General features: G+C 48.2%; 1 protein-coding gene across 22 annotated transcripts; it reads right to left on the bottom strand.

Moving 5' to 3' along the window:
• Positions 1 to 648: 648 nt before the first annotated feature.
• DYSF (dysferlin) lies at positions 649 to 216034 on the bottom strand. 22 transcript variants are annotated; one of them, XM_055312229.1, is made up of 58 exons: positions 215577 to 216034; positions 189888 to 189943; positions 188867 to 188958; positions 168779 to 168884; positions 157975 to 158089; positions 156656 to 156748; positions 156086 to 156297; positions 153524 to 153652; positions 153021 to 153083; positions 152105 to 152155; positions 150644 to 150674; positions 149947 to 150062; positions 145120 to 145246; positions 143253 to 143356; positions 135474 to 135542; positions 135301 to 135344; positions 131422 to 131504; positions 124093 to 124134; positions 122312 to 122427; positions 121654 to 121770; positions 120215 to 120392; positions 119551 to 119675; positions 117477 to 117583; positions 112217 to 112409; positions 109966 to 110121; positions 106206 to 106337; positions 105943 to 106109; positions 104985 to 105099; positions 104591 to 104696; positions 104180 to 104322; positions 102240 to 102413; positions 87461 to 87554; positions 86840 to 86917; positions 78726 to 78907; positions 76036 to 76176; positions 75164 to 75193; positions 73563 to 73592; positions 67623 to 67664; positions 64775 to 64876; positions 64492 to 64653; positions 63275 to 63440; positions 62706 to 62782; positions 56576 to 56638; positions 34058 to 34156; positions 26228 to 26356; positions 25763 to 25918; positions 25058 to 25149; positions 22368 to 22538; positions 21563 to 21705; positions 19508 to 19647; positions 18181 to 18269; positions 17829 to 17924; positions 17282 to 17423; positions 13029 to 13128; positions 7682 to 7860; positions 5992 to 6101; positions 4508 to 4655; positions 649 to 918 (listed from the first exon to the last, which is right to left on the bottom strand). In XM_055312229.1, exons 1-58 carry the CDS (start codon positions 215662 to 215664, stop codon positions 880 to 882), a joined length of 6450 nt encoding a protein of 2149 aa, XP_055168204.1. In that variant the 5' UTR covers positions 215665 to 216034; the 3' UTR covers positions 649 to 879. The 22 variants fall into 22 exon arrangements, with proteins under 22 accessions (XP_055168204.1, XP_055168205.1, XP_055168203.1 ...); XM_055312230.1 differs by lacking the exon at positions 215577 to 216034 and adding an exon at positions 205773 to 205894 and having other exon boundaries at positions 156086 to 156291; XM_055312228.1 differs by lacking the exon at positions 215577 to 216034 and adding an exon at positions 205773 to 205894.
• Between the last annotated feature and the right edge of the window lie 22773 nt (positions 216035 to 238807).

Consider the following 238807-nt stretch of genomic DNA (forward strand, 5'->3'; position numbering starts at 1 on the left):
TCTATTTTGGAAACACAATGTTTTCGTGCTCTTTGCTTTTTCTCTAAGTATGTTCCTGCTGCCCCTGTAGATTAAGCCTGATTCATGCAGGAGACAACTGACTCTGAACTAATGCTAAGCTACAGACCACAAGGAAAAGGTGTGTTTGTGCAGACCAGATCTCGAAGCAGGGTAAGGAAGCAGAGCTAGGGAGTCCAAGAAATCCCAAAATTGTGGGGGATAAGGTCACAGCCAAAGGTCCAGCAGCCCTCCCTGCCTGGAGAGCTTCTGTCCCAACCCTTTCCATGGTGCTCCAATTGTATAAAGTGGACCCTCTGCCTGGGCATGGTCAAAGAAAGCAGAAGGTATAGTAACTGCCCGTCTAAGCAAAGCGAAGCCCGGGAAAGGAGGAGGAGAAGCCTAAGTGGGGAGGGGCAGGGGAAGGGGAATGTCTCAGAGAACCAGAACATGATGGGTCTTTAGGCAGACCAGACGCCGAGCCTCAAAACCCACCCACCCTGACCAATCTTGTCAAAGGATAAAGTTTCCCTCAGAATACCAAGCCAGAGATGACCCATGTCCCACTCGCACCCCACCCAGCCAGACACCCCACCCTACACGGTCACACCTCATTCAGGTACTACAAGGACACACAAGCCAACATGGCCCTGTGGTTCAAACTGTTTTTTTTTTACTGAAATATCTAAGAGCTGATCCAAAAAGGGTTGGATTGGGGGAGAAAGAAATGATGAAACAGCAATGATCCCAGCACTCGATGTCACCAACTCTTGGTACATGTGCCAGTCTGTCTGCCCACCCTGGCAACCTGGTCAGGCCTGGAGGTCTGGAGGAGCTCAGCGAAGGTAGGTGAAGAAGGCAGCCAGGCCTGGGCCAGAGTCCTCAGCTGAAGGGCTTCACCAGTTTCATGGCAGCGTAGTTCTGGAGGGAGGGAAGAGGCAGCAACACATGATGACAGCCTCCGGGGGGGCAAGAGCTGGGAAAGGTGGCTCACCTACTCAACCACCTGCCCACACCTTACCCTCACCACCTCCTGTGCCACACTCAGCTCAACACCTCACCTACTGGGGCTCTCGCCAACCACACAAGCCCACACCCTCCTGAAACTCTGCTTGCACCCTCCCACCTAGGGCCACAGCTGCCTGAATTGCTTTGCTTCTGCCCACTTCCATGCTCCAACCACCCGCCAAGAAGACTCTGATCACCCAGGTCCTGGTCAGAAGCAGGCATGCCGTGGTCTCTTCCACCAGACAGGTGGCCTGAAGGCATGGCCATAATTCATGCCACCCCCCTCCCATGGGCCCCACACAGGAACCCACATAGACTCACTGGCCACCACAACTGTCATCCAGAAAACAGAGATAGGGTTGCAGGGTGGGGTGTATGGGGGTGACCTACCACGCAGGTCAGCGCCAGAGATGGGTCACCCCTGATTAAGCCCTGCCTGCTGCAGGACAGGAATCTCCCCTCCCCACTCCTCCCCCCAAAAAACCATGAAAACACATACAACACAACACAGGGCTCCTAATTGGGACAGTATGTTCCCCAGCGCCGGCCCGGGAAAGCCAAGTCTGGAAACAAAGCCACTGCTCCTTCCCCGCCAGATCGCCTCCTGCCTCCCCACACTGGCCCTGCTCCCGGTTGGCTCTCATGGGGGGAGCCGGGAGGATCAGACAGGCTGCCCTCCATGTCCCCCTCCCAAGGTAATTTCCAAGAGGGTGGGGAGTTAGGCCGACCGAGGGGCTGCAGCCCTGGCTTTGTTCGGGTCCCTCTCCACCAGACCCCCTGCCCCTAAGGCCTAAATGCCCGGTGAGGATCTGGGCCCTATTAGGTGACTGGGCAATTGGCTGGAGGGAAGCAGGATGTGCCCATCTTGTAGTAAAGAGCTACATACAAAAAAGGTCTGCAGCCTCAGGCCTGTGCTGCCCCTCTAGACCAGGACCCTCCCCGAGGATCTGGCCCTCGCGTGCGGCTCCAGCAGAGGGAGGCAAAGTTGGTATTTGCAAGAGGACGATTTCCAGAAGGACTCAAGGAGAGTGATGCCACAGTTGGGGGACAAGACGGGAGGGCTCTGACAAGGGCTGTTGTCAAAGTGCTCCTCTGCTCCTGCCCGCAGGGACTGAGGCTAAGGCTGCCCAAAAGTAAGGAAGGACCACAGGCTGGCAGTGACCGGAATCTTCTCTCCCCCTCCCGGCCAGGGAGCAGGCCCTCCTTCCCTGGATACCTGAAGGCCTGGCCTGCCACCCAGCTGGAGCTAGTCACAGAATGGCAGTGATGACACTTGGGACCTGCCCCTGCCCTCCCCTCAGCTCTTCAGGAGAAGGCTAGCTTGAGATGCAGCACCCCCAGGGAAGGTAAAAGAACTCCCCTGACCCCAGTCCTAGTCACAGCAGGTCCAAGCAGTGCTAGCCCAGCCCCTCCCCATGTGGCTAGGAGAGCCTTGCCCAGGTCACCCAGGAGGTCACTGGCAACACTGGAGCCTCGCCAACATCGCTCCAGGCACAGAGCTCCATCCTACATAGCGGGGCAAACCTCCATGTGTCCAAGGCAGGCTCCCTCCAACAGACCCAGGGCCAGTCCAGCACCCTGCGTCTCTGACCAGCAGCCTGGGACCGCCGCTGCTGCTCTTCAGACCACCTCCTTGCAGAGTGAGGGTCTGAGCCAGCTCTCCTCTGCCTAAACTCCCCTGGCCCGAGCCTCAGGATGGAGCCCCATCCCTCGTTCACTGGCTTCGCTGTGTCTCCCCAAGAACTACACTCCCTGGCAGCACAGAGCTCGTCACCTTCTCCCTCAACCCCACCACACACACTGTGCTTAAGGAAGTCCTCACCTGAACTGAGTGGCAGCCAGATATACCCAAAATGAGAGGAGGGAAGCCTGAGGACAGGCCAGCGAGGTGAGCCATGCCTCCCTGGCTCAGCAACCCAGGCCTGCCCAAATTGGGGGAGATACTGAGGCAGAGTCTGAGCCTGAGTCCGGATCCACAGCTGCCACATTGCACATGCCCTTCCATGGCCCCAGATTGGTGATTTTGTGACTTTGGTCTTCCTTGGTTTCAAGAGGCTCCCGCCAAACTTCACATGTTTCAGGTCCCTACCACCTGGACCCTCCCTTAGACCACAGTCATAGCTAGCCAACTGCCTGTGACTCTCCCCAGAACACATTTCAGCAGGGCACTCCAGGTGACCACAGGCAGCTGGACACATCAGCCATTCTGGCTCCAGACCCTCCTTTGTCACTTATGGCCCAGAGAGTAGCTGGGGCCTGGACAGATGGTACCCCTGCTATTCCTCACAGTCCATGATATTAGGGACTGAAGGGGATGGCTTTGTGGTTTTAACTGTCTTCCTGGTAGGAGATGCATGCTGTTCACATAAGGCCCCGCCAGCCACAGTGGGAGAGAGCTCTCCATCCTCCCTGTCCTCTGGAGGATTCACAAAGCAAAGAGCACTCAGACAAGTAATTGTCAATCCCAGAGCAGACTGCCTGCTGTGGGGACGGCACTCGTGGCCAGCAGCCTGGTGCTGATAGGGACAGAGGCCTGCAATGGCTAGAACCGAGGACCAGAACTGTGCTGATTGCTGTGCAGACCTGAGCCAGTCCCTTCCATCACTGGGTGTCTGTTTCTTTGCCATTAGAATCAGGGTGACATGGGGTTGATCATGCCATTCTCTCTCTTTTTTTTTTTATCAATTTGACATTTGAATATGAAAAAGTTTTGTAAAAAAATGTAAAGAACATTAAAAATCAGGAATCAGCCTGGGAACACTTCACACTCTGAGGTTCCAGAGACACAGTGGGATGGGGAGCTGGAGCATCTTTGGGGCTCCCTGATGATCTGTGAGGGCAGGGAAGCACAGGCAGGAAACAAAGGTGAGGTCCTGCTACTCCTCTCTGGGAGGGGCCCAGCGGAGCTGGTGGTATAGCAGCCCTTGCTAGACTGGCCCCACAGCAGCTTGCCAGGTGTCAGCTGGCTTCCTACCCCGATCACCAACGTGCCCTGGAGAGAGGCTCCCGGGCCTGCCCACACCTTCCCCCATACCCACCCACCGCAAGAGGCAGGACACACTCAATCAAGGTCCTCAGGTAGACAGTGAGACCCTCTCCCAGCACTAGGGCCTCCCTTCCTCTGGACATCAACAGGTGCCATTCTTATGAACAGAAGGGTTTTCACCTCAGCCCTGCATCCATACCTACCCTTCCCTTCCAGACCCACTTCAACATGATCCATCAAGAAATTTCCCCTGCCCACTGCCCACCCCTGCCCAAGAGGCCTCACCTTCTGCCAATGTTGATGACAGAGTCTAGGGGCTTGCTTAGCACAGCTATGTCTCCCCATTGAAGGCAAAAACTCAGTTTCTCCCACTGTACGAAGAGAAGGACTTTGCCCCAAGGGCAGGACTTTGTCTCTCCCAGATTGGGGACTCCCCAGAGTGGGGGCTCTGTCTCCCTCATCAGACCAGAGGATCCTCCAAGACAGTGTCTGGGCCTCCCCCTCAGGCCTACTCACCGGGAAAGCATAGATGAAGATGCCTAAGAATAGTAGCAGGATGAAGAGAATGATGAAGAGGATAATGGCGCATCGGAACCGCCGCCACAGGATGAACTTCATAGTCTTGTATGGAGAGGTGAACCAGAGGAAGGAGGTGTCAGGGCGCCTGGAAGTGAGACCCCAGAGGTCAGCGAGGCATCCCCTAACTGGACTGCCTTCTCCAAACCCTGCTCCCAAACCACCCTGGCCTTCCACAGTTGGCCCTCAGGACCTCCCCAGCCTCAGTGCCCCCAGTACTTTCCCTCTCCATTCCCGTCCTCTGAGCCTTTGCTCCAGTGGGAGCCTTGTCCATGCTGCCTCCTCCTCTTGGCATCACCCAGCCCTAGGCACCCTCCGAGACCCAGCTCTCAGCCACCAGCTCCTCTCCCTCACCCAGAACTTAATCCCCAGCTAGAGATGTGGGAGCTGGGCAGAGCCTCAAGGGGCTGGCACATTTAGGTGAGTGACAGCCCCCTGAGTCCCAGCTGAGCCAAAGCACCCACCTACATGCACATGGCTGGTCCATGATCAGGGAAGGATGATGGGAAGTGAACCGAGAAAACTGGCTTTCTCCCACTCACAGCCAAGAACCTTGAAACCTTCCCTAGGTCACCTGCCAACTCAGAGAGCATGCAGGATGTTGTGTCTCAACAATGGCTGTTGTAACATCAGAGTGCACATCACTGGGTGTCCTGGGTCTCTCTTGCCTTTCACCCAGATCCCAAAAGCCTTGGGCAGGGACACCTTTCACAGCTCTGCCAGCTGCACGGCACTAGGGAATCACCATGATAAATGGCCCGTCTGTGCCAAGTCTGACCTGAGTCAGCCTGTGGGGTGGCCAGATGCAGCTCTCACCACTGCCCCCACAGCCATCCTCCCGGCCCTAGTAACTGCCCTCAAGGCCTCTACATCCATTGGATTGGTCTATATCCGTTAGCAGCCTATGAGGTAGGGAAGACGGATTCAGAGATGGGAAAATGAAGGCTGGAAGGCTGTTTGAAAGCCACAGTGACACCACAGGTGAGCCCCAGAAGGCAGCTGGGCCAAGGCATAAACCTTGATTGGGCTCCAGAGAGAATCAGAGCAGGTGTGAGAATTTCAGCTTCCCTTTCCAGGTGGAATGACCTTATTTAACTTTGCTAACATTGTTTCCTCATCTGTAAAATGGAGATAATAACCACCCAGCAGGGAGGTTCCATACCACTGCAGACATTTACCACATGACCACATGCTCGGCACACAACCAACACCTACCCAGCAGCCCCTGCTTCTCATATTAGCTGAAGAGCATTTCCTGAAATGATGCCTATCCCCTGCTCCTAACTTCTCATATGACTGTGGACAAGTCACATCCCTCCTGAGTCATTTGGACCTTGTGACTTCTGCATGACTATGCGGTGGCTGCCTCCTAAACCATCCCTCCCGGCCCCCTGGGCATCAGGGGTCAAAGACTGGGCACTAACCTTGGGTCCTCGAGCTTGGGGTTCATGTTGGGTTCATCCCGGCCCTGGCCAGCAGGCCGCTCCTCATGCTCACTCTCTGCTACGATCTCCAAAGTCATTTCCAGCTTGCCCTGAAGGGACAGAGGGGCCTGGTCAGGTGCACAAAGGCTCTGTGTCATGGCTTGGAGAGGAATCCGGCCAGAACAGATATAAGAGCCACTTTATTTATTTGTTTGTTTGTTTTAAGATTTAGGGTTACTCTGATCACAAAAGCACTACTGAAGGGCACCTGGGGGGCTCCATGGGGGAGTGTCTGCCTTCAGCTCAGGGCATGATCCAGAGTCCTGGGATCGAGTCCCACATCGGGACTTCTCCCTCTGCCTATATCTCTGCCTCTCTCTGTGTCTCTCATGAATAAAATCTTAAAAAAAAAAAAAAGCACTACTGCTCCTTGTAGAACATTTAGAAATTACAGAAATGTATAAGGAGAAAGTCAGCCCTACTTACACTATGTGGAGACCAGCACCATTCATATTTTTATGTACCAGAGCTATTTTCCTCTGCAAGTATATGCAATATCTCCCTTTGTATATATCGTACTAGAGCTTGTTTCTTTCACTTAGAAATATGTTTCACTATATAATCATATATTCTTTAAAGCTTGCTTTTTAATGGCTGTAAAACATTCTATGGGATGGTTGACCATAATTTATTTAGTAAACTACTTATTTTGGTTCATTTAGGTTGTTTCCAACTCTTTGATGTTATAAATAATGCTGCAAAAAAACACCCCAGAGCCTACACTTTTAATTGTGTCTGTTTATTTCTTTAGGGGAAATTTTGAAAAGTGGGATGACAGCATCCAAGGGTATAAATAGTGTTAAATCCCTGGCTATATATTACCAAATTGCTTCCCTAAATGGTAAAACCATTAGCCCTCCCAGCAGAGGTAAATGAGGGGCTTGCCTCTGTGTCTTCACCAGCAATGAGCATTGAGGGGTGTTTTTTTCTTTAATGTCTAATTTAATAGGCAAAAATGTTTTCACATTTAAAATTATTCCTTTAATTACTAGGAGGAATGAAACTTTTTAAATGTTTAATGGCCATTTCTACTTCTTTTGTGTATTATCTTTGCTGGTTTTCTTTTGAGGTGCTAGTCTTCTTAATAAGCGTTATAATTCCTTCTACAACAAGGGTATTTAATTTCAGGTCCACTTTAGGGGTTGGCCGTCTGCCTGCGCTTTCTCAGTAAACCTTCAGGGATTCACTTCCTCTCCAGAGGAAGGACAATCCTCCCGTGTCCTGGCACCCCTGAGCAGACCTCTGGGTGAGGAGAGTAGTACAAGGATGGTCCTTGGAAGGATCCTGCTCCAGTGGGAGAAACACTCCCCCAGTCCTCCATGGAGAGCACGGGCCAGAGGGGAGCCGGAGAGGAGCCGAGGAGCCTAAGACACAATCCCCAGAGGCCAAGGAGCAGAGTATAAATTAAACAATGTCCACAGGAGTTAACAGTATCTTTCCATTTAAATAGGCTTCCTGGGATGCAAACCTCAAGTTGCTGAAGGCTGGGAACTAGAAGAGAACCATGACAGCGCCTTGGAAGACAGGAGAGGCAGGGTAGGAGAGAGGGAGAGCGCCCAGTACGTGCCCAGTAATCCCTACAGAAGAAGCCAGTCGGCTGCCTGCACCCGGCTAGAGGGAGCCCACTTACTGCCAGGATCTTCCTCTCGCCCTCTTCTGCTACGCAGGGCCACCAGCCCTTAACTGTTTTCTGTTCAAAAAGGGACACAAACCACTCTGGGTGGAAAGTGTCATCCAGCTGGTCCAAGGAGCACTTCTCAGCTGTCTTGGCAGGCTTGGGCATGTGGTTGAGATCCAACTGCAAGGAGCCTGCAGCAGAGAGGGGTTCTTTGGCAGAGGGTTTCTCAATCACTGCCAGCCTGGGGCTATCCCGGGGCTGGGCAGTTTCAGGAAAAACTATCACGTCCTCTGCTTGGATCCATGGGGTTAGCCACAGGTCAGATACCACAAACTCTCCACTTCCCCACCCACTGCCTCTCACTCCACATACACAGCTGTGCATCCAACTCCTCATGCATCCATATGCTCAGTTATCTACCCTTATTGGTTCACCCTTCATGAAGCTTCCTGCATGCTCAACTTCAGCTTACGTTGTACAAATCCACTCATTCACCCATTGTCTACATCCATCCATCCATTTTTTTAAATTGCTTTTATTGTGGTAAAATATATATAACATAAAATTTGTCACTTTACCCATTTTTAAATGTATAATTGGGTGGCATTAATTACATTCACACAATCATCATGCAATCAAGCACCACTACCTATTTCCAAAACATTTTCATCCTCCCAAACAGAAAATCTGTCCCCATTAAGCAATGACTCCCCATACCCCTTCCTTTCAGTCCCTGAGATACTCTAATCTCCTTTCTGTATGAATTTGCCTATTTGAGATATTTCATGTAGGTAGGATCCTAAAATATTTCTCCTTTTGTGTCTGGATTATTTCATATTGCATGCTTTCCAGTTTCATCCATGTTGAAGTATGTATTAGTGCTTCATTCCTTTTTATAGTGGAATGATGGTCCATGGTACAGAGAGACCACATTCTGTTTGTCCACCCATCTGTCGATGGTTGTTTCTACCTTTTGACTATTGTGAATCATGCTACTCTGAACATTGGCATGCAAGTGTCTCAGCCTCAGTTTTCAATTCTTTGGGGTATGAGAATAGAATTGCTAGGTCATATGGTAATTTCTGTGTTTGGTTTTTCAAGGTCCTGCCAAACTGTTTTCCACAGCAGCAGTACCAATTTCTCTACATCCTCTCCAACACTTGTTGTTTTCCATTTTCTGTTTTTGTTTTTTTAGAGTCATCTAGTAGATGTGAAGTGGTATCTCACTGTGTTTCATCCACCCATTTTTCCATCTGCCTGCCTAGTTCTCCAAGCAGCCATCTTTCTATACTGTTTATCTACTCGTCCATTTTATCAATCATCTCCCTATATAGCTCCATCTTTTTGGTTGAACCATATGAAAATGGTATTCAACTATCTTTGACCTATAAAAACAGCAATCTCATGTGGTTTCACCTAATCCAATCACAACAACATGATAAAGTCAATGGGACTGGAGCATAAACTGCTGAAGGGATTAAGTGAGAAAGATAAATCTAAAAAATGTTTTCTGAGGCCAAATTAAAGAAATTCTTGAATACCATGCAAAAGAGATTAGATTTTTTTCAGTGTGGAATGCTCGGTTACTGTAAGTATCCACCGATGGGTTTTATTTCTTTCCACTTATCCACTTATCCCTCCACCTACCCATCCACTGTGGTCTAACTAACCCCATCCCTCCACAGCTGCCATTTGTTGAGCACTACATCTATCCATTGATCAGGCTGTTATTCTGTCCATCCATTCATTCAATTCTGTATGAGCATTCATCTATCTATCCCCCTGCCCATATGTCTCTCCATCCCTCAAATGTAGATGAATGTGGGATGCCTGGGTGGCTCAGTGGTTGGACATCTGCCTTCAGCTCAGGGCATGAACCAGGGGTCCTGGGATCGAATCCCACTTTGGGATCCTTGCATGGAGCCTGCTTCTCCCTCTGCCTGTGTCTCTCTGCCTCTCTCTGCCTCTCTCACAAATAAATAAAATATTTTTTAAATGAAAAAGAATATTTCCCATAGTAAATATAGTCCTAATATAACATTAAGAAAAAATCAAGATATTAAACCATACACGTGTGTGTGTATACACAAAATTATCCCAGTATGAGAAAGGGGAACCCTCTTGCACTGTTGGTGGGTATGTGAACTGGTGCAACCACTCTGGAAAACTGTGTGGAGGTTCCTCAAAGAGTTAAAAATAGATGTGCCCTATGACCCAGCAATTGCACTGCTGGGGATTTACCCCAAAGATACAGATGCAGTGAAATGCCGGGACACCTGCACCCCGATGTTTCTAGCAGCAATGTCCACAATAGCTAAACTATGGAAGGAGCCTCGGTGTCCATCGAAAGATGAATGGATAAAGAAGCTGTGGTCTATGTATACAATGGAATATTACTCAGCCATTAGAAACGACAAATACCCACCACTTGCTTCGACGTGGATGGAACTGGAGGGTATTATGCTGAGTGAAATAAGTCAATCGGAGAAGGACAAACATTATATGGTCTCATTCATTTGGGGAATATAAAAAGTAGTGAAAGGGAATAAAAGGGAAAGGAGAAAAAATGAGTGGGAAAGATCAGAAAGGGTGACAGAACATGAGAGACTCCTAACTCTGGGAAACGAACAAGGAAGGGGTGGTAGAAAGGGAGGTGGGCAGGGGGTGGAGGTGACTGGGTGACGGGGCGGTGGGCACTTGATGGGATGAGCACTGGGTGTTATTCTATATGTTGGCAAATTGAACACCAATAAAAAATAAATTTAAAAAAATTATCCCAGTATGATCTACATAAAAGACTGTAAGGAAACATTGTATAATCTCTGGATGGCAAGATGACAGATCTTAGCTATTACTTTAATAAATATTTTTAAAAAGCAAAATATGTAATTAGAAACACATGAAGGAGAAAAAAAGAAATCTTATGAAGTTAAAAGTGGTAGTTTTAATGGTTTTATTTTTATTTTTAAAAACAAAAGATGAACCTGTTTTGTTTAATTTTGAGCACTGTTTTCTCATTCAGTAAAAATGCAGCTTTCTTTGTTTTTCTTTTTAATATTAATTTTCTGAAGCCTCACCTCATAAAGAAAAGGCTGAGAGAATGATGCCTTAAAAAACTGTTAAGTCTGTAAGCAAAAAAGCCTCCATAAAAAAATTAAAAAGCAGTTGAAGAAAGGGGAAGAATCATTTGTAATGTGTCCTTACTATTTAAAAAGCTCTGAAAATAAAAAATCAAAGATAAACAAAAACATGAAAATAAAATCTCACTAATAGTATGGGTCATAAATATATTTTTAAAGTTCTACCTCACAAGTAAAGAAGAGATACAAACAAAAATTAAAACGAGGTGTCAAGTAGGCAATGTTTTCAGAAAAGATAACATTGATAACAAAAATTTAGGGAAAATGGCTCCCTTATACAAAAAGGGCACACATGGAGAGTAAAATGTCAGTGTAAAAATCGAATAACAACTGAATAAAATATTTCAAAAGCCACGAGAATGTACAAAGACTCTAAAAACCTACTTACAGTTCAGGAAAGATATGCACAAAGATAGGTTCAGAGTGTGTGCCTAAAGGTATCGTTCATAGTGGAGGATCTATAGATGAGCTGAGTAACCACCAAGAGAAGATTGGTTAGGCTGAACAGGGCCCAGGGACAGGCACGACTTAAGTATGATGATGCAAATATAAATGTAAACAGACAACTACCAACAGATAGGATGTTCTTGAAATATTAAGTTTTCCAAAAAGCTAGGATAGAAAACATATGTGTGATAAAACTCATTCTGCCATATATATGTGTGTGTGTGTGTATTTATATATATATATCCCATTTATATATACATGTATATGTATACATATACAACATACATGTGGTTGCTTATATATGAAATACATGCTAACATATGAGTGGAGGTTAACTCTGGGTAGTGAAATTTTAATACATAAATAAAAGGAGGCACTGTTGATCTGTATTTTCCAATTTTCTACAGGAATTATGTACTGCAGATAAATCAGTAAAAGAACAAAAGTCCAATTGGATGCCATGATTTTGACAGCCTGAATCTTTTCCAGTGAAGCCCTACAACAACCCTTGGGTCCTCTGAGTGTGTGGGTGACCCGGCAGGGAGTAGCAGGGGCAGGAGAGATGGAAAAGCAGGCAGGCCTCCTCCTCACCCCTGCTGAAGCTGCTCCTTAGCACTCCCCCTGCAGGGGCCCAAGGGCTCAGCAAAGACCAGCTCACCTTTCTGCAATCAAGGGCCACCAAGAAGGGCTCCGTGATGCATTCAAAGCCACCCTGCTCCCAATAGCAGTGTGGGCAGACAGTTCAGGACTCCTGACTTCCCAGGCTGCCTTTTTCACAAGGTCCACTTTTTTTTTTAATTGAATTAAAACTCCTATAAAATGTACCAATTTAACCATTTTAAAGTATAAAACTCAGGGGTTTTACACCACTGACCCATTAGTAGTCACTCTCATTCCCCTCCTGCCAATGCCCGGCAACCACATGGCCACTTTCTCTTTCTGCGTTTGCCTACTGCGGACAATTCATATACATGGAATCACTTGCTACAAGTCCTGTCACGACTGGCTTCTTTCACTTAGCATGTTTTCAAGGTTTGTCCAGGTTGTAGCGTGGATCTGTATTTCCTTTCTTTCTGTGGGTAATATCCAACTGCGTGGATAGACCACACTTTCTGGGTAACTCTGGCAAGTTGTGACAGGGCTGTTACTCAAGTCCCACCTCCTGGCCCCTACGACCATCCTCCTCGCCCCACGTCTCACCCTGTCTTTACCACATCCTCCAGCCCAGCACTCCCTGCTCCCAGCTCAGGTTTCTTCCCACCTCTTCCAGACCAGAAGCCTGCCTGGGGGCCCAGAGGATGGAGCCACAACGGCTCATTCACTCATCACTCAGGCACAAGGGCAGAGAGGGCTCCTCACTCGCTGGGCCCAAGCTGCCCCGTCTAGACAGGGGTTGAGGTGGGGGCATCAGAGTGAACTGGTGACATCAAGGCCAGACATCCAGCTCCTGTTTGCTCTGCCTTTGACCTGTGCTCTCCTGCCTTCCTTACCTGACTCCTACCATCCGATGTACCCCAGCATGCAATGCCACCCCCCATCCCCCTATAGGCCACTATGATCACTTGGGCACTCCTCTGCATTACAGACCTTGCTCAGCACTGGGAAGCAGTGACCCTGAGCTCCCAGAGGACGGAATGTAGGACTGCTCCTCCTGCCAGCCTTCCCAAAAATAGTACACACACACACACACACACACACACACACACACAAAAGTAGGGGTTCTAGGTCCACTCCCAACGTGCAGAAAGGTGCTGACTGGAAACGGTGCTCACCCAGAAAGTCGTCAAAGGAGAACTTGTCATTGTCCCAGATCTGAAATACCACTCGTGCTGGGATTTTGCTCTCAGTCTTGTCCAGCCTCCAGAAAGCATCCTGGCCCAAAGGAAGAAGCAGGGAAGCACGATTAGACAGAAACAGCCCGGAAGGCTGCCTGGAGAAGGCAGTGAATGGGACATCTGTTAGGGACTTGCCAGCACCAGGTCCAGGTGGGAAGATTGCTAAGATGCCGGTGGACAGTGTTCAAGGACCCATGAAGGAACCACGCAGGCTGGCTTCACATGATGCGGTTCATTTAAGCCGCTCAGTGCCACGGGCAGAGGTTTCATTCCCATATTACAGATGATGAAGCAGAGACTTGGAGAAGTTAAGAATGTGCCCAAGGTCTGACAGCTAATAATAATAATAATAATATTAACCTGCACTTCCTATGTTCTAGCCCTTCACCACTATGAGCTCATTTATCCTTCCAACAACCTATAAGGGAGATGCTGTCCTTACAGCAGAGGAAACCAGAGCAAGGGACCTGCCCCAGTCACACTGCTAGGAAGTGACGAGCCAGGATTCAAAGCCAGGCAGTCAGGTCCCAGAGTCCTGCTCTCACCTCTAAATCTTCCTTTGCTCAAGTGCTCTTGGGGACAGGGTTGGCTGACTGCGAACCTGGGGCCCCCACCCCATCCGAGCTGTCACCAGAAGGACCCCCTGACACACTGCTATAAGGAGCTGACTTAAGGGAACAATAACCCCAGCTCCTCCCTGGCTGTGGCACCCCACCCCATCTTTATCTCCAAGAGCTTGCCTTGGGACAAACCCAAAGCCCCCAGGGCTGGGAAGTTCCCTACCCTCCTGCTCTCCCCACCCCACCCCCCTCTGACCACTCAGCCTGGACCAGCAGTAATGTGGGCTTCTTCCCCCAGAGGCCTCATTAGAGCCGCTGAAGGATGAAGATAGGCATGCTGAGGCCTGTGTTCAGCCCTGCTCAATCCATATGACTGTCTCTGGGCTTTCCCGCTCTTGCTAGTTCTCTCCTCTCATTGTAGTTTCTCCTGAGTGAGTGGCAAGGACAGGAACCATTATGACGATCCTGCAGACAGTGGGTGCCAGATCCTGAGTGCCAGGTCACAGCAGGGGCCTGGCCCTAGTCTCAGGAGACAGACTCCATGGGGAGTCAGTGAGAACTCCTGATCCCATAGGGTTTGCCTGCCGCTGGGTGCCCTGTACCCGCGGCCTGGCTGCCTAGCTGGGGCTGTGCCTACTGAGTGGCCATCCCGGGTCATGCAGACCCACAGAGCTCCTGAACCACAAACCATGCCCTGCAAGGAACAGTCACCTTGCAAAGCACACAACTGCAGCTTGGCCTATTGCCTGATTTGGCGAGGGGCTCGGGCCCCCAGCTGGCCCCCGTCTGGTGCCTCCCCTCTTCCGGGCCCCAGCCCTCCTGCAGGTGCCTCCCTTCTCTGGCGGGGCTTTTATGGCCAGCTTCGCAGGCCCGCCTGCACAGGCCGCCAGCATCCTCCATTCCTCTGGCCGCCCGGTTTATGGGCTCAGTAATGAGCCAGAGGTTCAAACAGCCCCTGGTGGGAGCAGCTGGGCTGGGGCTCCAGCCTGGGGAATGGCCCTCCAGGTCCCAAGCGCTCATTACGCTCCCGGTCTGGGCCCTTTTACTAGCTGTTTATTTGCAGGGTGGGTGCCTGACTCGCAAGCAGGCCCCAGTGGGTGTGCTGGGCTCCAGGTGGGGAGCCAGGCCAGGGCAACCAGCGGCGGTTCAAAGCGGCCGGATGAAAGGAGACCCTTGTGCTTTACGACAGTCTCGTCTGGTTAATGGGGTCCCCGGAGGGCCTGCCTGCCAGAGGCCCTGAACCCCTCGGCAGAAGGCTGGTTCTGCGGCAGGACTGGGGAGCCCAGGGGCTGTGCTGTACCCCTGCACCATCCCACTCTCAGACTCAGTCCTTTGGCCCAGACCAGCTTATTGGTGCCCCACTATGGACACAGTTCCACCTGCCTCCAAGGCCCCTTCTTCCACAGAACGACTGACTGGCTCTTCCTGGGCCAAGCCACGTCCTCCCTCGCTCTTCTGGTTGACTCCAGACTCCAGAGCCTCCTCCTCCACCCTTCCTTTCGGGTATACTCTCCTGGGGCGTGGCACCCCACAGAAATCCATTCCCCCTGCCCTGCCCCTGGGGGCCCTCTCCTGGACTGCCTGACTCCTCTTCCTTCTCTCCACCCCAGCAGCCCTTCTGGGCTTCCAGGTTCTTCCAGGCCTGACCCTCGCCTACGGGCAATGCTACAGTGGGTCAGCCCGATTCTCTTCTGCCTTCCCAGTGCCTATCACAGAGAGATCAAACTCCCTTCACTGCCTGAATCGAATCATCTCAAAATCTTAACAAGCAACTTCAACTGGGCCCTCAGCACTTCCAGGTAACCATCCTAGCATCACAATTAGCTCTCTCTCCCTCCCCTTCTTCCTTTCTCTCCCTCTCTGCTCTACTCCCCTTCACTCCCTCGCTCAGCACAATGACTACTTCCAGCCTTTTCCACTTATCTCAAGTCATCTGCCAAAAAGTGCCAGGAGATTCTCCCTCCTCCTACTTTGTCGAGAAAACAGCCTCTGCTTCCCATGCCTCCTTGAGTACATCTCCACCTGTTAGAATGAAGAGGGTAGCACCGCCTCCCATTGAAGCAGGCCAGTCCGCACCTCTCAGCCTGGTTTCCCATCCATTACCTAGCCCCTTGTTGGGTGTGCGGAGCACCAGACATGGAGGCCCCACTCCCCGGCCCCAGTGCTCCCTCTGCCCACAGCAAAAAGAAGTGTGTGTTTGATCTGGAGCTCTTCCCCAACAAACACCACAACTGCTTTGTTATGGAAACAACTTGTAATAGACAAACACTCTGAGCAAAGACAAACAAGATTCAACCTACAAAGAGGCTGGGGCTGTCCTTGACTGCACAGAACCCAAGGCTGTTGCTAAATTCTGCCTTCTGGCAGGCACTGTGCAAGCAATATCCAGGTGAAAGCATTCATTTAACCTTGTTTAACCCTATTTTCTTTGGTTTGATGGTTTCAGAATATTCACTGGAACACTTTGGTTTCTCTAAAATGCAGATGATCCTGTGTGTCAGGCTGGGCAGGGGTCATGCAGGGAGGATGAAATGAAGAGAGCTAAGACTTCAGCAGTGCCCAGGAAGTATGTTCTATATACTTCATGAGTATATAGAGACACCCTTCATGAGACACTCGACCATTTAGGAAAGAAGTCACAGAAGTTTGGTGGCTTGAAGCCTTGTGCCACTTTGGGAAGGAAATCTCATCTAAACACTAGAGAGGCATTCACTTTGCCCAATAGAGAGTACCTCGAGGTGGAAGGGTTCTCGGTGGGATGCAGGTGGTCAGAAGCTCCAACAGAGGTGCTCTCCACCTGCAGTCAGCTTGGCTATGAGGCCTCTCTGTGCTCTGGGGGCTCTCCCCAAGGGCAGGTGCTGGACCACCCAGAAGGAAGCTGTCTGCCTCAGGATCTGCCTACTGCAGAAGACAAGACTTTACCACCCAGATGAGACCTCAATGAGGAGATGCTGAGGTCCCAGGACCCACCTCCATCCTCCGGTTAATGCATCAGGTCCCTCAGGGGCCTGCAGCTTGCAGTGAGCTCAGGGAGGAAAGAAGACAAGGGCTTCTGGCCTGGAAGGCCTGAGCTGCACCCAGGAACTGCCCAGCTTGGACAGTGAACACAGGCACCAGACACAGAAATGTGCACGATGACATAGCAGGAGGGGCTTAGCTAAGCAACCCCAGTCCTGTGGACAAGCCAATCCGTAGGCGAGGCCAGCCTTCCAGGGAAGCTCTCTCTATGGGGTCTACTCAACTGCCCCTTCGACAGCCATGCTGGGTGTCCTTCGAATGTTCTTCCCACTCTGACCCTGCAGCCCTGCCTGCTGCCTGGTTTGTCTGGAGTAGGGAAGACAGCAGTAGTTTCAGGATCTAGATGGAGTAACATACGCTGGTTGTAGTACTAGTGCAGGTGTGGTTGTAGGGGTAGTGATCCTCATGATGGCAGTAATGATAGAAGTGGCAAAAATGCAGGTGGGGAGACAGGTGATGGGGCACTGGTGGTGGTCATCAGTCAGGGGTGGCTGTAGGGACTCCAACGTTGGCGGGGGGTGGGTCCTGGGAAGAGGCAATGCTGCCAGGGCAATGACACCCACAAGAGAAACCCCTGGGACCAGCACCCCTGGGGGTGGGCATGACACTCACCTTCTTAGAGACGGTGCAGACTTGCTCGGCTGGCAGGTAGTCAAAGGGGAAAATGAACCTCCAGTTAAAGTTGCCTTCACCTCCCAGGGACCGGTAATGCACATCTGTCTTTTGCTTGTGCTCTTCAAAGCCAACCATCCAACTGGACGACATTTTAGAGAACATTTCTAAGTAAGGCTTCCACCACAACATGCATGCCCAACTCAGACAAATGAGGAATTACGGAGGTAAATGAACTTGGTAGAGGGTAAAGCAAAACCCATTCCCCAGAAATCTCCACAAAGCACCAAAATGTGCCATTAATTTTAAAACATTCTAACATCTTTCTTGAGGGACATCCTCAAACCTTGGAAGTTCAACCCAAAGATTTTTGTAGAAGCAATCCCGTGGGAGAAAGTCTCACCAAAGGCAGAGAGCATGCCCACCAGGCCCTCCTTTCTTTCTGGTTCCCCATTCCCTACACAGGAGCTCCCCCTTTCCACCACCCCAGAGGGAGCAGGGCAATACCATGGGACTGGGACAGGTGAGAAGGCAGATGACTCCCTACCCCTTCACATAAATATCACTCATCTTCTCCCCTGTGATGCTGAGGTCGTCCAGGATCACGTCCTTTGTGTTCCAGATGATACAACGCAGGAAAAACCTGTGGAGAAGAATGGCTTAAGTCCACACGGATTTCCCACCAAATGGACGGCAGTCCTTGACTGAGAAGCCAAAAAGCTGGCTTATCCAACAAGACCCTGATACTTGCCTGGCTGGGCACTTGGCCAGGCCCACACAAAAGCGATGCCCCGTGGCCCAATACCTGGCCCAAGAGTGACCTCCACGTCCCACCCATGGCTAGCTGTAAGCATCCCATCACCCTGCTCAGCTCCAAGCCTATGGTTGGGGTAAGTCACCTTCTGGCTCTCCGTGGGGTGATGTTGAAGGGAGGTCCGGGACGCCCCAGGGCCTTGGGAAATAGGTCGATCCACATCTGCAGCTTCCCCTGGGGAGACAGGACCCCATTCTCTCCTCACCTCTTTCTTTCCACCAACACCTACCAACCAACTGCTCTGTGCCATGTAGGTGGAGCACAGTATGAAGAACACCCAGGCCTGTCATAGAGAGGCTCACCACCCCAAAGAGCAGGTGCTCTACATGGGACTCCAGGCCCGACTGCAGCAGTGAGCCGGCTGCCCCACAGGCTGATGATGTGGGCCCCGTGCCAGGGGCCGGGGGCGGGCAGGACAGGCTTCTCCGAGATGATGATGTTCACGCTGAGTCTCAGTGTGCCAGATGAAAAAGGAGGGGGAGGGCATTTCCAGCTGAGGCAATGGCACACACAAAGTTTTGGAGGGTCAGAGGACACAGTTTAGTCATAAGAATTTCAGATGATTTCCACAACACGAAACCACTCTACCTGCCAGCCCTCAGCTCCCTCCATCTCTGCAAGCTAAGTATTATTTTTGTCCCCATCCCACAGAGAAAGAGCAGGGATCGAAGTAACTTTTCCAGGGTACTTAGCTAGAGAATGAAAGCTCATATATCAACACCTGCTGTGCCACTTTGGGATGCTGGCAACCACATACCAAGAAGAGAGCTCAGTTCCAAACAGTAGAGATCATGTCTCCTGCCTGTCTACAAAGGCACTTTCATTGCTTCCTCAGCCCTTCTCTGCCTGTAACTTTCTTTCCCTCTCTTCCTCCTCCAAAACCCAGCCTTGAACTCACCTCCCCCAGGAAGCCTCCTGGTCTCAGTCCCGGGCCAACTGTCCCTCTGCTTCCCCTCCCTCTACATGGAGGATGCCCTTGACTATCCTGGCAACTGCTCTCAGTGACAGCTCTGTCATAGGATCCCAGGCTCCCTGTCTAGATTCCTCTCTGCAGCTCAGCCCCGTGCCAGCCACCTAGATGGCACTGACAGATAGTAGGCAAGGGCATCCTGAGGGCAGGCTGAAACAGTGAGGCTTCTGAATGACTTCTGGGAAGCCAGAGTTCTATCCATGGGGATAGAAGCAGTGGCTCAGGCTCACTCCCCAGGTCCTGAGGGCTGCAGGTAGCCAGGGGAGGCCAGCCCAAGGAGTCCCCTCATATGCCAACAGTGGTCACCACTCAAACTGTGGAAAAACATGTCAAGGAGGGATTGGCCAAATTCTGAGCTCCCCACCTCTTGGATATCCATGTTGTCCTTAGGACAGGGCTAGCTTGGGGTCAGGGCCCAGGGGCCCAAGGGGCAATGTCCTACCTGTTCAATGTCTGGCTGCAGGGGGCTGTAGAGAGGCCGGGACTCCACATGCTCAGGGACCAGGCCCTGCTGCTGGAGGACATGCAAGGCCAGACGCTCTTCCACTGGGCCCAGGTGTGGGTTCGGGACCCGGCCAGCCTCTGCTCCAGTGAGAAGACAAAAAAGTTGTGGGGCTGAGTGAGTAAGGTATGGTAGGGCTGCCTGGAGGCCTCGGGAAGGCCCTAACCCCTACACCCTCACCCCCCAAACAAGACACACTTCTGATCCTCAGGTCTCACTCTCTGCAAGGGAAGCCTCACTGTCCACTGACTCCAGCTTGAAAATCCAGATACCTCACTGCCACCATTTCTACCAAGCCTCTTCCATAAAGCTCTTCCTCTTTTCCACCAATACAGATCCTCCCTGCCTACCAAAGCTCATCCCTTCCAGGAAGCCCTCCCCGACTGCTCCAGCAACCTCTATTCCCAGATCAGCCATCTAAGTGCTTTTAGTACTATGGTGCTGCAGTTCACACAATCTGTTTTATTAGTAGCAATAGCTAAAACAATAGTAGTCACAGCCAACACTGACAAAGCAGAAACCAGGCACTGCTCTTCATAAATATTAACAGGTTCTATCCTCACAATAACCCTAGAAGGTAACTACTATTTTCATGCCCATTTTACAGATGACAGAAATGAAGCACAGAGCAGTCACATGGTTGGACAGCAGGGCAGCTGAGATCACACCCTCATCTAGGAAAAGCAAATGACTGTCCATGAATGCCCTTCCCTTCTGGAAGCCTCGTGCTTCCAAGTCCAGCTCCTACCTGCCAGGGAGTGGGTCAGGGACTGGTGCTGTGGACATGATGAGGACATATGGGTGTTTCAGACCCAGACGAGCCCAGCCAACCAGCCAGCAGCAAGAACTTAGAGCCCCCACTACAAAAACTTGAACAGGAGATGGGAGGGTCCATGTGTGTCCAAACACACAAGTAGACACACGGGTATGTGCACTGAGGTGTGCCCATGCTCAAGAGCACAGATTTTCATGTGCATACACACACTCACATATGCACAGTTCATGTATCAAACCTGCCTCTCCCCCCACTTTAACAGGTACCACAAAGGAAGCAGCCCAGCACTGGAGCAGGACAACTTGGCCAGGAATCTGGCTCTGCTCCTAACTGACTGGGTGACTCTGGGCAGGTCGTTAGTCACTCTTGGCCTCAGTGACCTCATCTGCAAAAATAGGCAGATGTGGGACGTCACCATCAATAGCTTCTGGCTTCCCTTTCTTATGAATCTATGACCATGAGCCCTGGCCCCTGCACTGAAGCTGCTCACAGACTAGCAGAAGGAAATGAGACCACCCCTAAAACAGATGCACATTCTATAGGAAAAGAGAATGGGGGTTGGGTTAAGTCCTCTAATGGAGAGGAGCTGGCTCAGGCATGACCTGGAAGAGTCGGGAAAACAGAATGAGAAGGAGGAGGGGGAGTTGAGGATGGGGGAATCAGAGCCACCATTCCCCTTTTATAACCTCAGCACCAGCTCTGACATCAAACATCTCTGAAACCAGAAGGAAGCAAGGGGCTCCCTAGGCCTGTAAACACCTCTGGGGAGTCTGAGCTGCTCCTGGTAGACAATGTAGGCCTGGGGACACCTCAGACATGCAGGGAGCACACAGCAGAATTCTCAGCGTGAGGATTGGGCAGATCAGAGGCGGGGTGGAGGCTGCAGGGCTTCCTGCCTGCCCCCTGGATGCTTTAGGTACAGGACCTATGTGTGTGGGGGGGGGAGGCGGGTAGTGGGGAGGTTGGGAGGGCTCAAAAGATACCCTGAAGGCCAGGCTGGCTAGCTAGTGCAATTCAAGTAGAAAACAATCTCAGAGGTAATCTGGACCCCAAATTCCAATTTAAGTCTGGCCACCCAAAGCCAGAAGCAAACTGATCCTATGACCCTGACCTGGCTTTACACTCACCCCTCATCTTGCCTTCAGAAAGGCCCCAACCAGGCCCTGACCCCTTAGGCAGAGGGAGAGCCCACCATGGTTCTGGGGTCATGCACAGCTCACCTATTTCTTCAATGCTGTATTCTTTATCCTGGAACACCACGTGGTCCGTGAGGTACACAGGAGCCTTGAGTCTGCGCTGCTGGCAGAAGAGGTGGAGAAGCTGGGAGGGGCGGAGCTGGTCCCTCCACTGGTTGGGTCCAGAGCTGAGGCCCAAACACAAGGCAAAGAAGAGATGCTGCAGGGCGCCGCCGAGAATAGGGGTACACAGGAACCTGTGTCCCCACATGCATAGCCACCCACCCTTCATTTTCACACTGGGTGCCCTCACTCACCATGACGGGAGAACTCACTTCACACAGAGAAACTGAAGCCCAGAGACAACAGGACTTGTTTAAATACATACTGAGTTAGAACCTCAATATTTCCAATTTCCAGATTTAGAGAATCAGACTCAAATGAGCCCCAAATTGACAGTGGACAGGGGCTGTCCATGTGTGAATTCACCTGACATGGATCCCCATAAGCTCAACTGGGGCCCATGTGTCCCATTGTCTGTCTCCCTTCTCCTTTCCGTCCTTCCTCATTCTTCCCTCTACACGTGCTCGGTAGTGTCTTAAGGAGAACTGGATTACGACAACACAATGAAGAGCCAGGTTCTTAGAGTCAGACTAACAGGTTCAAATGATAATCCCACCACTACAAGCTGTGCTATCTCTGGGCCTCAGTCTCCTTATCTGTACCATGGGGACAAGACGCCAGTTGGCTTGAGTGAGAGAAGGCCTATCAAGTGCTAAGCACAGGGCTGTCACACAGTAAGTGCTCAGGATTCGGGTGACAGAGGAGCAACCAGTCCCCATGCACCTACACACAGTACGTCTGTGGGAGTCCGCAGCGAGCCCCAAACTTGGACAGCAGCCTATCCTCCAGGTCAATGACTGTCTCCCCAATCTTTTCATCTTTGGAGAGGAGGTCATAGTCATAGAGTGTGATCTTCAGGTCCTTCTCCAGAGGCAGAGTGCAGGTCAGCTCGAACATCCTGTAGGGGGCCCAGGGCAGAGGTCAGGACGCTGCAGGCTCCCCAGCGTTGTTGGACACAGCGGGTACTCAAGAGAGGGAGAGCAGGATAAGAGCAGGGGCTTAAAAGCCTTCCTTGGCCCTCTCCTCCCCTTCCAAGAGTGGCCCTGGAGTCTACCATCCTCGAGTCCCCTGTATATCTTAAAATATTACTCCCAGCACTCTACTGGTACTGCACTTTCCTGAGAGTGTGAGTGTGTGTGTATCTGTGCACATACACACATGGGTGTCAGATGTCCCCAGATAATCTGGGCTGAGCATATAGAAGGTATGTGCCCAATGAACCACAGAATGAACAAATTGAATTGGAATAGAAAGTTAAACTGAAGCTTTTACCATGACACCAGGAGACAAGGGATGTCAGGTTGCCAGAGCTCTGGAATTTACCAAGGGGATGGCCTGGGACCATCCCCTACTTTGAGGACATGTAGGGCTTTACACCTCCTTGCAGTGTGGGAAGGAGGATTTGTGAAAAGAGTTCTTTGGAGGGAGCTCCCACTGTGCTCTGAGATCCCCATTCCCCTTTTAAGGTCAAATGTGGAGGTATAGCCCCTTCCCCCCTGAAATATCTCCCTACAGGTGGGAGACACAAGCCTGGCACCTGACTCATACTCAAAGAAGAGAAAGCAGATGGCAGCAGACAGGAGAAGACAGAGGCTACACTGCTCCCATCCTGGCTGGGACACCATGAGGCCAAACCCAAGCTACTTGGAATCCCATCACCTGGGACCTGGGGCTCCAGCAGTGAGACTCTGGAGAAGCCCATCTGAAAAGGGCCACCAGTAAAGGGACACAGCATCTGCCACTTCCCTGGAGAGTCAGTGGGTGGGCTCAGAGGGGCTTTCTGGAAAAGCACTTAGAAGAAAATATAACAGCTTTAAACATTTGCCACCCAGAATGCCTAGGAAATATAAGGGCAGTGAATAAGCACATGGGCTCTCCTCTCACAGGAGCTCCCCTGGTCCTGGCCATGCATGATCCAGAAGCTCGGGGGCTAGCTGGAGGTTGACGGGAGACATTAGATGGGACAGGGAGAGAGGCAAAGCCCCCTCCTGCCCCTCACACACACATCCACGTGCTGCATGCAGCTACACCCAAAGTGGACCTAGCTGGGAAAGGAAACGAGTACCCCAGATAGAGCCTGTCAGGTTCATGATTATATATGAACGGACATTCTGGTTACCACCTTGAGACTGGGTTTAGGACAAAGCAGATTGTCTAAAAGTAAACAGGAAAGTCACCTGCCTGCCACGGTTTCCACTCACAAAATGAGGAAGGTAACTCCCACAAAATAAATGTTCACAGGACATGGGCTGACAAAGACAAAGGTGTGTTCTCATTACGTTCCATGAGCTGTGCATGTTCAGCATAGGAGTTATACAAAGGAGTTTCTTCACTCACTCCCCCACCTGGCACTGGGCCCTGACACACACCTCCACCTGACTTGTGGAACAGGCCCAATCTGCTGCCCAGTCACCATTTGCCCATGGCCTCACTGCCAGCCACTGGAGCTCACCAAATAGAGCTCCTCCCCACCTTCTTCCCTGCGGCCCTTCCCTACCATTCCAGCCTGTCACTCTCATAGAGGCTCATCACTGGCAAATGGCGATTCTCCAAGCTGACCAGTCCTTGTCACAGGGCTGAGTGGCCCACAGCTAACCCTGCAGATACCGGCTTATGAATTCAAGGTGTCATGTGTCAATATCAGAATGACACATCTTCTCCTACCAGTGCTAGAGAAATAGCCACCAACTTCCCTCTGTGAATCTGCCCTTTCTCCAGTCTAGTTAAATAAGCTCCCATCCAGCCCATTCAGGCTGCCTGGGAGCTGTGCCCATGTAAGGGGCACTGATTCTTCCTTTCCTTGTTCTTAGATTTCAAGAAGCACTTTACTACCTTCCTCGGTCTATCCTCTAGAGATGAACATGCAACAATAAAAGACAACAATGACTAAATGCAACATGGGATCCTGGATTAGATCCTAGAACAGTAAAAAGACAGTGGGGAAATTGGCCAAATTCTAATAAAGTCTAGCATTTAGTAAAATATCAATGTTTTGGTTTTGACAAAATGAACCACGGGTTAGATGTTAATGGTGAGGGAAACTGAGTGTGAAGCATATATGAAAATTGTGCTATCTTGGCAACTGTTCTGTAAATCTAAAATTATTCAAAAGTAAAATTAATCTAAAAAACAGAGTATTTAGCAAATGCAGGCTCTGAGTTTCCATTTAGATTTATGATCTTTGAGGTAATTGTTTATGTGATTAAGTAGGAGCTTCTGCAGGGACTCAGGCCTTCAGCACATAATGAAAAGCAAGCCGAGGTTACACCCCTACAGCCCTACAAACATGCAAGATTAGGGGCTACAGCTTTGGGGCAGGAACTGGGCACTTCCCAGGGCAGCCGCGTATCCCGCACTAGGCTGGGGGTTATCCAGATTGCACCTCTACCCCCCAGACCCAAGCTGTTCCCAACCTACTTTCCAAACACAGGCTCCAGAGTACAGGGAATGTAGTTATCCTGGTCACTCACTGATTTCTTCCCTATGGAGATCTTGATGTAAGGATCACACTGAAGGAAGAGACAGGAAGACTTCAGTGACCACTCTCCCAACACACTTCTGAGGCTTCTTCAGTCCCCTGCCTCCCAATGGAGCTAGGAGGCCAGCCATCAAGAAGTTGCCATCTTGCCATTGTGCCAAGTCAAAGGCCCCATCCTGCATGCAGACCACCACACTAACTGGCCCTGAAACGGACTTCTAGTTACAATCTAGCAGTAGAAATGGGGGATCTGAGTCCTCCATACTCCTAAACCACTGTTCTACTGGGAGAAGGTGGGTGAGGGCAAGGCTCACATCCTCAGAAACACAGCAGCTTGCATTATATATGTGACTGAGCCAGCTAGGGTCCTCTCTGTGACCTCTACTTCAGCATATGGAAGGGAGAGAGATGGCCAGACTTTTTCAGCCCAATCCAGCCCAGGCTGGTCTGCCCCAGATGCCTCCGGCAAGCCATAGCCTCCAGTTAGGTCCAGAGTGTGCTCAGGGTCAGTTGTGGCATGAAGAAATCTTGAAGTGTATGTACTGACCTGTGAACTCCCTGGGGGAGAGCTGTATCCAGATTCTGCAACCCGTGTGCACCCCAGCCTGCTGTTTTGGGAGAACTGAGAGCTCCCGGAATGTTACCTTCCCATTGGGGTCCTTGGGCTGCAGGCCAAATGCTCGGATGATATAGATGCGGACCAGGCACTCCTGAGGCCCTTGGGCAGCCAGCTGGTGGAATTGTCTCGGGGGCATGGGAACAGCCGGGTCTTCTGGGAGGGGATAGATTTTGAAGAGGCCCTGAAAAGAATTCATCTCATTCATCATCATCATCACCAACACAACCACCATCATGACCATTACCCTCATCTCTGCCAGACTCATGACACCTGAGATCACCACCAAGTTCACCACCATCCCTACACCACCATCAGATTCTGCATCAGTGATGTCACCTTCACTGTCACCCACATGGTCACCATGTGCCAACATCAACACCATGGTCATTACTGCAGTTACTAAAGTATCCCTGATCCCACCCCTTTCACTTGTTGACGCCACTTCACAGTTTCAGGCCTCCCAGGTAGGGACCTGTTCTTAAGAACTTACCTTAAACTCCCCAATAATAGATGGGTCCTCTGTCTCCTCCTGAGTCTTGCCCCGGTAGAGCTTGAAGGTGTTACAAAAGTCAGACAGGCCCTCAAAGGCCTCCACGTTCTCCAGTTGTGTGTCATAGACCTGCCACATGTGGGGACAAGAAAGGGGGACGAGGGAAAGAGAGAAAGAAGAGGGCCAGCCAAGGAGGAGGAAACATGGCAGTATTTAAGAGAAGATGGCCAAGAAAGAACAGAGAAGAAAAGGAATGGGGGAAGGGCCGCGTGCATATTTGAGAAGCAAAGGCAGGTAGGAGAGGGAAGCGAGAACAGCCAAGAACAGAGAGGGCAGAGAAGGAAAGGGCAGAGATGGAGATGAAAATGACGCCAAGAGTGGAGAGGAAAAAGAGGGGAGGTGGGGGACAGGAGGGGTAGGATGGGGGGAAGAGGGGAAGACACGTGTTCAGCACCATTAGCGACTAGCTTTCTGGTGAATCCAACATCCTAGGTATCTAGGAGTCATCACCTACATGGCTGGTGTATTTTTTTAAGAGAATCAAATCCAACAAACACAAATGAAACTTAACTGACATTTCATTTGAAGATCTAGACAGAACTCTGGAAAATTTAAGGTCCATGTTTCAAGCCACAGATGCTCCCTGTCTAGGACGCCCAGCTGGTACCAAACACTGAGCCACAGGGGCCTTCTAAGCACAACTTTAAATTTGCAAACTCCAGGAGCACTGGGTAGTTCAGTCAGTTGAGTGGCTGCCTTCAGCTCAGGTCACAATCTCAGGGTCCTGGAATCGAGTCCTGCATCAGGATCTCTGCTGAGCAGGGAGTCTGCTTCTCCCTTTCCCTCTACCTCTCCCTCTGCTTGAGCATGCTCTCTCAAATAAATACATAAAATCTAAAATAGGGCAGCCCCGGTGGCGCAGCGGTTTAGCGCTGCCTGCAGCCCAGGGTGTGATCCTGGAGACCCAGGATCAAGTCCCACGTCAGGCTCCCTGCATGGAGCCTGCTTCTCCCTCTGCCTGTGTCTCTGTCTCTCTCTCTGTCTCTCTCTCTCTCTCTGTCTCTCATGAATAAATAAAATCTTTAAAATAAAAAAATCTAAAATAAATAAATAAAAATAAATAAATTTGTGCACTCCATTTATCTATTCCGTTCCTCTCAAACAGCCACTGACTTCTATTTGTTAGACTAGTTTTTGGAATTACTTAGGCTTAAATGAAGCAGTAGTTTTCTATCACAAATTATAAAACATACCTAATGGTGATATTAAAAACTTAATATATGTGCTAGGTTGGTTACACCTGACACTGACTGCCAAGATGCTCCAGGTAAGTCCCTTTCTCATACGGCTATTATTCCTCACTTAGGACAGACCAAGTTCTATCCCTTCCAAGAAATATTAATTAATGATGCAAGTGAGGCAGGTTCATTATTAAAAATTCGAAAATACGAGCAAATATAAAGAAAATATTATTTTTGTCACTCATTTTGATTCTCAAAAATAACAGCTAGTTATTGGCTTAATATTTGATATGTACCATTTTGAACATGTTCTTGATCCCTTTATATACTTTAAGCATTTCAAAGGTCAGTTCCTTCACTTGTCAATTCTACTACTTCCTCTGCTCCAGTTCCTTATTTCTGTTTATTTCTGCTTTTATTTTTATTACTTAGTTCTTCCCCTTACTTTAAGGGTTTTTTAATTCTCTGTAACTTCTTCCGTTGAAGCTTTATTTACTTTTCTCCCCCTATTCTGATAAGGAGAATGCTTGTTGCTATAAAATTGTCTCTGCTTACTACTGCTTTGGCACAGTCCCATTTGTTTTGACTGTGACATTATCATATTCATTTTCTTGCCATGTCATAGTTACAGTTTTATTTGTTTTGTTTTATTTGATCCAAGAGCTAGATGCTTTTTTTTTTCATTCTTTTGTTTTAACTAAGATAAGCTTGTAAGGCTATAAACTTCCTCTGAATGCTGCTTTAGCTATAACAAGTAAATTCTAGTATGTGGCATTTTATCCTTGTTTCCCAGATATTCTGCAGTGTGGGTTTGTGTTTTCTCTTTCACCAAAAACTGTTAAAAGAGATTTGGTTGTTTTATTTTTTAATTGTCTAGTAGGAAAGAACTTTGGGGCTTTTGATCTTGTTATTAAGTTCTCATTTTACTGCATTATAATCAAAAATCATTGTCAGAGGTATGCCATTTTTTGAATTTTATTAAAGTTCTCTTCAGGATCTGTAATGTGGTCCATCTCTGGAACTGTGCCAAAGGTATGGCCTTTGTTTTCAGGCTACAGGAGTCAATCAGGTGAATAACTATGCTCTTTTCTATATCTTTTCTGTATCCTCTTATGTTTGTGTTCCCTTGAAACTGACATGAACTAAGAGAGAAAAATAAGCTTCCCCTACCTACTAGTTCTTTCCTCCATCTCCATCTCCTGTAATTTCTGTTTTGTAAATATTGATGTTGCATTATTCAGCACATAGATATTCTCATAACTGTCATCTCCTGGAATTGCATGGTTTAATGTTATAAAGTGTCATTCTTTGTCTCATTTAATTTGGGGGACCTGAATCCATTCTCATTTAATAAGAAGATGGTGACTTCCACTTCTTTTTCACTTGCATTTGCCAGACATGCATTTTCAACGTCTTTCATTTCAACCCCCACGAATCTCCTTATTTTGGAGTTAGATTTTGCTTTGAGATCTGATTTAAATTTTGTAATTGAGTGATTGATATGACATGCATTGATATGATAGATATATCTGATCTGGGTTTACATTTATATTATATTACATATTTTATATTATATATTTATATTATTATATTTTTATTTTTATTTTACATATATTTATATTATATTTACATAGTCATATAATAGGTTTATGTTACAGTTTCCAATTTTGCTAATCTTTTTTTTACATTTTGCGTGGTCTGTTTACTGTGTGTGTACATTTCTGATAAGCTGAGTTTATATTCTAATATTATTATAAATTTATATATATTAGAAATTCTCTAAGTTCTGTATGTCTTTAGGGACAATATCTATGAGTTCCCTACTATGGCAATGATAAAATGATGGAATTTTATCTCCCTCTCTCTCCCTCACTCAATTTTAAGCAGTATTTACTCCATACTATTTGCTTATTATTTGCTTATACTCCTCTTATTTGATTTGCCAATTTTAAGTATTATCTGCCAACTCTATCTATTCTATAACATGGCAATCCATGTACTTACTCTGTATCCTGTCATCTTTCTTCCTTCTTTCTGTGCCTAATTTTTTTCAAGATTTTATTTACTTGAGAGAGAACATGCAAGCAGTGGGGAAGGGCAGAGGGAGAGAGAGAAGCAGACTCCCCACTGAGCAGAGAGCCCAATGCAGGGCTCGATCCCAGGCCCCTGGGATCATGACCTGAGCTGAAGGCAGACACTTAACCAACTGAGCCACCCAGGCACCCCTGCGCCTGATTTTTGTTACTTCCACATTTTTACTGTATATATTTATGTTCTGTCCAGTTACCCTAATTCTTCCATTTATGTTCATTGTAGGTCTAAGGCAAAATATGATCACAACCATTCCCTTTGTTCTGGCTTTCCCAGTTATCTCTTAATTGACTAAGTTTAATATCTAGGAGCTCCTCAAGATGGGAGCATGAGACCCATACCCCAGTTCTTGAATATGCACCCTTTGTAGCTATCATTCCAAAAGGCAGATAGGCTGAATATAAATCCTGGGCCACCCTTTCTCTCCTTGAAGGTCTTACACATGGCACATTACTGTCTTGGCATATTAAATATTGTAATGGAGAAACTGAAGCTGCCTTGACTTATTTCCTATTTTAAATGACTTAATGTTTTGGGGGTCGTGTATGGGCAGTCAGTATGACTGCCACAAAAATTCTTTATCCCTAAAGTCCAATAACATATACTAGGATATGTTTCAGGGTTGACCAAGCTGGGTCGATTTTTCCTGACTCCCAGTGGACACTGTAGTGTATATATTTGAGTATTCTTTCATTCCTGTGACATTCCATTAAACTCTTCAATGTCTATTTGTTTTATTTCATTGTTTTGGTTGTCTTTCTTAGAGACTCCAATTATGCAAGTGTTGGATCTCCTTTCCCGACTCCTGGATCTGTCATTTTCTCTTTTTTGTTTTATACCTGTTTGTTATTCCCATATCATTTTGCTTACTCTCATCATTTCTGTCCTCTACCCCTTCCTGTGTTTTCCACTGTGGCCATCTGCCCTGCATGCCTTCCAATTTTATGTGTTCTTCTCCTTGTTTCCAGAATCCTACCAGTTCAGTTTATCTTTTCTTATCTCATCACCCCTTGAGTTCTTTCATTTCTGCTTTGCATGCTGACTGTCCCACTTCTGTAAAGTTCATAGCAACATATTTCGTTTCATCTGCCCGTTGGCAAAATTTTTGATAGGTATAGATCATCTTCTTTTGGTTAAGTTTTGATTTATATTTTCTTTTTTTCATGGTATTTCTCAATGAATGCCCTAATAGTTCTTTTACAATTACTTGTCACTAAATGTATTGGATTCTCTTGGCCCAATTACTTCCTTTGTTCCAACCACAGATACAGACTGCTTCCTGCAAATATGGCTCATCTATGATTCTTGTGTAGCTCCGCCTTCTCTGCTTCTCTGAACCAGACCAGGTGTGAGAAGCATTTGTCACCAGCCTGAACCTGACTCCAATGTTCATATATCCATTGTTGTGAACAAGGTGGATCACTTCTATATTTCATGGTGAAACCTCAACTTCAGGAACTTTTTTTTTTCACTACTCATTTTTAAAGTTTTCAAGCACACACAAAAGTAAAGATAACTGATAACAAGCACCCATGAGCCTATAACCTGTCTTCAATAATTCTCAACATTCTTTTATTAGGAAGGATGGGGTTTTCTGAGATCTGCTACCACTATAACCTATCATCATTTTCTCTTCATTTACTGCCGAGTGGCTTCTACCCAATCTTGGTTGCCTTTGGACAGCCCTTACATGTATTTTGGAGTCTGCGGGTTTTATTTGTTTCCAACTTTTACTGAAAATGGAGTTTGTGGGTTTGAATGATTTCCAGAAGAAAAGGGAAAAAATGCTGACTTATGCAGCCATGTTCGTACTGGAAGTCTCAATAAAATACTTTTTAAATTTCCAAGTGGTTGGTCTTTTTGTTTAAACTTTTGTTATTAATTTCTCATTTTATTGCATTTTAATCTGTCTTGTATGATTTCTGTTTTTGGTAGTTTATTGCTAAACTAATATGGAATCAAATTTGGTAAATATTCTCTGAGCATTAGGAAAAATTATATTCTCTATTCTTTATTATTTTTATTCTCTATTTTAAATCTACTTTTAATGTAGCTTAAAAATATTTTACCTTGTTATTCAGATCTCTTATTTCCTTATTTATTTACTTTATGCTTCATCTGCCTAGGAGAGAGGTGCATTGAAGACCCTACTGCAACTTTAATTTCTCTCATTTCTTGCTTTCATTTGTGTGAGGTATGAGTTTAGAACTTCCAACCATTTTTGCTTTAAATATTTCTAAGTTTATTGTCCTGTACATGAATGTGTGGGCTTTTTCTCATTGAGACGTGTATCTTCTATTTATATAAAACACCCCATTTTGTTTCCTTTGCTTCTTACTTTAAATTATATGTTTCTCTTTTATTTGCACTTATTTTGTGTTTGCCAAAATATTTATTTTTTAGATATTCTAAGTTGTACTATTTTAGACATACCTCTTAAGAACAGTCTAGTGAGTTTTGAATTTTATCTCATCTGAGAGCCCTTACCACTTATTAGAGAAGCTTAATATATTTTCATTTACTAGAAAAAGAAATATGTATTATTTTTTCTATTGTGTTTTTCTAGGATTTCTGTTTTTTTATGCTTTCTTGTTTGTATCTTTTGTTTTCTATCTTTGCTACCAATACTATGAGTTGTACATTTCCCCCATGCTAGTAATTTCCAAAATATGAGTTTTTTCCCCTACCCATTGTGTTCTCCATTCTCTCCATATTGCTACAGGCTATTTTACAAAAACTCTTGGTGGTGGTTTTCTTTTATTTACTTATGCTTAAAGGACCAGTGTTCCTTCCAGGTCTGGTTTTTTTCCCCCAGAAACAGGTTGAATGTGTTTTGTTTTGGATGGTCCATCTTCACTTGGACACTGTCAGAGATCTCCTTGGAGAGGTCAGTCTGGAGGGCTGGGTGCCAGTTCTATGTCCAGCCTCTGAGAAAGCAGCAAAGGGGCCAGGGCCATGGGCCATGCTGGCAGGAGTCCTCACTCTTGGTTTCTCTCATTTTCTGGCAAGGCCACAGTACCACATGCCAGACCTAATGTGTCGGACCTTCTTCCTGGTACACAAATAGTTTAGTCTCTTTGCCCAACCTCACACACCCAACTGTAAGTCAATGAAGAATTTGCTGCCTAAGGAGGCCTATGCCTTTGGATCCACTGCTCTCCTCATCTCTGCACATCCAGGCCTCCAGCCACAGTTCACCCAGAGGCCCCTAGTGTGTCAGAGACAACTCTTGCCACCTTGTAGAATCACCCTCCAGAGTGGCCACCAAAGGCTTTCAGCCAGCAAAGCTACCTGAAAGCCCAGACCACCCACCACTCCAAATGGCCTCCAATCCCATTCAGCCAGTCCTCTTTGGGGTGCTCTTCGGGCCCCTTTCCTGTCTCTAACAGTCTTTGCATACTTCCTCTAAGCTGGCATGCCAGATAAACCAAGGCAAAATACAGGACACCCATTCAAATTTGAATTTCAAATAAATAGCAAGTAATTTTGTTAGATAAGTATGTCACATGCAATTGGGGCATAAGACATACTTATCTAATAATTATGTAAGATACTTATACTAAAATACTATTCCTTGTTTATCTGCAATTCTACTGTAACAGCATCCTGCATGCATTTGGCAACCCGCTCCAGGATCCTCTCGACTCCTTTGGGGTGTAACTTTGAGTCACCTCTGGTTATCTTTTTTAAAAGGAGTCTACTTTTAAAAAGCATAATTGTATTTATGGAATTTCCTCAAAATACCAGAATTTGGCTGACTCATCCCTGGCTTTGTTTTTGTTTGGTTGGTTTGCTTTGGGGGGAGATAGGGGGTGCTTTTTTTTTCAATGGAAACAAAGTTTACCATATTTTTATATTTCTTAGGCAATTTCTGTCCCAACTGTAGAGGTGGAGTAATCAGAGCTACATTCTCTAGCTGACTTTTTCCTTTTCATTTTAACACAAATTTTTTATTATACAAAAGTTCAAATAACTTGAAAAGAAACAGAATAGTATAACAAATCCCTAAGTACCCATCTCCAAGCTTTAACAGTTTTCAATATTTTGCAATTTTCATAATTTTTAATATTTTGAAAATCTACCAGAGGGCCACTCATATCATCTATCTTCCTGTTTATTTTTCTTTCCTTTCTTTTTCTTTTCCTTTCTTTTCTTTTCTTTTTTCTTTTTTTTTTTTTTTTAAGCATCTTCAAACAAACCCCAGGCCAGGCATTATTTCACCCATAAATACTTCAGTATTTTTCAACATTCTTCCAAAAATACTTTCTTGGTAATTCCAGCCCACACTGACTTCTTGCTCTAAATCAGTGGGTGACCTTTCTCACCTCAATTAATTCATCAGGACTCATTGGCTCTCAGGCACCGAATGAGGAAATACACACATATAGTCAAAGGAAGTGACATATGAGTATATGTTTTGTCTTCTGTGGCACCCCCACTGTCCTTCATGTGTGCCCAGGGTCTTTTAGCCAAAGAGCACACTGCAGAAAGGCCTCACCTTTAGAGTGTCAAAGCCCTTCTCCAAGTATGAGCCGCACTTTTCCCTCTCCCCTGTGGAGGCAAAGAATTTGCTCCACCAGTCGATGAACTCTTCCTCCTAAGTGGATAGAAAAAAAGAGATAACTTCAGAAACAGAATTTGCCGAGCAAGGCCTTTCTGGACCAGACACGTAGCAAGGCTGATGGGCCGGCATGGACTTCAAAGCTCTCCTATTGGATGAGTTCCAGGAAGCAGACAGCCAGAACTCCCCATCACTCCAGGGACAGACTGCACAGACCAGATCAGAAAAAACATTTGAACACCTGCTCGGCATTGAGAGGAGGCTCTGGTCCTGGCTCTGCCCTTCATTCATTGTGTGATGCTGTTAAGCTCTTGGGCCTCCCTTTTCCTTTCTGTAATGTGGACATGATCATTGTCATACCCTCAGAAGATACATATAGTAACTCTTTAAGGGAAAATGTCAGTAATGTGGTTTTTATGAATAAATGCAGTAGACCCAGGAGAATTCAGACCCCAAAGAGCTATCCTGCCTTCCCAGCTCCTAAAAAAGAAGCATGAGAAATCAGAACTTAGCTTTCCCAAGGTCAAATCAAGGCAGAGTTCCTGAAAATCAACAAATGCTTACTAAGTTCCCATTATTCAAAAGACAGTATACTATATGGAGGAAATTAGGTGAAAAGAAAAGAAGTTTGTGACAACACACTCTCTCCCCTGTCCTTCTGTTGTAACACATACCAGTCTCCTCAGCTCCACACATCCTGCACATGGTATGTCTATAGTCTCTCTTAGCTCTTGTGTCTAGAATGTTCCTCCAGCTCTTTCCTGTCTAGATGTGACTGTCCCATCACCCAGGGAGTCAGCAAGCCTCCTGAAGGCAGGACAGTCATTCTTCCTCAGTCTCCTTCCAAATCCTCCCTGGAGCTGGGCACTCATTCTGTGCCTGTCAATACCATTAAAACTCACTCAGTTAGTGGGAAGGGCCAAAGACAAGGTGTGAGGAAAGCCCATCTGGAACTTGCTTTTCCTCCTCTGTATAGGGGTATGCTAGGAGATCTCCCAAAATTCTGCTCTGATACTATAAAATCAATGAGATTGTGAAAATGCTGGTGGCTCCCTTTAAATTAATGTTCAGTCCTTTGAGTTCTGGCTTCTTATGGGTGAGAACCAGCTAGAACCAGAACAACAGTACCTGAGCAGGCACAAAGGGGACAGGGTAGGATAAGGTTATCAGAGTCTCCACCCATACTGGTAGTGTGGCCCTATCACCCACTGTGTGGCCAGAATGTGATCCCCAGACACACAGCACAGAGTATGGGTATCAGAGTAAGGCTGAGCCTACAAAGCATCATTGTCAGACCAACTTACCAGGAGGGCCTTCTGCAGCCAGAGGAGAGAAAAGGCCATTCAGATGAGTTAGAAACAGCATAGCAGAGTTTCTGGCTTGTAACCACTCTAGAAAAAGCCAGCACTGAGGCAAGGCCCACCCTAGCCCTGATATGGTAAGTTTAATTTAAAGAGAAAGATGCCATGGGTGACTGAACATATGCAGACATATATACCAAAGGCATAACACAGAAAAATATATTTACATAGACATTCCCAAGAGAGATGTTTATACTGCAATGCACATATACCCCACAAAAGTACATACACCAACACGCAAGCATATATTGCACACAAATAGAAATGGCTAGATTGGAAGCCAGTTTAGCTAATCCCTCCTAAGTCTTTCTTCTTTTCCCCAGCCCAGATACTTAAAGATTTGAGTTTATGATTCAGGCTCAGAGTCAGGCACAAATAGGCAACCAACCAGTGTGTTCTGTCCAAAGAAATAACAGAAGCACACTAGTTGTGGGAGAATTGTTACACTTCCCACAATCTTGAAAAACCCAATAATTTTTTTAAAAAGGAATATTAAGACAGAAAATCTGAATACCACTAACAATGTCAATTAAGAAGACAAACATGTGATTTAAAGACAGAAAGAATACCTTCTTTTCCAACACCACTGGAGCACTTAGAAAAAATTAAAAGCCACAAGCAAATCTCAATAAAGTACAAGAAAAAGCCATATCAGTCACATTCTCTTAGCATAACACAGTAAAACTAGAAACTAATGAGAAATTTAAGAATGAAAAATCTCAACCTTTTAGAAATTTAAAGGCACACTTTAAAACCCTCCTGGGTCAAAGAGAAAACCAAAACTAAAATCATAGATACTTAGAAAATACCAACAGTGAGAGGAATCTGCCCCCAAATTTTCAGTTTAGAGCAAATTTGTCCTCAAAGAGGTGTGCCTGGGTGGCTCAGTGGTTGAGTGTCCACCTTTCGCTCAGGTTGTGATCCTGAGATCTTGGGATCCAGTCTCTCATCAGGCTCCCCAAAGGGAGCCTGCTTCTCTCCCTGCCTATGTCTCTGCCTCTCTCTTTGTGTGTGTCTCATGAATAAATAAAAATCTTTAAAAAAAAAAAAGTCTTCAAAGAAAAATTCAATCTTAAGTTCTCTTGCTTTTATATAAAAAGAATGAAAACAATCTGATAGCTCTAGAAATTGCAAAAAGAAAAATAAGAAGACCAAAATTTGACAAACTAATATATTAGGAAGGAGAAGAGTATTATAAATTATAAGTAAATCTCAGAGCAAACTTTCAAAAGACCAATAAAATAAATATTATCAAATCTAATGTTTAGAAGCAGATACACCATGAGGAATGAGAAAGATCAAATAGAAAGATATTATGAAGAGAATTAAAATATTAAGAGATTTACTACAACCAAATCAGTGACAAACTGGAAAATGTAGATAAAGTGAGAAATTTTCTTGAAGAGCATAAATTCCCAAAACTGATTCAAAAATAATAGAAAACATGAAGAGATCAGTAACCCTGAAAATGGAAGAAGTACTTTCAAACAGACATAAGGCCAAGATGGTTCCTTTGGAACAAAGGTCTATCAGTCTTTCAAAGATTAGATCATTCTTTATTACACACACACACACACACACACACACACACACACACACATAGCTTAATCCCGTTCCTGAATAGAGACATTAAGATACTAATAGATTACAGCAATAGATCTGCCATGGTCAGGAGGGATTATTCCACAATGCAGGAGTGGCTTGACATCAGTGATTAAAGAGGGAAAACCCACATGATCATCTAGAACAGAAATTTGCAAACTACTGCCTACTGGCCTTGCCACTTGCTTTTATAATTTAAATATAATCTGTGGCAGCTTTTCAGCTACAATAGCAGAGTTGAGTAGTTGAGACAGACACCTTAAGTCCCCCAAATCTAAAATATTTACTCTGGTCCTTTAAAAAAAAAAAAGGTTTTATTTATTTATTTGAGAGAAGGAAAGTGGGGTTGGTGTAGGGGCAGTGAGGCTCGATCTCCTGACCCTGAGATCACAACCTGAACCAAAAACAAGAATCAGATGCTTAACCAACTGTGCCACTCAGGCACTCCCAACTCCCTGACTCTTTAAGAAAAAAATTGCCACCCCTAATCTATAACATGCAAATAGAAAGGGGGAGAAACAAATGATAAAATCTTCAGTTTTTAAGTTTTAAATGAAACTCCGTTCATTCACTCCCATTTACTCACTCTCATTCAATTAAGAATAAAAGGAAGCTTTCTTAGGATTTTATAAAGAATATCCTAAAGCAATGGGCAATATTGTGCTTAATAGTACCAGAAATTCTCCCTTCTGGGCTTTTGTAAATAGGGCTGCCTCTGCCAATAATTTTCATGTGATGTGGACACAAAAAGGCTGTAAATCAGGGTGATTGGGAACCAGGATTTGGGAGCCAGACTAGCAGAGTTCAAATCCTGCCACTCCTAGCTGTGTGACCTTGGATAACTACTTAACTTCTCTGTGCCTTAATAATCTTTAAAATGAATAAATAATAGTACCAATTTTATAGGGTTATGGTGAGGAATAAGTGAGTCAATAGGTAGAAAGAGCTTAGAACAGTGCCTAGCACATAAGCGCAATGTCAGTATTTACAGCTATCACTAATCATGATATTATTGTGTCTTTGGTGTGGACCAGGTTAGTTTCTAGGGCAAGGGCTGGCTCTCTCACAAAACTGCCAGTGGGAGCATAGCTGGCCACAGTCTACTCCAGAAGGCAATTTGGCTGCATGTTTCCACAGCCTTAAAAGTATGCATGCACTTTGACCCATCAACCTGTTCTGGAAATCTATCCAAAGAAAGTAATGGTAGATATGCATAAAGATTTAACTTAATTTATAATAGTGAAAATTGGAAACAACTTCAGTATCCAACAGAAAGGAACTGTTTGGGAAACTGAACATCCACATGATTAAATGTTATGCAACATAAAAAATGATGCTGTTGAAATACATTTATTGACATGGAAAGTTATTCAGAACAAATGAGATTTATAAAAGGTTAAAAAATGAATAATTTGATTTCATTTTAGTAAAGAGATCAAGCCCCAAATGTTCATAGCAATTACCTCTGAATGACATTATAAATGTTTTGTTTATTCCTTCTATTTTTGTGCATCACTCAAAATTTTCTAATTTTTCATGGTGTGCACATATTCCTTCCATAATTTTAAAAATTAAAGATCTTTAAAATAAAGGATAATACCAGGATGCCTCAGAAAAAACATGACCAAGAAAATAAAAAGATAATCCCAGAACAGGAGAAAATACTTACAAAGTATATACCAGAGAAGAGATTTGTAACCAGATTATATGAAGAACTCACACAGCTCAATAATAAAAAGCCAAAAAGCCCAACCAAAAAAGGAGCAGTGTATTTAAATAGGCATTTCTCCAAAGAAGATCAATAGATGGATAATAAGCACAGGAAAAGGTGCTCATCATTAGCCAACAGGGAAACACAAATTGAAACAACTGTGAGAAAACACTGCACATTCACCAGGATGGCTATCATAAAAAGTCAGATAATAACAAGTATTGGTGAAGATGCAGAGAAATTGGAACATTACTGATGAGAATGTATAAAGGTACAGTCACTTTGGAAAGCAATCTAGCAGTTCTTCAAAACATTCAACAGAGAGTTATCGCATGACCCAGCAATTGTACTCCTAGTTGTAAAACCAAAGAGAAATGAGAACTTACATCTACACCAAAACTTATGCAGAAATGTTCAGAGAAGTATCATTCATAACAGACAAAACATTGGATCCGAATGTCCATCAGTTGATGAGTGGATAAAGAAAATGTGATATATCCACACAATGGCATATTATCCGGCAATAAAAAGCAGTGAAGAATTTATGGGCAGTACAACATGGATGAACCTTGAAAAAATGAGCTGAGTGAAACAAGTCAGTCACAAAAGACCACATACTCTATGATTGCATATATATGAAATGTCCATAATAGTCAGACCTGAGACAAAAAGTAGATGAGTGGTCACCTAGAGCTGGGAGTGGTTGGGAGGACTGGCAGGTGTATCCTTGGGTACAGGATCTCTTTGGAGTGACAAAAATGTTCTAAAATTGATGATGATGATGGCTGCACAACTCTGTTAATATACTAAAAAACACTGAATTGTACAATAAATAGGAACTTATATCATGTGGATTATCTCAATGGAGCTGTTGAAATAAAAAAAAACAAATGATCAAATACAAGTTTATAATCTCTAAAACAACCACAAAAGCGGGAATCTCAAGTATGTTATCTTAAAGAAATAGGAGTCAAAAAAATTTTTTATAAGATCAAATGGTCACCGAAAAAGATCTAAATTTTAGGACACCCAGTCATCCTCAAGAACCCTTCCCAGCTGTAACTGCCTCATCCCTCACAGTTCCAGGCAGGAACCAGGGGCTGGTTCTCCCCGGCAGACACAGGGCTGGTGAGGAGCACAGGTGGTGGCCTTCCCCATTCCCGGTGACACCAGCTGGCCTGCCGTTCAGTGGCTCCTGTCCCCCTTTTCAGCCAGCATCCCACAGGCTAACTTCTAATTCCACCCCCTGGGCAGAAATGATAAGTGCAACAGAATTGTAATTTGTATGGTAACTAGTTTATTATTCGCCTCTATTTATATGTATTTTTTGCTTCTATTTGTATGTTGAGTAGCTATTTTTTGCCTCTACAATCCTCTACCTACCCCTTGATCTTCCCTGCTTCTACTCCCTTGCCCCTCTCTGGAGCACTAACATACTTCCATACTCCCAGCCGACCCAACCTGGGTTTAACACAAGGGCGCATCTGCCCCGGAAAACCAAATGTGGCCAGAGGGAAACAGCAAGCCAGGTGCTGCTCTCACTCCAAGTTCTCATCACAGCCTCAAGTGGGTCCCGGAGCTGGCCGTCCACACCACCTTAATTTCCCAGTCCTTGAATTCTCCCGTCCCCTAACACCACCACCCTATACCTTCTGCTTTTTCCTCAGACGTCCTCCACCTCCTCCCTCTTGCAGTGACCCTATTTCCTCCTTCTCTTGGGAAGCAGAAGCAATCAGAAGAGACCATCCTCAAGCCCTCACCAGCCCCTGCACCACATCCTGCCTTTCTGCCTATCACCACGCATGCTCGGCTCACATCCCAACCCAAGGCCAACGGCTGCGCTCCTGCCCTAGGTCCCATGCCCTTGGCCTACTCAAGGGCACCACTCCATGATCCTCTTCACCAGCGCCCAGGCCAGACTCCCATCTCTACTGGGTCATTCCATCAGCATTTAAACATGTGACTAGTTCCCTGTCATTTAAAGAAAACACTCTTTCTCCTTTGGCTCCCAGCTCATTTCTTTCACCCCTTTACAGGAAAACTTTTACAAAGAGTCAGCTACACTTGTGTCTAATTCTTGCCTTCCATTGTCTCTGTTCAACCAAAACTTGTCAAGCTCACCAGTGACTTCAATGATCAATCTAGCAGCAGTATTTGATGTAAGCAGTCACTCCTCTGTCCTTGAAACATCCCCCTCGCTTTGCAGAGGACCAAGGTGGTGTCTTCCCCCATCACCAGCCAAGCCTTCTCAGTCTCTACTGATTGCTCCTGGTCACCCACCCTTTGATCATGTGAGTGCTCCAAGGCTCTGTGCTCAGACCTCTTCTTTCCATCCACTCTCATTCCCTGGGATTCCCCTTGAGACTTACATCTTTAAATGGCACAGATGCTGATGGATCCCATGCTGAGCTCTCTCTAGCCTGGATGACTTCTCTGAATTCCAGTCCCCATTTCACATCTCCCACTGCACATCTAATAAGCACCTCAAATGTATCACATCCAGAATCCAATTCCTGACCATCCTCCACCCACCTGCTTCTTCCAGTCTCCCTCATGTAAATAAATAGCAACACCTTCCTTCCAGATACTCGGCCCCAAACCCTGCGGTCACCTTTGAGTCATTTCCTCATGCCCCACATTCAGCCCATTAGCAAATCCTTTTGGTGCCAGCTTCAGTACATATTCAGAATCAGACCACTTCTCCCAAATCATTACCCTCCTGTTCTCTACCATCTGGAATATTGCACTAGTCTACCAACTGGTATCCCTGCTTTCAAACCTTGTCCCCCAAAATATCCTCAACACAATAGTCCCGTATGATGGAACACATCCAGCCACAGTGGCCTGCTTGGTCCTTGAGCACTTCCAGCACCCACCTGCTCTTAACCAAGAGCTCTATTCCTCTCATAGATACATGGATCACTTCTTCGCCTCATTCAAGCCTTGACTCAAATACAATCTGCTTTACCCCCCTTCTTCACCAGACTTTAAATCATGACCCTTTTCCCCAGAAAATCTTATCCCCTCTTCCTAGCTTTTTCTCCCTAGCAATTATTACCATATGACATGCCATATATTTTATTTAGGTACTTCTTTGTTATGTCTCCTTCCCCATGAGGGCAGAGACCTTTATCTTTCTTAACACTATACCCCCAGTACTTCAAACACATCCCTAGTACTGGCACATATTTGGATGAATATTTGATTAATATATGAATGCCTAAGCAGCAGGGATGAAGGGAGATATTTGGCTTTTAAATTTCCAAAAAGCAGATAATATTGCTTTTTTAAAAATAGGTTTAAGAAGATATTTTGTCCAGCCAGTTTTCCCCACCCTATCTAGAGGAGATAAAAGCATAGAGCAGGGGAGGAATAAAGAATTAAGAGATTTGTGATGGTTTTGATCCCAGGTTAGCTCCAAAGTGTGTATGGAAGAGACCCCTCCATAACTTTGGGGATCTGGTAAACAGTGGCCCAGGAGTTACCAGAGGAATGGGCACAGGAAGCATTTGGCAGAGATGACTGCATGGGTGTCATGGGAGAGAGAGCCACAGAGCCCTCAGCATTTCCTGACCCCAGAGTGTCATGAAAGAGCAGCCACATTGTACCATGTTCCCCAGAAGGGCTTGAAAATTAGTCAAGAGAAACCCAGGGGACCTGAAAGGATCTTGTGGCTGAGATAATATTTTGTCTATGTGGTCCAAGTGCCCAGAAATCAACAGACTTATGTGGGCAGGGCAGACACATACTGGTGATCAGGGATCTCTGCCTGTGGAGGTCATGACATTAGGGAAGCCCAATCCAGAATTTAACTGCCTCCCAAAGGGAAGGGAAAGGAGGAAGAGCCCAGAACTGACTCACTTAAACCTGAACTGCTGAAGGATACCAGGGCTTTTCTGCCATCAGGAAAAATGTGAGCTCAAAATTAAATTGAATTACAGGAAAATCAAGTTGTGTTTTTAACACACCCATAGATGTGACTTGAAAATACCATTCCTGCTAGTTTACTAATTTGGCTTCTGGTAGAGTTATTTCAAGCCCATTTCTTCCTTCTCTCCCTCAGAAAGTCCCAGAATAAGTTAGCACACCTATAAGAATGAGCCCCACAGAAATAGGATGGCCCTTCCAGTCTTAACCCTGATTATCAAAGCCAGCTCCACCCCCTGCCCCATGTCAGTGGAATCATAATCCAAAACTCCAGAAGGGTAATGGGCATATGTTCTCAAATTCCAAGTGTGCTCTTGACCTTATTTTGCAATAGCCAAGCATCTAGTCTTGGAGCATGGCAAGGAGGAAAAACAAATGCAAAAGGCTTGATTGCTAAGTGTCATCTCAGGCTTTAGCAAGAAGTCTGGCCATTAAAACTTTATATCCCCATACCCAAAGTTCAAAGCCCCTCATCGTTCAGCCAGCCAAGCAAGTAAGTCTGATCAAGGCATGGACTGGCAGCCTCTCCAATTTCAGCTAATAGCCAGCATTCAGTTCCTGAGCAACCAGAGCCATGTAACAAAGACATGCTTCTCTGGGCTTGATCCAGTGTAATGGGTAGTCTAATCCCTCTGAAGACCCAAATCAGCACAGCACACACTGAACATTTAATCTCCCATTTTCATTCAGTGGACCTAACACATCTCGTGAATATAAACAGAAAAACTGACAATAAATCTAAGCCTGACTTTCTGTTAAGTGAGGAAGATTGAGGGTGGGAAGGGGGTCTCACTTGTGTTCTCTCCCAGGATGACCATTTGAATCAAAGAGAAAAGTTCCCAGTCAAATCCATTTATCACCAAAGTTATAATGTTACACTTTGCTTGGGTCACTATATGGAACTACTCACACCCACCTCTAAAAAAGAAGTCTATTTTTTTAAAAATAATTTTAAGCAGGACTTCATTATCTATGGGAACCCAGAGGTAGATATTCTAGTGTGTGTTGAAAGTGAGTTCTCTCTTAGCACAAATCATTATCATCAAAATGGTAATAATATAACGCAACACTGAGATTATGGTGAGGCTAAGCTGATGTCTACAAAGAGGCTTTACGACGTGTAAAGTTTATCATGACAAATATCCTTGTTGATACTGCCAACATCATCAGTTTGATCCCCAAACACTGCCCTAAAGCTCAACATCTGCATAACTAGAATAATGATATGATGCCTCTCATTGTTTAATTAATGCCCAAAGTTTTAAGCAACAGAGACTATTTGCTCGTGCACACACATATACAAATGCAAACATAGCATTGGAGTACTTATGCCTACATGTAGACCAGATAAACCTCCAGACATGCAAGTACCCCAATTTCAAACCTGCCCCCCCATTCATACTAAACCTCTCATGCCCCCCAAACCCACACAAACACATTCCCACAGCCAGCTACCATGTTGATTCAGCAGAACTCTACATACTCACAACAAAAATGACTTAATTATTTCCACAAGTGAAACACTGGGCTTTCAACCTCTTGCTGACATTCCCTATAGTCTTCCTACCTCTGTGTCTGTCATAGAGATCATTACTCTGCTTACTCTGACTTCAAGCTGGACCAGCAGAAGTGGGAAGGAAGGGAAGACCTTTAACCAAAATGCTGAATTGTTTCCAAAAGGCCCAGTAAGTGTGCCTGAAATCTAGCAAAATCAAGCAGAGGGTAAGCAGAGAAGGGTCAGGACCTAATAATTTGACTACTGGCCTGTTCCGGATGGGAGACCCAAGTGGGGTAGGGAACCTCTGTGGAATGCCAGCTTACTAGTCCTCTCCCAACTCTGGTGCCTAAGGAAGATAAGATACATGAGCTCATGACTTGATCCTCTGAGGACAGCATGACCTTATACACCCACACAGAAAGCCTAGAGGAATGGGATCTATCCAGAAGGGTGAATGAAAGAAGATTCTATCACAGTCTTCTCACTTATGAAGAAAGCAATGAGACATCATGAATTCAGATTTTGTGATGATTCCAGTAGGGCCTGGGCAAAAGTTTTCCTTACCTTCTTCATTCTGCTTATGTAGACAGTTTTGCTCAGCAAGAGTTCCAACAATCTACTTAAGAGAAAAACTATTTTTGAAGGCTTTCCCGGGACTGCTAAAGCATTCATCAAACTACAGACACTAATCTTAGCTATCTTAAATTCTATTTTAAAAGTATTCTGGGGGAACCTACTATGTGCCAAAGTCAACCCACTTTCTAGTTACTGTGTGCATTTTCATACACAAAATCACATTACTTTTCAAATATTTTCTATTTTGAACTTGCTGTTACTTCGGTCTGGTTTCCTACCCTTCAGTTAATGTCAGAGAGGTGTTAAAAACACTGGCTTGGTTAATAAGCTTCAATGAACATCCTCGGGGGATTTTTACTCAGCCATGAGCACTGCACCAAGTTCAAAGCACTGTCCTGACCCAGGCTAGAGGGCAGGAGGAGACAGGGACAGGACAGTTACAGATAGGAAGGTATGAAATGAGACCTCAGGGAAAACTTGCCACCCTGCAGATTTCCACAGGGAGTCGAGAATTTTGTCTCTGAGATGAATCTTTTTTCTTTGGATGGGAAAACAGGTCCCTAGTGGACCAGAGGAAAGACCTTCTGGGAAGAGGGGAGTATGACGGGGTGAAGGCAGAGACAAGGAGGGCTGGTTGCAGGGGGCTGGGGCCTCCTCCTGCCTGATGAGGCCCTGGAGTTTGCCAGACAAGTTTCACCCCGGGCTATCCCCCCTGCAGTGTGCATCGAGGGAGGAGGGGTGCACCCCCGAGGAGACCACAGGAATGCCAAGGAGGGGAAAGGCGCCTGGAGCCAAGGGCTCCGGCAACGAGGATCCAATATCTGCGGGTGACTCCAGCCCCCGTAACAGGAGAGACCGTAAAGTATGTGCTCTGCTTCCCAACCAGCAAACACAGCAAATAACCAATTACTCCAAATAGCTAACAGATTTCGGCTCTGATTTCCCTCCCCTTGCCTCCCCTGTGCCTTCACTTGTCATTTGATGGGCGATTTGTATTTGCTCTGAGAAAATGAGAGAAGGAATGACTCACAAAGGAAGGTCCAGATTACACGCAGTGACAGGCATCAAACCTCTCTCATCAGAACTAATGGGAGTGGGGGGAGGCCAGGCTGCTCTGGCAACACATCTGAACCAGAGATATTTTTGAAGAAGTACAGTTTTGTACTTTCAAGCACATACAGTAATTCGTGCTAAACCAATATTGCCAAATGCATGTCCTTAGGAAACCTACTTTAAGAAGGAGATAAGTATCTACCTAATTAGCACATCTGCTAGATACCAAAAGGACAGGTAAAACTGTTCGGTTATTGAAGTTAAAACACTCCCCCTCTAATGCTCAAGTTCAGAGGTGCAACCGTGAAGTTCTGAGACAAACTGCCTTGGATGCCTTCTGGAAATGCTTCCTCACTTGGGAGCCACACCCTGTAATTGATTCCTTTGCTCAAAAAACCTTTGCTTCAAAGTCTTTGGATAAATTGTTGTCAGTATTCATGAGCTGCAACGAGGCATTCCCCCAAAACTTGGAATTAAGGGAAATAGGGCTGCCCTCGGAGAATTAGACCGTGAAATCAATGCAGAGTGGTTCAGGGCAAGGACAGGCAAAATCACCTCAAAGCAGAAGAGTGGCTCTTACACTAAGCCTTAACCCTAAATGGTGGCTGTATTAATACATCTAGAGAAAGAATATGTCGGTGAGAAAAGGAATTGGCCAGTTCCACAAGTACAAGAGAAGGAAGGGTTGACTGTTGACAGTTGTGCACATCAGCACCCTTGGGATGGCCTGAACCTTTGGAGATAGGTGGATCTGTCCATCTTGGTCAGCTGCCACGAAGTTTCAAGTCACAGTATCTTTCCTCATTCTGATTCTTTACTCATCTCCCATCACACCTTGGCTTCCCAGTTCCTGAATCTGTAAGATATCATGGGCCAGGCCATAATCTCATGTCACATCCCCAGGCAGGAGTAGTTCTCACTGTAAACTCATAAACTGGTAACCTCAGTTTGAGACTTGAATAATAAGTACCTTGACCTAAGAAAATGGACTCATCAAGTATCTGAACCCACAAGGGTGAGGATCCACACACAATACTGTAGAAACCTCCCCAAAGAATAACCCTGCTTGGTGGGCCTGATGGGAGAGAGTCAGCTCTCTTTTATTTCAGAAACTCCTTACATAGGCATCCATAGGCAAGGACGATGGCCCTAACCTAATTAGTTAACACCCAGCTGCCACGATAAACATAGAAAACAAGCTCTTCAGTCCGAGGGGGAAAACTTCTGATCCTGCTTTCCTTCTCACTTCTACCCTGCTAGATTCCTCACAGGGCAAGATATAGCCATCTAAGACTATTTTCCTCTTCTTTCTATAAAAGTTTGAGATTATAAGGGGGCCCATGCACTGATGGACAGAGCCAACTGAGCTTCCAGAATTTGACAAGCAAGTACTTCCTCTGTAAGGACAGATAGAAGAGAATAAGGTTCAAAAGAAATGGAGTAATAGGAGGATGAAGACAAGTGTTATGTTAAAGAACTGAGTAAAAGACAGAAGAAAACAGGGGAGCCTGGGTGGCTCAGCGGTTGAGCATCTGCCTTTGGCTCAGGGCATGATCCCGAGGTCCTGGGATTGAGTCCTGCATCAGGGTCCCTGCAGGGGACTGCCTATATCTCTGCCCCCACCCCCCGTGTGTGTGTGTCTCTCATGAATAAATAAATAAAATCTTAAAAAAAAAAAAAAAAGAAGAAGAAGAAAACAAATGGCTACTTTATGTTGGTAGGAAGTTTCATGAAGTTGGAGCATGCAGTCCTGAAGGGCATATAACCTGCATGAAGACAAATATGACTGTTAAATGTAAAACTATAACAAAGACATTGATTTCTAGCAAAATGGCAAACAAGAGGGCCAGAGAAACTCTCCAAGAACTCCCAAATTAACAGATAAGATATCTTTAAAATTCTTTTTAAATGCATGCCTGAGCTGATGGGAATGTAAAAAAAAATCCTTGGGGGAAAATGAGAAAGCAAAAATCCCAAAAAATAAGGCACCAAAATGCAAACTAACTGTGGAGCCCAAAAAGCCCCAGCCAAACATTTAGTTTTAGTGAATCTGGGTTTGTAGCATTTCCAGGCATCTGGTAAAGTAAACACATATCCTCTGTGAAAGAATGTAACTTTCATCCAGGCCTCAAAAAACTCTCAGATAAAGTTCCAAGAAACATGAGTTCACAATCAAAAATAGTATAACACATAAGGAACAAGGCACCATGAGCAAGAGTCAGCTAGAAACACCAACTGCATATCAGGTCTGTGAAGACAATAGGAAACAGAATTGTCATAAATAGGACTATTTAGGGGGGAAACAAAGCTGTTTAAAAGAAAAAAAGACATTAAAAATTATGTCAAAGGAACAAGAGGCTTTCAAAAATAAAGCTGATTGCAGGAAGAACCTTTTGAGATAAAAATATAATTCTTAAGACTAGAAACTCAATAGATGGGGTCAAATAGCCTTTAGAAACAACTAAAGACTTAATGAACTGGAAGATGTCTTCAAAAATCAGTCAGAGTGCAACACAAAGAAACAAGTAATATGAGAGAGAGAGTTAAAACTAACATGGAGAACAGAGAAGGTCCACCATATATCTATCTAATCAGAGTTCCATAAGGAAACAATAGAGAGAATGCGGAATGTGTAATATTTAAAGAGAGAGTGGTTGAGAACTTACCAGAACTAATAAAATGGAAAAAAAAAAAAAAAACAGTTCTCAGATTTAGGAAGACAACAGTACAATGGAAGCAGGAAGATAGTAAAATAGTACCTTCAAACTGCTGAAAAATAAGTGTTAGAAAATAAGTGTTAGTAAAACTAGTATATCTAAAATAAAGGTGAAATAAGACTAGTACTAATTTTATTTACTAGTTAGTAAAACTAGTATTTCCAAAATAAAGGTGAAATAAAAATAAAAATATTTTCAAACAATAATTAAAATGTGAGAAAGTTTACAATGAATTGATTCTAGGAATTTCTATAAACTCTAATTCAGGAAGAAAGACGACCCAGGAGAAAGAAGACTGGCATACAAAACAAAATAGTAATTGTGAGTATAGTTAACAGAAAATGGATTACTTTTCAAAATGATGTGGGTTTTTTTAAGATTTATTTATTTATTCATGAGACACAGACTGAGGAGAGAGGCAGAGTAACAGGCAGAGGGAGAAGCAGGCCCCCTGCAGAGAGCCCAATGCAGAACCCAATCCCAGATCCCAGGATTATGACCTGAGCCGAAGGCAGGAGCCCAACCCCTGAGCCACCAGGCGTCCCAATAATACTGTTTTTTAAATATCATTTATAAAGGTAAAACTAAAATATTGAACTGAAGTTTATAAATTGGTATATGGTTGGAATGAAAGTATTCTAAGTTCCTTCTAATATTCTGGAGGAGGCTATAAATATTAATTAGACTTTGTTAAGCTGAATATGCATGATAGAGTTTCTATACTAATCACTACCGGAATAAAAACAATGTATAGTTTCAAAACTGAAAAGGGAGGAAGGAATGGAAAACAGAATCTGTCTATTTGCTATTCACAAAAGAGACACCTAAAACATAAAGTCACAGAAAAGTTGAAAGTAAAGCAATAGAAAAAGGTATACCAGGAAAATACTGACCAAAGGAAGTTGGTGTAGCTATATTACAAGAGACAAAGCAGACAAAACAGTCTCATTAGTAGAGATTTTAAAAAGCAAATGGACAGAGGTTTACTACATATCATTAAAGGATTCAATTTTCCAGGAAGATATGTGAATTCTAAATGTCTTTATGGCTAGTAACATAGCATAAAATATATAAATTAAAAGTAGGTAGGATCATAAGGATAAAATGACAAATATCAAATCAAAGCAAGATGTTCTAATATACCCCTCTCAGAAATTAATGAATGACACATACAAAAATCAGAATAAAAACAGATTTAAATCACACAATTAACAAGTCTGATCTAAATGGATGTGTTATAGGGGATCCCTGGGTGGCGCAGTGGTTTAGCGCCGGTCTTTGGCCCAGGGCACGATCCTGGAGACCCGGGATCGAATCCCACATCAGGCTCCCGGTGCATGGAGCCTGCTTCTCCCTCTGCCTATGTCTCTGCCTCTCTCTCTCTCTATGACTGTCATAAATAAATTTAAAAAAAAAAAAATAAATAAATAAATGGATGTGTTATATATAAAACACATTTGGAGAATAGACATTCTCCAAGCACACACAGAGTTGCAAAAATTTATCTTGTAATAGATCATAAAGCCAATGTCAAGAACCATAACATACAGACCATATTTTCTGAACCATAGCACAGTTAAGCTGAAACCAGTAGCAGAAAGATAACTTAAAACATAAGCTAGGAACTTCTAAAACCTACTCTTAAGTGATCAGGTGTCAAAAAAGAAATATAGCAAAAATCAGTAAATACTCAGAACTGGAAAATGACAAAAAACAACAAAAAAAGTCATCAAAACCTGTGGGATGCATAAAGCAGTACTTAGAGGAAATTTTATAGCCCTAAATGTTTATATAAGAAAAGAAAAAACATTTTTTAAAGATTTTATTTATTTATTCATGATAGACATAGAGAGAGAGAGAGAGGCAGAGACACAGGCAGAGGGAGAAGCAGGCTCCATGTCGGGAGCCCAACGCGGGACCCGATCCTGGGACCCCAGGACTGTGCCCCTGGCCAAAGGCAGGTGCTAAACCGCTGAGCCACCCAGGGATCCCCGAAAAGAAAAAAATTGAAAATTGATGAACTAAGCATAGCCCTTAAGAGATTAAAAATATAATAACCCTCCCCAAAAACAGAAGGAAGGAAATGATAAATTAATAAACTAGAAAACAAGGAAACAATAAAATATCAACAGATTAAAAATCAGTTCTTTGAAAAGACTAAAAAAAAATATCTGACAAATTCTGACAAGAATAACAAAATATAACCTTAGGAATTAAAAGGAACATAAATAGAAGAAGAAAAAAGTTGAAAAGTAAAAAGTTATTGTGAGAAATGCTATGTCAATAATATTTAAGAAGAAATGGATAAATTGCAATAAAATATAAATCACCAAAAGTGACTCACATAGAAAAAGAAAACCTCAAAGTTCCTATAAACATTTTTTTCAAATTGTATCAGCAATTTAAAATAACCCCAAGAAAAATACTAGATTTAGAAATGATTTAGAAAACTAATACTAGTTTTAGAAATGAATCTACAACCATTCAGGCAACAAATAATGTTAATCTTTTTTCATTCACTCAAAGATTAGAAAAAGAGTATATATACCCCCAAGTCATTTTATAAGATTAGTGTTAACTAAATATCAAGACCTGAAAAAAACAGTATCAGAAAAAGAAACTTCAAGCCATTATCACTCACACAATAACTGATGCAAAAAAAATTCCTAAACTAAATATTTGCAAACTGAATCTAGCAATGTAGATAATAATAATAATAATAATAATAAAAAATAATGAATCATGACCAGGATAGATTGTTTCAGGAATGCAAAGTTGTTTTAGCATTTAAAGAATCTATTAATGTAATTCACATTAACAGATTAAACAAATTATACAATCACCTCAACAGATACATAAAAAATATTCAGTAAAATTTCACAGTATTCATGATAAAAACTCTTAGCTAACTAGTAATCATTCACCTGCTGCACTAGTGGTGTAACATAAAAATATTTACTTGTAAATTAGAGCAGATAAGAATATTCTATTATCAGTTACATAGAACATTAAAGTGAAGATCCTAGCCAGTGCAATAATATGAGAAAAGAAAATAATAAAGAAAAGAAAAAGAAATTAAAAGAAACAGAAGAATCAAAACTGAGATTAATCACAAATTATATGATAGATTACACAGAAAACCCCCAAAAATAAATCAGTAGAATTAATAAGAGAGTTTAGCAAAGTTTCTGAATATCAGTATATGAGAATAAGTTTCTTTTATATACAAGCAAAAAATAATTAGAAAATGTACCCTTAAAAATCCAAGTAAAAATAACAATAAAGCACAAAATGGGAGGAATGAAATCTAATAAAAGTTGTACCAGGCTTTTTTGGAGAAAATTATAAAAGTTTATTGAAAACATTAAAAAATACCCAAAAAAATGGAGAGATATATCATGTATGTGTTCAAAAGAGAATATTATAAAAATGTTCTTTCCGAATTGATCCAGAAATTCACTCAATCACAAATCACAACACTTTTTCTAAAGACGTTGACAAGCTAATTCTAAAACTGAGATGTAAAAAGCAAAGGACAAAAATAGCAATGACACTTCTAAAAATGAACAAGGTAAAATATTTCCTCTACCAGATATGAAGGCTTGTTATAAAGCTACAGTAAAATTAGACAGTAGAGTACAGGGAAAGACCAACGGAACAGAATAGAGAACCACAAACCAACCCACACTTATATGGAAACCTCACATATGACACAATTGTCCTTATATATCAAGAAAGGACAGGTCATTCTATGATGATATGAATTCAGTGGTTAGCTACATAGGGAAAAAAAAGAAATCTAATCTCTATCTCACACTTTGTACACAACACAAAGCAATTCTAGATGGAATAAGGACTCAAGTATGAAAAAAAACAAGATTTTAAAGTTCTGGAATTTTGAGAACAAAATGTAGATTAATACCCCCTTCAAAAAAAAATGTTGAACAATGCAGAGATGGGGGGGCAGGCAGAGAGAGACAGAGATATGAAGTCATAGCCTAAGAGATCCAAAATATATATAACAGGAATTTCAGAGGAAGAAAGCTTAAAAATGACTAGAAACTGGGCACCTGGGTGGCTCAGTGGTTGAGCATCTGCCTTTGGCTCAGGTCATGCTCCTGGGATCCTGGGATCAAGTCCCCACATTGGGCTCCTTCAGAGAGCCTGTTTCTTCCTCTGCCTGTGTCTCTGCCTCTCTCTGTGTCTCTCATGAATAAATAATAAAATCTTTTTTAAAAATGACTAGAAATTAAGGAAACTAACCTAATAACATTTTTTTTTTATTCATAGAGACACAGCTAGAGAGAGAGGCAGAATGGGAGGCTTAATCTTATGACCCTGAGATCATGACCTGAGCCAAAATCCAGAGTCTGGCACTTAATCAACTGAGCCACACAGGCACCCCAAATAGCACCATTTTCAAGAAAAAAATGGTAAGTATCCTATTTACCAACTAAACCATAAATACAATTCACTTGGCCACCACCTTTTAAATTATATGATTGTTAATCATTTTTCAAATTTAGGTTGATTCATATTACTACACATTTTGTACACAAAGCAAGACTATTAAAGGTTTTTTCTATTAAATGTGTATATCAACACCAATAAAAAATAAATTTATTATTAAAAAAATAATAGGGATCCCTGGGTGGCGCAGCGGTTTAGCGCATGCCTTTGGCCCAGGGCGCGATCCTGGAGACCCGGGATCGAATCCCGTGTCGGGCTCCCAGTGCATGGAGCCTGCTTCTCCCTCTGCCTATGTCTCTGCCTCTCTCTCTCTCTCTCTGCGTGACTATCATAAATAAATAAAAATTAAAAAATAATAATAAAAATAAAAAATAAATGTGTATATCATGCAACTTCCAATGTGCATATTTCAGAGTCATAGAGTGGCTTTCGTATTTCATGTATTTTCAAACCCTTAAGAAACTAATTCTCAGGCCATAGAAACTAGACTGTTCAAGAGCACAGAAAATGAGAGAACACCTCAAAAAAATTGTTCTATGAAATTATAATTTTGATATCAAAACCTAACAAAGACAAAAGTGATACTTATTAATAGAGACACAAAAATCCTAAATAAGTAAGAGCAAATGCAGTTCATAATATAGACTAGAATTTCTTATAAACTTGCCCTTAACCAGGATCAACAAACACTATCCATTCTCCCTGCTAACAATCTGAGGTACAGAGTCCACTGAAGGTTGGTATGCTGCTACAGCTCCCATAGAGGAGCTGCATGCTTACAAGAGTCACTGTACTGCTTCCCAAACCTGTTTATCCCAGTTGTACTCACATGGTAATCAGATCAATAAGTCGATATTACAAAAATACATAAAAATTGAATTTAAAAGAAATGGTATCTTATCTAGAAAATGAGTTTAGTGATTTTTTTTAACTGATGAAAATTAAGAATGATATTTTTTAGTTTTCATTCAAATTCCTGGTAGTGAACATACAGCATAATATTAGGTTCAGGAGAATCACAATATAGTGTTTCAATAGATGAATTCAAAAAGATGATGGGGATTAAGGGGTACACATACTGTGCTGAGCAATGAGTGTTGTATGGAAGTGTTGAATCAAGAGTGAGATTTTTTTTAAAGAAAAGGTATGGGAGGGAGGAATCTTAAATTTTTAAAAGGACTCCACGGTCCAATTTTTTTGTGGAAAAATCTCATCAAACTTTAATAAACCTAAAGGAAAAATCATAGATAATGTATTTTGGATGTGGTTTATACCAGAAGGATGACACGGTACTCTAATTACAGATCCAAATTTAAAGAAACCTTGGCATGTGTCCAATGACTGGTAAAGAAAGATACATAGATAGGGCTAGATATAAAATGTTTATGGTGTGTACACATGGCTTTTAATCAGTCCCCATTCAATTAACTTCTTCGATTTGCTAATCAACTACCTGTCTTGATTGCACTGGATAAGAGGACTTCAATTATAGTAAATTATAATACCATGACCAAGTATCCAGGAATGCAAGACAATTATACATTATGTTAACAGAATAATAGAAAACAAAATAATCATCTTGATAAATGACAAATGGCAGTGGATAAAATTAACTCCTATATCTAATTTTTAACCTATTAATAAACTAATAATAAAAGACACGATCTTGACAAAATCAAGAATATCTATCTGAAACTACCAATCATTATCACAATTAATGGAAAAATGGCAGAAGCTTTTCATTAGAATCGGTAACTAAACATGTTTGTTCACTAGCACCTCAATTATCAACTGTTGTTCTAAAAAAGGAATAAGGTATAATTATTATTAGAAAGATAGTGACGTATTTATTACTGTTTGAAGAAAACCATCTTACCTACCTGGAAAACCCAACAGAATCAATGAACAACTTTCAGAACTAATAAAGGAGCTTCCTAAAGAGTCTGTTTCAAAGTAAATACACAAAATATTGTCTCCCTATATTCTAACAATAAGCAATTAGACCAAATCACTAAAAAAACATATTCCACGTAGATAGCAACAAAGGCTATAAAATGCCTAGGACTCAACGTGAAATGGGCTAGTCTAAAGTAAACAAAAATAACTCCTCTAAGAAACAAAAGGCACAGGTGGAAATTAATATCATTAAATGTCCAATGATAGGGAAGTAGTTAAAATTTTGTAGATGTCCATATGATGAGATGACATGAAGCCATGTTTTTAAAGAATATACCGATATGGAAAAACATTACATAATTTTAAATAAAGAAAATGCAAATTATAAAAAGGTACAACATGACTACAATTATGTTTTTAAACAAAAGTCTGCACACATGCAAAAAAGATATCTTAAAATGTAAGCACATCAAAATCTTAACAGTGCTTGTCTCCAACTGGTAGGAATACAGGTGGTTTTCACTTTCTGCTTTACACTGTCTTTTCTGTATTTTCTACAATGAATAAATCAGAAAAAATTAAAAATATATATGGCCTCTTCCTAGAAATCCTAAGATGCCCAATACAGCAATGCCTCCCCCAGCACCATGAACAGAATTTAATTGTTGGCAGGTCCTATCTCATATGGCTCCCCCAGCAGCTCAGAGGCTGCTCTGGCTCTGAACATGGGACTTCATGAGGGCGTGGTGAAGGCTAAATGCCAAGTCATCTTCCCAGAGGGACCCACGACCCCTAAAGATGACACCAAGCAAGGAAATCAGCCCAGTTGCAGACTGTGGGCCCCAGGAAACATCTCAGAACTTTCCCCAGACAACCTAGGTTCCTTGGTCACACACAGTTTTCATGCCTGTGGGAGGGGCAGAGAAAATCAACCTGCCACTGCCCACAGAAGCTTTTTACGTCCCATGTTCCAGCAGTCCAGCTCTAATCTAGACACTTCCCTGTTTCCACTGTCCCCTGCAACCCCAACCAACCCTCTGGCCCTCATGCCAATAAACAAGATTAAGTTAAGTCCCAAGACAAACTAAGATAACTCAGTGCTGTTTCTGAGGATCTTCCCCTATCTTGCTCCCCATTCCTCATCCATCACACAGGGCAGGTCACTGTTCTCCGTGGGATCTCAGGAAATACAGTTGACCCTGAACAACACTGGTTTGAGTAGCATGGGTGCGCTAATACACAGATTTTTCCAATACAGCACGGTGCTATAACTATTTTCTCTTCCTGATGATTTTCCTAACAGCATTTTCTTTTCTCTAGCTTACTTTATTATAAGAATACAGTATGTAATACCTACAACATACAAAGTCTGTGTTTATCAGCTATTTATGTTATCAGTGAGACTTCTGGTCAACAGTAGGCTATTAGTAGCCAAGGTTTTGAAAGTCAAAAGTTACCTGTGAATTTTCTACAGTGCAGGGGCTAGTGCCCCAACGTGCCTGCCCCCACATTGTTCAAGGTCTAATGTACTTCCTTTCTTTCCCTCCCACTCCCCTTCCTCCTGTTCCTTTCCTTAACTCCCTACTCCCACCCCAAGCCCCCCAGGGAAATCAAAGAGCCCGCAAATAGGTAAACAATACATACATGAGGACTGGATGGAGAAGATGCCATGTTAGTGGGGGCAGAGCCCGACAGACCATCTGCAAGCTACAAATTAAACACGCTGGTTAGGAACAGGGTTAGGGAAACCACTTCAGGGAAGACTGGACAGCCCCAAGGAAGTAGAGCTCTCCAAGCAGGGAGGCTATAAAAGCTACAGGAGGAACGTGTGTTTTGGAGTTAGGTAAGGCAGGGTCTAAATCCTGGCCCTACTGCTCTATCAGCTATGTGACCTTGGTCAAGCCCCCTGACCTCTCTGGGTCAGCATCCCAAACACAGAATGGGTACAAAGCCCAGGTCACAGGGCAACAGTGAGTATAAGGAGTTGAAGGTCATGCATATTTAGCACAGGTGAGGCACATGAAAGTTGCTCAGCCAATGCCCCTCTCTCGCCCACTTTCTCACTGCCCTTGGCACCACTTACTCAATAGCATCCTCACATGCCCACCCTATCTTTCAAACCTCCCCATCGCAGACATACTCCAAGCTCCCCACCATTCCTGGTGGTTTCTTCTAACCGCTGGACCACACCAACCCCTGCTTGGGCATGGTTCCTAAGTCTTTTCTCTTCAAAGACAAGAACCAGGGCATCATCTGACTTTCCCAAAGCCTGTAAAAGGGAGGCTTGAAGAGTGTTATAATCCAACGCCCCTTTGCTATGCTAGAGAAAACTTCCTGCATCCTTTTCTGGCATCAGATCCTTGCCTGCAAGGAGTACCTGCCTTGCCTCTGGTACTGTGACTCAGTACTTTCTAGGATAAATCCCTGGGCTGCAGGGTCCAGAGAGCCTCAGAAGGCAGGACTGGAGACAGGCGACTTTGTCAGAGACCACTATAATGGTCCTAGAGAAGGTGATGGGGCTCTGGGTGGATGAGCACCAGTCTGGGTGGACAAAGCCAGGAGATGCTTTCCAGGCAGAGGGGGTAACAAGTGCAAAGGAGTAGAAGGATAAAATACAACACAGTCAAGAAAGCAAAGGGCTCAGCTCGGGAAGGAGGCACTGGGCAGCAGACAAATGAAGCTAGAGGGGCTGAGATGATGAGCCAAGAAACAGACTCCCAGGGTCAGACTCTCTCTGCCTTTGAACCCCAAGCAGAGGGCTCCGGGAGACTCCACAGGAGGCCTGAGCCCCGGGTGGCTGTCAGATCCTTGGCTGGAAAAACCTGGGAGACACAGTCACCTGGGGGTCAGAAGGGCTCAGGAAGGCCAGGATTAAGTCTTTTGGGATCTGGGGGGGAGTCTTGGAACCCACAGACCCAACTCTGCCCTTTGAAGGGGGAATCACTGAAGGGGACCCTAGTCCCCCTAAACTAGCTTTATTTAGAGCCAGAAGCACAGGAAGCGGCTAGTGAGCACCAGGCCAGGCCGCTGGATGGTGCCGGGGACTGGCCACATGTGTTGGTGGATATGGTGTGACCCCTGGCATAGACCAGATGAACTCCACACAACCCCCCACTCCCCGGCCGCCTCTGCCCCTCCCGCTCTCATCCCGAACCTCACAGAAGCCTTCTTGTTATTTTTAATACAGTTTGTTTTTAGAAAGGTGAGAGGGAAACCAGCAGTTCACCCAAGCAAAAGGAAAAAAAATAAAGCTAAACATAGTGCTCCAAAGATCTGGTCCCGCTTCCGAAATTACACGTTCCCCTTTGGGACTCAGGCATAATTTGCCGCTACAGTTCTGGGAGCACGTTGCCACCTTCACAGCGTCCCAGAGACTATAACTGGAGCAGCAGGCCCAAAATGAGCCCAAGCTGGGGAGCTTGGCAGCCGCCAGCCTCAGCACCCTATCCCACAGTGCGGGGAGTGGGTCTTCACACCTCCTGATGCCTTCTCCACCCAGTCTGCACTTCCTCCGATACCTGCCCGCCTCACACACACACGCACACACATGCATCCACATACACTCACACACGCAGTCCCACTGCCTAGCCTGTGCTCCACTCCTTTGCCCATCAGGAAAACCCTCCTCTCCTCTCCCCTCCCCTCTGCTGTTCTAACCCCGCCGGCCTATGGGGCCAGCCACTCCCGGGCATTTTCCTGATCCCTTAGCCCACGCTGACTCACAGGGCCAAGACAAGCACACGATCTCTGTCCCTTGCTGATAAAGTGTCTCATTTGAGATCAGTTACATACCTCTCATTTCACCCAACTGGGGTGAACATTTCAACGTGCTCTTTCCTCTTTATCCCTCTTCAACCTGCTCATGGTCCCCACCCCCAAACCCAGAAATCCTCCTTCTCTGGAGACTTACAGAGGAGATTGCCTACCTAGTGTGGGCTCTCAGAACGATAGGGAAGAGTCACCCTTGACCAGGTGACTCCAGGGGCATCTCACTGCCCAGTGGGTGATGTGTGGGGTGGGCAGGGGCACCACCTCTGCTCTGAGCTTTCAGACCTTCTGTAAGAGATGGGGGGGGGGTGCTCTGTGTGTGTCCTGCACACTCTTTCTCTTCACCTCTTCATATTTAGAACACCAAGAACCAGCTTAATGAAAAAGCAGAGTAGTTAAGAGAGACTCCAATTTTGTTTTAAAGAGAGAAATGGAGTCTGAGTCGGAGTCAGAGACAGAAAGAGAAGCCCAGGCAAGGGCAAGGGGAAGGAGAGAAGGATATGTTGATAGAAGTTCATCCTGATAGTGTCCTTGGTTGGAAGTAATGCCTACTTATTCATAATTATCCTACATTTTCCAAATTCTATATAATTAACACATATTTACAGCCAGAAAAAGAATTAATATATCCTTTTTTAAAGCAGAGCACTAATGGAATGAAATAAGCTCTATGCCCTCTCTTTGAGGACATACCCAGGCCTGTCCTCAGAAGGTTAAAAGTCAAGGCCTTGATTCCTACAATACCACTGTGTCTAGACACACCCTTGGGAGCTTGCACACACACACACACCTGCCCCCAGCTGCCCCCACCTCTCACACACACTCATGTGCATACACCACACACATGCACACAAACACACTACCCCACCCCCAAGCTACAGGTCTAAAATCTATGCATAGGAGAGCCGCACCAACCAAGGATAAACTATGGAGTTAATTCACACGAGCCTATCACCTCCTGGCCCTGATCACCAGAGAAGAGCTCAAGAGGCCAGGCACCCACCCACATGGGACAGGGGTACTGACCTAGGAGCCCAACAAGGCCAAGTGGACAGATCTGCTTATACATACATTTTGGATCATCTCTAGAATTGGCCACTCCTGACAGAAACCACACATTTCTTGAAACCTGAAAAACCCTGTCAGCCCAATGATAACATCAGGGAAGAGTCAGATGACATTTTTAAGTTGTGGCAGGTGTCTCCCAGGAACCGAGCCAATGATGCCAAGGACATTCCTTAGCAGAGAGGAAGTACTGAGGAAAGAGACAGAGGGACTGAGACAGAAGCCAGATCTGGCCAGAGTGGATGTGCAGCCAGGACCCAGTGAGCTCAGCAGTGAGGACATCACCATGAGCATGAAACAGGCTGCTGAGAAACACGGGTTAGACAAACATGAGCCAGGCAAAATCCAAAGTCAGCCAGACTTCTTGTCCCTTCTGTCCCCAGAGGGCAGGGACTTTTTTGTGTGTGGGGGAGGGGGAAAGGGATATAAGCCCAGCCAGAATCATCTGGCAAACCATTTGGAACTGGTACGCATTGCCTCCTGGATCTGCCTCAGATTACCTGGTCCTGCCAAGTGCCAAGGGGTGTGCAGGAGAGACAGGGGAGCAAAATATCTCCTGTCCAACCAAATAGGATCAGTGGATCTTGGAGAAAAACACAATACAAGCTTGGTTTTTCCCCAATTCCTCCATCAGACGCCATCAGGCCAGGGCTCCCTGAAGACCAGTGGTGGTGTCCCTGCTGGCCTCACGGGTCCATGAGAGTAGGGACAGGAGCTCAGGAGGGCAGGGTTCAAGCCTCCTCCATCAGAGCAGGCATGTCACACTTCCTCCATCTCCTGGGCCACCTCTGAGGCCCTGGGAGCCCACCTCCCCACATGTGGGCACACCTCCAGGAGCCCAGAGCCCAGCTCCTCACCCTTTGCCTGGCCAGCAATACTAGCCAGAGTGGCCATGTTCCCACAAAGAGCGCAGCCCCTGCACTGGCTCAGGCCCCAGCCTCGGTTCACCCATGTCAATGCCAGGAGGATGTCCAGACTGGGCCTTCTCACCATCTGCATCTGACTGTGCTTGTAGCCAGCAGGACTCAAAATAGTACCCCCTACCATCTGAGTCTGTAGACATTTTGAGGGCAGCATATACAGACTGGAAATCCTGCTGGGCAAGCCCTATACTTCCCTGCATAGGGGGCAGAAAACAGGAGCCAGGATTGGGAGGCCTAGAATTTGGGGCTAATTATCTGCCTAATTCAAGCTACAAACCCCCACTGAGGCCAGAAGGCACTAGTACTGAACATAGCTGAATCCTGGGTAGGACCATCCAAAATCTCCACTAGGATTTTCCCAATCTAGAGAAGCACCTTCTTCAACCCACATAGAGAGTAGGCAGGTCATGCATCCATGCATCCACCTACCCTCCCTCACAATGGCCCATCCAGATAGACTTCACTGAACTCCTCCTTTTAACCAGTCTCATGCTGGGTATTGAGGACACAAAAGAAATACACCCTGGTGATTGCCCTGAGCCTGGTCTGGGGAAGGTGCTGACATTTGCAGAGATAATCAGGACCTAAAGAAAAGGTAGTGACCAATATATAGTGACCAAGTCCTGTCTAGGACTTGCAGGAGAAGGGGGGAAGCCGGGGACGAATCCCAGAAGGAGGTGACCACACCTAAGTTGAATCTTAAAGAAAGAGCAGGTGTAGGCCAAAAGGTGTCCCCAGTAGAAAGAATGATGAGCAGAACCCCTCTTGTTTTAGCAGCAGCTAGACCCAGGTGCACACTGGAGCTGTTCCCTTGGAAATGGCAGAAAGGTGAAAGATGCACAAGCAACAAAGAAGCAGAAATCAGCCCTAAATGTTAGAGGGAAGCTCCAGGGTAGCCCTGAGGATCCTGAGCCCAACTTAGCACCCCAGTGTGTTCTCTTGCTCCCAAGGCCAATATTTGTGTGGTGGTTTAAAGAAAATGGAATCTCCTGGATGCCCTATGTCAATAAATAGGCCAAGAGCCTATGGACAACAAGTACTGTCAACACAGCCTGGACACTCTCCGTCTAGGCAGCAGGGAAGCTCTGGGAGCCCCAGGTTCCAGGGGTATGACAAGTGACCAGCATCATGCAAAGCCAGGAGGAGGGTGACAACCTGAAAGAGCTCAAGGCTGGTGCTCACTGTGAGGCCTTTCCCCATCTCCACCGTGGGAAGGACTGGGTGATCTTGGCCCTAAGGAACTAGAGCAACCCAGGGCCCAAGGTGGGGAGAGTGCTCCCTGCTCAGTAAGAGGTGCCACAATCCTCCCACCATGCTATTTGGCATTGGAGCCTGGGTCACCAGCTGGCCCTGGGTCACTCAGTTGCTGAGTATGTAGCAAAGGGATGCCTCTTAACTCTCCACAGGGTTGGATTCCCTGCAATAAGATCCCCCTCCTTCCCCTCACCCTTTCTTTTCTTGGAGGTGGCAGGAATGGGGCAAGAGGGACTATTGGCTTGGACACACACCCCTCCTTCTCAGCTGCTTTCAAGGTGCCTCCATACCTGAGCCTATAGTTGAACCTTACCCCCAAGCAGGGTTCTGGCTGGGGTAAGGCAATGGCGCTAGAGCACACTCAAGACTGCGTGGTCACTCTTTCCCCTGTCTTCCTCCTCTTTCATTTGCTGCCCCCACCATGATTTCCTGAGTAATAAGAGAGAGCCCTCACCATGGCCCTCTAGGTAGAGGGTACTTTTTTTTTTTTGGCATGCTTTGGAGAAAATGACTGGGTCTTGCCCAGGTGACCACACATCGCCCTCCCCCAACCCCTCCACCCCATTCCCGACCAGACTGAAAGCTCCCATCTGGGTTCCTCCGCCTATACACTGTCCAGCCAACCAGGGTACGAGGGAGATGTCTTACAGAGGCCATGTGGTAAGGAAGGGAAGGGAGGAGGAGTGGGAGAGACAAGGAAGGGGGAGAGGCAGCCAAGGCCAGCAGAGCCAGTGTCTTTCCCGGGGGACCAGTGCTCATCTCACCTGCATGGGGATGAGGGGCTCCTTGTCATCGATGTCAATGAGTACGTCTTCCCCAGGACTGAGTAAACTCACATCATCTGTAGGGAAGAGCCATATCCATGCCTGAGAGGGGCTCCTTCAGGGTACTCGCCCCTCTCCAGCCACAACACTCAGGCAAGACACTGAGACCAAAGGCCCTCAGCCTTCCACACTTCTCAATGTCCTTCTCTGTGTCCTTTTCTTCCCATCCAGTTCTTCCCTCTCCCATCTTCTCTCACATTCACTGTCGCCCTACCCCCACCTGGTTCTCTCTCTCTCTCTCCTCATCTCATAGAATCCCTGCCTTTCTGTCTCCCTCAACTTTTCCCCCACATCATCCCACCCTAGCCCTGGCCTCTCAGTTAGCCAAGAGCTGGGCGATGCCCTGAGGAAGGCAAGATTCCCACCCTCCTGGTCAGCTGAGCAGAAACCATTTCTCGCTCAGATCCAGGTAAGAGAAGGGCTTCAGGCCACGTCTCACCTGGGAAGCCCCACCTGCCCCAGCCCCCCAGCCCTGGCCCTCTCCATCAACAGCCCTACCCCCTCCCTACCTGGGCCGCCCTGTGGGGACGGACTCTCCTCGGAGTACAGGTCACACATGAAGCTCTCCAGGGAACGGATGGTACACTGGCCCACCACAGGCCGGCGGCCAAACTGGCGGTTATCAATGACCTTGATCACGATGGAGGGACAGTAGACCTCCTCCTTGGGCAGCATCTGGGCAGAGCAGGAGGGAAGCTCTGGGCTGTGGCCTGAACCCACCTCTTGGAGACTTTAGAGGAGGCGAAGGCTCTCCTTCACAGGACAAGTTCAAGGAGCAGAGAATGACTTTAAACCCACACATCACCCCCAAGAGCCATAAATCCAATGTGGTGGTTGGCCGAAGCCAGGAGCTGGCCAGGGGAAGAGAAGCCACACACCTTTTCAGTCTGCCTCTTGAATGCTGTATGCAGAGGCTGACTTTTCCCCCACAGCTCTACCTTCCGGACACATCCAGCTCAGCCTCAAGCTAAAACAAGTCTACTTTCCCTGAACCCTCACTGGTTGGGGAGGGGAAGAAGGGAGAAGTTGGCCCAGGACTCAACATTTCTTGCAGACAGTCCCCCCCAAGTGGATACTCAAGAGTTGGCTTACAGACCCAGATTCTTCTCCTCCCAACCCCTGCCCCAAAAGCACTTTGAACACAACTTGAAATAATTTATATGCTCTCCTTCGGTGGCGGCTTTGGCTCAGCCAAGAGGAGGCTCCTGTTGACAGCCACTGGGCCTGGAATTTCTCTAGTGCTTTCATCTTGCAAACCATTTTCCTTTCCTCAGACTTGCCTCACTCCGGCCACTAGGCCCAGGCAGCCTGGGGAGCTGCAGAAGGCTGAGAGCCTGAGGGCCTGCGGGCCACGGCGGGGGGGAGTCCACAGCAAGGCTAGAGGAGTACCCAGTCAGGGAAGGTCTGGAGGAATCACGGAAGGTCAGAGCCCTGGCAGGCCCCCCAAGGGGAGCTCCAGGGGGCTGAGAACTTCCCTGGCAGGGAAGGGTGGGTCCTTGCAATTCCTGTGCACGCCTGTCTGGGTAGGAAGAAGCCAGCTGACCCTCATTCATGCTGCTCACAGGCTTCAACTCTTCCAGGGAGGAGATGGTGAGCACTGCTTCCCCATTTCCACAGACAAATGAGATGGGAAAGATGCCATGACCTAGCCAGGATCCCACAGGGAGGCAGAGCAGACACCCGAGCCCCTGACTCCAGAAGGGGACAGCAGGGAGGCCAGGCTTACCACTTCCATGAAAAGGGTACAGATGTCGAAGTTGGGGTTCTTCCGGAGATTCTTGATGACACAGGACTGCACTGTCTGGCCCCCGCACTCTACCACAAGGCTAGGAGAGGAGATGCTGGCCAGCTGGTAGCTCTTCATGTTCCGCAGGCCCCACGCCAGGATCTGGGGACACAGAGTGAGGAGAGCAGCTGGAAAGGCCCCGGCCCCCAGGAAAGGCTGAGGCCAGGAAAGGGAAGGGCCAGGCTGCGTCCCCACCCCCACCCCATGCCAGGACCCAGCTCACCTCTATGGCAGTACGCCGGAGAACAGGCTTGATGTTCTGGGGGACCATGAAGATGTTGGCCTCCCTCTGAGGTGGCGGGTAGGGCAGGTCTACGTCCTCTGACTGCAGAGGATGGCAGGTGGAGCAGAGATGGTAGGAGGAAGACCAAGGCAGAGAGATAAAAAAGAAGGGGGAGGCAGTTGGGACAGAAAGGACATGGGTGGAGGGCAGAAATAGAAAGGCAAAGGCACACAAGTTGGGCAAGCAGGCAGGCAAAAATGAGAAAACCAAGTCAGTTTTTGCCACGCACCATCTTTTCCAGCATCACAATTTGAGCACCTTGGCCTGAGATTCAGGTCACCTTGTTTCAAATGAACCCCAGGTCACCCCCTCCTCCCCAATGCAGTCTCAGAGGCACCAGTGTGCTGCTGAGGGTCTCCCCATCCCTGCCACATGCACACACATGCACACGCACACACACACTGCACACTTTCATCCTAGCACATCCACTCCAGCCTCACTTGGGCACAGAGAGGACCACATCCCCTCCCGCTAGCCTGGTTTTCCTGCCCCTAGGCTCAGGCACTCCCAACGTGCCAACCACCTTGGTGTCTCTCCTCCATCCCCCACACCACACCCAGACACCTGCCAGCCCTGAACCCCTACTTCTCACATCTGTCCACCACAAAGACAGAACACTCACTCTGTGAGCCAGAAAGAGAATTTACAAATAGGAGAAGGGGATGTACGTGCCCATTATTCATGGGCGCTAACAGGAACTGCTGGGGAGGCTCCTTCACCACCATAGACCAAAGATGAGAGCAGCATGTGTCAACTCTGCTGACTGAGGTTTTGCCAGAAAGACTGAGCCAAAAATCCCCCATGATCATGAAGAAATACACAGGGAAGCATCACGGGCAAGGCAGGCTGTGTCACTGTAGACGAACCAACTACCAAGTCTCACAATGCTTAGGAACACAGGCTCCACCAGCTACTGACATACATCAATTATTTCATCTTTCCATGGCTCCATTTTTTTAATCTATAAAATAGTTATTAAAAGTTGCCAAAACTCGGGATGCCTGGGTGGCTCAGCGGTTGAGCATCTGCCTTTGGCCCAGGACCTGATCCTGGAGTCCCGGGATCGAGTCCCACGTCGGGCTCCCTGTATGGAGCCTGCTTCTCCCTCTGCCTGTGTCTCTGCCTCTCTCTCTATCTCTCAAGAATAAATAAATAAAATCTTTGGAAAAAAAAAAAGTTGCCAAAACTCTAGATTAATGTGAGGCTTGAAGAAGTTAATACTGACACTTAGAACAGCACCTGGTTCACATGGACCCTCAACAGGTCTCTGAGCCCACATTGCACCTTTGTGGCAATTAAAGAAAGATGTCCCTTCCTTGAGACTCTTTACTTCCACCTCAGAAAATCGTCGTATTTTACTAGCTTCTTAGAACAAGACACTTTACTGCCACCTACTGGAAAATTGTTATAATAAATACAAATACATAATGCCTGCACTGGAAATTGTATCTCCTTAGACACAGTGCCCTTGTGCAGTGCACAACCCACACTTCCATACAAGAAGGCCCTGACACTCAGAAAATGTTGACTATTAAATAAAAGAGCTAGGCTGGACACTTTACAGAGCCTGCCTCGTGTAATCTCATTTAATAAACAATGGAATCAGTGGATTAATTCTCCAAGTGACTTGCTTTGGGCTCCTTCTCAAAGGATGGTGCACCCATGTACAAATGCTCTGACGTAGATGGTGGGAGCAGCTGGAGCACTGAGACACATGGGCTTCCCCTTGCCTCCATGAATCACTTCACAACCAACCCCAGTTGTCACTATTGCCCTGTGACACACACTACACTTCCCCAACCTGCAGCGGTTAAGAAGCTCATTTCTAGAATTGGTTGGGCCTCAGTTCTAGTTCCAGCCATGCTGCCTTCTAGCTGTTTGACCTTGGGCAAATTACTCAATGCCTGTGACTCATTACCCTCCTATGAAGATCCAGGATAACAATACCCCTGGAGCCTGCTCCAACAATTCAGTGAGAACAAACCTCAAGTGTCTGGCACCCAGGAGCTGCTCAGTCAATGGCAGCAATTGTAAGGATGGCATTATTGTTGTCAGTACCATTGTTTTCACCAGGAGGGCTGTTGCTCTCCCAGGGTGACTTGAGGAGAACCGAGTCCCCAGTAGCATTTCTCAGAACACTGGCTTCCGAACTACCCCTATGTCACATAGGCACCAAGGGAAGGAATTCATAATCTTCCTCCAGACCTTCAAAGCAGGTGACATGGGATAGGAAGTGCCTACATTTTTGGACTGGCTGGGAGACAAACGCTGTCAGGAGGAGTGGCAATGTGCGGAGCTGCCACAGGGCACAACTCCACGGCCTGCTGGGCATGTGACAGTTCACCTAAGTAGTGGCCTGGAGGGAAAGGTTTTGCCTGAAGGTCTGCTCATGGTCTGTTTGTGGCCTGCTTAAGGCTGGTGCCCAGCCCGATGTGAGGGGCCCAAGGCCCAAACCCCAATACTGAAAGGAGCAAAAAAGAAGGGACTGGGAGGGGCAGAAAGATCAGGCCCTTCTCACGTGCTTATACCATTCTCCTGAATCACCAGAAAAACTCATTAATATATTCCCCCACCCTGAACATTTCTCTCCAGGCCCCCCAAACTCTGGGCAGTGTCCCTCTGATTCCTGTTTATCCCTCATTTGCACATTCCAACTTTCCTCCCGGCTCTGCTGAGCTCCATGGTGATGACATTCCCCTCTACAGGCTGAGGACCAGGCTCCCCATTTTCAGGAACCTGTTTGTGAGGACAGGGAACAAGAGCCTTGAGCAGGCTTGAGCTCCAGTACCGTTTGGAGGAGGCCCTGGAGGAAGAAGGCAGGTGCACACAGCTGCGGAACACCAGGCCCAGCAGAAGCAGAAGGAAGAAAGAAGCAGAGACAGTGGTTAGAGGTTTGTCCACGGGCATTCTCTTTGGCACAGCGTGAGGCCACCATTCTCATCCCAAACCGATCTCTGTCCACCTCACCATCCCCCCAGGGGTCTAGGCACATGTTTGCTCCCTGCCATTTGTCAGCAGGACCCCTGCCTCTGCAGCCCACCCCCACACCCCACAGCCCCCATCCTCCTCCCCGGCGTGCACACCCACATGCCCATTCATCCCTCTGGAGTTATCACTGCACAGCCACACCTAAAGCCTCCCTTGTTCCCAGCCACGTCCCATCCCAAGCTCCCCAGCAGCTGGATCATTTCCTTCCCTATTTAGAGATGGTCTCTCATATCCATCCTTGCCCTGCTCTGTGTCTTCCAGCAGCCTCCCTCCATCTCTCCCTCTCCTCAGCAGCATCCTGCCAACTGACCTCGGCCTCCTTCCTGAGACGTCCCTGGTTTCTCTCTGCTGCCCCTTCCCCCTCACCCCCCTCTGTTGGCTGAGTCTCCTCAGCCAGTTTCCTGGGCTTTCTGCCTTCAGACCCACATTGCCTACCTCTTCCTGCTCAGTTTGCCCATGTGCCCCACTGGCCTCTAACACTGAACAGGTCCCAAACTGGATCAAGTTATCCCCTCAAAACCTGCTCTCTCCCCATGACATCTCAGAAACCAGCCCCACCATCCACCTTGACCATCAAGCCAAAAAGCCCCATGCCACCCTTGGCTCTCCTCCCCTTCACACCATGTCCCATGGACCACCTGGCCTTCATGATTCTGTCACCTAAACTTCTCACATGCCCATCCACCTGTCTCCTTCCCTCACCCCCTCTCACCTGGATTCACCAGCATCCCCCTAAGTGGTCTCCTTGCATCTGGTTTTGCAAATCCCTTCCCAAGAGAGCCAATGTGTGCTGTATTCTGCAACCAGGGGAAGTGTTCTAAGAATTTCATTCTGTTTAAAACCTGTCAAACGCTCCCCAGCTGCTCAGGATGAAGTCCAAGTTCCATGACATGGCCTCCAAGACCCCTCATCTTCTATTTCCTTCTGACTTCTCTGGTCCTGCCTCCCGCTAGATAATCTTCCCTTCTGGGATCCCAGAGAATGATGAGCCACCTCCCCATACATGCTCAACACTGGCCCTCCTGAACACTAGCAAGTTGTAGAGGCAGCACACTCTCTTTTCCTTTGAGGCTTGGAGTTGCCAGTCCCTCTGAAATGCTCTTCTGCCCACCTCAACTGGCCACCTCCTTCTCAGATTTCAGATCTCCATTTAAATCCTCCCTGGTGTCTTGAGCTCAAGATAAGCAGCCCCATGGCTTCCGCAGCAACTTGCCTCACTCCCACTGAAAGACACACCACCCCGTGCCATCCATGTGTGTTCCACTGGCAGCTCTGCACACGGGGACCACAGCTGAAATCCCTGTCCAAGGACTACAGGATGATGAATGAGTAATCGAGAGGAGGGAGGGATGGCAGAGGAATGAATGGGTGGGCAGATGGTTGAATAAAGAACCCACCCAGGGATCCCTGGGTGGCACAGCGGTTTGGCGCTTGCCTTTGGCCCAGGGCGCGATCCTGGAGACCCGGGATCGAATCCCACGTCGGGCTCCCGGTATATGGAGCCTGCTTCTCCCTCTGCCTATGTCTCTGCCTCTCTATCTCTCTGTGACTATCATAAATAAATAAATAAATTTAAAAAAAAAAAAAAAAAAAAGAACCCACCCAGCACACTCTCCCTTCCTCCCCAGCACTCCTGTCTGCATCAACCTGCTCCATGGGTCCTCACCAACCCCCTTCCCCATGCCTGCTCCTCGCTCCCTCTGACTGAATGGGCTTCCCAGACCACCTTCCTGAATCTAACACATCTCTCGGGGTCTCATTCAAGCTCTCCATTTTCCAGAAAATCTCCCAACTGTTCCAGAAACTTCTTACCACCCTATGATAAGGTCCTGACTGGTCTGTGACACCTCACTGTGAGAGTCCTGTGGCCCTGGCCAGATGACCAAACTCCTGAGCCTGAGTTCCTCAACTTCTGGTCCAGACAATGTGAGGAGCTCAACACCGTCTTCCAGGCCAGTGAATCTCGAGGAGAGTGGGGGGCTGCAGCGATCCTATCACATCCAGGGAAGCATATCAACACTGCCAGAGGGTAGACACAGACTCCAAGTATCACCAGGACATTGTAATTCACTGTCCTATGTGATACGAGGACTCTGAGGACCACGGACCTGGAGGGCAGCTATACAACGGAAGTCTAATTAGATGAAGCCACCCATGACCAATCCCTCCCTCGCACCCCACCCCCTGCCACCCTGAGTGCAGGCAGACCTGGGGCCACCCCACTGATGGGTCCTACAGGTGTGCAGGGTGTTTACTGAACTGCCTCTCATCAAGAGGACAGGGACCCAAGAACAGATGAGGCTCTCTCCCCCCGTCAGAGCAAAATCTACCCTTATGTCCCCTTCAGTCTGTTCAGCAGGCCAGCTGAGCACAGAGAGCTGAGGACAAGCCTTGAGGGGGGACTTCCTCCCCTAGGTCAGAGGGCCACCACACTAGACAGACATTCATTCCCAGGGCAGGGCTGGGGGAAGGGTCGACCCCCCACCCCCACCACCAAAGTTGTCCTGTTAGCAGCGGCCCCAGAGACTCCCACCTCACCAGGCCAGGACGGTCAGAGGACCCTCTAGACATTCAGATCCTGGCTCCTCCGGGAGCTCCAGGCGGGGGCAGCCAGGCGTGCTGGGAGGGCTCCATTGTCTGCCTGCCCCACCCAGCTCGTTAGGAACAACATGTTGCTCTAATTACACTTCCCAGGAAAAACAGTGTTTTAAATTAAGGCCTTGGGGGAGGGAAAGGGGGATGGGGGGACCACTGGGTTTATTTTCCTGATTGCAAAACACCAAAATTTTCCTTCTCGTGGATTTGGGGGTGCCAGAGAGTACCTCGTGTACATCTCCAACTAGAAGCCATACCCTGGATTTGGAAGGGGACAGAAAGACATCCGGTTGGCCCTCTGAGCCCTCAGGGAAAAACAGCCATGGAGCGGGCAGTCCCTTCTAGCAGGGCATCCCCCCGCCTTGGAGCAAGACAGGAGCAGCAGGACCAAGAGTAATACCCCAAAGAGCGCCCCGAAGAGCGCCCCCTTAAATGGTCAGGTCTGCAAGCCTCAGCTGTGCCCACTGGGTCCCCCAATGGGATCTCCCTCTGCACAGAGTACCGCATCCTCGGGGCCCCCCGTTGTTAAGGAAACCACCATCACCTCTTCTGCCACCGGTGTGTACGTGTGTGCGCGTTCTTACGCATGTACACACTCGCGCACATGCACGCTCTCCAGTTCTCAGGAAATCTAAAATTGCAGTTTCTTTGAACTCATTCCCCTTGGCAGCACGGACCGCCTTTGTTCTCCAGACAAAAAGGAAAAGAAACGAGACAGAGGGCTCAGAAGAGGCGGGAAGAAGGAGGGAGAGAAGGAGCCAGAGGCCAAGGAGCAAATCAAGGAAGAGGGAAACAGGAAAGGAGAGCGGAAGAGGAGAAGGTGAGCAAGGCTCAGGAAGGGGGGGGGGGGGGGCTCTTGCTCTACTCTGACAGAAAGACAAACTGGGGAGCCAGGGACGGAAGTTCTCCCCTCACCCATGCTCTCTGCAAGGACCCAGGTCTCCCAGATGTCAACGAAGCCTCAAATACACAAGGCAAGAGTCCCAGTTCCCCAGGCCAGAGCTCCAGAGAGGGCTGCTCCAGATGGGCATAAAGCCTGGGGGAGGGGAAAACATGCCACACAACAATATGGCCCCAGGTGGTGACAAGCCCCCACCCCAAGGCAATTCCACCTAGATCCCAATCCCCAACTCCTTCAGCCAATCCCTGCTTCTGATGTTAGCTCAGTGTCACCTCTTCCAGGAAGCCATCCTCACTGTCCTCCAGTGGCTCTGGGAGCCATCAGCACAGCTTAGGCAGATGTCATTCCCATACACTCTGTCCCCCACACTGGCGTGGAATGCACTGGCCAGAGGCACTCCCCACCAGAAAGGCCGCCTTTAAAGCATCCTTCAGAGTCACAAAAGCCTCTTACCTGGTCCTACCCCCTGCTCCCCAGCCCACACCCCCTGAAGCCACTAGCTTCCTAACAAACCCATCTGCCCTGTCTGCTCCCAGACTTCCAAGGGCCAGTGGCCCAGAATCTAAACTGCCAGCATGCCTTCCCACAGCCTCAGGGAAGCTGGTGCACTCTTCACGAGGATCAGGCCGGGAGCCTGGAGGAAGTTGAAGGGAGGGGGATGGGGATGCAAGGCAGGAGTCTGGCCACAGCAAAGACAGAAAACTTCTGTTAAGGCATCAGGCTTCCTACGGACCCAGCAGCAGCAGCTGGACTAACCTATCCCTGGAGATTCTTGAAATGAAATAGGACCCAAGACCTCGGTATGAGGCTTAGCCTTCAAGTGCAAGGCAAGTGGCTGGGCCATGGAGCCCTGGGTCTGGCCCCCGAGAAGGAGGTGATCCACAAGATCATTCTCTGGGGTTGTTCCCTGGACTGCCTGATACTCCATTCATCCCATGGGGCCTTCCACCCCTTGAACCTGCTAACTCAGCCCAGCCCCGTGCCCAACAGACCCCCAAGATTTGCTCTCCTCTCACCCTGCTGACCCACACCCCACCTCAGCCTGTGGCCTGGCTGGCTCTGTGGCAGGACACTTGGCCCTCTTCAGGGTCTGGCCCAAAAGCGGCAGATTTTAATTTGCTTCTTGACAAGACCACAGCCAGAGCCCCGCTCTCGGAATCTGAGCCTTCACTGTTACATATTACAAATCCAGCTATTAAGGACTTTAGCTTTTTTTAATAACTCATCCCTGGGCTGGGTCTTCTTCAGAGCAGGCTGTGGGTTTTGGCCACAAAGTGCTTTCAATCAAGAGGAAGGGCTCCGTGCTGCTTCCCTGGACAGGGCTCGGCTCCCCTTTCCAAATCGGCAGTCTTTCGCAACTGCGGCCAAAAGCAGGAGGCTGCCTGTCAGGCACAATTATGGCCAGCTCACTTGGCGGACCCCACCTTGGTCTGGGAGCAAAAGGAAGTGAGGTAAGGGGCGCGGGGCCTGCGGATCCCACATCCTGACCCTGCATTTCGAGTCCAAATTGCACTGGAAATGTCAAAGGGTGCCCGCTCCCAGCCTGGGGATTCCCTGATGGCAGGAAGTGGCTGCCCTTTCCCCAGCCCATCTGACCAGGGCTCTCCTTCCTGTCTCCCTGCCCAGGCCTCTGCCCAGGCCTCTGCCCCTGCTCACTCCTGAGGACCTGCGTACAGAGGGGGTGCAGGAGGCCATAAGGGAACATGCTCCTTATCCCTCATGGCAAAGGATGTGGCCTTACTTCCTCTGGAAGTCAATCCCAATCTTCTTCCAGAACCTAGGAATCCCCAACCCCACCAGCCCCTAAAGCAGCTAGGCCCTAAACTGGTGCTTGGCCCTTTGAGCCAAAGGTGCGTTCCCCGTCTTTCAGCAGCAAAGTCTGGCGAATGCTACCTCCACCAGAAAGGCTTCCTTGACTACTCTAGCCCCCTTATGAAGATTTTATTCTTGAAAACATGCCACCTGGTACTCGGCCAGATGAGACCCTGCATTTCTGCCAGGAGACCTAGATGAATTCAGCCTCCGACAGGGCAGCAAGCCTTCTGAGGCCAGAATCACACTAGGATATACCCCCATGCAGCCCTGGATCAGCACAGAGTAAGGGGAGTGAAATCCAGTCAGGTCTCTGAGTGGCAGATGTCCACTGAGGCACCAGGAACCCAGAAGGCTCTGTGGCACCTGCCCAGAGGCAAGCCTTCTCCTTCCCTCTGCCCTCCTGCACCCAGCTGCGAGGGGCCAGCTCACCTCTTCCAGGATTCCTGACATATCCTGTACCTAGGCCGCAGCATGTGATGATCCATGTCCAGGAGATTGGTGGAGGGAAGAGAGGAGGGAGGGTAAAAGTTTACCATCAGTGACACGGAGACTCGGCTGGGGCAGAGATCAACACATCAGATTCACCCTAAGAGAAGCCAAGAGAAACTGCCTCCCATGGAGGGTATGGGTGGTGTGCATCCAGCCATGCCTTCCACATGGTTCCTTGAGAAGGAAGGTGTGATGGGGTGTCGATGCAGAGACTGGTGGAGAGGCCAAAGCGTTAACCTAGAGCCCTGGCATCTCTGGAGGTGACAGGTGGTGGGAAGGGTCCCAGACCCTGTGCAGCAGCCCCATGAAACAGCCAGACCCCACCCCCTGGCACCGCTGAAGCATATGGATTTGGAGAGGCAAGGAGAAACCACCCAGATCCCCAGGGGCAGGCAGGCCTGAGAGCAGGAGCTTGGACTGGACTGGACAGGATAGAGAGAGAGAGAGAGAGAGAGAGAGAGAGAGAGAGAGAGAGACAAGCTAAAGAGGTGGTGGTGGGGGGCGGAGGGGAGAAGCAGAGGGGTAGAGTGGGGGACAAGCAATAAAGGAGAGCCCCGCTGGGTAAGAACTGCCTGCAAATTGTGCAGGCTGCCTCGTAAGGGGGGAGGCCTCCAAACACAGCCCAAAGGACCACTTCTCAAAACTGCAGCTGAGCCTGGCAGAGAATAGTACTTCCTGAATCAAATTAGCAGGGTTCCAGGAAAGCTCTACATTTTCTACCATGACCCCCAGAAGAAGGGGAGCAGGGAGCAGGGAATAAAGCAGAGGGAAGAAAACCAGGTCATGGTGGCAACAAGGAGCCAAGGAAGAGTGTCTCAATCACAACTTGGGGACCAAGCATGGCTCAGAGCCCCTGGAGAGCTTCTGAGTACACAGGGTTGCTGCCCTGTCCCCTCAAGGTACACTTCAGCCCGTCTGAAGTAGGGCCTGAGACTTGGCATTTCTTACCACACCTCAACAGTGTTCAGCACTGGCTGCACATTAAAATCCCCTGGGGAATGGAGATGGGTGGGGGGATAAGGTAACTGGGTGATGGGCACTAAGGAGGGCACTTGATGGGATGAGCACTGTGTGTTATATTATATGTTGGCAAATTGAATTTTAATTTTTAAAAAATCCCCCAGGGAACACCAAAGGCCACCAATGCCTGGGCCACTCCTCCAAGAAGTTGTGTTTTGATCGGTCTGGGGTGCAGCCTGAGTACTGGTGATCTCTAACGCTGCCCCCAGGGATTCTAATATGCCACCCAGCTGAGAGCCACTGGTCTGGGTGACCGCAAGGTCATTTAATTCTGAGATCTGTGATTCTCGGTCTTCTCCAGGAAGAAGGGCAGGAAAGGCCAGAGCCAGACAGGGACCCCAGCCCCTGCCCACCCTACCCCGTGGCCCCCCTGGGGTCTTCCTCTGCTTGGCCGCAGGATGGTGGTGACACATGTATGCCTGATGGCCCTTCCTAGCCCGGGGTGGTGCGGGGCGGGGGGAACCCTGCAAGCCAAGAGAGGTGGAATCGGTTACAGAAGAAAAGGGAAGAGCAAGACTTACCTCAAAACCAGGAATATGGTGAATGGCCGGCTAGGGTACAGAAGAAAGAGAGCTTTGGTCAGATGCCTGGCACCCAAGCCCCCAACACCCTGCTTTCTGCCCTGGCTAGGCAAACACATTTCCCACCACAAAATGACACTCATGGAATGTGTCAGTGATCAGACAGTGCAGGGGTTTGCAGAGTCTAGTCCTCGAAGGCCTAGGGGACTCGTCAGAGGAATCTGGAGGTGGTGGGTAACCTCAAGGGAAAGCCAGGTTTGTGGTATGTGGCGCTCCCCTCCAGACACCTCACCCAGAGTAGCCCTATTTCTACCTGGCTTACATTGTGAGGTTCACATCACAGTAAGAGGAAGTTTGGAGATGTGGCTATAAACCAAACGCCCTCTTTCATAACAGGAAGGTGGCTGGCCCTGGGTCATGGAGCTAGGCCAGGGCAGAGGTGGTACTAGACCAGAGGCCCTGCCCTTACCTGCCTGTGGAGATGCCCCCAACACACTTAAGCCTCCCCAAACCAGATCACAGAGGTCCTATTCCCAGAAACCACCTCCAGTTATGACCCAGAGATAAAAATATCCAATGGCCAGAAGATTCAGGCATTCTAGCACAATCCAGATCCCAACACTCTCCCTAACAGAGCATGTTGTGATTTGAGGTTCAGAAAAGATGGGCAAAACCCAACCCTTAGCAGGAGGCCCGACAGCAGGTGACTCTTCAGTGTTCCCCAATGACTGCAGGCCCCCAATCAGTGAAGAGGGATTGATTGCAGTCCCCTCTACTCCAGTTGGGCATCCCCTCCCTGGGCTCCCTGTCACCCCTACTATGTATGTACTCCCTGCCTGGGTCTCCTGGATATGGATATGAACCAGCCTCACCTTTTCTCTCTGGATGAGCTCAAAAGAGGCCAGCAGCTCCCCCGCCGACTGACTGCCCCTAATCAGTGGGAACCAGGCCAGCCGGGGTGTCCGCTCCAGGCTGGGCTGACAAATGCAGCGTCCCATAAACTCATCTGCACCCTAGACCGGGCATGAAGAAAGAGTCAGCATCTCCCAGTCCAGGACTCTGAGTGGCCTCAGAGCAACCACCAGACCTATATTCCAGCCTCCTGAACTAGAAAGGGACTCAAGAGTTGCGGCAGCCCCCTGGTGAAGAATGGTACACTCTGCCCCCCACCCCCTTAGCAACCACTTCAAATCCCCATCAAGGTCAAAAATGCCTCCATATGTCTAACTAGCCTCACCTTGATTTAATTTCAAGCTCTGAGCCCCTTAGAGAACACAGTGACAGCTCCCTAGCATTTTGCTAACACCCTCAGCATGGTAGGTGTTTACATTTCCAAAGGCTTTTGCATCTCCTTTAAATTCCCCACTTCCTAGCTGGGAAATTGTGATCACTCATCAAATTAAATGAGTCTTATTAAAATGATATTTTAGTCTTATTCATCTGCTCAGGACCTTCCATGGTTCCCACTCCCTGGAGGATAGAACCCCCATCTCCTGGCATGGAAAGCCCCTCACTGGAGCCTACTTGCCTCTCCCGCCCTGCCTCATTCCCTCCGCACACACCCTGCTCCAGTCTGCTGGCCTCCATTGACCTCTCAGCCCCTGGTCTTCACGTGAGCCATCTTCCCCAGCTGTGCTGCCCTCTGACCTTCTCAGCCATCACCCATGGCCCTGCCCAAGCATGGCCCTCTGGCATGGGCCTCCATGACCTCACTGTCCTGTGACTCCAGACGTGTGATTAGCATCCCCAAGGTGGCAGTGGCAGGACTGGGGTCTTGGCCAGATGGTGCCACAGCCTTTACAAGCCCTGGTGCCTTGCCGAGGCCCTCATCTGGAGAGAAGGAGAACTTCTGGGAAGCACCACTGACTGCAGTCATGACACTGCTGGGGATGTCCCACACAGCAGATCATAGTCCAGCATCAACCACTAAGTGTAGACAGCAGCCACAGCGCTGGGAGGGGTCCTGGAGGCCCCTCTGGCCTGCGGGTTGCCCCATTTGCTGTGGTTCATGGAGAGGTTATGGGGAGGGGATCCTGGGCAGCCAGGCCAGCAGGAGCTCCAGGCAATGGCTTCAGTCACTTGATATGTTAACAATGTATGCAGCCTCTGCTCTGCCCCAGGACCCTGGAGCCCAGCCACCCGGAAGATGCCATGGCTCTTCTCCCCCTGGGTCCCCCCAGGCCCTGGCCTGCAGGAGAGAGACAGGGTCAGGGCAACATTTTCAAAAGAGGAGGTGGGATGCTATTGGAAGAAAGGCCGTGTGCAGCCAGGCTCCTGGCTCACCTTGATCTAGCACTCGCACCTGCTCCTCTGCCAAGCCCCTGGCCCAGCACATCCTGGTCCTCCCGCCCCTCCCTTCTTCCTGCCCCCAAGGTGCCAGGCCCTGTGCTCTTCCCAGACAGTTCCAAACAGACTCCTCCTCCAGTTGATCAGCCCCCTGACAGAGCCAAGGGAAGAGCCCATAGGTGGACCTTCCCAGCTCAGGCCTATGATTCACTGCCCACTGTCAGCTGGCCCCCTCCACCTGGTGGGACACCCAAAACAGCATCACCTTGCCCCACCCCCTAGTTACCACACCTTCCCAGAGAACCTGACATCCAGCCATGGCAACTCTTTCTGGAAATATCTTCCAAATCCTGCCCCTCCCCTTCTATCCACTGCCACCCCACCCAACCTCAGGCCCCTTTACCAAACATGCTGTCAGGCAACCCGTCTCTCCCTTCTCTTCTTTTCAAAATGTTGCCTGACCACCTCACTCCCCTTCTCCCCAGGCCTCCTACTCCTGTCTCCTCCTTCCCAGCTTGCTCTTGGCTCTCCTTATCTCCCTTTGCCCTGTGCTGGGCTGGAATGCCCTAATAGCCCAATCATGTTTCCTTCAGGGCCTGGGTCTTTCCCAAGGCCTTCCCTCAAGTTCCAGCCCTGGGCTTTATCTCCCTCCTGGGAATCTTCTAGAGCTGCACCTTGTGGCTGTTTAAACATAAAGTTTAATTAATTACAACTAAAAATTAAAATTGAGTTTCTCAGTTGCAGTAGCCACTTTTTAACTGCTTGATTACCACCTGTGGTGAGCAGCTCCCGTTCCAAACAGCGCAGCAGGGCCATAGGGCTTTGCCAACACCGCAAGAGGTTCTGTAGGAGGCCCTCTCTGTACCACTGGAAGCATCTCTGCTCTGCGGGTAATTCTCGCCTCCCACCTACACTGGGAACTCCAAGTGCCAGCCACTCAGCCCAGCACATAAGTGCTTGATAACTGGAGAGTCGATGCATCTCTCGATGGGGAGAAGAGACTACTGGCCTGGGGTCTTAGAAGCAAGTTAGAGGCAGAGACACCCTGACCCACAGCCAAATACCCTTTCCAGTTCCATCCCCTTTCCCTGATGCATGCACAGCACGTGTGTAAGCAATCCATTATCAATTACTCTGGAATAGTTTTAACTGCTCTGTAGCCTGTGGGGTCAGGGGAAAGACCATCTGGCTGGGTACCCCTCCCAGTGGTGTCTCCTCCTGGCTCCTGGAGGCCATGGGCAGTGAGGGGAGGAGAGAGGAAGGCTGGTGGACTCACGTAGGTGTCGTGGTCATACAGCTCCACCACAATGCTGGGCGGCTGCTCAGCGATACTGGCTGGCTCACCAAAGATCTCAATCTCATAGAAGATAAGCGTCTGGTCCCAGGTGGGGTTCAGAGTGTTCTTCGCCACCACTGTCTTCTGGCTCTGGTGCAGGAAGGAGACGATGGCGTAGGGATCTGTGTGGGCCAGGCCCAGGGAAGGGAGGCAGGACATAGCAGGGACCGTGAGAATTGTCTCTGCTCAGGCGTCATGTGGGTCACAAAGCCGGAGCAGAATCGTGGCTGCTGCTCTGGAGCAACAACCTACAGGTTGGAGCCCATTTCCCCAGCCACCGCCACCCCACCCCCACCCCAGGCCCAGCCCTCTAATAAGGCCAGCTGGTGGGCTACAGGGGAGAAATGGAGCCGAGGTCCAAGAGAGCAGGCTCAGAGAACCAAAGAACTTCCCTTCTGGGCTTCTTACCGGACTGGCCCCTGGGAGCCAGGTCCAGCTAGGAGAAGTGAGTGCCTGGATGATGCGTTCCTTCATTCATCCCACAAGCATTTACTGAGTGCCTTCTGCATGCCAGGCCAAGAGCTAGGAGCTCAGGGCTAAGAATACAATTAGAGCAAAACCATAATCCATACAAGCAACTATAAAACTACAATTCTGATCAGCGCTTTGAAAGTGGATAAAAGTCACAGTGGCGTGAAAGAGGTTCCTTGAGAAAGGGAGAGTAGAGCAGAGATGCTGGTACCATCAGACTAGGGTGCCTAGGCCTCTATTTTAGCAAGCCCACTCCGGCTGCCACATGGAGAATAGCCTGGAGGAGGCAGGGACACCAGTAATGAGACTTCTGCCAGGATTCAGGTGAAGATGGTGGTTCTCAGATGGGCGAGCACACTAGAGGGAAGCACATGGACTCAAGAGCTGGTTAGCAGTGGGTGATGTGACAGGAACCCTAAGATCCCTGCAGCTCCAAACTGTTCTGCAGCCTGCCAGCCCCAGCCATGCCAGCTGGGGCCCATCCACTAGTCATTCCCCCTGCCTGCTCCCAAAGGGAAATTAGTGTTACTAGAGAAGATTCTAAGGCCATGGCTCTCAAATGTGAGCATACAACAGAATCACCTGGAAGGCTTACCCAAACTGGGCCCCACGCCCAGGGACATATTAATCAGGTCTGCTGCTGAGCCTGAGAATCTACATTTCTAACAAGTTCCCAGAGGGAACTGATGCTGTGTTCCAGGGCCACACTTGGGAAACCAGTGTAGGAGAAAGTCCTATGGAATTGAGTACATGTAATCTGGGATAGGGGCAAAGGGTTGGTGGAGGGGCTCCTCCAACTTCTCTCACTAGGATGTCAGACTGGGGGGCAGGTCCAATTCACTGCCACTTTATAAGACTCAAGGTGCCAAATACTGAAGGACAAGAAAGTCTTGAGATGCAGAGAGCTGGTGGCTAGATGCTAGATGTTGGGAGGGCTGAGCCCAAATGGCCTAACACATGCCCTCCACCCTTGGCTCCCCACTCCAGCCTGCAGCCCCCTGCACCCTCTGAGCCTCACAGTTTAGCCCCAGATGTGCCCTAATCCTCATGTGACCTTAAGAGAGCCTGAGCGGTAGAGGTCCAGTGCTGGGATGTCCAACTGTAATCCTGGGGCTGTGATGGGGAGACAGCACTTCTCCACAACAGGAAGGGGAGCAGGACAGGATCCTTGGCCATATGGAGACCAAGTGGCACACTACGGCCGTTGCTCAGGAGGTGATACAGAGTAACCGTAGAAGAGGCAGGAAGATTGGGGAGGATTCCCATCAAGACATGAGGATATTAGGATCCAAGTTTTAAGGGTAGGGGAGATCTAAGTTAGGAGGCAGGAACTATGGGCACTCAATGGCTGAATAGTGCTGGGTTTGGCTAACAGGAGGTAGCCACCAGCATGGAACCAGCCTTCAGGCACAAAAGCCCAGTACAGTCAATCCTGGAGGGCTTCCTGAAGGAAACCAGTTTTGAACCTGATTCTGGGAATAGAAGAGGACAATGCAAGGCCCTTGACAGGGGAAGGGGCAGAGGAGACATGCCCACCCGTCTTGCCACCCCCACCTGGTGGAAGCCTCTCTGGCATGGGGCTCCCCCTTCCATGCACCGGCCCTGGTAGGGTTGGCCCCAAGCACTTCCCCTCCTGCCCCTGGCAGGGCCCAGCGGCGTCTGTGCATTTAATGAAACCGTCTGGCTGTGATACCATCAGCTCCAAGCTCGGCAGAGAACTTCTCCCTGGTTCCAGTAAGGGAAAGAGGGCGCGTTCCGATAAATAAAACCATATTAGAGAGCCGGCGAAAAAGCCCCTTTTGTTCCCACCCCCTGTGCTTCCCAACGCTTTATTTTTATAAGCGCGAGGGCCCCAGACCGACCGCGTTTACACAAAGATCACAATTGCACATTGTAGCGGCTGTGCACGCTGTATTGGTGTTGGCAGCACCCCCCACGCTGCCTAGCACCCCCACCCCAGCAGGCCGACTCCTTCCAGCAGCCCCAGCAGCCCAAGCAATGAGCTCAGCGCTGGGGGAATGGGGAGGGGGTGGCTTTCAAACAAAAATCACCCAGACCCACACACGCACCCTGCCCGCCCATGGGAGGAAAAAACACACAACAAAGGCATTGTAAAGAGCAGGCCTGGAGGCCTGGGGCCTCAGACACTGGGCTACTGTGTGCTGGGGCCTGGCTTCTCCCCCCACAGGGCCCAGCCCCTCCACAAAAAAGAAACTAGGGAGAGCCAGGGGGTGTTGCTGAAGCAAGGTGGTCAGATGAGGGAAAGCCAGACAAACGCACAGACACATCCCTCTTCCAAGAAGGCCCAGAGAGTGAGAAGCAGATCCCAAGGAGAGGTGGAGGGCAAGGTAAGAGGCTGATTCTTCTCTGTCCACTCCAGCCTAGCACTCTTCCCAGGCCCACTCCCACTGAAGGAGGTGGCACTGGCCCTCAGGCCTCACCCATCAAGCCACATGGAGCTGAAGCAGAAAGTGGCTGGACTGGAGGTCTTGGAGGTCCATTAGCTGCCCTAGGCAGCTCCAGCTGTGGACACATATGATTCTACTGGATGCCATCATTTCGAGCAGCCTCAAGCGGGTGGTTCTTTTGCCAGACCTAGAGCTCTGCACCCGACCTCTGCTGCTCAGACCTTCCTAGAGCCTTCCTAAAACCTTTATGATACAGTAAGCCTTCCTCATAGGCCTTCCCACCTTCCCAGTTCAGACCACCGGGATGGGAGATAACGCAGGCAGCATCATTCCACTCATCAGAAGAGAAAGCTTTGAGCCACGAAGACTAAGTTACTAGCCTATAGCTCACAGGTGACCAGGGCTAGATCCCCCTGACTCCCAATCTAGTGCTCCTTCCACCATGCCATGCTCTTTGGAAAAGAACCCTTAAGAGAGAGGGAAATAGATCACTAGTAAGGCAGTGCATATGAAAACTATAACAATATTTTTCCTATTAAATTAAGAAAAATTGTTCAGAATTATAAAACCCAGTGTTGGCAATTATTGGACGAAATGGGTACTCTCCTTTATTGCTGGAAGCAATTCAGGAAAGTAACTGGGCAATATGCCCTAAAAAACATAAAACTGTTTATACCTTGCTTCCTATATTCCTGGGAATCATCCAAATTAACCAAAAGCTATACATGCAGAGATGCTCATTCCCACATTATTTGGAATCCATCATTCATTCACTATATAATTACCGAGTGACCAGCACGTAGTGGGTAAGCACAGTACCTGGGATACGGAAATGAAGGAGATGCAATCTAAGCTCTTAAGATCATGATTACTGGTTGAAAATGGTAACTACAGGGCAGTTTAATCCAAGGTGATGTGCAATTTACTCAGGGAATGGGTAAGGTGCTGTGGGCGGGGGTACCCCATGAAGCCTGGCAGCATCAAGTCAGTCTTCCCAAAGGAGGTCTCCTACCCCGAGTTTCAAGAATGAGGAGTAACCAAGACACACCAAGGAAAGGGGGGGCATTCTAGACAACTAGAATGGCATGCGCAAAGATGCCAAAGAGCACGGGCACTTGGGAACAGCAAGTAGTTGGTCCAGCCAGAGGGAGGAAGTGAGGGCCCAGGGCAGTGGGGATGAAAGAGGGAGGAGGAGGCTGGGCATATCACAGATACAAGCTCAGCAATTTGGACTGAATCCTACAGATCAGTGTTTCCTAAAATGTGTTCTTCGTCAGCGTGAATTCTCTGGGGAGCTAACGAGTGCTTAAACAAGTCAGACAGGCTCCTTCCCTGCAGCTATTGCAGAGCCTCTCAATGCCACTGTGCATTGTAAATCTGGAAGTGTGTGGTGTTCCCCAGTCTCCCTTGCTCAGGAACCCTGTTTAAGTGGAGCGTTTCACAAGCCTCCAATGCACTTTGGAAAACAGCTCCGTGAGCTCAGTGGGAGAATTCCCCTGGCCAGAGCCAACCTTAATAGAAAAGCTGTGCTTCGAGAAGGAGTGGGCTATGACTGGAGTCCAGACACAGCCCCAAAACAAGAACTCCCCAGCTCCACCCAAGATAGAGTCTGGATCTGGGTGAAAACTAAAGCACCGGTCCCCAAAGAGGTGACATCAGCTGCGGGGCAGCCATGGGCCATCAGACCTCACTGTGGCCTGCCCTGGAGTAACACCTTTCAGGACCACCCACCTGGCACATACCTTTCATCTCCCAGGAACCATAAGGCCAGCAAAGAGGGCACAGAACCTTCTGCTGTCTTAACAGATACCCCAGGCTGGTAAATTAATAACCTGGCATCTGGTCTACTTAACATCTCTCATGCCAAGGCAGGTCCCCTGAGCCCACTGATCTGTGAGACCCTCCAAGAGGAGTTTCTGATTCCCCTAAGCTAAGGGCCGTCTTCTGCTATGTAGTGATCTCCCAACAGAGCTGCCAATGGGCTGTCCGTCTCAATGGGAGCTCTGGAAGCAGAGCTTATGGCACCCTCAAACCACAGCTCTTGTGCCCAGCTGGAGGAGAGAGCAAAGCAGAATTCCCTGGGGAACAGTCGGGCAAATCAGACAGGTTTCTTCCTGATTTCCTTTGATACATAGCAGGTTCCAATGAAGAACAGCTCAGCTGAAGCATTGCTGCCCACTAGATACAGCGTGGAGAACCTGTGATTTCTAAGTCCTCCAGCGTCGTATCTTTTCCATTCAAACTGAATTCAGTGCATACTATGGATGCTCACCAAGCAGGGGCAATCCCAACCCAATATCAATGAGAAGTCATTTGAATCAAGCATCACTTTACGTTTCCTAATGCCTAGTTGCTACACAGGCCACACATCCTCACAACCACAAGCCACACACATCCTTCTAGTGTCTGGAGAATTGATGCTGGCTATACATTCAAACCACACCTGAGGTGGGATCCTCAGGCAACCTGGACAGAGCATCTCCACAAGCCTCCCTTTCCTGCCTGAGTTTAATATTATACAATAAGTGTTTCCTGGGCAGTTCCAGTATGTCCCTCCAAACCCTGGTCCAGAGAGGAGGAGGCAGACATAGCCCCAGCCTTTCGGCAGCCTCAAGGCCCACCCCTCAGGGGACAAGTGAAGAGCACAGCTTGGGGCCCCTGGAGCCCACTGCTGCTGGAAAGGCCCAGAGCACCACAGGTCAGAGTCAACAGAGCACTTCTGGAGGAGAGCCCTCTCCACCCCAGACACCCAGCAGGCAGGCTGGAGGAGGATACCAGCCACAGACACTGCACTAGACCCTCCCCCGGCCCCAGACATTCTGGATTCACACATGAGTTTCCTCTGAGAAATGCCAGCTGGTGGCCACGCACAGCCTCCGGCCGCCAGCTGCCCCAGGGTCAGTGCCAGGGGAAAAATGGCTTTGGTTTAGGGTTTGGGAGTGAAAATAAACACTCTGGATTTTATAGGTTCACCCATGTTGGCTGCTGTTTTCCTTTCCAGCAGCTGGTCAATCAGGCCTTTCATTCAGAAGCCAGCGGCCTCTGAGGAAGCCCTGGGTAGTGCCCTCAAAGCTCAGGGGATGTTTATTTGGGGGAGGGGGTGGGGCTGGGATGGAAAGTGTGACATCTCCCACAGGCCAGCACCAGGCTGACCCTGCCTGTGGTCCCCGGGGGTGTGTGCCGCCTCCTGGCATGGGCTCCTTAGGAGGGAGGGGCTCCCTCCCTGCAGGGTCCTCGGCCAGTCCCAGGCCAAGGAGGGCAAAGGCTGCCCACCCCCTCGCCACATGCCCACACAACCCCACCACCTGCATCCCCACCTCTCATGCCCGCCAAAGAAGAAGCAAGGCTATGAATGAATCCACCTCTTTTCTCTCCGCATGGCATACGTTCCGATTGTCACTGAGCAACCTGGCAGGTTCCCAGCAAGGGCCAGTTGCACACATCCACCCGGGGCCCACCAATCCCTGCATATGGGTTTTGCATATGCTCTTCAGAAGGTGCTGTCAGACCCCCAGGACCCCAAGCACAGAAGAGAAAGTGCTCTATTCACCATGTGCCTGGCTGCCCGGGGCTGGAAAACAGGCCACTGAGAGGAGAGAATGCAGGGAAACACAGCTGCTGGGGGTGAGGAATGAGAGTGGTCCCCCACGTGGGGGAGGAGCAGGGCTGGGAGCAGGAGAGGCAGGTGGCTATGAGCTGCAGTACCATCCTGGGAACAGAAGAGACCCCTCTGACAGAAGAAGTCACTTCCAATCAAGTAAGTGGCAAGCATTTGGAGGCTGGGATGCACTTGTCGGCTATTTGACCTCAAGTAATTTAGTTAAGCTGTCTGCGTCTCTGTTTCCTCACCTGTAAAATGGGTACGTGAAACACCTATGTCTGAGAGAGATGTAAGGGTCACTGATGCCAGGGAAATGCCTGGGCTCATAGTGAGCACTCAGTAAGTGTTAGTTCTTTAGATACCTAGTGCTGTGGGCTCAAGACAAAGGTCTTCCTGGAGCCACTCAGTCAGGGTGGGAAAGAAAGAAGCAATCGGTCCACACAGTGGTCAGGGCTCTGAGAGAGGTGGGGGTGGGGCTCTTGCCAAGTGTTAAGGAAGGAACAGCCAGCTGGGACCAGGGAAAAGTCAGAGCATCTGGGCTGGATCTTAAAAAATGAGTAGAAGTTTGTTGGGTTAAAAATTGGGAGAGAATGCATTCGAGGCAGAAAGAGCACTGAGTATGAAGGCCAGGAACATGGCAGAGCTCCACAAACGTTGATGAAAGTTGGTGAGGCCAGAGCTAGTGGTTAAAGGCGAACTAGGGGAAGGTGCCACCGGTGAGGTCCATGGGGGTCCGATCCACAAAAGAGCTGTCTGCTGGGCCGAGAGTTGGGGATTTCTCTCCCAGTGTCTACATGGGAAATCAGAGTAGTGACATGACCAGATCCTTCAGAGGCAATGTGAAAGGTGAAGGCGGCCCAGAGATGACCCTGTGTCCAGGTAAGAAGGGGTGAGGCCAGTCCTCAGAAATGTCTCCGAGAGAGATTCAGAAGCCAGAATCAACAGGACTAGATGACTCATGGCTTCCAAACTGATAGGCAATAGACAAGTGCTGATATGATGCCAGGACCACAGTGGGTGATGAGGAAAGGCCTGGATCAGGGGCAGGGGCACAGGGAGTTCAGTGTGGATGGGAACCAAGGAGCCAGTGAGGCATCCAGGGGAGCTACCTAAGATGTGGCTGGATCTAAGGGCTCCTGTGAACTAAAGGCCTAGAAGCTTCTCTAACATGAGTGGTCCCTGAAGCCAGGGAAGGTGAGGGGACCTCAGTGCCCAGAGTAGAGGACACAGGCAGACCATCAGGACCATCAGACTGGGAAGCTCCTGATAGGAGCAGGTGGAGCAGCAAGAGGCTGCAGGGGACCCTGGATACTTCTCCTGGGGGCCAAGGCCAGAGGGACTTTCAGAAGGAGGTGATGGTCAACAAAGCCAAACCCTGCAGAGGAGTCGAGCAGGCCACCTGACAACCAGAAAGCACAGTGGACCCTGGCAACATCAGCCACCTCCACGCATCCAACAAGCAGCCACGCTCCCACCCACAGGAGAAACCCTGCGCCACGTTTCCTGTGGTCTAAAGACCTGTTGGCTCAGCTCCCAACTCTCAATCCCTGGTCCCCGACTCCCTTCCCACCTACCAGAAAAAGAGTCCTTGTCCATCGAGGGCAGGTCCCGAGCCTGGTACATGTAGCAGCGTAGGTGGTAGCGGTTCCCATCTGCACCAAGGAAGAAAGAGAGATACCAAGTGAGGGGCCAGGGGTGGCTAAGAGCTCAGCTGGGGCAAGGGTAGAGTCTACCCTAGGAAGGGCAATAGATGAAGGATCTGAGTGATAGAAATGACATATGTCACACTCTGTGGGAGTGAGCCGCTCACAGGATCAGAACAGACCACGGCTCAGAGGTAGACACCTGAGCATCATGTCCTTGGGCCTGGTGAGAGCTGCGAGGAGGGGATGGAGGAGAAGGAGAACGAGAAGCCAAGTAAACGATGGGAGCAGCCAGAATGCACAGGGCCCTGAATGCCTGATTCTGAGCACAGAGTTGATGCACACGCCACACGTAAAGGGATGTGTGCCTGTGCACACAAATGTGCATGTGCACATGCCCACCCCACAAAAGACAATGACCCACCACAAAGCACATAGACTCAATGCTCCCTAGCCCCCCATATATACCTGACCACATAACCCCGTGAAAACAAGCATAAGGTTACACACCCATCCACATCACCCCCAAAGACACCACCAAGCATCACTCACAATCAAAGATGCAGGAAATCGTGGGTCTGTTCACTCCAAAGCTCAAGGTGGACACGGACATGGAATCTTCACTCCTGTCATCTACCACACCACCCTGGAGAAACAGAGCTGGTCATGGCAGATTCAGGTCCCAGAGCCTGGGGGTGCCAGGAGACCGGTACAAGGGAGTCAGATGCCCAGGGCAGGAAACCTTTAGACAACGCTCTTCAGCTGCTGAGACTGGGCCATTAGTCCCTAATTTTACTAACCAGGGTAGCACATCCTCCTACAGCATCCCCAGACTCCACTGTCAAGTTCACAGGGAAATTGTTCTCCCTTTCTAGTGGAGGCCAGACAAGCCAGAATGGAATTTTGAGTGATTATGGCCCAGGAGGTTAGAGTCTGATAGAAGGAAGGACTCTAGGGAAGAGAATCCAATGGAGATTTTCCCACCAGGATGAGTTAAGAGAAGCCAAATCTAGAGGGCCCAGTCTACCATCTCTGTCTACCCCTGCATGTCTGGACATTGGGTCCCAGCTCTGGGAGAAGTTGCACTGCTCCCACTGAGCTGTGGGTGAAAGAGGGTGCAGACTGTGGCCAGGACAAGGACAGGAACAAGAGGCAGGGCAGGTCTGCACTCAGGTTCGGAAGCCAGTCTGTCAGTGTACTGCACATAAAACTAGCCTGTCGATCCCCCTGGCTTTGTCTTCATTGGCACAGGGTTTAACCACTGGGCCGTACACCAGCTTCCTTGGACTAGATGCCTACCCCTCAGGTGTATCCCGCACCACCTCTGCCACACTGCAGCCTCTCACTGGCATCCTGCATGGTTTGCGGGGGGGGGGGGGGTGCTCAGGGACCCAGCAGGGACCAAGGCCCCCACAACCCACAAGAATAGGAAATGTGCTGGTCACCGCATAGCCCAGCCTCCAGACTTGGCTTTCTTGGCAAGATCACCAACATCCTATGGCCCAGAGCCCAGCAGAGGGACTCCGGAGAGCTGGAGACTGTTCCCTCTGCATTTTGAGAGATTTCTCCAGGTCCCTCACCCATCTCCCCCACTCCCCCCTCCAACTGTCACCTACTCCACTCTCTTGCCCAGTTCCTCTTCCCAACACACAAGCACACAAACCCTTGCGTGTGAATGAAAACTCTGGCATCACCGTCAATGGCCTGTTCATCTGGACTGGCCCAACCAGAGTGGCCACCTGCCAGGACCTTCCACCCTGCCCACCACCTGGCCACAACCATCTCCCAGAAATCTCAACCTCTCCCACAGGCCTAGTGCCTCCAAATACAAGATGCATGGCCACTTCTGCATCCTCCTGTCCAAGTCACGCCCACTCTTAGGGCCCAGTCCCAGATCCCTTGTTGCCTCCTTGAAGCCTCCCTGGTTGCCTGCCTTCTCACTTCGGATCTGCCCACACCCAGAACCAGAACCAGCATTGCTACCCATAGCCCAAATCCTTTGCTGGCACTCAATACCTGAAGGGTCCTGATCAGACCTCAGGTTACCTGCCCCATTTTCCCATTCAACACCAGGGCTTCCCTCCCCCAAACCCAACCCTCAGCTGTAGGCAGTTCAAGCTGGCCAAGACTCACACCTGCTCCATCACAAGCTCTTGCTATTCCCTAGCCGGAAGTGTCACTGACCATCCCAATCTACCCCCGTCCCCATCTTCAGGGCATCTTAGGACACCCAGGGGAAGCCTGCCCTGGTCATTCTGGGTCAACAAAGAAATGCATCCTAAAGGTAGGCCAGGTCTTCCTCTGCTCCATTCCTGCAAAAGGGCTCATAAAACACCCACGCAGGAAAGACAGGTTCATCTGCTCTTCCAGGGGACTCACTAAGGTCCAGCTTCAACCAGGTTGTCTCTGGATCCCACCACAGGACACTCCCCTTCAGTGGCCCCCTTACTTTGATCACAACTCCAACACAAGCTCTAGAACCAGATTGCTGGGACTCCAGTTCAAGTCCTGACATTTATTGGCTGTGTGACTTTGGGCAGCTTGCTTAACCTCTCTGAACAAGTAAGTCTCTGTAAACTTGGAATAATTCTACAGTATCTATCTCAGAGAGTTGCTGTGGTTGTTAAGGAGAAACATTACATGTTGTTCTTAGCACACCTCCTGGCACATAATAAATGCTCAGTAAATGTTTGCTGTTAATGATCTTATATGAGAAATAAGGCAGAGGTGGGGCAGGAGCAGAGTAGGTCATAAACTATAAAACTCGCAATTATTCTCAGGGGCGGTATCCATATACCTCATACTTGTTCAAAATTATTCCAGAAGCTGGAAAAGTGGACATTTCAGGAGCCACAGCCCTGGGCAGAAATCAAAAGCAATCAATCAAGCAATCAGTCTCTCAACACACACATGCACACACACACATGCACACAAAGCAGGATAACAGGGAGGGATGTCATACTATAGTATGACAGGGAAAGACCCAAAGGCCCAAAGGCCATCACTCCTGAACTCCTGTCTCCTGAAGAGGTGTGGACCCAAGGCATCCTGGGCGTCCCCCCACCCCTGAGAAGGCATTTGGCCTGGCCATGCTACCCTGGCATCCCGCCAGAGCATGCACCAAGGCCAACAGCTGACAGCTCCCAGTTTCAGGATTTGCAAGGCCGCACATAGGGCTGGACCTAGGGGGCCCAGCAGGCCACCCCAGGCGTCAGGTGCATGACACCAAGGAAAGCAGAGCAGAACACTGGAAGCAGTGCAGTGGCCAGCGCCCCCCACCCCTGAGTGCAACAACCTGTAACACCTGCAGCACAGTGCGCTTCAGTGGGAGGGGGTTCAGCTGGAGGCAGGGTGGAAGGCCTAGGACCCTGTGGCCCCTCTACCTCAGCCTGGCAACACACTTGTGCCCCCCATGAGTCGGGTGCTAAGGTGAGTGAAGGGAGGGAGGCTGCCTCTGGCTCCCAGGGGACCCATAACTCCTTTGCTCCCTCCCAGTACCTACAGGGACCTCCGTATGTGCTGATAGCTGCCAGTGCACATTTCCACTCACCCCATGCCTCCTCCAGATAGCCTTCCCCAGCTGCCTCCCATGGGCACCACTTCCACCAAAACGCCTCTGTCTGGGGTTCGGGCAGCAATTTCTGGGTCTCTGTCCAAAGGCAGTCCACCTTCCTGTGATCAGAAAAGGTGTCCCCCTCCCTGGGATTTTTATGAAAGCAGGTGCCAGGTGTCTCGGACCTAGCTCAGTGCTTGGCCCAGAGTAATAATGTCCATCAGAGGGAGGAATGCCCCCACACGGTAGGGGCTTTTCCACCTGTCCTGCCTCCAGAGTGGGGGGGGCCATGGGGCTCTCTGCCACCCCCCCTAGCCCCCAGTCTGCCCCTCGAGGACAAACCTGCCTCCTCCCTTCCTTCTTCCCCCAGCTCAAAAGGACACATGGGGATCGCTGAGAAGAAGCCAGGAGAACCAGCAGCCAGGCTAGGAGACCATGCACTAAAGTTCAGTCCCTCCCGGCGAAGCCCCAGCCCAGCAGGCCCTCTGCTTCCCACCCTGGGCAGGATTCCACCCACACCGCTGGCCAATGTCTTTCCATCCTCTGGTCCACGGACCTTCACAGGGCAGCCCGGGCTCTGCATGCATCCTCTTCAGACCCTGCGAGCAAAGGGGAGGCCAGCCCTCCCTCCCACCCTAGCCACGGCCTCTGAACTGAGCCCCCAGAAGTCTGGATGCCCCCAAACACCCAGCCTGATGACCTTCAGGCTCAACCCCCCTTTCTTGCTCCTGAGTCTTTTGCACATGGGTCTGTCTGCTGCTTTCTTTCCCTTCTTTCTCCTTGGGTGTCCAGCCTCGTCCTCAAAGGTCACCCTGCAAGGACGAGTAAGCTCGCCTCCCATGTGCTTCCACCATGCCCTGAACTTCCTCTTAGGGCATCTAGCACCCCCTGTCCCCACTCACCCATCTGTGCCCTCCCACTGAGAGCTCTGTGAGGTCTCTGTCACCAGCCCAGGTCCCCTCACATACAGCAGGTGTTCGGTACACACCTGGAGGGCAGGTGAACAAGAGAAGGCGGTCACCTCAGGAGAGAGCAACAATATAAGCTATGGGGTGGGGTTGGGGGGAAGCTGGTGACAAAAGCCAGCCTGTCACCCACGTTGGGCGATCAGTCTATACAGTAACAGATAATCCCATGTCACGCTTCCTTCACTAGGAGGTACATTTTGGTTTTCATGTGTACAAAAGTGGGGCTCACACTCCAGAATTTCTCTCAAAGCAAATGATGAAGCCTCATGAAAACCTGATTTGGACTTGGTGATGGGCACTGAGGAGGGCACTTGATGGGATAAGCACTGGTTATTATACTATATGTTGGCAAATAGAACTTCAATAAAAACAAATGTAAAAAAAAAAAAAACAAATCCCCCCCAAAAAAGAAAGAAAGAAAACCTGATTTGAGAGCTTCTGGGAGGCACCTTCTTCCTGCTAGTCCTTTCCTGTCTTGTGCATTGTTGGATGTTTAGCAGCATCCCTGGTCTCTACCTGCTAGATCCCCATAGCTCCCCGACCACCCAAAATATCTTCAGATATTGTCAAATGTCCCCTGAGGGATGGGATGGGGGATAGAAATTGCCCCCAGTGGAGACCTACTGCTGATAATTGAATGTGGTGAGGCACCCACAGCCCTTGGCAGGTTCCTGGCACATACCTGGCAGCACTCAGTAAAGGGTGCTGGTGGAGTCAGTTTGAGTCTTTCAACTCTCCAGTCTCATGCTAAAACAATATATTCCCCCTCTTTAATCTCTTTTTTCTTTATTTTTTTCTTTTTTTTCTCTCTTTTTTCTTTAAATTTGGAATCCATCACCTTTTCTCTGCCTCAGGACCTTTGCACAGGTTGTTTTCTCCACCTCGAGTGCCCTCTCAGGTAATCTACCTTGAGCTCTTCCCTCACCTCAGTCACCAGAGTTCTAGATACCACTGTGGCCACCATGCCTTCAGAGGCAGCCCCTCCTCAGCATCTCCTAGGTCTCCTGCATCCATCACCTGATGTGTCTGGGCAAGGCACATACGCTCCTCTAACCCCTTTACTCAGCCCAGCATCAGGCACTTAGCATTCATCCACTGAAGATTTGTCACATAAAATGAATCACCAGCATTCCTTGCTCCAAACCATGTGGGCAGCATTCAGGCCTTGGGTCTCAGGAGAAGAGTCAGGAAAATGTACATCAGACAGCACCTTCCTTCCCTCAGGGGGCTCAGAGCGGGATGCCACTGCAGAAAGAGCAAGCGATATGGACCCACCCCCCAATGGGGCCATCTCGAGGGTGAAACAGAATGGAGTGGACCCTTGGAAGGTTGCATTCAGGAAAGCTTCCTAGAGGAGGGGAAAGAGAAGAGTGTGGGCACAAGGGGAGCAGCAGCATGCTAGATGCCTGTCCCCCAGAGCTTAGGGGAAGATTCAGCTGAAGGGGAAAAGCTGGGGCAGGGAAAACTATGAGAGGAAGGCAGCTTGCTTCTGCTCTCGCTCGGAGCCCTGGGCAGAGAGTCAGGCTGCAGTGGGAGCTGATGCTTCGCTTTGTGTTCACCCACCCCTCACCCCCGCCCCACACACCACTCTCTCTTCCCCAGCCCCACCAGGCCCCGGGCATTGGGTTTCCCACAGCCACATTCCTGCCTCCATAGCTCATGCCGATGCGACTCCCAGACTGTGGTCTGTGGCCACACACTCCATCTTGGGGCTAGCTGTGTAAGGGATCCTGCTGCTCGCCCAGGGGACTGGGAAGCATCCAACCCACCACTGCCCGGCTGGCAGCCCTGGCTCCCGGGAAGAGCCTGATCTCAAGAGTGCAGGAACTCTCTCCCTCCCAGATTGGGCAGGGGCCCTGGGGGTCCCCAGAGCCAGTGGCCAAACCCACCTTATCTGCTAAGGACTCCTGCCCCAGGACCTTGATGCAGCCACCACACCAGGAGGAGATGAGCAATTCTGGGAAAACAAGCAGCCTACGAAGGGGACCCCTCGTCCTGCCTAAATCGGATCCAAGATGGAGCACCAGATCACTAGCATGTATAAAATTCCTCCTATTGCACTGGTTGTTGGTCATACACACACACACATACACACACACACACACACACACACACACCCTCTCCCTTTAGCATGGTCCAATGCCTCATTCATACAGGGCCCAGGGAGCTGGCTCAGGATCTATAACCTGGAGGCAGGATGGAAGATGAAGGGGCAAGAGCAGTGGTGAATGAAGCAAAATGACTGGCTGAGCAGAGGGCCCCCAGGGCCGAGCAAGCAGAGGACAGAGCCACCACAGCCACACCATGGAGGTCAGGAAGGAAACAACAGGGCCTTGGCGGGATCTCAGGGGACTCTTGGGAAACCCTCTGTGCCATCAGAGTCAAGCAGCCACCCTCCTGGCTTCCTGAGTAGGGCTCAGGTCCAGTGCCTGATGGGCCCAGACAACACAGGTGACAAAGCTGTTAGGAAGAAGGCTATTACTGGGGCCCCTATCTTTTATGTAAACAGCATCAGGGCCCCCCAAAAGCACCAAGTGCTGGCGCTGGCCTGCATCATCAGAAGAGCAGATTATTAAGTTTTCAGGTGTTTTGCAAGCTGGGTGTTAAACACGGCCATTTGTAACAATTAAGTCTTATAAATTTATAACTACAGAAATTTTTTTCAAGAGGTGGGTCAATCTTGATTTGACTCTTGATTTCAGCTCAGGTCATGACCTCAGGGTCGTGGGATCAAGCCCTGCATTGGGTTCTGTGCTGCATATGGGTCCTGCTTGGGATTCTCTCTCCCTATCCTCCTGTCCCTCCCCACACCCTCTAAAATAAATAAATACATTTTTTTAAAAAAAAAAGGTGATAAATACTCAAACTCATCACTTCCTAATCATTTTACAACTTTTGACTATTATTCCACTCCTGAGGGTATTTATATCTAATATACCTGTGGGCTGGAAACACTATATAACCATCTGCTATGGCCCGTCTCCTCCTATCTCCACTCTCGGTGACGTCACACGGCTAGCTTGAAATTGGCCACAGCAGGGATATTTACACCATGGAAACCAACACGTACTACAAACTGAGTTGGGTTTGTTTTTTGGATTCTTTTTCTGGTTATTAAACACTGACTAGTATGCTCTAGGGTGAACTGCCAGGACCTCTCCTTGACTATTGGCTTTGCTGGGACATCCAAGTAACAAACAGCAATGTAGGGTAGTATGCTATAAACTGTACAACCCCACCATTATCCATAGAATTTCTCGTAACAGTCATGTGAGGAAACACCACTAGAATCATTATGACTTGCCTTCTCTCTGCCTCAATTTGCTCATCTGTAAAATGGGAATAATAAACCCTATTTCTCAGGATCATGGGGGAGTTAAAGGAGATAAAACACAGGGCAGAGGGCAATGCCTGGCACAGGCACAGGCTCTAGAATGGCTGGTTAGCATTGTTCATAGAGAGGCAGAGAGTAAATACATTCACCTTTGCAGGCCATATGGTCTCTGTCGCAACTCCTGAGCTGCCACTGTAGCAGGACAGCAGCCACAGACATTGAAGACACAAATGAGCACAGTCATGTGTGAATAAAGCCCTGTCTACACAAGACAGCCGAGGATGGACTTGGCTTGTAGGCTATGGCTTGCTAACCCCTGCTCTGTAAAGGGAGCTTATTATTTTTGCTGTTATCACCTCTATCCTGAAAGTGAAAAAACCAGGGCCCAGAGAGGTCAGTGTCTTCCCTAGGATGGTACAACAAAATAACTGGCAGAGCCGGGGGTCTCCCAGCAGCCCCTCGGGGCTCTTCCCAGCTTCTGCTTCCCTGTCAGAACCAGACACCTGAGCAGGGTTCAGGGGCAGGACAGGGCTGAGCGCCAAGTCAGGGCCTTGGGGAGCCCAGGGCCCACAGCACAGCTCTGGCCGCCCAGCCTCAGCTTCCAGGGAAACCCCACACAGGCTAGCAGGCCAGGCCAAAGGAGGAGAACACTTTAAAAGAGAGAACTCGGGAACACAGACCTCCCTTCCTAATCAGGGCTGATTGCAACCTTAAGTAGAATAGCAGGAAAGGGTGCAACCCCATTTAATTTACAGCTGGAGCAGGAGCTTGGAAGCAGCTGCAAAAATCCTTGCAAAACTACCGGCCAGCCCCTGGGGAGCTTGGGAATGGAATCAGGAAACCTGGAGAATCCACAGTGCCACGTGTGGGCTGGCTCAAGCATCTGCGCGTATGCATGTGTGCACAAGTGCCCCTCTAGGCTTTCCGTGTCTCCAAATTGGAGGCTGCAGAGAATGCTCAAGCAGGTTTGACCCCTGCCAGAGTACCTCCATAATTAGGACAACCATATGTCCCTGTTTGTCTGGGATGGCCCTAGCTTACGCCTGTTTCCCAGCATAATTATGAAGAGTGTCTCAGACAACAAGTTATAAGGTCACCCTAGCAACCAAAGATGTAGACCCCAATGCGCATACAATGATACTGTACAGAGATGGGGCACCCATCTGCCCAGCTGTGACACACACACTCCTCAGTACCCATGCATGCCTGTGTGCTGCCATTTTGTCTTGAGCACACAGACACACGGTTGGACCCTCCAGACGTCAGCCTTCAAATCTTGAATGAGACAGATCCTGGGGTCCACCAATTTGAAGGAACTATCCAAATGGTCCTTCCATGTGGGACAGCAAGGGGGCAGGGAGGCCCCTGCTGGAGAGACCAGCCAGCCTTCAATCAGCTCCTGCTAGCACAAAACCAGGTATAGAACAGGTGCTCAAGTAGCATATTCAAGAAACAGAATCCAGGGAAACACAGAACCACCTCTCCTGCCTGGCAGACTCAGTGGGGATTTTGGTTACTTTATGAGGCAAACCCCTCTCACCTCCCAGATGCTGCTCCCAGATGAGCAGGTCAAAATGCCTGCTCCAGGAACTAGGTCTGGGTACTCTGCATACAGCAGGGCTTTATCCAGGCACAGAGATGGACTCTCCCCTCCTCACCCACATCTGACCTCCTCCTCAGGCAGCTCAAATCCCAAATTACTCCTCTCTGGCACCATTACCCTTCCCTGACTCCCCTTCCCAGCACTTCTGACTCCCAGCTGCCCATCTCCATCCTTAGGCTTGGGCTTGCTATCCTGTCTCTGTAGATCCTCTCCACTTCCGGCCAGGACTCAGACTTTGGACAACCAACTAGAGGCTTCTCAGGGTGGAGGTCATGGTGCCAGCTCCTTCCTCTCTAGCTGCCCTGCCTCTCCAGGGAAGTCAAGTCACATGGCTACACAAGAAAAGTGATGCCAACATCCAAGGACTCCAGCCAGCTGCCCAGGACCCTCCCTAGGACCCCACTCAAGGGCCTTCTCTAGGAGGAAGACATTATGCCCTAAAGGGAATAGGAATATGAACTTGGGGACAGATGACAGAAGAACCCACTGTCCGGCCTTGATTCTAGAACTAGCCATTCTATGCCACTGGGCAAGCCCCCTCTCAGAGCTCAGTTTCTTCTGGAGTAATATTAGGGGCTCAGACTTGTTCTAGAACAGCATTGTCCAGCAGAGCTTTCTGCAATGATGAAACTGTCCTATAGCTACACTGTCCAATATGGTAGCCATGAACCAGGTGTGGCTATTGAGCACTTGAAATGTGGTTCATGTGACTATGGAAGTAAATTCTTATTTTAATTACTCTAAATGTAAATTTAAATACTCTCATGTGGCTTGTGGCTACTGTATTAGGCAGTACAGTTCTGGAAACTTGGTATCCCCAACTGTAAAATGGGTATAATAATAGAATCCAGTCTTCTGGGGGTGCTGTGAGGATAAAATGAGACCGTGCACATAAAGCTGTCAGTCTGATCTCTGGCGCATGGTAAAATGGATTTTAGTAATTCTTATCCTCTTTGGGGTTCTAAAGTCCCTTGAGAATTGGAAAAAACCACGGACCCTAGACCTGAATTTACACATCATAGACACACACACACGTTGCACATACACGTATATCACACGTGTGCACACATTATAGACCTCCGTACATACGTGCACATACATATCACACACAGTCACATGGCACAAAGCTTGTGTGTGCACATATATCATCCATGTGTTTACACATCAGACACATTTGCACACACAGATCACACCCACACACCCATAACTATGCATCCAATTTCAAGGGGATCCAAAGCCAGGTGGAGAGCACCTTTCAAACATGAAAGTTCCTTCCAGCTCTAAAAATCTCCAAGGCTATGAGCACATGTTGCTGAGTCTCCATCTCCTTCCCTCCTGCCCAAGCTCCGGCATCTCAGAAAACCTTTCCTAACACTCGAGGCCAAGCACAGAGACAGGGCTCTGGAAAAATCCTTGCGCATGGAGGGCAGGCCCAGGGCAAGGGCGACAGGATGGATTCTGTGAGCTCATCCCAGCAGCCGTCACCAGAGTTCCCAGAGAGGCTGATGGCGTCAGGAAGGGGTGCCTGGGTGGGAGCCGGCGGTGGCGGCAGCAAGGGGTGTGGGGCGAGGAGAGGGAGGCTGGATGGAACGGGCTATAATAGCAGCTTTGTGCTCTGCTTCCCAGCTCCCTGGGAACGCCAGGAAGATTATGAAACCGGTGTCTTTGGGAATGCCAGGATATTAGCTGGAAAAAGAATAATACGAAAATAAAATAATACTCGGGATGGAGACAGCAGACGATTAGCAGACGGAGCCAGGGCCTCCCGCTCCACGGAGGGAGCCAGGCTTGGCCCCAGCAGAAGGTTTCAGGGAAAGGCTGCCGGTGCTAATGAGCAGACAGGGCCTGCCTTCCAGCAAGATGTCTTCAGGAGGAAAACTGGCAAGCAAGGCGCAGCCTGCTGGTGGACCTGTGGGCCAGGAGAGGGGTGGTAGGAGGCAAGGGGGCGCCGCAGGCCTAGTCCTCAGGCCCAAACATCCAGAAATGTCAGATTACCAGGAAGTCCACCTGACCACCACCCACAGTGCCTCCCTAGACTCTTTCAAGGTCTGCCTCCAAACATCCTCTTCCAAGAAGCCTCCCTCATTAGACACCATCATTCTGGAATGACCCTTATTCTGCCCTCCAACACTGCAAAGATGCAGACCCTATTGGGTTTATTTGTACTCATGTGTGAATCAGACAGGGAGGGGCTCCATCCCAGATCACTAGCCAAGACTCCATAGGCCAGGCCTCCACCATCAGATCAGGGGATTCTTAGAAGTGAAGATTACTTTTCTCTCACCAGGGAGCAAGGAGAACATGTCGTCATTCCCTGCTTCCCTCTCTAGGACCCTGGCCACACACCTTCACCAAGGAACAGATACACCCTGCCTCTCTCAGAAAGGCATCCAAGTAGGGGAATGGGATGATGTGACCACCTCTCTCATCTTCCCGAAGCACAATATGTGTTTCACATCCTCACCACTCAAAGATGGTCCTCAGACCAGCAGCATTGGCCTCACCTGGAATCCTCTTAGAAATGCAGACTCTCAGGTTCACCCAGTCATGGAATCATGAGTGTGCATTTTAACAAGACCCCACTGTTCCCACATTCACTAAGCCCGAGAAGCACTTCTTTACATGTGTCATATAGTTATCCCTTACAATGACCCTAGGATGCGGTGACTTTTACAGATGAGGGAACAGAGTTGCTAAAGGGATAAGTGACCTGTCTGCAGCTAGGAAGGAGAATTCAAGCCAAACCTGCTCCACTGGGAAGCCTGGCCCATCCCACCATGGCTCCCACTAAGTGAATCAGCAGACATCAATGAGCAGTGGGCAGGACTAGTACTCAAGACAGCAGGTGGGTCTTGGCACCCAGACGACTGTACCATCTGCTTCCATGATGCAGGGTGGACTTTAGCCCGGGTGCCTTGTTGGAGCATCAGTACCTCCCAGGATAGAGGACAGCAGATTCAGGGACAGGCACATATATGGGTGACCATGATGGGGTCAAGGTGTGTGTGTGTGTAGGTGCTGATGGAGATTCATTCACTGAAGTACAGAGTGGTGCAGATAGTTACAGTCAAATGGGCCTGTGGTCCTATCCAAATGCTGGCCACACCTAAAGACTTTCCAAAACTGTGTCCTCCAACTCCAGGTTTGTGGGATCCAGCCTCTCCAACCACTGTCTGCCTCTGGTTCTCTGTCAGCCAAGTTCCCCCAGGACGCAGAGGGCTTCACTATGTTGGCTTCTCCTGCGCCTCACAGGCGAGTCCCATCAGCTTCACAATCAACCACCTCCCCATGTCTGTTGACTTGACATTTGATTTCAATGCTCCCTCACGACATTCTCTCCCGCATAAAGAATAAACGGATTGGTTTCTCTGTTTCTGGGAAGTGCCCCCCTTCATTCTCCCAGTCACCGAGCCATGAAAGCTTGGCAGTGGGTCCCCAGTCTTGCTCATCTTCTTTCCCCAGATCCTGGCCAGCCCCAGAACCCATCCACACTTCCGTCCATGTGTCTCTGGCTACCTCCAGCCTTGAGTCCTCTCTCCCACGGCCCTGGCCTCCCTGCACTGGGCGGCCTGGAAAGCAGCTGCCAGATCCGCCTTCTTCACACAGCACTTAACCGTGTGTGTCAGACTTGCCAGGGCCAACCATGAACTCATCGCAGCCCCAGGCCCACCCCGCCCACCCTGTGGCCCGGCAGTGGGAGAAGCCATGCCATGCACCCAGCAGAACCTCTGGGCCATTATGACCCTCCCCAAGCTCTGCCACTGTAATTCCCTCTACTCTGCCACTGTAATTCCCCAGCTCCCCCCACAGATGTCACCTCATCCCAGATCACTAGCCAAGACTCCTGATGGTCTTCTGATGGTCTCCATTCTTCCACGCCAACCATCCTCCATGGCTACTTGATTAATAGCCCAGAAGTCCAGCTCTAACCAGAGCATTCCTCTGCTCAACAATCCATGCTGGCTCCCTATTGTTCATTGAACTGAGTCCTGTGGCCATCATCCGTAGCTCTTTGCCCAGCACTGTTTGCAGGAATTTTTGTTTTTGTTTTTTTTCCTTTCCAGATGCTCTTCTCCCCCTCCTGATGGTGCTGTCAACTACAAAAAAGGAGCATGACCCAAGATAGCCAATCAGAACATTCCATTCCTCACCCTCAGGCTGGCATGGGCACATGACCATGACAGCCAGTCAGTCACACCCAAGACTGTCACGGCATTATGGAGAAAATAGCACTCTTCTCTCTGTGGTCTCCAGATGTGAGGAAAATAGAGGATGCCAGGTGGGCTGTGCTATTTTATCTAGCAGGGCTTTGCTGGCTGTAAAGTTGATGTTGGCCTTTTTTATAGGCACCATCTTTGTTACCACCCAGAGTGAGCCAGTGTGAGAATGAGGCCAAGACAGAGGAGCGAGTCAGAAACAGAATTCCAGGTACTGTGTGAACCCCCATTTCCTGCCTGGCCTAATGCCGGTTTCGCCTCTTGGTCTCTCCCATCGATCTGAGCCCTTAAACTCCTTTTCTCTCTGTAGCTCATATCATTGAGTTTCTATTCCTCAGGGTGTCCACCCAGGCTTCTCAGACCTGGCCCTGACTCTGAGCTCTGCCAAGAGCCCACCCCTCAGCTGGAGCCGCAAGACTATCACTAGGCCCTGTCCTGTGCTCAAGCCAGGCCTTTTCTGACAGGACAGGGGGAGTCAACGAACACCAGCTCTGGCTCATGAGACCTCTAGCTGGGGCTGCTCCAGCTGGGTTAGCAGTTTCCTCCCACCTAGCCTGAGCATAAGCCCAAGCACCCCAGAGCTCTGCTGTCTCCTTTCAGCCACCCCACAACCTGGCTCCAAGACATTATCAGGTATCTAGCATTATATGACCCCCAGAGGGTTTCCTCTCCCATACTGCCACCCCTAGACCTGGCCCACCATCAAGGCCCGAGAGGGATGGAAGCTCCTCTTGGGCCACCACCAGTCTCAACTCCCTTCCCTGGATCCATCCCATCAGATCCTGGGCCTGTTGTCTGTACTCCCTGACTCAGGGCAAGGCCCCACTGCTCCTCCCTCCAACTGATTCCTCACATACATGCACACACACCAAACTGATACACATGGACACACTCAGATCCCATCAGCTATCAGAGTTGGTGGGACCTGCTCTCGGAGTCACATATCAAAGCCCCAAGCGGTGGGCAGTCCTGGCTGGATTTCAGAGGAAGGGCTTCACGCCGGGCATCTCCTCCCACCTTCAGGAATCCCCAGACCAAAACAGAGTGGAGAATGGCCCTACTCAGACTGTCCAGGAAGGCCCTGCTCATCTTTTGGGGCTGGGAACCTTGAGCTGACCTCAATTCTACTGGCTCCAGAAAGTATACACCAAGGCAGGATTGCCAGCCTGATGTTCAGTTTCTGGGGTACACCTATCCCCCAAAAAATCTCAGGGATGCCAGGAGATAGGTTCTGTCCAACCAAGGAGGACTCATGTCCAACCAAGGACATGGCCATTCAGGGATCATCAGGCCTCTCTGGCTACTCCCAGGGCCTAGGCCAAATCCTCTCAGGCCCACTCTGTGGCAGCCAGCCTCTTCAAGAAGGGCCAGGTCCCTTGGTTCCAGTCATAGCTCAGACCTGTGACCTCTATCAGACAGAGATCCTCTCTGCCTGTTCCCATCTTGATCACAAAAAGAAACAGCAAGTCCCCCAGTATCAAGAAGGGAGCTGTTTTGTATTAGGACACCCAGACTGCCCTCCACTTTCCCCACAAGCACCCCCAAAGGAACTGAAGCCAAGGTGACCAGCCAATGTTCCATCCAAAGTCCTAACCTGGGGGGCTCCTGCTATAGCCCTGGAAAAGCAAGCCACACCTCCCCGACCCGGCCACATACCAGAGCCCCCTCAAGGGCAAACACGGCTGCAGGCCCCGTCTTCTCCAGTGGTTCCATGCGGCGGCGCCAGCGGCGGCGGCGGAAAGCATCAGTCTTGCGGTACTCCAGGTGGAACTTCCAGCCCAAGAGCGAGGCGTACTCCCAGCCCTCACCCTCTGCCTCCGCCTGTCTGTGCTGCGTGGGGAGAACAGGACAGACTCAGGCACTGCTCCGGCGGCCTGCAGGAAGGGAGTCCTTGGGCTGCCCTCCATGATTCCCTACCCACTCCACACCAGCACCTTCCAGATGGGAACAGCTAGGAAGGCCACCTAGAGGAGGGGGACTCTGAGCAGCTTCTGCAATGACAAAAGTCCGGATCAGAAAATCAGGAGGGGAAAACGCTCCCTGGGCTGTAGGGATCCGAGGAGCCAGAAAAGGCAGGTAGGCTAAAGCAGGGATGAAAACATCGGGCTTTGGGTTTGTTTACTTGGATCATGGGTGGATTTCACAAATCCAAGGTTTTCTTGTCATTTCCTTTTTCTTCTTCACATCCCAGCTTATAAAAATTGAGGGGGGTCAATGAGGATTGTTTTCCCAACCGCAGGCTATTTCTTCCTGAAGCTAGGCCTAGGTCAGTGTGGAAGGGCCCCCTGTATTTCCTTGAGGGACCCCCTCCCAGGCCTAGAGGGACCTCTGGAAGCCCCTTCCCATCCAGGTGATGACCTGACACCGTCCTCAGGTGCCCCTCAGGCTCAAGCCATGAACTAAGCAACAAGTACCAGTCCTGGAGGGCAGCCACATCCCTCACCAGTGATGGAGCAGGCAAGGCACACTGTCTGACAAGGGTCACCTCTATCCCATGGGTGCCCCAACAGGCAGAGCAGAGTCTGTCTGGCTCACAGCACCACAAACAGTTTTCTGTCCCAAAGCCTTGCTTCTCCCTGAACCCAGTGACATCCCTCTCCAGATTCCCTGTGCCCAAAGAGAAAGGAAGAAATCTGGGTCATGCCAAAGACTACTCCTGGACTGGTGGAGGCCTGGTTCTTGGGCCCAAAATCAGATGCGTGCATGGGAAGAAGGAATGCACAAGAACAAGAGGGATCCGGGGAGGCAGATGCTGAGGCTGTGCGAGACATGGGCATCTGGTGAACTCCAAGAGCAGGTACATGCATTGTGTGCACTTATACATGCCTACTCTACTCCTCTGTCCTGTGGGTACCTGGGCACGCCCGTGGATCTGTGTGCTTGCACTGTGTATGTCCTCCAGTGAATAACGATGGAGCCCACCAGGGCCCCTCTACCAGCCAGCACACTCACATGCTGCATACATCCTCACCTACTAGCTCCAGTGGCCCTGTTCCACAGGGACTTGCCCATGCTGAAGGGAGCAGGCTCCATGGGGAGGGTACCCGCCTCAGCCCACTCCCGGCAACTATCGCTGGTGACAGAGCTTAGGGGGTACAACCCCAACCCCTTTGCCTCCAGGGGAGGACAATTCTGTGGTGCTCCAGGGTGTGCCCCTCCCCAAGCCACAGCTCAGGCCAAAACTAACTTGGCTTGATACCACATCCTTGCTCCCAGCACTCCTGACCACACTGCTTCTTCTAAAAGCTCCATGTGGCCAAACCCCTGTCTCAGACTCCACCTCCAGGACCCCCGGCCACAGACCCAGTCTCAGTATGTCTTTGCACTTTCTGGGTCTGTGTGTGATCCCAAGCACATCTCCTTGCACAGTCACGGGTATCTGGACGTGTACTGGTGTGATCTGTGTGTGTGCTATAACCTGTGAGCAGTGGTACACGTGCTGGGTGTGATCCATGAGCATTTCCAGGGAGCCCATATGCCTGATACATGTCCTGAGCACACATGCATGTGTCTGTACACACAGGTGTGCACCTGTGCCCAGCTGGCCTCCTGCAGCCAGGGCCTCACCCCTACCCACCACCATCTGCCAGACTCACCCTCTTCAGTGCCTCCATCTGGCTGAGGTCCCTTCTGCGCAGGCGGACCCAGCGCCGCCGACGGTGCGTGTAATACATCTTCTCAGCAGGAACCCAGTGCTTTGGCTTCCGATCCGGGGGGATGGTGATACTGTACTCCCAGCCTGGAGGAAGGGTACCCACTGGCCTTTGCCCAGCCATTCCCCATCTCTCTAGAGGCTAGCTGTCCCACCCAGGCACAGTCACAAGCTCGTGACTGGCCACTAACTTAATATGTAGCTGGAAATGAGGCCTGACTCAGAAAGTCCCCCAGATAAAGAAGCCCAGTGAAGGCCAGTGCCCCAGGGCACAAGGCCCTGAACTCAGCTGTCCCACCAGCACACCTCCTGAGCTTGGTGGGGTGGATCTCACTGGGCTCTACGTGCTGCCCACCTTGCTCATCGACGGCCCGATTGAGGTCCGTGGACCACTCTTCATCTTCCCACTTCCAGCCCAGTGGGCACTCAATGTCATCCTTAGGAAGCACCTTATCCCCATTCTAGGGCAACACCAGACAGGCAAGCATGAGAAGAGACAGATGTTATCAGAGGAGCAGAAAAGATGCAACTTGACAACATACATTCTTGAAGCCCCAGGTGCAATTCCAGATCAGTGTCCTACCGGCACTGGACTTCACACTGTTTCTCTAGAAACCAGAGCATGAAGATGGGGACATGGGAGCAGGGGGGTAGCATCCCATCTTCTCTTAGCCACAGGCCCCTCCTGAGCCCAAAGGTCTGGGACCCCAGGAAAGCAAACCCTCCCTGTCCCTGGAGCATCCACTCACCACATCTGTGTAGTTGTCACTCATGTAGATCCACTGGCCTCCAGGGAGCCGGGTCTGGTTCTCAAACACCTCCTCCACAAAACTCAGGTGGCCCGCGTCCATGTCATGGAGTAGGCTGGGGGGAGGGGGGTCAGAACCTCTGCTGAAGAGAGCCCACCCACCCACCCACCACCTTCAGCAGAGCACTCTTGGGTCCTTAGCCAAGCTTCCTGCATCAGCCTCACCCAACCAATAAGAAGGTGGAGAGGAGAGGGAAAGGAGGGGCATTGCATCAAGGGAGAAGAGCAAAAGGAGACTCAGGTGGACGTAGAGATGCTCACAGACAGAAGAATACACCAGGGCCCAACATAAAGAAAGAAAGAGACACCAAAGAGAGAAAGAGCCAAAGACACCAAAAGCCTGGTGGGTAGTTAAACAACCCACTATTAGTTGTTGAAATGTTAAAGGCAATCAAGCTGTATACTTAGATTTGCGTACTTGAAATAATATGTTATACTTCAATTAAAAAAAAAAAAAAGGAAAGAAACCCAGTTTGTTGAATGTCAACCAAACAGGAAAGTAGAGAGGAGAAAGAGGTAGGGACAGTGTTGCAGCTGAAGGGCTTTGTTCTGAGAAGTACTCAGGGGGACGGGAGTGGGGAAGGCTCAGGCACAGGAAGGGTTAATACAGGGAGGAGGAAACAGGCTGTGGCCTCTTGGAGAAGGAGTTTGCAACCAGTGGATGCAACCAGTCAGACAGAGGCCAACTTTAGTTTAATATTGAAGAAGTTCCCCCTTGTTCGAGCCTTTCCAGAAACAAGGCTGCCTAGCAAGCCCCCAGCCCCAGAAGAGTTCAAGTGCAAGCCCCTGTGACCAGCATAGGGGCAGAAGGAGCAAGTAGAACCATTTATAGGACTATGGCCTTTCAGAGAAAGGACTAGGGCAGAGGGGGTCCCCCAGGCTCCCTGTCCATGACTCACGTCTTCTCTGGACACACGAACCAGTCTCCGGCCCAGGTCCAGCCAGCTGAGGGGCGGAAGCTATCCTTGGGTAGCTTGATCTTGCCCATGACATCAGAAAACTTGGGGTAGGTGAGGCCTGTTGTGCCCCAGTTCCCAACCAGGGCCAGTTTGGTCTGGTTCTCATACTGGAGAGCAAGGGATAAAGAGAAGTGAGTGGGGACCAGTGCAGCTTTGGGGGCAGGGGCAGGAAAGGGCAGGATGGCAGGATGGCAGGCACTCACGGTTTCAGCAAAGACGGACAGCTTTCCCTCAGCAAACTGGTTGAACTCCTTCTCATCCACAGAAAGCCCAAACCAGAGTTTCACCCGTATTTGTACTGGCATCCGGGCTCCGGGCACCCCCTCCATGGGATACTAGATACCAGAGAAGGACAGAGACCCCCGATCCCCTTTAGGATCAGGATGTCCCCACTGAGTCAGGGTGGGGTCCTCCAAGGACTGGGCCTAGCAGCCTGATCCCCCCTAGATACATGTCCTGTTGGAGGACTTATTAGAAATTCACAGAAAGGGAATATATACTTAAGAAGGCTTCTCCATACCTGCCAAGATTCCTTCTCGCCAAAGGAGACTACATCATCTCCACCTAGGTGCTCAGCTGAGCCAGGCCTAGACCAGCACCCCTCATTCTGCCCTCTCCCACCACATCCCCATTTCTGTTCTCTTCTAGAGTAACTCTGCCCAATGGAACTTCTTGCTCAAAATAGTTTATATCCGCAAGGTCCAATCATGCTAGCCCCATGTGGTGAGCCCATTGAGCCCTTGAAATGCAGCTCATATGGGACATCTGGGTGGCTCAGTGGTTGAGTGTCTGCCTTTGGCTCAGGTCGTGATCCTGGGGTTCTGGGATCGATTCCTGCATCAGTCTCCCCGCATGGATCCTGCTTCTCCCTCTGCCTATATCTCTGCCTCTTCCGTGTGTCTCTCATGAATAAATAAATAAAATCTTTTTAAAAAAATGCAGCTAGTGTGACTGAGGAACTCAATTTTTAGTTTTATTTCATTTTAATTACTTTAAATTTAAATAGCCCCTTGCAGCGACCATGTAGGATATCCATGTAGGATAGTGCAATTCTAGAACATATCTTTAAAGAAGATACAATGATCCAGGTCTGGAGGGGGAGAGGTCAAAACCTCCTCCTTTATTTTAGTTTGTTTCCGGGGCACTGTTATTTTTGTTTTGGCTAGATGTTAGTATACCATCTGATACCACTACCCTTTCAGGCACTTATCAGCAAGTTAACCACTAGTCACTGGTCCTCAATTGCTTATTATCCTGAAACTTTCAGAAGCTCTGCCAAAATGCAATAACCACAACAGCCCAACATTAAACATTTATTCCCCGCAACTACTTTACCGTGTGATTGAAATCAATGGTCAGCTACAGCCTAAGGAGCAGAAGTTCCTCACTCTTAGAACAACACATTATCCCTTAGAGGAAGTAGCACAAGAAGAAGGCCCTAGGTTTCATGTGCATGAGCCTGGAGGGGTACCTCCTCTGCAACAGGAGGCTGAATGTGAAGAGAAAGGAGTTTTGATGGCTTCAGAAGAGGAAAGGGGAGCCAAGGTAAGAGGTCACCAACAGGTAGAGGAGGCCTGGATCCCTAGAGGGAGAGACCAAGCCAGGTACAGGGAAAAGGAAGGGGTGCAGGACATGCCAGGGTGATGACAGTCTCCCCCATCACCCAGCCTCTCTGCTTCTGGTTCATCCTCGGTGAAGCCCAGAGGAGGCCCTGAACCCACATGTCACCCCCTGGCAACCTCCCATGACCATTTGCTTCAGCCGTCTCCTCCCTGGGGTGGTTAGTGGCCTTTTTCCCTCCAAACCACCAGCCCCAGGGAGATGGCAGGAATGCCTAACCCCGCCTTCCTCCTCTACCCCCCCCACAGCCGGTCTCTCCCCTGCCCTCCCCCAGACGGGGCCAGCCTGCCTGACCCAAAATAGCAACAGCAAATAAAGAAATGTCTAGTTTGGGGCTCCTCTCCCTCTCTACTAGTGCTCATTTTTTCCAACTTTGGTTTAAGTTAAGAAACACCAATGTTTTCTTGGTCTCTGCTTGCTGCCAACATTTTTGTAGAGCTTGCTCAGGAGCTACTGGCAAGGCTCATAAACTCAGTGGGGAAGACTTCGAGAAACAATTCTATATCTTTTTTTTTTTTTTTTTTTGCTTGGAATCAGGGAAAATTTTTCAGTTTGTGTTTCCCCAAGGCTGCAGGGCCAAGAGGTCAGAGCCTGAAGCTCATCCTGCTCAAGTGCATCCCCACTGGCACTCTAGCCAGACAGCCTTTCCTGGTCAACCCAATGCAATGTGGCAGCTCCTTGACTTCCTTCCCCTTTAGTCCTGCTTGGCAAAGAGTTAGCTTAGGAGATAGAAGCAGGATGCTAGGAGGTTAAGAAAGCACCGGGGACGTGCCCTATAGGCAGGTGAGAGGCGGCAGCCCACTGCCTGACACATCCTCACGCTCTTTCTGAGCAAAGCTGGTCTCTCCAGCAGCCCTGAATCCAGGTATCTGCTCACCTCTGCCTTATGTTGGCCTCCAGTCATGCTGGTGGAGCCTCCTCTCCCCTGAGAGCAAGGGAACACCCCAGAAGGTAAAGGGGACAAGAAGGAAAGAAACTGATATTTACTGATCCCCTCAGTTTAGCCAGAGCCATGAGCTGTGTCACCTAATTCAATCCATAACACCCATCAAGTGGGCAGTCCGATGATCATTTTACAGGTGAGAAGACAGCCAGAAGTTCAGAGAGGGTAGGCAATTTACCCAAGGCCACACAGGCTTCCAGCCAACCCTGCCACCTGTCCACACACACTGTTCTGTCAAAACCTGCCCTCTCTACTCAGGCCAGGGTGGGACAAGAAAGAAAGGCCAATATATGAATGGGTTGACCCACAGGCACTCGAGAGGCTCAAGGCTAAGGCTAGCCAACAATGACTTCCTGGAAGAGGAAAGGTGGGCACTGGTCCTGGTGTGGATGGACAGAGCGGTGGAGAAGGGAAGGCCAAGAGGCAAGGGGCCGGGGCAGATGGACAAGACTGGGAGGAAGGCCAGGCAGCTTATAATGCCAACAGAGCCATCTGAACTGAATGGAGAGTGGCGAGGGGAAGGCCTGCCTCCCACCGCCACTCCTCCTCCAGCAGGACAGCCTCAGTGACAGCCCTCCAGACAGGGACCCCGCCCCCCTCCTTCAGACCCAGGGCAGTCACAGCACAGGAAGAGATTTTCCTAAATTGTGTCCTGGCCACCAGGCACATGGCCCCAACCAAAACAGCCTTGGCTCTATGTCCCCACATTAATCTAGAGAGGAGGATCATGGGCACTCAGGCAGCTGCTTACATCCGTGACCCCAGACTGAGCCTGACCAGTACCCCGAAAGAAGATGGGCAGGAAGCAAGGATGGGGGCTGGAAGAAGATAAAGGAAAGGAGAGGTGCGGGCAGGACAACATGAGGGGCACTGGATCACGAGCCCCCAGCATCCTGATGGGCCAGAGCCGCAGGCACACTCAGCACCTAGACACCAGCCTTCCCATAGGGAAGAACCTGAACTTGAGCCTTACTCCGGTCGGGGTCAAAGCACACAGGCAGGGCAATGAGGTCTGTACCAGTTCTTAGAGGCTGGGGTTGGGGCTGAGGGCTGAACCCCGCCCTCCCAGAGACCTGACCCTGAGATGGAGAGCAGCCTCAGGAGTCAGCCCTTCCCAGACAGCCTAAGGGCAGCGGCGGGGGGCGGGTGGTGGTGGTGCATAAACCCTGCCTCATTCATTTCCAGCATCCTGTGATTCCCGCTCTCACCTGCCAACTTTCTAGACCAGGTATATGGGGCCCAGGGACTTGACAGAGGAGAGAGAAGGGAAATGGTTTTGCACAAAGCCCTCCACCCCTTCTGAGAGTCCAGAGACTGTCAGAGGGAGAAAAGGAGACATGGCAGGGGAAGGGAACTACCTGGGAGGAAATATGATCATGACTTGAGAAAAAAGAACCCACTTTCAGAAATATCGTCTGCAGCTTCCCACAGTTCTTGCCACAGTAGCTGGCGCCCCGCCGGGAGAAGTGAACCTCGTGCGCAGGCACCCGCTGGTACGCCACTCGCTTGTTTCCCTGCAGCATCCAGATGATGATGTCGGGCAGGCTGTTCTGGGGCTGGAGAGAGGGTGGTGGCAGTCAGGGTGGGGAAGGCCCACACCCTGCAGCCCACCATGAGCCACTGGAGGCCTCTCCTCCCCCTCTGCCCACCCCTAAGAGCCTCCTTGACCTCCCATGACTGGCTGGGCACCTCTGTCTTCAGCGGCTATGAGCCCCCAAGGACAGTTGGGGCATGAGGCTGCCTCTGCTCACATGAGGAGCCTGCCAAAAATTCACTGAGCTGAGTTCACATTTTCTGGGAAGAGAGGCTTCCAACTAGAGGCCAGAGCTAACGCTTTTAGATCCCCTCCACTGCGTAAATAGGTGCTCCTGGAGGGCAGAGATTGGAGGATTTGATTTCACCTGAGAAATGACATCACACTTAAGATGCTACCCTTTTTCCTTACCCGAGAGCAGCAGTGAATCCACAGGTGCCCTTCCCGAAGGACAATCCCTTCCTCCACCCTCTAAAGCAGGGATTCATGGGGTCTGGTCCTTTTCTGGGACTAGAGGCATTGGGCTCTGAAAATGGTGACTAGATCAGGACAAAACTTCAAGGCCTGAGCACCCCTCAGAGCCACTAACTCTGAGTGAGAACCATTGGGTACAGCCCACCTGCTTCCAAGGCTGGTGAGCAAAGTGTGCTCAGTGAGGTGGCACGGGACCTCTAACCAGGACCACGGCTGAGAGCTGATGCTCCTGGGGCCTCACTGGGCATGCCACAGTCTCACTCACTCCCTATGGCATGGATAGGCAGCCCCATTTGCCAGGTGAGGAAATTCAAGCTCAAAGAGAGTAGGAGCCAACCAGATTTTTCAGCCTCTAGAGAGTGGTTCCTAACCACTCTACCAGTGTGGTCTCCAGAGCAGCGGCACAGCAGCTCCCAGGAACTTGCTAGAAATGCAATTCCTCAGGCTCCACCCAGACATGCAGGGTCATACAGGGCTTGTAACCTGTTTTAACAAGCCCTTCAGGGGATTCTGCTGCACTATCAAATTGGAGAAAGACTCTCTGGGTTCCCTTGCTGACAGTAGCACCCATTTGACCTTAACCCCTCCCGGCCATAGCACAATCCACGCTGAGAGTTCCAGGGGCCATCCAGGTTAAGATTACGGAAGGCAGCCTTTGACCAGTCCAAGAGGATGGTCTGTAACCATTGTATGGGGTCAGCCTGTGGCTGGGCAACACTGCTGCCCCAGGTAACTGGCCACATGCCCCAAGGACTGCTCAGGACGAGTCTAAGGCTGACTCTGAGGGACCAACTCTTTGGGCTGCCTTCCCCTTCCAAGCAGCCTCCCACCTGCAGCACCTCCCTCTCCCCTTCAACAACTCGCTCCTCCAGAAGCCCCTCTCGGGCCCTGCCCTTCCCCACACTCCTTCTGCAGAAATCCTTCCTCACTAGCCCCAGCTCTCCATGGGAACCACACACCTCTGGGCGGACTGGGCAGCAGCTGGTCCACCTGTGACATAAGAGCAGAACCCTGTCCTCATTCTGAACAAATCTGTGGAATGCTTGCTTGCCTTGGGAACTGGGTGGGTACATCTGACCTGGGGCAAGGGGGCATGGGTGGTATGCAGGGGACAAACTGTACCCACTTCTCTGTGATCAGATTCAACAAAGTTCACAGTTACTACAAATGCAGCCTCCTCAGGTCTGGGGACAGGAGGCATCCAGGAGAGCAAGAAGTACAGGACCCCCAGAGAGGCAGGTTTGAGGCCAGGTGCAGACAGGTCCCCGTTGGCAATGAGGAGTCAGGTCCCCAGGGGCACAGGCCCCAGCACTGAACCTGGAACTGGGTGCCCAGGTCTCTGGTCTCAGCTCTGTCTCTGACATACTTCAGTGACATTTATTGAGCACACGTATGAGCACATTGGGGGGCATTTATTGAACACCTACTACACACCAGCTAGGCCCCAGAACACCCAGTATCTGGCTGCATCCTCTCTCCTTCGGCTGCGAATAGGGGACACTGAGGATCAGAAAAATTGAGTCACCTGTCCAAGCTTACCCAGCAGTAGAGCCAGAGCTGGGCCATAGTCCAGACAGTCCCCACGTCCCTCCCAGTTCTGACATTCTCAGGCAGGAAGGAAGATACCTTCCAGGGTCTACTACCTCATCAGCCAGGGCACGGAGACGCAGGAGCCAGTCTTCAGCCTGCTCCAGGGCGGCAGGGAGCTTGCCGTGCCCGAGTTTCAGAGCCAGGGCCGCCTCAGTAATCTGGCCTAGGTGACGGGTGCGCAGCCTGTACAGGTGCCGGTCCAGGTGGGTGGCAGAGGGTATCTCTTGGACATTGCCTAGGGGCTGGCTGTGAGGGACAGACAGATGGGATGAAGCTGGCACTCACCCAGGTCCAGACACACATGCTATACACACGTGTACACAAACAGACCCTGCCCCCCCCCCCCGTAAAAAACAAACCTCACACCCTCAGCCTGTCTGTTGGGTGTGTCTATATGCCCTAGGTGACTTCCCCAGCCTGACCCACATGCAGTCATCTCCACAGCCCAGCTACCTGGGGGAACAGGTATGTGGGTAAGGCTCCATCCTCACCTCCTCCAGGAAGCCTTCCCAAACTACACTAGTCCACATGCCTCCTACTCTGAAGTCCCTCAGCCCTCTATTCTGGAGCTGGCTATTTGGAACTTATGAGTTCTTTGGCATGTGTGTCCCCTCTGCCCAGATGACCACAAGCCCTCTGAGGGCCCAACAGGTCCCTATGGGCCCCCCGCATCCTCCTAGAGCAGAGGCCGAGTGCTAGGTTGCCCTTGGCTGAAATGAATCTATTCTGTTGTACACACACTTTCTTCAGGAAGGAAATTTATGGATCCCTGACAAGCCACTGCAGACGCTGTGGGAAGGCCAGCAGCCAGCGATACAGATGTGTCGACCTGGGGCAGCCCCATGACAACCCTCCCAGAGCCCTCTGTTTGGGAAGCCTTTGGAGAAGAGATAGGGGGTATATATAGCCCCAGAAATACAGCCTTGGGCCCCAAGAGGGGGTTGGGCTTAAACTCCATCCTGCTTGGAGGCACAGAACTCTGATCCCCCCCACCTCATCCCACTGGGTCCTTCCCCCTAGATGTGCTTCTTCATAAGGCTCTTCCTCACCATACCAGGCCTCTGGGGGTCAGTCCCTACCCCCACAGAGTCATGCGGGGAGGGTGCGGCGGGGTGTCTGTGCTCTCCCTCACTGTGCAGGAGCTCTCCAGATGATCCCTGCCTAGGGGTGTGGGGGCTGCTCCACCCCCGCCCCACCCCCACTGAGCCCTTGACTCCCAAACAGGACATCAGTCAAACCCGCTCCGCTAGTTCTGCCCCCGCCACTTGCAGCCCCCCCACCTCACACTCCCCTCCCCGCAGTGTCTCGACTCCGGCTCCCGGCTGATTTATTTTTCTGCCAATTTCCCCGAGCTATGCAGAACCAATTACCGCCAGAGCGCAGCGGCACCGCCGCCGCCAGATACACCACTCTGGCAGGCCCTCGGCGCACTACATTTTTCCTGTTATTTTTTTTAATTGAATTTTTAGGGTGGGGGAATGGTACGCAAACTCCATCTCGGGAAACTTAAGCCCCGGGGCCTGTCTCAGGTCACGTACCGCACACCCTGTAGTAATATAATATTTACTGCCCCGAGGGTGCCGCGGATGGGGCTGCCCCAGGCCAAGAGAGGGGCGGCCTCCATCCCCAGCCCACTCGATCGTGGTGGAGGGGCACGCTGGGTGGGTAAAAAGGGGGGCCTGGGCCAGAGTCCTGGACTGGGGCCTGCCTGGGAAGGAGGCCTGAGTGGGCCCGAGGGCGGGGGCAGATCTGGAGTCGGATCTGGAGAATGGAGCCAACCAGGGTGATTTATGCTCCTAGCCTGGGTCGGGAGCTGGGAGGGACTGCCATACAGACCACCAAAGGGAGATTTTCATGGAGGCCAGCAGCCCAGCCAAAATGCCCCCAAAACAGCCAGGACCCGTGACTGCCACCAACAATATGTCTTGGCCCTTTCCCGCCCCGGGAAAGCCCAAGGAAGGAAAGGGAGACTAGGAAGAGGAGGCTGGTACCCCAACCCCAAACACGGGGCAGTCACCTTGGAAATGGTGGGCAGCCAGCCCCATGGTGGCTTGGTGCAGGCTGGGGGCAGAGCTGGATGGCTACCAAAGTCACTGCCGACCCCTGCTGTGAACCGGGGCAGTATCCAGCCTGAAAGGTGAACTAGCCCAGGGGTCATTCATTTCATTCCTCATGAACAGAAGCTCTGCTGGTCCTGACGGGGCTGGGTCCAGACACCTAGGCCTGCCCTCAGCACCCAAAACAGAGGCAAATAGGCTAACTCCCCACTGAGCAGCCTCAGAGTCAGCAGCACCTCCTGGAGGAAGCCAGTCAGGCCACGGAAAGCCAGACGGTGTTCTGGCCAAAGGAACAGTATGTGCACAAGATGAAGGCTCAGAGGCAGGAGGGAGCACACGTGGGGTAGCGAGAGCTGCACAAGCCAGCACAGAGGCTCCAAAGGGCTGGAGGGTGGGACTGCTGGGGTCCTAGTGGGGCCAGAGAGCCTGTCCACCAGGATGAGAGCTGGGACTTTTCCTGAAGGCAGTGGGAGCTGCTGGGGGCTGAAGCCCAGGTGGCATGGCACAATTTTAGGAAGACTCCAGAGACTGAACCGGATGTGCTGCCAGAACAACCAGGTAGAGATGTGAGGCAGGCAGACAAGAGCTCGGGTCTAAGGATGAGAGAAGGCTGGGCTGGAGGAACAGAGGGGGACCCTGGCAGGGGGAGACGAGCTCAGAGGGAGAGAAGCCAGGAAAAGGGAGGGTGTGGAATGAAGGACACTGATTTCAGAGGCAGGACAGGGGCTGGCTGAAGGAATGGGGAGCAGCTAGTGGTCAGCTCTGGCACACTGGCATGGGGCCCCAATGCCTGGCCACCCTGCTCGACAGCACAGAGCCCGAGGTGAAGGCACCTCTTGCTGCCACCCCACGGCTATCAGGTGGCCTCAAGTGGTGCCTTGAAGGAATTGGTCCTGAGGTTTGGTATTTCTCCCTGGAGAGCCATGTGTCCATTCCAAGAAGAATGGAAGCTTCCCTTAGCCACTCCTGACCTGAGACCAATGCCCCAGGGGCCCCCAGGCACCTTCTGTCCAGCAGAGTCACTCAAAGAGGCCCGGGCTTTGGCAGAAGTAGATTTAGCTGAACCCTCTAAGAACAGAGCCCGGAGAAAGGCAGTGAGGGCAGCCCAGTACTTGGGTCCCACCCATCTCAGATGCTTCAGGCACCTGCTACCTGCCAAGGTCCACATAACACATGAGTCATGAGCAGTGCTGTGGGTAGAACCCAGAGCCCTGGCCCGCCCTCCACACCCGGGCTGTCAGGCCCAGCCAGTGGTACATTCAGAGACACTTCCCACATGGACTGTGCCCCTGTATGCCCCTCCGGCCTCACTCTGTCCTCCAACCTCCAAACCACAGATGTCTTCAGGTACCTCCCACCCAACACAGCCAGTCCTAGGCTTCTCAACTTCCCCTAAAGCTGCTCTTCTTCCACTGATCCCCCAAGAATGGCCCTGCTGTCTACCCAGCTGCTCTGGCCACAGCTGGGAGATCATTCTGTACCTTCCTTGGGCCCCCACATCCATTCCACCAGCAAGTCTCATTTATTAGAGAGTGATACAGCCAACAGGCTCAGCCACTTACTAGAGGAGTGAATCTGAGCAAGTTAATTAACCTCTCCATGCCTCTGTTTTCTCATCTATAAAATGTGGATCTCTCTATATCCTAGCTCATAAGGTGCTTATGATTAGTTCATATGTGTAAAATTTTCATAATAGCACCTCACACAGGAAGTGTTCATTATTAGGCTGTCGTCATTATGATGCCCCTTAAAGACAGCAAACTGCCCTCTGCCTCTCTCAGCCCCCAGCCCTCCCCACGTGTCTGGTTTGGGTGACACCACCTAGTTTCTTCGCACCACCACCACCAATTCATCCCTCACTCTGCAGCCAAAATGAGCATCTGAATCATAGGGAACCCTGTGCTCCTCCGCAAAACCTCCCAAGGCTGAGTTCACTTTAGCGGACCCTAAGGCCTATCTATCCCATTTGGGCTTTGCTTCCCCTGCCAACCCACGGAGGCAACAGGCATTTCAGGCTTTGCACCTTTGCCTAGATAGTCTCCTCTCCAAAGGTTAGCTCCTACCTCTCCTTCATAGTTCACATCAGGAGCAGCCCCCATTCCAGGAAGCTTCCCTGAATTCAATCTGAGTTTGATGCACCTGCTCTGAGCTCCTACAGCTCATTTCTCTAACTCCTCAACACACTCTGCTTCCTTTGCTCATTTTTGCATCTGTCACCTCTGGAGGGGGCTGATGCTGCAGCCCTGTCAATTTGCTTTAGGTTCCAGGAAGGTTTGGGGAATGCATGAATGACCTGCCTGGAATTCCGTGACTGGGGGGGGGGGGGGGGAGGAGGTGTCTTTGGAGTAATGTTTTGTTTGATAAAGATGCACTTCCCAGCTGAAATACAAAGGACAAGAATGGGCTTGGCATGAGGCAGAGCATGAAGGTACTTCTCAGACACTCCCCAGAAGGTGGGATGATAAGATTGAGGGGAGCATAGAATACACTTTCATACATTTGCCCTTAACTCCACACAGTAGAAAAGCAACTATTTATCATTAAGTCCATTTCACAGCTGAGAAAACTGAGGTCCAGGGAAGTGAAGGTGCCCAAAGGCACAATGCCAGTTAAAGGAACAAGAACCTAAGTCTCCTGACATTTCTTCCTAATAGTAATTATAGCCACCATTTATTAAATACTTCCTCAAGGGCCAAGCATTTTGCTTATGTGCTATTATTAGCAGTTATTCTTAACATGAGGTTGAGGATGAGGAAAACAAGGCTCAGAACAGGTGGGCGGTGAGCCCCAAATCACCCAGCAGAGGAGGAGATGCTGAGATGCCTCCCCTTCTGCTGGGCCTCTTTTCCTAAAGTTGACAATCAGCCATGTCAATAGAGGGCTAAATGGAACCCATGGTCCCCGAATTGGCCTTGGGGAGGAGGGGCACCATCACCCCCACCAGCCAGCAACTCCTGGAGATTCCATCAGGGAACTGAGAGGTGGGGGATCAGAGACACAATGCTCCCCATTCAGGTGAGCCAGGCTGCCCCAGGCCCACAGCTGCCGCGGCTGCAGGAAGATTTATGACCTGCTCTAAATGTCACCTTTTCAACTCCCCATGCTGGCTCCACCACCTTTGGACTCAGCACAGGCTGGACTGCTGGCCAAGCATGGCTGGGGAGACGTGCCGTCGCTCACTGCCACACACGAACACTCCTAGGGAAAACCTTGGTGAGCCAGGAGGGGAGGGCACGTGGGTGCCAGGCACCCCTACCTGCAGTCTGAGATGAGCTCATCCATCAGCTGGGCCAACAAGGAGTCCACATCTTCTGTGCTGAACTGCGCCTTTAAGGCCAAGTGGACTTGCTCCAGGCCAGCTTCCTGTGGAACAGGCAGGCAAGAGTTGGGACTATCACCAGAGAGCCCAAGGTATATGCCAGGCCCCCAACCCCCAGGCCCTGTCACCAAAATTTGAATCTTCACCCTGAGCCAAAGGAGAGAAGCATCAGAACAGAGAAGGCAGCACCCAGACCCAAAAAGCCAGGGTCTGTCTCACCTTAACCTTCCAGGGCTCCCCACACCAAGCAGATCCAAATTCTCAAGCCTGGGACTGCACCCACAGGCCTGATCACAAGGACTTGAGCACTATGTTCAGGCTCCCGCACAACTCTAGCACACTGCCCCTCCTGGGGCCCCTCAAGCCTGCCTGCCAGGTCACAGGTGAGGGACCCTTTGAGCCCACAGCAGTCTCCACCTGGAAGGTGCAATCCCTTCCAAATCCCCCTGCCCAAGCAGGCTCAATCCCCTCCTCCCTTCAGGAACACTCAGACAACCCCCAGGAACAGAGAGTTCCCTCTCTAAACTCAAGGCCCAGCCACTCCCAAGTCACATCCATCTCCTCCTGGAGCTCCTCTGCAGCCATCTCCATGGACCTCAGCCCTGGGTTGGAGGCAGACAGCTGTCATAGAATACCTGTCAGGTCAAGGGCAGGTCAGTCCCCTCAGGTCTGCTCCCCACCCATCAGCCTCCCTGGACATGTGCCATTTTTCTGAGGACAGGCTTTGGGAAGAACACACAGTCCCGGACTTCAGGGAGTGGCTTGTGAGAGAATGGCCACCCCAGAAGATGAAGTCTGGACTCACAGAGCAAGGACTCTGAGTCCTCCAGAACCTGAGTGCTGGCTGGTCTCCTTCCTCCCCAAGAGCTGCCAGTCTCAGGAAGGCTGGCCACCATGCCTTCCCACAGGCCTGCATCCCCTCCTGCCCCTCCAAGACCACCGTCCTCCCCTTCCCTTCACCTGCCTTCCTCACTGTGCTCACCTCCACACCCACTGACATGCCCACACCTCTGCAACCCCTTCCCTCCACCCCACTGCCCTGGATCACTCCAACAGCATTCCCCAGGTTCCCAGAGGCCACACTCCAGGCTGTGCACACACAGAAACAGCCTGGAGCCACCACCAGGATCACCAACCACCCGCCTGGGCCTCTACACCTCTGGCCACTTTGTTCTCCTCCACTTTCTGGCTGAGTGCCAGGCTTTCAGCTCTCAGCAGCCACAGATCACCCTCGAGGGGATCTCCTGATCACCTCCAAAGCAGCACTCACTGCCTGACCTCATAAACTCTACTTCTCTCTGCCTTCCCAAGTCCCTAGGCACCAAGTCCTTCTAGCCCAAGTCTCATAGCTTTGTCCCAGAGCCCCCCCCCACCCGCCGGCCCAGTGCCTTATCACTGTTCCTGGACCGCTTCCATGGGCCCTAACAGGGCTCCTGCTTTCTGTCTCCTCACTGCCTCCACAACGCCTTCCAGATGCTCCTGCGCCCTCTCTCTCCTCTGAGTCCCCATCCTTCCTCGTGGTATTCCTAGAGCATCAACTGCACCTCGGTTTGGAACCTCTGTATGAGGGGTGTGGGAGAGCCTATGCTTGCCTTCACTAGACTGACTCCTGACGGCAGGGTAACTCCTTGTTCATGTCTACCTTGAGGCTACAAGCCTCCAGCACAAACCCTGGCACGTAGTAGGAGTCAAAGGCATTTGATGAATGAATGAATGAATGAATGGGTACAAGGCTCCATCTTGCTGCTCCAGCTTCCCTTCTCTCAGCTCCTTCTCTGTTCTGTCTCCTACCTCACTGGGCCCCCCAGATCATTCACACTCCCTTGCCAGCAGCAGGACAAGATCACAAATCTGGCAAGCCATAGTGGACACAAGGGACCCAGGCACCATGAAAGTCTGCAGATATAGCTACATGTAAGTGCTTGCACCCATGGAATCCTGGCCTATGGATACCCATGGGGGCAGGGGGCAGGCACAAGGGGTGTGCAGGTGTGAGGCAGCTTCCACTCACCAGATGGTCAGCGATCCTGAGCAGCTGGTTCTGAGCCTCGACTCTGTGGCTGATGTCTTCCCAGTAGGATGACAGCACCACCACAGGCTTCACATTGCCCCAGGGCAAGTAGTAGTAGTGGCACCCTGGAAGGACAGGAAAGGCCTGGTACTGAGCCAGGAGTACAGAGGTGGGTGGGAAGGGGACCAAGGGCGGAACAGATGCAGACACCTGCTCCTTCCCCCTAAGAACTCCCTTGGACATATAGGCATTGCCCACATACCCCAGTGGCCAAGCAAAGTGCCTGTACTCCCTCCTCCTGGGCTGAACAAACAGCTACCACTCTTATTAGAGGGGTTGCTAAAAAGACCATGGGAAACCCACGTTCCCCAAAATCTCTACACTAAACAAATAGCCACCATGAAATCGACTATTGCCATAGGTCAGGATCAGTGCCGACCACAGCCAGTTCCAGGAGCCCAATCTGTGGTCCTGGCAGCAGAGACTCACCTGGAGGTGAGTGGGGAGTGGGCGGTGGCACGGGGGAGTAGGGGACAGAGCAGGGAGTCACCCCAAATCAGTTTGCCTGGGCCAAGGCCTTCAGGTGGGCCTCCAGCAACTCTCCATGAGAAGCAGGATTTAGGGTTCGGCCCCACTGTGCCAGGCGCATGGCCTCCAGCCTCACCATCAAAGACTGCCCGGCTGTACTGGGTGGTGGAGGCCAGTGGCAGACAGGTCGTGTCGAACTTGTTGCCGTAGTTCCCAATGCTGACCTCAAACTGGATGGCATCGTCGACATCCTGGAGCATGGTGGCCGAGTAGAAGGCGGCAAAGAGAGAGTACTTGCGCCTCCGGAGGTATTTCTGGGGGCAGAAAGGGCAGCTGACGGGTCATGGGAGAAGGAAGGAAGACACTAGGGTGGGGAGGGGTCACATGTCTGGCAGGCCCTGGCCGTGACTGGCGCCCAATAAATCCTGGCTGGACAGATGGGTGGTAAATGGTCCAGCTAAGCAACAGTGCCCAGATTTGGTTACTAACTGAGCAAACTCATTCCAGGCCTGTGTGTTTGGCCATGTTCCTCTAATAAGGCCTGCTCCTCCAAGGTCATGCTGCTTCTTAATCCAAACCAGCAGCAATGGCACCGCCCCCCACCCCCACCCCAGGGAAGCCTGGGCTCCTGCATCTGCCATTCAAAAGGAGCTGAAGGCTCTAAACCACCATGCCGCTGCCCATAGCTCCCACCCCATGCCAGTCAGGGTCTCCACTACGCCACCCAACTCTGCCCTATATACAAACTACCATGTGCTGGAGAGAAATGTCCCCTCTAGGCTTCAGGGACAGGGCTGAGGACATGGCAGGCTCTCAATCACACACCCCGGTTTGAACCGAGATGACTTTGTGGTCCCCTTCACAGAAGGCAGAGAGAAGAGGGGTGCACAACTGGGTGGTTGAATAATGCAAATAGTAATAACAGCTAATGCTTACTAACTGCTCAGGGCATGCATCTTTGATTTAATTGAATTCTCGCAACAACCTTAGGAGGTAGGTCTACTCACTATCCTGAGTTCATTGATAAGGAAAGTACTAGAGCTGATAAGTGGTCAAGCCAGGATTCAAACCAGCGCTTTCTCACTAGAATCTGAAAGCTTAACCCACCATGCAGACCCTATCCAGCTGCCTCCTGGCCACAAGGCTCAGCTCTCCTACTTGCTGCTCTGGTACATTTGAGCCTTAGTGTCCTCATCTATAAAATGAAGATACTAAAAGCATATACCTCACAGGTGCTGGGAGGACTCAGTGCCATCAAGTCACTAGCATTGTGTCTGACATACAGTGGTCAATAAGTGTTAGCTGTTCCCACGGTATTGTTATAAAATAGACCTCTCACTTTGCATCAAGCTCTAGGCTTTTAGAATGTGTTTATAAATCTTCCTTGAACTTCTGAATATTCTTCAGGGAGGCACAGGTGCCATGGGGTTACTCCTACCTCACAGCTGAGGCACTGGCACACAGAGGGGTGAAGGCACAGACTGTGGGCAGAGCTGAGCCTCCACCAGGACACTAGGAGCCAGTCCCATTTGGCTGCCACTCCCTTCAGCCCTTCCAGAGCCACACACCCCTCACCTCCACCCGAAGGATGTCATCAGCAGGGAGGTCCTCCACCCTTTGCTCGCTGCTGTGCTCCACCAGCTTGGTCTCCAGGGAGAGCAGAAGCCGACCTCGGTAGGCCACGCCTTCCCCCTAAGAGGGGAAGTTGGGTCACCAGGAACAGGGGAGATGCAAGGAAAGAGGAGGAAGAGGAGAGCAAGGAAAGGAACCTGATCTGGCCCTGAGCTTGCTCATCACCCCGGCAACCAGGAAGGCTGTGGGCTACCCTTATCACTCTGCAGATAAGGAAAGGTGGCCCAGAGAGTTCAGGGGATGTGACAAGCCATCCAGACAGACTCCAACCCAGACAAATGAGAGATGAAACCTGACACATATGAGGCCTGGGTCCCTCCAGGGCCAGGAAAATGAGGGATAAGGGGGCCAGGCTGGCCAGAAGGAGAAGCTAAGGGATGGGGTGTGAGAAGGAGGAAAGGACCAGGAGGGGGCCAGACGGAAAGAGGGTTCTCTGAGGACGGGCTGTCTGGCCCTGGGCCCACTCAAGCCCCATCAGGCGGCTGGCATCCAGAATGGAGCAGGTGCTGCCCAGGCTGGAAGACCCCGGCATGCAGGCCTGGGGATCTGGAGCGGGGTGGGGGTGGGGGGCAAAGGGGTGTGGAGATGCTGGCAGGCTCACCTTGCCCATGTTGAGTTCCGCATAGGGGTCCGGGAAGCCAGTGAATTCCCTGGGGCTGCCATAGAGATTGACGAAGCAGGGCCCGAAGGTGGGAAGGAAGCCCAGATGGTCATCCACTGGGAGACACAGGTGGGGATCAGAGGAGCCAGCCCTGCGGGGCTTTCTAGTGCTCAACTCAACCAACTTCAGACCTGCATCCATCCCTGGCCCTCAGTTCCCTGAACATGCACAGGATGCAGTGCCCGGAAAGGCATAAAGAATCGTGACACTGACCATTGTCTCTCACAGACCCCTTAGTCCACACCACTCTGCTGAGACACGGAGATTTGTATTACTTCTATTATCTCATTTTACAGATGAGAAAACTGAGGCTCAGAGATGCAAAGGAACACCTCACTACAAAATGGCATAACTCCAAATGATCTGACCCCAAAGCCCATGCACGCAGCCAGCATGCAAAGCTAGGAGCTCTACTGCCCTGCCCCTCCCTCCTAGGCCAAATCCCATCTTGCATGCCCACTGCCTCCTGCACAGGAGTGTGGGGAGGCACAAAGGAGGCCCTGAAATCTGATGACCATAGAAGCTACCCCCGGAGCCAGGGCAGGAACCTGGTTAGGTGTCCCAATCCACAAGCAGCCCCCCACCAGGGAACATGTCCCCCTTACCCCCAATATCATTATGAAGTCAAGGCAGATTACCTAAGAGCCCTAATTCATGCTGGCCTCCTGTCTCTCTCCCCACATTGTGCAAAGAACAACCTTTCAGTAGCACAGGTGGGAGGAGAATGAAAAGGAGAATCCCACAATGATGAGGGAAATCCTCCCTCCTTTTCAGGAGGATGTGGCTATGTCATGATTTTCCAGCCAACAGACAAGTTTTCTAGGACAGGACTTCACTGGGTGTATTCTGAGAACCTCAAAAAGCCAGGGTGTCTCTTCCAGAGGAAGTAGGGGGGCAAGCTGTTTCCAGAATGCCAAAAGTGGGAAGTGGACCCACGAGCAGGAATCATCTGGGATGATCCAATCCATATGAGCAAGGAGGGGGCAAGGTAGGCACAGAATCAATGGCCTCAGAAAGGAAATGCTTGAGCCCGAGCTAAGGGCAGGAGCTGTGAACCCTGAGTCCCTCCACGTGCCAGGCCCCTGGGGTGATGTGGGGTGGGCAGGGACAGGGCTTGAGAACTAGATACTACCGACCAGAGCGCAGGAGCACGCACACGCACACACACACACCCGGCCACAGAGCCAGCTGCCAAGCCACTGTCCTGACTCTCCCTCCAGTGTCCAGCACAGACAGGGCTCTGGCATTTGGGACCAAGGTGGGAGGCCCAGGCTGAGAAAACTAACATGAACTTTACTAATTATTCGTACTAATCCTCTCCATTACGATTTACCTTGTGAACTGCAAGAGCTTTCCACTCCCCTGGCCTCCCCCTGGTCCCCAGGATGTTTTCTTCCAGGCCCCCACCCCACCATTCCCTGCCTGAGAGAGTGTACTCATTTGAGCCTAAGATGGAGCCCAGTTGGTTCAGGAAAGGGTTGGGGATGAGACTGGGGGGGGGGGGGGGGGGGCGGGGAGGAATTGTCTTTAAAGCATTCCCAGCGATTTTCACATTCAACCTCGGTTGAGAGGTAACAGCCTCAGGTAAGCTCAGAGACCGGGTGGTGAATCCCAGCCCCACCTCAGGCAAACTAAAAAATTCCCAGCAACCAACACCCTCTCCCCTCCAGCTTAAACCCCGAGGCCTGCCCCCTTGCCATCCCCAGGGGGAAAGCACATACGGTCCGTGGCTGGAGAAGGCTTGACCACACCTGCAGGCTCCTCTGAAGCATAAAGAAATGGAAGAGGGGTTAGGATGGACATGACTGAGACGGGGACTGGTTACGTGCACAGGCATGTGGATGGAGAGCTGGCAGGCAGGGATGGAAAGACAGTCCCGTGTGGGAAACAGATGCGGCCCAGGGCCCCACCCCCTCCCAGCTGTGAATTTATCGCAAACTAAGTCATCACCACACCACCCTACCCTTCCCTCCCCTTAGCTCCAGGGTGAACCCTAAGGTCCCTCCCCACCACTGTGTGCCTACCTATGTCTGTGTACTCTGCACCAATTGAAAATGGGGCCCGAAACTTAATACATTCAAGTAAAAACACAGAAAAGAAATTGTGCTTTTTTTTTTCTATATTATAGCCAAATAAGTGAGGGAAACAAAGTACAGACACAAAGAAAGGGTGCGGGAAACACGAAAAGGCAGTGAGGCACACCCAGCACTCCACCCAACGGGCAGGTTGACACTTGGGACGAAGTATACAGAGCAACCACATTTCAAAGGGCAACATCTCCATCTCGTGGTCATTTTCATGATTGCCACTGAGGACACCACGTTGCATTTTCACAACAGCAACTAGTATCTGGCTTCAGGCACCTGCCACTCTGAGTGAAGCACAGTGCCAGACACTGTCCATGAGCTCAAGGTTCTACACACTTGGACGTGCCCTTACATGCTGATAAGGAGTGTCTAGAAATGAGAGAGGCAAAGAAGGAGAAGCAAGAAATGAGAGAAGCAAGCAACAAGATGCTCTAGCACCCTTCTGGGCTCTTGGAATCTGTCCCTCACTTCTAGGCAGATCTAAGACACTCCACAGGGAGTGGGTACCCTTAAGTCTCCTTCCATGGTCCTCTCAGACTCCAGCCTCTTCCTGCATTCTGACCCTCCGTGTTTCCTCCTCCACCCAACTGAATGTAACCAGGCTTGGGGTCATGACCAAGCCTGTAGATATGGCTGGTGAAATCTTTGATGATTTTCATTCATTGGTCACCTTTACCTATTTGTCTCCTCCCCTCAAAGTAGATCTATGACTACTTTCCCATAACTCCATGAGTGTAGTTAAGAGCCAAGAGTTAAGCAAAATATTGTGAAGGAAGACTGAGACACAGAGAGAAAGAGTGAGGAAGAGAGAGAAGGGGAACATGGGAGTCCAGATACAAGGCCAGGGCTGACCCACTGGTGCATAAAGCAGCAGGAGGGTGAGCCGCAGCTGCCAGGGGTCCAGGCCTTGGGACCCAGCCCCACAGCTCTCTGCAGCCAGGCCTCAGCTAGAAATGCCGGCTAGCAGAAGTCAAAGCTACAGAAAACCGTAATTCAGGCCCATTTTCATATCCACAGAAATAGGTTTTCATCAGTGGGGGAGCAGGCCTCTGGTCACAGGGGAGCTTTGACCAACACAGGCACAGCTGCAGCCCCGAGGAGAACAGCAGCCAGAGCCCACCCAAAGGAAACAGATTCCATTTTAAGCTCCTTTCAAATGATTACAAACAGACCTGGCCAGTCATCTCAGGCTAATGAGGCCGAGGTCATAGTTCTGACTGCATGTGCTTCTTGCAGAGGTAAACTCGGCTCCACATCCACAGACCAACTCTGAATCCTGGCCGTAAACCGGTGCCCAGCCTAGACACAGACATCTCCCCGCCCCCGCCCTGCCAACCATCTGACCCATACACGCCTCTGGTGCCCAGAAGGACTGGAGGGCGGCAGCTGACCAGCCTATTTCCCAATGGCGCCTCTCATGAATTCCTTTATTTCTTCACTCATTCGTTCATTCATTTAACAAACCTAATGAGGCACAGTGCTGGGCACCACATAAGACCTGACCCTGCTGACAACTCTGACCAATGATTCCTCATTTGGGGGCAGGTCCACAAGTCTCCAGGTACGGAGGATCATCTTAGGTTCTCTCCTCTGTGTCTACAGACAGCTCATAAAGTCAAGGGCACAGTAACCAGTGAAGCCACCAAAGACAAAACTACCATTCAGTCCTCATCACTCTCTGCCAAAACGCAAGGGTTCTGCTGTATTTTCCCTAAGTCTGAGGAACTGTGGCTGTAGAAGCCCCAGAACACTCATGAATACTCCCAGTTTGGTGGCCTGAGCCACCAAGCCTGACTCCTTCACCCATGGGAAGCCAGAGAAGATCAGGAGCAGGCCCTTCCGACCCCGTGAGCCACACATCACAGCCCTGCGGACAGTGCCCACGGACAGCCATGTGTCCTCCTGGAGAAGCTGGGACCGTTACCTGCCACCGGCCCCGCCAGCTCCCCCTCTCAGCACATCGCCCGTGCCCACGGTTTGGCGGCCTGACACCAGACCATGCAGACAGGAGAAGAAGCCGAAAAGTGCTGGGAAATCATCATCTATGCTCCAAAGACAAAACAACAACAACAACAACAACAACAAAACACTCCAAACCCCCACCCCCAACACACACACAAAAACAAAAACAAAAAAACTTTGGATTTCTTAGAAAAAACTGTAGGATACAAGTGCCATCTTTGTAGTGTAATTTCCATTATGTATAAAGTCATAAAAGAATCTGTGTCATTTCATGGGTTTTAGGTGCCTGTTACCTTTTGAAAGAACTGTACCTTCTAAGGAAATCACTCCTTTTTAGAAAACAAAATTCTTCCTCAATGCCTTGGAGCACAGGGTCCAAGGAATACTTAAGTGTGCCCAGGCAAACTTGTGGGCAGAAGTGCTTAAGAGGCCAGTGTTAGGTTCTGTCCTCACTGGCAAGAAAAACAAAAACTCCTGGTTGGGCCAAATAATCTGGTGAACCAGGAGGCGGGGAAATAAAGAGAAACAACTGGTTTTTACAGTTTGGTTTAGTTGGGGCTCTGGGAGCCGTGAGAAGATGGTGCCACGAGCTGCCCGAATGTGCTAGATCCCCTAAAGGGAAGGAAAAAAATACACACAGTTGAAAGGAAAGGCGGAGCCACACGTCCTGAGATGGCCTCAGGACCATGGGAGAAGGGGCAGGGAGCAAGGCAAATCCCAAGGGGCAGCTTCTCAGATAGGGACCCATCTCTGAGGGAGGGGACACCCGAAGCGCCAGGAAGGGCGGCTCCATTTTGAGCAATAAGTTACACTCTTGTATTGTTCCAGAGATCAAGCTACTTAATAACACATTTAAAACCGGTTAGCCATAGTTTGCGAGACGATTCTCACGGATTCCCAAAACAACCTGCGGGAGCGTTTGCACCCAGCTCGGCCAGCCGCCCTGAACCACGCGGACGCGGCGCTGCCCGTGACCTGAGCGCCATCTAGTGGCCACATAAACATCTTCCGCACATTCCTGCGAAAACCTTCACGGTGACCCTGAAAAAGATCCAGGCCAACCACACCAGAAGTAAGGAAGACTGATGGGGAGACGGGGATCTAAACTCTCCCGCGGGCAGCTAGCTGTGGGCAGGCGCAGCTGTGGCCTCCTGAAAACGGTAGCCGGTAGCCGTCGGAAAACAGTCAGAAGGTCACTCTGTGCGCTTCTACCAGGGTCCGCCCCTGGATTGTAAGGGGGGGGGGGCGTCAGGACCAATCGGAAAATTGGAGAAAGTTCCTTACATACCTGGAGTTTCGACCTACAGGGGGTCTCTCTCCCACCCCATCCTCATAATGCACTGCCCCCCACCTCAAATCTTTCTATCTGTCCATCCAAAATAGCCGTTCTCAGAAATTATCTGAACAGCACTAGAGGGGGTGGGGGTGGGGGGGAGAACGGGATACAACTACCGCATCTTGGGATGATTGTTCCCAGTTGGAAGGGGGAGGGGCGGGGGCAGGGGGGTCCTCCTAGCAGAGCCCTGTGGGAGGCAGTTTTTGTGTATTTCACCAATTAAAAGTATCAACGGTGAAATCAGAGCTGCAGAGAGCAGCTAGATCTTAAAGCTGAGTGAGGACACCTGGAATTCCACCGCGCAGCTCGTATTTTTGTGTGTTTGAATTTTCTATCATTATAAGTCGGCTTGTTTTCTTGGGGGGGGGGTGTTTTTATGTTTCAGAGAACCTTAGAAGAAGGGATTGCTCAACTTCAAGAGCCCTAGGTGGAGTCTTCCAGAAACTGAGCACCTTAACCTGTGCTCCAGATAAAGATTTGTCAGGATGATTGGACAGAGAACAAGGCAGGCACCCTCTCTGTAGAAAGACACCAACACTGACCAGGTCTTGGTAGAGCATAAATTAAGGAGAAAGGAAGATTCCCAGGGTGCCAACCAAGAGAGGGTTAGCAGCATCTGTAAGATTCCAAAGAACATTTACCTGAAAGCCTCAGAAATTATTTGGAATTCTCAACAGAGGGCAAGAAGGCATAGCTTTTGTGGAACTAAGCAAATCTTCTGGGAGAGAACAGACAAAAAAGAAAATGAACATATCAAAGGAATAACAGAGGGAAAAGAAGGCGGGACGAGAAACTAAAAAATGCAATGGCCGATTTTAAACCACATGGAAAGCAGTAAGGAGAACTGGTACAGGAAATAAAATCAGATTAGTGATGCAGAAAGCCAATAATAATGATACTACACAGCAAATGTTACTTTACTTTAGGATTTCATGTGTACCAGACACTCTAAGAATGTTACAGTTATAATCTCACTAGATCTTTACAACAACCTTATGAGGCCAGGACTGGTGAGATGAGGGGAGTGACTCACTTAGCTACAAAGAAACAGAACTGAGACCCAAGCTGCCTGGTTCCAGAGCTCCAGGCTCTTATTCCTACCCCACCCTGCCTTCAACTGCTCATGTTCTCATGTTAGAATAAATTATTCCCCAACTCAGATTTAAAGAATTTGCTATGTCTCAGACAAAATTCAGTGAAAAGAGTCCTGTACCTAGGTACTTCAGAGTAATTTAGCAATAAGAAAAAGAGATGCATCCCTACCAGCAGCATCTAGTTAGAAAAAAGTAGACTACCTACAAAAAAATCCAATCAGACTCAGAAAGTGTACCTAAATAAATTCCAAATAAACTAAATTTTTCAATGTAAAGAAATTTTTTTTTAATTTTAACTCATTGTTTGAGTTAAATATAACCTTGGGGGTTGCTGAAGACCAAAAGCATCACCTTTGGAGCAGAGACCATATCATTATTTAGACAAGAGATTTTAAAAGTAAGTACAAGATGTTGATTAGAAACTTTTAAGAGGAATCAACAATATAAGTTGAAGAGAGTTAAAAGAGTAAAAAGATGAGAGAATAAAACATTAGAAAAGAAAAATATTAGAAAATTAAGAAAAAATATTAGAACTGATAAATAAATCCAAAAGTTGATTCTTGCAAAAGTCCAACAAAGTGTGTATGTGTGTATGTGTGGTGGGGTGGAGGGCGTGGAGACTTACAACAAACCTAATCAAGAAAAAAAGAAAACTCAAACACATATCATTAGAAATAAGAAAGGAGAAAAGACCCCAGGTAGAGAGAATTACCTAAATTATAAAAGACTGTTCTCTATAATAGTTATATAAAGAAATCAGAAGAGCTCAGCATAGCAAATACTCTTCCAGGAAGATATCCTAGAATTGACTATCATAAAAGTAACAAACTAAAAATAACAATGATCACAGGAGAAACTGAAAAGTTTTTGAAGAGTTAGTACTATACCCACTCAAAAAGGGCACCCAGCCCATCTGGTTTTATGGATGAATTCTTTCAAACCCTCAAAAGACTATATTCTTATGTTATATAAACTGCTCCAGATGTTAGAAACGACTTTAAATCTTTCCAATTAATTTTACAGAGCCAGCATTACCCAGATACCAAAACCTAAGAAATAACAAGCAGACATACCAATTAAAGATAATAGAAAATCAAGAAACAGGTCCAAGAACACATTTAGGAATTTAGTAGTGGATAAAGGTAGTATTTCAAAATAGAGGGGAAAGATTTTTCAATATACAGTGTTGGTATTACCAAAGAACAATTGTGAAAAAAATGTTAGGTCCTTGCCTTAGTGGCCAAGGAAAGGTTAAAAGATTTGGCTACATAAAAAATTTTAATTTCTATACATCAATTTCTATTAAATGGTAAAATAAAGCAGACAAGAATTATTTACCACTTATATGATGGGGAAAGTTAACATCCATACACACACACACACACACACGGAACTCTTACAAAACAATGAGAAAAAGACAAACATACCATCAGAAATATGGACCAAGACAATGAACAGGCAATTTATAATAAAATAAATATAGAGTACATAAATATATAATATATAAATACAGAAACATTATTAGAATATTTTTAAACTTGCATTCATCAACTTAACCAGCTATTAATGAAATGAAAATAAAGGCAATAATAAAATTCACCCATCAAATTAACAAAGTTTTTTTAATATTATTTTTACCCTGTGTTGGTGAAGGTACAGCAAAAGAAGCTCATGTGAGTGACCAGAGTATACATTAGTCCAGTTTTTTTTTTTCTGAAGGGCAATTTTGATATATTACAAATCGCTTTAAAATGTACAAATCCTTTGATACAGCAATTCCACTTCTAGGTATTAATCCCCCTCAAAAAATCATGACTTGTATAAAGATTCAGCTACAAAAATATTCAGTAAAAGTTCGTTGCTTATAATGTAGAAAAATTAGAAACCACTTAAGTATTCATCATTAACTAGTTAACATGGATTATGGTACATTCACATAATGGAATATGTGTATTCACTTAAAATTATATTGTAGAAGAATATTTAATCACACGAATAAACATCTCTGTTGTATTGCCAAGTAACAAAAGCAATTTTCAAAACAATTGTTTCAAAACCATTTTTAATGCACACACACCTGTATGTGTACATATACATACATATACACGGAAGACTCCCAGAATATTAATAATTAGCTCTTATCTGGGGGGAGGTAAGCAGATGAGTAATTCTATGGGTCAATTTTATATTCTTCTTCATTATCTTTAAAATTTTACAAAATGATCATGGCCTACTTTTTAATTGACCAATTAAAGCTATTTCAAAATAGAAACTTCTAGGGCACAGTTGGCCAACACAGAATCTGGTGCATGGCATGGCTGCAGGAGTGAATTAGCCTCTCTGTACCAGTCAGTGGTGTAGTCCCACCAGCCAAGGTGTAGAGCATCTAAAATGTTTGTAAGCCCATTGTTCAAATCGGCCACAGCCCTTCTTCATGGAGAATAGGCGGCAAAGACCTGATAATTAATGTTCCTATTTCTGCACTATCAAAAGTAGAGGTGTGAAACAGACAGGAGTGGATCAGGGGAGAGTGCAGGGAACCAGGGGGCAGAACAAAGTGGGGAATCTTACCTTCTATTTCTCCTCCAGGGGCAGAGATTTTCGACATACTCAGGTAGGTGGTGGCCACGATGTCATTGTGGGTAAGGCGGTCCCTAGAATAAGGGGGTTGAAAGGGCCTGAACACAGGAAGAGGACTGTAGGCCACAGCCCACTCAGGAAGGAGAGGGCCTCAGTTATACATCTTTAGGGGTTCCAGTCTTCACACTGGGTATGTTACTGAGGCCTGATAATCCTAGGAAGAAGAGACTGGAAAGAAAACATTGTTCAAGACTCCTCTGGAAGGAATTAGTCCATCTGGCCAACCACCAGCATCCAACACACATCAGCCAACCAACACTGGGCTGCCAGCCTGGATGACTGGGGAGACATCAGCAGGTTGAAAGGAAAGAGGCCAGAGGCAAGAGGCAGGGTGGGGGAGCAGGAGGTTGCTCAGGGAGCCAGACCCCCAACCCAGGAAGAGAAAAGTTCCAGAAGCTCAAGAAATAATCCAGACCAGGAGAAAACCAGGTGACCAAGAAGAAACTATCTCCAAGGCCACATCTTAAATTAGCTTGTATTAGTTAATGCACAATTACGCTTTGTATCTGACTTTGTATGTGACAAAGCACTTTTACCTCTTTTATCTCAAAGGACCCTCTCAGGAACCTTGATGAATGAGTACTTTTATTACCCTCTCCATTCCAGAGATGAGCAAGTTGAGGCTCTGAAATGGAAGGTCCTCAGGACACCTGGGTAGTTCAGTGGCTGAGCCACTGAGCTCTGGGTGTGATCCCAGGGTCCTGAGATCGAGTCCCACATCGGGCTCCCTGAAGGGAGCCTGCTTCTCTCTCTGCCTAGGTCTCTGCCTCTCTCTCTCTCTCTCTCTCTCTCTCTCTCTCTCTCTGTTGTCTCTCATGAATAAATAAATAAAACCTTTAAAAAAAAAAAAAGAAAAAGATTTCTTGCCCAAGGTCAGCCTGTGGGAAGGGGCAGAGCCAGAACGGAAACCCCAATGTCTTGACTCCAGGTCCAGTGCTTCTGCCATGTCACATGCTGCTCTTGGGCACAACACGGGGGCCTGTCCCTGTCTGGCTTCCCAGGAGGAAGGTTTCTCCCCTCCAACCATTATGGGAACTGTGGGTATGAATTCGAGCAGACTGACTATCATTAATGAGTCCATTAGCCAATAACATCCCATGCAGACCCTCCCTCTGTGTCCCACACCTGCCCCCTTGACAATAATATATAGAATAGCTGGCATTTACTGAGCACCTACTGAAAGCCAAGCACTATGCTAAAATCGTCACATGAATTAGCTCTAACCTCCTTCAGCCCTATGAGGCAGGTATTACAATTAGCCCCAATTTCAAATGATGGAACGAAGGTTGCCAAGATGGCAAAACCAGGATTTGAGCCAGATTTGCCTGACACGGAAACCAGAACTTCAATCGCAGCCACCCACTGCTTACTGTCAGACTAGAGCAAGAGTTCTCGATGCAGTGATTTCAACCCCAGGGACATTTGGCAATATCTGGAGACAATTTTGAATGGGGTGGGGGTGGGGGTGGGAGCAGGGGCAGTGGCAGGGGCAGTAGAGAGAAGCCATGGTTGCTGCTAAACATCCTATGATGCACAGGCCTATCTTCCTCAGCAAAGAATTTTCTGGCCCAAAATGTCATAGTGCTAAATTGAGAAAGGCTGGACCGGGCAAGACCTATCTCTTCCCTTGAAATTTCCCTGGGGGCTGCTTTCCTTGGAGCCCTGTAGGCTCTCTCTCCCTCCTGGGAGTACCTTGGTCACAGGCATGCTTTCTTTAGGCAACGACACACCCAAGCCCTGTTGTGACAGACACGCTTGGGCAAAGTTGTCTTATTTTCCTGTTACATCTCATACCCATGGGATGCCTAATCTCTGCTGCTCCCTCTCTTCCTCTTTTCATACTTCCCAGGGAGGTGATTAAGCTTTGATTCTAAAATGCTTCATGGGGCAGGGAGCTAACAAGAAAGACCGAAATGTCAGCAGAGCTTCATCAATTTTCCTGATGAATGATGTCAAGAAGCTCTGGAAAGTAAAAATTTCCTTAAACACCCTACAATGAGATCATCAACACCAGATAACCAGCAGCTGAGGGATTGTGCAACAGCCTTCAGGACCAATCCCTGGAAAAGAGAAGCTACCTTGGAGAAGAATGAGAGTTCTCACCTCTGGTCTTACCTGAGCCTTGCGAGAAAGGCAGGAAAACGGGAGGAGGGAAATTCTATTCGTATGAGGTGGGAATAGCCTTTTGAGTTTTCATTTTTTAACAAAAAAAGCAAATATTTAAAAATCAAATGGAAGATCAAGTTACAGGAGAAAGGCCATGTGGACCGTATCATATTTCCAGGATTCAGGTAATAACAAAAGTTTATCTGAGTCTTTTGGGGGCAGGGGTTGGAGAAGCACTTTTTCTGGATAAGAACTGGCAGCACAGCAGCAGAACACTTTTTGGCCAACAGTTGGGTTTTAGGGCTTGGGGTTGCTTTTGGAAAATACAGCAAGTCTGAAAATAGACTCACAATAAAAATGCCACTTCAACCCAAACCAGAGATGCAACCACCAGATTCCGTAACGTGTTTGGATTGTACAGTACACTGATGCCTTTGACACAGCTCACATGGACCCGGCAAGGCCCACCCACCATACACAAGACAACCATACCCGTGTGCATGTGCGCACAAGAGTCTGCACGCACAGACACACAGACGCAGACAGCCAATCGGCCCCCATCAACGCAGCGCACTCAGGTGCACACACACCGTGAACTGAGAGGCAGAGGTGGTTCTGGGGACGGAGAACACATCTCTGCCCCAGACCACTTGCCCACGGAACATACCTGCGGTCAGGGCCCTAGAGGCCTCTCCCTCCTGGCCCTCCTGGCTACTGCTTTCCTCTCTAATTCCCACAAGCTGTTTTCTCTCGGCCTGGGGAACTGGCACACACTTTAATGGCTCTGTGGCCTGGGGGTTTTCCCTGGTCTCTCATTACCCTGCTGGCTGGGGGTGCCGTGGCCTGAGACCAAAGGAGAACATGCTGGGAACCACATGGCCAAGAGTTTTTGGGGGCAGAGAAAGGACAACTCTCTTTTTGGAAAGCCTGATGTATGAAAGGTCCTGGTGCTCCTGCGTGGGGACCCCTAACAGCCTTCCAGGTGTGAGAGAGATCACCTTAGCGTACTGGGAAGCAGGTAGCCCAGTGTTTAAGAACACAGGCTTTGGGAGCAGCAGGCTTGGGTTCAATCTTGGCCTCAGCTGCTTCCCAGCTGTCACTTCAGACAGGTCACCCCCTCATCTATAAAGTAGCCAGGAGTCGAGCTGAGGATCAGGCAATGTCACACATGTGAAATACTTGCTGAACACAGGGTCTGACACACAGTAGGTGCTCAGCAGATGCCAGAGCACTTTTCCAAGATGTCCACAAGCTCTTGCCCTCACCTGTTCCAAGCCTGCGGTGACCCCACACCATTTCATTGAAGCAACCCATGGCGGGGCTGGGGCAGGGTGCGTCATGGTCCATCCACCCAGAAGCTCTACTCTTTGCAGTTTCCTTGCCTTTGCTTATGATCCTCTCCTCACTGGAATGTCCTCAAGCTGGACTTAACAAAACCCCACCTCCTCCAGGAAGCCTTCCTGGCATCCCCTGCCCTAAGGTATCTCAGGTACCCATCTGGCTGCCCTCCTATGCCTTGGGGCAGGCCTGTAAGTGAGCTTCCCAAGAACAGCCCACACCCTCTCCTTCTCTGGCCTCCCAGCAGCGGATACTCCCTCACCTGAAATAGATTCTCCCACTATATGCTCTGAACTGAGGGAAACTGAAGGACCCAGTGAGCCCTGAAGATAGCCACCTCCAGAGACTCTGAGACTCAGCACTCACCAGTCCATGACGCGAATCTTCATTTTTTCACACATGGAGGGAAACTGAGAGGGAAAAGAGACATGTTGAGGTGGGGTTCTTTTAAAGAAGGGGAAGTCCAGGATACAGGCAGAACATCAGGGAGGCCAGGAGCGCAGGGCCTCCTGGGATGGGCTGGAGCGGGCAAGGCTCACCATGGCAGGCAGAGTGATGCTCTGGTTCCACTGAGGGTTGGCTGTCTTCTCCAGGATCTTGCTGCAGAGCTAGAAGACACAGAGGACAGGTGGATGGAGCTCCGAGAGGACAATGGATTCCCTTAGGGACCACCTCACCAGCCAGGGGCTGTTCTCTGCCATGTTGGCCACCCTTCAGGCTGGGCAGAAGAGCCTGGGAGCCTTGATGGCTCAGACACAGGGAACTGCAGAGGCAAAGCTACATGGTAAATCAGACCCAAAGCTGGAGGGGATGGGGTGGGGGTAGCAGGGGAAAGGGGGAGGGGGTGGCAGGGATACATTGCCTGAATTCCACAGTCCTTCTACCTTTATCTCCTACCTCTGGCTGGAAATCCTCCTCCCCCACCTCCCATATGGCCATGACCTTAGTGTGGGGGCCTAAGTCCAGACTAGCTGTCCTAGGGGTCCTGAGGCCTGGGCACCAGTCAGCCCAGACCACCTTTGGAAGACTGTGAGCCCTAAGAGATTAGAGATGGGAGGTGGGGGGTGTGGGAGATGATAGCTGGAGGGCCAGGGCCTGGGGCCCAGGTGCCAGCATCTGAAAATGAGAGGAGAAATCATGAACATACAAACCCCATAAGCCAGTCTGCCTCAGATCAGCCCTGCTCTTAAGACTGGGCTTTCCACAATCAAGAAGCCTAGCAGAGGTGGAAACTAGATCCAAATCGTGGCTTATGTGCTCTACCTGCACTTGGAACCCTTGGGGAGGTGCCAGGCCTCTTAGCCAGCTCCAGGGCATCCTGTACTCCCACAGGGACAACAGGTAAAGACTCTATTTCAGATACATACATCCTGGTAGGTGTGCACGTCCTGTAGCCTTTTTTAGAGCATTTACTATGAGCCCTGCAGCATGCTAAGCATTTATGTGCATTATCTCATTTAATGAGCATATGATTGGGGGCTTCAGTTCCTCCATCAAATGAAGGTGCAGCCTCCATGGCGGCCCCAGGACCTTGTATCCATCCCTGGTTCACTCAGTGCCAGCCCCTGTCCCCACCCTCCCAGCCTCCCTGTGAGAAAAGCCCAGGCAAAGGTTGGGGGTCAGAGATGGGTGCCATGATTTGCTCCTGTGTCAGCAAAGAAAGGAGTAAGGAAAGAAGAGAGACCAGCAATCTCATGGGACAATGGGCAGAGAGTGAATGAAAATTTGAAGAGTTGAAGGCACATAAAAAGATGCCCAACTTCCCTCATAAGAAAAGAAACACAAAGCCAAGGTACTATTTCTCACCCATTAGATTCATAAAATTCTCTAAAATCTTATAGCCCTCTGTTGGCAAGGCTATGGAGAAACTGCACTCTCATATTTTGCTGGTGGGAGAAAAAAAATACCTCAACCCTCCAGGGAGCAACTGGCCACTATCTCTCCAAATTGCAAATGCAAAAACCCTTTGACTTACCAGTTCTACATCTAGACATTTATCATACAGAAACACTTACATATGTGTAGAATGACACACGTAATGAGGTTTTTCAAGTGTCAAGGATATGGAACAATGCAGGTGTCCACCAGTAGAAGACAGATTAGATAAACGATGGTGCATCCATGCAATGGGGTACTATGTAGCTCTAAAAAGAATGAGGACTGCTCTATAATGTGAAAAAACTTCCAAGTTATGTTAACAGAAAAAGACAAGTACTGGGGATGTAATATACTATATGATGATTCTATGGTAGAGTAGGTATGGTGTATTTGAAAATTATTAAGATAGTAGTTTCTAGGGGTTCTCATCACAAGGAAAAAAACTTTTTTCTTCCTTTTTTTTTTTTGTACCTATATGAGATGATGGATGTTAACTAAACTTATGACAATCATTTTGCAGGTAAGTCAAGTCATCATGCTCAAAAATTTACTTCAAAAGCTGTTCAATAACCTAAGAAAATACTAGGCTATAAAAACAGTTGACCAAACTGAAGAGATACAGTTGATTCTTTTTTTTTTTTAAGTTTTTTTTAATTTATTCATGAGAGACACAGAGAGAGAGAGGCAGAGACACAGGCAGAGGGAGAAGCAGGCTCCCTGCAGGGAACCCGATGTGGGACTCGATCCCAGGACTCCAGGATCACTCCCTGAACCAAGGGCAGACACTCAACCGCTGAGCCACCCAGGTGTCCTCATACAGTTGATTCTTGCACCTGATTCTTACACATTCTATAAATCACCAAGAACACTGAATTCATGAATATTAAACCATTGCTCTGGGGGAATTACAGGGTTGGGTTCTTACCAGCATCTGTCACAACATTTTTGTCAACTAATCAATACATAACCTTGTGTCGTGTGCATTTCTGTTTAAAGATATCTTATTTAATATATATTGTTGATTCATTAACATTGAATTCGTCATCGGCAGCACTAACTCATACTTTAATGAAGCTTATCTAGCATATTTTCTCATAAGGTACATCCCAGCCTTTTCGCACAAAGAAATATCAGACAGCCTTTCAGCACTACTCGGGGGGGGGGGGGCGTGTTTTAAACAGTAATATCACAAAAAAAAGCACCAAAATGAGAAAAACATGACACCAGGTAGACCAAGTAAAGGACACATATTTATAGGATGAGAACTGAAACAAAAAGGCAGACTCACACTGTTCCAATTCAGTCTGCAAACACTCAGGAAAGCACCATAAGTATTAATTTTGGGATTACAGGGGCACGCAGGTGGCTCAGTGGTTGAGCATCTGCCTTTGGCTCAGGTCGTGATCCTGGGGTCCTGGGATCGAGTCCTGCACCAGGCTCCCCACAGGTAGCCTGCTTCTCCCTCTGCCTATGTCTCTGCCACTATGTCTCATGAATAAATAAATAAAATCTTTTAAAAAATAGGGGGATTGCAAATAAATTTTATCAAGTAGGTGAATTTGCAAATATGGGACCCACGAATAATGAAAATCAACTTAATCTAAATCCAATTTTTTTTCCAGCGCGGGAGGGGGGAGGGTTGGGAGTGAAAGCAGGGGAGAGAAAAAAACATACTACAAGGAAATACACACAAATGTAACAGTGATTATCTCCACAGTGATGAAGGGTACAGAAATATGGTTAATTTTTTTCATTTTCCTTGATTTTCTCTGACTTTCTCCAATTTTTTCTACAACCAATACTTTTTTCTTGCATTCAGGAAAAAAGTTGTTTTAAAGTCTCCCACCCTGCCCCCCAAGTACCTCTCCTTTCCTTCTCACCAGGTGTGTGTTTGTGTAATATCTGGTATGGTTCACATCATGGATAATAGTGCCACCAAGTGTCCATAGGAGGAAGTGCAATGAGGGGCAGGCTGTGCTGGGTGAGCTTCCAAAGGACAAAACCCCAGGACTCCAGAGTAAGTTGTAGTGAGAAAAAGTGACACACCGGTAGGCTGAGGGAGAGGGACAGGCAGAATGAGACAGGTAGTAAGGGTAGCTGGAGGAGAGAGGGGGGTGACACAAAGGTCCAGGGACCCCAGGGGAACCCAACAGGTTGAAGGTTTCAACTGCCTCCATCACAATAAGCCTCTTCCTTCTAGAGGGAAAGTGGGGGAGATGAAGCTTCTTGCAGAAACTAGCTCACCAATCAGCTTTATATAGTCCCTCGCTTGGGTCGGATCCCCGACCTCCATCATCTCCCACAGCCATTTGCACCTACCTAGAAAACCCCCCAGGGCCAGCCAAGGGCATCTCAGAACAGAAGACCTTGGAAGATCAAGGTGCCATGAGGACCCAGAAGTAGCCAGGAGCCCTGGAACTCTGAGACTCAGCTCCAGGAAAAGCCATTTAATTTGAAGGCAGGTCAGTCTTACTTCTCACCACCATCAAAGCACCCTACTATTTTGGGGAATGTGAAATAAAAAATAAAAACAATCTTGAAATACAACTTTCTTTATCTGTCAAATTGGTAAATTAATCCCAGTCCTTGGTGGAAGTGTCGCACAAGCCTGTCCAGCCACACCTTCCCAATTCCTTGTCGACTTCATTCATTCTGCTACAGTCCCTCCTGAGGCTAGATACAGGCCATCAGACCCATACCCCAAGCCCAAACTAGCACTGCACTTGGGTGAGGACCTCATACTTGGGCAAGGAACTGCACTTGGGTGAGGACCCACAGTGATCACTTACACCTCAGTGTGAGAGAGTTTAAGATCGGAATTACCTGTCCCACATTTTCACTGAGACCCTGAGTTAGGCTCAAGATGGAGAAGCCAGCTTGTAGGGGCCTCATAGGCCAACTTCAGGACAGTTCATACATCCAGCACAATGACTGATTTTACCATGTTGAATTAATAAAAAAAGTATTGAGGTCCACAGTAATATTCAAAGGGGTCAAGGGTGGGGGGGGGAAGCTCTTCTTTCCAGAAAAACACTAACTTAAAAGAGAGAAGGAATGATGAGAAAATCACCACTTTGCAACCCCAAGTAAATGACTTGTTCAGGTAAGGAGGCCAATGGCTGCATAGACCATTAGGTAAGAAGTTGCTGAGAAACAGGATATGCACACAGTGCCAAGATACCACCCCCAGATGATTTGCAAAGTACAAACGGGTAGTTCGACAAGGGATATATCTGGAGACGCCATCTTATTAAGCAAATGATCAATCATCACCAGTGATGGGACAACCTCTCGTTGCTTCCTGTTGTGATGCAATACAATGCACACAACATCACCTCTGACACATTCTTGCTAAATACTGAATCTGAAGCTAATCTGGCCTCAAGAACTAATTTCCAGTTTATAGGAAATACAGGGGCCAGAGGAGCAAGGTAAATAACACTGGAAGGAAATAATCTGACAAATCCAGAACATGGACAAATGGCCTGGGCTCTTCAAAAAGATCAGTGTCATGGGGTGAGAAAAATTGTTGGAGGGTGGGAAGGGGGAAAGTCAGGAGGAGCTGTTACAGGAAAGACCACAGAGGACCAAATGCAGAGCATGAATTCTAGTGGGGTCTTAGATCAGCACAAAATTAAGTCAGCTGTAAAGGACATTTTGGGGATAATCAGAGAAAATTTATATGAACCAGTATCTGAAAATATTAGGGAATGACTGTTAACCTCGTAGGTGTGATAAGATTACTGGAGTTACAAAGAATTTTCTTTCTCTCAGGAGATGTATCCTGAAGTCTTTAGGAGTATAATCTGCAACTAGGTTTCAAATGATTCAGCCAGGAAAAAAAAAAGTATCTATATATAGAAAGTAAATGCAACAAAATGTTAGCAGTTGCTTCAATCTAAGTGAAGGTCATACCAGTGGGTGGGATGTTCCTTGAGTAACTCTTCTAACTTTTCTCAATGTTTTAAAATAGTCAAAATAAAGAGTTGGGGAAAATGTCTATTACCTATACATGAGGAAAAAACTGGAAATCGGGCACCAAAAATGAACTCTGTACGGTGCATTGTTGGTAATTTCATTTACTTTTTTTCTGTAATTTTCAAACTGGGCTAGTAAACATGTGCATCAGTAATAAAAGGAGAAAAGAAACAAAAGGCGGGGAGTTAAGTCTGGTAGGCATCAGACGGGACACCCCTCTCTCCCCGTCCCCCACTCCCAGCTCAGAGCCTCCCTTTGTTGGTGGCATGGGCTGGCCCATCCCGCTCCTTTTTAAAACGAACCTAAGAAGAGATTGAGTGAAAGGAAAATTGCCAAGTGCTGTGTGAATGGGAACCCACACCACCTCCATCACCACCCTCAACTTCTAGTGTTTATTGTTCATTTTTAAAACTTCTCCTCCGCCTTGTCCTATTAACACCTGCGGGGTTTCTTCCCCCTGCGCACCTCTGCCTGGGGAGCAAAGGAGGAGCGGGCTGCAAGGCACCCACTCTCCCGCCACCCAGCCCAAATTCTCAGTCCTTCTCCCCAGCCCCGGGGCAGTTTTCCTGCAAGCCAAGGGATTCAGCTCTCCCAGCCCTGGTTCTGCGGCAGGTGGAACCCTCCGCAAGGTTGGCACGACCACCCTTGGACCTGCGAGGCCCCCACCCTGCCGACACAGTGGGCGGCCCCGTCCTCCACCCCTCGCGGGGGCAGGGGCTGGGGGCTCTGGGGGCGCGGGCCGTCTGCGCCCACCTGTCATTGCCCCACCATTTCCACCGTGATCTCTGCTTGAGGTTGGAGCTAAACAATAGGACCGGGTTCTCGCCCACAAGTCGGAGAAACAGACGCTGTTTAGCGGGCAGGAATGGAAACCCGGCTGCAGAGGGCCTCGGGCTCCGTGGTCGCGGGCCCACGAGTGCTTCGGGCTGCCGGCCGCAGGGCGGCTGGACGGCTGACAGCGGCTGGCCTGGGCGCGGCGGGGCCGCGAGGGCTCCGGACGGCACGGCCCGGCCAGGGCCGGCGGCGTGACCGGTGGAGGGAAAGAGGCAGGGCGGACGCGGGGACCCGAGGCCACAGCAGCCGGTGCGCCCCGGGGTGCAGGCAGGGAGCCCCGGGGCTGCACGCTCCCGGCCGCGGCTGCAGGGCTGCGTGCTCCCGGCAGGGGGCGCCGCTTCCCCGGCGCACAAGGGGCGCTGACTCCGGCCAGGGACAGGCGGGCGAGAAAGTTCAAGAAAGCTCGGCTGGATTGTGCGGTTTGAGCTTCATTGTGCAAACGCGGCTGTTTTAGACGGATTATCCTGGGCTTTCTGTGCGGAGAACCCAGAGGAGAGAATGAACCCCAGGCTGCGGTGTGGTCCAGGGAAGAGAGTGACGGCGGGCGGAGAGGAGGGAAGGGCCCTGGGGCAGGTGTGAGGTCCAGAGCAAGGGGCGGGGCGGGGGGCGTGTTTGACGTGAGGAGGTTAGAACACAGGGAAGCAGCAGCGCTGGCCCACGTATTCCGCCTTTGATGGTGGTACCGGCTAAGGATGAAGGCTCTTGGGAGGGGGCAGGCGGGGCAGAGAGCCCAGGGGGCAGCAGACAGAGATGTAGAGACCCGGGAAGGTCTGGGGCTGTGGGAGTGGGGGTGGGAGTTGTGGGAGTCCGCCGTGGAGGGGTAAGGCTGAAGCCCGGTGGTGGCCCAGAGGCCAGGGGGAGCCTGACGGATGGGCATAGGAGGCTGGAGAGGGCTTGCCTGCCTGGGGTGGGCTGGAGGGAGGGGGCCCACGGGAGCCCCAGTTACAGCCCCGCCTCTGGGCAGAAAGGCAGGCTGCAGGGAAGAGAGATGTGACTCATCCCTAGGGCCCCCACCAGAGTGGACTTTCTCCACTCCACTCCTGCCACAGTTTTTTAAAATAATCGTTGTTTCTGTTACCTTTTTTTAAGTTTCCCTATCTTTATGCCTTCACATCTGGTTTCCATGCTACTGCTTAATTTTCCCCCAAACCGTCCTTTATCTGTCCACTGTCTGTCCACCCCGTGTCTACTACCTGTGTGTCTGTCTCAGGTACCCCAAGCAGAGCCATCCACAGGCATGTGCATGGCAGCCCCGGAGAGCCAGGCCTGGGTGAGTCTCTCACCATGTGTCACCCAGTCAGCCCCTCCAAATGCACATTCTTTTTTTTTTTAATTTTTTTTATATATTTATGATAGTCACACACAGAGAGAGAGAGAGAGGCAGAGACATAGGCAGAAGGAGAAGCAGGCCCCATGCACCGGGAGCCCGACGTGGGATTCGATCCAGGTCTCCAGGATCACGCCCTGGGCCAAAGGCAGGCGCTAAACCGCTGCACCACCCAGGGATCCCCAAATGCACATTCTTACGTGCGTGCCTCACATCAGCCTTCACTCTGCTCAGCACTCATCCACAGGGACACCCAGTGGTCACCCTCCCAAGAGAATCCTCCCGCTTCCTTGCTCCTTACCATTTTCCCTGCAAAGCTGACTTCCATGAAGGGATCTACCAAATTCTTCTTGTTGCTGTCAAAGCCAAAGATCTGCTTCACATTGTCCATCACGGCATCATCCACTGGGGAGAACATGCTAGTCAGTGCCCGCCTGCCGTCCAACCTCCAAAACCTGACTCTCCACCTCCCTCCCTCTTTTCAGTCTTGAGACTCCCTGAGAGAGACACTGTGGCACCCCTTCAGCCTGGAGACCCCCAGAACAGCAGCTCCTGAGGACACACACTCCTCCCTTACCAGCCTGAACAGCTTTGTTCCTGCCCCTGCTCTCAAGCAGTTTCCAAATAGAGCCACCAAATGATTGATTGATTGATTGATTGATTAGCAATCTACATCACTAAGGGCAAGTAACAATCTAGAAAAGGGCTGGAAGTTGTTATAATGAGTATCCCATCATTGGTGCCTGTTTGACATTTCCTTTAAGTCCATAGCACAGTGATTGATCTGATGTTAACCAACAGGTTAATTCTGGTGTTTTTATTTTTAAAGAATTTTGGGGGCACCTGGGTGGCTCAGCTGGTTAAGCATCTGCCTTCAGTGCAGGTCATGATCCCAGAGTCTCTGGGATCGAGTCCCACATCAGCTCCCTGCTTAGCAAGGAGCCTGATTCTCCCTCTCCCTCTGCTGCTACTCTCTCTCTCAAATAAAACAAAAAAAAAAAATCTTTTTTTAAAAAAAGAATGTTTAACTATGCTGCTGCAAACCAATATTTTACTGAATTAGTCATATTATTTACAAATATATACACAGATAGATGGATATGTGCACATGTATATTTCTAGTATGTATCAAATTCTATGTGTGTATGAATGAGGAGGAGACAGTTACAGATTATATACCAGCTGCTGTGTATATGAATAAGACAGATAACAACAATTAGCAAATATTGATGTCCTATTTACCACCTATTTCATTTTATTTATATTTAAACAAGATTGCAGAGAATTAAATACAAAGTACATTCACCATGAACAAAGCAAACATTTCTATTTCCCCGGCCCTCTGCAGGAGCTCACCAGCCTCACTCCTGCATAGTGTCAGCCATTAAATGAAGAATATTATTAAGCATGTATTGTAATGCCCATCTAATACCAATTACTTACTTAAAGGTTTTCCCCGTGATTTTGCTACAGTGAAGCTTGTACAGAAGGAATGTGTATCTTTTATTGAGTCATTAGTCAAAGTTTGAGCAAAACCTCAAATAATTAGCTTTATGCAAAACTTATAAACAGGGACCTAAGTTGCAAATGCTCTCCCTGACTCTGCTATGGACAGAACTGCTTGGTGACGCCAACACATGCTTCAAAACAGTGGCTTACCCTTTAACGATACCCAGTGTGTGAACCCTACTCCATAGCCAGTCAGTGTGAAACACAGGAAAGGGGGGCTGTACACCTTTAAAGGTCTGTACACCTTTAAAGATCCCCAGGTCATTCTAATGTGTGCCTGGATTGACACTCAAGACTTTAAAATATTCAGTATAGTTCCCCCAGCATTCACTGAGCCCACAGGGGGTGGGGGTGGTGCAGGGCCAGTCATTATGAAAAACCAGGCAGGGGCCACCCTGTCTCTCTTGGAAGGATAAGGACATGGCCACAGCTAGGGTGACCCACTGCCCCAGGTGGTCAGAGACTGAAGGGTTTCCCAGGATGGGGGACTTTTGGCACTGAAACCAGGACAGTCCCAGGCAAACCGACATGATGGCTCACCAAGTGGATGGGTTTCTCATCCGTCGCAACACTGAGTCCTGCCAACACCTCAGTGACTTCTTCCCCTGCCCAGAGACCCCGCTCACAATCTCAGTCTTAGTCCTCCAAACCAGACTCACTTTGTGGTAAGTCCTCCGCTCTGAAGATCTTCAGGCAGAAGTGGGCTCCTCGCAGGGCCACGCCAGTTGGCCTGAGCAGATTATTTTCAATGTCCTCCTTGTCTTCAGAGGGGTCCTTTCTCTCCAGCTACAATGCAACCACATATGATTCCTTAAAGAGCTCTTGAGCACAATATTTTCCCTTCTTCAACTGACATCTCTTACACGGTGCATTTTAAAGAAAGGTGGATCTCGCCCTGCTGCTTACTAACGTGGGATCTCAGGCAGGTTCCTCCCAACCGAGACTCTCTGCTTCCTCACCTGGACAGTGGAAACAGTAACACAGACTTCGCAGACTGCTGGGCAAATCAACTTCCATAATGCATAAATGCACATGGTGGGCATTCACGAACCTTGGCCTCCTTCCTGCTCCACCCATTAACAAGAGTGCAGAAGTGACAGGTCTAAACTGGCCTGTCTTCAATAACATGTGTTCGTTCCCTCAACAAATATTTGGTGTTAGTGAGTGACCACCAGGATGTGCCGAAGGAGGAGGGATGCAGCAGTGAACAGGCAGACAGAGGTCCTGCCCCCATGGAGCTCACTCACAGGGAAAGCCCCTCTTAAAGCAAGCTCCTATCCTGCCATTCCACTGGCTGGAAATACAGACCTGATGATGGGAACTGGAGCAACCATTGCGAACCATGAGATGGAAGCTGCATGATGATGACTATAGGACAAAGACCAGGAGCCTGGGTCTCTGGTCATCGTGGGAGCACTGTGCCAGTTCTGGACTGCCTCCCCAGGCATTTAGGAGGGAGAAAAGCACACCTCTATCCTTCTTAATGCCTATGATTCAGGGTATCTTTGAACCTATATCTTAATTCACACAGTGGCCCAGGGGAGATGTGAGGGGAGCAAGACCTTGGACTCTGGTCTTGGGATGGGAGAGAGAAGCATGCTCTGAGGTGGTCACACCAACAAGACTGACCAACCACTTGCATGTGAACTGACTGATGTGGGATTGAGGGATGAAATCAGGCCTCTGGCCATGAAGACTGAGTACATAATGGTGCCATCTCCTAAGATGTCACCTAGCCCAGGATGGGTGCAGTTGTGAGAAGCACACAGCAGGTGATCCTGGGTTTTTGCATGTGAAACTAGAGGGGCCTGATGGGTGCGTTAATGTGGCTTTATTACAGAGCAACTGAAACTGAGTGTCTGGAGCTCTGAAGAGCCAAGCTGGACATGAACGATTTAGGGGTCTCAGATGGACAGAGATGGACTCCTTGAAAGTGAGGGTCAAAGACACAGCAAAGAGGCAAGGTAGGGAATTTTACTCGGCCACTGAATTTGAAGGATCCATATTTTTAAGAAAGGGAGAAAGACTTGAGAGAATCACCAAGGCTAAGGGAGAAGAGAGTTTAAAATAAGTCATGGGCTCTGGAATCAAATACTATGGAGGAAAGGAGCAGATTAATAGCAGAAAAGAGCCCCTGAGGTTAGCCATGGTAACCCTCCATCCAGCATGTGGTTTCAGGGAAGGAAGGTGGCAGGAATCCTAGTGAAGAGGAGGAGGAATGAGCAGCTGGTAGAGGAGTAGGGAAGAGCAAGCCAGCACACTCCCTGAAGAAGTTGGTCATGCCTGGAAGCAGCCTGCAAGCAGCTTGGAGAAGAACAGTGGGAGAAATGGGGGACGTGGACAAAGGTGTTTGAAGGTGGGGAAATCTTGAGCCTGGTACACATCCAAGGGCAGAAGAGAAGACACCAGGAAGGCAGAGGGAACAAGATGGCGGAGGATTCAAGCACATGACAAAGGAGGCAGGAAGATGGGGAAGGGAGGGAAGACAACTGAAGTCAGGAATGAGGATCAAGGGAGCTCCAAGGGTTTACATCATTCACCACTGTGCAGCTCTGCCTAAGGAGACAGAGGCTGGGGCTTAGGAAAGACAGCAAAGTTTAGAAACAGCCACTGTGGAGAACGGGATAAGGAGTAAACCACAACCAAGTCAAAGAAGACGTTGATAGCACCCATGTTCATCTAGCCAGCACTTCCAGGTGACTTCTGTCACCAAAACGGACCAAGGAGTGGTGTAGACAGTGGGGGACAGTGGGTTTATGAGGTGTGGCAGGAAACCCCTAGCATGGAACCAGTAAGCACATGGTGAGAGCTGTGATGGAGAATGGGGTCCAGGCTGGAGAAGGGGGGAGAGTGGCAGAAGGGCACTGATGGACCGGGCAAACAGAGAGGGATTGGGGGGCTGTAACACCAGGAAAGAAGGATTGTCATTCAGCCGGGGCGATGGAGAAAAAAGGCAAAGAGTGGTGGAGAGGGCGATTTCTGAGCTCAGGGTCTTAAAGGAAAAAAATCAGATGTTGGTGGCTCATCAGTGAGGATGTGTCACACCTCAGGACAATGGCAAAGATGAGAATCTGCAAGCAGGGATGCCCCTGGACAGCTCTGTCTATGCCAGGGGTAGGTAACAGCCCAGAAGAGGGGAAAACAACCAGCGATGCAGCCTTTGAAGGAGGAGGCAGTGCTGATGCTGGGAAGAGCTGCTGGCTGGGAAGCTGCAGAGGAAACCAGAGATGGCTGCTCCTCCCACTCCAGAACCCATGGAGAGTCGGACCAGAAAGTAGGGGCTTTTTTTCTGAGTTGGTTTCAAAAGAAGTGGTTTCATCAGGAAAAAGCAAGGTTCCAATTCATAGGAAGAGGAGAAATAAATGTTTTTGGAAAAGATAATAGACTCAGAAACGCCATGAGAAGGAGCAAGATGGCACAATGTCTCGGAAAGACATGCTACAGAAGGACAGGACTGGACTGTATGGAATGAGAGAGATGGACAGGTGCCTTTGGGTGGGGCTCCACTGGAGCTCCATCAGCCCCCTGCACAGCATAGAACCCTGGGTTCTCCATCCCCTAACCCTCTCCACTGTGGAGCCCTTGTCATCAGTCTGCTCCTATTCCTGACATCATCATAGAACTTTCCCTCTGCTTCTCACTGCTCTTTTCTCCTGGAGATCTGCATTCCCCACTATTGCCTCTCCCTCTCCTCTTGGCTATCACAGGCTGGGAAGAGAAGGCCACACCTTGCACCTGCACCCACCATCACTCCACCATGTCTTTTATCCAGAAGGCCCATCACCCACATGTGCCACTCTGTCCCCTAGTTCTCACTCTACCATCCACCAAGCTGAGGACACATGCTCACCTTTCCTTGATGACTTCAGTACTTGCCTCACCACTTGCCTGTTTGAGTTCCAATTCTCCCATAAGATAATCAATATCTATGTGGGTCAAGTCATTCACCAACATGGTCCCCTTCCTCCACCAATAGCACCTTAATCTCCCCTGCCCTTCAGCTGTTAGAGGCATGGCCATATCTCAAATCTCCAGCCACTCAGAGCCTTTCCTCTAGCAAAACCTTGACCACTACAACCCGTCTCTGAATATAGCTTGCCAACCTATTGGCCTGCTCCAACCTCCCACTCAGAGCGGGGCTCCCAACATAGCCTGGCACACTGCAGGTGCTCAATAAATGTGCATTCCCCAGCCCTTTGCTATTCTCTGTCCCCCTCATCAGCTCAAAGCCTTGCACTCCTGCATCCTGCCCACCCAGCACCACCAGCCATGTCCCAATGCCCAGGCTATCTCATTCTTGTGCTTCCACTAGTCCTGCCCTGTGCACGCCCAACACCTCTGCCATCCATCCTCCTGCTTCCAGGCCACCAAGTATCATGAGGCTCTACCACAAAGCTGCCAACCCAGAGTGGGCACTGCACTCAAGTATGCTCAGAAATCTTTGTTTACCTGGAAGTAACTTTTCATTCCTCTCCCACAACTATTCCAAACCTTCTCTCTTTTTTCCAAACATACAAAGATGCCAATACCTCCCCAACTCTGCACACCTTTCTCATCATTCTTCCCATCTCCAACTTGAACTTGACTTACTGGTGTGTAAAGATGATAATGGTATATTCTCAGGTGATAAAATTCAGGTTGGAGTAGAATATAGAGAATGATCTCATTTTTGCAAAAAAGAAAAATATACAACAGATCAGTAGTTGCCAGAGGCGGGGGAGAGGGGACAGGAGGAAGGGAGTCAGTGTACAAACCTCCAGTTAGCAGATAAGTAAGCCATGAGGATGTAATAGACAGCATGGAGACTCAAGTTAATAATAGTCTATTGCATGTTTGAAAGTTACTGAAGAGAACAGATCTTAAGAGTTCTCATCACAAGAAAAAATATTTTTGAAACCACATTAGGCGATGGATGTTAACTACACTTACTGTGATGATCATTTCACAATATATATACAAATAAAGAATCGTGATGTTGTATGCCTGAAACTAATATAATGTTATATGCCAATTATATCTCAGTTTTAAAAAGTAATAAAAAAATAGATGGGGCGCCTGGGTGGCACAGTAGGTTAAACGTCCAACTCTTGGTTTTGGCCCAGGTCGTGATCCCAGGGTCATGAGATCCCCTCGTTGGGCTCCATGCTCACAAAGAGTTAGCCTTAGATTCTCTCTCCTGCTCCCTCTGTCCCTCCCACCCATGCACAGTCTCTCTCTAAAAAATATACCAATTTTTTTCAAAGTAGAAAAATACATATGTACATCCTCCTGGGAGGATATTCAGCAAGATAGGAATCACAGCTGTCTCTGAATGGTAGAATTATGAGTGATTCATTTTGTATTTATATTTTTGCACGTGGTCTACATTTCTCATAATTAGCATGTATTTTTTTTAGATCAGAATAACTCAAGTTGTGTTTTTGTTTGTTTGGTGCCTCTCCTACCAATTGGAGGAGCCATGAGGAGGACCTAGGCAATATACTCACAGGCGCTTCATCTCCGGGCCCCAGCACATAAAGGCTTGCTTTCAGGTAACCTCTGGCCCCAACAGAGAAGTCATCAGGGTTGGAGAGTAGCAGCCACTTCCTCAGATAGGCATGTCCTAAGAGAAACAACATCCATTGGTGATGGCCAAATTGGAAGGACCCAAGTCTGCAACCACATCCAAGAGCCTGAGGCCGACTTTATTTGAGTCAAGATGAGGGATTTATTCACAGGAACACGGAGGCCAGACTTTGAATGTTCATTTCAAGTCAGAAATGTCAACAGAGGCACCTATAAGAAGCTGCCAAAGCCAGATCCCAGGCCATTTATCTCCCTCTCAGGAAGTGACCAGGCCAAACAAGAAGCCACAGTGTGGAGAAATCCTAGACTTGTTATCAAAATGGCCCACCCCTGTAGGAGGTGACCGCATCTCCAACAGCCCTTGCTTGGGGCCTTCCAGATCTAGCATCCCTGACTGAGCCAGCTGGGACCCACGTGAAGGTTTGATCTCTCTGAGGGCCTGGTTTACTTGGAAGATGAAAGCCTGCCTTCTCTTCATTTCTGCAGCTCTCATCTCCAGGATGACTCTAAATTCCAAAACCCTCAAGGAAGAAAGGTGGTTGTCCCAAATAGTTGTCCCTTACAGCCTCCAGAACCAAAATGCAAGGATATGGTCAAGGTGATGAGGACATGACTCACGGGGCTCTCTGTAGATGGTACCCACATCCATCTGAAACCAAACCAAGAAACACAAATCAAACTCTTGCCCCTGGAGGGTTAGATGAAGTATGGTGCATTATGCCATCACATTAAAAATCATGCTCTGAAGACCATTTGGAGACATGAGGAAATGTTCATCAGCTGACATTACATGGAAAAAAGAGCACAATATATTTTTATCAAAGTTTGGTAAGATATTTCTATGCATAGGAAAGAAAGAGCAAAAGAAACACAACAAAATGATAACTGTGATATCTCTGGCTGGTAGATTTAGGTGGTAGATTTACTTTATTAGTTTTTCTTTCCTGTATTTCATAATTTTCCATATAAAATCATAGATCAGTGAGATGTGCATGGTGGCCACTGGGAAGTACATGACAACTCTGTACTTTCCATTCTATTTTGCTATGAAGCTAAAACTAATCTAAAAAGAATTTTTTTTGATCGTGGATTACTTTTGTAATTACAAAAAAAGAAAATAATTTTCTACCCTAACCTCTGGGTTCTCAGAACAAGAATATGCTTCAAAGATTAGAGACTCAAGACATAGAACTGCATTTATTACAGAATGACTCAGGTTCAATCCCATTGTTTTTAAAACTGCTTCTCCAGGAAAATTGACTTCATTTTCTATATTGGACTACCTCCCATAGAAGGAGCCATATTTTATTTGGATAGGAAGGGGAGGTTAAAATAAGCCTGTACCCCTTCTTTCCAGTTGATAAAGGCCTGAAGATTCAGAAACAAGAAAATCAGTGAGAATTGCATTAAAACACCATTCGTGAAGGTCTCCATTGCTAGTTGTCTTTGCTTTCTGAGACTTGGTGATGCCTCCCTGAGAGCTGTGTCCTACTCAGTCCTTGGTTCTCTGAAGTGCACTCCTCATTTCTGCACTGTTGGGGACAAATGGGGGGTCAGGCTCCCCCATTTCCCCTGCATCCCACCCTGATCCCCCCAGACTCCACTCCCAAGCCAGCTTGAGGGTGCATGCAGGGCACAGAGCTGGCCCAAGTCAGAATCAGGAAGAGGGTCACCTCACCACCAATTTCATGCTGTCTTCCCAGAGGTAAGGACAAATAAGAATCATAAGTAAGAAGCTCAACACCCCCTGTTAGACACATGGGAAGAGATTTCCCTCTCCATCCTTTCTTTCAGATCATTTACCTGAGAAATCTCACGGTGCATTTCCTGTCATGTGCATCACCTTCTGGATTGATATTTATTCGATAATAAAAGTCTGTTCTTTGTCTATGACCTTCGTGGAGAGGATTTCTGACTTCAGAGAAGATTTTGTCTTTTTTTGTTTAACTATATTTCCCCAAAACAGACCAAAAAGGAATAGGACCCCTAAAGCACCAGCTTCTGCACATTATATACAGAGCCTCCACTAACATGAATTAGCAAGAACTAACTGCCTTCAAAGAAAATGAAATAAGTTACCCGGAATTCCCCAATGAGAGCATCTGTCCTGAGAGAACGGGAGTCTACGACCTGCGGGGAGTGGGGGAGGGAAATAAATTAAAACTCTCATGTACAAGTAAATGTTGGCCCAGACAGGACCCAACACAACATCTCTTCCCTCCCAAACAGTAACAGCCAACACTTACATAGAGCGATTGCTCTGTTCCAGAGATTGTTCTGAGCAATGTTTAACACTCACATGAAGCCCATAAATAGGGACTAGTATTGTCCCCCATTTTACAGATGAAGGAAAAAAGGTACAGAGAGACTACAGGACTTATACAGAATCACACAACCCCTAAAAGGCAAGGCAGGACCAGAGCCCAGACAGTGGCTCCAGAGCCCACACCTTCAACAACTAAACAATACTGCTGGGGCACCTGGGTGGCTCAGCGGTTGAGCGTCTGCCTTCGGCTCAGGGCGTGATCCTGGAGTCCTGGGATCAAGTCCCACATCCAGCTCCCTACATGGAGCCTGCTTCTCCCTCTGCCTGTGTCTCTGCCTCTCTCTGTGTGTGTCTCTCATGAATAAATAAATAAAAATCTTTTTTTCAAAAAAAAAAAAAAGAATGATTTCAGGACCCTGACCTGTGGCCCCTGTGAGGGTGTTGGGCAGTGGAGGTTCCCCACTTGGCTGTTGCCTCCATCTGAGCTGCCAATGATATTTCTGTGACCAGCAGAGCTTGCCGGAGAGCTGCTCCACATCACCGGTGCCCTGGGTTGTATGGCTTCCTTCTCATACTCGCTCACGCGCAAAACAGGTACCTACACACACACACACACACACACACACACACACACACACACACACTGACGTGCACACATACACACATTCATGGTGACATATGTATGAGTGAACATGCAACCCACAGAAAATGCTGACTGCTGAGACGTACCGTGATAAAAATGGGCTCATCAAACAGCTCCGAAGGAGAGTCAAACACATTGAAGAAAAGAGTCTGTGGTTCAGGGCCAAAGGGAAACAAATGAGTGCCTGCTGCCCCCAGGGACTGAGGAGAGGGTCAACCACCCCCCAACCCCCGCCTTCAGGTCTGTTCACACAGAAGTGTGGACTGAGCTCTACCCAGTGAGCTCTGGGGATTCCACAAGTTCTGGGGTATCCCACCCTTAACCTCATGGAGGTTGTCATCGCAGGGACAGGGTGGGTGGCTGGGCCTACAGCATGTCAGAGATGGGGAGCTCTGGGAGCCCAAGGCAGGAATAAGAGCTAGAACTCTTCTTCCACATTCTCAGATAACCTACTCAGGACCCAGCACATCTCTGTGTCAACAGAGTTAACACTCTCTACAAAAACCAAATGGACTGTGGGATGTCTGCTATGCACTCTCAATTTGTAAGGGCCACTGTCGTCCTAGTCCTAAGAGCCAGCACCTCCTACCTCGTTAAAGAGTGGGCTGTTTCCCTTGTGGATCCGTGTCCTCTTGGTCTGCCCAGCAGCAGTGACCTTGATCACAGGCTTGATATTCACCCCTGGCAGCTGGCGCCCCTCGATCACTTGCACTCTGATCTGAAAGCCAAGAGAAGGAATGAGTGGGACGAAGAGGGTAAGCAGTCAGGCCCCAGGAGAGTTGGAAATCTCAGGGGCCATTCTCACTGCAGGCTTCTGGGGAAGGGCATGAACAAGATATGAGGAAGAGCATTACATAAACAGTCGTATTTTCCTACCAAGGTCCCTTGCATCTATAAAATTCCATAATTCCATGCAAGAGCTGTCATGGTGCCCCAAGCAAGCTCCCAGCATCAAATTCCAGGCTTGGGCCAAGGACCTAGATCCCAGATCATTTCATGTGGCTGTTGGCACAAGGCCTCCCTCAAGACCCCTTGACACCAACACATCTAGGTGGCCTGGACATTCTTCACTGACAGTCCCCTCAGAGGCTGACCTTCTATAGAGAAGTGACCCTACTTTGTGCTTTATGAGATACAATGTTCTCTCATGTTCTGAGAAATAAATTGAGAGTTTTATCCACTGAACTTTAAGTAAAGAAAGTTTTCGGGAATATCTGTGCTTCCAAATTGAGGCAAAATGTTTATTTTTTTTAAGACTTTATTTATTTATTCATGAGAGAGAGAGAGAGAGAGGCAGAGACACAGGCAGAGGGAGAAGCAGGCTCCATGCAGGGAGCCCGACGTGGGACTCAATCTCAGGTCTCCAGGATCACACCCTGGGCTGAAGGCGGCGCTAAACCGCTGAGCCACCTGGGCTGCCCCAAGGCAAAATATTTTAAAACATGGGATTTTAAAATATTAGGACAATTTTCATAGAAAAATGAGATGTTTACTGGTTTTAAGTTTAATCAGAGGTGATTTATTGATGGATCAATCAACACTCTCTTTTTAAAAGCCAAACTATAGAAAAATATATTATTAATAACAATGGGAAGGTAGATCCATGATTTTTATTCTCTTCATTTTCCTGTATTTTATAAATTTTTTACAATAAACCTATATTAATATTCAAAGGAGAAAAAAGGCAGTAAGTACTTGAATTGAGACTAAACTAAAAATAATAATGTGAGAATTTTGTCTCTCAGGCAAATACACAGTGGTTACAGCTAGAACTTTTGCTTAAATTACCACGATTTAGAACTAAAATGTATTTTTATAATTTGTTGCACTTAGTGAAAAGCTAAGATTCCTGTTTTTAATTTTAAAAGTACTTCTGAAGAGCTCAATATCACTAAATGCGATTCCACCAACATGGGAAATTTCATAGAAAAGAAAAAGAATAAGCAAAGAACCAAAATAAAATGCAAATAAAATGGGATGGATTTTGGATTCAAATATGCCAAAGGGTTAGGGCACCTGGGTGGCTCAGGTGATTAAGCATCCAACTCTCAGTTTTGGTTCAGGTCTGTGATCTTGGGGCCAGACGATTAATCCCGGCATCAAGCTTCATGCTCAGCGTGGAATCTGCTTGAGATTGTCTCCTTCTCCCTCTGCCCTCCCCCTGCTCACACACACGTGCTCTCTCTCTCTCTCTCTCTCTCTGTCTCAAATAAATAAACCTTTTAAAAAGTAAAACATGCCAAAGGGTTAATATTAACAGTTTTATTCTGTGAAGAGCTTGAACAAGTTCAAATTCTATGTGGCCTTCCAAAGAATCCATGGCTATAAGGAAGGGAATGGATCAAGAAAGAAAAGAGAGCCAGACAGAGCTTAGATTTCGGGATCTTGTTAAAATGCAGATTCTGACTCACAGAGCTGTCGGTCTACGTTCCCAACCGGTTTCCAGGTACTGCTTCTGCTGCTGGTCGAAGGACCACACTATGAGTAGCAAAAAGCTAGCTGGCCAGATAAACTCCAGTTGGAAAACGCATAACAAATGTAAAGATATGCTGAATCTCTGCAGTGCGCCCCTGCCAAATTTTTTTTTTTAAAGATTTCATTTATTTATTCATGAGAGACACACACAGAGAGGGAGAGAGGGAGACACAGGCAGAGGGAGAAGCAGGCTCCATGCAGGGTGCCCGACGCAGGACTTGATCCCAGGTCTCCAGGATCACACCCTGGGCTGAAGGCAGCACTAAGCTGAGCCACTGGGGCTGCCCCCACTGCCAACTTTTTATTTATTGTTTTTTAAGATTTTATTTATTTATTCACGAGAGAGAGGCAGAGATACAGGCAGAGGGAGAAGCAGGCTCCATGCAGGGAGCCCGATATGGGACTCGATCCCGGTACTTGATCCTGGTACTCAATCCTGGGACTCTAGGATCACGCCCTGGGCCGAAGGCAGGCACTAAACCGCTGAGCCACCCAGGGATCCCCACCCTACCCCCAACTTTTTAAAGAACTAAACCAGGGCCTGCTCATTCTTCATCTTCCCCCAGGGGTCCAGGGAAACCCCAGTCTCCAGCCTAGGAGAGCCCTTAGGACCTGCCCCAGGCTGGACAGACATTAGCTAAAAGAAAAGACTGTGGTCAGAGAGTCAGCCCATTACCTGGAAGTCCTGCGGTTTGTCGGACAGCAGCTTTCTGGCTGCGGGAGCACTTCTTTTCCTCTTGCTACCATGGTGGTAGGGGAGCGGATGGGAAGGTGGCTTCCTCGGGGTGGTGGGAGCCCCAGGGCCTGGGACGCCACTCTGATCCAGTAATGGCTCTCCCTCGTCTCCAGTGAGCCCCTGGTCCTCAGTGTCCTCCTCTCCTCCTGTGTCTGGGCAGAGAGGGTGCTAGTAAGGGCTAGTCCCTCTGGTCCCGAGCCCAGGACCCTGCCCAGCCAATGGAGGAGCCAAAGGGCTTGGGCGCCAAGCTCTACCACCCATCTCCCCTCCTGTCAGTGAGCTGGGATGGATAAGGGAGAAAGAAGAAGAGCTTCCAACAGCTGAAACGTGAGGGCAGTCTGTCCAGTTAGTCAACAGGAAGGAAACAGAATGGCCCTAGCCCTCCCCACCACGTCTGCCGGATAAGCCCCTCTGGCCACCTCGCCCCACGCTCATGAGCTGACAGATGGCAGCGACAAGCCTGTTACAGGTGGAAGGATCAGGATCGGGGTAGCCTGACCCGCGTCTCACCCGTGGGGGCCAGCCACTTCTTTCCAGAGTATCTTGTATCCACGGTGCTGTCACTGAGCAGGGACCAAGTCTCAGCCCGGCTCTGTCCCCCACCTGGCACATGGGCAAGGGCACAGCCCCAGGAGGGGAGGAGGGAGCTGGGTGAGGGTAGCCAACCTAGGGCATCCCCACCCCAAGCCTGCTCTCCCTACCTGACCCAGTCTGGTACAAAATTGGAACAGTTCCCATGTCTGTCAGAGACTGTCCCTTCTCACCAACTTGCTAGGAAGGACTGGGAATTTGTCACTTTGGGGATCCTTGCCTGAGTGGCCCGAACCCTAACTCTGACAGACCCACCTCCAAGGTGGTCCCAGAGCACACGGACCCCTCACCCTCCTCACTCTGTCACCCGAAGCACCCCTTCTTTCTGCCCACTGCCTGCCCTCCCCAGCAACCCGTGCCCCAGTCCAGTTTGACCTCTCTATGTCCAAGCTCAGCCAGCGTGGAGCTCCAAGATGCCTGGGCAGGCGAGGCTTAGGGTACACCCCCACCAGGGGCTGCTCGGGTGTTAATGCAGTGTTTGCCTCTAGCTCCCTCCATGGGGAGAGAAACTGCAGACTCTTTCCCATGGCCAAGTCCCCGCCTGGTCCATCTGTGCAGCTTCCTGCACATTCCAGCAGGCTGGGCCACATGGGGTCTCACCAGCCCTCATACTGGCACACCAAGCACCCTGGGCGGGATCCTTCTGTGACAAGGCCAGCAGAGGCAGGTGAAGAGAACTGAGGCAACCTTGGAACTTGCCAACTCAGTCTGCTCATTTCACAAATGATAGACTATTGGCCCCGAGAGGGAAAGCGGCCAGCCCAAAGTCACACAGCTACCTGGTGCCAAAGAAAGGAACTCATGTCCCCTGCCATCGGCCCAAGGCTCTTTCAAGGAAAACCCAGTTCTTTTGTCACATGCCATCACCAAAGGTCTACTAAGTGCCAGAGCAGGGAAGCATCCACCTCTGAGGAGCAGGACAGGCTCCACCCCAGCACAGACATGCCCTCCATAGCTCCCACCCATGGAGAGAGCCCAGTGCAGAGCAGCAGCCTGCGAAGGGCCCCTCCCTAGGAGGGCTTCCTCATGCTCATCTTAGTAGCACTCTCTCTGCAGGGCAGAAGACAGCTCTCAGGACTCCCCAACCACTGGTGTCCTCTCTTCCCTGGGCCTGGGCAGCCCCCAACCTGGGGAAGGCAGCAGAGGCTGGCCGAAGCCTCACTAAGGCGTCCCACACCCAGACTCAAGCACTGCTGCTAGACTTCGTCCCGGGGACCCTGCCAGGGTAGGCTCCTCACCGGCCCCCATATCCATGTCAGGCAGAGTCGGGGAGGGTTCCAGGGATGCAGCAGGTGGGAACAGGGGCACGGCTCCAGGGAGTGGAGTGTAGGACACCTGCAGGACCAGCGAGGCCTGGAAGAGATGGGGGCAGAGGGCAGCAGGTTAGTACACTGGCCTCGGACCACCACCGGCCAGCATCCTTCCAGTCCCTTTTACTCCTTCACCAAAGAAAATGGCTCTGACAGGGGTCAGGTTTGCAGGTAGCTGGGGCAAAGCCACCCCCAGGGGCCTATCAGCATGGTCAGGTGGTCCAAAGCACAGAATCTGGAGTCAGCTTCCACCACTCAGAAGCCGAGCAATGTTGGTCAAGCCCGATAAACTCCCCATGCCTCCCTTCCCTCACCAGTAAAATGAGGGTGCTAACAGCAATAGTACCTTCCTCGTAGGGTCAAGTGGGGATAAAATGGCTGATAGAGCACATCATAAACTTTTATAAATGGATCAGCAATTCAACCTCTCCTGCAGGATTTTAAACCCTCAGCCTAGGCCTTTCTTCAGGAAAAAGCCCCCTGGCCCCTCTGTTTAGCTGTGGGGCCCTCCCCTGCTTCTCCACAGGCAGCTCAGCCTTGCTCTGCTCAGGTGCCAGCTACCTCTGAGAGAGTCCCAGGGTGATGCTCACCTTTCTGAGCCCTCTTCTCTCCCAGAAGCACCCCTGTCCCCCACCTCAACCTCAGCTGTTCCAGCTTTGACCAGCCAAGAGGACAGTGACTAGTCACTCCATTCTCATGGACCAGGAAAGCCTGCTCTGTGTTTTCACCCCACAGATGCACCGTCCTCCAAAAAGACCTACAGTGTTCAAAGGGCCCCTCAGCAGGCTCTCCAGCCTTCTAGCTCCTAGACCAGTGGGGGTCTGGCCCAGCCTTCCCTGGTGCCATAGGTCCAGCAGGCCTCCTGGGGCAGCCTTTTTATGGATCAAAATAATATATGTTCTATTGAAGAAAGTTTAGAGTGTACAGAATCCTTGAGGAAAAAAAAAAAAATAATGCAGGGTGCCTGGGTTGCTCAGTCGGTTAAGCAACAGACTCCTGGTTTCAGCTCAGGCCATTATCTCACAGGTCATGATCTCATGGGTGTTGAGATCAAGCCCTGCATAGGGCTCAATGCTCAGCAGGGAGTCTGCTTGAGATTCTCTCCCTCTCCCCCATCCCTCACTCACTCGCACATTTATGCACACTCTCTCAAATAAATAAATTCTTAAAAAAGAAAGAAAAAAGAAAATACAAGAGAAAACAAATTTCCATAATTCTACTTTCATTCACATTTTGATATAATTCTCTCCAATCTTTTTAAAATGTTTTTATATTTTACTTATGTTAGTAAGCATTTCCCAGGTTTTGACAAATCCTTTATAAAGATAATTGGTTGGGTTTTTTTTTTAAGATTTTATTTATTTATTCATGAGAGAGGCAGAGACACAGGCAGAGGGAGAAGCAGGCTCCATGCAAGGAGCCCAATGCAGGACTCAATCCAGGGTCTCCGGAATCACACCCTGGGCTGAAGGCAGCGCTAAACCGCTGAGCCACCCAGGCTGCCCAAAGATAATTGTTAATAATGCATAATATCCTCTGAGAGGTTCAGTATCATTCACTAGACATCTCTACTGAGTAATATTAGGGATTCCAGAAACTTCTGGGGGCAAATCCTGGTCCTGAGACAGAAAGGGCAGACGTACTGGATGGCTCCAGGTCTGGGACTTGAACCCCCAGACTGGGGCAGCCAGGCTAAGGGAGGGCAGGACCAGTGGAAGGACAGGGTTCGGAATGCTAAGGAAGGAAGCTAGCCAGAGCCAGCTTCCCATCGCAAGAGACCCAGGGTGGGGCCAGAGGGCAATGAGACCCTTTCTGTCCTGGAAGCAAGGCGCGCCCTCAGTGCCTGCTGCCAGGTTTGAGAACCACCAGCAGGTGTCGCCACTTGAGCAGGCAGCGGGTCTCACACTCTAACCTCCTAGAGCCCAAAAAGGAAAGAACAGCTTCTGGGGCCCCACTCAGGTGGGGGAAGGCAGCAGTCGGGAGGGGTGGTTGGCCAGAACTACTCACAGCCACCCCAGACTCCTGGAGATTCCAGTCAGCTGGTCTAGAGTGGGTCTAGAGTGGGTCTAGAGTGGACCCAGGCAGCTGAATTTTTGACAACCATCCTGGGGCTTTCCCCCACTTCATCCAAAGGCAAGTTGGTTCTTTGGAAAAGTAACTAATTCTAGGGTTAGGCCAGGGAAAGTAGATGACTCTGGAGCCCTTTTGTACCAGAAAGCAAGGAAATACTCAAAGAATGATAGAAACATATCCAAAGGACATAGAAAACTATTCTCACTGACTCCCACTAGCCAAATCTGGTACAATTTAAATATGAAAATAAATATAGTAGCAGATCAAACCATTGAATAAAATAGGAATGTATTAATCTACACAGAAATAAATAGGACAGAAGAAATCTTTTCCTTATAGTGAAATACCAACTGATAAATGCAGAAAAAAATAATTGGCTCAGAGTATCACTACTTGACAACAATCAAAACAATAATTAATCTAACCAAGTAAACAGCAATGGATGTAAAAACTGCCAGGTAAAAGTTGGGTGAGGAGCAGAGTATTTAAAGTCACAAGGTATTAAATACCAGAGTATTTAAAGTCACCTCCCAGAATTCTTATTAGAAAAGGGAATGGAGGGATCCCTGGGTGGCGCAGCGGTTTGGCGCCTGCCTTTGGCCCAGGGTGCGATCCTGGAGACCCGGGATCAAATCCCACGTCGGGCTCCCGGTGCATGGAGCCTGCTTCTCCCTCTGCCTCTGCCTCTCTCTCTCTCTCTGTGACTATCATAAATAAATAAAAAATAAAAAAAAAAAGAAAAGGGAATGGATTGGTGATTAGCGGAGAAAGCCAGCAAAGGCAATGTTAATCAGATGCTCAAGGTTAAGAGCACATTAATTAGAATACGAGGGCGCACATATTCACTGTGTTCTCTTCCTGCCAAAGATGCTCAACCTAAATCTATTCACAAGGGGGGCACGTGGGTGGCTCAGTCAGATGAGTGTCTGCCTTCAGCGCAGGTCATGATCTCAGGGGCCTAGGATGGAGCCCTGCATCAGGCTCCCCACTCAGTGGGGAGTCTGCTTCTCCCTCTCCCTCGGCCCCTCACCCCAGTTGGGCTCTCAATCTCTCTCAAATAAATAAAACCTTTTTTTAAAAAGTTTTTTTTTAAGATTTTATTTATTTATTTATGAGAGACACACGGAGAGAGGCAGAGACATAAGCAGAGGGAAAAGCAGGCTCCCTGAAGGGATCCCAATGCAGGTCTCCATCCCAGGACCCCAGGATCACACCCTGAGCCAGAGGCAGATGCTCAACCACTGAGCCACCCAAGTGCCCCCCAAAAAAATTTTTTTTGAAATAAATCTAATCACAAGGAAACCTCCGACAGACCCAAATGGGGAGACATTCTACAGGATAACTGGCCTGTATTAGCCAAAGTGTCAAGGTCACAGGCTGTAAAAGTCAAAGAATGAGGAATTCTCCCAGAGGGAAGGAGACTAAAGACAAACAACTAATACAACATATAATCCTTACTTGGATATTCTTGCTACAAAGAACATTGCTGAAAAAACTGATGTACTCGAATGGGGGTCTGTGGCTCAGATGGTAGCGCTGTATCAACATTCATTTCCTGAGAATGGGGTAACTAGGTGACAGGCACTAATCAGAGGGCTTAGTGGAGGGATAGGATGAGCACTGAGTGTTCCACTATATGTTGGCAAATTGAATTTAAATTTTAAAAATGTAAAAAAAATTAAGAAGGCAATAAATATACAACCAAAAAAAAAAAAGAATTCATTTCCTCAATCTCTGAAAGCTGTAGGTGTCTTTGGAAAAAGTCCTTCATCAGAGAAAATACACAGTAAATTCAGGGTGATGGGCCAGGACATTAGCGACTTACTCTCAAAGGGTTTAAAACAAAATATTCTTTGTACTCCTCTTGCAACTTTTCTCTAAAACTTAAATTATTTTAAAATAAAAAGGTTAAACATCTTCAAAACCTGCTTCTGCTCTAATCATAGAAATCTCACTCAGACAAAAAAAGCCCCTCACCACCCCCCACCCCTCGCCATTCATGCTGATTCCCACTCTCCAGAAGTAGTGTGAGGCCAAGTGCAAAACGAAAATACAGTCCCTTGTTAAAATTTTATTAGGAATTTCAAGATGGCAATAGCAGAGAATTAAACCAAGTGCAGGGCCTAACAGCCCATGAGGTGATTGTTTGGCTCAATCTAAGCTGGGCAGGAATCTGAAAGGTTGGAGGGTGTCGTTCCCCCCGCCACACACACACACACACACACACACACACACACACACACACACGGGACCAGACCCATTCCTCCATGAATTTGCGTATTCATTCCCTGCACAAATAAATACGTTGCACCTGCAAAGGGCCAAGCTCTTCAAGATACGGGGATTCTTCTATGAACAAAGCAAAGGCTTCTGTCCCCATGGAGCTGACATCTTGGCAGGGGAGATAGACAATAAATAATAAATGAAATAGATATGAAACTTATAAAGCATGTCAGAAAGAAAGGTAAACCAGAGCCAGTGAGATCAGGGCGGCAGGCGGGGCTGCAGGCCACAATGCTAAATCAAGTGGTCTGAGTGGACCCCACTGAGGTGAGGAGAGATGGGCAAGACCTTGGAGGGGACACTGCTTGGCTGCCTCTTAGCACCCCATCCTATTCTTTTAACACTTGGTGACTGAGGTCCCCTGGTGCTAGGAACAGATTCCCTTGGAGAACACCCCTTCTTATTCTCAGAGTAGGCCCTGCCTACCCAGCCCCTCCACACACCCCAGGGGACTTCGTACATCTACTCTGTGCTGACCACAGAGGTGGGCCCGCAGGAGAACGACTGCCACACTCCATGGCCTGGGTGCCACACCTCAGCATGGAGGCTCAGGGGAAGGCCTGCAGGAGAAACAGGAAGGAGCAACAGCCCCGGCATTGGAAGACGACCCAGGCAGCCCTTCCCAGGGTTTCCTGAGTATCAGGTACCCCCATACCGAGAGCCCCACACCAATCTCCTGAGGAAATGGCAACATCCTGGTGGGTCTGGGCACTTGAATGAGACTCCCAGCACAGAGCCAGCCATCTTTTATTCACCCATCAAGGAGCCACAAGGACATCCCTGGCAGCTTCAAAGGATCTAAAGCCAGGACCTAGAACAGGCTCTGAGGACCACTGCTTCAAGACCACAGGTGAATAATACTAGAGTCCTGTAGCTCTATAGGGGATCTATAGCAGCATGTCTGTGGATCTCACCCAGGTCAGGACCTCCCACCTTCACCGTGATGTCATACCTCATTGCCTATCTCCTTCTCTAGACATAATCAGAGCTGAGATTTTCTTCCTATGGGATGTCTATGAGCTCCATGCTCTCCCAAACCACGTGACCTTGGCCTAGGGTCCCTCTGAGGCTGTCCACATCAAGGTACCCCACCTGATAGCCCTATTCCTCAAGACTCCAGCCCTGGCACCACCATGCAGTCATCCTGTTACAAGACCATTGTCATTAGTCATGTGGCCACCAGAACACACTGTCCTGGAGCAGGTAAACCTGTCACCCATGTCTGCCATCTTGAGGTCCACAGTCAACAATATCACAGAACTCTGGAGGGTCCTGTCTGGCCACCAGGCTGGGAGGGCCTAGGAAACCAAAGACAAAGACAGAGGACAACCTCAGCAGATCCTCCTACAGGTTATGCGGTCAAGCTCTAGGGTCCTTTGCCCACACGATCATGCTCAACCCCATTGCTTACTGCCAGCTTCCTGAGCCACAGTTCTCTGACACTGAGCTTAGTTAGCATGACCAAACCCCAGATCAGCCCACTTCCACCTCCCCCAGTGCACACTCATGAGTGCAGGAAAGCTCCATCTGTGTCTGCATCTTATTTCCTTCAGACAACACCAAGAAGTTGGGGGAGGGTAAGATGTGGCCTTGAGCGGAGGGAGGGGTGGTTGGCAGCATTTTCAAACCACTTGAAAGAAATTCAAGCATTCACTCTGTGTCCACCCTCCTCCAGGCCCTGCTCCCAACACAGGGCCCTGCTCCAGTGCCTTCCTGTCTCCCCAGCCCTCCACACCACTGGGGTTCATGTTTCCTTGTGACCCGGCAGGTCTCACTTCTTCTGATCTGCCTCTGGCTATTAAGATTGAGGTAATGCCAACAGTTTGCATGGTGTCCACACCCTCACTAGCAAGCTGCTCTCAAAGTACATTTGTGAGTATGCAGCGACTTTCTTCCATGTGTGTCCAGCATCCCTACGGGCCTGGAGGCTCCTCCGGCACAGGGATAGTATTGTCTCCTTCAGTCTAGAATCTGAGGACAGATTTGGCATCTTCTCCTGGCACACAGCGCAGTGAGCCACCTCTGAAGGGATCTGGGTGAGAATACTGAGTGCCCGGCCAATGGAGTCCAAAGCCAGCCTGCAGCAAGACTTTATGGCCTCCTGCAGCCTTCTTCCTCCTCTCAGTCTTTCCAGGGTTTTCCAAGGATCCCACAGGCCTGTCTTCACTCCCATCACTCCTTCAGCAGGTTGCTTTGACAGTTTGAGCTGAACTCAGTTAGGTGCGCCTGGCGTGCTCTGCCCATTGGGCCCAGCCCAGATGTCAGCCTCGATGAACACCCAGTGAGAATCCTGCACTTCTGACAGAGCTTTCTGTTCCCTCTGAGAACAACCTCAGTTCTCTGAGCCTCCCGCTGCCATGCAACCAGCCCCAGGTCCTAGGTGGGAAGCCCTAACTCAGAGGATCTCAGGACCTGGGGCTGCTCTGTGACTCAGCGCTATCACGGGCATGAGAAGACAAACCCAGACACTCTACAGACCAGAGCTACCTCCTGGCCACCTCCCCCAGGTTGTACTCAGCTGGGGACTAAACCAGGCAGGGCTCAGCCCTCCTCTCCCACCCATCCTTCTGGCTTTTGCGGCACCCTCTTAGAGACATGGTCTGTGAAGGACTGGCAATCTCTGCAGACAGGCAGGGGTCCTAGCCAGAAAGGAGAAGGCAGCAGGTTCCCAGCTGGTGAGCATGAAGTGCAAACAGAGCGTGGAAACAAAGAGCCAGAGGAGAGGGGAGGCATCCGGGGATGGTCATGAACCCGGCTCAGCCCTATGGACAAGGACCAGGTGTGAAAAGTTGTGTCTTAGAGGCTGGACAGGCATCTGAGCTTGGAGGGGTGTAAGTGCAGGAGAACTTGCAAGAAACACCAGTCACAGATGCTCAGATGGCAGTAGTAGAGAGATGTTTGAGCAGCTTAGCCAGAAGCTAGAAACCCCAGTTGGAGGCATCGGGGCCTGATTTAATGATTTACAAGAAACATATATTCGATCATTCAGGTGACCAAACTACATTTCTCCACTAGATTTGGTCTTCATCCACAGTTCCTGAAAATACTTCAGAGCCATAAAGGTAAAATGGGTGTCTCATTGTTAATGAAGGTGACTTTTGCACCCCGTGGAAGGGAGAACTAACCATGTGGTTAGAGGGCTGTAATTTTCAGACCCATCTGCCACAGCCTCTGGGGAGGAGAGAGGGGCTACAGATCGAATTAGCCAACAGCCAGTGACTTGGTCAATCATGACTATAACGAAGCCTCTATTTAAAAACTCAAGTTTTTTCATCTCTTTTTGCAGAGCTTCATGCTGAGGGAACTAGAACACTTCCATGTGCCACTGAACAGGGCCCCCAGCTCCACAAGGACAGAAGTTCTTTCGCTCAGGACCTTGCCCTATGTATCTCTTCATCTGGCTGTTGATCCGTATCCTTTATTTTATCTTTTAATGAACTGGTAAATGTTAGTGCTTCTCTGAATTCTGTGAGCTGCTCTAGCAAATTAATTAAACCTAAGGAGGAGATCACTGGAGCCTCTAATCTGGAGCTTGTTGGTCAGAACCACAGGTAACGGCCTGGCATCTAACATGGGAGGTGGAGAGGCTTCTGGGGGGCTCAGTCAGTGAAGCGCCTGCCTTCAGCCTGGATCATGATCTCAGAGTCCTGGGATCAAGCCCAGCACCAGGCTCTCTGCTCAGTGGGGAGTCTGCTTCTCCCTCTCCTTCTGCCTACTGCCCTGCCCACTTGTGGTTGTGCTCGCTCATGCTCTCTGTCAAATAAACAAATAAATCTTTTTTTAAAATTTTAAATAAAATAATAAAGTGGGAGGTGGGAGCAATCTTGTAGGACTAAACCCTTAACCTGTGGAATCTGATACTGTCTCTGGGTAGATAGTGTCAGAATTGAGTTGATGTTGTTGGGGGGGGGCATCCCCCATTGAAATTGGGTCCAGGAACTCTAAAAGAGGGGCCCAATACACACCCAAACTGGGTCCAGGAACTCTAAAAGAGGGGCAGGCCAGCCCTGAGATGTGCTGGAGATGTTTGGAGAAGATTCCTGGCTCCTATCTACGGTTCCTCCATTAGTGCTCTCCACCTTTAGAGAAAGCTATGGTCCTCTTAGGGATCCAGAAGTTCTTGGAGTCCTGCTTGACTATACGGGTGGGATACTGTGATTTATAATTGTGTGTGTGTGTGTGTGTGTGTGTGTGTGTGTGTGTGTTTGGTCATTATCCCTGCTTCAGGCACAGAGCTCCTTTTATGAATTCCTTGGAATTTCCTAAGTGATAAGAGCCATAAAAGTGAATTTTGTTGTGCTAATGAGGTGACTTTGGAAATCACCTAAGGATAGGATCTGGTTGCTAGATCTGGAGCCAACCTTATGGTTAGAGGGTTGTATAACTTTCAGACCCCACCACCTCCAGGAGAGGATCCAGGCTGGAGAGTAAGTTCAACTGCCAATGAAGCCTCCAATAAAAACCCAAAGGACAGGGATTGGAGAGCTTTCAAGTTGGATAATAATTGTTCTGGTAAACAAAATGTTCTTCTGAGTTCTGTGAGCCACTCTAGCAAATTAATCAAACCCCAGGAGGTTCATAGGAATGTCCCATCTAGAGCCAGTTGGTTAGAAGCACAGGGGAACCTGGACTTGGGACTGGCATCGGAAGGGGAAGGAGAGATCCTGTAGCACTTAGCTCTTAACCCAGAGCTATCTCTGGGTAGACAATGTCAGAATTGAGTTGAATTATAGGACGCCCAGCTGGTGTCAGAGAATTGCTTGGTGGTATGGAGGGGAACCCACACATGCACATTGGAAACTGGCACTAGAACCCTTAGACTGCATGAGTACTGGAGAGCCCAGGGAGGACAAGGGAGATTCAGCAGGTAACGGAGACAAGCTCAGTGACGCTGAGGAGGCCATGAGAGAACCCACCCACCAGGTGACCTATGAGCTAAACCCAGGCAATCTGAGGCTCTTCACCCCCTCCATGATTGGTGGGATGTAAGTTCCACTTGCCATCCCTGCTCCCAGAGGCTGCCCCAGGCGTAGTCTTAAGCTAGTGACATGGTGTTAAGATTATCTGGATGGTATACAAGCTGAACCCAGTTAAGACCTCTATGTAAACCGAAGATTTGGTAGATGGGTGCAGAGACCTACGGCTCTTGCTGCCATGCCAGATAAGCTTCACAGGTTAAGAAGTTCCCTTGCTTACTCACCCTGCTGCCTCCCAGTCTGGAGTGGCTTTGCCTCTTTCCTTGACCCTTCCCTGCCTCCAATGGCGGGGGGCTGGTTCCAGATTTCACCTGGGAAGCTCCTGAAGAGGTTACAAACCTACAAATGATCACCGCACCAAACCACAATGCTCTGCCACTGAGCACTGTTTGAGAAAGGGATGGGTTCTCCTGGGAAGTAACCTCTCTCCATCAGGGAAGCATCGAGCCATCACTGGTGTAAGATGCCTCAGGCACCAGAAAGGCAGTGGACCAGAAGTCCATTCAAGTCCCTCTCCCTCCCAGCCCTGAGAGTTGAGGTGTGCCACACTCCGACTTGGCCCCATCTGGACATGGATTCACTGTGTGACTTCCGTCCGTCACTCTCTTTCTCCAGCTCCCAGTACCCAGTGGTAGTTCCTTTCAGAGTTCTGCCCAGATTTACTATTTCCTGACTCAACAAGCCAGCCAAGGGTCCCTGTCCTCACACACACACACACACACACACACACACACACACACACACAGTAGCCCCACTCTAAGAGAACTAGGCCCAGATCCCCAGGGCCTCACCAGGAGGAAGTATTTCCAAATGAATAGCTCCCCAGTTCATCCTGGGAAGTAGAGCTGACCCAGAGGGAAGGTCAGGAATTCTACTGACCAGGAAGAAAGAACCCTGCAGGGTATATTTAGCTCCCTAAAAATAACGGGAAGCCAGAGATGAGGGCTGGGAATTGTCTGCTAGGACTGGAAGAGCACTGGAAAGGCTGGGGGAGGGGCAGGAAGGACAATGAAGGAAAGGAAGAGAGTCTGACAGGTTCCGGTGGGCTGGGAAGGGGGATGTCTGTCTCCCTTCCCTTATGGTCTGTGACCCAGATGACTCAGATATTCCAGCCCTGGAGATGGGGGCTGGGAGGTGAAGGATGGGCTACCAAGGGGCTTGGGAGAACCGTAACCAAGGCCACTTAGGAAGCTTGGGGAGTCATCAGGTTTCTAGTGAAGAAGCAATCCCAGGAGGTGATCTGACTCTTCCAGTCAGTTCCCTTCCCTGGCACCCCCAGCTTCAGCCAGGGAGGGCCAGGCCTAGTTGTTGGCAGCTGGACTATGATACACCACTAGGGTCAGAAAGGCAAGGCCTCAGACCAGACACTAACCTGGTGCAAAGGCCCCTTGGGCACTTACCCCCGTGGGCTGCTTCTTGGCGTCCAGGAGGGGGGCATTGAAGCTGGCAGACAGACTAGGAGTGGCGAGGACCTCCTGGAGTGGGACTTGGGCTTCCCCTAAGAACCTAAGTGGAGAGAAAAGCAGACTGTAGAGAACTAGCGTAATGTGCCTGGCTCTTCACCCAAAATAGCACCCCCACCACCACCACCTTACAAAACAAACACCCTGCAGACAAAGTTGATCTGACTCGAACAGTCCCCTAGTCCCCTAGGACCCTTCAAAGCTCCCTAGCACTCTGCTCCAGTCACCCCATGCATCATCCCTGGAGGGCCAGGCCCCTCTCCCTGCACAAGGATGAAAGACACCTTCCCTTCTCCCAAAGTCAACTCCCTGCCTCTCCTCAGAGCCCCAGCCCCACCACCCCTGTCCACCTGGGTACTCCCATATAAGGGCTGCCTTGCCCATCCGACCTCAGCAATCCACCAGGTCAGTGTCTCCTGAAAGCAGGGCTGTTTCCCCACCACAACATCTGCTCACTCTTAAGCTGCAGTAGCTCATCTGACCCACATCTACATAGGCCGTCTACACCAGTTTCCCAGGGCTCGGCCAGCAATGATTATACCTGAGAAATTGTCTTCCCTATCTTCAGAGACAGGGAGAAAAGCAAATTGGGACAGGGCAGACAAGGCCACTCCCAAGAGAGGCCTGGGACTGTTACAGCACACACACCTCAGGCCGCATCTCCATAAACGTATGGGTTCTTAGGAAAGAGTAGGTCACTGAGCGATGATCAGTGAAGGGACCCTCCAAAGAGGGCCAAGGAAAGAGTTTGTGTTCCCTAAGCTAAGAAACGGGCAGAGTGCATTCCGCACCTCTGCAGGCAAGAGGGCAGAACCACCGCCTGCCGTCTGCATCAGACTCCTGTGTGCTTCCTGCATAGGACTGTCAGGATGGATGGTGAACGGCAGCCACAGGGCTGTTCTCGTCTTCTGCTTCTGAATTTTTTTCCCTGATGAATAAACAGCACACCTGCCATTTGGGACCTTCCTTTTTCTAGTGTCCATAACAGCTGATTTGAATATAAGTTTTATGAAGTTTTATTGAAATACAACTTTAGTCTTGATCTAAATGGCTGATTTAAAAAAAAAAAAGATGTATTCATTTATTTGAAAGAGAGAGAGAGTGCAGGGGAGTAAGGGGCAGTAAGGGGAAATGGAGAAAGAGTCTTAAGCAGACTCTGAGCTGAGCATGGAGCCCGATGTGGAGCTTGATCTCATAACCCTGACATCACGACGTGAGCCAAAACCAAGAGTAGAATGCTTAACCGACTGAGCCACTTAGGCGCCCCCTAAATAGCTGATTTTTAACACTGGCTACTCACAAGGAAATACCACCTCACATTCATTAGGATGGCTACTATCCAAAAAAACAGAAAACAACAAAAGTTGGTAAGGATGTGGAGAAATTGGAACCTTGTGCTCTGTTGGTGCGCATGGAAAAAAAGGGAATGCAAAAATGGATCAAACCATATAATCTAGCAACTCCACTTCTGGGTATATACCCAAAAGAATTGAAACCAGGGACTCAAAGAGATATTTGTACACCCATGTTCATAACAGCATTATTCACAATCACTAAAAAATGAAAGTAACCTAAATATCTATCAACAGATGAATGCCTAAATAAACAATTGAATGGATAAATAAAATGCAATAAAAATTAAAATAAAATAAATTAAAACACATGTACTGTGAAATGTTATTTTGCTTTAAAAAAGAAAGAAGTTCTGACAGGTGCTAGGACATGCATAAACCATGGAGACGTGGTGCTGAGTGAAATAAGCCAGACACAAAGGACAACTATTGTATGATTCCATGTACATGAGGTTCCCAGAACAAGCAAGTTCATGAAGAAAGTAAAATAGAGGTTATCAGGGACTAAAGGGCAGGCAAATGGGGAGTTATTATTTAGTGGCTATAGAGTTTCAGTTTGGGAAGATGAAAAAGTTCTGGGGATGGATGGTGGTGATGGTTGCTCAACAGTGTGAATGTACTTAATGCCACTGACCTGCACATTTATAATAGTCAAAGTGGTTAGTTTTGTTATTTTACCATGATAAGAACAATTAATAGCTGCTTATTAATTATTAATTAGTCATTGATAGTTGTTCAATAAAATCACTTGACTCCATTCTTCTTGGAACCAGTAGACTCGTGGCCACGTTACACGTTCCCTAGCTAGCAAGGCAGTAACCTGATTTGTGCTGAATTTTGTAATGTTTTTCTAACATTTCTTTAAAGAAAGAGCTAGGGATCCTCGGGTGGCTCAGCGGTTTAGTGCCTGCCTTCAGCCCAGGGTGTGATCCTGGAGTCCTGGGATCGAATCCCACATCAGGCTCCTTGCATGGAGCCTGTTTCTCCCACTGCCTGTGTCTCTGCTTCTTTTTCCCTCTGTGTCTCTCATGAATTGATAAATAAAATCTTTATTAAGAAAAATTTTAAAAAAAGAAAAAGAAAAAACAAAGGGCTAAAGAGATTTTCACTAACATTCATTCCTCTGATGCTAAGAGTCACATTTTCTAGAATTTGGAGTGGTGTGTGTTAAATTCCTCTGCAGCACAGAGCAGGCTTGCAGCACAGCTTACTAAGCAGAGGCTCCTGGAGTGTCTACCTCCCAGGGCCAGCGTGGGGAAGGCACCTGGCACCAGTGTGTTGATTGAAGTGTCCTCAGTGTCACCAGGTAGACCCCAAGAGCTGATCTTTACCGCTGACTTGCTTGTACCCACCGACCTCTGTCCCACATTCTTCCATTAGCTCTTCTCTACAACTTATCTCTCAACTCAGGAAAAAGACCCCACTGGCACAGCATCCCATGACCGAAACCGAAACTGCCCTTCCGACGGTAATGACTGCTCTGGTGAAGAGTCCTGGCAGCCCAGACCACCCGGACCAGTCCCAGCTTACTTCTGCATTTACACCTGCGCAGACGGGCCACGGAAGGACCCACGGATTAACTGACACTTACCTTCACCTCATTATAATAGTAACATCCCTGCCCTGGTTGGAGCACAAGCCTCATCTACTAGCACACAATGTTAGTACAGGCGTGTTTCCTTAAGGCGCATCACCGACCTCCTGCCTGCCTCTACATGGACGCGAGCCTCCCCTACCTAAATATTTTAAATAAAAGGGGGATCCCTGGGTGGCGCAGTGGTTTGGCGCCTGTCTTTGGCCCGGGGCGCGATCCTGGAGACCCGGGATCGAATCCCACGTCGGGCTCCCGGTGCATGGAGCCTGCTTCTCCCTCTGCCTGTGTCTCTGCCTCTCTCTCTCTCTCTCTCTCTCTCTCTCTCTCTCTCTCTCTGTGTGTGACTGTCATAAATAAATAAATAAATAATTTAAAAAAATAACAAATAAATAAATAAAAGGAACCCACTCACCCCTTGCTGGGGAGCGGGGTGGGGGGGGGGGAAGCACGCCCGTGATCCTATTTGCTGTCAATAGCTTCCCTTGTGCGACAACTCCACCCGGTGTACTTTGACCCACCGTGGAGCAAACTCCTGTCAGTTGGGGCGACGGCAGGACCCAGGCAAGACAGTAGGTGCAAAAGCCCAGTGAGTCCATGCGACGTGGGGCCGCGGCCTGGCTCGGCAGGTGCCCGCCGGGCCTGCCCTACAGCTCGGCCCGGGCCCTGGGGCGCGCGCCGGACGCGGAGGCAGAGCGCGCAGCCGGCCCGGCGGTGGCGGTGCAGACGCGCGGGGCGCTCCCTCCGGGGCCGGGCCGGGACCGGGCCGCAGCGTCCCTTCCTGGCCGCGGGCCCGCCAGCCCCCCGCCCCCGGAGAATTCCCGGAAGTGGGGCGGGAACAATGCGAGGAAACGCGGCGGGAAGCGCGGGCCCCACCCCTGCCAGCCCAGGCACCACCGGAGGCGGAGGCGGGGAGACCCGGCCAGCGGGCACGGCTTGTTATTTCCTCCCTCAACGTCTTGCTGGACCTTGAAATGCCCCCACCTCCCACCCCAGCCATGGGCCTTGGGGCCAGTCCTTTGGAGAAGCCACGTGGCCTTCATAAGCCCCCCACCTCCCCTAGGGGGAGAGGCTGCAGGCAGCACAGCAGTTGCCTGTCCCCAGGCCTCAGGAGCAGGCTGCCCCAGAATTGCCCTGGGAGACCAGACTGGGTTGGCTGGACACCCTGGGGAGGTTGGATGGGTCTGAAGCTTGAGCACAGGAAACCCTAATGGCTGCTCTTCATTCATTCTTTCACACAGGATGGAGGAGAGGTGGCTTTATTAGGGCAGCCTCAGGGGAGGAGGGCCCAGTCCCTTAGGGAGACCCACGGCAACCAGAGATCAAGACTAAGGCACAGGGCCTACATGAACCAGCGATGCCCGGCGCTCAGTGGCACTGGCACTGGCACCAACCAATGGCCACTTGTGGCAGACAGGATTCAGTAAGGGTCAAAGGAGGCAAGGAAGGGCCTTGGGGTCCTGCACAGGCTGCCTCAGAGCCAGCTCAGGCAGGTGGGAAGGAAACCCTATGGGCCTGGGCCCCACCCCCTACAGCCCACGGGAGGATAATGTCACTGCTTTCCCAGCCTCCACAGACCTGGCCATCCCTACTGGCAGTGCTGGGTTCTGCAGCCACTGGAACGTGGGCAGAGGAGAAACGTGACGGCTGCCATCCCACAGACTGAGAGAGAGGTCAGGAATTGGCATGTGGGAGGGAGAGAAAGGTCCAGGCAGTTCACACACTGACAACGCACACATTTTTCCTCCACAGATAAAGAACTGTTCCCAGACTCATCACCCAGTAGGGCTACTGTCCTATTGGAGATGGAAGAAGGAGGGGGTAGTGGCCTCCAAATCTGAGCCTTAAGTGGGAGGCTATAAATGAAAGTGGCCAAGTAAGTTTATTTTAATGAAGCACAAAGAAATCTAAACAATTTTATCTCAAAACATTGGGCCTTTTTACAATTTTGTTTATAAGAACAAAACACAGGGGGACGCCTGGGTGGCTCAGTGGCTGAGCATCTGCCTTCAGCTCAGGCCGTGATCCCAGAGTTCCAGGATGGAGTCCTGCATTGGGCTCCTTGCAAGGAGCCTGCTTTTCTCTCTGCCTGTGTCTCTGCCTCTGTGTGTGTGTGTGTGTGTGTGTGTGTGTGTGTGTGTCATGAATAAATAAATAAAATCTTAAGAAAAAAAGGAACAAAACGCAGGAGGCAACCCAAATGTCCATCATAGAAGATAAGATAGATAAATAAAGTACAGTACACCATATGATGGAATACTGCACAACTATAAAAATAATGTGACCTACACCATAGACTTATATTTGGAAAACCTTCAAGATACATTGTAAAGTGAGAAACAGAGTACAAAAGAGTGTGGGCACCTGGGTAGCTCAGTCAGTTAAGCGTCTGCCTTCAGCTCAGATCATGATCTTGGGGTCCTGGGATCGAGCCCTATGTCCAGCTCCCTGCTAAGTGGGGAGTCTGCCTCTCTCTCTCTCTCCCTCTGCCCAGCCCACCCCCTCTGCTCCTGCTCTCTCTCTCTCTCTCTCTCTCGTAAATAAAGAAAATCTTTTTTTTAAGGTGTGTATAATATGCTACCTATTACTTAGACTAGTGGAAATCACAGACAGAAAGTAGAATAGTGGTGACTAGAGGCTGGGAGGAGGGGAAGCAGGGAGTTATTGTTTACCAGACACAGACTTTCAGTTTTACAAAATGAGAAAAGTTTCGGGGATGGATGATGGTGACGGCCACACAACAATGAGAACATGTTTAATACCACTGAAACGCACACTTTAAAATCGTTAAGATGGTAATCGTTATCTTATGTGTATTTTACCACAATACCCCCCCAAAATAAATCTATTTAAATAAATAAATATCTAAATATGCTACTGATTGTGTAAAAAAGAGGAAAGTCAAAATCTCTACAGGTGATTCAGAAATAGCATAGGAGCTCTGGAATGACACCAAAGAAACTAAGGATGATGGTTATCTCTAGGCAATGGGTAAGAACAGGGCAGATGGGAGACAAAGACAACAGGGAGAACTCACTGCATTTTTTCTTACAGTTCCTCTCCTTAAAACCCCTTATGTTTTTTTACCAACTCAAAATTTAAATTTAGGAACGTACATGAAATCTTGAAAATCTTGTAACTCATTCATTCAGCAAATACTTATTCACCACTTCCACCAAAACCCAGTCCCTGCCCTCATGGAACTTCCTTCTAATAACAGCTCCCCTCCTACCGAGTGAGTACACATTAGACACAGTGCCAAGCACTTTACCCACACTCTCTTGTTTAAAATAACACTAGCTCCATGAGGTAGGCACTGTTATTGGTTCAATTCATCTTACAGACAGGAAATCAGAAAATTAGGACTCAGAAAGGCATCTGACTTGATTTTACACAAAGAACAAGGCAGACAGAACCAGACTCCAAAGGCTTTCCTTTGCCAGACCTACGCTGGGTCTGCAGGTGCACCTAAGAGCTCCCTGACTATGAACTGAAACACATCATGATGAAAGAAACCAAGATGTCCTCGGCTTGCTTCATGCATGGAAAAGGGGGCCCAGCCTCCGTATTTAATCTGATTCAACTTTTTTTTTTTTAATCTAATTCCAGGGGCACCTGGGTGGCTCAGTCAGTTAAACCTCAGGCAAGATCTCAAGGGGCTGTGATCTCATGGGATTGAGAGACTGAGTCCCCCTTCACGTCTGCTCGAAGATTCTCTCCTCTGCTCCCCCCCCCAACTTGTGCAATCAGGCTCACTCTCGCTCGCTCTCAAATAAATCTTTAAAAAAAAAACTAATTCCAAGCAGTATTAATTATGCCTTTTTATTTTTCTGTATTTTTTAAATAGGGCTGCTATTTTTTAAGCATTTATTTATTTATTTATTTATTTATTTATTTATTTATTTATTTATTTATTTATTTATCAGAGAGAGAGAGAGAGTGTGCAAGACCCACAGAGGGTGGCAGACTGTCCGTAGTTACCCAAGCCTTCCCCTATGCCTCGGTGCTATGAGCCATAGAAGGAAGGGGTGCAGCAGCCCAGGGTAGACAAGAGCCCCAGGCACCAGTAGCCATGCAGGGAGCAGGAAGATGGGAGAAGTGGGCACAGCTCATACTGACACTGACGAAAAAGTGTAGGTAAGACTTGTCCCCTCCCCCAAATGCCCCAAAGAAAATTGGCCCTGAAAGGTGTCTGGAACACACAGCTCCTGCTCTCTATTTGGTTCAGGGGACATCCCAGGTGGCAGCCCCTAGGGCATCACATCAACCATCATTTTCACATGTTGAGTCACTCCTAACATTTCCAGGTATCTTTCAACCTATAACAATGCTCTGGAAGCATCCTTCCTCTCATCCTCCAAAAATAAATATTTATCATTGCATGATTAAGAATAAGAGCTCTAGGGGATCCCTGGGTGGCGCAGCGGTTTGGCACCTGCCTTTGGCCCAGGGCGTGATCCTGGAGACCCGGGATCGAATCCCACATCGGGCTCCCGGTGCATGGAGCCAGCCTCTCCCTCTGCCTGTGTCTCTGCCTCTCTCTCTCTGTGTGTGACTATCATAAATAACTAAATAAAAATTTAAAAAAAAAGAATAAGAGCTCTAAAAAAAAAAGAAAGAAAAAGAAAACAATAAGAGCTCTCAAGTCATCCTACCAGTGTGTTAGAAGCCCAACACATGACAGCTGTGTGCTAAGCATAAGTGGCATAACTTCCCTGAGCCTGTTTCCTCATCTGTCAAAGTCATTCATTCACTTAACAAATATGTAGTGAGTGCCTACCATGGGTCCTGTACTATTGTTAAGTACTGGGGACACTGGTTAAACAAACTGGACAACCATTCCCTCACCATCAGAGCTTCTGGGGAAAGTGCACACTTCAGAGGGTTCTTGTAAAACTTGAGTTCACACACCTAACACCCTTATGTGTGCCTGGAGCATAGATGGGGCTTAGGAAACGATAGTTCCCTTCCTCCCCCGCTGCCCACCCAGCCATTCACCACCAACCTGTCCTTCTCCGCACATACCTATTATACCAAATTACTGTGAGGGCCACATTAGATCATGGCTTCAAGGGTTGTCATATGGAAGAGGTTAGATTTATTTCTGATCTTTCCTGATGGTAGAATAGAAATGAGACCCTCAAAGTCGCAGTGAGAAAGACATGGTTCAATAGAATAATCCAGGCCTGAAATGGGCTTCTTCCTGACTCCAACACTGTCCTTGAAGATGGAAAAAATGAGACTCCTAGCCTGATGGCTCATAGGTTTTTCAACTCTGGCTGACATATCTGCCCAGAGGGAAGGCTCCTATGAAGCTTGTGTGGCTGATGCCCCAGGCCCAGCACAGAGTGGGACCAATACGTGATGGCAATGGGGTTAGACAGTTGTCCCCATGACCACAAGAACCTCCCACAGAATGTAAATGTGGAGGAAGTGCTGGGGATGGAAAGCCAGTTCACAACCATTATGGTAAAGACCAAATCAGGAAGAGTCATCTGTAGATGCTAAATCTAGGGGCCCATTTTAATGAGGAATAGGATATTTTTATACTACTTTGACAGGTGATCAAAATAAGGGACATCTTGTGCCTCCAGAGCCTGAGACAGACACAACACACCTACAAAATATTCTGGCCAGGAATTAGTAACTGAATCTAATCATGAGAAAAACATGAAAACAAACACCAAATGAAGAACATTTGTATATTATATTATTGAAAAATGTAAGTTGTTGTAAAAGAAAAAGGCTGTGAGAATGTTCCAGATTAAAGGAGGCTATGGAAATATAATGACTAAATTCAATATGGGAATCTAGACTGGATTCCATACTGAGAAAGAGGGAGAGGGGGCTTGCTATAAAAGACATTATTCAGGGGCACCTGTGTGGCTCAGTCAGTTAAGCATCCAACTCTTGGTTTCAGCTCAGGTCATGATCTCAGGGTTGTGAGATCGAGCGCTCCACACTCGAGCGTTCCACACTCAGTGAGGAGTCTGCTTGAGATTCTTCTCTCTCTCTGCCCTCCCCCCACCCTCACTGGCTTCCTCTCCCTCTAAATAAATAAATAAATAAAGTCATAAAAAAAAAAAAAAGACCGGCATTATTTGGTCAATTGCTAGAAGAGAATACAAATGGTGAAGTAGGTAGAAGTCTGGTAGCCATGTTAAGTTTACTGAAGTTGATAACTACACTGTGATTATATTAAAAAAATCCCTATTTTTTTTAAAGATTTTATTTATTTATTCATGAGAGACACAGAGAGAGGCAGAGACACAGAGAGAGGCAGAAACACAGAGACAGAAGCAGGCTCCCTGCAGTGAACCCGATGCAGGACTCAATCCCAGGACCCCGGGATCATGCCCTGAACCAGCCAAAGGTAGACATTCAACCACTGAGCCACCCAGGTGTCCCAAAAATATCCTTATTCTTAGGAAATATACACTGAAGTATTTAGAGATAAAGGGCTATGATGATTATAACTTAGCCTCAAATGGGAGAGAGGAAAAAAGGAAGAAAGAAAATGGGAAGGAGGGAGAGGAGAGAGAATAATATAAAGCAAACGGGGTAGCATGTTCATTAATGATTCTGAGGAAATAGTATATGGATGTTCTTTGTTCTATTTTTGCAACTTTTCTGTAAATTCGGAATTATTTCTTTAAAAAGCTCCAGAAGGATTTCCATGTATCTGTTTCTCATTCTTTATCTTTTAAACTAAGAAAAGGATCTGTCAACTACAAATAACTATTTTACAACTCAAACCCATTCATCACTGACTCAGAGGCACCTTCCCCTCAACTGGAGTCAATGAATCAGGCATGACAGGAGTCAGAAAGCCATTGTCCTGGCAGGAAGCACAGACGCTTGTGCAGACGCACTCAGGGGAGATTTCAGGTCCCTGTGAAGAGACAGTCGTGAGCTGTGGCCTCTCCAGCCCTCAGCTGTGTGTGCCTGGCAGTGAGGGGCAGGAAATGAGGGACAGCCGGACATTCCGGCCCCCTGAGCCCACCTGGCCTCTGGCAGTCTTCCTGCCAATATCTGATTCCCCAGGGACTGCCCCAGGGTAACTAAATAGTTTTCCACTTCAATCCAGAGAAAGACAAAAGAAAAACTATTCTGAACCCCAGGGGCGTCCCGGATAGAATTCAGAACAAAATATAGTTACAAAAATCCTTGGAAAATCAGGGCACAGGCAACACTTCCGAGCATGCTGAGAACAATGAGATGGTGAACTGAATATTCCTGCCTCCCAAGTATTCCAGAAAGGGGGACCTGAAAGCCAGCCTACTGAAACCCAGAGGTTAAACTTAGGCCTACTTTTCCCAACTTCTAGCAACAGCAAATCGCCACTCTGCCCTTTTATTATTTTTTTAAGATTTTATTTATTTATTCATGAGAGACACAGAGACAGAGGCAAAGTCACAGGCAGAGGGAGAAGCTCACACCCTGAGCCAAAGGCAGACACTCAACCACTGAGCCACCCAGGCGTCCCCCCTCTGCCCTTTTAAATGTCTAAGAGTACACGCACGCATCTGGCTGAGGGTCTATTCTTATGTGGGAATGGCATTTGTCATTCAGGCAGGAAGAAAATCTCCTCCACACATAAAACACACAGAGAGCTAATATTCCTGATAGGATCCCAAACGTACAAACTGCTATGAATCAGTAAGAAAAAAACAAGCAACTCAAAATATAAGGATAGGCAATTGACAGAAGAAGAAATACAAATGGCCAATAAAATGCATGAAAAGATGCCCAACTTCACAAGTAGTCAAGAAAATACAGTTTGGGGGCACCTGGCTGGCCCAGTCATTCGGGCATGCACTCTTGACCTCAGGGTCATAACTTTGAGCCCCACGTTGGATGTAGAGATTACTTAAAAGTAAAATTTTAAAAAAAGAGAGAGAGAGAAAACATGGTTTATAAGATACTTTTCGGGCAGCCAGGGTGGCTCAGCGGTTTAGCACTGGCTTCAGCCCAGGGCCTGATCCTGGAGATCAGGGATCGAGTCCCACATCGGGCTCTCTGCATGGAGCCTGCTTCTCCCTCTGCCTGTGTCTCTGCCTCTCTCTCTCTCTGTGTCTCTCATGAATAAATAAATAAAATTTAAAAAAAAAAAGATACTTTTCTCACACCACCTTAGTGCCTGCCATGGCACTAAGCAAAAATAAAAAATTGACGGGCACCTCTTTACATTGTTGGTGGACATAAATTAGGACACATTTTTGAAAAGCAATTTGGCAGAATCTATGAAAATGTTATTTGCTCATATCCTTCGACCTAATAATCACACGTCTATGGATCTATTTTAAAGAAAAAAAAATAGTATAAGGACATGAAAACATTTGGATAAAGATATTCATTGAAGGGGCAGAGAAGAAATTAGAAAGAAATCGAATCCCAGTCAATAAGGGCATGGTGGGATAAATTATGGATCACCCACCTGGTGAAGTGCCACACAACCCTTAAAAATGGGGTTGACTGGGGGGCACCTGGGGGCTCAGTTGGTTAAGCATCTGCCTTCAGTTTGAGTCATGATCCGGGGTTCCTGGGATCAAGCCTTACATCGGGGAGTCTGCTTCTCCCTCTCCCTCTGCCTGCTACTCTCCCTGCTTGTGCTCGTTCTCTCTCTCTCTCTCTCTGTGTGTCAAATAAATAAACAATATCTTTAAAAAATAATAATAATAAAATGGGGTTGATTAGGGTGCCTGAGTGGCTCACTTGGTTAAGCATCTGCCTTTAGCTCAAGTAATGATCTCAGAGTCCTGGGATCGAGTCCCGCATTGGGCTCCAGGCTCAGTGGGGAGTCTGCTTCTCCCTCTCCCTCTGCCTGTTCATGTTGTCTCTCCCTCTTTCAAATAAATAATAAAATCTTTAATAAATAAATTTTTAAAATGGGGTTGATCAATACAGACTGACCTGGGAAAGGGTCCATGATGGCAAATGACTAGTATATACAACATGATTCCATTTTTTAAGTACACGCATACACACATATGTAAACAGATGCTTGCACAGGCTTAGGAAAAACCAAGAAAGATATGCACCATATTGTCAGCAATGGACACACAGGAGGGAAGGGAAGCAGCAGATGGGGAAAGGTGAGGAAAAGTGCACTTCTTCCTTTATAACTTTTTAAGAATGGAGGTTACTTTTGCTTATTACAAAATACTTCTAATTTGTATATTCTTGTGGGGGTTTTCTTTAGTTTTTTTTAAGATTTTTATTTATTTACTTGATGCAGAGAGAGCCAGAGACCACAAGTAGGGGCAACAGCAGAGGGAGAGGGAGAAACAGGCTCCCCGAGAAGCAAGGAGCCTGATGCAGGACTCGATCCCAGAACCCGGGATTCGTGACTTGAGCCAAAGGCAGACACTCAACCACTGAGCCATCCAGGTGTCCCTCTTTAGTGTGCACACTCTAGTACGGTCATGTGTCCACATGGGGTGTGTGGGTGGTATGTTCATAGTTGGTGTGGTCTGCATAGGTGCATCCATATGGATCCAACAGTCCCCATGTACTAAATACCTTCAAGGTGCCAAGTGCCAAGAAGGCATCTAACACCCACACATTATCTCACATAAGTTTCGCGACAACTATGCAACATAGGTACTGTTATTGACATTATCCTGATGGAGAAATGGGTTCAGAGAAATGCAGGTTGCAGTGTCAAGATGAGGCTCACTACTGAGAGGGAGTCCCTGAGAGAAGCCTTTGACCCTCATTCTCGTGCCACCACCCCTGCCCTGCATGGCTCTGGACAGCTGGGGCTGTCCACCTTCTCCCACCAGGATGGAACCCCTGGACCCCAGCAACACACTCCCCTCATGGCCCACAGGCAGCAGCCGGCCAGGCCCCGCCCCCAGGTGCCTCTGCTATGGCCTGTGCATTCTTCCGTCAGGCTCTTGGTCAGCTCCTTCCTAGAAACCCCCACGTTCCCTAATATATATTAAGCCTGTTGTCCCAGGAGGAACTAAGACACCCCCACCTCCACCCTGAGGGCACCAAGGCCTAGTCCAGGCTCAGAGGAGCCCTACACACCATAGTCACCGAAGTCAGCAAGCTGGCCATTCCCAAAATATCTCCATGAGAGGTTTCTCATGGTGCCTGCCACTCACTATTAACCTTCCTTTGTTGGCCTAAACAGAGTCTGGCACAGACAGCACCATCCCCCAGGCTCCTAAGAACAGCAAAACATTAAGCCATAGGCTGCCACCAACACTTCAGTATGAATTAGTCCTTTTTCAAACCATCACTGGCTGAGAGCAGGCTTTGATGGGAAAAAGCTGAGTCAGTGAGAACCAAAGAAAGAATCACAGCCGGAGAGCAGCACAGGAGAGATATGAGAAAGGATGTGCCAAAAGTAACTGCCGTTTATGGAGTGGCCTCTCCATGGCAGTTCCCTTAGATGTGCTTGTGCATTTGACTTAACGCCCCCTAAGGAGGAAGAAACAGAGGCTCAGGGAGCTTGGCTGAGACTAGGGCCCAGCGCTCCCCAAGGTCCACACTCATTCCACTGGACCAGATCGTCAAACCCTGTGTGATGGTGGGGAGAGAAGCAGCTGCAAGAGGAAGGAGGAGGAGGCATCTGGGTGGCTCAGTGGGTTGAGTGTTCTGCTCAGGTCATGACCTCAGGGTCATGGGATTGAGAACTGAGTCTGGCTTCATGCTGAGCACAGCGTATCCTTGAGATTCTCTCTCTCCCTCTCCCTCTGCCCCTCCTTCTGTGTGCCACGCTGTTTCTCTCTTTAAAACAAATGAAACTTAAAAAAAAATTGTAAGGGGAGAAGGAGCAGGCATTCAGAGAGGTTCCCAACCTGCCTCCTGAGCCCCTGGCCAGTTGCAGGTACCATGACTGATGACCCAGATCACAGAAAAGTGAGGGCAATCAAGCTCTGTGTGGGGGCGAGAGACCCCCCCGAATGCCCCACTTCGCGGAGTCACCAGGTCACCAAGAGGTTCCAAGCACTCCAAAGAAATAGCTACTACAAACAAGAACTTTCCTTTTTTTTTCTTTTTTTAAAATTTTATTTATTTATTCACGAGAGACACAGAGAGAGAGGCAGAGACATAGGCAGAAGGAGAAGCAGACTCTCCCCTGAGCAGGGGAGCCCAATGCAGGACTCGATCCCAGGACCCTAGGATCATGCCCCGAGTCAAAGGCAGACGTTCAACCCCTGACCCATCCAGGTGTCCCTGTGAACAGGCTTTTCTAAGGCCATCAGCGCCTCCTGCCCAATTCCCGGTGTAAAGTTAAGGGCCCTCCTACACTGCTTGTTTAAAGGGAGGGTGCACAGCCACCCTAAGAACGGGCTCTGGATCAAATGCAGAATTCCCATTAGGCTTACTTTTCAGATAAACAATGAATAATTTTTTATAATAAGTATGTCCTATGTAATACTTGGGACAAACTTAACTGGATATCCTGAATGTCACTTTGTTGAATCTGGCCACCCTACCCCAGGCCTGGCTAGGCCTGGACCCAGTGACGAACATCTTGATCCTGGTGTTTTTTTGACAGGTAGATGTTTTGACCCTATGGAGATTTTTGCTTCATATGTACATTTACGAAATATTTAAATAAAAAATACACCTGCATTAATTAATTTCCACTGAAAAACCATTCTCCGAGAGAAATTAAACTAACTACATTTCATTTGTTGACATATTTTCTATACAGTGCAATTAACTAGTTCCTTTTTCTCCAGTCTTCATTTTTATTTGACTGAAATTAGTATCATTGGTAACAACTATTTCTTGTTTAAATTTCTCTGCACAGATTTGGCTCAAAGATTTTTTTTTCAATTTTTTGGTTCATATCAAGCTCTAGTAAATATACCCCCCTCTTTTTTTCTTAAATATTTTATTTATTTATTTATTTATTTATTTATTTGAGAGAAAGAGAGTGAGAGGGAGCGCGAACAGGGGTCGGGGCAGAGGGAGAGGGGTAAGCAGACTCTTCACTGAGCAGGGAGCCTGACGCATGTGGCTCGATCTCAGGACCCCAAGATCATGACCTGAGGCAAAGGCAGACGCTTAACTGACTGAGCCACCCAGGTGCCCCAAATATAGCTCCTTTCTATTTTGAGTTTTCTCTTATGAAATTATTTCTATTAAGTCCAATTTTCCCCAGGTCAGTGTTTACAGTTACCAACAAGATTGTAACCTCTTTCATTCCCTTCATGATTCTACCATGTGTGGTTTTTAATTTTGTGGTGATCATTTCTGCCCATAATTACACACATACGCTATTATAAAAGTGACAGCTTAAAAAATAAATTAATTAATTAATTAATGTGACAGTTTATATTTATTTCCTAGCTAATTCATGAACAAACTGAGAGCATTTCTTTACAAAAGGGCCAGCATTGCCCTAACACAGTGGGTGTTCCTCCTTGGGTGCATACTGTCCTCCCCTGGACAGCTGCAGAAGCACTGATGCCTGCACCCCACTCCAGAGTTTCTGGTTTAATCAGTTTTCTGTGGAACCCAAACACTAATCTCTTTTAAAGCTCCCACATCAGGGGGCCTGGGTGACTCAGTGAGTTAAGTGGCCAGCTCTAGGTTTCAGTTCAGGTCATGACCTCGGTCCTGGGATCAAGCACACTCAGCGCTCAGTAAGGAGCTAGCTTGAGGAATCTCTCCCTTTCCCTCTGCTTCTTGTCTGCTCACACTCTCTCTGTGTGTCTCTAAAATAAATAAATCTTTTTTGTTAAGCACCTGACTTCAGCTCGGGTCATGATCTCAGGGTTCTGGGATCGAGCCCCATATCGGGCTCCTCACTCAGTGGGGAATCTACTTATCCCTTTCCCTCTGCCCCTCCCCCCATTTGTGCTCACTCTCTCTCTCTAATAAATAAATAAAATCTTTGGAAAAAAAAAGCTCCCACATCATTCTAATATGCAGCCTGAGTTGGAACACTGCTGTAAAGAGCTCTGCTGTCCAACACAGCAGCCACTATGTACATCAGCTATTTAAATTTAAATTGATTAAAATGAAATAAAATTTAAGATTCAGTTCTTCAGTTAAACTAGCCAATACAGAACATTTCCATCATCTCAGAAAGTTCTATCATGTAGCATGGGTCTGGACTGAGATGAGTGGCTCTCACCCTGGGCTGCACAGCAGAAATACCTAATACCTGGGAGTTGGTAATGATGCCCACCAGGCACTGGTATATGTAAAAGCTGCAGGTGATGCAGTTGTGTTGCCTGGATTAGGAAACTCTCAAATGAACATCCCAGTGGTCAAAACAGCTGATCAGGGATCAGCATCACCACCCTTACAGCATCCCTATGAGAAGCCCAGAGTAAACAGGAAATTGTTCTGAGACAAGAGTCCAGGACCTCTGCTGGGCTTTCAGGAGTGTCTCCTATCCATAGGAGTGGAATTTCCTTTTCTGTGCATTTCAAACCTGGTTTTTATCAACACAAAGCTGGCCCAACGCCACTGTTGGCTCTGGGCTCTCTCAGGCTCAGTGTGCGTGGGTGCTGAACAGTCAGGAGGCAGTTCCCAGCCCCTGTTCCCCTCTTATGGCATGGAGGGCTCCCCAAGCTCCCACCTCAGGCCGACAGACAAGTCTGGTATAAGGAGGCCACATCAAACTGCCAACAGTCATCAGGGGAAACACAGCAGTGTGAAATGCCACAGGCACCCTGGGGACAGAGAAGAGGGTAGAGGTGAAGGAGACCCAGAAGGGAGAAAGAATGGAGGGAGCAGAGAGGACAGGCAAAGTGAGGTACTTGTGAGACACTGGTGCTGAGGGAGAGGCTATGAAGAATGAGGGAGGTCTGGGGGACACCTAGAACCAGACGGAGGCAGAGCAGGGAAGTTAGGCAGAGGTAGAGGAGGCAAGACAGAGGGAGACCAAGAATTAACAGCAGTGGAGGCTCAGATTCACCTCATTTGGAGAAGCCCAAGGAGGACCATTTATGAGCTCACAGCACACAGGCTCGGGACACTCAGAAATGACGGGGGAGGCTGTGTGATGACCCCGTAGGTCCTTCTGAAATCTTGGGGTCAGATGACAACAGTCACTGTCACGCCTGTCATTTCCTTCTTTGCTTCCTGGCCGGACAGTGACAATGTGAAAGCAGAGAGTAGATGTTCTTTCCCCCCTCCCCTAAGATTTATTTATTTATTTTTTGTGGGGAAGGGGCAGAGGGAGAGGGAGAGAGTCTTAAGGAGATCCCACACTGAGCGCAGGGCTTGATGAGGGGCTCCATCTCATGACCCTGAGATCACGACCTGAGCCAAAACCAAGAGTCACACACTCAACTAACTGCACCCCCAGGTGCCCCTAGACAGTAGGTTTTCTATTTAATTTTTTTGTTAAAGTGAAACCACTGAATATTTTCCCTTCTTTCTTTCAAAATGTAAAATGTCCCATGGTTGCTCTTGTCACTTCCTGGTCTGTTTCCTACTTTTACTGCTTTAGAATTGTTAATACTTTTTATCTCAGATTCTTTTCTCACAATCACGTGTAAAATGAAAGTCCATGAGGTCTGGCCTCGGGGGCACACAGCATGGCCTTACTGGTTTCCTGCCCCCCCCCCCCCCCCCCCGCCACTGCTCCAGCAGCTTCTCCCTCGGGCCCCTCACAGTCAAGCAAACTACTCTGGAGGTTGCCTACCCCAAGGGGTTCCATAATGAAGCCCGAACTCCATTATTTCCACCCAGGACACTGTGGTTTGGGCAACCTCTGAAATTCTTCAGGTATTTATAAGTTTAAATTTAGTTTAATTCAAATTTAGTTTTTAATTGCTAGGAGTGCAAAATTAAGAAATGTTTGGAAAATTCAAAACCTACATGCAAGTGGTTACAAGAAAGAAGTTTCTAGTATGTTGGAAAGTTTTGAGAATTAGCAGTTCTGCAAATTGATGTTGAGGAACTGATTTCCAGCATTGGCCCTGCAGTGAACTGGTGTTCAGGAAGCTGGCTTCCCCCCCAGGAACTACAGGACACCCACAAGGGCCAATGAGAAGGCCCCAAGGTACAGTGCAGCCTAGCCCCCAGTGTGGCACTGGTCTGGTGTCACCGTGAGGACCAGCCTGGCCCTTGAATTGATCAAAAATATCTTCACAGCCCCTGCTCAGGTCTCCATGATTTTAAACATCTCCCCACAGGGCCTGTAAAATGCTGAATATGATCATGAAAATGAAACCCATGTACCTTGCAGCCCCCAGACTGTATTGCCTCACTACACCCTTTCAAGTCCAGCATCATGAGGGAATGGAACCCTCCAGAGGGTCCAGCACCCACCTGGGCCTTCCAGGAGCCTCTGAGAGGCACAGGGACTCAGTGATTATGAGCATGCTGCAGACCTGCCTTCAAGAATAGCTCTGCCATCACCAGCCTCTGAGAAAAAAACCCCATCTCTCAGAGCCACAGTGTCCTTCCATAACGATGACAACCGTAACAGCAGTACCCAGCAGATTTAAAAAGATCTTACATTATAAAGACTCAGCAAAGGGCCAGACACTAGGCAACATCAGCTGTTGTGGATTTGCTATTATTATCCTCAGGCTGATATCAGAGAAGCCCTCCCAATCTGGCCCCACAGCTCCCTTCTCACTGGGCTGCATGTGTCGTGTGACCGAGCCACAACTGTGAGGCCTTGGCCTGTGGGCCTTGGCCCACCACACCCGAATGCTGGAATGCCCTCCCTTCCTCATCCTCCAAAACACTGGAGTCAGTCTGTGTGGCCCTCCTCCAGAAAGCCTTCCAAGACTGTCCGGCACCCAGCGTCCCTCCCTCTTTCATCTGCAGATCCACCGTCCATGCTTATTAGAGGCTGCCTTTTTTTCCCAGAAAATGTCTGTGTTGGGATCGATTAGTGTGAATGGATCCCAGTCCCTGCCCCCTGTGCGGAGGTCCCGGCAAAAGTACCCCCACTCTCCTCACACATACCATGCCTTGTACCCATGACCAGGACAGCCACAGAGAGACCCTGGCAGTTGGATTTTTCTTCCAAGCTTTTGAAGATTCCAAACTTTCCAGGTGCTTTGCAGCCTGAGACCCTCGTTAGCCTCCCCTAGGCCTCTGACTCTTCCCTTCCTCCCTCACTCTTCTCTCCCACCCCAGGGTAACACAGCCAGGCCTTCTGGGCCTCAGATACTGGCTGACCCAATTCCCAGACAAAGGCACCCCTATGAGTAGATCACAAAACAGCAAGCCCATGCCTCAGTACATGACACCAAGAGCAGGAATCCCCCCTCCCTGCTGGCACCTAACACAGCCCTACCCAGCCATGCCCAGCAGGGATGCTGAACCCTGCCCTCACATTCAAGGCCACAAGGCCACGGGGCCTCACAGGCTGTTTTCCCAGATGGACCTGACCCCACAGTGAGCAGCACCATCAAGCTGCAAGCTTGGCTGGTCCCGCCCCCCGCCCCCACACTACCCCGGGCACATGCAAGGCCCCCAGTTCAATGACAGGAGACAGGACCCACTGCAGACCTGTAAAGAGCCTGCTTTCTCCGCCACCACCACCCCCAAGCTTTGCTCCTCTACTGCCCCTGCCTGGAACCCTCCACAGTCCGTACATGAAACAAGAGAAAAGTCTGCCAGAGGGAAGTATACAGCCACTGCAAACTTTTAATACCTTCTGACTTCTAAACCCCAACTCTCACCTCCAGTCCTTCCTCTTCCATGAAGGCTTCCTCAAGAGCTCCCTGCTAGTTGCAGTTTTGTTATGCCAGGCCGCCGCTGGAGTGCACTGCTGCCCTCAGCAGCCTGACCGGGTGGGGAGAGGTGGCTGCACCCAGGCTCCCCTGGGCTGCAGCTGGACGTGGGGATCCTTCTCCTCCCTGCTCCCTAGGACGCAGGCTGTCGTGCAAACACGTGCACATCTGATTCCAGCCCATCTCCCTTCCCTGCAGCCTAGACAGCTCTCAGATTTAGCCATACTGAGTTCTTGAGGCTACAGGCACGCCCCCTCCCGGGCATCTACCACTAGGCCCACAAGAGACACATCTTCAATACACGCTGAGGTGAAACACCAGCGCTCCAGGGCCCAGATTCTGGAGCCTATGTCCACCATGAACCCCCTGTGCCTTCAGGCCACAGAGTGCCCCTTGCCCACCTCACCTGTTCCTCCCCATTGTCTCATGGTCTTTGACCACCACATGAAGCTCGGAGCTCTGGTCCAAGGGGATGCCCTTGAGGTCCCACTCAAAGCCCTGGAAGAAAAAGAGAAAAAAACAACGGGTGGCCCCTTAGGAGAAGAAACTGTGTCTGGTTCACCCTGGTCCATCCAGGGCACTGAACAGCCATCCATGAACAATGACAGTGGGTGGATGAATGAATGAGCGAATGAATGAATACATGAATAAATGAGAATTCCAGAGCTTCAGAAGAGACAGCAAAAGCTGAAGGGAGCAGAAAAGAGAAGGAAATCAGGCTCCTATGGCCTCCTTCCCCAAACTCAATTCCACCAATGACCAGGAAGCCAGGCCAGGAGCACAGTGCAGAGGTGGAGGTGGTGGTGTGTGTGCCTGCTGACTCTACAAGGTCCTCGGGGACCAAGATCAATGTGCTCATGCAGAAGCCAGGCCTGTGGCATGCAGTATGGATTAGTGCCACACTAGGTATGCCTATCCAGAGGCCCTGAATCTCTCCTCAGAGCAAAGGTACCCCTGTGAATCCCAGCCCTATCCACAAGGCATCCAAAGGGCCACCAGGGGGTCATATGCAAGGAGCTAGTTGAGCACCTGGTTAATCAGGGAGGACTGAGGGGAGGAGGTGGGCTTTGGGCAGGAAGAACCACCTGGATAAGGGAGCCAAGGCAGGCCAGAGAGTCCCTAAATGATCCAGCTGCTAGTTGTACCTGGCTGACAAGAGCTGGAAGGAATAGAAACCAATGACATCTCACTCTTCCCCATGCCACACCCACATCAGAGGAGATGCTTCTATTTACCTGGCAGGCCAGGCCACCAACTGTCCTCCCGGGTTCCTAGCACCAGGCAGATTTAGTTGACACGTGGGGTCAGCTGCCCCTCCCCTCCTTGACATACCTCTGAGAAAGCCACCTCAGTCTCAAGCTCCTGACTTGTCACTGCAGAGCCAGTGACAGCAGATGAAAAGGAGGGAGAATGGAAATCTTGCATACCTCATTCCACACGGGGTTCACGCTGTTCTTGATGACTTTGGTTCTCTTCTTCACTCCTAGGAGAGACACGAAGGGAGAGTGGAGAGACGAATGCCAGCCCTGCACCTCCCACCCTATCCGGGGCAGCTCCTGAGAGCCGTGCTGCTGCCGCTTGCCCCCCTGAGGAAACCTCACCCAACCAAGGGATTCCTGAGAACCCCACCGGGCTGCAAGGAGTGGCCAATGCCAGTCACGCGCCTTCGCTCTCTCAGCTCTGGACTGATACACAGCAGTCCCAACCCCAGGATGTTTTTAAATATTTTTTTTTTAATTTTTATTTACTTATGATAGTCACACACAGAGAGAGAGGCAGAGACACAGGCAGAGGGAGAAGCAGGCTCCATGCACCGGAAGCCCGACGTGGGATTCGATCCCGGGTCTCCAGGATCACGCCCCGGGCCAAAGGCAGGCGCCAAACCGCTGCGCCACCCAGGGATCCCCCCAGGATGTTTTTAAAGGAAAATACCCAGTCTGCCTCTTCTCAATGACTTTGTTACTGTTATGATAATATGTTATTATATAACATGATAATAACAAATTCTATTGTTGGGAAGTTAGGACTTTCTAAATAAAGGTTTTAACTGTAAATTTGCTGAGAAAGAATGATCTGCATGGAAAATATTTTTCATTTTAAAAACATCTACCTACACATATTGTACGATTCTGTTTATGTGAAACAGCCAGAATAGGCAAATGCAGAGACAGGAAATAGGTTAGTGGTTTCCAGTGGCTGAGGGGAGATGGGAATGAGGAGCAAATGCTTAATGGTTTCTTTCAGAGGTAATGAGATATTCCAGAATTAGAACGAGGGTGATTGCACAGCCTTGTGAATATACTCAAAACCATTGAGATCGTGTGCTTTTAAATGGTTAAAATGATTAATTTTAGGTTATGTGAATTTTACCTCAATAAAAAAAAACAGCCCCCCCACCCTTGCCTTGAAGGGGTATGTCTGAAGCAGGCTGTCCCAAGGCTCGCAATGGCTGGGCCAATGGAATGCAGAATGGTTCGGGGTAGATGACAGGAAGAACAGACAATGTCAGGGCTGAGGTGGGATCCACAGTGCCCCAGACTACAGCAAGTCGAAGCATCTCCTCTGGAGCCTTAGGCATGGAGGAGTGGATGTGAGGCACAGAAAAGGACAAACACGTCCAACCCTTCCAGTAAGCATCAGAACAGAAATGAGGGATCCCTGGGTGGCGCAGCGGTTTGGCGCCTGCCTTTGGCCCAGGGCGCGATCCTGGAGACCCGGGATCGAATCCCACGTCGGGCTCCCGGTGCATGGAGCCTGCTTCTCCCTCTGCCTGTGTCTCTGCCTCTCTCTCTCTCTCTGACTATCATTAAAAAAAAAAAAAAAAAAAAAAAAAAAGAACAGAAATGATTCAGCGTTCAATGGATGATTAAAAGTGGTCAGATACAGAACTTACATTCGATCACCTGGTTCCACCCTGCCTGTGCAAGACTTTATAGTGAGAGGCTTGAGACTGCTCTACTTTTACAGAGTCTGGACCATGAAAGCCCCGAAAGCCTCTGGAAACATCTCCTGGGACCCCTCGAGTCCTCCTCTGAAGCTAAGCATTGCCAGTGACCTGCAGGCTCAGCTCCCTCTGGCCAGTTTCAGAGCAGGAAGAAAAGAAAATCGGAGTGGCGTCTAGGATGCAAGCAGGGTTTGGGGGAAGATTTGGAGGAGAGAAACAATAGAGAAAGAAAAAGCAAAGGAAAATTGTGGAGAAAGATATCTGAGGGAGAGAGGCCGAGCAGGATTTGGTAGACTCCAAGGCAATTACGTTGAAAATGGTTGCTGAGCCTCCAGGGAGTCCCTTGGGAGATTTGAATAAAACTCTCCCAAGTGGGGCAGAGTGGACTCCCAATCCCCTTTCATGGCCTGCTGCATATCACAGATGTAGGAAAAGAATGTGGGCTTCATGGGACGCCTGGGTGGCTCAGTGGTTTAGTGCCTGCCTTCAGCTCAGGGCGTGATCCTGGAGTCCTGGGATCGGGTCCTGCATCGGGATCCCTGCATGGAGCCTCCTTCTCCCTCTGCCTGTGTCTCTGCCTCTCTCTCTCTCTCTCTCTCTCTCTCTCTGTGTGTGTGTGTGTGTGTCTCATGAATAAATAAATAAATAAAATCTTAAAAAAAAAAAAAAAAGAATGTGGGCTTCAAAATGACACAGACCACCACAGAACACTGATTTCCCATGAAACCTCAGGTCAGAGGTTCTCAAACTCTTTGATCACAAGAGATAACTCTTAAAATTTACTAAGGATCCTAAAGAGCTTTTATTTGAATGGCTTGTATCTATTGACCTTTGTGGTATTAAGAAATAACAACTGACGGCGAGGATGCAGAGAAAGGGGAACCCTCTTGCACTCTTGATGGGAATGCAAACTGGTACAGCCACTCAGGAAAACAGTGTGGAGGTTCCTTAAGAAGTTGAAAATAAAGCTATCCTACACTACCCAGCAATTCCACTACTGGGTATTTACCCCAAAGATACTGATGTATTGAAACACCAGGACATTGGCACCCCGATGTTTCTAGCAGCAATGTCCACAATAGCCAAACTGTGGAAGGAGCCTCGGTGTCCATCGAAAGATGAATGGATAAAGAAGCTGTGGTCTATGTATACAATGGAATATTACTCAGCCATTAGAAAGGACGGATACCCACCATTTGCTTCGATATGGATGGAGCTGGACGGTATTATTAAGAGTGAAGTAAGTCAATCAGAGAAGGACAAACATCATATGGTTTCACTCATACGGGGAGTAGAAGAAATAGTGAATGGGATTATAAGGGAAAGGAGGGGAACTGAGTGGGAAAAATTAGAGAGGGAGACTTTCCATGAGAGACTACTAACTCTGGGAAACAAACAAAGGTTTGCGGAAGGGGAGGTGGGTAGGGTGATGGGGCAACTGAGTGACGGGCATTAAGGAGGGCACCTGATGTGATGAGCACTGGGTGTTATACTATATGTTGGCAAGTTGAATTTAAATTTAAAAAGAAATAATTTTTTTAAAAAGAAATAACAACTGAGGCATTTAAAAATATTTATTTAGGGGTCCCCGGCTGCCTCAGTGGGTAGAGCCTAAGGCTTGATCTCAGGGTCATGAGTTCAAGCCCCACACTGGGTGTGGAGCCTATTTAAAATAAATACTTTTTTAAGTTAAAAATATTTATTTAGTAACTAATCTTAAATTAACAGTAATAAATCCAATCCATGTTAACATAAGTGACATGTTTTTCTGAAAAGTAACTATAACTTCCAAAACAAAGGAAAAAGAAAAGTGCCACTGTTTATATTTTGTAAATCTCTTTAATGCCTGGCTGGATTATCATATCTACTTCTACATTCAGTCTGTTGAGATGTCTTGTTTTGGTTGACATCTAGGGAGAAAAATCCAAGGAGATATATAGTTAGAGGGGATGCCTGGGGGGCTCAGCAGTTTAGCACCTGCCTTCAGGCCCAGAGCGTGATCCTGGAGTCCATGGATCGAGTCCCAAATCAGGGTCCCTGCATGGAGCCTGCTTCTCCTGCTGCCTGTGTCTCTGCCTCTCCCTCTCTCTCTGTGTCTCATGAATAAATAAAATATTTTTTAAAAGAGAGAGACATATATTTGGAAAAAGAGGTGTATTTTAATAAATCTTCAGATAACTGTGGATATCCTTTTTTGATACTACACCAAAAACTCAACAAATAGTATTCCTGAAAACAGGTCAATGAACATTTTGTACTCTGTTACACTGAAGCCCATGGTTCTATCTTGCACTTTGAATGAATATCTTAATCTTGCATGACTCTGCAATATCTTGCCTTGATTACTGGGACAGGTTCTGCTCATTGTGTTATGTGGACCTTCCAAAGATTGACACATTTGATTGTGTAATGCAAAAAAAAAAAAATCATATTCATTAATATTACCATCAATCTCATCAGCAAAGTCATTAAATATGAGGAAGCTGAAGGATACAACTTTCTATGATTCCCATTCTGGTTTGAAAGCTCAAATTTGAGATGCCTGGGTGGCTCAGCAGTTTGGCGCCTGCCTTAAGCACAGGGTGTGATCCTGGAGTCCCGGGATCGAGTCCCACATCGGGCTCCCTGCAAGGAGCCTGCTTCTCCCTCTGCCTGTGTCTCTGCCTCTCTCTCTCTGTGTCTCTCATGAATAAATAAATAAAATCTTTAAACAAAAAAAAAGAAAAGAAAGCTCAAATTCTGTGATTGGCAACAAATAATAAATGTCTGCTTGAGGTGAAAAGCTCATGCTTTCACTTTCAAGAAAATGTCAGTCAAATGCCCAAATCTGAACAGTCACAATTTGTCAGTCATTCTATCAAGTAAAAACAATATTCCATGAAATAAACAAACTGGCTAGTTCAGCTTGCAACTCAAGCACCCATACATGTGCTTCTTCTTGCAACAGTCATCATTTTTCAGTGTGGAGTAGGTGTGCTCTATGCATACTTATGTCTCAACACTCCAAATATTACAAATATATGTACTTGAAGATCAAGATAAAAAAATCAATAATTGTAATGCTTTATCAAGGACATTTCTCATCTGATCTAGCTTTCTTTTTTTAAGTGCAAATACAGGAAAGGGAAGAATTCAGTGCCGAGTACAATTTTGCACCAAGGCTTTCACTAGGACTAAGATACCAGAGGTTTTACCTTCCATCACTGTTGTACTATCAGTGCAAATATTGACAGTGAAAAAGACACATAGGAACTTCAGGTTATTCTGAAAATAGTTTCAACCTTGCTGACCTGCTCAAAGTATCTTGGGGATTCCCCCAGGAGTCCCTGTAAACACACTTGGAAAAACTCTCAGGAAATTCATTGAATATCTCAGCCTCTGTTTCCTCATCTATAAAATCATAATAATACCTCTCCATGGGGTTTTGTGAAAATTAAACAAGACAGTATGAGTGAGGTTCCTGGCACACAGCAGACTCATTAAATATGAATTCATTTCACTTGCCCTCCCCACCCTCCTGCATCACTCAGATGCATCTAGTGAACTCCTACTGATTCTTCAATACCCAGCTCAGTTGTTTACTCTGATAAGCCTCACCTGACTCTTCCAGACAGAGATGGCTGACCACATATCAGAACATAGGAGAACTATAGGTTTCTCTGTCTTTCTCCCCAACTGGACTATGATCTTCAGAGGACAGACACCATGCCTTATCCCCAGGTTCACTCCATCACCAGGGGATACTACTCTTCCCAAGGAATGCGATCACACTGCATTAATAGGAGGGGAGTAGATCAGTGGACATAGGGGATAAGAAGAGTCACAGTGAGAAGGAGGTGTTCTGGGAGGGGCAAGTTATCTTCTCAAAGTTAGTCCAGGCCTGGCCTGGCTAAATCATCCTTGTGGGCCACATTAGTATGTCTCCAGCAGTGGGTGCAGACACAGCTTTGAAGTCACTCAAATAATATCCCCTGTTGTGTGACTTCAGATAGGGCTTATTAACTTTCTAGGCCTTATCTCCCTTGGTCATAAATGGATAATAAGAAGAATGTTTACTTCATAGGGTTTTGCAGAGATATGAGATTCAGTCTAAGTGTCTACTTCCTCTGCCCTATCAACTTCCCATGACCTACAAGAGTAATGTGGAAAATCCCATCTGCAGCTGCTCTTGAGTTGACCACTTGGAAGCATTCCTGGTGCTCTTGGAGGGTATTAATTGAACAAGCCAAGTGCCAAGCCCTGTGCAAAGTGTCTTTCAAGCATTTCCCATTTCCTGGCTTTCCTAAAGATGAGGCAAACAAAGGCCTTCAGTGAACTGGGTATTTACCCCAAAGACACAAATATAGTGATTCAAAGGGGCACCTGCACCCCCAGTGTTTATAGCAGCAATGTCCAGAGCTATTGTGGACATATAGCCAAACTATGAAAAGAGCCCAGATGTCAATTGACAGATGAATGGATAAAGAAGAGGTGGTGTATATATACTATGGAATATTACTCAGCCATCAAAAAAGGAAATATTGCCATATGCAATGATGTGGATGGAACTTGAAGGTATTATGCTAAGTGAAATAAGTCAATCAGGAAAAGACAATTATCATATGATCTCACTCATATGTAGAATTTAAGAAACAAAACAGAGGACTATAGGGGAGAGAGGAAAAAATAATACAAGATGAAATCAGAGAGGAAGACAGACCATAAGAGACCCTTAGTCATAGGAAACAAACTGAGAGTTGCTGGAGGGGAGGGAGGTGGAGGGATGGGGTAACTGGGTAGTGGAGGAGGGCACGTGATGGGGGATCCCTAGGTGGCTCAGCAGTTTGGTGCCTGCCTTTGGCCCACGGCGTGATCCTGGAGTCCTGGGATCAAATCCCACGTCGGGCTCCTGGCATGGAGCCTGCTTCTCCCTCCTCCTGTGTCTCTACCTCTCTCTCTCTCTCTCTCTCTCTCTCTCTCTCTCTCTCTATGTCTATCATAAATGAAAATAAATCTTTAAAAAAAAGAAAGAAAAAAAGGAGGGCACGTGATGTAATGAGCACTGGGTATTATATAAGACTGATGAGTCATCACTGACCTCTACCTCTGAAACCAATAATACATTGCATTTTAATTAACTGAATTTAAATAAAAAGATTTTTTGAAAAGGCCTTCAGTGAGATTTCACTAGGTCTGGTTAGAAGGACCAACTCTGAGACCCTCTGAGTGACATTCAGGGAGGACACTTCAATGGAAGGGTGCTATAGCCTCAGAGAGGTGCAGGAAAGAAGTCAAACATTACCCCAGCACATCACATGACTGACAGAAGCCAAAGGAAGGGAAGGCATCCTGCTAATTAGGAAACAGTCAAGAAAACAGTTCCTTCCTTGTCATGGGTCCTGTCCTTGATCATTAATTTTGGCCTTGATAGATGTGGCTTTTTGTGTATAATTTAACCAACTCAAGAGTTAAATATATAGGAGAGCCCACAGGTCATGCTGGGGATGGGGACAGAGGACCATGTCCTCTCCCGGGATTGCTCTGCAGAATTAGGGGCCAGCAGGCCTCCATGAGAATTATGCTATAGCCTCTGGTGGTGTTCCTCCAGACTTAATGACTCAGCGAAGAAGAATGAATTTACCGTAGACAGAAGAGTTTGTCCCCACGGAAATGCTTCACTTGTTTCCCCAGGCCTGCCCACCCTGATTCTATCCCAGACCAGAGTCTCTTATTGATGGATGGTAGTGTTTTTCAAACTGCTCATTGGGACCCATTCATAGGCCATGACATCAACTGAGTGACATAACCAATATGTCTTTTTAATGACAGAACAGAGAAGAAAATATCAGAGTACATCTTTCACTGCAAAATTACTATTAGTTGAAAAGTTGGGTTATATTTTCATATATATATTTATATGTGTGTACTATGTCTTGATATTAAATATGTTTCTTGTGAATAACAATCCAAAAGGTTTGAAAATAATGCTTAAAATGAAGACTGTCAGAGAAGAACTGAAGAACAAAGAAATGACCCTCTTGGCCCTTCATTGTTGAGAGCCAAGGGGTGTGACAAGAATGATGTAGCACACCATCTGGTCCTAGTCCCTCACCAGGTGCCAGCTCTGATAAAGACCATGGCTATGGGAAGAGGTTGAGAGAGGGGCCTCAGAGACAGGAGCAGAGCAAAGGTAAGAAGACAGTCCAATCCTGCCCCATCTGGCACCTGGGGCCACCTGGCTAAGCAGTCTCCCCTGGTAGGACCCCCAAATCTCCTGCCACCCTAGAGTCTGACATAGTCATAGCGTCATGTGAGGAGCCACATCATTACCTTCTGCTCACCACCTGGTGAGGTTCACTTGTCAGTGACCAGGGTACTGTCTCTCCAGCAGTCTGGGCCCCAGGCCTCACTCATACCACCAGGCCCATCTTGTGGGAACAGGCTTCTTTCAGGAGCCCAAGGTGTTAGTTAGCCCCAGGGCCTTGGACACCCACAGGGGTTACAGCATGGAAGGGAGCCCTCTGACCTCTGGCAGAGCCAGTTGGCAATCCCCCAGTAGCCTCTCTTCCCCACAACACAATTATAAGGTCATGGGAAGCAGACAGTGACACTAATGATGATGGAAGTCTTTGGGGCTGGTGGGATCATAGAGAAGACACACTCGGAAACAGGGGTTTTCACTGAGGGTGCATTCGGTCTGTAATTTGGCAGGTTTTTATGCCAGTCAAAGGAGGGTTCAAAGAAAAGCTGAGGGATGCTGATTTATTTCCCAACACACCTCAAAAGCACCAAGGTCCACATGTCCATCAACAGATGGATAAATAAAATGTGTGGGATATACAAACAATGAGATGTGGCTCAGCCTTAAAGAGGAAGGAAACTCCTGACACATGCTATGACATAAAAGAATCTTGAAAATTCACAGCACGCTAAATGAAATAAGGCAGACACAAAAGGACAACATTATACGCTAGCACTTACGTGAGGTACCCAGAATAATCAAATTCACAGAGACAGAAAGTAGACTAGAGGTTTCCAGGGGCTGAGGGGAGGAGGAACGGGCAGGTACTGTTGAATGGGCATGAAGTTTCAGGCTGGGATGATGAAAAAGTTCTGGGAATGAACAGCAGTGATAGATGCACAACAATGTGGATGTGCTTAATGCCACTGAGCTGTATATCTAAAAATGTTTAAATGGTAAAGGATGCATTATATATATTTTATCAGAATAAGAAAACATTTTTTAAGCACAAAAAAAGTGAAACATCTCAACACTAAGAGTCAGTTGCTGTTCCTAATTCATGGGGGACACTGACTCCCATGTAGGGGAATGACTGGCAACAAAGATGGATAGATATTTACCGATACCTGTTATGTGCCTGGCACTGTGTTGGGAACAGGACTAATTAAAGGGGTTGCAGTCACCACAGCCATACTGTTATCCTGGCCAAATGGAGAAGGAAGTGGTCCCTGCTTCTTGGAGCTGAAAATGTAGGGAATAGTAGTCTTCAATAGTAGTCTCTGGTATAGTAGTCTCCAAAGATGGCCCCAGTGAGCCAGCTTCCTAACATTCACATATTTTTTTCTTTCCCTTTCTTTTTCTTTCTTTCTTTCTTTCTTTCTTTCTTTCTTTCTTTCTTTCTTTCTTTCAAGATTTTATGTATTCATGAGAAACAGAGAGAGAGGGGCAGAGACATAGGCAGAGGGAGAAGCAGACTCCCTGCAGGAATCCTGATGCAGGACTTGATACCAGGACCCTCGATCATGACCTGAGCCAAAGGCAGATGTGCAACCACTGAGCCACCCAGGCATCCCTAACATTCACACCCTTAGCTGGTACACCTCCACACTGATCTGAGCTGGCCCTGGGGTTCAAAGTAGGACCTGTGGTTTCTGCTGAGTGACCATGTAAGAAGTCCAGCTACTCTATGGTAGGGACCAAGCTAGATCTAGGCCTTGTGGGGGGGGAAGGTCCTGAGGCTACACAGAGAGAAAGAGAAACTCAAAATCCCAGGACCCCTGCCGGAGGGTGGTAGGAATAAAGACATTGACAGTCACAAACTCTCATAAAAGTTCAGGAGGTCTCAGATATTTGTACCCCCATGTGCACAGCAGCATTACTCACAGCAGCTAAAATGTGTAAGCAACCCAAATGTCCACTGACAGATAAATGGACAAGAAAAATGTGGGATATACATACAAGAGAATAGGATTCAGCCCTTGAATACGAAGGAGATTCTGACCATGCTACATCATGGATGAACCTCAAGGACATTATACTAAGTGAAAGCAGTTAGTTACCAGGGACACAGGGAGTTATTATTTAATGGGTAGAGATTTCAGTTGGGAACAATGAAAGAGTTCTGGGGATGGATGGTGGTGATGGTTACATGATAATATGAATGTTCTCAATACCACTTAATAGTATATTAATATGTGTATACACTTAAAAATGATTAACATGGTAAATTTTCTGTTATGTGTATTTTGTCACATTTTTTTTAAGTCCAGGTGTGAGGGGCGCCTGAGTGGCTCGGTCAGTTAAGCATCTGCCTTTGGCTCAGGTCATAATCCCAGGGTCCTGGGATCAAGCCCTGCGTCGGGCTCCCTGCTCAGTGGGAGCCTGCTTCTCCCTCTTCCTCTGCCTGCTGCTTCACCTGCTTGTGCTCTCTCCCTCTGTGTATGTGTGTTAAATAAATAAGTAAAGTCTTAAAAAAAAAATCCAAGTGGAGATAGTGAGGACAGAGGTTGTGGGTCTGGCACGCTGATCAGCACCCAGGTGGGGAAGGGAGAAGGGTGAAGAGCAGAACATGTCTCAGGTTCTGACAGGGATGTAAGCAGGCTGGTGGTGCCATTCACTTAGAGTCGGAGCAGACAGGAGAGGGTATGGGGTGCTCTGGACTCCCAGAGAGAGAGACAGGCTGTTTCTGCCCATGAGGCAGGAGACAACACCTACTGTCAGAAGCCGCATGGCACTTTAAGATCCTGCAGGCAGCCTGGACTATTCCACAAACAGGTACTAAGGATTCGCTCTGTTTGGGGGACTCTGTGGACACTTCTTTAGAATATCCATCAGACAAAAATTTGAAGTATCAGCATAAAACCAAAATGCAATGGCAACTGAAAGGAGAAAAGATGGCTCTGGCTTCTGCTGAAGGAAGGTCAGCTGTACTTCTCAGTACAGACAACCTCCAACAAAAAGGAGAGGTAGACTCTGGTAACTCTGACATTGGCCCACCATCTGTGCCTGACTCAAGCCTGCACATCTCAAGAACTGGGCAGCTGTCACTCCCCCCACCACTCCCTGCAGAGTCCTGCTCTTCTCACCCTCAGGAACTCACCCTCATATCCATCTTTCTGAATCCTAACTGAAACTACCCTTTCCAGGAAACTGCTAGCCAGGAAGGGGTGGTGGTAGCTGGATCAACTGGCTGTGATGGAATGTACTCTGAGAAGGGTAGTCTTTGAACTCAAAAGGCCAATTAGAACTGGGGAACATATTTGAAATATCTATGACAAAATGCTAACATCCTTAATATGTAAAGAGCACTTTACAGCTCATTAAGAAAAAAGATACCTTCCCTCCAAAAAACTGGGCAAATAAAAAAGTAAAAAAATAAATGCAAGTAGGTAATAACATTGAAATGTCACAAATACTATGTGAACCTAAGTAATGGTTAAAGAAGATTGTTAAACATGGTAATGTTTAGTGTTAGCATGATTATAGGAAAATAAACCTTCTTACTCAGTTAGTGAGAGGGTAAAGCTGGTGGAGATTTTCCAAAAAGCAATTTGGGAAATGCAGCAAATCCCTATATACATCTATAACCTGTATATTAGATGTAATGCTACTTCCAGTATTTACCCAAAGGAAATAATTAAATATGTGGACAAAGATTTAATCACCAGGATATTTCTCACAGTGACAGTATAACTTGAGCACTGGATATAAATAAAAAAGACTTAATATCACTTAAACATACGTCAATAAGGGATTGATTCATTGAATTAGGGTGCAGCCATATAATAAAATACTATGCAGACATTTTAAAAGGTGTGTAAAAGAATCTTTCCTGACATAGAAAGATGCTCCTGGTTTATTATTGAGTGAAAATGTAAATATTCAAACATTTTAAAAAAGATATCTGGGATGGGATTATCTCTACAGAGGAAGGCAGGGAGTCTGGGACTTCTGATGGAGGAGTGAGACTAGTAAGGTTCTATTCCTTATCCTGGGTAATATACATGGATACCCCCTCTTCATTACTCATTAAAGCTGGGGGTTGGGCAGCCAGGGTGGCTCAGCAGTTTAGCACCTGCCTTCAGCCCAGGGTGTGATCCTGGAGACCCGGGATCAAGTCCCACGTCGGGCTCCCTGCGTGGAGCCTGCTTCTCCCTCTGCCTGTGTCTCTGCCTCTCTCTCTGTGTGTGTCTCTCATGAATAAATAAATAAAATCTTTAAAAATAATAAAATAAAATAATAAAATAAAATAAAATAAAATAAAATAAAATAAAATAAAATAAAATAAAATAAAGCTGGGTGTCTCGCCCTTGGCACTATTAACATTTGAGGTTGGATGATTCTTTGTTGTGGCTGTCGTGGGGAGGCCCTGTACCCTGTAGATGTTTAGCAGCACCTCTGGCCCCTGCCCACTAGATGCCAGTAGCACCCCCCCATCTCATCCAGAGGCAACAACCCAAAATGTCTCCAGATGTTGACAAATGTCCCCTGAGGCACAAAATCACCCCCAGCTAAGAGCCAGTGCAGTGAAGCATACATTTATACTGTACGGACTTTACTCGGGTGTTATATTTCACAACTGAAATTGCTTTTTTGAAAAAGAGGATAAAAGAATCTTCGAGGAAATATATCTTAAGTACCAAGTTAATTCAAAGTACCAGGATTTGGGGCCAGTCTTGACTTTTGCATCATACCTTTCTGTAACAGATCCTTTTCCACACTGAGTACATATTGAGTTCACGGAAAATAGAATGTTATTTTGAATGCTTTAAAGTCACTTTTATTTTTTTTAAGATTGTATTTACTTATTTGACAGAGAGAACACAAGCAGAGAGAGCAGCAGATGGAAAGGGAGAAGTAGGCTCCCCTGTTGAGCAGGAAGCATGACTCGGGGCCCAATCCCAGGACCCAGAGGACCTGAGCCAAAGGCAGATGCTCAACCGACTGAGCCACCCAGGTGCCCCTAAAGTCACTTTTAACATGTAAAAAGCCAGAAACAGAGAGTTCAGTGCCCTGAGCCCACCTTCCCTATACAGGAGAGTCACATCTGCCCCTCAGGAGTGTTTCCACATACAGAGGGTTCTATAAGGTGCCCCCAGGTTCCTGGTGGGAGCCTAGAGCCCCCCCCCACCAAAAGACAGAAGGGGGCAGAGGAAGGGAAGGGGGAGGGCCAACTAAAGAGGCAGAGGGAGGAAGAGAGGCCCTGAGAGGATGAGGGAAGGGAAGGAGCAGTCATGACTCCAGTTTCTAGCTGGTGAAGCAGGGTGGATATTCACCAAGCCAGGTCACAGGAGATCACACCCTCAAGGAAATAAGATGTCTGAGCTCCAAGGGAAGAGGGACCTCGTTTTGCTCTTAGATATATCCCCAGCACTTTGAACGGTATCTGGCACATAGTAGGTGCTCAACAAATATTTGGTCAGTGGATTTGGAAAGACATAAATAATCACATTAGCTGGTAGAAAATGGGCAGGACAGAGGAGAGGTACAGATCATTAAATGCTACAGGAAATGAAGCCGCTCATGTACACAGAGAATCAGTCGAAACTATCTGCCAGAGCCCAGGTACTCATAAGAGTTTTAGTTAACTAATTATTTAATTAATACAAGAACAAATGAATGATAAGTATTCATTAATAAGCTCCACCCTGAACACTTGAAGGAAACCCGAAAGTGCCCTCAGAGTCCAGCCTTGCAGAGCTCACAGTCTATTTTGGGAGGCGGGTCCTGAAATTACATCGCAGCCTGGAATGCCCTGGGAACAAGAGCAGAGGAAGTGGGGCCAGCCGGGCCCATGCATTTGGGGCTATAAGTGGGAGCCAAGCACACGGTGCAGGCTGGTTTCTCTGCAAGCAGGCCACAGGCCCCCCTGTGCCACAAGGGGATCGGGCTCAAGACTTCTCACCCCTGACTACACATCTGAAACGTTGGAGAATGTTTAGAAACACCTCTATCCGGCCCCCTCCTCCAGAGATTCAAGAGAGGAGAGGATAAGAAGGTTGGTAGTGGTCTTTTTTAAAGCTCTCCACGTGATTCTGATGAGCGTCCCAGCCTAAAAGATGTGTAAATTCTGAGTCTGATTCTAATGGCCTCTCTCCCTAAGCATCCACTCGGCCCCAAACTGCAGCATGGATAGCCTCTGGGCTGGGAGTGGGGGAAGGAATGACATTAATTTCACATTTCACCCCCTCTCACATCAATTTCTCTCAAGGTGTGGTTCCAAAACGCTCTGCATCAAGTGGATGTTAAGTGCTGAGTCTCAGGTCACTTAGACCTCTTGGATCAGAAGCCAAAAATCTGTCTTTCAAGAAGTATACTCTCCAGAAGATTCTCAGGTACAGGAAAGTATAAGGACCATCAGCCCAGACTGCATGAGGCTCCCAGGCACATCCTAAGGACAGCCAGAGCTGGGGCCAGAAAGCACACAAACCCTACAGAGCACCTACTTGTGCTCAGCCGGACAACTGATGAATAGGACAGGCTGCCGCTCCCAAGGAGTCACGGCATCTAAGGGTGGCTCAGAGCACAGAGCACAGGCTGGCTGCGGCGAGTGCTCTGGCAGACCTAGCGAAGTGTTGTACGCCTAGAGAGAAGAGACTAATGAATGCCAGGGGAATCTCAGGGGCCTTCCTGGAGAAGGTGGCATCGCCGCATGGCTTTGAAAAAACAATAGACTTGGAATAGTTGGAGATGTTACATTCTATTGTGTGTCAGTTTTGCTAGGACCTTATCAATGCAAATAAGTAATAAAGGATGAGGACGGCAGACACCTAGAGGAGAGCAGCTGAATGGGGCACCTGGGCCAGGACGAAGCCAAGGGGGGCTTCAACAGATCTGGTCACCTTCCTGACTCATGGGCACTCATGACCAAGTACACACATAACTTCCCCGAGTTTCCATTTCTTTATCTGCAGAATGGAGAGATTAGGAGCCACAACAAGACTGTTCCAGAACCAGGGAAAGAGAGCTGTGAACAGATCCTAAAGCAGCCAAGAGATCTGGGCTGCTGTAGGCCCCTGGCCTCAAGATCTTTACAGAACTTCTCTTCCCGCTGGGGATGAGCCCACAGTATCTATAGGGGAATGGTTTAGGCAGATAAGCTAGCGACCTTGCCGCCAAGTGGCATTTCTTTGTAGGTACCCAGGAATGTCACCAGTTAACGAAAAGAGCACCGTGTTCTAAAATATTTTGACTCACGCTTTTCTAAAGAGGGATAAAATGTAAATTGTCCCCTTAACAAAGAATAAAAGCAAGTCGTTTTCACCTTGCCGAATTGTGCCTACCATCTATGGTCATTATTATTCTGGGGCGCTTGGGGACCAGATGGAGAACGTGGATCAGAGCAAAAGAGCCCCCTGGTGCCCTCACTGTTTTCCAATCTCCTGAAAACACCAGCCACTTTTCCCTCTTCTTTTGACCATCTTTTGTGATGCACGTATTTTTTTAATTCCACAAAAACCACAGGATACACCTCCTGGTAAAAGAGAAACCCCTTCTCCTCTCCTTATGTATTTTTCTTTGCTGAACTGGGATCCTGACTCGGCCATTGTTCCTTCTCTTAATTTCAACACATCCTTCCTCTTCCATCTGCTCCTTCTGAGACACCTCCTCCCACGGGAATGTCTGCCTTAAAGAAGGTGGGTTAAGGGTGCCCGGGGAGGAGAGTTGCGACTCCTTTGTTGCTCCAGAGAGAGACCCTCTGTTGCCTACGAACCTCTTGTGGGCGAGCAGGCCCTTTGACACGTGGCTGACTGAATGGGCCAGTGTTCAATAAAGATGGGCGAATGAATGAAATCAAGGCACAGTTTCGAAAACTCGCCATGCACACGCCCCGCTTTTAAGTGATCCCGCTCCTCTATCCTGCACGCACCTGTCTTTCCCCACCCCCCTCCCACTGCCCCGTAAGCGCTCGAACTTCATGAACTCTCCGTACGGGTCGTAAGAAGTACTGACTGCTGACAGGCTCTGGCCCTTTCAGTTCTCCAAAATTCCAGAGCGCTGGCTACGTGTGGGGCTGGGCCCCGCCGTGCTCGCCCTCCCCGCAGGGCCGAGGCCTCTCGCGGCGCCCTGGGCTTCGGCCGTGCGCGCCCAGAGTCGGGTGGCCCGGGCGCGGGCGCGGGCGCGGGCGCGGCCGCCAGGGGCTCTCACCTCGGAAAGTCAGGCTGGCGACCGGGTCACTGCGCCGGTCCTTCTTCCCGCCGGGGAGGTTGCTGGCCCTCACCAGCAGGCAGCACAGCATGGTGCGGCCGCGGCGGGCGCGCGCGGGGGCGGGGGCGGGAGCGGAGGGCCCAGGCCCCGCGAGCGAGCGCCCGGCTCCGGGCACCCGTGCCACAGGGCAGCTGTCGCCTTCGCCGCGCTGCCGCCGAGTCCCCGCGCCCGGCCGAGGCCGCGGGGAGGACACTGGACACCCGCTGGGCGGACCCTCCCTCCACCCCACCCCTCTGCCCGCCTCGGCCGCGACCCGCCCTGCGGCTGGGGGGCGGGTGGGGGCGCGGGGCGGGGACCGCGAGGGCCGCGGAGGCGGGACGCACAGCCCGGCCAGGCCGCCGACGCTGGGCGCCCGGAGCGCACCCGCGCGCACCCCCTGCGCCCTGCCCAGGCCCGCACTCCGGGGGCGCCGGGAGCCGAGGCGGGAGGAGGGGACGTAGTGTCTGCGGACCACCCCCCGCTGGAGCGAGCGCGGACGCCTGTCCGGAGCGGCGGCGCGACACGCTGCACCCTGAGCCCCGGCCTCGCGCCGCCCGCCCCGGGACCCGCGCCCTCGGTGCCCGGCCGCCGCCCCGGAAAGACCCCGCGCGAGCCTCGCGAACCCGCCTCCCGGCCTCTCAAGCGGTCCCTGGAGCACAGAGCCACCCGCCACTCACCCGGCCCCGGCCCCGGCCCCGGCCACGGCCCGACGGCAGCCTCCGGGCCCCGCGCCCCCAACGGGAGGAGGATTGCGTTAGGCGGGAGCCTTGAGTGGTGACAGCCCTGAGCACGTTTTCCTTGTTCCGTCGGGCTCCTTTCCAGCTGATGGACCTCTGGACCACAGGAGCCCTGGCTTCTCATCTCTCTGCACCCCTACCCTCCAGCACCCAGCACCCGGGCAGGCCACTGGCCCTTAGCCTAAATGTAGTGACTAGTCATCATTCTGCTGCATAGCCCCTCAGCTGGCTGTCCCCTCCCTTATTTGGAGGATCCAGCATTTTCATGTGGTTTCATTTTCAAACCACAACGTGGTGAAATCCAACTCTGCCCACCCACTCTAACTACTGAAGGTGTTGGAGAACCGCCCAGCTAACCACCTGTCACACTTGATATTCATGACCCTTGATTCAAGTGGACCCTTCCGCTGCCCAGCAAGCAATCTTTCCACAATCTCTTTAGAAACCACCATTTCATACTTTTCTCTCCCCAAACTTATAACACGGTACTGCCATCCTCACTCTCAGTTTGCTTCCTATTTGCTGAGTAGAGAACTTCCCCAGGCTCCCAGCCTCCTAACCCCCATCAGCATCTGTGCCCAAATCCTTTGCCTTTTCTCCCATGTTTGTGAATGACCAGCTGGCCACATGGGCATGAGATCCTACCCCTCTCACTCCATCAATGACAAGTCTGAGGCTGTCTTCTTGCCAACCTTAAAGGTTGTACCTTTTCTAGCTGTCGGGGGACCTCGTTCTCCTGACTTTCCCACTCTGCCTGGGCGACCCCACCTACCCTCATAAGGAGGTGGACACTTGCTTCCTCTCCAGCATTCAGACCTCCCTCCTCCCTCTTAGCAGAACCCAACTGTTCAGGTATGACCCCCAGCCCCCGCTCCAGGTAGATCCTGTTCTATCGGAAGCCATCTCCTGGCAATAGCTATTGCTGTAGTGAAAGGCAAATGTCCTGAGTCGTTCTCCAGGAGGGCTGGGCTTATACTCTGTGAATGGACAAGCCCAACTCCCTCTCCTGGTTCTTGAGAATAAGGAAGCATGTGGATCCAATTGCTCACGAGCTCTAGGATGGAGCAGACACCAATGACAGCAGACCAGAGGGAAAAACGGTCTGCCTGGGTGCAGGATGACTGCAGAGCTGTATGCTGTATGTGCCCAGAGCCCATCATATCTCTGGATCATGTCTCTGGATCCTGCCGGAGCCTAGTACTCGACAGGAGGTCTTTCTAAGGGGTCATGTATTAGGAGTGAGGACCACTTTAAGACTATTTACTATTGGGGATCCCTTGGTGGCTCAGCGGTTTAGTGCCTGCCTTCGGCCCAGTGTGTGATCCTGGAGTCCTGGGATTGAGTCCCGCGTCAGGTTCCTTGCATGGAGCCTGCTTTTCCCTCTGACTGTGTCTCTGCCTCTCTTTCTCTCTGTGTCTCTCATGAATATATAAATAAAATCTTAAAAAAAAAAAAGACTATACTATTAAAGTCTACTTGAGACAAGATTTCACCTACTTGAGGCTTAAATCTTCCTTGCTGACATCCATGACATCCATGTAGCATCCATGTACCCATAGCATCCAAATGCCTCCACTGAGGCATTTCCTCCACTACCTTCTCTTGCCTGGGCCACGCAGGGGCCTCCTGGCTGGTGACTTCTGGTCCATTATCCATACTGGGGCCAGGCAATCTTAAAACATATGATCGGGCCTCAAAGGTCTCCCTTGTTCTTGGGATCATGCCCAAATCCCTTACATCCACCCCCCTGGAAAGGCCACTCCACCCCTCACTCCCTGAGTTGCAGCTTCAGTGGCTTCTCAGTTTCAGGAATATGCTGAGCTATCTTCCAGCTTGGAGCTCTGTTGTCCCCTCTATGCACAAATGCCTTCCCCTCTCTCTTTCCAGGGCCACTCCCATTCATCCTTAGGCCTCAGCATTTGTATGGCTTCCCTAGGGAAGCCGTCTCTGACATCCTGGTCTAGATTGGGTCCCTCTAGCAAACAACCTGACAGCCATACTTTTCCTTCTTGGCACTCACTACAACTGTAAGGAATAACCAACCATCTGTGCGATCACCTGTTTGAGGTCTAGCTAGATGGCGGAGTCAACGACCCAGGCTGTTTCAGTGGGCCAGGCATTTCCTGTGCACAATAAGGGCTGGCCTGGGGTTGGTGGTGTGGACCGTGAACTTGGCTCCTCAGTGGCCCTTCCATCCTGTGATGAGGCTAAGCTAGTGGTTCTCCAGGAGGGCAGTACTGCCCCCTGGGGGAATTTTGGATGTGATGATCTGGGATCCGGTTTTTTTGTTTGTTTGTTTTTTCACTATCACAGTGACTCCAGGCTATGCTCCTTTCCCCGCAGCCCCCCACACCCTGCCACGTCCTCCTGCTCTAATCCATCAGAGGCAACACAGGAAATCTATAGGGGGCATATCTAATATTTCCAGAGGAATATTCCAAGGGACTTGTACAAACATTTAGCTTGTGTCCAAGGAACAGAGGCTCTACAAGCCTGTTCCATAAACCAGAGAATCAGCAGCTGGTGGCCTGAGCCCTGGACACTTCCTGACACCTCTTTCCCATCCCAACCTCCAGCTTCCCAGCCTGGCTGCTGTTCACTTCTTCCTTTTTTTATTTATTTTATTTATTTATTATTATTTTTTTAATTTTTATTTATTTATGATAGAGAAAGAGAGAGAGAGAGAGAGAGGCAGAGACATAGGCAGAGGGAGAAGCAGGCTCCATGCACTGGGAGCCCGATGTGGGATTCGATCCCGGGTCTCCAGGATCGCACCCTGGGCCAAAGGCAGGTGCCAAACCGCTGCGCCACCCAGGGATCCCTGTTTACTTCTTCCTGATGAGACAGCTGACTCTTCCCTTGGAGACATTCTAGAGCAGCCTAGTCCTAAAGTGGGCTTCCTCCCCATATCAGGAATGCAGTTCTCATGGACGGTGTGCTGGGACCTCAACTCATCCCCCTCCTTATATGTTCTCACCTTCTTCCACAGAGATCGTGCATAGTTTTACCTGGACACATGGCCACCTAAATAGAGAACATTTCCCAGCCTCCCTCAGGGCTAGATATGGCCATGATACCAAGTGATGAGCAGAAGGGATGTATGTAACTGTCTGGTTGTACCCTTAAAGGGAAGTGGCATGCCTGCCCATGCCGCAGTACAGGTGGTAATGATGAGCCATCACCAACCATGTTGTCAAGGAGATCCCTGGGGATAACCGAGCAGCAAAACAGGAGGACCCACAGCCTATGGGTCTGACCCTTACTGGCCAGGACTGCCTACACATCAACTACTATGTGAGTGAGAGACCCTCATGTTCACAGCATGGTTTAGTGAGAGCTCACTGACAGCCAGGTCTGCATCCCACTTAACACTTCAGGTAAGGGCAGCTCCTCTGCACCCTGAACTACTCCAGTACCCCTCTGAAGGTGGTAGGGCCAGCTTAGGAGCCACCAGGAGGTTGTAAGGGGATGGGGAAACATGTTGGAAGCTGAGGTTGCATAGCAAGCCCAGTCTTTATTTAAGATGTCATAATAACTGCAACAACATTTCAGGGCTGATAAAGGTAAAGGGGCAGGGACTAGTGCACTCCTCGATTTGCCCCATTGCCCCATCGGTGTAGTCACAGACAGGTGCTCACTGAGAATCCCAAGTGAGAGGAGATTGGCTCTCTATTGTCCCAAGAGCCCGGGACTAAAGTCTCCATGACCTAAAGAAACACTGCTTCAGATGTCTTTGGTGTCCCCTGGGGACACCTCCAGCCTACAGACTTATTGTCTTTACAATGTTTTATAACAAAATAATACTGTAATTAAATGTTATGAGATTTCTCACACGAGTCTGGATTTATAGCTGCTCTTGAAAATAAATCTGAGGGATCCCTGGGTGGCGCAGCGGTTTGGCGCCTGCCTTTGGCCCAGGGTGCGATCCTGGAGACCCGGGATCGAATCCCACATCGGGCTCCCAGTGCATGGAGCCTGCTTCTCCCTCTGCCTATGTCTCTGCCTCTCTCTCTCTCTCTGTGACTATCATAAATAAATAAAAATTTAAAAATTAAAAAAAAAAAGAAAATAAATCTGAGTAGCTGGCGCATGGGCCCAAATTCTCTGCCTGCCACTGATTATCTGGCTCTGGATGGCCCCTGTGGACCAGGGCATGCACTCTCAGATCACCCCACTTGCCACGACTCACCCAATATGCATGTGCTTTTCCCTCCAGCTTCATCTTACTACACCACCCACCAGGCTCCCATCAGCATGTGAGTTTTTGATCCCTCCCCTCTTCTGTCACCTATTAGGGGTCCTACCTTCCTGCCAGTCAAAGAAGAAGCGCTTCTTACACAGCCTCTTCTTGCTGCTGGAGTTGGGCCAGCTGGTTTCCTCTGGCTCAGTCTCTGTTTTAACCAAGGCCTGATGTGGGGTGACCAGGAAGCAAACAAACCTTGCACCTCTGCTCAGTGACATCAACCTTGGGATGAACAATCTGCCTGTGAATTTACAGGATTCCCTTAGGGCACACGTACCAAAGCCCTAACACTTCCAAGAGTCTGGATGGTCCAACTCATCCTTCTGCCTTTTCCCTTCACATTCATTGAAGAGTCTGTGTATCCATGGGCCCTTGGACACATAGGCCCCTTGGATTGGACCCATGGGCCCTTGGACTGAAGGGCCACCTACGTGTCCACCTCAGGTGTAGAATGCACAGGCAGTAGTGGCTCTGGCTATGACCATGATTATGTGACCTCCTGGGAAGAACCATCCCGTACTGGGAAGAATCAGACAGTCCTGGGCTTCCATCCCAGTCCACCCTTTTCTAGCTGTGTGACCTGAAGCATGCGACTTGACCTCTCAGAGTCTGTTTCCACTTCTGTGAAATCAAGTGAATATGTCACAGAGCTGTTAGGAGGATTGAACTGAACAATAGTCCTTCCAGCATGGTAGCTGGTACACAGTAGGTGTACAAAGGGTGGTAGCCCTCTTCTGGTTAACATTTCATCCTAATGAACCAATTTGGGGAAGAGATTGGCATACAGGTAGCAGAGACAGAGAATGAGTTTGGCCTGGGAAGAGGGACTGAGAAGGTCTGTGGCCTTGAGGAATCACCAAAGGGATATTTGTTCCCAGAAAGACTAGCCCCGTGGTGATGGCCGCAGCCAGACAGCAGGCAGGTGGACAAATGTCTCAGCTCAGAAGGGGCCATTCAGGAGGGGCAGTCAGAGGAGACAGGACCAGGGTCCCTTGAGGCAGAGGGGATGGCCACTCACCAATGAGCCATGGTGCCCAGACTGGTAGGACAGTAGCTAGACAAACAGCTAATGATCAGAATGATCAGGTGCAAAAGATAATGATAGTCTTCTTGGGTGTGTGGAGTGATTTCTTTCTTTTTTTTTTTTTTTTTTTTGGAGGGATTTCTGAGTACCTGTGCAACACATGTTAACTCTGATAATTATTATAATAAATACATTTATAATCATATATAAGAATAATAATAGTTAATATGTATTGAATGCCAAGCAGTATTCAAAGAGACTGGGCTCCTGGGTGTGAGCAGACCTGAGTTCAAATCCTGTCCCTCCACCTTTTACTGCTTGTCTCTTGAAAATCAAAGCTAAGACCCAAAGGAGATGGTGAAGTGGTTAAAGATGGGGCTCTGGAGCCAGATCACATGGGCTCAATTCCCAAATCCACTCTCAACCAGTGTATAACTTAACCTCCTTGTGCCATAGTTTTCTCATCTGTAAAATGGGGGTGACGATAGTTGCTATTATATGTGGTTGCTAGGAGGGTTAAGCGTCTACATACAAGTGCCTGATATAAATTCTAGCCGAACATGATATAGCTCATGGTAAATAAGTTCTATTTAGAACAGTGCCTAGCACCTAATAAGCTCAGTATCAGTTAAATACGTCTCGCTCAAAGGATTGTAGTGGGGTTTTAAAGAAACAGCATCTGAAAATGGTACGTTGTTTGTTGTTTGTGCTTAATGAATGCCCATTCTCTCTCCTTGTGATGAAAAGACATTTTTAAAATCAGAACCTTCCATGTTTTGATCATTTGTCTTATATGGCGCTCCCTACAGCCTTGTACTCCCCCTGCTTTGACTCAGCCCCATGCGGGGTCCCCCAAGCCCTGTCCCCATCCCTGTGCTGGCTCAGGCCCAGGCTGCCCTGGCTGTGGGCAGCACATGGTATGCTTTCCAAAGCACTTTCTTATTCATGAGCCATGGCTGCTGAGAACAACAGAGGGCAGTGAAGAGGTGGGTGGGGTGAGGATGGGAGGTGCTTTGGTCCCCGTGTGACCCAGGCCCCTGCACTTCTCTGGGCCTATTTGCTCTTCTCTAAAGGGAAATAATATCCCTGCCCTTTGGCCTCACAAGCCTGCTGTGAACATGAAATGAATTTATGCACGCACAGAAGAGGCATAATTATGGGATGTTATAATCAGATATCCAAAGGAGGGGGCATTATGGGTCTCTAACCTAAAGGGAAGGCCAGATCCAGGCTAGCCTGTGAGGGAATACTTCCCAGGAGGCTGTTTTGCTCTGAGTAGTGTGTCCCTGAGACCACAGACTTCTGTGTAATCATTCACCAACCTGGCCCTGGCTGCGGGGAGGGTGAGCAGGCCTGAATGCTGTGGGGAGGCCAAATTTGGACATGGGTTAAGAGCTTGGCCATTGCAGGAGGTGGGAATGTGTCCAGGGCCAGCAAGGGAGGGATTATATTCCTTGTGACTGCCTGGCAGTGACTGCCATGGGTGGGGGTGGGGGGCTACAGGCAGCCCCCTCTGGGGGCACTGCACTATCAGCATAGACAACTCACTTCCCTTCTCCCCAGGGAAGGGGAAGCCTGGGGCAGCAGGCAGAGGGGGCAGGGACTCAGTCAGAGGCTCCCATGGTGGATGGAAGCTGGGGGATGGGCAAGACTGTCCCCCAGACAGCTCTTGCAGTTGAAATCCTAAGACAGAAGAGGAGCCACACCAGTGGTACTCCTGTGGGCAAAGCACTTCGGCAGTTAGAAAGTGCTTCCTCATACATTATTCATTCTTTCCTTTCTCTTGCTAGGGTTTAGAGCCTGGCCTGGGTAGAGGGACTTCATAGTGTGAGGCAGGTATGTGTGTATTAGGGTGGGGGTGGGGGGCTGGGAGATGGAGCTTGTGATCAGGAAGGAAAATCTGGTTCAGGCTGAATGGCTCCAGAGGAGACAAGACCCCTGAGAACACGGGCTGGGTTGTACGGTGCTCCCCCCTCCACCCCCCACCCCCCCACACACACTCCTTGAGGTTCTTTTATGTACTGGGCAGCTCTAGAGAGTGCCATTCACAAAGCCTGCTCGGACTTTGGACTAGGGCACTGTGACTAGGAAGGGGCACTGGAGCAAGAGGCAGCTATTAGATGCACAGGGCTCCCCCCTCCCTCCAAGGTGATGGTATCCTCCTTCCACTCAGCCGGGGGAATGTTCACAGTGGGCACGGTGCTCCCTGGAGTTGAGCAACTAGGAGCCCAGATTCCTACATGAGGCTGCTGGCCTGGCCTGCCCAATGCTGAGGATGCAGAGGAAGTATGGAAGTCCCCCATTCAGGCCTTTGTCTTCCCCCTGGAAACACCTTGATAAAGTTCATTTCCGGAGGCAACTGTGGGAAACTGGTCGAGAACAGGTCAAAGCAGAATGTCAGCGAAAAAAGCACAGCTGGAGTGTCACCTCCCACTCCCCCTCTGTGCCTCCTCTTGGATCAGGCTGCTTCCCAGGCCACTGGTCCATTCAGTGATGCCTCCTCGAGAAAGCCTAAATTTCACATCCAGGAGTGTGTGTGTGTGTGTGTGTGTGTGTGTGTGTGTGTGCATATGCCCTTGTTCTGATACATCTGTGTGGACACACACCTGTGTTCTCTGAACCTCTATCCCTTGGAACATCCTAAATGTCACATGCATTCCTGGGTGTACAGGAAGTCTGGGAGTACACCTGCACACAGGTAAGTCTGGGAGTACACCTGCACACAGGCGTCTGGGAACAGGTATATCCAGGAGCTCGTGAAGTGGAAAAGAGAGGTCTACTGAATGGCCAGGAACCCATGTGGCTATGATTTCCGGGGGCCTGGAATGAAGCCAGGTCTTTCGGGAGAAGGGAAGTAACAAGTAATGGAGATTAAGAGCAAACCCCCAAGGTTAGTGAAGGGTTGGACTCTCATACTCTGGTCTTTCTCCTCCAGTATGGCTCGGAATCCAAAGACCCAGCTGGGCAGATGGAAGCTCTGACTTGGCTCTGAGGGGGTTCCAGGTAAGCAGACAGGGCCTGGCCATCACCTCCTGGAGGAAATATCTAGACCATGGGAAGACTCTCCTGTGGAAGTTCCCAAACTGATAGGGGAGCAGCCTCCTTTGTGCCACGATGATGAAGATACCACACCCCAGATACCACTCCCCAGCCAGCTCCAGTCTGGTGGGAAGGGAGAGGGAAGAAAGTTCTAAGAGGCTGGTGCTGGGGCCAGCTGTACCAGCTGCTAAATTTCTCCCACCCTGTTCCCAAATTAAGAGTAGGGTCCCTGGACAGTGGGCGGTTTCTCTGCCCCCCAGTGGCCGCCTGCCTGCCAACTGGTGCTGTGATAGAGCTGAGGCCTAGGACAGAGGCCAGGCCCAGACCCAGGAAGAGAGCTGGGCTATAAATAGGCCTGAGACCCAGCCCTCCCTGGAGAGGAGGGGATCCTAGCAGTACAGCACAGCAAGAGGAAAGACCTCTTTTAAGAGATCCAGAAAAGTGAGAGGACAGAAGCCGGCCCTATGTTCCAGGCCCACCTTAGCCCCCACCTGGGCTCAGCTTCCAGACCCCAGAGAAGTGCAGCTCAGCCACCTCTCTCATTGTCTCAGTTCCCCTCTGGGTCACTCCTTCCTGAGGATACGTGCCTCTGCAGCACCTCAAAGTCAGTCAGGCTTGGCGTGGAGTCTCTTCTCTCCCATCCCCTCGCTCTCTGGGTGGAGGTCCGGGGGTTCCCTCTGACCGCACCCTCCCTGCCCTGCGAGGATGCAGGCCCCTCCTACCTGCAAACACCGCAGAGCAGTAGGCATCGCTGATGTCCGTGTCCGGGGTGTGGACATTCTCGGCGTAGAGGATGAAGACCCTCAGCATGACTGGCACGAGTGAGGGCCCCGGGGGCCCAGGGCGCGGAGAGGGCTGGGGAAGGTCGGGGAGGATCGCAGTTCGCGGGGCTCCTCCCTGGAGCGGCTGGAGGAGGGAGGCCGCTTGGGATCGCGGCTGCGGCTCCGATCTTGTGTTCTGGAAGCGAAGCGGGCTGCCCTCCTCCCCGGCCCCGGCCGCGCTTATCCCGCTGGTCGGCGGGCGCTCGGGGCACAGGGGCTTCTGCTCATCTTCCACCCCCGCCGCCCTATCCGGGCTCGGCTGAGCTGTAATTCAATGCTCCGGCCGCGGACTGTCCCAATGACAAGGCATTTTGCACCTGGCCGGGGCGGCGGCGGGATGGCAGGGGGCTGGCCCAGGGCTCGGGGCGCCCCGCGCGGTCGGGATCGCGCAGCCGACGGCAGAAAGGCTTCGCCCCTCCCCCCCTCCCCCCCGCGGGTGCGCCTCGCCGAGCCTGTGGCCTCCCCCCGCCGCCAGGATTCGAGCCCTCTGAGCCCTCCCTGTCGGAGGCAGCCGGCCGCTGGGGGGCCAGGCGGGGAGCCGGCGCAGCGACCGCGCTTTCCCCGCAAGCCCGCGGCGTAAGGAATCTCGACGACCGCCTCCTGCGGCTGCCTTAAAAACTCTGTCCCCCCATTTTTAGGCTGTAAAAGCAACATCTGTTACTTTTAACACAAAAGCAAAGGAAATAAAATCTCTGGAGTCTGAAAAAAATATAGTATTGACTTTTGGATCTTTACCAATCCAGGTTTTTACCTCTGAATGTGTGTGTGTGTGTGTAAATTACAGTATTTATTGTATTTCTGAGATTAATGTATATGCAGTTCTGTGTCCTGTATTTTCATGTAATATTTTATTGCATCATTATAAATTTTTCATAGGCAATTTTTTCAATAGCTATATATATTTTTTTCTTTATTCATGAGAGACGCAGAGAGAGATACAGAGAGAGAGAGAGAGGCAGAGACACAGGCAGAGGGAGAAGCAGGCTCCATGCAAGGAGCCTCATGTGGGACTCGATCCCGGGTCTCCAGGATCACACCCTGGGCTGAAGGCAGCGCTAAACCGCTGAGCCACCATGGCTTGCCCAATAGCTACATAATTTTGTATCACACAAATGTACTAGATTTACCAAGCTTTTCTCCATTGTTACACACTATTATAATAATGAGAAATACTTTTTTGTGTAAAGCCTGGGATATACACCCACCTTGAGATCTTTCTGCTAGTTCCTTGGGTTGAATTCTCAGCCTTGGAATATGGTTGCAGGACATGCCTTTTTTTAGGTCCCGGTACCTAATACTAAGCTGCTATCTGGGACCTGTGTAGATCCACACTCCCCAAAGTAGGGTGACTCACCTTCTAAAGAGGGCAGTTTGAATGGGTGTGCAGCTGTCAGCAAAACTTTTCCCACAGCAACCCATGGGAGTAGCACATACACCCAGGGCAGGAAGAAGGGGCTATTTTGCCCCACTGGCTTTACTAGGTAGGAGCAACATTCCCGGAAAGGTCTGTAATTTTAAGATCAGGAGAGCAAACATTTCCTGTGGTTACCTATGGTCCTCCTGCAGCAACTTGTGCGTCTTTTCTTTGCCTCTAGAGCACTATGTGGTTGGGAAGGAGAGAAGGGGGGATGGTGGTGAAATTATGTCATTCGTTTAACAGGCTTGTTTCAAGTCTTACAACATGCCAAGTACTGTCCTGGGTAATGGGGACACAATGATGAGCAGAAACTGCATGGTTCCTATTATGGGCTGAATTCCCCACCTCCCCTCCAGTCTGTATGTTGAAAATCCGTATGTTAATCCATATGCCATAACCATCCAGTTAAGAATGTGACTGTATTTGGAGTTAGGGCCTTTACAGATGTGATTAAATTAAGACAAGTCTGGGTTCTAATTCCATCTGACAAGAGGAAATTCGGACTCAGAGACCCCACGGGTATATGCACACAGAGGAAAAGACCCTAGGAGCATGCAGTCAGAAGGTGGCCCTCTGAAAGCCCAGGAGAAAGGCCTCAGAAGAAACCAAATTTGTCAAATCAATAATCTGATCTTGGATTTCTAGCCTCCAGAACTGTGAGAAAATAAATTTCTATTAAGTTGCCCAGTTTGTGGTATATTGTTATGGCAGTTTGAGAAAACTAATATAAGTCTCCGATTTCAAGGAGTTTCTTTCCACTTCAGTGGAGGAAACTGACTCTCATTAAATAATCAAGCCAATCATAATACCATTACGAATCTGTAAGTGCAAAAAAGGACAGAAAATGGGGCCCTCATATAATCCTAGGGACAATGAGAGCTATCTGAGATGAGATCTGAAGGCCAATTAGGAGTTCACTGGGCAAGACTGAGGTTGGGGCAGAGGAAAGAGGTATTCTAGAGCAGTAACAGATTGCTCTGGGTCAAGGCACTGGGGAGAGGGATAGGAAGAAAAAGACCACTGTGACTGGAGAACCAGGCTGGGGGTGGGGAGACAGGGAGGGATGGAGGAGGTGAGGCTGAGAGAACCACACAGAACCTGAGGAAGTCCAGAAGAATGACAGGATCTGATTTGCTTCTCAAAAGCTCCCTCTGATTGCTTTTTTGGAGAAAGAAGTAGAAGGGGCCAGATTGAAGGCAAAGAAATCAGTTAGAAGCTCCAGTAGAGGGGGATCCCTGGGTAGCTCAGCTGTTTAGCACCTGCCTTTGGCCCAGGGTGTGATCCTGGAGTCCTGCGATTGAACCTGCGATCGAGTCCCGCGTCGGGCTCCCGGCATGGAACCTGCTTCTCCCTCCCCACCCCCCTATGTCTATCATGAATAAATAAATAAATAAATCTTAAAAGAAGAAGAAGGAGCAGCAGCAGCAGCTCCAGTAGAGGGCCAAAGTGAGAGATGATGGTGACCTGGCCCAAGGTGGTGAGAGTGGGGTTGGAAGGAAGTAAAGCAAAGTTGGCAGGAAGTAGAAAGGACATTCTGCAGAGCAAGTGGAGGAGATCAGATTTCTTGCTGCTAACCTTGGCCATTATATGTTGTTGGAGAAAACAACTCTAGCTTGGATGAAGTAACTGACTTGTTCATTCATTCAGTTAATGAACACATATTTATAGGGTGTCTTGCATGTGGCAGGAGTTTGCCAGATTCAAGTTTTGGAGAAGGGTACCAAGTAGGGAGTAAAATGTAATTTTATTGGGAAGAAGGGCAAGAGGCTCTGCTGATACAGGGAAAGCCCAAATTAGGATCGATTTTTTTAAAGATTTATTTATTTATTCATGAGAGACACAGACTGAAAGAGAGAGGCAGAGACACAGGTAGAGAGAGAAGCAGGCTCCATGCAGGGAGCCTGATGCAGGACTCGATCTGGGATCCCGGGATCACAGGATCACGAACTGAGCCGGAAGAAGGCACCCAACTGCTGAGCCACCTAGGCGTCCCAAGGATCTATTTTTAAAGAAGTACAGTTGGGCTCTATTCAGATGTATAAAGTAACATGAACCTGCTCTAAGGTAGAGCTAAAATAGGATCTCAGAAGCACCTGGCTGCTTGCAAACATGGTGTGACTAAAGTGATTTGACCAGAATCGGTTTCCTTTATAGGTTAAATATCCCCCTTGCAACTACTCTACATTATTTATTCATGTAGCAAGTTCTCTTCAGACTTTTTAAGTAAACTCCACCCCCAACATGGGGCTCAAACTCATGATCCTGAGATCAAGACTTGTATTCTCTACTGACTGAGCTGTCCAGACACTTCCTTCTTCAAACTTGTTACACAAGGGCCAGTCGGTACAGAAATAAATTCCTAGTGAGAATGCACCTCAACTTTATTCCTCAATGTGGAGGACATGTTTAGGGTCTCTTCTGTATTGCAAAGAACCACATTCTTTGAGATCATCCCCTGGTGAAGGGAGAAACACCCAACTCAACACTGAAACTATCTGATGGTATCTTCCCAAGAATGTGTAATTGAGATGGAGAGATACTAGCCTCTGTGTGTAGCTGGAACTGAGCTGAATAAAACTGGAGGCTCAGAAGAAGCCACATGCATGGAAAAGTAGAGAAAATTCTGCAGTGGGGAAAAAAAAAGAGATATCTTGATCTTGAACTTCTGGCCTCTTGAACTATGAAACCACCACAGTTGGTTGAACTGTATCAACTTGTAACCACCACAGTTGTGATGACTGGTAAGAGCAGCCTCAGGAAGCAAATACACCGAGCCTCTAACAAGGCAATCAGACCATTGTTGAAAAGGACAGGCATTCAGAGCACTTTTGCTGCTTATTGTTTTGGGGCAGAAAAGGAAGGTCAGCTCTCCAACCTCACTGAGAAATCAAGGAGCAAGTCTGATATTATTTCCTGTAGAAAATAGAACGATAAAAAGCAGATTTTTAACAAAAGAGGTAATTTGGAAAATGTGTATGCTGTCTATGTTCTCTCAGATCTTTGCAAAGGTTCCCGAGAACCACAGACCCTGCTTACACTCTGGTCATTTTTTTTTCAAATTAATTAATTTATTTATGATAGACATAGAGAGAGATAGAGAGGCCAAGATACAGGAGGAGGGAGAAGCAGGCTCCATGCCGGGAGCCCGATGCGGGACTTGATCCTGGGACTCCAGGATCGCGCCCTGGGCCAAAGGCAGGAGCTAAATCGCTGAGCCACCCAGGGATCCCACACTCTGGTCATTTTATCTGCGTCCCCTAAGAAGAAAACTCATGATAGTTTCAGAGCATTTCAATCTCCCATGAAAGGTATCTTCCTGAGAATCTCCCATAATAAATACTTGGTAAACAATAAATAGAAACTATTATTATCCATTCAGGTATGGGTCCTGGTATAGCCGAAAGGAGTATGTTCAGAATGGATGGTTGGTTCTTCTGGTCTGAAATTCCCCCAGAAATCTCTCCCCTTGAGTAGGAAGTGGAGAGCAACTTGTCTGCTGAAATGCATAGAACACAGCTCTGGGACTATGTGAGTGGGTCCATCTGTGTGCACAGCCCTCCTTTTGAATTTATTTCAGAGGGTGAAGAGTCTCTAGACTGGATGAAAGAAAGCCTACAGATACACTTATACACACACACACTGGGAGAGAGGGAGGGAAGGAAAGGAGTGAGAGCGAATGAGACAGAGAGCTTCTGAGGAAACAGATGGAGTGTGGGATGGAATAGGAATTAAACTTTTTCTAAAGTGAGGTTATCTCATCTTGTGGAAGAGGCCACAACCTCCCAGGATGCAGCAATCTTAGCAAATGTGAAGAAACCTCTTCCAGGCCCCAGCTGGCCCTAGTGATGGCTGGTTCCCTGATAAGGTACAGAATGAGGGCACAGGCAGAGCTGATGCAGGTGAAGGGGAGCAAGTATGAAGGGTCCGTGGTGTGTGTCTTAGAGCAGAGATTAGGCAGGGTGCTTTCCGAAGCTCCATGCCAAAGAGTTCCTATTCATTCATGGAGAGACAGCACCACAAGGAAGAACACTTTCAGGAATTAAGAGGGCAACATACTGGTGGCATTTTCAGTGTTCCTTCCTTGGCTGAAGGCTGGGATTTGGGGGGAAAGAAAAGACACCAAGAAAAGTGAATATTTGACTTGTCAGTGTTTCAAGTCGGGTCAATCTGAAGGTCTCCTGTATCAGAATCTTCTTGTAAAGAAATGGACACCTGGGTCCCTCTGTACTTGTAGATCTATTGAGTCAAAATGTCTGCAAATGCCCAGGAGTCTGGCTTTTTAAAAGCTCTCCGCTTACTCTTTTGCAGACCAAAGACTGGGAATCACTGACCTGAGTAGCATCAAAGAAAACGCTTTGGCTCTTTGGATCATAACCTAAAATGCCAGACAAATGCACTCTTGCATTCAGATGGAGTATGTTTCACAAACACTGAGAAGACTGTTTGGAGATTGGCTTTAAGTGGAAAAAGAGCTTTGGAAGAGGAGGGAGGTAAGTGAGATTCAGCTAAAAACTGTAAAACCAGTAGGACAAGAAAAGAACAATTATAGCAGTGTAAAAGGATGACTCTAGAGTCAGACTATCTGGATTCAAATGTTAGCTCTCCTTACTAACGGATGGTCTTAGGCAAGTTACCTTACTTTCCTGAGCCTTGGTTTCCTTATCTATAACATAGGAACTAGAAGAGTATCTGCCTCATGGGATAAGTGCTTGTGATGGTTAATTTTACATGTCAGTTTGACTGAGATGAGGTTGCCAAGATAGCTGGTAAAATATTATTTCTGGGTGTGTCTGCTGAGGCTGTTTCTGCAAGAAATTAGCATTTGAATCAGTAGATGAGAAAAGATCATCCTCATCAATGTGAGGGAACATCATCTAATCCACTGAGGGCCTAAATCAACTGAATAGAAGAAAGGCAAAAAGGGCAAATTTGCTATTTGAGCTGGGACATCCTTTTTGTCCTGTCCTCAGACATCAGTGCCCCTGGTTCTCTGCCTTTGGACTTGGTCTGAGACCTATACCATTGGCTGCCCTAGTTCTTCTCAGGCCTTTGGGTTGGGACCAGTACTATACCACTGGCTTTTTTGGGCCTCCAGCTTATAGACAGCAGATCAGGAGACTTCTCAGCCACCATAATCCCAAGAGCCAATCTTTCATAATAAATCTCTTTATATATTAATATATAAAATCTCTTTTTTAATATAAAATCTCTTTATACATATTATTGGCTCAGTTTCTCTGGAGAATTCTAGTACAGTGTTTTGCATATATGTGCCTGGTGCATAGTGAACATTCGATAAATGTTAGTGCTATTACTATTGTAATGTGCAACTATTATTTCATAAGATTAATACTTTAGAAATGCCAGGTGCTTGGCTGACTCAGTCGGTAGAGCACTTGACCCCATTTTTTTTAAGATTTTATTTATTTGAGAGAAATTGAGAGAGAGAGAGAGAGAGAGAGAGACCACAAGAGTGGGGGGAGGTAGGGTCAGAGGGAGAAGGAGAAGCAGACTCCCTGCTGAGCAGGGAGCCATATGCAGGGCTCAATCTCAGGATCCCTGGGATGATGACCTGAGCTGAGGGCAGATGCTTGACTGACTGAGGCACCCAGGTGCCCCAGCACTTGACTCTTGATGTAGAGTTGTAAGTTCAAGCCCCACATTGACTGTAGAGATTACTTAAAAATAAAATCTTAAAAAAAAAAAAACTTTAGAAATGAAGCCACAATATTTATGGTCTCTGGCATTTATAAAAATGTTGTAAGCTCTTAGTCCATTTGGGCTGCTATAACAAAATATTATAGATCAGATGGCTTATAAACAACAGAAGTGTATGTCTCACAACCCTGGAGGCTGGAAGTAGAGATCAGGGTGCCAGCATGGTCAGGTGAGGACTCTCTTCCAGGTTGTAGACTTCTCATTGTATATTCACACAGAGGAAGAAGGCTAGGAATCTGCTGGGGCCTCTTTTTTAGGCACTAATCCCAATCATGATGGTTTCACATTCTTGATTTAAATACTTCCTAAGGCCTCTCCTACTAATCCTTAACGTTTAGGGGTTAGGAGTTCAACATAGGGATTTCAAGGGACACAAACATTCAGACCATTCATACCATACAGAAGCATTTGAGGTTTTAACAGTAGAGGTACTTACATAAGCTCAACAAAGTGGTGTAAGATACCCTTGGTTCAAAGAAGCATAAATACCAGAACTCAAGAGAGTCCTGCAGATCAAGAAGATGTACCCCTACATGGAAATCCTCACCAACACTCATTTAAGAAAGGCTTAAAGGTGAGGATTAAAGGAGGGGGAAGAACATGATTAATGGAGATGATGATTGTAGTACAAGCACAAGTTGAGGTGGTAAGGAGAGACTTCCACTCTGAACATCTGGGGAAGTTACACTAACTCAAAGATATGTATCTGGTATAAGACTTACCTTAGGGACAATTCCAACTCTCAGAAGATGAACTAAGAAAGAAGGGACCTGCTATATGGAATCTAATCCTGACCAACAAGAAAAAATTGATTGGAGAAGCAGATGCAGAAGGTATACTTAAGGTTGGATGCTGGCCAGAGCAATGATCAGTTTTCAAGGCCCAAATCCTGTCATTTCTGTAGGGTCTGCCTTTCTACAACATGCTCTACTAACCAGGCTCTCCCAAACCCTGGGCACCCACCTAATTCCTTGACTCTGGCAAATTCTCACCCTTACCAAGAGTTTTCTTTTATTAGAGTCAGCTGAGGAAGGTCTCTTGAAGTTCTTCACATATTTGGCTTGAGAGAAATAGGACTGAGCCAAAGGTCCTGCTGAGAACAGGACAAAGCTTGCTACAGTATTTCCTACCCAGTCACAGTATTTCGTAGCTGCTTTTCTCTCTTGCCCAATCATTGCCCAGTGTCTGGTCCAGAAATCAGATCTTTCTGACATTTTAGAACACTTTCCCCTCCCAGGTGGTCCCCTTCAAGCCTAGGCTCTGAGGTCTATCTTTACTCATAATCAAGCCTCTTAGTGGTTTTAGAATTGGGTACTTGTCAGAACATCCTTAGTTTGTTACACCAACATATAGAATAATGATGGGAAAAAGATTTGAAAAAAAAAATCATATATCATGGTTGCTATAGTCTCCACCTTCGTATCTGATAACAAGGTCTATGTTGATAATCACAATTGAACATTTCCACTACTCATTCCATTTTCCTCTTAACCTCTGCCAGCATGAAGGCTGGGCAGATTTGAGTTCTTTCTGGTCTTGTCAGTACAGATTAGCCCAGTTTTCCTTTGACCAGGACTATTGGGCCAGAGTCATAAGGAGTACTCTCATGAATCTGCTAGGTTCCAAACATAGTCATTCTTGCTCCTACTGTGTAGCAGCAACTGAATTCTCCCCTGGTAAATAAGACCAATCATCATATCAGGTACAACAAACTCTTTCTCTTCCTGTGGTTCAGTGGCTTGAGTAACCCTAAGATGTGAAAGGGGAGTCTCAGCTTCCAATTCATTAGAATTATGCTCTTATGTCTGCTGTATGCATTCTTCTCTTGGATATTTGGACTTCCAAAAAGATTGAGGCTAAGGTCATAGAGAACTAACAATCCTGGACTTTTTTGGGAGGTAGAGATCCTTGAAGTAGGTTAGTAGGTGTAATAGTGAGGGGGAGCACTCTCACTTTTACTCCTTGATTCCCAAACCCATACATTCCAAGCATGGGTGAGTTGGTTCCACATATTGGCCTCTAAGGTATATAAAGCATCTGTGGGACAATACTCACACTTCCCAAGATGTCTCCAATTTGTGCCATAAATAGTCTTTAAGTCATTCTAACTATCAAGCCAGCTGCTTCTGGGTGATGGAGCACGTGGTAAAACTTGTGAAGTCTGTGGGCACGAGCCTATGGCCCGCAAGTTCACTTACCAAAAAATTAATCTCCTCGTCAAAGTGATGTTGAGTATTATTTTATGATGATAAACTCCATCCGTAAGTCCACAAATAGTGATACTCTTAGCCTGAGTTCAGGGAAGGAAAATCCATACCTGAAATATGTACACTCATAATGCGGACAAAGCACTGCATCCTCTATGATGGGAAGGGTTGAATATAGTCAATCAGCAACCAAGTGGTTAGCAGGTTCTCAAGGGGAATGTGTCATATCAGGGACTCCTCATCCTTACCTGCCCTGTGATGCCAGATAAGGAACTCCTTCAAAGCTGTTTTAGAGGCTTTCTTGTTCTCTGTGCCAGTTTTAATCATATGTTCATAACTTTTGTCCCCTAAATTTGCTCACTGGGCCATAAGAATCAAATGACTCTAGAGTCTTTATAAATCGCTATTGTCACTTAAGTGCCACAGATACTTGGTCATCCAATGCCTGCCCTCTACTTGCACTTTGTTCCTTGATGCCACTGGTGATAATTTGAATAGCTGTAATGACACTGCACATCATAGACCACTGTGTCCTATCCGCCCCTGGCAAAAAGGTTACCTTTTTATAGGTATTTAAGGAGTACCTATATAATCCTTAAATATATGATCAATGCAACCCCAGAATTTTAAAACTATTGATTTTGAAAGTTATAGGTCCACAGGAAGTTGCAAAGAAATATACAGGGACGTCCTGTGCATACTTCTCTTAATTCACTGTGTTAATATTTTATTTTTTTTTTAAAGATTTTATTTATTCATTCATGAGAGACACAGAGAGAGATAGAGGCAGAGACACAGGCAGAGGGAGAAGCAGGCTCCATGCAGGAAGCCTGATGTGGGACTCGACAGGATCACACCCTGGGCCAAAGGCAGGCACTAAACTGCTGAGCCACCCAGGGATCCCCTGTGTTAATATTTTAAACAACTACAGAACTATATAAAAATCTACAAATGGCATTGGTACAACCCATAAAGCTTTTAAAGTTTCACCGGTTAGTTGCGCCTTCATTTATGTGTGTACACACAGTATGCAATTTTGTTGTATAGCCTTGCATAACCACCACCATGATCAAAATACTCCACAGTGCAATCACAAGACTCCTGTAACCCCCATCCTCTCTTCCATTCTCAATCCCCATCAATAACTAACATCTTTACAATTACTATTTCATGAACATTACATAAATGGAATCATGTGGCATGCATATCTTTTTCACTGGCTTTTTCACTTAGCATAATTTCTTTAGGTTCATCCAAGTTATCATGTGTATTGTTTTTTATTATTGAATAGTATTTCAAAGTATGGATGTACCACACTTTATTCACACACTGAAGGGTATTTGGGTAGTTTCCAGTTTGGGACTACTATAAATAAAGCTGCTATGAATATTCATGTACAAGTTCTTATGTAAAAATAAGTCTTCATTTCTCTGGGATAAATGCCCAGGCGCAAGTGTCAGGTCATACGGTAAATCCATTTTTACTTTTGAAAAGATCTGTCAGTTTCCCAGAGTAGTTGTGCCATTTTACATTCCTATCAGCAACATGTGAATGACTCAATTTCTCTGAATCCTTGCCAGCATTTGGTAGTATCACTATTTTTCATTTTAGCCATTCTGATAGTTGTGTAATGGTATCACTGTGATTTTAATTTGCCTTTCTCCAACAGCTAATGATGTTAAACATCTTTTCACGCGTTTGCGATCTGTATGTGTTCTTTGGTGAAATGTCTTAGATCTTCTGCTGATTTTCTAATTGGATTTTTTAATAAGTTTTTGAGACTTTATATATTCTAGGTATAAGGCCTTTGTTGGAAAGCTGATTCAGAAATATTTTCTGCTAATCTCTAATTTGTCCTTCGATTTTTTTAACTAGGTCTTTTACAGAACAAGTTTTCACTTCAATGAAATGCAATTTACCCATTTTTTCCTCTCATGGATTGTGTTTTTGGTGTCAAGTCCAAGAACTTTTGCCAAGTGTTAGATTTTTAAGATTGTTCCTTATGCTCTTTTCTAAAAGTTTTATCATTTTACATTTTATGTAAGTTTTACATTTTTAAAAAAGATTTTGTTTATTCATGAGACAGAGAGAGGCAGAGACATAGGCAGAGGGAGAAGCAAGCTCCCCCCGCAGTGAGCCTAACAATTGGACTTGATCCCAGGACCTTGATCACGACCTGAGCCAAAGGCAGATGCTCAACCACTGAGCCACCCAGGTGCCCTGGTAAGTTTTACATTTAAATCCATGATCCCTTTTGAGTTTTTAATATGTGTAAAGTTTAGCTTCAGATTCATTTTTTTCTGCTGATGAATGTTCTGCTGATGGTGTTCCAGCACTATTTATTGAAAAAACTTCTCTTCTTCTATTGAATTGCCTTTGTTTCTGTGTAAATAATTGGGCATATTTGTGTGGATCTATTTCCAGATTTGTTCCATTCATCTATGTCTTTCCCTCTGCTGATACCACACTTTCTTGATTTCTATCCCTATTTAGTAGGCCCTAAAATTGGAAATTGATGCCTCCAAATTTATTCTTTTTCAAAGGTGTTTTGGCTATTCTAGGGCCTTTCTTTTCCTATAAAAACTTTAGAATAAGCTTGTCTATGTCTATACAAATACTATTAAAATTCTGATAGGATTGCATAAAACCTATAAGAACAATTTAGTGAATTAACATCTTCACAATGTTAAATTTTTCAATCTATGAACATAATAAATCTTATTTAAATCTCCCTTAATTTCTTTCATCAACATATTATAATTCTTATTGTTTAAATCCTATACATGTTTTGGTGCATTTATACCTAATATTCTTTGGAGCAATTGTAAATGATATTGCGTTTCTAAAGGTTTTCGCTTTTGCTTGTTCGTTGTCAGTATATAGAAAATACAATTAACTTTTAAGTTGATCTTGTATCTTACTGAACTCATTTTTTAGTTGTAGGAGTTTTGTTTACAGATTTCTTAGAGTTTTCTATGTAGACCATCATGTCATCTCCAAATAACTTTTATTTTTACTTTCCAATCTGTGTGCCTTCTTTTCCTCTTGGGTGCTAGAACATTCAGCACTATGTTGAATAGCAGCAGTGAGAATGGATATCCTTTCATTGTTCCCAATCTCAGATGGAAAGCATTTGGTCTTTCAAGTATGATGCTATGGATTTGTTTATTTTTGTAAATTCTCTTAATGAGATTGAGGAAGTTACCCTCTATTGAAAAACTACTGAAAAGTTTTTACCATGATTAGGTGTTGAATCAGTTGATATCATAGCTATTTCCTTCTTTAGCCTGTTGATATGGTGGATTACACTGATTAATTTTCCAATATTGAACTAGCCTTAGATATCTGGCGTAAATCATTCATGAGTTGGGAAACATTCTTTTATTTTCTGGAAGAGATTGTGTTTTGTTTATTATTATTATTATTATTTTTAAGATTTTATTTATTTATTCATGAGAGACACACACAGAGAGAGAGGCAGAGACACAGGCAGAGGGAGAAGCAGGTTCCATGCAGGGACCCCGATGTGGGACTCGATCCCGGGTCTCCAGGATCATGCCCTGGGCTGAAGGTGGCGCTAAACCCCTGAGCCACCCAGGCTGCCCCATGTTTTGTTCATGAGAGACAGAGAAAGAGAGGCGGATACACAGGCAGAGGGGGGAGAAGCAGGCTCCATGCAGGGAGCCCGATTTAGGACTCGATCCTGGGACTGCAGGAATCACCCCCCCCCCCCGGAGCCAAAGGCAGACGCTCAACCGCTGAGCCACCCAGGCATCCCAGAGACTGTGTTTTATAACAATTTCAATTTTAGGATTACTCAGGTTCTCTACTTCATCTTGGCTTAGTTTTAATGGTTTATGATTTTCAAGAAATTTGTTTTTCAAAGTTGTTGAATTTAAGCATAGTTGTTCATAGTATTCTTTTAATGGCTGCAGGATCTGTGATATTGTTTCATTCCTGATATTAGTAGTTTATGTCTTTGTTAATTTTACTAGAGGTTTATCGATTTTTTTTAAGATTTTATTTACTCCTGAGAGAGAGAGAGAGAGAGAAAGAGAGAGAGAGAGAGAGAGAGAGAGAGAGAGAGATTAGCAGAGACACAGGCAGAGGGAGAAGCAGACTTCATGCAAGGAGCCCGATGCGGGGGACTCCATCCCAGGTCTCCAGGATCAGGCCCTGGGTCGAAGGCGTCGCTAAAGCTGATCCACCTGGGCTGCCCAATGTTTTGTTTTTAAGGGACTGATTATGTCTAATTTTTACCTCATTTCCTTATCTCAATTTCGTTTATTTCTGCTCTTTGTCATTTCCTTCTGATTGCCTTGGGTTTATTTTGCTCCTTTTTGTTTCTTGAGCTATGAACTTAATTTGTTATTTCTTTATAATATAAGCACTCAGTGCTATAAATTATCCTCAGTACTTTATTGGCTATATCTCAAATATTTTAATGTTTTCATTTTCACTTATTTCTATGTTTTTTTTTATTTTATTTCTATGTTTTTTGAGACTTCTTTTACTCATGGATTATTTTCAAGTGTGCTCTTTACTTTCCAAGTGTTTGGTGATTTTCCTATTACCATTCTGCTGATTTCTAGCTTGATTCCATTATGGTCAGAAAACATATTCTGTATGATTACAATTCTTTTAAATATTTCAATATTTGTTTTAAAGCCCAGATTATGGCCTAGGCTCATGTATGCTCCATGTGTACTTGAAAAGAATGTATATTCTGCTGTTGCTCTATGTTCTATAAATGTTAGTTTGATCCTCGATTTGATGTTGTTCAGTTCTATAATCGTGCTGATTTTCTCTAACAGCTCTATCAACTGGTGAGAGTGGGGAGATGAAGTCCCCAACTATAATTGTATTTGTCTATTTCTCCTTTTAGCTCTATCAGTTTTTGTTACATGTATTTTGAAGCTTTGTGGTTTCATGCATACACATGTAAGACTGCTTTTCCTCTTGGTGGATTGATCCTTTTATCATGTATTGCCCCTTATTGTCTCTCAAAATATACTTTGCTTTTGAAGTCTAATTTATCAGATATTAATACAGTCTTTTTTTTTTTTTTTTTAAATGTCAGCCCAGTTTCAAAGGTCAGTTTCCCAGAGCCACTCACAGTACCAATTATTCTAATAGTCTGGTCCCAATAAGAAATAGATGTCACACTGTTAAGTAACATGTGGAACACTTAATTTTAATACAGGGACTATTTATAAAGGTGTGGGCAGGCTACAGGAGAACCACAACTGGTAGTTCAGCACATAAGGACTAGAAACAGTAGTTATTAGTTACTGGAACCCAGAAGGAGAGTCCTATAAAGAATGCAACTTTGATGCAAACACGGAGTTTTGGTTGAAGATCAAAGCCAGAATGAGGTGATTCTGTAGGGAACCAGGAGAAATAACTTGACCTCACTTCCTCTGTTCCATTTCCTGCTCTGGCTCAACTGTTCAAATCCATTCAGTGGCAAGGTCCAAATGGGTTAGCCTTCTAGAGCAGAGAGCAGGATGGAAAAGGGTGGGGAGTGAACCTGGTAGGGCAAACAAAATATCTAAGTTTCTAACCTAAAGGATCCTGAGTTGGTAACTTTTTCTCTTGGATTACCTTCAGGCTTTTAAGACTTGAATTTTAGGGAGATAACTATAATAACTAAAATTATTGAAAAATGGAACTGGCCACAACAGGAACATCCGAGACCTGGAACTACTCCACCAGTGGTGGGAATGTCATGGAGAATCTTCAAGCATTTAAGGACTAACCTTGGTAACCTCTAAAGTTCCCCTCAGCACCAAGGTTCTACGACTGAGAAAGCTGCAACACAATAGACTAAAAAGCATGGAAACCCTAGTCAGAGTAGAGGTCCTAAGGAATCAGGTGGGAGTGCAGAGGAAGCAGATTAGCACTATCCCTGGAGCACGATGGAAGCATTCTGTGTGAGGGTGTTTGGAGCATGGTTGGGAAAATTAGCAAGGACAGGAGCCTACTGGCCATTGGCCACAATAAATAAGAAAAACAGCAATATCACATTATACAAGAACTGGAAATTAAAGTGTTCTGTTCCATCAGCCGTGAAGTGGATGGCAGCATGTGTAAATGTGACTACTAAACAGGGGATTTCATCTCAAACTCTTCTGCAAATTTTCTGGCAATGGAATAAATTTCAAATTCCCTAGTTCAACATCCAAAGCTGTATGAGTTCAAGAAAGACCCTGATGAAACTGACTTAAAAACATTAAGGAGGAAGGGTACCTGAATGGCTCAGGCAGTTAAGCATCTGCCTTTGGCTAAGGAAGTCTCAAGGCAGGGTGGCTTCTGTGCTAATGGATCAAGTAGCATAAGGGTATCATCGTGGGCCCAGATATGTATTGTTTCTCTGCTTTACTGGCCATGGCATGTATCTCTTTCAAAGTCTAGAGATCCTCGTGGTTCAAGGATGGCAGCCAGTACTCAGGGCTACCGAAAATTAGAAATATGGCTTCTTCTTGGTTTCTACAAAGAAGCCCCTCCTTTCTCAAGAATCTTGGGCAAACTTCTCCTTGGGCCTCACTGGCTCAAACCGGAAAATCGCCCTAGCAAGGTAGATGGGATTACTCTTGAATTAGGAAAATCTGGCTGGGTCACATTTAACTAGACCCAACAGCTCAGAGCAAAATATGGGGGCCATTTCTGTAACTGTAGAGTAACTGTACCTCAGTGCCAATCTCCCCTGAAGACTCTTGACTCCATGCTTCCTTTGGCTGGGACAACTCAACACAAGGGGTTGCCTCAGGAGGTAGTGGCCAACAGATGTAGAAGAGTTGGAAGACTGAAAATGAGGAAGTTCCAGACTCCAGGGCCACCACAGGGCAGATAACACTTGAGCACAGCTTCCCGCCAGTGCCTGTGGGTGATTGTGTGAGACTAGGCATCATTTCTCTGATACTTAACTAAGATCAACCAGGCACCTCCACAAACCTGGGGCCATGGGGCCATGGTTACTGCTAAGAAGCCTCATGAGAAGTGTTACCTTATATTCCCACCCAAGCCTCTGGTCAGTCTTTACAAAAAGGCACCAGCAAACTCCAAGTGCCCCTCCTGGCCACCCAGAAACCTTTCCTGGTCAGGATAGGCTCAGAAAGCTCTAGCTATTCTACAGGGCTGAAGGAGACATCTCAGAACAAAGCTGCCATCTCTAGGGGAAGGCAGCCCCACTGGCAGGAGTGTATGAAGGCAAGCGCAATGGGTAGTCTATTCCACGAAAGCAAATCAGGGATGCAGTCTGTAGAGAACTTAAAAATAGCAAAACTGACTACATTTTTTATCCTTGCCATTTGCTACTGGCAATTCTAAATATTAGTGATGAAATACCCCAGCCCAACAGAGACTGGAGACCACTTCTACCAGTGAGCTACCAGGGTTTTCCACCTTACCTACTAATCCAGGTAGCTAACTGCAACAAAGTATTCCACACCCATTCAAGGAAGGCCATCTTTCTTCCCTCTCTGGTTCCCAGTCCTGCCAATTCAGCTACATTACTATGTTTATCCACAAACTTCTCTTCCTTGTGACTCCAAGAGGCCTGATAAGATGACCAGAACACTGGGGGGCGTGTAAAATGAGCATGGGTCTGTGGTAAGATGCCCTGGTTTCCAGCCCTGATTCTATTGCTTGCTTCCTCATAAGTAAAATGGGAATGATCATAATAGCATTTATTTCCTAGAATTATTATTCTTTTTAAAGATTTTATTTATCTATTTGAGGGGGAAAGGGGAAAAGAAAGAGAATCTGATGCAGACTCTGTACTCAGTGCAGAGCCTGCCATGGAGTCTGATCCATGACCGTGAGATCATTACCTGAGCTGAAATCAAGAACCAGACACCCAACCGACTGAGCCACTCAGGTGCCCCTATTTCTTAGAATTATTCTGAGGATTAACTGACAATGCTACAAAAACATGAAGGATACTGTCCGGCACACAAATAGGATTCGTATTTTTACCTAATCCTAGGTTATGAGAATTAAAAGCTACCAGCACACACTCTACCAGTATCTTTTTCACCCCCACTCCAGTGTCTAGTTTGAGAAATGAGCTCATCTTACATTAAGCGTGGTTTTTTTTCTTCACACAAATTATCTGCATGCCTACAGTAATTGCAGTTATTTTCTCACAGGTTATATAACTTTCTGTAAGAGAACTGCAAATCTTTCATCCCCAAGGTTCAGGGCCCAAGATTCATTTTAGAAACCGTGTAATTCCATTTTAGTCTTTAATCCCCTCCTTTGTCATTTATTTTACTTTTCCATATGTTAATTCTCAGTATCTATACCACTCAGTAAGCATTTAGCATAGGCCAAATTGTCAGGTAACTTTTTATGCTCACGTTCTCATGTAAGCCCTCGAAGAGTACAGGAACATGGTTTATACATATATACACACACATTCATACACACTTTTTAGTAAGTTCAGCACCTACCTCATTAGCCTATAATGTTTTGCTGATGAATGTTTATAGATGTCAAAGTAGAATAGAGCAGTAGGGAGTCAATCATAGCACCTTGCTCCTCTTTCTCATGGACTCTGTGGCTTATTACCTTTTTCCCCACCTTTCTTTTAAAATCTTTAGAAGTCTTCTTAAAAAGATCCTCAAGTTTTATGAAAAGATATTACTTCCTTTTAGCTCATGGAACTTACTATAATTTATCTCCACCAGTTTTGTGACCTATAAATTAAAAGGTTCAGCATCTGGCAAATTTCCTTCTAGGTTTATAGTGAACTCAAATATTTCCTGATTCTCCTCTGCCTTCAATCTCTATTCTTGTTATCATTAGCTCTTCTTATAGATTAACAATCATTGGGCAGCCCGGGTGGCTCAGCGGTTTAGCGCTGCCTTTAGCCCAGGGCGTGATTCTGGAGACCCGGGATCGAGTCCCACGTCAGGCTCCCCACATGGAACCTGCTTCTCCCTCTGCCTGTGTCTCTGTGCCTCTTTCTCTCTGTGTCTCTCGTGAATAAATAAAATAAAATCTTAAAAAAAAAAAATTAACAAGGAACAGTTACTTACATTAGGGAGGGACACAATAGGATAGAGTGAGAAAGGTGCTACACTTTCAATATACTTTGTTCTTACAAGTGTGACTTTAGAACCATATAAAAGGCTTTTTATAACATATAATTTAAAAATGCAACCCTTAAAAATCAAAGATAGAATTAAACACATGAACCTCAAAGGTAATCTACCAGGCAGCATAACTACTAAAGAACTATTCCAAGTGACTTGAAGGCTCTATAATTTAAATATATATCCTTAGTAGGACATACCCTAAGGACAAAAACAAAAGCAAAACTGAAAAAGTATTTTAAACTATTCTTTTTTTTTTAAACTATTCTTAATAATCATTGCTGGTTGTGGTCTTAGTATTGTTTTTCTGATATACGTAACGTGAGATCCAGAAAAGCAATTTTGATAGTTTAATCCCCTCAATCTGGTGTCCTTAAGAATAACAACACATAAGACAAAATCTAGATTTAAAAAAAATTTTTTTAATAAATTTTTTTATTTATTTATGATAGTCACAGAGAGAGAGAGAGAGAGAGAGAGAGAGAGATAGAGGTAGAGACACAGGCAGAGGGAGAAGCAGGCTCCATGCACCGGGAGCCCGAAGTGGGATTCGATCCCGGGTCTCCAGGATCGCGCCCTGGGGCAAAGGCAGGCGCCAAACCACTGCGCCACCCAGGGATAAGATAGAAAAGATAAATAAAAACCTGAAAGTCCTGAATTTGAGCCAGAAGAATCAGTATGATAATGACTTACAAAAAAACCCAAACATTTATTTCCAAGTTCTGTCCTCTGAAAAGCAACAACCAAAAGAGAAGCAAAGACTATCCTAAGGATCCACTAATTCCTTAAAGAAATAGTTGACTTCAGGTCTGAGGCAGAAAGTGTACAAGACAAGCCTACAATCTCTATATATGGAGAGCAAGGAACCTATGAAAATTAGTAGTGTCGTATCAAAAGAATGAGGAGTCCTATGAAAAAAGGCCAAAAGCATGACAATTTGAGCATCAGTAAGGCTACTGCTGCAAAGGTTTGCAACATTAAACGTTAAAATTCATGAGTTCAAGTTAGTACCTAAATAAAAAGAATTTACCACAGTTGGTGGGTGCCAACAAAACAACTCATTTTGAAAAAATGAGTATAGGGAAATGAGTGTAGGGAAAGCATCAAATACTTATGCCTTTCTTAAACAAACAATACAACTGAGTAACAAAGTACAGGTTAAGTATCTCTCAGGAAAGTATTCCAGGTTATACAAGGAGGAATATAAAATTAAAATTATCACCATTTTGTAACTCTCAATGGATAAAAATACATCTAAGTTTTAAGCATCAACTGCTACTACAATCCCAAAGAAACAACCAGATACTTTGTGTCTGCTGATCAGGAAGACCAGAGCACCATCTAAAGCAGTCTTGCCAAAGGAAAAAGAACCAAATTCTGATCACATTTCCATGTTCAGCTACAAATTCAAGGTATCAGAGGACAGAGGAATACTCTAAAATTACAGTAGGGTTGCAATAAAAAAAAATACAAACTGTGAGGAACACTTTCAGCAGTGCTTCTCAAACTAGGTGATGATCAGCTTATTTTTCCTTACTTCTTTTCCCCTAATTTCCAGTCCATCACAGATTATTATTTTGTAGAATAAATTAAAAATAGATGTAGAAAATGTAGAAAAAAATAAAAAATGCAGGAACTTAAAACTCCATTTTAATATGATCATATCCAACAAATAAAGTCACTATCAAGCTACAATATGATTTCTAGACACTCAATTTTTGTACTTAACATAAAGTTGCATACTTTGTGGACCAGCATTAGATTCTGAGACATTTGATCTGTAGATAAAATATCTCCTTTCCTTTTCTGAATCCCAAGAAGAGAACATCTTTATATTAAAAATAATTAAAAAGACCTATCAAGCTAATCACAATGTATGACTTTAGATCTTGATTTAGGGGGCAGCCCTGGTGGCGCAGCGGTTTAGTGCCACCTGCAGCCCGGGGGGTGATCCTGGAGACCCGGGATCGAGTCCCACATCAGGCTTGTTGCATGGAGCCTGCTTTTCCCTCTGCCTGTGTCTGTGTCTCTGCCTCTCTCTCTCTCTCTCTCCCTCTGCCTGTGTCTGTGTCTCTGCCTCTCTCTGTGTCTCTATGAATAAATAAATAAAAATTAAAAAAAAGGAAGAAATGCACAGTAGTATAGTTAAAAAAAAAAGATCTTGATTTAGGCACAGTAAAACAAAATGAAAATCATTTATGAAACACCAGAAAATCTGAACTGGATTGATTGATTGATTGATTATTTATTTATTTATGGATTTTAAAAATTTAGGGGATCCCTGGGTGGCGCAGCAGTTTAGCGCCTGCCTTTGGCCCAGGGCGCGATCCTCGAGACCCGGGACCGAATCCCACGTCGGGCTCCCGGTGCATGGAGCCCGCTTCTCCCTCTGCCTGTGTCTCTGCCTCTCTCTCTCTCTGTGTGTGCCTATCATAAATAAATAAAAATTTTAAAAAAAAAGGATTTTAAAAATTTATTTATGAGAGACCCAAGAGAGAGGCAGAGACACAGGCAGGGGGAGAAGCAGGCTCCCTGCAGGGAACCTGATGCTAGACTCCATCCCAGGAGCCCTGGGGTCATGCCCTAAGCTAACGGTAGATGCTCAACCACTGAGCCACACAGGCATCCCTGAACCAGATTTAAATAAGGAATATTATTAATGATGTTATTACATTAAAAGAATCCTTATCCTTTAGAAACACATAATGAAATGTCTGCGGGTAAAATGACATGCTGAGATTTCCTTTAAAATACAAGGGGGGACATATATATAACTGGCTTTGAGTTGACTGTTGAAACTACATAATATATATGGGTAAGTTAACCTATTCTCTTCAATATTGCTTGATATTTTCCACAATCAAATAATATAAAAATTTAAGGTTTTTAAAACCTGGTTCTCCTATTTTTTTCCCCAAGAATTCAAAAGAAGCAGTTTTGGAGAGGCAACTAACTTTCACAGCATTCTGCACCAGAAAGGGTAGTTAAACCTAAGAACTTTTATTAGAAGTGGTGTTGAATGTAATCTTTTATTGCTTTGGTGTCAAGATAATGAAATGATAGAAACTTTAAAAACTACACCCTTCACCAACCAGTAAGCAGAAACTGCTATGTATAGGATATTCCATATGTGTAGTGTGAATAAAGGAGGGAGGTATTTCAAGGTTTTCTGAAAAAAGTGTAGAACAATTCTAAAATTACATGCAAAGTCTATGTTTATTTTTAGAAAAACACAAAAATCTTTTATATTTGGAGCCCTATCATAAAAATTCCCAGTCCTCCAGACAAGAACATTATTTACTATGTATAGCTAACCATCAACACTCGTCGCTAAAACAAAAATCACCCTTAACACTTCTATGCTTTAGTTCCTTTTATTCTAATTTAGAATCTCAATTTCCACAAAACTAATTTGAAAGAAATAGGGGTTTCACACTTAAAATTTTTTGAAGATTTTTTTTTTAATTGAGAGAGAGAGAGAGAGAGGGAGAGAGAGAGAGAGCGATGGTGCATACATGACCTGGTGGGAGGGAAAGAGAGAAAAGGAAAAGCGGACGACCTGTTGAGCAGGAAGCCCTATGCAGGGCTTGATCCCAGGGCCCCAAGATCATGACCTGAGCCAAAGGCAGGCACTTAACCGACTAAGCCACACAGGTACCCCTCACACTTAAATTTTTAAGATTAAATTCCAAAATTGGTCCAGACAAGATTAAAGTTCATATGGTCTCTGGTTTTAAAAGCTTCACAAGGAAACAATTCTTTAAAAAGTAAGATTCTTACTTAGTCTGACTATGCTGCTACGGATTGCTAGCAACTTATTCTCCAACCTTTTAAAAGCTCTTCTCTCCAACTCCCACCCCCGTCCCCAAAATTAAATTAAAAATAATATAAAATAAAATAAAAATAAAATAAAATTAAAAAAATAAAATATCTTCTCCCTCCTATCACCTCACTCACCTATCAGGGTTTTTCTTTTTCTTTAAAGATTTGTTTATTTGAAAGAGCACATGCACAAACACATGCTGGAGAGCAAGGAGGGGAGGGGGAACTTAGGGAACTCCGCACTGAGTGCAGAGCCCTACCGACTTAGAAACCTGAAATCACGACCTGAGCCAAAACCCAGAGTCCGATACAAAACCAACTGGGTTATGCACAACCAATTAGGGGTCCCTCACCTATCAGGTTTTTATTACATTAGACTCCTGGCATTCATAAGCTATCCTCTTCCCCACTGCACTCTAGTCTATGGCACATGTAGCAGTCTGCCATTTTGCTCAGGCTGCGATGAAGCCTGAACTGAGTGTGCAATGAGTTTGGTGGGCAACAAGAAGTCACTGCTTTTTGTTCTTCTCTCCACTCTTGCTCACTGTGAGGTAATGTGCTATGATAAGAGTAAAACATCTAAAATAGTAGTTTTTTATTTCCTTCCATTCACTCTCTATTACTAATTGGTATACTCTAATCTTGGAAAAGCTGAGAAATCCAGTATTAAAGCAATTCAAAGTCAGCAGGCCTAAGTCTGAAACATGCCTAATCTAAAACTTTATGGTACAGGGCTGTGTTCCACATCTAACAAGCCACTGAATTATTATTTTTTTAAACCTTTACCACTTTGTGTTTACAACATATTAAATAATAAATTAAATGGTTTAAAAAGCAACTGTAGGGATCCACAAGAAGTAAAGGTTGCTC

Source organism: Nyctereutes procyonoides, unplaced genomic scaffold (assembly GCF_905146905.1).
Source record: "Nyctereutes procyonoides isolate TBG_1078 unplaced genomic scaffold, NYPRO_anot_genome, whole genome shotgun sequence".
Classification (NCBI taxonomy): Eukaryota; Metazoa; Chordata; class Mammalia; order Carnivora; family Canidae; genus Nyctereutes; species Nyctereutes procyonoides.

What these genes read in the sequence shown, in the direction of transcription:
- DYSF (XM_055312228.1), bottom strand. Translation starts at nt 205,863, where the DNA reads ATGCTGTGCTGCCTGCTGGTGAGGGCCAGCAACCTCCCCGGCGGGAAG. An exon ending in AGCTCATCCAGAGAGAAAAG is followed by an intron (nt 75,194 to 76,035) that starts GTGAGGCTGGTT and finishes TCTGTACCCTAG; the next exon opens with CCGGCCATTCACCATATTCC. An exon ending in CCAAGGACCCCAATGGGAAG is followed by an intron (nt 25,150 to 25,762) that starts GTAACATTCCGG and finishes CTCTTCCTTCAG; the next exon opens with TGTGATCCTTACATCAAGAT.